Raw genomic sequence first — 282,210 nt, forward strand, 5'->3', positions numbered from 1 at the left:
GCAGCCGGTTCCACACCCCCACCACCCTTTGTGTAAAGAAGTGCCTCCTGTTCTGAGCCCTACGCGTGCTCCCTGTCAGTTTCCCCCTGTGCCCTCTGGTCCTTGTTGCGGCGTGGAAGGACAGTCCTCAAAGTTGACTTTGTCACTCAGGTACTGAGCCATCTGTAGCAGAAATAGCAGCGAACACCCTCAGAGCAGACCTGCCCTCCTCTAGTGGCTAACACACCGCTTCATTTCAAAGCAGCGTTACCGCCATCCTGCCTGATCCAACCATCACTCTGCTACTGGCCGGACCTGCTCGGCAGCGAGGCAGGAGGCCGCTGTGGAAAACCTTTGTGGTCTGTTCGAGGTTCCATTGCTGAAACTGCTGCTTCCTTCAATGCAGCTGAAGCACATGAACCAGCAGTGTGGGGCCTCTTGTGAGATCACTGTTGACAGCCTGCTTTATCACAGGACAGAGTGTCGAGATAAAGGTCAGGTCTGCTGCTACTTTACAGTTCACAAGAATCATGGGATATACTATGTGCTAGGCCATTCCTACCGCCTTGGATGGGATGGACCATGCCATTTTCCAGCAGTTTGGGAAAGTAAGCATATTGACCACTTTTTTTTTAACCACAAGACATGAACCAGCAAGCAATTACCATACCAGAAGGCAGTCAAGCATCGTGTTTTTTTTTTAAATGCTAACTGGGGACTCCCATTCTGTATCACACAGAATTGGTTTTTTTTTTGTCTGACCTGAGCATCTAGCAAGACTGGGGCCGTCGGGGGCAGCAGCAGCTGAGCCCTCTGCCTCACACTGCGCTGACCGCACGGATCCCGGCTTCCTGTCCTCCGCGGCCCTGGACATCCTGGCTCGCGGAGAGCCGCTGGCAGGCCCTGGCAGCCAGGGCACCGCGGGGGGGGGGGGGGGGGGGTGAGGCGAGAGTGGACACAAGTACACGCGTTGATCAGGGTCCCGGAGGCAGCCCGGTGCTCACAGCAATGCTCCGAAAGCAGCAGAGAGCCCAGGACAGCGAGGGCATTTTCTTCACTTCCAGGGTTCACAAAACCTGAAGGGGGAATTCACGCTACACCTCTGCTTCCCCATATACACATGCCCACTGGCCAAAATATGAGGTACCAACTCCACAAGGCAAACACTGGAGACGTGAACACACCTCTCCCCGTGCCTCTGTCCAGATGTGTGAGATCTTATCCCCAGGCCACCAGGAACGCCGACTTTCAAAACAAGAAAACGCTCTTTCTCCTGTATAGTCCAATTTTAACTCTACTTCATCCAGCCAGTTTAGAAAGACAGGGAAACAGATCAGCAACTTTCTTTTAAACTAGAAGACTTTCTTCAGGTTTTCTTTCCTTTTTGTTTGCTAGATGGTGACCAGCCGGCCTCAGCCTTGTGACCTGTTCTTTATGAAAAGACAGCAGGAGCTCAGGTTTGCGTCACCTTTATCCCAAGTACAGCCCTTCATGGGCCATGGCCTGCTGGGAAATGTAGTTTCTCCACCCTTACAAGCTTCCTGAACTACAGAATTAGTTCTGGGGGGCATGATTGCAGGGGGTGGGGGGTTGAAAACTCTTGACATTGCACAGGCCCATAACAGACATTTTCTACACATATCCTACTACCCTGTCACACAATATATGACAGGCTTACGGAGCTGAAGACAAGATCCCATCGGGATCAATCAGAACAAGCCCCAAGATTTCAAACCTATGTCCAGTCCAATCCCACACATCCCCACCACTGCAGGCACAGGGTGGCGCTGGGCTGTACCTGCCTCCTTACTTGAGTATTACTCTCCCACGTTCTGCCAGAGCTGTTTCTGCCTCACACATGGAACGGGGGTGTGTGAGTACCTAATCGTTTGGCCAGTGGGAACTGATCACCTAAGCCTGGTTCTTGCAGACATCGCCTCACTGAGCCTGGACCCCGACGTGATGGGGTGAAAACAAATTTTTGTGATTTTTTTTTGTGAAAACGTGATTTTTGTGAAAACAAAAGAGCAGAAAAGTTGAACTTCAGTCAAATGTTTATCAAAAGTTTTTATTATTTAGAATAATAATAGTAGTAATAATAATAGTCACACAAATTCACAAGTGTAAGAGAAATCTGGCTCAGCTTTTCCGTGTGAACATTTTTTTTTGATAACAGTGCAGTTTCAAATAGATGCCGATGGAGGATAAAAAGATGTGTATTTGCAAAAGGAAAAATAAAACTCCTGCCAAAAGGAAACCAGGAGACAGACAGAGAAGGAAAAAGGATCTCATGTCCAACAACTGCAGCCCATCGAAATTCATTAGCTTCTGAAAAACAGTTCATATCACTTAGTCATCTTAGCAAAATGCCCTAGAAAATAAAAAATAATAATTTTTGAAATACAAAGACAGCATTCCATCAAATGAGTTCTATGGGGCCCTGGGGTCTATTTAACAACAGGGAAGGTAAAGTTTTATATATATATAATTTCTATATACTGGGGGACAGAAGGAGAGGTGGAGCACCAGTAAGAACAATCCTCTCCGAGCACCCATTCATCAAATATTACAGGTTAATAAGAATTATTATAATAACAATAGAAAAGACCTTTCAAATTTCTGACATCCCTATTAAAAACAAAACAATGGGAGAACCATCCATATCCAATAAATAGAAGAAGAAAAAAACAATATATAAATAAAACAAAACAATTTACATTAAAATCTTGAATCCAGAAAAACAAAACCAAAAAAAAGAAACACAATTCAACAGTCCCAACAAAATCGAGGAGGTAAAATGATTTTTCACTAAAAAATAATATATATGATCACAACAAAGGTGAAAAAAGACCCAGTGTGATAGCTAATAGGGTGATACCAGGACAATTCAATATTTAAAAACAGGAAATCAGATCCTATTATGCCAACATCACGTCTTTACAACACATATACAAGATTCTCTAAGACAAAAAAAAAGATTTCTACAACCCGTATGTTTTTAAGCATTCCAAACAATTGTATGTCTTTTTTAATTATTAATGCTTTAGAAAAATGTTCTCATATCTCTATTATTATTCTTTTTTTTTTACTTTTTATGTAAATACAAGTCCCAAGGCCAATGTGGTATATAACTAGGCTGTTCTATTCTTCAGATACAAAATAAATAAAAAAAAACAACACTTGAACAGAAAACAAAACAAAATCTAGAGAGAGGAAAAAAAACAGCATTTACAAATTTCTGGGATCTTAAAACAGAACAGAGCAACACGGGAAAGAGAAACAGCCCTCAGCACCTTTCTGACCACAAGCGTTCCTCGTCGTTTACACAGAGAGGCGTGTCCCACAGGCCCCTCCCCCGGACACACCCCCTGACCCGTCTCTACGGCAACCAACCCGCAGTCACAGAGGGAGGCGTGCTCACTGGCCAGTCCCCAGGCAGGCTTCTCTGGGGGTCTCTACGGAAACCAGAAACCCAATCCACAGTCACACAGAGGAAGGTTCTGTCCACTGGCCACGTCCCAGACACGCCTCTCTGACCAGGCCATTACAGAGAGCCACTCCACAGTCACCCAGGAGGCGTGTCGACAGGCCCCTCCTTCCCGATACGCCCCCCCCCGATCAGGCTGTAGAGGAAACGAATCCACAGTCGGCGGGCGGGGCCAAAACGAGCAAAAGGGCGTTTATTGGCTGATGCGGCTTTGTAAACAACACTGGAGTAAACGGTTTGATTGGCTGTTCGGCAAGTATTAGCAGTAGTTGTAATACAAAATACAAAAAAAAACAACCCAAAAAATTATACCCCTCCCCCAAAAAATAATAAATTAAGAAAATGTTTTCTCCTGGCGAGCAGGAGCCATGTTTTGGTTATGGCTATGGACACAGAAGAGACTTCCTATCGTGAGCTGGGCATCAGTGCCTGCAAGAGAGAGAGAGAGGAAAAGGGGTCAGAGGGAACGGAAGAGAGCCTCACGATCAGCACAGAGTATTTGCTTTGCCAGCACAATCCTGGTACTTTTCGGAGACCCAGTTATTGTGAGGTTAATTACACGCCAAATTATCCGTTCCGAGAGTCCGCTCTCACGGAAAGCTGCGTGTTCGTCCTGGAGCGAAGCCGCGGTTTTTGTCCCCGTTTTTCGCAGCTTTTTCGCTACAGTAGCCAGCGAGCAGAGGCTATCCCGATAGGACCTCCCCCCTCCCAGACCTGCGCCAGCCTGGCTAACTCCTCTACCAGGACAGACAGGGCGATGAGCATGAACGAGCATGAACTACTGTCCAAGAGATTTTCTGTGCCTATCCTCTAAACTGTAACTATGGTTTGATTCTTATCAAGCTTTATGGTTTTCATTTGCCTATCCTCTAAACTGTAACTATGGCGTGATTATTATACAGTACAAAGGGCTTTATGGTTTTCATTTGTGAGGAGTATTTTTTTCTGTACAGATCGCCAAACTCGTAAATGTAATGTTTAGTATCTTAGGACAAATCATTAAATCTCCTACATGGCTGTACCAAAATCAACTGTAATCTCAGATGGGTCAGTTAATGAACCCTCATATCCAGCAGAATTTTAAAAACTTCTAAATTGATCAGTTTATTAAATTATTATATCACGAACGCCAACCATGACGCTTTAAGATGAATTGTACGGTGAATTGTACAATTGTTTGTATCTCTGTCCTGTCACTTGAATCTGCTTCTTTAAAATCCAGGTCATTGTCAAAGAGCTCCGGTGCTTGTCTGCCACACCGTCCCCAGGCCCCGGGACCGAACCGGGAGGTGTTGCAGGCCAAACTATCCCGGGGTTCGAGGCGGATGTCCCCCGCAGGGCCTCACCAGAGTGAAGCTGTCGTAGACGCTCATCAGCTCCTCCATCTTGTACTGCTCCAGGACCACCACGTTGTTGAGGTTGGTGCTGCGCTGGCGGGCGCAGTCCTCGCAGTGCACGACGTAGGTCTTCCGGCTGCCGTTCTCGCTGGTCACAAACAGGATATTGTACACCTCCACCTGGCCCGGGGGGGGGAGAGAGAGAGAGAGGTCAGCCGCCGGCCTGCCGTGTTTGTCAGGAAGCCCCGAGCTCTCGAGCTCGGCGTCCGTGTCTGCGCCCGCCCAGGCTGACCTCCGACAGCCCCCGCGCCGCAGCAACAGGATGTACTTCGAACTCGGCACAGCTCTGCTCCCTGGGCAGCAGCACGGGCCCGCTGGCTGTGTGTGAAACCGAGGGGGGGGATCTGGCGCACATGGAATAGGAGCCACAGGGAAGAGATCAGCGCAGCGCCTGGAGAAGAGCGGAGGGAGCGGAGGGGTTGTGCGCGCGCGTGTATGGGTGTGCGCGCGCGTGTATGGGTGTTCACACTGGGAGTCTGAGACACTCACATCACACTCGTTGCAGTAGTAGGCTGGCTCGTCCTTCACGCGGCTCTGATACGAGATCTTCTTCCCGGTCACTACCAGCTGGTCCCGCAGGATCTGGGAGTGCTTCATTGATTGCAACAGGCAGTGCCTGGAGAGAGGAGGGGGCACACAGATGTTTTACATGGCTTTCCGATTTTCACCCGCCCTGGCCAGCACTCTCTTGCTCCAATCACTTTCCAGCTGTCCTCCTGTCTCTTTCTCTCTGTCCCCACTCCCCTGACAGCCCCCAGTCTCTCTCTGTCCCCACTCGCCTGACTGCTCCCTGTCTCTCTCTGTCCCCACTCCCCTGACAGCCCCCAGTCTCTCTCTGTCCCCACTCGCCTGACAGCCCCCTGTCTCTCTCTGTCCCCACTCCCCTGACAGCCCGCTGTCTCTCTCTGTCCCCACTCCCCTGACAGCCCCCAGTCTCTCTCTGTCCCCACTCCCCTGACAGCCCCCTGTCTCTCTCTGTCCCCACTCGCCTGACAGCCCCCTGTCTCTCTCTGTCCCCACTCGCCTGACAGCCCCCTGTCTCTCTCTGTCCCCACTCGCCTGACAGCCCCCAGTCTCTCTCTGTCCTCACTCCCCTGACTGCTCCCAGTCTCTCTCTGTCCCCACTCCCCTGACAGCACCTTGTCTCTGTTTCAAAACACCCCTGACAGCCACCCTTACTTACTTGATCATCTTGTAGATGTCCGGGTCAGTCACCTTGACAGTGCGCGCGATGTTCCAGGACACGTGGATCATGGGGACGATGGACTTGACTTTCTTGACCTCGTTCCACTCGTAGCGCTCCAGGGCCAGTTGGTACTGATAGGCTGGAAGGACAGGGGCACAACTGCAGTGAGCAACAAGAGACTTCACCAGAGAACCCTCCTGAACTGTTGTCCTTCTCCACGCCCTGTTCTGAAGTTTGGTAGATAGCGCTTATTGGTGTAAATTTGTATATTACAAATAAAAATCAGACCATTATTAACTCGGAAGCAGAGCAGTACAGAGTGCTTAGTTGCAGCAACATTAAGTAACACGCTGGGAGAAATGGGACTCTGTCACTGGAAACAGAAACTGGTTCCCTGCTCAGCGCAGAGGATTGAGGAATCACAGGCCCTGTGGTGAGAAGCTGGTTCCCTGCTCAGCGCAGAGGATTGAGGAATCACAGGCTCTGTAGTGAGTGAAAACACAAAGGCAGACTCACCATTGAGCGGTCCCACGTTCCAAGCGATGTTGTTGCACCAGCCCACCGCCTGCACCCAGTGCACCGTCCCAGCGTTGATCCACACCAGGTCACCGGGCCGCTGGATGAACCTGTACACCGGGATGTTGGCCTGGTACAGGTCCTCTAAGACCGGCCACCACGAACCCGTCAAGTAGTCCACCCCGTGCCTGAGGGTAGGAGGGAGACAGGAGTCAGTCCCATCGGATGGACCACAGGGCTGCTTGGCTGTTACTCAGCACTACCACTGCCACAGGCTGAGCCCACAGGCAGGACTGGAGGGCCTGATCTAGAAGGAGGTGCTATGGAAAAGATTTCTGCACATGTGCCAGTCTCTGAATTGAAATGAAGGGAGTTTAAATTGCACAGTGTACCTGCAAGGCCTAAATGACAATATTGTGAAGCGATTATGGGAAGTTCTGGACCCTGCTGCTCTGGAACCAATGCAAAAATGCATGACAATGTGTTTTAACAGGCCTGAAGGGACATCCCATGCCGAGAGGTCTGAAGCAGGTCTGTCTTAAACCCAGTTACATGAGGGCCTGGTGCCTTGTTTAACCTAATTAACTGCATACCTGGATCAGTGCCCACCAGGATACGAGGTGTTTACAGGCAACTGTACCATTCATGGAGGGTTTAAGATGTTTTAATAGTATAAGAGCTTAAAAAATGAGCAACTAGGAAGATAATTGGGCTAATTGAGTGCTCAAGTTGGCAGGTTGGGATAAAAGACGTCGATTCCTCCTGGTGCAAAGAAAGTGAGGAGACAATGAGGTGGACTTGACTTGAAGATTTTAAAATCCAGACAGGCCACTGACAAAGCTATGCTAGTGCCCACCCTCAGCATCGAGAGTGAAACTAGGACGCAGGACACACGTCTTTACACAGAGGGTGGCAGGTGTCTGGACCGAGCGCCCGGTCGGGTTTTGTGACCTCCCGGGCGCGGGGGCGGGGTGGCCGGCTGGAGGACTCACTTCTCGCAGAAGTCGCTGATGGCCTCCCAGTAGCTTTCGTGCACCGCAAACCACTCACAGTCGCCCGGGCCGATGTTGATGTTCACCGAGCAGAAGTTGTTGTTCTCCTGGTGACCTGCGGAGGACAGCGAGGCGGTCAGACGGTCAGGAGCTACGTCCTCGTGCGTGCCCAGGCGCGGCACGCCGCCCGGGCCACCTTCACGGGGGTCTCGCTTACTCTGATGAACTGCATCCCAGGGTCAGTGCCCACCAGGCTCCAAGATGTTTATAGGCAACTGTACATTTCATGGAGGTTTTGATATATCAATAGTAAAAGAGCTTCAAAATGTGCAATGAAGAAGATAATTAGGCTAATCGTTTAATAGATACAAGTATATGTGGGCACACAGAGGGGTTCCCAGTCTCGGGGCTCAGCGCACACTTAAACACCGGAGCCATCAACTGATCAACGAACAGGTTTCGTTTGGGTTCTTTCGCCCTTTTTTACTTCCTACATATGCAGGAGGTTGCCTGTTAACCACTGTGTTTCTTCTGTTTCTTGAATCAAAAACTCCAGCCTTTCAGGAGGAAATAAACGTGCGAGTCATCCAGCTTGGGTTGAGAGCTCAGCTGCGGTGGAAACCAGCCGGTGTGGGGAACCCCTAGTTTATAAGACCCTGACATGAGGCTCTGCGCCCCATTGAGATGTGAAGGTCCTGGTCTGTCAGGTGTGAACCCTCCTTCAGAACCGCCTGCGTGTAACCCACCAGGCGAAGAGGGGAAACGCATGAATTCTGGAGCAGATCTTGTGTAGCATGATGTGGTGTGGCGTCATGTGGTGTGGTTCGATCCGGCGTGAACCGATGTGGCGTCATGTGGTGTGGTTCGATCCAGCGTGAACCGGTGTGGCGTCATGTGGTGTGGTTCGATCCGGCGTGAACCGATGTGGCGTCATGTGGTGTGGTTCGATCCGGCGTGAACCGATGTGGCGTCATGTGGTGTGGCTCGATCCGGCGTGAACCGATGTGGCGTCATGTGGTGTGGCTCGATCTGGTGTGAACCGATGTGGCGTCATGTGGTGTGGCTCGATCTGGTGTGAACCGATGTGGCGTCATGTGGTGTGGCTCGATCTGGTGTGAACCGATGTGGCGTCATGTGGTGTGGTTCAATCTGGTGTGAACCGATGTGGCGTCATGTGGTGTGGTTCGATCTGGTGTGAACCGATGTGGCGTCATGTGGTGTGGTTCGATCTGGTGTGAACCGATGTGGCGTCATGTGGTGTGGTTTGAGCTGGTGTGAACCGATGTGGCGTCATGTGGTGTGGTTTGATCTGGGGTGAACCGATGTGGCGTCATGTGGTGTGGTTTGATCTGGCGTGAACCGATGTGGCGTCATGTGGTGTGGTTTGATCTGGCGTGAACCGATGTGGCGTCATGTGGTGTGGCTTGATCTGGCGTGAAGCGATGTGGCGTCATGTGGTGTGGCTTGATCTGGCGTGAACCGATGTGGCGTCATGTGGTGTGGTTCGATCTGGCGTGAACCGATGTGGCGTCATGTGGTGTGGTTCGATCCGGCGTGAACCGATGTGGCGTCATGTGGTGTGGTTTGAGCTGGGGTGAACCGATGTGGTGTCATGTGGTGTGGTTTGATCTGGCGTGAACCGATGTGGCGTCATGTGGTGTGGTTTGATCTGGCGTGAACCGATGTGGCGTCATGTGGTGTGGCTTGATCTGGCGTGAACCGATGTGGCGTCATGTGGTGTGGCTTGATCTGGCGTGAACCGATGTGGCGTCATGTGGTGTGGCTTGATCTGGCGTGAACCGATGTGGCGTCATGTGGTGTGGCTTGATCTGGCGTGAACCGATGTGGCGTCATGTGGTGTGGCTTGATCTGGCGTGAACCGATGTGGCGTCATGTGGTGTGGCTTGATCTGGCGTGAACCGATGTGGCGTCATGTGGTGTGGCTTGATCTGGCGTGAACCGATGTGGCGTCATGTGGTGTGGTTTGATCTGGCGTGAACCGATGTGGCGTCATGTGGTGTGGTTTGATCTGGCGTGAACCGATGTGGCGTCATGTGGTGTGGTTTGATCTGGTGTGAACCGATGTGGCGTCATGTGGTGTGGTTTGAGCTGGGGTGAACCGATGTGGCGTCATGTGGTGTGGTTTGATCTGGTGTGAACCGATGTGGCGTCATGTGATGTGGTTCGATCCGGTGTGAACCGATGTGGCGTCATGTGGTGTGGTTTGATCTGGTGTGAACCGATGTGGCGTCATGTGGTGTGGTGCAGTGCGTGCGGCGTGGTGTACCTGGCGTGCGGCTGCCGGGCACCTTCATGTAGAGCTGCACGGTGTTCATGCCCAGGATGGTGTGTCCCACGTGGCTCAGCATGTTCCCGCTGGACGAGACGCGCATGAAAGCCGGCAGCTTCAGCAGCTCCTGCAGCTGCGGTTTCCACCTGCGCAGAGCGAGCATCGCAGTCAGCAGAGGAGGACACGGGGGGCGAGGGCACAGGTACGACAGCACAGCACAGGATGAGTGGCCTGTTTCCTTCTAAATACTGCGTTCACCACCACCCAGCAGCCAGCAGAGTACACTAGCGCTGGGTTAGTTTGTCTGCACAGAGAAGCAGAAAAAAGATGCCTCTTCCTGGCGTTGTGCCACTTCACATGAAGCTGCAATACACAGCGCTGGCCAGCAGATGGCGACAACGTCCCACCGCGGCCAGCGGGAGAGAAAGTTCTAGAAGACGGGAAGAGATGCACTTCCCCCGTTAGGAAAGGCTCTCTGAGCGCAGAGCCTTCGGCTTTCCAGAAGTTACCTCACCCCACAGCGGGAGGAAAAAAAAAAACAGAACACTTGCACTTCCCCTAATTCTGAACAGCCAGGTGAGGAGTGAATGAAAGGTCTGGTAAACTGAGCAGGGCGTTTTATAGCGAAGGCCGGATGAGGCCGGCAGACAGGGGATCTCCTGCAGAAATCTGCCGGATCCAGATTTAAAGCTGTAACATTCGCTCCCAGCTGCTGGACAACAGGGACCTGCCAGTTCATGACTGTCCTTCTTCAGCTCCTCAGCAAGTGAGAGTTCCCCCTGTCTCTTGTTAGAAAACAATACCTGTACAAGGCTGGGCTGTCTTTCACAAAGTCTGCACTCACCTTTTCGCGTCAGAGAGGTCAATGTTCGTGCCAAACTTTATTATCTTGCCCACGGGCTTCTGATCCGAGTTACTGTGGTTACAGAGAGGGGGGTTAATACAGACACACTGGACACTACAGTCCATTAACACTGCACTGAGAGAGAGAGGGGTTAAAACAGATACACTGGACACTACAGTCCATTAACACTGCCCTGAGAGAGAGGAGTTAATACAGACACACTGGACACTACAGTCCATTAACACTGCACTGAGAGAGAGGGGTTAATACAGACACACTGGACACTACAGTCCATTAACACTGCCCTGAGAGAGAGGAGTTAATACAGACACACTGGACACTACAATCCATTAACACTGCACTGAGAGAGAGGGGTTAATACAGACACACTGGACACTACAGTCCATTAACACTGCCCTGAGAGAGAGGAGTTAATACAGACACACTGGACACTACAGTCCATTAACACTGCACTGAGAGAGAGGGGTTAATACAGACACACTGGACACTACAGTCCATTAACACTGCACTGGGAGAGAGGGGTTAATACAGACACACTGGACACTACAGTCCATTAACACTGCACTGGGAGAGAGGGGTTAATACAGACACACTGGACACTACAGTCCATTAACACTGCACTGAGAGAGAAGGGTTAATACAGACACACTGGACACTACAGTACATTAACACTGCACTGAGAGAGAGAGGGGTTAATACAGACACACTGCCTGGACACTCCAGTAGCTTAAAACACCACACTGAGAGAGTGGTTCATACAGTAATACAGCACTTAGTAAAGTCCTCAGGAATTGGAGGTGTACCTGTTGGATGTGGGCTCTGGGGCACTGACAGGCTCCTCATCATCCTCATCCTCCTCTTCACTGCCTTTCTCCTCCTAGAAACACAAAGCACACACAGGTCAGGATGAGGTGAGCCAGCTTGCTCCCAAAACCGCACTTCCTTACTGGTAAATGTATTACATTCTGGTGAAGTTTGGCTTGAATAGACTGATTTAATAAATACACGCCTTAAAAACTACGAGCCACTCCTCCAAATTTCTCTCGAACCTCTGTGCCAGGTTCCACCTGGAAGAGACATGAGGCCCGGCTCTTATCTGCATATTCTTCTGGGGTACTGGGCATACTGGGAGTACCAGGAGTACTGGGTGATGGTGGTGTACGAGTGGGCCTCACATGCAGGCTCTCCTGGAAGGAGGACACCTGGTACTGGGCGTACTGGGAGTACTGGGAGATGATGGAGCGGCTCTCACCTGCAGGCTCTCCTGGAAGGAGGACGCCTGGTACTGGGCATACTGGGAGTACTGGGAGATGATAGTATGGAGCGGCTCTCACCTGCAGGCTCTCCCCGAAGGAGGACGCCTGGTACTGGGCATACTGGGAGTACTGGGAGATGATGGTATGGAGCGGCTCTCACCTGTAGGCTCTCCTGGAAGGAGGACGCCTGGTACTGGGCGTACTTGGCGATGGTGGTGTGCGACCGGCTGCTCTCGCAGGGCCAGGTCTGCGTGGAGCCACTGGGGTCCCAGTTCTCGTCGGAGGGCTGCTGCACCTGCGTCCTGACCTCCACTGAGTGATCGCCGTTGGCCTCCACCAGGGACTTGGTGGAGAACAGGCCCAGGTCTGCGGATAGGGAGGAAGGCCCGCGGTGAGGAAAAGAGGAAACGGAGGGACTCCCGTCTGAGCCGATTAAGGTACCCCGACCTCAGCTGGGGCAACCCCAGGAATCCGCACATGAAAACTCCCGATGGACATCAAAATGGGCGCTGGGGGCTTTATTGCAGGCCTTCTCCTTCCTGTTACTGTTAACACAAATCCCAAAACCAAAGCCACCGTCCTTTTTAAAGTCTCCAGTCCATCAGCTTAAGCCCCGCAGGAATGTACATTTTCCCCCCTTCACCAATAATCCAGTAATGAACCGAGTCCATGTGCAGGATTAACTGGGCGTTCTGGCGCCCTCTGGTGGCCGGTCAGCTGCTATTGCGGTGCCTGGCCAGGCCAGCCCGCCACACGGGGCTCTCTCACGCACTCCCGAGCGCCTCTGCCCCCTCAGGCGCGGTGTCCCAGTGACGTTGACGCTGCGAGGGCGGGGGGTACTCACTGAGTCGCAGGGAGCCCGCCAGGCCGCGGATCACAGTGATGGGGTTCTTGGGGTCGGTGCAGAACTGCAGCAGAACCGGAGAGAAGGCGTCCCGCTTGCTCTCCAGCTGCAACGAGGAGCACGGGACAGGGGGATCAGACCTGCTCTGCGAGAAGCGTGGCAAGGGTTGACACAACAGACCCAGTGGCCAAAACATTAGGACCCCCCCCACCAAAAAAAACCCTGTGCTTGACAGGGACCAAGAGGTGTGCTTGTGCATCCACACAGCTCTGAAATCCCAGTCCCACTGCACTTGTCAGAACTGTCTGTTCCACTGAGTCCACCAGCGTTCTGCAGGAGTGAGGTGTGCTGGGATTGTTCCTCAAGTTCCTCAAGCCCAACCTGGCTCTGCCTACAGCTCTGAGGATCTACGCCCCCTGGACTTATTTTCCCCAAACATATTCCATAGGCAGAGCATTTGAGCATTTTACAGTACTGAATGAAATAAAGAACAAAGTCCATGAACATTCTACATCATACAGTGAGAACTAACACCAATGGACTCTCCTGACATCATCTGATCTGGACAACACTGGAAGAAACTCAGCCCAGCTCATCTGCAACTCCATCACTGGTGTCTAAGGTCTGTTCTAGGGGTCGTTCTGGAGATGACCAGGAGAGGGCAGTACAGCTTCAGGAAAAAGAAACTGGTGTGCTTTGAACTTGAAATTGTAGACGTTCAAGCAATAGCTGTCCCTCTCCTCTCACACTCCCCCTGAATTCACCAGCACACACACACTGTCACACCTGATTGTACTGTAGACACTGCTAGAGCCACTGCTGTCCCTCTCCTCTCACACTCCCCCTGAATTCACCAGCACACACACACTGTCACACCTGACTGTACTGTAGACACTGCTAGAGCCACTGCTGTCCCTCTCCTCTCACACTCACCCTGAATTCACCAGCACACACACACTGTCACACCTGACTGTACTGTAGACACTGCTAGAGCCACTGCTGTCCCTCTGCTCTCACACTCCCCCTGAATTCCCCATCCTTGCCATCGACGGCACGTCTGTCCCGCACATGAACTAACTTATGGATGACTGCAGGTACTTACGTAAATGCTGGGCGTGGGGGGGTTGAGTTTCTCCCGGGGAATGAGGTCAGTTCCTATGGACGGCTTCACGGAAAACGCGGGCAGCAGGTAGGATTCCTTAAACTTTCCCTTCACGCGAGCGTTCCTGTGGGAGGAGCGAACCAGAAATGCCCGTTAGCCCGTCTCCCAGACCTCTCCTCAGTGCCTCTGGCCCCGCCCCTGGCCCTGCCCCCGCCCCTGACCCCGCCCCCGCCCCTGGCCCCGCCCCCGGGCCGCACACTCACTTGCAGGCGCGGACGACCTCGGCGGCGCTGTTCTGGATGGTGACCTCGGACAGGGGGATCCTCTTCTCCTCCACCTCGGAGGCGATGAAGGTCTCGCGGTCGCCCCCCTCCACCTTGATCAGGCGGATCTTCAGCTCCTTGGGGGGGCCGTCCGACAGCGCCTTGAGCTTCAGGAAGTCGGCCGCCCCCAGCGCGCCCGTCCCCGTCCCCGCGGCGGTGCCCGCGCCGGCCTTGGCGCTGCCCGGGGACGTGCCCCCCGCGGCGGCGGCGGCGGCGGCTCCCACGGCCGACCCGCCGCCGTCCTCCTTCCTCCTCTTGCCGGGCTCCCCGGCCCTCTTGGCGTCCGAGCGCGGGGAGCCCCCCTGCTCCTCCTTCATCTTCTCCCGTCCTCTCACCTCCTTGCCCTGCAGGTCCAGGTTGCCCAGGACCTGCCGGCTCTTCTTGTCCTTGTGCGGCTTGCCGTCCCTGCCGTGCCTCCGGCCGGAGCCCGAGCCGGAGGGCGAGTGCGCGGAGGACGAGGGGGAGGCGGCGGCGGAGGAGGAGGAGGAGGAGGAGGAGGAAGACAAGTCGTCCCGCTTGCGGTGCTTCTTCTTCCTGTCCTTCCTGTCCTTCCGCCTCTGATGGCCGCCGCCCTTCTCCTGCTTCCTCCTCTGTCTCTTCTCCCGCTCCCGCTCCCGGTCCGTCTTCCGGTCCTTGTCCGTCTTCACGCGGCAGGCGCCCCCCGCCGGGATGGGCTGCCGCGTCAGCAGCACCTCGCAGCTGCGGCCCAGCTCGGCCAGCGAGGCCTCGGAGATGGTGGTCAGCTTCAGGTCCATCCCGAACGGGGGGATCTCGGCTCTCGCCGGGCCGCCGGCCAGGGGGCCCTTCCGCTCCTCCGCCCCCTCGTCCGGCCGCGGGCCCCGCCTCTCCGGCGCCCCCTCCTCCGGCGCCTGGGGCTCTCCCGGCGGCGCTGCGGCCGGGCCGGCTGAGGTAGGTAGCGGAGGGGCGGCGGCGGTCTGCCGGGAGAGCTCGGGGCCGAGCGAGAGCGAGAGCGAGGAAGAGTACTTCACGCCGCCGTGGGGATTGGGCGGGGGTCTCCCGAAGGGGCCGCCCCGGTAGGCGTACTTCTGGCTCTCCAGCATGGAGGCCAGGGGCTTGAACATGCTGCTCACGCCAGTCTGCTGCAAGTGGGGCAGCCTGGGAGGCGAGGGAGACTGCTCCTCCTCCTCCTCTTCCTCCTCCGTGTCCTCCTCCTCCTCCTCCTGGGCCGACGACCCGGGGCTGGGCCTGGCGAGCTCCGGGAAGCCGTACAGCTTGGCCAGGTCGCTGTGGCGGTAGTCCGAGGTGCCGGCCCCCCCGCCGGTCCCGCCCCGCGGCGGCGGTGGCGGCGGCGGCTGCTGCTGCTCCTCCTCCTCCTCCTCGCACACCGAGGACGCGCGGCTGCAGGAGGACGCCAGGGAGCCCTGCCGGCTCAGCACGGGGGGGCTGGTGTGGCGGCTCCCGCCGCCGGCGCCGGCCCCGGCCCCGAAGTCCTCGCCCGCGCCCGCCCTCAGCGCAGGGGGGCTGCGCTCGTGGGGCTTGGGGGCCGGGAGGAGGCTGGGGGCGCCCAGGCAGCCCCGCAGAGGAGCGGCGGGGGAGTAGGGCCCCCTGGTGGCCTCGGCGCCCTGGTACAGCTCCTCCTCCTTCTTGATGGACTCGTCCAGCATCTTCATGATGTTGGCCAGGCCGTCCGGCAGGATGGTGGACAGCGGCTCCTCCTCGAACTGGGGGTCCCCCCCCTGGCTGTCCGAGTCGCTGCCGGGGTACTTCGGAGCTGGCGCGGGGCCGCTCTGGGCCGGAGCCTCCTGGGGAAAGGCCGGGAAGAGCTTCTCCCGCTCCGGCGGCGGCGGGGCTGGCGGGGCCGCGGGCGCCGGCGCCATGAATGAGCCGGCGTCTCCCCTGGCCTTCCTCTCCCGCTCCCTCGCGGCGTCTTTGGCTAGGACGGGCTGTTGCATCAGTAAGCCGGGCACCTTGTCGGCCGGGGGGCAGTAGGGGGGCAGGGCAGGAGGGGAGGCGATCCCTGAGGTATGTTCAGAGTCCACACTGCTGCCCCACCTCGGCCTCTCCTGGGAGAACTCCGCGCCCCGCGGCCTCTCGGAGACGGGCGAGCCGCCGCTGGGGGCGCTGGCCCCGGCGCCGCTGCCCCCGCTCAGCCAGGGGTAGGAGGGCACCGGCGGCGGGTGAGAGATGGGCAGTGCCGGCCCCGGCTGCTGCTGCTGCCTGTCCCCCTCTGGGGGGCCCATCTCCCCCGAGAGGAGCCGCTCCAGGCTCTCGATGGCGTTCTCCTCCGGGGCCCTTCTCCGGCCCCCCTGCTCCTCTCCCTCCCGCTGCTCCTCCACCTCCTGCTGCTGCTGCTGCTGCTGCTTCTTCCCCTCCTCCTCCAGCTCCCTGCGCCGGTCCTCAGCCAGCACGTGGCCCTCCAGCTCCGCGTCCAGCTTGTCCAGCGCTTCCTCGATGCTCTGGGCGCTCTTCTTGAAGCGGGGCTCCGGGGGCCCCGGGTGGCTGCCGGGGCCGAAGAAGGGCGGCGGCGGAGGGGGGCGGGGCTCCGGCTCGTACAGGGGCCCGCGCTCCCCTCCTCCTTTCAGCCCCGCGCCGGCGGGGGCGGACTGGGCCGGGCCGGGCTCGGCCCAGCCGCCGCCCGCCGCCCTCAGCGCCCCGCCGCTCCCGGGCGCGGGAGAGCCGGGGGGCGGGGCCACAGCCGGGCGGGCGCCCGCGCCGCCGCCGCCACCGTACAGCCCGGCCCGGTGGGGCTCCGCGGCGGGACGGGAGCCGGAGGTGATCACCGGGGCGCGGGGCGGCGCCTGATGGGGGCTGAGGTGCTGCTGGTGCAGCGCTGGACCGGCCAGGGGGGGACCCCGGCCCTCTGACGTCCGCTGCGGACCCTGAGATTCCAGGCCGTGACCTTGGTACTGCCCCGACTCCTGCAGGGGAACAGAGAGACACCCCGCGGTTACGACTCCCCTCGTGGGTCACAGGCGGCTCGCTGAAAATACAACTACAGACTGAAAGAGAGCTGCTGTCATCCGGCTGGGATTTCAGCTCCCAGTTCTCCCCCCCAACGTAAACTTCCAGAGCTGGGAAACCAATTGAAAAGACAAGGGGGCTGTGCAAACAGCACCAATGCGATTGCAAGTTGTCACTTGGCCAAAGCCGACAGCATTTCAGATGGGTTTCGTATGAGAGACGTGGCAGAGGTACAGCATCTTTAGTGGGCACTGCACCACCTCAAAACGATCGTTCTTACCAGGCATTTGCTGTTGCCATGTCTGCCCTGCGGTCTCCAGCCCTCGTTGGCGGAGGAGGAAGAGGAGGAGGAGTGGGTGTGGTCCAGGCCCCGGTGAGGTATTCCAGCAACACTGTTGCCGTGATGGGGCCGGTTGCCGCCGCTGGTGTTGCTATGGGCGTCCTGCCGCTTCTCCTGCAGCGGTTGCTGGGGCGGCGGTTGCTGTGGCAGCAGGCGAGGGTAGTGGGGGCTGTAAGGCACGCCGGTGATGTTTGCTGGTGAGAGGCCGGGCCGGTGGACCCGCGGTGGACCCTGCTGGCCGCTGCTGCCGCCCGCTCCCTCGTGCCTCGGGGGGGCCCTGGGTTCCTGGTTGCGGGGGTCGCGCAGGCCCCGGCTGTGCTGGGAGGAGGCTGGGTGCTTGCTGCTGGCGTCGCCCTGAGTCTGGCTGAAAGGAGGCGGGTGGCTCAGGCAGGGCCCCCCCCCGTTGGGCCCGGTCTGGGACGAGGGCAGGGCCTTGCCGGGGGGCGGACCGCGGCCCAGGCCGTAGCCAGGAGCCGAGACGGGGGGCAAGGGGCTGGTGGGGGAGAGGGGGTACGGGGCAGTGCTGGGCGGAGGGAGGTGCTTGTAAGGGTATGCCCCCTGGACGGGCTTGGGCGCCTCCTGCTGTTGAGAGAAGGAAATGCGGACATGTCGTAACACCGTCATGCACCACGCACGGCTCTTCCTCCAATCTAACTGGGGTTTCTAAATCCACAAGGAACAGACTCCAGTATGTCCAAAGTTCAGCAACCAGGTCTAGCGCCAGTGATCACATTACTCCTATCCTGGAGTCCTTGCACTGGCTTCCTGTCAAGTTTCATATTGACTTCAAAATCCTCATGCTCACCTATAAGGCTCTGCATGGCTGGGGACCTCAGTACCTGTCTGAGCTACTATCACCCTACTCCCCACCTCGCAACCTTCGCTCCTCTAATTCTGGGCCCCTATCTGTCCCCCAGGCCCGTCTACACTCTGTGGGTGACAGGGCCTTCTCCTGTTACGCCCCAAACCTGGTTCCGTTCTTTACCCCTCTGCTCCTACTGTATTCAGTACCGCCATCTACTATCACCTCTCATTGTGTACTCTTATTGTGCATATCATGCGTTTCTTTTTTTTACTGTCATTCTGTAATGTGCTTTGAGAAGCCACCTTTAAAGGCACTATATAAAGTTTTTTATTATTATTAATCATCATCATCATCATCTAATGGAACGCAAATCAGTTTCTGATTCACTGAGCACTGGGACCAGTCATTCCCTTACTGCCAGCTCCCTCAGTGCCCACGTGGGCACCCGACACCCGGGTTCGAGGTCTTTTCACGTGCAGGCCGTGGGGCCCTGCGTCGAGCTACGATCAGCCGGTATCTCACTATCGCTGGCGGCCCAGCAGCCTTCCTGCTGACTCACCTGGAAGTCTGGGGGACTGGTCTTCCTGTCTGGGGGCGGCCAGGGCGACCCCCCCTTGTGCAAGGGGTTCCAGAAGCCGGGCTTGGGGGGCTGGTAGTGGGGGGCGGGGGGCAGGGGGGCGTGCAGGGGGAGCCCAGGCATGGGCAGCCGTTGCAGACCTGCATGAGGGACCTGGAAGAGGGGGAGGGAGGGAGAATTTTCTTTTACTCTTTAAAGGTTAGACACAGCACACAGCAGTCAGCAACTTCAGGCAGACTGAGCCAGGTGAGGGCGAGAGAGCAGTGCAGGAAGCAGAGGGCAGAGGGCAGAGGGCAGAGGGCAGAGGGCAGAGGGCAGAGGGCAGAGCTCCATCTGGAAACAGACAGGACGAGGACGGGGGGGGAGGAGGAGGAGGAGAAGGAGGAGGAAACACAGCGAAAGATCCGAGGTATGAGGGTGGAGGTCCCAGCTGCTGGACTGACCTGCTCGGAGCTGGAGCTCCTCTTCCTCTTGATGGGGCTGGGGGTGTCGTCAGCAGGCGACGGGGTGCCCAGGTGGTGCAGAGGCGGGGTGTGCTGGATCACGGAGTGGTCCCCGTGGGGCGCCGGCCGCTTCCCGGGGTAGTTCCTCGACTGCCGGGCGAGAACAAGGACAGGGTGTTTTGGGAACGTCTCTGGGACCAGTGCCCTCTCCTGCCCGCCCACCACAGAGCGCGGCGCCTCGACCGTGCGTCTCCGTCTGTGTCCCGTGGCGTCACGGCGAGCGCTCTGGACTCCGGATCCGGCGATCCGAGTTCAAATCTGGGCGGGACCCGAGCCACAGCTCCTCCATATAAGCATTTCATCGCGCGCGGGCACGTGACAAACCGACTGAACGGATCAAACCCTCCCCTCCGAATGCAATAACATCTGGCTCAGGGGTGCTGGAGAGCCCCAGTCCAGCACGTCTGTAGAGGTCAAGCAGTGTGTGTGGGCAGTTCAGTTCAATACTTTATTGCCAAGTCATGGAAGCCGATTGGAATTTGCTCTGGTGCTGCCCAGATAACAACAGCATGAGCAGCAGCAGTCACGTGAGACACAGACACACACAGACACACACAGACACACACAGACACACACAGACACACACAGACACACACAGACACACACAGACACACACAGACACACACAGACACACACAGACACACAGACACACACAGACACACAGACACACAGACACACAGACACACAGACACACAGACACACAGACACACAGACACACAGACACACAGACACACAGACAGCGCACCACCCGAGATCTGGAGTCTGTACCTGCTGCACCAGGCTCCACACTTCGCTCAGAGGGGGCAGGTTGCGAGGACGGTGCTGCTGGTGGGGGCTCCCGTACTGCGAGGGGCGAGAGAGAGAGAGAGAGAGAGAGGAGAGACGTTGCTGTTTGCTCCGTGCTCTTCCCGGCGGCCGGCACGGCGCGGACACACTGCCCTCCGCCCTTACCCTCAGCAGCTGGCTGGCCCGCGTGGCCAGGTGGCCGAAGCCGCCGTAGCCGCTGTGGCGCGTGGCGCTCTGGTAGCAGTGCGCCGCCTCCTCCAGCTCCTGCTCCGACTCGTACAGCTGGCCCAGCTGCTCCCAGAGCTGCGGCTGGCGCTGGTCCCTGGACAGGGCCTGGACCAGCCGCTGCAGGATGGCCAGCTTCTCACCGCGGGCGGCCGGGCTGCGCAGAGGGAAGCGCAACACGGGATTAGTTAGGGCTCAGAGCTGGGGGGGGGGGGGCGCATGCGGGAGGCTGATGGGACGCGTGGCAGCACTCACCCGCTGGAGAAGAACTTGCTGGGGTGGTTGAGCCCCATCATGTGACCTGGGGGCAGGTGCGGGAGGAGCTGGGATGGGCCCACGCTGGAGGAGCACCTGGGGACAGAACGGAGGAGAAGGCCCGTGACGTCAGCAGGCCTTCGCATACAGGGTCACAGTCACCCCACCTTCTCCCTGCCTCTCCACCGGCCTGCCAGTCTTCTTTCCTTCAAGCTGTCCCACCCCTCTACTGTGCCTACCCGCCTGGCCCTGGAGTCCTTGGACCCCAGCCCACTGCCCACTGCCCACTGCCCCCTGCCCCCTGCCCCCTGTTCACTGCTCACTGCCCCCTGCCCCATGCTCACTGCTCACTGCCCCCTGCCCCATGCTCACTGCTCACTGCTCACCTGCCTGCTGCCCCCTGTTCACCTGCCTGCTGCCCCCTGTTCACTGCTCACCTGCCTGCTGCCCCCTGCTCACTGCCCCCTGCTCACTGCTCACCTGCCTGCTGCCCCCTGTTCACCTGCCTGCTGCCCCCTGTTCACTGCTCACCTGCCTGCTGCCCCCTGTTCACCTGCCTGCTGCCCCCTGTTCACCTGCCTGCTGCCCCCTGTTCATTGCTCACCTGCCTGCTACCCCCTGCTCACTACTCACCTGCCTGCTGCCCCCTGCTCACTGCTCACCGCTCACTGCTCACCTGCCTGCTGCCCCCTGCCCCCTGCTCACTGCTCATCTGCCTGCTGTCCCCTGCTCACCTGCCCCCTGCTCACTGCTCACCTGGTTGGAGGTGCCCATGGCCGGCCGCCCACGGGTGCCCATGGTCCCCGGCTCAGGCCGTCCAGAGGAAAGGAGTCCCGTGTGCTGCGCCCTCCGAACTGGTCCGCTGTGTGATGCATCCAGCCTGGGGGACAGGGAGGAGAGCACAGGTAACCCTGGTGTCCTGCCCACATTTTCCCCTGGCCTTTACCAGTCATGGCCTCCTAATAATCCCCCTCTCTGAACTGGCTTCATCACTCTGCTCTCCTCCCCACTGAGAGCTGGTGTGTGGAGAGAGCACTGGTGCACTCTGGCTGCTGTCGCGTCATCCAGGGAGTCCCTGTTAGCTGTAAAGCGCTTTGAGGGGAGCGTCAGGAATGATGATTAATCATTCACGGCTTGTCCAGAGAGTCCGGCGTGTCCACTCACCTCACTAGCTGCGTCTGTGAAGCCCTCCACTGCAGCACTGTGTGAGCACCGCTGTGGCAGTCCTGAGTGAGAAAAGTAGCACCTCTGTCTGTCCTTCCTTCTGCCTGTCTCTCGCCGCGCGCTTCTCGACTTCCCGCTCTGAGAGGACGAGAGGACGAGAGGGGGAGAGTGAGGAGGGCACGGCCAGGCCGGGACCGGACCACGCGGAGAGGAGGAGGAGGAGAACCCAGAGGATCAGGAGCGCAGGGCGAGAGGGAGGAGACTCAGAGCGAGGCAGGGAGTGAGACATCCAGGCAGACAGCAGTCCGAAACAGGCCCATCTTCCTGTTCTGCCCGAGCCACACAACAAGTCCTTTTCACCTCGGACTTTAAAAGTCAAGGCTGAAACCACTACAAAAACATGTAATCATTAACAAGCTGAGGCTGTATACGTTGTAATGTTTAACAACTGCTCCGAAACTGCACAGGCTTCGCACAACTCCAGAATCGCCCGGCTGCTTATAACGACGAAAACACGAAGCAGGAGTGGCTTTGAAACGTACAAACTGGAACTTGACCGTCGGGGTATCCGGTATCCATGTTTTTTTATGGGTGTGTGTGTGTGTGGGGGGGGTGGGGGGGGGACTGGAGGTCAGGCTTGGGCACCAGCTAGTTTATCCGTATCCCATCAACCCAGACCCCGCCGTGCCACCGCGCGCTCGCGCTCGTCCTAATTATCTCAGCAGCAGATGACGGGAGGCGCAAGCAGGATCTCGAGGAGAAGAGCAACTCCAAAAAAAAACCCCGCGAGTCTAAAATTAAACCCCGCGTGCACAGAGAGAGATCAGCACGGCTGAAGAGAACAGGCCGTGCTGTGACAGCCACCCCCGCTCCTTCTCTCTGTCACACTCGAGCTGCGCGCCCAGCCCCGTCAGCCCTGCTCTGAAAATAGAGAGCCGGCGGCTATTTTAAGGAACTCCTGCTATTTTGGAGGTCCTGCGCGGAGATTCAGGGGGTGGGCAGCGCACGATCGCGCGGCTCCGGCCCACGCCAGCCGAGAGACGTGTCGGAGCGGCTCTGCCCCTCCTCTGCTCCATCTGCCGCGCTCCCGGATCATCCCACTTCCTTCCCAGCCCCTTCACAGCGGAGACGCCATTCTGTCAGCACCGAGCGCCCCGTGCGGGAACAACACCCTGTTAGGATGCAGCTTCCCCGCTGTGAGAGCAATCTGACTGGATAAAGTACCTACAGTGCCCGTACAGTATTGGTGACGTGGGAAAGAGTCCGGAATGTGACATCCCTTGGATTAAACAAATCCAGGTTGCAGATCTTGACTTGATGTCTGAATTTAGTGAAAAAGATCATGTTGTTGCTTGCTAGTCTTTCACTGTAAGGTGCTGCTGTTTTAGACATAGGAAACAAACTTTCTCATTTTTTTAAGAGGATGTATCCTATTCCATTGGCGGATGGCTTTTATTTTATACTGCATCTGTCTTTTTGGCACCTGGCTTTCAGTGTGCTAGACTATAGTAGTGCAATATTTTGTCTAATGGGGCACTATAGCCCTGGTATATAAACCTTTCCTTAATCGACACTGATTTCATTAAAGCAGGCAGTCTTGCTACCTGCCATTATTTCGCATTTGATGGTCAATTTCCATCAGCAGATTCGCATTAGGTTAATTTACCCCGACTGCCCACTCAAACACTCACTCATTCGTATACTGCTGCTCCAGACCTGGCCCAGAGAAGAGCCAGTGGGCACATTCCTGGCCTCACAGCCATGTCCCACACTCTCTAGTCTTGAACGCAGGAGACTATGAGGGCCCCCTGATCCACATGTGGAAAATGAAATGAACTTCTTCAGAGTCAACAGTGAGACAGGAACCAGAGGGCACGAGTGGGAACTACAGGGAAGTGCCTTTAAAAACAAGAATCGGAGGCGCATCTTTACACCAAAAGTTGTGGGGGTTTGGAACAAGTCACCCAGCCGTGTTGTTAAAGCCAGTAACCTAGCTTCTTTTAAGAAGAAAGCAGGATGAGATCAAGGGATCAATTAGCTACTAGCACCCAAATGCACTTGGTGAACCTCTAGCCTGTGACCTTTATGCACTGAGCAGCTGGCTCATGAATTTCAATTACTAATCACGGGAGCAGTCTGTGCTAATTAGTGATGCCCGACCCGATCTAAATCTTTTTTTTTTAACCCGAGCCCGCCCGACCGGCGGGTGTGAGTCAACCAGCGCATCACTAGTGCAAATGAGGCCAAGTACAGTGTTTATTTATCCGGCACCAACAGCAAAATCAGATTAAAGTCAAAACTATGTCACTTGGGCTGTTCATTTGAATGGAGTTTAGTCGAATTGCATTGCTGCGGTACTATAGCGCCTGCCTCGGTGGTGGATCTTCTCGGCGGGGACAGCCCAGCCTCGGTGTGCCTGCCAGCACGGGGAAAAAGTGAATTTTAACGGAAGAAAACAACGGCTTAAATATCAGTGACCCACGTCACTGCAGCGTCTTCATTGACTCATCAGCTTCACTCAGCTGTGATTCCTCCACCTACGCGTGGTTTACTGCTGGTCTGCTGCAGGTGCAACTGGCGTGGCGATGCCCAGTGCCAGCCCTGAGCCGGGTGAGCCCCCCTCCTCCAGATCCGCCGGCAGCACAGCGTTTACCCCTTCCTGCCCCCCTGTGCGACCAGACCCCGCCCCCTGACCGGAGCAGAGCCCCTCCCGATCCACCGTCCACCGTCACCGGGCAGGCCCTGCAGCTCGGGCAGGAAAGAGCACGGACCCGAAGCTCCGCTCTTCGGAGCGGACTTGTGGCGCACGCTGCAGAGGAAAGGACTCCTGCTCCCGAGTCTGGCTACCTCAAAACTGACCGGTGACCCCAAACTGCCTGCCAGTGTCACCCCACACCTCACAAATCTGGAGATCCACCCCACATCAGAACCCTGCCTTTGAAAGCCACAGACACAAACGGACATCACTGCAGAAAACGTCTGGAGTCAGCCAGACGGGCTCGCTGTTTGGAACACAGTGGGAATGTCACTGGCTTTGGATAGAGCGCCTGGGTTTCACCTGGAGGACAAGCCTGCAACAGCTAGAAGGCGCAGTGCTCCTACCTCTCAAAGCAAGCCTCGATTCAGCTTCGCCAGCCAATCATCTCTGTTCGTCTGTCTCTCAGGCTTCACGGAGTCTGGAAGAGAAGAAGGGGCAAAGGTCAGGTAGGAGGCCTCTGCACGATCACCGCCGCGATCTCTCCTCGGCCCAGGGCACCGCTCCTCTGCTGTTCCTGTGAGATGTATGGATACAAGCGCTGTTCGTCTGGCTCATCCATCATCCATCCCAAAACCACCCATCCTGGAACTACAGGGCACAGGGCCCGCCCTGGAGGAGCCTGTCGGCCCACCACAGCGGGGGGGAGAAGGGACAGTCTGGATTGCCAACCGAACCCAGCTGGCACTTCTCCCGGGTACGACAACACAGCGGAGATCTCAGAGGGAAAACAACGCCAGGAGGAACGTGGGTGCAGATCCCCCACACAGACGGGTGCCCTGGGGCTGGGATCCAAACGCAGGACCCCTAGAAACACAGATTTCAACTATAGACAGACCGAAACTAAAAACACAAAAGCACCGATTAGAACAGCCCCCCCCCAGCCGGGACAGAAAGTAACAACGGGCTGCCTGGAGGGCTACCACCCCGAGCTGCAGACGCCCAGTCCCATCCAGTTCCCCAGCCCGTGTGCCTACACCAGGGCACAGACAAGTCTACAAACAGGGCGAAGACAACATCAGAGAAGCTACGGCTCATGAAACACGTTCTCTGACCCCACTGCCCCAGGAAATCAAGCGGCTACCGAGCAGGGGGACACGCTAGCCGGACCAAGTGGGCTCCTCACGTCCTGCAAACACAGACGTCGGGGCCACGAGCTCCCCGGGCCGTGTCTGGCCCGTGGCACCTGCGGGGGAGAGCAGGGGGAGCTCACGGCTCGCTGCCGCGGCGTGGTGGGCCGGACGTGGAGAGGAAAAGCCCTCTCGCACCGAGAGGCGCAGGGCTGACACGCTCCAGCGGCGTCACTGCGCCGGGTTTTACCGAAAAGATTTAACCCTTTCACGCCTGGCGGAGATCACAGAGCGAGAGGGCGGAGGAGGGGGAGGGGGGAAGAAGAGGAGGAGGAGGAGGGGGTGGTGGTGGTGTGGTGGGTGTTCCGGGGTGACGGTTTCGGGAATTTCTCTTGCCGAGCGGCGTCACTCTTTATCTGTGACTCAGCGTGGTTTGGTAAACAAACAGGAAGTTCACAGCAGCCAGCCCGGCACGAAAACAGGGGAATCCACAACCACAGCATGAGTTACCAAAAGAGAGAACCTCTCTCTGATCGCACACGCTCGCCCCATCACGGGCCAGAGAGAGGACCGGCGTCTCGCCACCATCCCCGATCTGGACCGACCACTGGCCAGATTGGACCCGCGCTCTCGGGCTTGGGCCAGCTCACGGAGAATTTGGAGAAGCGGGAACTCTGTGGTTTCCAGAACCGTTGCGTCAGCGAGAGAACGCCCCCGTTGCATCTTGACGACAGAAACCAAAACCCCTTTATTTTAGCCAAAATCCCCCCCAAACCCAGAGTTTCCAATTACCAGAGCAGGTGTGCGTTAGCAAAAATCCCCCCCACCACGGTTTGGTGAAGTCTGGTAATTCTGGCAGGGCAGGTACACAGCGAAGGAGTCTGAACCACCACGCAAGCGTTTGGCACTGAACTGCTGAATTGCTCCCCGATCAGCCATCACACACTCCCTGACATCACCCGTGCCCGAGCACAGATTAATACACACACTTGTGTCACGGCACAGGTTATATATAGAAGCTGTGTCGTGTAGCTCACAGTTACAAACGCTTCCCGATTTGTAACTGTCTCGACTACCAAGCCCAGCCCAGCCAAGATTGGGATCCCGGCCAAACGAAAATGAAGCTGAGAAACAAGTCTCTTCTGCTAAAAATAGGCCGCTGCGCTGTTTGCATGCGCGAGATCGTGAGCGAGAGAAAGAGCCCCACTGTGCATCGAGTGCAGAGAGAGAGTCACTGACTGCACTGCACTGACAATCCCCCTTTCACACACACAAACACAGCAGGTGCACTGCAGCTCGCAGGCTTACGTAATGGGCCCAGCTCAGGAATTGCTGAAGGGAAATGTGACAGCCAGCAAACGGGAAGAGACCGTGGAAGATGTACTTGATGCATCTCTTGAAAAGATGTGCAGTTTTTTGAGATGCAAAATTGTTTCCAGGCTCCTGTTGCTAGTGGGTCAGGCTTCAGTCTTCAGGATGGAGCTCACAATCCACACCTAAACATACACACACACAAAAGATCACCACCAGGACACGGACTGCGGTTTCTCTCTCCTAGTCCTTCTCTCACTGCAGGTCAGGAACGGATCTGCGTTCACCATCTGTCCAAGCAGTGACACCTCATGACACTCTCTACCTCTCCACAGCCTGGCGTCCTGCGACACCCAGGTCTCTCCAGCTATAACCCCCCACAGCCCGGCGTCCTGCGACACCCAGGTCTCTCCAGCTTTATAACCCCCCACAGCCCGGCGTCCTGCGACACCCAGGTCTCTCCAGCTATAACCCCCCACAGCCCGGCGTCCTGCGACACCCAGGTCTCTCCAGCTATAACCCCCCACAGCCTGGCGTCCTGCGACACCCAGATCTCTCCAGCTATAACCCCCCACAGCCCGGCGTCCTGCGACACCCAGGTCTTTCCAAGAATACTACTGCAGACCACAGCATCTGTGAGCAACACCTTCAAACTTTTCAAAGATCCATCTCTTTCATCTCATTGTATAGGTTGAAGTCTTTGTGTAACAACTAAACATTTAGTCCCTCAGGGTTTCACAAGCGTCTTCAATCAAAGGAAAACTAATTAAGGCGATAATTAATTCAAATAAGTAACTGACCAACAAGCAGCAGATCCTCAGTATCATCTTTGCAGGATCTGCAGGAAATGCACAGTTAATCCATGTGCTAAATGGAGATGAGAACAGTTATGCTAGTGCCTGCTGCTCTAACCAGGGCTCAGGGATTTCTGAACAGCTCTACTTACATCAGACGTGCTGCACCTCAGATGAGTGGTTTGTACAGTGGAACACAGTTTTTCAGCATTCCTGTACAAGAAGCTGTTTATGACATACACACTGTATGTGAGAGAGCTTCCTCGACTGTTTACGTGCAACTCAGAGACTGCAAGAGTATGACCTACTTGGCACAGATATAGAAACCCCAGGGTTGCGTGCAAACGGTATAAGGTTGCTTTGCTTAAACCAAAACACACACAAACCCGACAGATACTTAACGCTTCTGCTAGTGTCACAGACCCTGTCTGGTGGGGGAAAAAAATAAAGGTTGTGCTACAAGCAGACAGGAAGAGCATGTGAGAGATACAGGAAGTGGGCCTCAGTTGGCAAGTGTGTGTGTGTGTGTGTGTGTGTTTGTGTGTGTGTGGCTGGGGGGGGGGGGTGTTTCTCTTCCTGTGGAACAATGTTTCTTCCTTTCTTTCTGAAATCCAATCTCTCCAGCCTAGGAATATCTCATCCCTGCAGACACACATCATTTTCATTCTATCAGCAATTCGGCCTGAGTGAGCAAGCCAGCTAAGATTATACATAACCAGAGCAGATGCTGCCTCCACCACATCTGTCAAGCACCTTTAACTTCAAGCTCAACTTTAGTCACATTCACACTCATCTCCCTCAGATCTGTAGATACAGTAAAGACACTCAGTCTGATCATCTGTATCTTCACATTCACACTCATCACCAACAGCTCTGTACAGTAAAGACACTCAGTCCAGCTCATCTGTATCTTCACATTCACACTCATCACCATCAGATCTGTAGAGACTGTAAAGACACTCAGCCCAGCTCATCAAATAAGTAACACTGAAGCAGCAGGAGTCAGAAGGTCAGAGACCAAGAAACAAGAGAGAAAGCAAGAGAGGAAGAGAGACGGAAACACAGAAAGTAAGACAGAGTGGGAGACATAAAACAGCAAGAGAAAGAGAGTGAGTAAGAAAAGAGTTTCTTGCAGTAAAGGAAGAGTACCTGGAACAGCGAAACCAGGGAGGCCCACACACCAACTGTGTCATCACATTCCTGTCAAACTGGGAGTTTCACAGCAGACTGGAGAGGGGAAGTCGTTTCCCAGTAACGCCCACCCGCCTGCCTGCAGCACTCTCGAACAACAACACAGGATTCCTGAAACAGCGCAGGCTGTACAGGCCAGCGTGACGGGGAGCACAGTCAGAACGGCACCCATTCACAACCTCACACAACCCCAGGCGACAGGGGCTTCTCCCGCACTGGGCGGCACAAGAAATCCCAGCGCATCCCTGCTGAGGCCGAGTCAGACCTCCGGGCTGAGGCGAGGGCGCCAGCGGGCCCGGCTGACAGGTGGTCCGGTCTGTGGGTGCCGACTGGCGCTCCGGGCCCGGCCGCATGGCTACCATCTGTGAGCAGACGGCAATGCCGCGGGACTTGCTTCCCCTGCCCGCGGCTCAGGACAGCGCCTGGCTCCGGCCAGCAGTGAGCTCCCACAGACCTCCTCCGGGGAGATCCGGTCGGCCCTGCTTTTCCCAAGCTCCCTATTCTCCCCGCCCTGGCACGCCCCAACCGCCTGAACATCTGTCCGACTGCGTGACCTTCTGCGTCAGGCCCTGTGTGGCCCGCGCAGGGTCCGGGCCACGCGGCGCACTGCTCCTCCTCGTGCTCGGGGTCACCGGCGAGACCTCTGCCGGCTGGGTGTCGAGGGGTCGTGTACAGTTTTTGCAGCCGAGCTCTTGGTCGCCCAGGCGAGCTGTTAATCCAACTCTTCTGCATCGATTAAGGCCGACTGGAACTCGGTCCCGTGTTTCCTACTATGTGGCTTGTGTGGGAGATGCACTTGTTTCCACGGGGAAGAGAGAGAAGGGCCCTGCATTAACTCCCACGTGTTTCATTGACAACGGCGCCCCCCCTTGGGAGGAAAAAGGGAGGTGCCGCCCCAGACCCACAGTCCAGAACCCCTAGCGCGGCTGCAGCCAGCTTCAGCATCCCCCCCAGCAACGGCGTTACCATGGCGACAGGCTCAGCAGCGCTCCGGACCCCGCGGCGACGCTGGTGTTTGCCGGCAAGCTGCGTACAGCCTGACCCACATCCCCTGCGCTCAGCAGAGACGGGAACACTCTGCTTCTCTTCACTCTTTCAGGGACAGACCAAAGCCAGTCAAGGGATGAAAGCAAGCTAGTGGGGAACGGAGGAGGGCTAAGGAAACCCAGCCCTTCTCTGTGTCTCGAGGTGCCCAACAGCGGGTGGCTCATAAGGAAGTCACCAGGGCAATCATCAATCAACACTCCGATTAACCTAATTCTGGATGCAATGTGCTTTTCCAGGAAAACGGGGGAAATTTTCATCCCAATTCCTGTAGACGAAAACTGCAGGCTTGTGTATATAATTTGCCCTGCCGAAGGAGAAAAACTTTTGTACGCACATGGTTATCTGCGCTGTCTTTCACATCGTGGCAACAAACTGGAAATCTCCAGCACCTGCTCCGGCTTCAACAACACCTGGACTGGAATCGCCAGCTGTGCAGCGGGAGTGATTTAGAACACTGTAAAATCTACGTCAGGTTTTACAGTATCGTCAGACTTATCCCCTCTGGGTTTCACCAGCTGCAGGCAGCTCTTGAACAGAAGCAACAGCAGGTGCTGGACACTTCACCCTGACAGGAAGTACAAATGCAGCAAGTATAAGCATGCACACAAACAATACTAAATCTCTCTTTATCCGTGGCACCCCGCAAAGCTCAGCAAAGCTGGAATGGATCTGACAGCTGTGGTGCACAATTCAAATCCAGTTCTCCGAGGTGACGTCTCCAGTTTGTCAGCTGGCCTGTGTGGTCTGTTGTGCATCTGGGGGGAAAGCGCGGTGCTGACACACACTTTCAGGGGAACTCCATACTTTCTGTTTGCTCTTCCAGCGTCACCAACAGCATCCTCAGTTCCTCCTTCCTCTCGACAGGCACACGTCCTTCCTCTGACACACGGGCCTAGCCAGACTCCCCCAGCGGCCCCCCACGCACGTGGAGTCATAGATACATGCTCACACGGCCACAAATTCCTAATGCACTGAGCCTGGATGTCCCAGGAGCTCTGAACATTAATCTGCCAAAAAACAATGTTAACTGCACGGCGTTCGCTCAAAGCTGCACATTCTTAACGAGCTCTGATGGAGTTGCCATTATACTGCAGTGGGCCCACTGAGAGTAACGTGTCCACCCCTGCCACCCATATTTACCCATGATGCCTCTCCAAAGCTGTAGCGACACTCACTCTGGTGAGAAAACAGGACTGAAGCTGATCAAGTGAACTCACTCTCATTAAGACACGCGACTGCAAGCCCAGGAGGACCCAGGATTTAGACAGTCCTGTGTCGGACACAAGGACCCTGGCTGTCTGGTGCGTTACGCGTGATGATCATCTCAGACGAGATATCCAGGGGGTCCCCAGGCGCAGTCAGCCTCTACTCCTCCGAAACACATCCCCCACCTTGTTTGCTGGGGAACTGGTGGCAGAAATCAGCCGCCGGCTGTGCCGCCTCACCCGGGTTCAACTCCCCTCGTTATGTCTCGTGGGTACAGTGCAGTACCGCACACCCAGGCCCGGCCCGGCGCTGGGGCAGAGGGGCAGCGCGAGGAACGCGGGGGAGCCGCAGATTTTCTGTCTGCACTCTGACCTCTGACATTTCCCGCAGGGCCGGAGGAGGGTGGGGAGAGAGAGCAGGAGGAGAGCGGAGAGAGACAAGTCAAGAGGAAAGAGAGACCAACAGAAGGCGGAGAGGAACAGAGAGAGGGAGAGAGCCCGGGTTCACAGCCACAGGGCGGAGTTCCCGCTCAGACGTGACTTCAGTCAGGCCAGTCAGAGTGAAAGTGGCGCAGAGGGGAGATGAAGACAGGAGACAGAAGACTCTGTCTCCTCTGTCTCTCTCTCACTCATGTGTTCCGTGCCGTCACGGCGCACGGTGGAGGCCTCTGTTGGCTGCACACGCACACACACACACACACACACACACACAGTTTCAGCCCGCTCGCCGCCGCGTCCCGGAACGCCACACGCCCACCAGAACAGAGATCGCACCCTCCTCACGTGAAAACAGCGCGGCGGCCCAGGAGGAGAGCAAAAAAAAACAGCTTGAAAAGAAAACCCGAAAACCGCTCTTTTCTCAGCTGCGGACTCAGCAACTGCAGCTACAAGAAGTGAAAGAGGTTCTGGGAAGAAAGGCAGCATGTGTCACCCCTGCCCACACAGGTCTAGTAAAGACACTGTGAGACACAGGGCGGCGATCTACACCTGCCGGCCTGGCGCCCATGAGGGGGGCTAGCCCTGTCCTGCCCGTCTGTGTGCCCACAGTGTGAGGGGAGCTAGCCCTGCCCTGCCCGTCTGTGTGCCCACAGTGTGAGGGGAGCTAGCCCTGTCCTGCCCGTCTGTGTGCCCACAGTGTGAGGGGAGCTAGCCCTGCCCTGCCAGTCTGTGTGCCCTCAGTGTGAGGGGAGCTAGCCCTGTCCTGCCCGTCTGTGTGCCCTCAGTGTGAGGGGAGCTAGCCCTGCCAGTCTGTGTGCCCACAGTGTGAAGGGAGCTAGCCCTGCCCTGCCCGTCTGTGTGCCCTCAGTGTGAGGGGAGCTAGCCCTGCCAGTCTGTGTGCCCTCAGTGTGAGGGGAGCTAGCCCTGCCCTGCCCGTCTGTGTGCCCTCAGTGTGAGGGGAGCTAGCCCTGCCCGTCTGTGTGCCCTCAGTGTGAGGGGAGCTAGCCCTGTCCTGCCCGTCTGTGTGCCCACAGTGTGAGGGGAGCTAGCCCTGCCCATCTGTGTGCCCATGTAGGTGCCCACAGTGTGAGGGGAGCTAGCCCTGCCCATCTGTGTGCCCATGTAGGTGCCCACAGTGTGAGGGGAGCTAGTCCTGCCCGTCTGTGTGCCCACAGTGTGAGGGGAGCTAGTCCTGCCCGTCTGTGTGCCCACAGTGTGAGGGGAGCTAGTCCTGCCCGTCTGTGTGCCCACAGTGTGAGGGGAGCTAGCCCTGCCCTGCCCGTCTGTGTGCCCTCAGTGTGAGGGGAGCTAGCCCTGCCCTGCCCGTCTGTGTGCCCTCAGTGTGAGGGGAGCTAGCCCTGTCCTGCCCGTCTGTGTGCCCTCAGTGTGAGGGGAGCTAGCCCTGCCAGTCTGTGTGCCCACAGTGTGAGGGGAGCTAGCCCTGCCCTGCCCGTCTGTGTGCCCTCAGTGTGAGGGGAGCTAGCCCTGCCAGTCTGTGTGCCCACAGTGTGAGGGGAGCTAGCCCTGCCCTGCCAGTCTGTGTGCCCTCAGTGTGAGGGGAGCTAGCCCTGCCCTGCCCGTCTGTGTGCCCACAGTGTGAGGGGAGCTAGTCCTGCCCATCTGTGTGCCCATGTAGGTGCCCACAGTGTGAGGGGAGCTAGCCCTGCCCATCTGTGTGCCCATGTAGGTGCCCACAGTGTGAGGGGAGCTAGTCCTGCCCTGCCAGTCTGTGTGCCCACAGTGTGAGGGGAGCTAGCCCTGCCAGTCTGTGTGCCCTCAGTGTGAGGGGAGCTAGCCCTGCCCGTCTGTGTGCCCGTGCAGGTGCCCTCAGTGTGAGGGGAGCTAGCCCTGTCCTGCCAGTCTGTGTGCCCTCAGTGTGAGGGGAGCTAGCCCTGTCCTGCCAGTCTGTGTGCCCAAAGTGTGGGGGTAGCTAGCCCTGTCCTGCCAGTCTGTGTGCCCAAAGTGAGGGGAGCTAGCCCTGCCCTGCCAGTCTGTGTGCCCGTGCATTGAGAGGAGCACAAGCAGAGAGGACAAACAGGAACTCCTGAGAAACAGATGGTCCTCGCCCGGCAAACTACTGGTTTTGGAGACCAAATGGCGTCTTTAATCTAAACCCTCGAGGTGTCGGAACTGTTCCGTGTGGAGCCGAGTTTCACAGCTCGTGGAGCCGGAGCAGTGTCCAGGACCACCAGTGTGGACCATGCCCGCGATCTCGCGATGTGCAAAGAGCCTAGAACTAGGGACAGAGCGTGGATGAACTTGGATGAACGACAGGGTTCCCATTTCTCGGTGCGGGTTACGGGAGAACTTTCTCCTGCTTGTGAGCAGGACATCGCCCGAAGAGAGACACACCGTCTCCCGGGTCTGGAGCAGGAGACGCCCCACGCCACCCCCACGCCCCCGGAGCTCGGGACATAAACGGCGCTGAAGTAAAGGAGTGACCCGGACTCGCACCACAACATTCGAAGTAATATTATGAGCAATTTAGCACTTTCACACAGACCAGAAAATATTAGCTTGCTTTTCCGTAACCGAATCAACACCTTTAAAAAAATCCAACCGAAGAGATTCACATGAAAACATCTATAGCTCCGTGGCTTTTGTGCTGAGTGCGCTATGTAGCCCCGGTTACATCACCACGGCTCTGCGCGTTTTCCACTTTCACTCCGTCACGGTCTCGGAGGCGGCCCGTCCCCCGTCTGAGCACAGCGACGCGGGTCTTTCAAAGCGCAGCCGCGCTCTCGCCCGCACCAGACCGACAGGCCGGCCAGCAAATCGGTACACTTGCACACCTGGCCGAGCGCGACAGGTGTCGGGGCCGCCAGACCGCACTCGCAGGACAGCCGGGCAGCAAATACACCCCCCACACCCGTCAGTGTTTCCAAGTGTGCTGTGGGAAAGATGTCTCGCTGCAAGAGCAACACTCACAATTCGAGATCATCTAGCGGCAGGAGCGCTGAATCACAGCTGCCGGCTCTCGAACCCGCCGCCCAACGCCACTTCCCTTCACCTGCCGCTCCTGCATTTTACAGGAACCCCACACGAAGGAGAGGGGACCGAGATGCGGGGAAACGGCTCTTTAATTCTAGGAACCTCGCGGGGAAACAAAAAAAAACACGAGAAAAAATAACTACTCTGTCTCGAGAGGCTTGAGCGCGTGCTTCCCCTTCGCAGCGCTGTTTCTGAGAAAACAAATCGCGCGCGCCCGCGTGACCCCCCTCCACTGCCGTCACGACAAACACGCACCCCGCGTAAGAAAAACAGTTCAGACGGTCCACGCCCCTCCGTCTCCCAAGTTTACAACTCCACCAAAAAGTAAGGCGTGGGATCCGATTACATCACAGAACACCCCCACACGCAGCCCCTCCCCTGCCTCCCACGATCACACGTGGGCTTTTGTTATGCCGCCGCACATCTGAGAAGCCAGACCCCACGGACGTGACGAGGGCAGCCGCCCGGCTAGCTTGTAGAAGAAACGGGGCGATCCACTGAAAGGGGTTTCTCATCAGCCATTCAGAAGGCAGGAAAGCGCCGGATCAGCACCCGGGTGATCCACGTCTCCATCCCTTATCGCAACCTCTCATTGCCACGCAATTAGCTGACTTGGCACATATCGCAGCCCCCGTTTCCTTCTGAAGAGTTTACTACAGCCCAGCCGGCGACAGCACGCTCCTTCTCGAGCGAGCCCCGAAAGGGTTAACAGCAAAAGGAAGCCAGCGAGTCTTCCGCTTTTTAAAATAATAGTATTTAACTCCCTGCCCAGACACAGATCACCCCCTCCCTGTCTTCCTGGAGCCGCGGTGCGAGAGCGCTACAGTCAGGGATTGCTATAGTAACACAACCGTGACTTACCTGCCTTTCCCACTCGTGTTCCGAGTCCTCGGCAGAGCGCACCTTCACTGTCCCGGGTCTGTTTCACACTTCGAGGTACCGGGACACCCCAGATCAACCCCCCCTCTCTCCACACACACATACACAACCCCTCAAAGGTTCAGCTGTTAAACCCGATCGATTTGCACGGAGTTATCTACCACGCCGTCAGTCGACTCGAGGCGACAGCTCGGGTCAGGACGGGCTGTCGAGCGATCCGATCTGTGTCCAGCTGCTGTACTGTACTGTACATCAAAACCCGCTCCCGGACATGGCTCTTTCAAAAGGCTCCGTTCAGAAACTGATCCGCGTGGTTTTAAAAACACACACACACAAATGGAAACGAAATAAGTTGCTTCAAAGACGAAATCTAACCAGACACCGGGCTCTTCTGCTCCGGCAGCTAACGCCGTCTAGAAACGAGACGGACCGGAGTTTCTCGCCCGCCGGCGAGGGAATCGCGATTAGTGTGTATCCCGAGTGTCGTACCGGCTTGAATCGCAGGACAGACGCTAGGATCCGGGCAGGCGCTGCGTGTGCTGGAAAAGTCGCCTTCTCTGTCCCTCGGTGCCGATACGGCGTCTCCCGGTCCGCTGAAGGCAGCAAAGGTTTCCAACAGCGCGGCGAAAAAGCCGGCGGAAGGCAGGCAGGCTCGGAGTGGATAGAAGAAAATGTGATCGCTCCGGGTCTTCTGTATCCCTCTGTTGTGGAGCGTGTTACCACGGGCGCTGTAGTAGTTTATTCCTGTCCGTGGCTGTGAGTCAGTATCGTAAGGGGGAGAGAGGAGGGGGGTTGATGTGTGTAATCGGCAAGATTTCTTTCTCACCGCTTTCTATGCGCTCCGTCAGCTCGGTCGTGTTGCCTTTAAATCGCTGTTAAAAGGACATGCTGTCTGCTTGCGTTCCAGCTTACATCATCGCGCACTCAGCGCTGACAATGCCCCCGACTCGCCCCGCCCCCCTGCTGACGTCACCTCCCAAGTCCCGCCCTCGCCCTCGGAATTCCCTCGGAGCCACGCGGCTTCCGCTCTCTTGTTTTGTTTTTTTAAGGTGGTCCAGCATCACGACACATCCGTCTAACCACAGCCATCGCGGTGCTTTTCGGCGTGTGTGTTTTTTCGCAGCTGTAAAACCACGTTCTGGCTTTGCTGACGTTCCAGCCGTGGAACGCCGGTTCAACACACGCATTTGTGCATCTAAAGTTTAAAAAAAAAAACTAAAAAGAAAGTAATAGCGTTCTAGGCAAGGTTAGGAAGCTTCTGCAAAAAATGTGACTAGGGACGCCTGTGCAGACCGGGACCGTCTCTTAGGGCAGGTCCAGCCACGCTGCCCTACACGGTGCTGGGTCACTCCGCTTTGGGACAGCCAGTGCCCTCGGGTATCGCCCCGGATCTCCAGCTCGTCTTGGGGGCGCTTGTCCGGAGCAGGACAGGAAGCAGCACGTTCATGGATCTGGGGGGGTGTCTGTCCGCACAGCAGGACAGTGACCAGCACGTTCACACGTCTGAGGGGAGCGCTTGTCCACACTGCAGGACAGTGAACAGTACATCCACACTGCAGGACAGTGACCAGGAGAGTGACCAGCACGTTCACACGTCTGAGGGGGGCGCTTGTCCACACTGCAGGACAGTGCCCAGCACGTTCATGTATCTGGGGGACGCTTGTCCACACAGCAGGACAGTGAGCAGCACGTCCACGCAGCAGGACAGTGACCAGCACGTTCATGTATCTGGGGGATGCTTGTCCACACAGCAGGATAGTGAGCAGCATGTCCACACAGCAGGACAGTGACCAGCACGTTCATGTATCTGGGGGATGCTTGTCCACAAAGCCGGACAGTGACCAGGTGCGACCAGCACGTTCACACGTCTTGGAGGCGCTTGTCCGGCACGCAGCAGGACACCCTGGGGCTCGAACCCAGGACAGCAGGCATGTTGACCCAGACCCTGCAGTCCCTGCAGACCCAATCTCCCGGCTCTGACCACAGGCCACCCGGCTTCAAGGCCATCAAGCACCTCAAGGAAGGGAGCAGATCAGCGGGGCCAGCGCCAGGCCCAGGGGAACAGAAATCAGGAGGAGCAGGAAAAAAGAAGAACAGGGAAAAGAGCGAAGGACAAGCAGGGGGAAGAAAAGGAAATCTGAATTTTCCATGACCTCAACGAACCGCCTTATAACACCGACCGGCTTGGCGCACAAGAGGCCTTTATTTAGAAGTGCCGCTGAACCAAATGCAAATGAGCTTCGCCCAGCGCGGAGAGGAGCGCTCCGTCACAGGACTGCAATGTGAGCAGCATGATTCAAAGACGAGGAGGGCAGGCGAGGGGGTGGCTGGGACTCCGTGTTCCCGGCCAGACGCTGGATCGGCCCGTGACGTCACGCGCTCCTGCAGCCAGCTTCCCCGAGCCGCCAGCGGCCCAGGGAATGCGGGAACGGGCCCGCGCCACGGGACCCGGGAGGAGGAGGGCTCCAGCTTCAAGGGGCCAGCGGCCAGGCAGGTCCGGGCCGGCGCTGATTAAGCTGCCCATGTGACGGCTGGAGTTACACCGGCTGATTTGGTCTGAACAGGGACACAGGCCAGGGCCAGCGCAGCAGCCTTTCATGCCAGGGACACTGAGGCAGAAAACCGGGAGAGATCTCAGCTCGAGCCGCAGAAGGGCTGTGGGTGTTCCAGCTCTGCCTAGAGCAGCGATGCTCGGAGACTCTAGCACCAGGTGTTAGTTGGGCCCAATTAAGTCAATAACAACCAGTGTTACTGGTCATCAAGAGCGGAGCTGGAGACCTGTGGGCACTGTGGACCCCTGCAGGGTCCAGCCCTAACCGCACACACTCCAGCTCTTGCTTCTTCACTGCCTGCACTGGTCTTTCAAAGGGATCTCATCCGGTACTCGGTCAAATCGAAGGAGCCCCCTCAACCTTCATAATCAGGACCTGAGGGTCCCCGAGACACAGAGTTAGGGACTACCGATAGCCTCCTCCCTCACGCGGGCACCCCCGGCACACACTTCAGGAGTTGGGGTTCATCACGAGATGGGGACGCCGCTTGCCAGGCGAACCCCCAGATCGGGAGGGTCCTGGGGACCAGACCCGACGGCGTCCAAAACTGCCCCCTCGTCCCGGGGACAGGACAGACGGCGTCCACACTAACCCCTCGTCCCGGGGACAGGACAGACGGCGTCCACACTGCCCCCTCGTCCCGGGGACAGGACAGACGGCGTCCACCCTGCCCCCTCGTCCCGGAGACAGGACAGACGGCGTCCACCCTGCCCCCTCGTCCCGGGGACAGGACAGACGGCGTCCACCCTGCCCCCTCGTCCTGGAGACAGGAAAGACTTTCAGCTTTGCGCTGGAGCGGTGGAAGCACTACGCCCAGGTCGCTCCTCCGGCCTCCTCTCAGCTCGGCGGCACCGCTCTCCCGCTAGCGCCCGGGCAGCGCCGAGCCAGCTGGGAGCCCGGGGGGGAATCCTGGCTGCCTGTTGCCTGGGCCGGGCACAGCCTGACACACACACACACACTCCCCAGAGGGTACGGCTCCCACAGCGCACTCCTCTCCCCCGCTAGTCACAGGGCGAGCCCTGGGGACCTGGCCCTGCGTCAGACCGCGGCACAGCGGAACGGAGAGGCGCTGCACGCGAGATGGCAATCTCCCCCCCAGCACACAACGGCAGGCTTGTCTGTCCGAGGCTCGGGCCCTCCCCTATGAAAATCACCTGCCGATCTCACACTGGCCTCCCAGTTCCTCTTCCAGCGCCTGTAAGGGCCCGTCTCGCTCTCCACTGTCAGTGGCCCCAGGGAGAGGGCAGACAGGCAGACAGGACAGAGCTAGGTACCCCCGGCCCCCCGAGGCCTGCCCGTTTCAGGCTCCTGGAGCGCCGCGGGCACAGCGTCTTAGTAACCGCTCAACGGGCCTCGAATTAACTTCGGCTGTCACACACCTTGTTACTTCTGGGACCAGGGGTGTCATCTAGGGAGAGGGCCAGCCCTGCCACGCAGGCCCTTACAGAAGCTACATGGGGAACACTCTGCCACCTGCTTGGACAGAGATACCCTCTACCGTTTTAACACAGTGCTGCATTAAGGCATGCGTGTGTTTGTGGGTGGTTCTTTAAGTGGTGCATTATTCCACGATCTGAATCACAGACGCACGGTGACAGTGCTGCCGATCACACACCCTGCAGACATCAGGCTCTCACCCCTGCCAGTGGAGGCTGGAGGGGGGGGGTGGGGGGGTTGACCCATGTGCGTACACAGCGATACGGTACATGCAGAGGGTGATCGTACACGCGTGCATGTGTTCAATTCTCGAGCAGTGAACAGTCAGGCTCCCTGGCGCCTGGGCAGGAGTGCTGGTGTCCCTCAATCTCTCATGGCAGCAGACAGCACTAGGCTGCTCCGTGCCTCCTGCAGGCCAGCCTGCGCTGCTCTCATTCTCTCTGCTCTCGGAGCTCAGAGACTGTGCCAGTTTGTAGGTATGCGGTGCAGTCAGTATGCACGCACACTGTGTGTGCAATGTGCGTGTGTAGTATCAGTGTGTGTGCATTGACAATGTGTGTGTATGTTGAGCATCAAGTGTGTGCAGTGTCACTATGTGTGTATTGACAAGGTGCGTGTGGAGCATCAGTGTGTGCAGTGTCCGTATGTCTGCCCAGTATCAGCGTGTGTGCAGTGACAGTGTGTGTGTGGAGCATCAGTGTGTGCAGTGTCAGTACGTGTGTAGTGTCAGCATGTGTGTGTGTGAATGTGTACAGTCTTCACACTATCAGGGACTGGATTTAAAAACACTGTGCTCCTCCCCCTTCACAATCTGGCACTCCAGTGCATTAATTCAAAGGTACAGATTTAGGAGCTGCTGCAGTCCAGGAAACCAGACAGACGTGTTCCAGTTTGTAGTGCTGTTGTTCAATGCTCCAACTACAGTACTGAACTACAGAGTCAAATAAAGGGAAACTGAGCCAAATGCTCGTTCTTGCCTGCAGTTTATACTGTACCCACTACAGTAAAAACTGTATTTATGGCTTCTGTAAACTACAGTAGGTAAATCTGTAATATCACATGTAGTTTCAGATTCACATTTAGAGTCGCTATGTTACAGAACAGATACTGCAGCTTTGGAATCACTCCAGAGAAGAGCATTCAGGCTGACGGAACTGAACATTTTATTCTGGTACAGAGAAGAGTACGAGGTAGAAACGCCCAACATCTCCCAAGCCACTGTCAAAGTCAACCCAGTGGAATGTGCACTGAAACACGAACCAGAGAGCACAAGTGGAGGACTACGTGGAAGTGTATTTAAAACTGAGAACAGGGCACTTCTTTACCCAAAGAGTTGTGGGAGTGTGGAACAAGCTACCCAACCTAGAAACAGCTGGAGGTGATCCTGGGACACAGCACGGCACATCGACCCGCTGGCCAATTCCAAGCTAGGAAGGTAAAAAGTTTTAAAAATATATGTGCACAAATCCCACGGTGCTGTACTGTATAGCGCAGCGCTTTAACAGGGGCACGGATACACCTCCCACCAGCCACTTGGCACGGCCACTCGAATGCCTAACATCGCTGTGTGCCGCAGAGGATACTTTAATTAAAATCAGCCAGGGCCGATTAACAACTGGGATACAGGGAGGCAAACGGAGATGAGAAAGCTCATTTTCACACTCAAGCTAAAAATAGATGCTCTTGCCTGGCAAAAAGCCATAGATCCCTCACTTTGAGAGTGCTGTTATGTGACAATTGTATAACACACTCGTGAGGCCTCATGCAGAATGTTGTCCTGGTCTCCAAGCTAGACGTTACAGAACGGATACTGCTGCTCTGGAATCGGAGAGCCCGGAAAAAAGCAATGAGATGCATCCAGGGCCGAATGACAGGCTGAAGGAACTGAACCTTTTTAGTCTGGAGCGGAGAACAGTACGAGATACAGGCATCTCCAAAGACACCGACAAAGTCAACCCAGCGGACTTCTTCAGAATGTGCGCTGAAACACGAACCAGAGAGCACAAGTGGAGAACTACGTGGAAGGGTATTTAAAACTGAGAACAGAGCGCTTCTTTACCCAAAGAGTTGTGGGAGTGTGGAACAAGCTATCCAGCCAAGAAACAGCAGGATGAGATCCTGGGATCGCTTAGCTACTGACTTCCAAACAGGCTGGATGGGTTGGATGTCTTCCTCTCGTTTGTAACTGCTCCTATATTCTTAATACCTACACGTTTCTGTTAATAATTGAAATATAGTCTGTCGAAGTAACTCTGTAACGTCAAGTGTTTTGATATGGAAACATTGTTTTTAAATAAATAATTCCAGCTAAGGATGGCTAAGGTTTCTATCCAAGTTTTCTTCTGCTGCAGAGCCTTGCACAACAGGACCTCTGGTTCCGTATCTAATTCATCTAATTTGGGGGGGGCGAAGCACAGGGGGGGTCAATTCCTCTCTGTCACAGGGTGTTAACAGTCGCAAGGAGCTTAATCGCGCTGTTAGAGGGCGGCAGACTCAGACAAGCCCGAGGTTCTTGTCCGAACCACACTCCCCACAATGCACTGGGGAAAGGGCCGCCCTCCCGTGTCCTCTGACCAATTGAAGGATGACATCTGGACGAGTGACAGTTAAAAGCCAGGAAGCAGAAGTTGCCTGTGTTGGTCTGTACCTGATGTTTAGGAAACACATGAGATGTGAGCTGTTTGTGCTGCTCCAGACAGAGAGGGGGAAGGAAGTGGCTGAAGGAACTTGTGAGATTGGGAAATGCTGCTATGAGGTTCTGGAGGCTGTCAGGTTTTTGAGGAAGAGACTTTGGGGTGTATTTTGACACTGGTAAGAATGTGCAACAGTGTAGTCAGAGGTTGAAGAAGAGCTGGGTGTTTGTGTATTGTTGGGAGTTTTCTTCCACTGTAAATAAAAGCACTTTTTTTACCATATGGCTGTCTGTTTCCCTGAGACCTGCCTCTTAAAAATAAAAAAGGGGCGGAGTGGTGGCTCTCTGTGGCTAAGGGTCTGCGCCTGTGGCTGGAAGGTTGCCGGTTCAAATCCTGCGGCCGGCAGAGGAATCCTACTCCTGAGCAAGGCCCTTAACCCCAACTGCTCCAGGGGCGCCGTATAAATGGCTGACCCTGCGCTCTGACCCCAAGCTTCTCTCCCTGTCTGTGTGTCTTATGGAGAGCAAGCTGGGGTATGCGAGAAGACAAATTCCTAATACAAGAAATTGTATATGGCCAATAAAGTGATCTTATCTTATTAGAAGCCAGAGATCAGGCCCCCTCCCAGCCGGCTACCCGCAGAGAGCCTGGAGGAGGCCGGTGGTCACAGCTCACAGCTCACAGCTCCACCGGGGCACAGTGTGGGGCAGTAGCAGGCCGGGAGGGGTCTGATCTCTGCCCGTTCCTAGGTACGTCCTAAAATTCTCCAATCGCAGCGGCTGTCGGCTTGGGAGGGCTCTGCAACTGACCTGATCTGCGCGGTCTGAGCTAAGAATGACAGCGTATAATTACAGCAGGAGAACGCAGCACCTGCTGGCCTGTCCAGCACAACCCCGGCTCTCTGTGCTCAGATTACTGATGGGCCCTACGAGGATGGGCCCGAGTCTAAATTTAGCCTCTTTGTTCCTTCCTTACAAAAGCCCCGTAGTCACAAGGACACATCTGCTGCTTGTGACTGTTCTGTTGGGGGGTGGGAAGGGCGGAGACCCCCAAGGCCTTTCTGGGCAGCCGTTTGAGGGGGAAGAGCTGTTCTGTGGCTCCTCTCGAGCTGGTGGGTGATGTCGATCCTGCCTGGAACGGGCTGCATGTGTTTTCAAGTTTGGCTTCAGATCCGGCACCGGTCTGAACAACAGGGGCTTGTGATGAGTCAGCCTGTGTGCCGTGCAGGGAAAGACAGATGGATCTACTTTCATGTCCACTGCACCCTCGGTCCCCCCTCTCCTCCTTCCACTAATACTTTCCCGAGCTGAGCTGGAGCGGGACCCAGCTCCCTGCCCCAGGAATCCCTCTGCTGGAGCTCCTCCTCTCCCCCCTTTCCCAGTCCTCGGGATTCCCGAGTCGCTGACTCACGGCTGCCTGCGTCTCTGCGCCGCGTGCCAGTGTCACGCGCGGGCTCCCACCGCGGAGGATGAGAGGACCGGCGGGTGAGTCACGGCGCTGAGGAAGTGGGGAAGAGTACAGCCAGTCCTGCTGACACATTCCCCCCTCCTCCTCCTCCTCCTCCAGCTGCTGCTGCTGAACTGCTGCCAGTGGCCCAGCAGCAGGTTGCGGGCACACACAATGCCAGACCTCCCGCACCTCCCTGTGGTGCGCCCTGCTTGTGACCAGAACGTGCACGAGTGTGCACGAGCGCAGTCAGAGCCCGGAGAAGAGCAGGGTGCTTGTGTACTGTGTACTTCCCTGTGAACAGCCAGAGCTTGCAGAGAGCCTGCAGGAGGAGGCCGGCAGTCACAGGTGACGCAGCTCCACTCCCAGCATGCCGCGGGGAGACGCTGATGAGGGGGTACGAGCTGCCGGCGCGAGGCCCTGCTGCTCTGAGAGCGTGTCGGCGCTGGCGGGCGCCACCATGTAATTTGCCCGCCGCGCGGACAGGCGCGGGCTCCTGGCTAAACGCTATTTACGGCGAGGGAGGGCGCGCCTGCCTGAGCAGGGTGCCTCTAATCCCCGGACAGGCGCGATGACAGCCTCGGAGACGCTCAATGACAGGGTGGCGCGGTCTGCCGTCTGTGCGGGCGGCGGGGCTGGGAGAGGGAAGGTCTTCGCACGCGCGCACACACACACGCGTGCACTGTACCTACCTGCCCTCCCCGCCGACCAGCTCACCAGCCTGGGCTGGTTTTCCTCCACCGAAAAGACGAACAAAACCCCGACTCACTGTTACCAGGCGTGCTTGGGCCTCCCATGCGACACACACAGTCCGGACATGATCGCCACCGGGACCACCCCAGGGGTCTCGGCATCATCCCTACACTCAGCCTGGCTGGGCACCCTCAAACTTAGAGGGTGACCGACTGCAGCAGGCTGGTAACACCCTGCCACACCAGCGCATCAGGACTTAAAAACGTCAGCCAGTAATCACTGGATCTCACTCATGTTGGCACGGATGGGCTTCAGGTCCCCACTCCCACAGTTCTTGGTGTCCAGAAGTGCCAGCCTTTCAGCGTTAAGACAGTGTAGCTGAAATACTGATCCCCCTCGGCCATAATACCAGACTTTCAACTGTGTACCAATCCATGCATAAAAAAACAAACTTACAGCACTACAGGTGTTTGCTGAAAAGATCCCAACCGGAATGATCAAACAGGATGACCCACACTACAATAATCCCACCGCCTGCCCATACCGAGCGGGGTTCTGTGTGCTGTTTGAGGTCGGCACGTTTCAGAGAGAAGACAACAAGAGCTCAAGACGGAGAGAGGTCAGAGCACAGCAGAACAACCGGAGTTAAAGAGGAACACAGACCCGGAGAGAGAGAGAGAGACCAGAGAGAGAGAGAGAGACCAGAGAGACCAGAGAGTAACAGAAAAGGGCAGAAAGAGGAAGAGAAAGTCACAGATCACCCAGAAACAGGGGTCGTCAGGTTTTGATGGAGAGAAGCAGTGAGCCAGTGAGTGAGAGGAAGAGGACAGAGACAAGTAGAGACTGACAGCCCCGGGACTGAGACCAGGGGTCCAGTGTGACGCCGGCGCCCCGTCCCAGCTGCCCTCTCTGACGCAGGAGGCTGCCGGCTCTCGGCACACAGCCGTCTGTCCATCTCAGGGCCTTCAGGAGGTGTGGATCTCTCCCCTCTACCCTGCTGATCTGTATAGCTCTGCCCTCAGAGCCCACATTCATTTCTCGCCTCCTCGCTCCTCTCACCTCCTCTCCCTCCACCTCTTCTCTATCCACCTCCCCTCTCACCTCCTCTCCCTCCACTTCTGTGTCTCTTCTCCTCTCACCTCCTCTCCCTATATCTCTTCCCCTCCTGTCCCCCACTCCTCTCACCTCCTCTCCCTATATCTCTTCTCCTCCTGTCCCCCACTCCTCTCACCTCCATCTCTTCTCCTGTCCCCTTCTCCACTCACCTCCTCTCCTTCCCTCTTCTGCTCCTGTCCCCCTCTCTTCTCACCTCCTCCTTCCCCCTTCACTCCTGTCCTCCTCTCCCCACCTCTCCTTCCTCCTTCACTCCTGTCCCCCTCTCCTCTCACTCCACCTCTTCCCCTCCTGTCCCCCTCTCCTCATACCTCCTCTCCTTCTTCCTTCACCTCTGTCCCCCTCTCCTCTCACCTCCTCTCACTCCACCTTCACTCCTGTCCCCCTCTCCTCTCACCTCCTCTCATTCCACCTTCACTCCTGTCCCCCTCTCCTCTCACCTCCTCCCCTTCCCTCTTCACTCCCGTCCCTCCCTCCTTACCTCTCCCGTTCCTCCTGTCCTCTCTGCTCCCTTTGTCTCCTCCTCTCCCCGATGGAAGACCCTGTTTTCCCTGAGATGCTCATGTCCCCTTCTCTGTCGGGCAGCTGTCTGTCCTGCTACACCTGCTCCTAAACGTGCTGTGAAAACAGCCCAGGGAGAGTCCTCAAGCTGTAGAGAAACAGGCCAGCCTCCAGACACTGACGTGTCCCCTCCTCCTCCCTCACACACTCCTCCTGTCCCCTCCTCTCCTGGCTCCCTCCGTTCTCTCTCCTCCTCCGGATACTGCACAAACACCAGCTCTCCAGCAGGTCACACACGGGGGCAGGAACAACAGCAAAACCCAATACCCACTCCAGCCCAAAGGCAGCGAAGACCGAGTCTTCGGGAAACAGAGATCTGCTCTCCGCGCCGGACTTACCTGGACAGGTGATCTTGGGAGAGATGGGACGCCACTCTCTCTCTCTGTCCTTCTCGCTCTCTCTGCCTTTCAGCGGAGCAACATCTTCCTGGCTCAGTCAGCGCATTCTGAAACGGAAGGGCAGGTTTCCGGTGAGACCCCGCGTTGAGCTCACCGATCCTCGCGGGGGGTCATCCCCTCAAACACCTCAGTTCCCGCGGCCCGCGGCTGAAGCTGAAGAGATCAAGTTCCTTCGTTCTGCCCTCAGCAGGCGGAGGTTTGCAGGACCCTCTGTTTCTGAAACACGCAAACTCTGGAGGCTGTGCCCTCTAGTCCTCCGCCTGTGTTCTGTAGGAACGCCAGCCCATCCACGGAGCAAGCCTTTCACCTGCCGGTCCCCCTGCCTGGACCAGAGAGCGTGAACCAGAGAGCGAGAGAAGGAGAGACGGGGAAACTCGACAGGAAGATTTTTTCCCCTTTTTGCAGGAAGCAGGACTTTGTTCCGTCGAGCATTTTTCCAGGACGCCCCCACTACAATTCCACCTTCCTCACGCGCCGGACCCACACACTTTCTGACACACACACGCTTTCTCACAAGCAGCACACCTGCTGTGGTGGCTGGGCGGGGCTGATATCGTTCACTACGCTAACCCCCCCTCCCCTCTACCTCGTCAATCTGATTTCCTGGCAAACTTTATCATGACTTTCCACTTACCCATCACTTCCTGCCCTCCGCCACCCCAGGCGGCCCGGGCTCCAGGCTGCCCCAGTTACCCAAATGGAAGCAGCCTGGCTGAACGCTGCACAGGCACAGCGCTGAGGAGGAAACTGAGCACACGGGGGGGGGGACCCAGCTCACCCCAGGGGGACACACAGGCAGAAACTGAGCGAAGCGGCACTGCAGGAAGGCCAGACTGCGCAGAACGGAGTGGGATCTCACCAGGACACTGGGATTACACCCAACCCTCAGGAACAGCCACTGGGATCTTCACTCAAATCAAGCTACAAGATGGTAATGAAGCTGAGAAACAATTTCCATGTGCTTTAGCGAACTTTTATAGTGTTTTTATAATAATTTAAATGTTTTCTTATACAATACTACACAAATCTTTACAGATTTCACTGTGCTTGACTGCACTTTACTGTGTTTTTACACCGATTTCACTACCGTGTTACCATGATGCTGCACTTTCCTCATGGAGTTAATATCCATGTGTCTCGACTCTGGACCACAGGATTTTTTTAAGAGGCCATGCATCACTGGCATTCAAACACAAAAAGCAACTTCAGAAATGCAAGTTAGCTCGTCAAGAGCTCGAAGTCTCACCTCAGACGTAAATGTCACTGTGTGGGAAGTGACAAACCCAGCAAATACCACCAGGGTCATGTCTCACCGCACTGCCCTGGTGTCCCCGAGACACCGAGAGAGAAAACTGAGCACTGAACACACTGTAGCCCAGCACCCAGACACTGAGATACTGACACACTGCAGCCCAGCACCCAGACACAGTGATACTGACACACTGCAGCCCAGCACTCTGACACCGAGATACTGACACACTGCAGTCCAGCACTCTGACACTGAGATACTGACACACTGCAGCCCAGCACTCTCACACTGAGATACTGAACACACTGCAGTCCAGCACTCTGACACAGTGATACTGAACACACTGCAGCCTAGCACTCTTGACACTGAGATACTGACACACTGCAGCCCAGCACTCTGACACTGAGATACTGACACACTGCAGCCCAGCACTCTGACACTGAGATACTGACACACTGCAGCCCAGCACTCTTGACACTGAGATACTGACACACTGCAGCCTAGCACTCTTGACACTGAGATACTGACACACTGCAGCCCAGCACTCTTGACACTGAGATACTGACACACTGCAGCCTAGCACTCTTGACACTGAGATACTGACACACTGCAGCCTAGCACTCTGACACCGTGATACTGACACACTGCAGCCCAGGACTCTGACACTGAGATACTGACACACTGCAGCCCAGCACTCTGACACTGAGATACTGACACACTGCAGTCTAGTACTCTGACACAGTGATACTGAACACACTGCAGTCCAGCACTCTGACACTGAGATACTGACACACTGCAGCCCAGCACTCTGACACTGAGATACTGACACACTGCAGCCCAGCACTCTGACACTGAGATACTGACACACTGCAGTCTAGTACTCTGACACAGTGATACTGAACACACTGCAGTCCAGCACTCTGACACAGTGATACTGAACACACTGCAGCCCAGCACTCTGACACCGAGATACTGACACACTGCAGCCCAGCACTCTGACACTGACACACTGCAGTCCAGTACTCTTGACACTGAGATACTGACACACTGCAGTCCAGCACCCGGACACTGAGATACTGACACACTGCAGCCTAGCACCCAGACTCAGTGATACTGAACACACTGCAGCCCAGCACTCTGACACTGAGATACTGAACACACTGCAGTCCAGCACCCGGACACTTAGATACTGACACACTGCAGCCCAGCACCCAGACATGGTGATACTGAACACACTGCAGCCCAGCACCCAGACTCAGTGATACTGAACACACTGCAGCCCAGCACCCAGACACTGAGATACTGAACACACTGCAGTCCAGCACTCTGACACTGAGATACTGAACACACTGCAGTCCAGCACTCTGACACAGTGATACTGAACACACTGCAGCCTAGCACTCTTGACACTGAGATACTGACACACTGCAGTCCAGCACTCTCACACTGAGATACTGACACACTGCTGTCCAGCACTCTCACACTGAGATACTGAACACACTGCAGTCCAGCACTCTGACACTGAGATACTGACACACTGCAGTCCAGCACTCTCACACTGAGATACTGAACACACTGCAGCCCAGCACCCAGACACTGAGATACTGAACACACTGCAGCCCAGCACCCACACACAGTGATACTGAACACAATGCAGTCCAGCACTCTGACACAGAGATACTGAACACACTGCAGCCCAGCACCCGGACACTTAGATACTGACATACTGCAGCCCAGCACCCAGACACAGTGATACTGAACACACTGCAGCCCAGCACCCAGACACTGAGATACTGACACACTGCAGCCCAGCACTCTGACACTGAGATACTGACACACTGCAGCCCAGCACTCTGACACTGAGATACTGAACACACTGCAGTCCAGCACTCTGACACTGAGATACTGAACACACTGCAGTCCAGCACCCAGACACTGAGATACTGAACACACTGCAGCCCAGCACTCTGACACAGTGATACTGAACACACTGCAGTCCAGTACTCTGACACTGAGATACTGACACACTGCAGCCCAGCACTCTGACACAGTGATACTGAACACACTGCAGCCCAGCACTCTGACACTGAGATACTGACACACTGCAGCCCAGCACTCTGAAACTGAGATACTGACACACTGCAGTCCAGTACTCTGACACTGAGATACTGAACACACTGCAGCCTAGCACCCAGACACTGAGATACTGACACACTGCAGTCCAGCACTCTCACACTGAGATACTGAACACCCTGCAGCCCAGCACCCAGACATGGTGATACTGAACACACTGCAGCCCAGCACCCAGACACTGAGATACTGACACACTGCAGCCCAGCACCCAGACACTGAGATACTGACACACTGCAGCCCAGCACTCTGACACTGACACACTGCAGTCCAGTACTCTTGACAGTGAGATACTGACACACTGCAGTCCAGCACCCGGACACTGAGATACTGACACACTGCAGCCCAGCACCCAGACATGGTGATACTGACACACTGCAGTCCAGTACTCTGACACTGAGATACTGAACACACTGCAGTCCAGCACCCAGACACTGAGATACTGAACACACTGCAGTCTAGTACTCTGACACTGAGATACTGAACACACTGCAGCCCAGCACTCTGACACTGATACTGACACACTGCAGTCCAGCACTCCGACACTGAGATACTGAACACACTGCAGCCCAGCACTCCGACACTGAGATACTGAACACACTTCACTCTAACTTGCAGGCTGTGTGTGTCATGAACAGAGCGATCTGTGCCTGAGCAGGCCTGCCCTCGGGCTGTGGGAGAGAGAGCCCTGAGTCAGGTGTTAGTCAGTCCCGCTGGAGTGAGCGCACAGCTCTCTTCCGCTCCCCAGGGCTGTGAACACGCCACAGCACTGCCGCTGCCCGGCACCCCAGAATAACCAGGCTGCTCGCACACTCCCAGGGCCTGTGCACTCCAGCTCAAACAAAAGGAGATGCCTAGTTGAGCAGAATCGCCCACAGTCCTAATCAATTCGCTCCATCTGCCAACAAAGGCTCGTGCCGATCGGCGTCTGTGGAACCAAACAGCAAAGGGACAACGGCACTCAGAGCTCAGCAGAGCCTTCCTGCAGCTTAAGTTCCCTAGCACCCCAAAACCCTCTCCTGAAGGGCACCCTCGGCTGCCAGCACACCCCGACAGATCTGCTACGCGCGCCAGCTTGCACAAGCACACTGGCACGCAGCCCCGAGGCTCCCTCATTCCGCCAGCTACACTCAACAGGCAGAGGCGGATATCTCCTCTGCCCGCTGTGTCCTCTACACGCTGACCACTCACTGCACAACCTTCTCCTGAATCACCTGGCTGTAGGAACCCCCCCTGCAGTCTTTCAGAAGTCACCTCGGTCCTGTCAGATCAGTCGACTGTGTGCACCAGTGGGAGGGCCGTCACACTCTGGAAGAGCATCAGGCCAGGCTGTAAGGCTAATCTGCGGCCATGCAGACTGACACATTGGCCACAGACTTGTGCTTCGGGCACCAGGACTGTTTAGTTCAGTTTCCCGGGAAGGTGAAAGCGCTGTTGTGCCAAAAACAACCTCAGGTTGCATCAAGGCTTAAGCACCCTAGTTTACACACACACCCAAGCGTGCACCTGCTCTGGTTACACAGGCCTGCACACCTGAGTCACGGGCACACCTGATGAGGAAGCAACTCCCCAAGCCACCCACAGACACGCAGTCACAGACCCCCGGCCAGCACTCCCTCACCTGCGAGGAATGAGCGAGGGAGGCTGCTGCAAGGGGGAAGTTGGGGAGCAGGGAGGCGCGACAGCTGGCAAATCCTTGCACATCAGAGTGTGGAAGTGAGAGATTACAATTTGACCTCCTCCCAGACTTCTGTTTACCAGCTCCTGCTGCTGCTACCAAATCCCTGCCGCGCAGCAGACTGGAAGAGGTCCGTGCAAACGTGAGAGACAGTAGGAATTCCTCTGGAACTCCTCACTTTCTCTAAAAGTGGTCCAAATACCAGGAGTCTAGCTCATCACATCTTAAAGCGCGTCTTTGCGAGATCTGAACAATTGGGCAACGCATTTGGCTCCACCGCTGCCTTGCTCCTGTTGCACAACTGCTTGACCCCTCCAGGCCTTATCAGCCGCAGCAGCAACACGGAGGGGCTGACGATTTCAGGCTCGTGATCATAGTTTTGCAGGCTTGCGAGCAAGTATCCTGCTTGGCTTTTCTTTTCTTGCTAACCAGTTTATTGCCAGCAGTCGTATCACCCTGCAGCTCACGACTGGCAGCCCACTGGAGCTCAGCAGGCCAGTACCTGGATGCGAGACCTCTGGGGAAAAACTAAGGTTGCTGCTGGAAGAGGTGTTAGTGGGGCCAGCAGGGGGCGCTCACCCTGCAGTCTGTGTGGGTCCTAATGCCCCAGTATAGTGACGGGGACCCTATACCGTAAACGGGCGCCATCCTGCAGATGAGATGTAAAACCGAGGTCCTGACTCTCTGTGGTCATTAAAAATCCCAGGGTGTTTCTATAAAAGAGTAGGGGTATAACCCTGGTGTCCTGGCCAAATTTCCCCCTGGCCTTTACCAATCCTGGCCTCCTAATAATCCCCCTCTCTGAACTGGCTTCATCACTCTGTTCTCCTCCCCACTGAGAGCTGGTGTGTGAGGAGAGTACTGGTGCATCATCCAGGTGGCTTGAAGCATGACAGCACTGCAGCTCACAGGCTCCCGCGGCCGACCACCGGGGGGTGCTGCAGCGCGGCAAGCCGGGGATCAGCAGGCGCTGGGCCTGTCCACTGTGGGCCAGGACCACGGCCAAGACCAGACCGGCGAGGTCGGGAATCCAGGGCCCGAACTGCACCCGGAGCCAGCAGGCTCACCCAGCCCCCTGGGGGTTCACAGCGCGGTCTGCGTCACTCCTCCGGCTGGTACCTGCACTGCTACAGCAACACTGAGCATCTCTTTACCCCCAGTGCCACGCCTCTCCTCCAACACCTGAGGCTTCCCAGATTAAGAGTAAGAATATCACGCCAGTGTTGCAGATCTCTAAACGGCATGAACTAAGCAGCCCGGTCTTCCACAGGCGGACACTTGGGTGACGTTTATATGCCGATCAGACCTAACTCCTGCTGTCGCTTTAAGAGCCCAGCAACATTTCCTGGGATTTACTTATGTTGTCCACCCCCTTCTGTGCTCCAGAAACCCCTTCTTATTTGATTCCCCCGGCATTCCGGCTCTACTCTTTCCTGGTGTGTGTGTAGGGGGGGGGGGGGACTTCACTCGCCACTTCAAAACAAAGAGCCAGCCCGAACGAGCCTGCGTTCCACATTCCACGTCTGCGCGGGACAGACGCTCCCCTTTCTGCTGCTGCCCGTGGTGTTTTGAACATGAGAAACTAAAGTCTTTTTAAGTGTTCGCCATAAAAAACACACACACTCAACCAAGAAGAAACAAATTGCTTCAGTCTGCCTTTCGGGATAACAGGTCTCTAATTAGGCTACACTGCCTTGACAAGTCTGCACCACGGCCGCCTCCTGCCTGTTTGTCTGCCTGTCTGCCTGCCTGTCACAGACAGAGTGGGAGGAGGTCAGGAGCAGGAGATGGGGAGTGGGGGAGAGGGCTGCTATATAAGCAGGCTGTGACCTTTTGGTATGTGTCAGCACCAAAATGTCAAGGGCAGGCTGGCGCACTGCTCTGGGTTTTGCGACAGACAAAGCGCTGTCAGATCTCAGATCTCCGTGCCGCAACGCAGGAGGCTGTCATACGGAGAGGGAGGGAGACGGCAAAGCCAAGTGATAAAACAGAAAGCCAAAGAGAAAGAGAGACCTGCACATGAACCCCAGTTTACAGCCCGACTTGTTTTTATAGACTGAGATGAGGTCTGATGGTTATTAAAGTGCTTCCAAGTTGGAACTGAAGAAAATTGGCCAAACAGATAACAAAACTGCAGTGCGACTTTTTTTTTTTTTAAGGCAGCATGTAGTTTCTTCAGAACCCCAGCTGGTTAGAGACCAGCAGCCCTGGCAAAGTAAGGGCACAACACCAGGCACAAAATACAGCATGCACCAACACCTCATTTTCCAGCTGCTGACATCACAGGCTGGCGTGCAATACACGGGGGCAATTTCCAGTTTCCACAGAGCGTGGAAGCCCAGTGGTTCATTCAAAAGAAACAGCTGCCTTTACTACAGCACTGCGTTATAACCTTAAAGAAATACAAAAACGCACACGCGTGCACACGCGCGCGCACACACACGCCGGAAGTGCAGGAGCTGCTGGCTGCCGGACAGGTGCTGTGGAGAGCGGTTTTGGCAGAGGAGAGGCCCGTGTTGAGCCCCGATGCCCGTCTGGAGAGAAGAGGCGGGGGCAGGCGGGCTGAGGATACGGGCTCAGACACGCTCGGAGAGAATGATGGCGCATCAGAAGGGCAGGAGCAGGATGGGAACAGGCGGAAACCAGAACGCCCGGAGGCGCGTGGCTTCGGAAAAAACACAGAGGGTGCCAACGCCAAGATGTGGAACAGGACCTGCAAGGTCAGGCTGGCACAGCCTGCGGAGGGGGGCTGGCCCAGGGCACACCTGGCACCAGCTCGCACAACACTCGTCTCGCAACTGTGCAATGTCCTCTCTGTGGCATCTAATGAGACGAACGAAACAGCTGAAGAGCACAAGTGGTGTGGGTTTACTCTATTTGCTTCTTGCCCGGATTAGGATCCTTAGCAGACTGAGAGACTGATCTTATGATCACGGGAGCAGTGCTGCGATGGAACATATAATGTGCAGAAAACATGTGTTTACAAGGTATCACCATGAATCGAAAACATGTTGGGAGTGTGCATTTGTACTCTCAGGGTTAAAAAGGTTCAAGATTCTGGTCCTGGGATATTGGTGCCTGCAAAGCCTGTTGATGGCACTAAGTGTATCTGCAATCAGATGTTGTCTTAAATCTCGATTATGGCTCTTGAATGAATTTCATTTGGAAAGTTTGTTGGGGCGCTGGTTAATTAGGGTCAACGAATCACTCATTTCTGAAGAGGGACCTGGTCCGAGGAGGCAGCCAGTCCCATTGAACCTATGTAATTAATTGGACACAAAGTCAATAAACCTGTTTTCTATTTTCCCAGATCCTGAGCAGTTGCAAAGCTGGTCCATAAATCCACTGGGAATGTGGCTTCAAAGCGAGTGTGGAGAAGCCTGCTCTTCCTGTGTTTCGCAGACCAAAGCGCCCAGTTTTGGAGCTCCAAATTAGGCTCCTCTCGTTCACAGCTTTTCTTAGGCTATTTCATTTTTTGTAGAGAAGCAATAATTCCGGCTTCTCTCTCACGGGTTCCAAGATCAAACCAAGGCGACTGGGTGGGGTTCAGATCGCTTTTCTTTCCAGAAATCACACATGAGTCCCACATGTGCCCAGAAGAGAGAGGGTCTCCTCGCTGGAACTGTGGAGACCACACACACACACACACACACACACAAAGCCACACAGACTAATTGAAACAGAAATGGATGTATGTGCTTTTGTATACCTCCACTCTACACTCCAATGTGTTTTGTGTGATAAAGCTTGAGTTTCAGAAACCCTGTCCTGTTTTAATTCTCATGGGATATGAAGCACAATATCATGTTTTTTGTTATACTCCCTAATATCTGAGTATCAAGGTTACATAACATTGCATCAGCATTAGCCCAGAGTGAAAGGCTCCAATCACAGTGTTTAACAGAAACAGTATATGCACAGTATACAAACTGTAATGAACACTGTTAGCCCAGAGTGAGAGCACTATATACTGTACTGAACACTGTCAGTCCAGAGTGAGAGCACTACATACTGTACTGAACACTGTTAGCCCAGAGTGAGAGCACTATATACTGTACTGAACACTGTTAGTCCAGAGAGCACTACATACTGTACTGAACACTGTCAGTCCAGAGTGAGAGCACTATATACTGTAGTGAACACTGTCAGTCCAGAGTGAGAGCAATACATACTGTACTGAACAGCGTCAGTCCAGAGTGTTGAACTGTGTGTGTACAGAGCATGTATGGCAGTGTGTGAAGCCTTTCTTGGGGTACACTTCTATGGCCTGCCTTGGTATTGCTGTGTTATACAACAACAGGAGGAAAGCTGAGCGTGGAGAAAGTGGCAGCCGGCCTCCCCCTGCCCGCCCCCTGCCTGACGTCACGGCCCACGAACACGCCGGGGCTGCTTAAAAGGGCCCCGGCCGTGAGCTCAGCGCAGGCGGAGGGCCGGGGCTGGCCCCGGTCCAGGCTGTGTAACTGGATCACTGAACAGCTGGCTGGCCTGCTGCAGGCGCCGAGCTGGGGGGGCGGGAGAGGAGGGGCCAGGCTCACCACGGCCAGGGAGCGTCTCCAAACTCCTGCCCCTAGAGCACGCGTGGACAGACCCTCTCAACAAGATAAACTGATGCTATGTGACTGTTACCGTGTCAAAACGTAACGAGATGTGATCATATATTCTGTTTTAAGTATGTATATCAATGTAAAGCTTCCTATTTTGTGATTCCCTGTATTTATTTGTGAAAAGAAAATAAAGTTCTTAAAAAAATCGCTTCCTTTGGGTCGGAAAAGGAGTCACGAGACTGGCTGCTGCAGATACACTGGAGCCTGTTACAACTGCACTGCACAGCTCTCCCATCAGGAGCAAAACTCAGGGAGTCACAGCGCCATCCAAGACATTCCCACGCGCCCCTCCCCGACCCGGCACTGCTCGGACCCAGCTGCTCCCCAGAGCCAGGACTCGGACCCTCCCGGGCCCAGCAGGCACGCCGGCAGGCCCAGTTACAGCACACGCACACAAACTTCAAGCTGCTGAGACCCGCGGGGTGTGGAAGTGTGTGCCCCTGCGTTGTTCCGCTTGGCGCCCCCTGAAGCGGGTCACTGCCATCCCAGCTCAGCCCACGTCTGCCGGGCTGGGTCAGCGCTTCCACACAAGAAGCACTTCCACCGGGAAGTTATCGTGCCAGTTTCACACCTGTGATGCAAATGTCTATGGGAAGGGGGTCTGTGTCAGCAGAAAGTGACGAATTACTTTTAACGAGGAAAAACACAATACTTTTCTGTTAATGACTCAGCGCAATGTTGTAACTGACCAGAGAAAGACAGAAGTAATGAGAGCTGCTACAGTACAATACACAATACAGCACAGATACACTCCTCCAAGACCCTGTACTGACACTACAGCACAGATACACTCCTCCAAGACCCTGTACTGACACACCGCTACAGCACAGATACACTCCTCCAAGACCCTGTACTGACACACTGCTACAGCACAGATACACTCCTCCAAGACCCTGTACTGACACACTGCTACAGCACAGATACACTCCTCCAAGACCCTGTACTGACACACTGCTACAGCACAGATACACTCCTCCAAGACCCTGTACTGACACTACAGCACAGATACACTCCTCCAAGACACTGTACTGACACACTGCTACAGCACAGATACACTCCTCCAAGACCCTGTACTGACACACTGCTACAGCACAGATACACTCCTCCAAGACCCTGTACTGACACTACAGCACAGATACACTCCTCCAAGACACTGTACTGATACTACAGCACAGATACACTCCTCCAAGACCCTGTACTGACACTACAGCACAGATACACTCCTCCAAGACCCTGTACTGACACACTGCTACAGCACAGATACACTCCTCCAAGACCCTGTACTGACACACTGCTACAGCACAGATACACTCCTCCAAGACCCTGTACTGACACTACAGCACAGATACACTCCTCCAAGACCCTGTACTGACACTACAGCACAGATACACTCCTCCAAGACCCTGTACTGACACTACAGCACAGATACACTCCTCCAAGACCCTGTACTGACACTACAGCACAGATACACTCCTCCAAGACCCTGTACTGACACACCACTACAGGACAGATACACTCCTCCAAGACCCTGTACTGACACTACAGCACAGATACACTCCTCCAAGCCTGTACTGACACACTGCTACAGCACAGATACACTCCTCCAAGACCCTGTACTGTCCTCCAAGTGCTTCTTGTGTGGAAGTTATCGTGCCAGTTTCACACCTGTGATGCAAATGTCTATGGGAAGGGGGTCTGTGTCAGCAGAAAGTGACGAATTACTTTTAACGAGGAAAAACACAATACTTTTCTGTTAATGACTCAGCGCAATGTTGTAACTGACCAGAGAAAGACAGAAGTAATGAGAGCTGCTACAGTACAATACACAATACAGCACAGATACACTCCTCCAAGACCCTGTACTGACACTACAGCACAGATACACTCCTCCAAGACCCTGTACTGACACACTGCTACAGCACAGATACACTCCTCCAAGACCCTGTACTGACACTACAGCACAGATACACTCCTCCAAGACACTGTACTGATACTACAGCACAGATACACTCCTCCAAGACCCTGTACTGACACTACAGGACAGATACACTCCTCCAAGACACTGTACTGACACTACAGCATAGATACACTCCTCCAAGACCCTGTACTGACACTACAGCACAGATACACTCCTCCAAGACACTGTACTGACACACCAGCACAGATACACTCCTCCGAGACCCTGTACTGACACTACAGCACAGATACACTCCTCCAAGACACTGTACTGACACACCGCTACAGCACAGATACACTCCTCCAAGACCCTGTACTGACACACCACTACAGCACAGATACACTCCTCCAAGACACTGTACTGACACTACAGCACAGATACACTCCTCCAAGACCCTGTACTGACACTACAGCACAGATACACTCCTCCAAGACACTGTACTGACACTACAGGACAGATACACTCCTCCAAGACCCTGTACTGACACACTGCTACAGCACAGATACACTCCTCCAAGACCCTGTACTGACACACTGCTACAGCACAGATACACTCCTCCAAGACCCTGTACTGACACACCACTACAGCACAGATACACTCCTCCGAGACCCTGTACTGACACTACAGCACAGATACACTCCTCCAAAACCCTGTACTGACACACTGCTACAGCACAGATACACTCCTCCAAGACACTGTACTGACACTACAGCACAGATACACTCCTCCAAGACACTGTACTGACACTACAGCACAGATACACTCCTCCAAGACACTGTACTGACACTACAGCACAGATACACTCCTCCAAGACACTGTACTGACACTACAGCACAGATACACTCCTCCAAGACACTGTACTGATACTACAGCACAGATACACTCCTCCAAGACACTGTACTGACACACTGCTACAGCACAGATACACTCCTCTAAGACCCTGTACTGACACACCGCTACAGCACAGATACACTCCTCCAAGACTCTGTACTGACACTACAGCACAGATACACTCCTCCAAGACCCTGTACTGACACTACAGCACAGATACAGTCCTCCAAGACACTGTACTGACACTACAGCACAGATACAGTCCTCCAAGACACTGTACTGACACTACAGCACAGATACAGTCCTCCAAGACACTGTACTGACACTACAGCACAGATACACTCCTCCAAGACCCTGTACTGACACTACAGCACAGATACACTCCTCCAAGACCCTGTACTGACACACCAGCACAGATACACTCCTCCAAGACACTGTACTGACACACTGCTACAGCACAGATACACTCCTCCAAGACACTGCACTGACACTACAGCACAGATACACTCCTCCAAGACCCTGTACTGACACACTGCTACGGCACAGATACACTCCTCCAAGACACTGTACTGACACACTGCTATAGTACACACATTCCTAGAGATGGAGTCAAGAGCTAACTTGAGATGGACACTGAAGGATATGGAGCAGGAGGAGATAGAGAGATAAGAAAGACAGACAGGAACAGTGAGGCCCACTGGTGAAGAGTGCAAACAGTCTCCTCTCTGTCTCTGCCCCTTTCAGGAGACTTCAGGAAAGGATCAGGTTGCTGGCTGCGTTTGAAAGACAGACACAACAGAGCCGACAGAGAGGTCAGCGTGCACTCACTGCCCCCAGCCCTGGGTCTCCCTGCAGTGATTTACAGACACACACCCCTCGCCCCCTCTCGCCCGTCAGCACTGCGATACACACACACACACCCCTGCCCTCTCCCCTCTCAGCACTGCCCTAGACAGACACACACACCCCTGCTCTCTCCCCTCTCAGCACTGCCCTAGACAGACACACACACCCCTGCTCTCTCCCCTCTCAGCACTGCCCTAGACAGACACACACACCCCTGCTCTCTCCCCTCTCAGCACTGTGTTACACACACACACACACACAACCCCCTGCCCTCTCAGCACTGTGTTACACACACACACACACAACCCCCTGCCCTCTCAGCACTGTGTTACACACACACACACCCCTGCTCTCTCCACTCTCAGCACTGTGTTAAACACACACACACACACACACACCCACACACCCCTGTTCTCTCCCCTCTCAGCACTGTGTTACACACACACACACCCACGCCCCGCCCCCTCCCCTCTCACAAACACCTGCCTCTGCGCTGTATCTGGCTCAAACCTTTACTGCCCCACGGCACAGCGTCCCGAGAGCAAGCTGAAGGCACAGGGAAAGTGCCGACAGGCGCGGTAAAAAAATGATAAGACCGTGCAGGAAGCCCAGTGAAGAGAGAGTGAAAACAGGGGAGCAAGGGGAGCAAACGAAGGCACAAATCAATTCTCGATGAAGTAAAAGCTCAGTGGAATCATGGCAGGTTCAGCACAAACAGCTCAGCCCACAGAGCTGAGGAGAGGCTGTCTGCACCTCCCCCAGTCTCCCGGCTCAAGGTGGCAGACTGCTCTGTCTGCCTCGACACAACACTTTTATCTCCTCCCTCACACATTGGCCTGCAAGCATCCCATTAAAATATCTTATCGAATGTGTTTTGACTGCAGTTCCGGACAAACTTTCTGCTGCAAGTCACCGTCCTCGATGTTAAATAAAAATCCTCAGGAGAATGTACAAGATGTTTCCCATGTAGGGAGGAAGCAAACCGCTGGAGCAGTGCTTAGCCATCTGCCCAGCACCCCGAACTGTTAAAAACATTCACGCTCTCCCGCCCAAAAGGTGGAAGTGTCCAGTTTTCCTGCACCGCACCTTTCAACCACAGCCTTCCACGTGAACATCTGAGCCAGACCCTGCACACATCCGAGCTCTGCCGCTCACAGCGCTGACGTGTTGGTGTCTGCTCTGCGTTGTGCTTCGTATTGTGCCGCAGAAGCACAGACGATCACAGAAATCAGGAGAGCTCTCTTGTTATCTTACCCAGGTAGAAGCGGCTTAAATATACAGAGCACAACGCAACTTCAGGGGAAGGGACAGAGGCGGAGATGTTTCTGCAGCCACGGTCTCTGAGGTTTTCCCAGCTGCTCATCACCCCTCTGGGAAGCAGGCGGGGCTCAGTGATGCCGGTTTTACGGGAGAGAGACCGTGCCCCAGGCGCTGAAGGGCGCGTGGGCGCAGCCCGTCTGTTCCCTCTGGAGGCGGCAGGCCGATCAGGTTAAACCTGTCACCCAGCAGAGCGTGGCACACTCCAGGGCACGCCACAGCCACGCGGGACGCCCGCCGGGCATGTCCGAGAGCACAGCGAAGGCCCGCTGAAGCACAGACTCGCTCCGGCCAGCGTGATCCCTGAGACACCGAGCCCCTCCAGGACCAGCACTGGACAGCCCTGGGTGGACACAGCTTCCAGAGATCCAGCTCCACACTGTTTCAAGCCTGCAGGACAGGAAGCCCACATTGCCAACAGTGTAAAAACGGCATCCTGCGCCACGCTGTCAGGAGGACTGGGACTGACCAACGCACTTGTCTTGTCACACTGTCAAAGCCGCCTTCAGTCACTGGAGTCAGGTGGCTGAGAATGAGGTCTCGCCATTCCAGGTACGTGACTGGGTATTTTGCTCTATACTCCCACACCCCTTTGTGTAAAGAACTGCCTCCTGTTCTTATTTCTAAAAGCACTTCAGCCTAAACGAGACATTTAACCGGAGGTCCCGTTGTCCGCGACTCTGCAGGAGCAGCTGTTTCTCGCGCTGAAGCTCACTCGTGAGACTCTGAACGATCCGTCACAGAACGAATCGTCCACCCGCCAGCAGGAAGCTGCTGCTTCCTGTAAATCCAACCCGGAGCCAACTCGTGAGAAGCACGAGGAGCACGGCGACACTACACCCTGGTACGATGCCACTGCATCTGCACCAGAGTGAGCCGGCCGGGTAGTTGTTGGACCCTATGCGAATCCCTAGGAGAGAAGTAGAAAGCCAGGTGTACTTATCCGAGAAGTCAAATCCGAATCTAAGAAGGAGAACTGGTCACGAAGCCGGGAGATCAGGAAGAACAAGGTAAGAAGCAAGCTGCGCTCTGAGACTCAATGATAAGATAAGATCACTTTATTGGCCATTTACCATTTCCTGGATTAGGAGTTTGTCTTTCCACAGACCCCAGCTTGCTCTCCACGAGACACACAGACAGGGAGAGAAGCCTGGGGTCAGAGTGCAGGGTCAGCCATTTAAACGGCGCCCCTGGAGCAGTTGGGGTTAAGGGCCTTGCTCAGGGGCCCAACGGAGTAGGATTCCTCTGCCGGCTGCGGGATTCGAACCGGCAACCTTCCAGCCACAGGCGCAGACCCTTAGGAACAGAGCCACCGCTCCGCCCCAAAATGACTCCGGAGGGACTCGAACCCACAACCTTTGCATGACTTCACGAGGTCACTGCCTAGAAGTCCAACGCGCTATCCACTGCGCTGCAGAGCCTGCTGCACAATGCCGAGCACACAGGAGCAGTCCTCAACTAGTGTGGGATAGGACAGTCAGCCCCGGTGATGCTGTTAGTGCCAATTAGGAGCCGGCTAGCGTTGATTAACGGAAGCCGATTCTAATTAATTAATTGGCATCTCCTCGGGGCAGGTGGGACCATGACAGCATCTTAGTGCACACTCAGTCACACAGGGCCCACCTGGACACACCTGGTGACCAAGGCCACATCTCTGGGAAGAGTGTCAGGAAGCTGCAGAAAACCCGTGTGAACGCAGGGGGAACATGCAGCCTCCACACGCAAGAGTCCACAACCCAGGACTGTACCCAGAGCCCCGGCAGCAGCGCACACAAACAAGCCAGCGCCCGGTCCACCGGTCAGTGCCGGCCGGGCGCCTGGTCCACCGGTCAGTGCCGGCCCAGCACCGGCGGTGGCTAACCGCGTCACGAGAGCCGAACAAGCAGCCGAACAAAACAAACCGTGAAGGAGAATAAAGCTGTGGAGATCTGCATGTCTGACTTGTCTCAGACCAGGTTAATTCCCCAGTGTTAGAAGCTACAGATCTTACGGCCAGCCACTAACAGTGGTTTGCAGTTCTAGGCCCCGTTACAGATCTCTGACAGCTGTCCTCGGCCTCTGTGTCCTCTGTGTTTGGCCAGGGACGCTTTGCCAAAGCTCCGGCACAGTTGTAGCCAGTTAACTCTCTGCAGGAAAGGCCTGCAGGTCTCGTGCCCCATTTCTGAACGACGTTTGGCTGTTTGAGCAGTGAGCGCGTCTGTTTCATTCAGAAGGTGGCCGTCCTGCTGGTGACACACCTGTCTGCACTGCTGGGCCGTTTCCGACAGCAGCCCCCTCTCCCAGGACAGACGGCTTGGGACACAGCAGAAGGAAGTCTTTAAAACAGGGCGGAGAAGAAGCAGCCCCGCGAACCGAAAGCGCAGATCAGCAGGAGGGGAGAGTGTTCCTCCGCTGGAGAGCACGTCGGGCGGCGCTACGGGAACTACGGCACGCAGGCCGGTTAACTGAGGACACGCGCTTCCCCGTGGGATCGCGGCGCAGTGCCGCACCGCACACAGGAGTCCCCGAGCCACAGAAACGCGGCGTGTGCACGCGTGCATCGCACAGGAAACCCCACGTCTCTCTCGTCCCTCGAACTAGCTGTCAGCTGCCCCTTCCGCCCGCGCTACCGGCGTCTGGCTGCGTTGCAATTAAGGGGACAGTACTGGTGGGGCTTGGAGACGTAGCAGTCAATACGGGGACAGATACATGAATTTGCAACAACAATCGGGGTCTGCATTAGCATATCTGTCTCCCTGGGGCAGTGGAACCGGGGAGGCGCGCTCCGTGTCCGACACGCGCGCACGGCCGCGAGGAATGCGCCGGGCTGCACGGACACATCGCGCCAGGCGCCCCGGCGCAGTCAATCAGGCTAAAGGCCCCCCATTGTTACCAGTCTTTCAGCGCTCAGAGTCCCCCCTCCACACACACACACCCACCCCCGCACCCCCCAGCTCTGCGAGTGAATGCACAGCCTCTCTTTGGGGGAGGGGGGTGGCAGCAGCGCCATATCCGCGTCCGCACATCAACAAAAGCCCGAGACGGGCTGGCAGGCTGGAGAGGCGCACAGATCTGCCCCCCGTGCCCGTGCCCGCAACTGGCGTTGTTTATAGCGCTCTCACAGGGGGGACACACTACTCCAAAGGCACTGCTACTGCTCGGGCTGTTAAACCGCCCCCCCGCCAGCTGTATCAGATCTCCATGCCGCATTCATCAACACAACAGTCTGCGACCCATTAAAGTTAAACACCGACTACATGCGCCCCCTCTCTCTCTCTCGTGGTGAATACATCTGGAAGAAGCCTCCGTGCAAAACAATCGGCGTCATCTCGTAACGAGGACGTCGGCAGACCTCACGCTGCAATGCCCCTACAGTCAGGATTCTGCTTCCGGTAACCATTAATTAGTTAATTAAGCAGCTCGTGGATGTGACTCCGGAGTGAAAGGTAGCCGCGGCTCCTTCAGCTAATAGAGAACAAGCGCCCCGGTGGTTCGGGGAGGGCAGGCGCTGAGCCGAGCCGAGCCGCGCTCCCACCCCCATGTCCCGGAACCGCGGGCGAGCCGAACACGTCTGCCGGAGCCGCGGGTGGAAGTCCTCGCCGGCACGGGTGCGGGCTGCGCGCAGGCGCCGCCAGCTGCCCGAAGTGCCCTCTCACCCCCCCGCCACCACCACCACCACCACCACACGGCACACAGCACTCAGCCGCGGCGACGGACAATCACACGCACACTCACGCGCAGCCCGGCAGGTCGCCCCAGCGCCGGGGGCACCGACACGTACAGGACACGCCACGCCGGCAGTCACGGAGCCGCCAGGCGCACATACCTGCACAGCCAGCTTGCCCTGCGCGCACCCGGGCAGCTGTGTGCGCCCTGCCCCCTGCTCTTTTGTTTCTGGGGGGGATTATCTGCTTGTTCTGCATCGCAAAGGGAGCTTAATATAGCCTGCTAGAACTGTAAAAAAAAATGCCAAGCAATAATCAGGACGCCTAATAACTAATAAGACCCAGAGAGCACTTTTTAAATTAGCCCACGGACCCAGCTGAACCCACGGACGGAGAGAGATGTGGAACTGGGAGAGCGGATGAAGGTAAAAATGTCCAGGGACAGTCGAGACACGGAGAGATCCGATCAGGCAGATCAACGGACGTCGATATTTAAATCACCCGGACATGGCATTTAAAAAAAAAAGGCTCGTTTTTTTTTCCTCCTTGCAGGAACACATTACTCTGCAACACAAGCCAATCCAGCAAAACAGCAAGAGGGACCGAGAGGCAGAAAAATCACTTTCTTTCAGAACAAAGAATGCAAAGGGAAAAACACCAGAGCTATATATTCCTGAACGCAGTTTGGAAATCCTGCTTCTATTCCATAACTGGAATGTTTTTAAACTTACCTTCCTGCGTCTCCTGCATTTAAAAACGAGAAAAACACAGCAGTTGTGTCTGTCTAATATTTCCCCTGCTAAACATCCAATGCAAAAAACAAAACCACAGAGAAAAAACGAAGACCCCCAACTTAAACACTCTTGTCCTCTGCCTTTAATTAGAATATGGACCGGGTCTGGCTGGAGACGTGTTTTAATAAAATCCCCCAAAAACGACAAGAAGATGAAGACAGTCCAAGGGATGCCACAGATAGGAGAGCAGAAAAAAAAAGCAAAGCGTGTGATTTCTCAGTTTAAAATCCACTCTTGTTGTGCTAAGAGAGTGTGTGTGCTTCCTCCTCTTTCTTTCTTTCCTCCCTTCTCTCTCTCTTTCTTTCTATCTCACACACACACTCTCTTTTCTGTCTTTTTTTTCCTCTCCACTCAGTAGTCAAACAAAGAAAGGAAAGACACAGCACACACAGAAAGCAGAGCGAGAGAGGAAAAAAAAAAGATCGCCCATCCCCCCACTAGAAGCCAGCCTGCTTCAGTTTTTTTCGCCTGTCTCTAAACAGCCCCTCCCCCTCCCCTCGTAACCCCCCCCCTCCCCAGTTGAGCTGAGCCTCGCTTTCAGCAGCCTGTTCTACCATACTGCTCTCTCCCTCTCTCTCTCCCGCATTGAGCACTGTAATGCGCCGGAGTCCGGGGAGCTCTCGTCCGTCTCCCGGACCCGATTCACAACCGGGTCAGGCGGGAGCCGGGAGCGGGAAACAGGGAGGGTACGACGCCGTACCGCGCCGGATCATAAAGGTTCGCGGACGCGGACAAGGCGCCCTGTGCCGCTCTGTGCGAGAGCGCTCCGGCAGCGTCTGTGTGTCGCGTCACGCCGGCGAAGCTCGGTCCTCAAAGGGATGGCGTGAAGCAGAAGCTGGGCAGGAGAGCAGGAGAGAATCGGGGGGTTGGGGGTACACCGGAGACAGCGAGGCTCAGCGAGGGGAAGCCGGTGGGGGTGAGCCCCTCACACCGTCCCCGCGGACAGCTGCTCCTCTCGGAAACGGAGGAAAGGGACGCAGACCGGGGGAAGAGGCGCAAGCTCGACGGAACCCTGCTGCCCCGATCCGGGAGACGATTCCGGCAGGGGAGAACCCCAGAACGCAATCCAGGCCCCCGTGAAGTAATACCAATGGTGCCCTTTCGCTTTCGGATGGGGCGGAGGCCGGCTGAGCTGAGCCCCGGTCTGACTGACGCCAAGGGTTCCGAAGCGCAAGAGGCTTTTCTAGGGCACAGATTGGACTGATTGCATGATAAAGGGACCTGCTGTCAAGACGACCTCGAAACGGACACTTCAAGTGTCTTTTCAAGAGCGCACACAGGTCTTATGCTAAAAAAGAGAAGAAAAGAAACAGCGTTTCGGCTGTGGAGCCTTCTTGGGGTGTCACATTCCACAGCCGAAACGTTGTGTTTCTTTTCTTCTCTCTTCAGCGTGGACTAAACCTTTACTTGTTCCTTTGCAGCCTACGCATGCTGACCCAGTTCCCTGCGCGAACTGATTCATAGAATACTGGCTGGGTAATGTGGCGTAGTGCAGTGCATGTCAGTGGTGTGAACTCGATTGACCACACTGAGAGACGGAACCACTTAACGTCTCAAAAGCTGAGGACAGACATTTCCTCCCAGGAAGCTCTGCAGACCAAAAAGCAAGGACATGACAGCTGTTGCTCTCCCATAATTCACTGTGGCCCTTGATGTCAGAGAGTGCACATTCCCCAAGGCCTAGTGAATTGCTAATCTAGTGCCCGTCCATAAAAAGGGTGAGAAAACTGACAAAAAGTCATGATGGACCAATAACTCTGACTTCTATCACATATAAGGTTGTGGAATCAATTACAAGACCTAGAGCGTCACCTACATGGAAAAAAAGATCTTAGAGCACAGTCTAAACGTGGGTTTAGAAAAGGCAGGTCTCACACAGCACTCCTGTGTGTGTGTTCGAGTTCTTTGAACAAGCAGCAGCAGCAATGGATATGCACAGGGCACATGACAAGGTTTGTTTCAATTTTCTGAATGCTTTTGAAGATTAGTTTGAAAAAATGAATAAAAGATAACATATTCATAAGCACTGAATTCTCAAATTACAGGAAGGAGTGCTAATGTACGGTAGACAAGTCCAGGGTTTTGCACGGAGATACCAAAAACAAAGTATGAACTATAAAAAATACAAAATGACAACGAGCTTATATAAAAAAAGACTTAAGTATTTATATTGACATATCATTTACATATCAGTGAAAAAGCATACAAAACCTTAGGAGATACAGTGCAGAATTTTAATCAAGGAATGCTATGTTAAAATTGGTATGATACACCAGTAAGCCCCCATTTAGAATATAGTGTAGAGTTCTAGTAATCATGTCATAGAAAATAATGTGACTAATTCATTCAGGGCATCCAGATCCACTCTGGAATTTAAGCCAGAGTGCACTGATATGCTGAACAAGCCTCAAGATATTTTTGACCTAAGGAAGGACAGCAGTGTCTCCAGTACAGTCAGGTGTGACAGTGTGTGTGTGTGTGCTGGTGAATTCAGGGTGAGTGCGAGAGGAGAGGGACAGCAGTGGCTCTAGCAGTGTCTACAGTACAGTCAGGTGTGACAGTGTGTGTGTGTGCTGGTGAATTCAGGGGGAGTGTGAGAGGAGAGGGACAGCAGTGGCTCTTGCAGTGTCTACAGTACAGTCAGGTGTGACAGTGTGTGTATGTGCTGGTGAATTCAGGGGGAGTGTGAGAGGAGAGGGACAGTAGTGGCTCTAGCAGTGTCTACAGTACAGTCAGGTGTGACAGTGTGTGTGTGTGCTGGTGAATTCAGGGTGAGTGTGAGAGGAGAGGGACAGCAGTGGCTCTAGCAGTGTCTACAGTACAGTCAGGTGTGACAATGTGTGTGTGCTGTTGAATTCAGGGTGATTAAGAGGTGACGTTAAGTGTCAGTAAACTATCTGCTTGCACTTTAAGAAGTGAGCACACACAGGGTGCATGTGCACATGTGAGAAGGAGCCCACAGGGGAGCACCATGCTTAAGCAGAAGTAGTAAGTGCAACACCACTCCACTGAGATGAGAGGTAAAAGTGCGCTAAAGTATGCTAAAGTGGTTAGCCAAAGCAAAGCAGGGTGCACACTGAGAGAGCACGTGGGACAGCAGAGCCCATGTCTGCTCCACAGGAGTGCTGAAACCGTAAGAAAGCTGCACGAGCAGCACGCCAACGTCGGCCGCACGCTTTCAGACGCCTGTGCACGTGCAAGGCTGGGTGGCTTTCTTGTGCAGGTGTGTGGCTGAGACAGAGGCGCAGCCCTGCAGCGGATGAGAGCCGTGTGCGGAAGACTCCGAGTGGGTGAGTGGGAGAATGGGAGAGTGGGTGAGTGGGAGAGTGGGTGGGGATGTGTGCAGGCGCCTCTGCTCCTGCACTCTGGCAAACGTCCCCCAGAATCAGGCCACTGTGTGAGCTGTACAGGTGGCGAAGGCTCAGGGAACACCCACAGCCTACAGACGGTCCTCCACAGAACGACGAGACGAGACGAGAAGGGGACAGAAGGACCAAGGCTCAGCGGGCAACGGGACCGAACACACAGCGGCAGGAAACGCTATGATCGAGCCTGCTGCTGGGATCTGCGTTTCAGCCCCTTGGCTCTGCTTTAAGCAAACAACATCGGCCTCTTCCTGGCCACCACTGACCCCAGTCCAGACCCGGGTACAGAACGCCCTGTCTGAGGGAGACTCTCTGATGCAGTGCAGTCCCACTCCAGGGTCTTGGAAGCACAGGAGAAACGTGCAGGGATGTCTTCATGGACGAAGAAGCCCAAGAGAGGGAAGAGGACAGCTACTGTATATCACCCTGCAGCTCACGTCTGGCAGCCCCACTGGAGCTCAGCGGGAGTGAGCCTGGTCAGTACCTTGATGGGAGACCTCCTGGGAAAGCTATGGCTGCTGCTGGAAGAGGTGTTAGTGGGACCAGTAGGGGGCGCTCAACCTGTGGTCTGTGTGGGTCCTAATGCCAGAGGATAGTGAAGAGGACACTACACACAAAGACGCCGTCCTTTGGATGAGACATAAAACTGAGGTCCTGACTCTCTGTGGTCATTAAAAATCCCAGAAAAGAGTAGGGGTGTTGACCTGGTGTCCTGACCAAATTTCCCCCTGACCTTTACCAGTCATGGTCTCCTGATAATCCCCCTCTCTGAACTGGCTTCATCACTCTGGTCTCCTCCCCACTGAGAGCTGGTGTGTGGGGAGAGTACTGGTGCATCATCCAGGTGGGGCTGCACACTGGTGGTGGGGGAGGGGATCCCCATTACCTGTAAAGAGCTTTGAGTGGAGTGTCCAGGAAAGCGCTGAATAAGTGACAGGAATTGTTATTACATCATTATAGTCTGCATCTGCCCCATGTGTGATCTGCAAAGCAGTAAAACTCATCTGAAGGCTGGGGGGGACTCGAGAGCTCAGACTGCGGGACCCCAGAAGAAGCGGAGGCGTGCTGTTGAGGGACAGGGGGCAGGAAGGAGGCAGGGAAAGACGACGAAGATGAAGCAGAAGGGAGGAGGGGAAGGAAGATGAAGAGGAGAAGGACAGAGGAAGGACGAAATGAAGGAGAATGAGGAGGAGACAGAAAAGGAGGACGACGCGATACGGTACGACACGGGAAATACTTTATCGTCAGATCTCTCAGAAATGTGTTTTGCTTTTACGCGCACGCAGACTTACAAGAAGCAAAGAAACAGTACAAACGTAAAGGAAATAGTACAGATAGACATGAAAAAATCAATATAACGGAACATAAAAGACGTCAACCCATACACCAGTCATTACACGTCCTTCCCACCGGAATCTGCACAGCTTCCTGGCCCATAATCACCCTGAGCCTCGATAACTGCACACTCCCTCCTCACTGAGCACACACCACTCATCGCACTCGCCCAAAGACCAACGCTCCGTTATTGATCGAGTCCTCTGAATGTGGGGAAAAGGCATGGCTCATTTCGTTAGGCCCGCCGTGAGGGAGGTGGTACTCTTCATGCAGAACAAGCGAGGGGTCAGAGGAGACCCCAGCAGCCGGTCCCTGTGCACCCCGAGTGTAAGCAGCTCCAGAGCTCTGGACATCTCGGCCCTCCTGGGCTTCAGAGAGACAAGGAGGAGGAAGGAACCACTGGAAGACGCAGGGAGGCAGGAGAAAGCCAGGGACGGCGATGAAGAGGACGGGGGGAGGAAGAGGAGGAGGCCCGCGCAGTGCTGGGACAATCCGGGGAAAGGATCCGGACACCGGCCCCCACTGCAACGTCTAGTCTCTCGGCTCCTGTTCTCCTCAACCTTTCCGAGCTTCTCCAGGGCTCATTTCCCAGGGCGGATCCGCTCGGCGCTCGCGAGACAGAGCCTACTTCTTACAAACGGCGTTATGAATTATGTATTTTTAAAATGTAATAATCCACCCGGAGCAGCAAGCCTAATTAATTGGCAATTAATGTTTAACTGGCTGCAGCTGTGTTCAATTAATGTTGAAATCAGCGCTGTCCCCGCTGACAGCGTTTCTGTTCTCTTCTCCTTTCGCTGTTTCATCATCTACATCCAAAGAAGAAAGGAGAGAGACGGAGACGGAGAGAGAGAGAGGGGGATTCCTGCTCTCTCCCGCCGCAGAGCTGTTTCGCCGGGGCTGTGTAGCCCTCTTTGAAGCAGCAGCAGCAGAACAGCTGGGAAATGGGTCCAATTAAGTCAATGATGAAGCTGATTTGGGCTGTCAGGAGGCGCGCTGGAATGGAAGCCTGCAGACACACTGGGACACCCCTGCCGCAGGGAGTCGGCACGGCCTTCCCGGCTGCGAGGACAGCTGGGCCCCCCCCCCCACGGACATCAGCAACACGGAAGTCCCAAGGCTTGAGAAGAATTTTTAAGTATCTCAACAGATTCAAGATTCTCTTAAACTACACTTGCTGGCCAAAACCACACCACTATTCAACAAGTATATTCATAGGCGCCATGAATATATCCACTCCCAGCTCTCTCTATCTCCGTCTCGAACCCTAACCCCTCCACTCCCAGCTCTCTCTATCTCTGTCTCGAACCCTAACCCCTCCACTCCCAGCTCTCTCTATCTCCGTCTCGAACCCTAACCCCTCCACTCCCAGCTCTCTCTATCTCTGTCTCGAACCCTAACCCCTCCACTCCCAGCTCTCTCTATCTCCGTCTCGAACCCTAACCCCTCCACTCCCAGCTCTCTCTATCTCCGTCTCGAACCCTAACCCCTCCACTCCCAGCTCTCTCCATCTCCGTCTCGAACCCTAACCCCTCCACTCCCAGCTCTCTCTATCTCCGTCTCGAACCCTACCCCCTCCACTCCCAGCTCTCTCTATCTCTGTCTCGAACCCTAACCCCTCCACTCCCAGCTCTCTCTATCTGTCTCGAACCCTAACCCCTCCACTCCCAGCTCTATCTCCGTCTCGAACCCTAACCCCTCCACTCCCAGCTCTCTCCATCTCCGTCTCGAACCCTAACCCCTCCACTCCCAGCTCTCTCCATCTCCGTCTCGAACCCTAACCCCTCCACTCCCAGCTCTCTCTATCTCTGTCTCGAACCCTAACCCCTCCACTCCCAGCTCTCTCTATCTCTGTCTCGAACCCTAACCCCTCCACTCCCAGCTCTCTCTATCTCTGTCTCGAACCCTACCCCCTCCACTCCCAGCTCTCTCTATCTCCGTCTCGAACCCTACCCCCTCCACTCCCAGCTCTATCTCTGTCTCGAACCCTAACCCCTCCACTCCCAGCTCTCTCTATCTCTGTCTCGAACCCTAACCCCTCCACTCCCAGCTCTCTCTATCTCTGTCTCGAACCCTACCCCCTCCACTCCCAGCTCTATCTCTGTCTCGAACCCTAACCCCTCCACTCCCAGCTCTCTCTATCTCTGTCTCAAACCCTAACCCCTCCCAGTTACAGCTCTGTCTCATCCTTTAGAGCTAGAACTTCCTCTTCTGTCTCAAAAGTGTAAAACACTCCATTCTAAGGCTCTCTGTAGCTATAAAAGCACAAACAATAAAAATCTAAAAAAACACACTAAGAACAAAGGAGGTTTTTTACACTCACACTTCAGCAGGATCTATTTTAAGTCTAAATGAAAACAAACGACCCTTTTCATTTGAATAAATGGGGCTTGTTCCTCTGGTCATCAGATCTGCTACACTTTCTAGTGCATAATGAAGAACGACCCTGTGCAGTGCACTTATCTTTCATCTGCTCAAGTCCTCCTTAAACAGAAGAGGGCCGTTAAAAAGAACGTTAATAAAGCTGTAAAGCAGGAAATCAGCAGCTCCGAACCATGACAACCAACACTAACATTGTCAAAGCTCTATACACTGACACAGATCTGCACACTGACACTGATCTACTTACAGACACTACTGCACACTGACACTGATCTGCACACTGGCACAGCTCTACACACTGGCACAGCTCTACACACTGACACAGCTCTACACACTGACCTGCACACTGACACAGCTCTACACACTGACACTGATCTGCACACTGACACTGATCTGCACACTGACACCGATCTGCACACTGACACCGATCTACACAATGACACCGATCTGCACACTGACACCGATCTGCACACCAACTACTGCACAGACACTGATCTGCACACTACTGATCTGTTCACTGACACTGATCTGCACACTGACACTGATCTGCACACTGACACCGATCTGCACACTGACACCGATCTGCACACTGACACCGATCTGCACACTGACACAGCTCTACACACTGACACCGATCTGCACACTGACACCGATCTGCACACTGACACTGATCTAAAAAGACACAGATCTGCACACTGACACCGATCTGCACACTGACACAGCTCTACACACTGACACCGATCTGCACACTGACACCGATCTGCACAATGACACCGATCTGCACAATGACACCGATCTGCACACTGACACAGATCTACACACTGACACTGATCTGCACACCAACTACTGCACAGACACTGATCTGCACACTACTGATCTGTTCACTGACACTGATCTGTTCACTGACACTGATCTGCACACTGACACTGATCTGCACACTGACACTGATCTGCACACTGACACTGATCTAAAAAGACACAGATCTGCACACTGACACCGATCTGCACACTGACACTGATCTAAAAAGACACAGATCTGCACACTGACGTTGAACTACACACTGACACCGATCTGCACACTGACATCGATCTCCACACTGACATTGAACTACACACTGACACCGATCTACACACTGACACCGATCTGTTCACTGACACTGATCCGCACACTGACACTGATGATATTGATCTGCACACTTGATGACTCCATTACAGTCTTCAGTCTTCCCTTATGTGCTGCTCTATACAAATACACCATCAACCACACCTAACTATTAGCCGAGAGTTTTGGGAGGAAGGCCACTTGACATCACTGCAGTGCTGGGATCCTGTGCGATTCCCCAGGATCCTGCTAGATGGAATGTTTCTCATTAGGCTATGTGCCTCCCTTCTGCTTTGAATGAAAGAGTTTCTTGACCTACTAAGAGCTGGAAAGGAGAGAGAAAAGAAGAGGGAGAAGCAGCCGGGCAGAGAAAGGGGGATGAAGGAAGAGGCAGAGTGGGGAGGAAGGCAGAGAGGGAAGGGGGAGCCCTCTTGGGGGAGCACAGCTGGTCTGCTTTTCACAGCAAACGGGGGGCACAGCAGCTAGTGCACGTGGGGCTGCGGCGTCCTGTTGAATATTCACACAGTTAGTCACCGGTGGCTGCAGAGACGCTGAATGGTCCTGGAGCAGGGCCACATGCCAGACGCACAATGGAGTCAGGTGGTGAGGGGGTCTCCCTGCGCGCAGTTCCCCGGCTCTCTGAAAGCCTGCCAAGCAGGCCGCAAGTCTCCGGCAGCTGAAACCCAATCGCTCTCAAAGGGTGTAGGGGCCACTTCTCCACTTTTTCCCATGGAGAGAGAGAGACTACTCCTGTGCGTATGTGTGTGCCTGTTTTTCACAGGGAAGCGTGCGATTCAAGGTGTGAGAGGGCGCTGGCGCTGGCGGGAGTGTACTGTCTGTCCATGAGCGTGCGTGCATGTTTGCAGATGCAGGTACTGCAACACGGGCCTCTGCTAATCGCGGAAGTGCACCGAATGCCGTCTGCTAGGCCACACTGATCTGCGAACTGCAGACTCTTTTAACTGAGCTCGCTCCTCTCCTCCAGCACGTCGTTTGCCAGCCCCGGTCCTGGGCAGCCACAGCCCAGTGGGCGCTGAGAGTCACCCTCCCAGACCAGGACCGGGGGAGCTCATGTCAACTGCGCAACTGATTCAATCCTGGCCGTCAGGAACCCTTGGGTGAGCTCCTTTCGTAGTTTTGTTCTCTGCTCTTGGGTGAAACAGTGATTCTAAGGTACTGGAAAGACGTCTGCAGTTCCCCTGTGTCAGGTCCCTGAAAGTGGAGAGCTACGGCCTGGCCAAGCATGTTTCTTAGATGTGTGATTTAAGGGCAGTTTCACTCTTAGCAGCTCAGCTGGGAACTTCCCTTCAGAGTCACTGAACAAATCAGCTGCTTCAGAGCTCAGGACGAAACGGTTCGATTGACGGGGTGAATTTGGGTAGAAGGGGTGCCCACCCCCGTGCTGGCAGGCCGCTGGCCTTGCAGGCACAGCACTGCAGCAGCAGTCGCAAAAGACGTTCACGCAGGCTCGACGGACACGGGACTCGACCTCCGAGCAAGCTGCCTGAGCCAGCAGGGTAACCTGAGCTCTCTGGGCCACTGGGACCTGATTGATTACATTCTAATTTTGTGAAAGCCAGCATGAATTATACAGTAAAACTAAATATGGCACCACATCTCAACGTGTGTTAAATGCATCTGTTAAAAAAAAAAGCGTTTCAATTGAATACCCTTGGATAAGCCCGCAGTTCTCCAGGTACAAGAGCACAAAAAGAGCTCAGATGACCTTCACCACATGGCGGGTCTGATAGTGATGAAACCGCCTGGTTCCGAACCCAAACCCAGCCCGAACCCTCCCCTGAGTCTCACTCAGAGACACCTGGGCCGCAGCTATAGAACAGAGTTCAACCAGCATCTGACAGCACTGCTCCGGGTTCAGTATTAAAATTACCGCGGAAGGCCTCTCTCGTTAAACCTCGTTAGTTGCCGGAGGGGAGGGGCTGTACCTCCGAGTGCAGGCCCTCTGCGCTCAGTTGCCAGGCGAATCCGATACCTGCACCCCATCTGTCACCCGGGACAGGAGAGGGGGAGTGGGGGGGGAAGGTGACAGGGGGGGGAGGGAGTCCAGGGGAAAAGTCCTGGACTTCCCTAGGTTACAGACTGTTTTACTCCTGCCTCGTATTGACACTTTTTTGTCAAATCAACAGAACCAGCCGTGTAATAATAATAATAATAATAATAATAATAATAATAATAATAATAATGTTTCTTTATTAGCCCTATACAATTTCTTGCATTAGGAATGCGTCTTTTCGCATACCCCAGCTTTTCTCCAGGGAGACACAGACACAGAGACAGGGAGGGAAGCTTGGGGTCAGAGCGCAGGGTCTGCAATTGTACGGCGCCCCTGGAGCAGTTGGGGTTGCCAGCGCGCGGGGTGGTGGGGTGGTGGGGGGGCTGGCCTGACTCTCACTCCGGACACGGTTCAGTCAGGGGGGGCCGCTCCTGCTACAGAGCCCTGCTCCAGCTCGCTGCTCTCTCTCTCTCTCTCTCTCTCTGTGCGCGGGTGCCCGTGGAGCAGGCTCTCATTATCTCTGCCCGGCACTCTCAGCGAGAGCCCTATCGACCGGCCGGTAATGGCAGGGGACTCTCAGACCGTTACCAGAGCCCCGCCGGAGCCCGACCCCTAATGAGCCGTCAATAATCTATTAGGAGCAGACACATCTCTCCTGCCTTCATCACGGCGCTTGGCCACTTTATTTCATCTCTCTCGACTGTTCCTGGAGATCTGCAATCAGCACTTATTCCTCTTTGTAACCCCTCCTCCTCCCTCGCCTGCCCATTCCACCCCAGCCCCGGATTTCTGCCAAACTGGGACGTCCCCTCCCCCCACCGGACAGGGAAAATGGGGGCCGAACCTGGACATGAGAGGGCAGGAAACGGCGACAGGAAATTGGGGAGCCATGTGATCCTCAATCGAAAAGCAGTGACCCCAAACACCACCGAATTGGGGCCTGTCACTAGGTCATGTCACAGGGAATGGCATAAGCTGTGAACCTTGTGTTACATGATACACTTTCTGTAAAGTGAAAAAATCCTTAATATTGCTCTAAGTGTATACCATTCTCTCACTGATTACTCTCACTGAGTTCCTCTGTATTGTTTTTAAACTATCCTTTAGGTTTTTCCATGCTGTGTCCATCTCTGTGTTACCCTGGCGTCCTGGCCAAATTTCCCATTGGCCCTTACCAATCATGGCCTCCTAATAATCCCCCTCTCTGAACTGGCTTCATTGCTCTGTTCTCCTCCCCACTGAGAGCTGGTGTGTGGGGAGCGTTCTGGCGCACTATGGCTGCCGTCGCATCATCCACACACTGGTGGTGGTGGAGGGGATCCCCATTACCTGTAAAGTGCTTTGAGTGGAGTGTCCAGAAAAGCGCTATATAAGTGTAAGCAATTATTATTATTATCTCACCTCTAGTGTGACCAGCAAATACTATAAACTTGTTTAAATACTACAGTATTCACAAATTATAGACACTAATACTGTACACCAGTCCTACAGAGACACTGGCGCTGTACACCAGTCCTACAGAGACAGTGACGCTGTAGACCTGCCCAATACAGAAAAATAACACTCTTTTGTGCCAACTATCTAACTCACAGTCAAAACCGATCAGCACAGGTGGCAGCAAACACCTTCATTCATTAGTTCCAGCAGTTGTTAGTGAACAACGACAAACTTCCATCAAAGAAAACCTCCTTAGTGGTGAAAACGTGCACTTTCATCATTCCCTAGAGGCAGATATGATCTTGTTCCCAAGTAAGGTACACAGAGTGAACAAAAAATGCTTTACAGACCCAGCCGCATGGTTTTTTTAAAAGGAGTGCTGCTTGATTAAAGGGGAGAGTGTTAGAAACAGTCTCTAGTCACAGGTGTTAATAAGTGAAAACACACCAGCTGAAGCACTTTGGAACAGCAGTACTGGCTCTCTAAGCCCAGGCCGTTATTAAAGGACATTAGCCTCACACACCCTCTGCTGTTATTATTAACAGTATTAATAACCTGTGTTCTTATTAATGGCCGCGTCGAAGCCCAGGTCGCGGTGTGGAGCTGCTGAAGTGGCCTGTGGCACACAGTGAGACACTGGGCAAGGTCTCTGGGCTGTGAGGGACACCGACAGCCGAAACAGGACGTCTCTCACCTGTCCAGACCAGCTCTTCTCCCGCCCATCTGTCCGTCTGCACCCCCAAGACAGAGAGTCCCACCGCCCTGTGGGAAAGGAGAAGGACAGTGTGAATTCTCTCTGTCTGCGCAGATCCAGCTTCGAACCCGTGTCTCCGCTCGTAGCTCTGATGGGTCCACTGCATCTCACAACGCACTGACAACAGGCCTTGTGGCAAATGCCCCTGGACTCTCTGAAGGGAATACTCCAAAACCACGCTTTGGGAATAAAAACAACAGAACAAGAGACTTTCTCCCGTGCACCATGAGGTGGTCTGCTTTGACTTTTAGAAAACATGGTGTAGACTTTGCTGATGTGCAAATGAAACTCTCTCTTGCCAGTCCCCAAAGAAACTCTCCGTAATGTGCTGTGTTATGGTGTTGTGTGCACAGTGCTGTGTTGTACAGTGCAGTGTTGTGTGCGCAGTGCTGTGTTGTACAGTGCAGTACTGTGTGTGCAGTGTTGTGTTGTACAGTGCAGTGTTGTTTTGTACAGTGCAGGGTTGTGTGTGTAGTGCTGTGTTGTACAGTGCAGTGTTGTGTGTGCAGTGCTGTGTGCGCAGTGTAGTGTTGTGTGTACTGTGTTGTGTGCTGTGTTGGTGTGTGGCTCTGTGTTGCAAAGCTCAGTGTGCAGAGCTCTGCTCTCTCCCCCTCCTCTCAGATACCTTCACTAATCCTCCGAGAGTCAGGGCACTTGCCCGGGCTTGTCGGCCTATCTCACCGACTGACAAGAACAAGCAGAGATGCTGCTGTGGTCTGCTATCTTCTTCAAAGTCATCAAGTGTTCAAACTGCGGTAGCAGCTCCACTGTCCCTCTTCAGAAATGAATAAGCAATATGGATGCCACCTCTGCCCCACAGCCCCGAGAGAGGGCCTGCCGTTCCAAACACACAGCAGCACCGCTCCTGCACACAGTCTCTGAAATTCGGGCTCTATTAGCTTTGCTTTGGTCACAGAAGTGATTAGTAATACAGAAATAAATCTTACTTACAAACACAAGAATTAGGACGAGGAAACCAAACCAAAACACTAAAAGCTATCCAGTGAATAAAAACTGAATCTTTACATATTTAATAAATATCATCAGACAACTCTCTCCTTCTTGCGCATTTGTTTTCCCTTTTCAATTTCCCTACGGGATCAATAAAGTCTTATCTATCTTTTCAATAGATGCAGTCAAACAATTCTGAGGTCCTTGCCATCAACAGCCATGGCTCCACCAGCTTCTATGTATGTTCTCAGTGTGACCCTGGACATAGACCCAATGATGGGGCCATCTTTACTCCTGGCGCTCATATGCACACACAGTGTGATCTGTTCTCGGCAGTGGTGTCCGACCAACGCACGATAAACCCAGCTGCCAGGAATGCCTTCAAGATCTGGTTGGACTGGAGGAGCTTGGCAAAGAACAGGGATACAAAAGCAGTGTCCACAAAAGAACCTGAACTCACTACCTTCCAGCTGGGAATCTGGAACCTCCGAGCCCCTAAACATTACTACCCTACACTATTCCTGAAACACCGAGCAGTGTTGGTCATCTCTAATAATAATTCCTGACACTTATACAGCACTCTTCTGCACACTCCACTCAAAGCACTTTACAGGTATTGGGGTCTCCCCTCCACCACCACCAGTGTGCAGCCCCACCTGGATGATGCACCAGTACTCTCCCCACACACTAGCCCTCAGTGGGGAGGAGAACAGAGTGATGAAGCCAGTTCAGAGAGGGGGATTATTAGGAGGCCATGATTGGTAAAGGCCAGGGGGAAATTTGGCCCAGGCCTCCCATGTATGTGTGTGGGTTTATGTGTGAGACACTGCTCTTAGAAAAATAGAATGAAACCACCCAGGTTACTTGTTCATGATTAAGGTGTTTAAGGATTTGTAAGGACAATTTGAAAGTGCAATCCTGTGACAGTCAAGCCCCCTGATCTTGAAAGATTTAGCTACAAAATCCTTATTTTTGGCAGAAAGAGAGACAGAGGTGAGCACAGGTCAGTGACTTTTAGGCTCGTGTTGATCCGGCCCTGACCAGATGTAAAGACCCACTGGCGACCCGATTCGACCCACAGAAACCCGGGACCTGCCAGTGCCGGCCCACCCTCTCCCAGCTCCACAGCAGCGGAGGGGGCCAGGAGATTCCATTGCACGTCCTCACAAAAGTGCACAGCTTGCATTTTCCTTCCCCCTGAGGCCTGTGTTTGGGAGGCAAGGAACTCTCCTACTCCCTTTGAAGAAAGGGAGCTGAACTATTTACCTAAGACAGCAGCGGGCCCTGCTCTGAGCTCAGCAGCTCTCTGCTCGCAGTCTGCCTGACAACAGGGAGGGGAGCGCCACTGCGTACAAATGTGTGCGTGGGGAAGGGGGGTTTAGAGCCGGGCCATGTGACAAGAACCCCTTCCCACGTCCACACTGCCCACCTCTAGCAGACCGACCCGCACTGCTTCGAAACACAGACTTAAAAATAAATCTGTGGAATTCTCCGCGTGTCTCCTGCCTCCTCCCGACCCCCACCTCCCCACCGAATCCTCAACACCACCCCTCTGTTCTTTCAGCTGAGCAGAGTTGGTACATCCCGCCAAGACCTCTCTCCATATGAAATGTGCCCCAGGCTCAGGCTGTGTTTCCTAACAGGCTCTCTGACGAGGGGGGGAGGGTGTGTGTGTGTATGTGGGGAGGGGGCTCTAGTTTATTTTTAGCAACGTCATTTATATTCATTAAATGCCTGCTCTGCGCAAGCCAGGCCCCTTTCCCTCAATGCACTGAGCAGCGTGTGTGCGCCCCAACTTCTGCGGCACCTCAGGCTTCATTAACACCTTCGTTGACAAACTGTGAAAACTTGGGGCTTTACAAAACAGAAAAGCAGCACACTCTGCACGTACAAATCCCCAGATCAGCACAGCTTCACTGAGCAGCCTCTGTCACCCCGAGCTTGCTCATTTCTCAGGAGCATCAAAACGGGGACTTGCTGCGACCTTGCGAAGGAAGATCGGGGGGTGTCCCTCGGAAATCTGCTTCCAGTTCAGTTAGAGTTCTGGGGGGACGGCAGGACGAGCTGCAGTTTTTCTCCCTTTCCAGAGCTTGGACGTAAACGCACACGGGGACAAGAGAGGAAAGGCGTGATCCTACATGAGCCGTGGGGAGAAAACGGGCCATCCAGAGCCAGCACACAGCGCAGCACTCGGACAGGGACAGAGAGTGGGACACGGACAGAGACAGGGACAGAGAGTGGGACATGGACAGAGAGTGGGACAGAGACAGGGACAGGGACAGAGAGTGGGACATGGACAGAGACAGAAACAGGGACAGGGACAGAGACAGAGACAGGGACAGAGAGAGGGATATGGACACGGACAGAAACAGGGACAGAGAGAGGGACAGAGACAGAGAAAGGGACACAGACACAGACAGGGACACTCTCGAACCCTGTCTCCCAGCTGCGGCCCACAGCGATCAGCCCTCGAAAGCAGAGACACGAACCGAGCCCGCTCCTCGTCAGAGTGTGGAGGGGAGAGGCAGACCATGAAGTACATGGAGCGCCTCTCCCGCAGTTCCCCACAGACGAGCAGATGCTTGCTAGCTCACAGGAGTCAAGAGCTTCCTGCTGCACAATCATCTCCGAAGACACATGGACAAAGGAGTCCAGTGTAGTAAAACCACACTTGTTTAACTGAAGTCAGCGATTAACCTCTTTCCAGAGAGAGGGGCAGCCACACTTCCTGCAGCTGTGCGTCCAGTCCAGTTTCGTGGAGTGGACACAGCTGGGGTTGCTAGGAGACCAGCGCGGGGCACGTGAATGGCCTCCACAGTAGGGGATGACCTTTGACACCTGGGGGCTGGCCCGTGCCTCTGCGTTCATCACTCAGGGAAGGGGCGCGGGCGGGCGGGCACGGGCAGCGGAAAATACGCCAGGTTTTGACCCTGAGGTCCCTGGCTGACTGGACAAGGTGGCTCCCAGGCCGAGCCCCTCAGCGCTCTGTACCCCCATCCCCCAACACACACAACCCCGACACACACCACTCTGAGCTCCAGCTGAGTGTACCCCCATCCCCCAACACACGAAACCCCAACACACACCGCTCTGAGCTCCGGCTGAGTGTACCCCCATCCCCCAACACACACAACCCCGACACACACCTCTCTGAGCTCCGGCTGAGTGTACCCCCATCCCCCAACACACACAACCCCGACACACACCTCTCTGAGCTCCGGCTGAGTGTACCCCCATCCCCCAACACACACAACCCCGACACACACCTCTCTGAGCTCTGTCCCGTCAGAAGAGACGTCCAGCCTGACACCCTGGGACTCTCTGCCAGGGCTGACTGCCCCCCCCGCCCCCCCTGCCCCTAGCCCAGCTCCTGAAAGCCTGGGCTAATACCCGTTCTGAAATATTAATGGAGTCTCTGAAGGTCATTGCTTGCCATCTGCCTGGGGCAGCTCCAGTAAGGACACAGAGCACAAGCTGGGCCGCTGGTCCTCACAGGACAGGAACCCCCCCACGCTCCCCCGTTCTTCAGCACCACAACGCACACATCTCTACCCGCAAGGCCCGGGCAGGGAACACACTGGACTTCTCACAAATCTGAAACCGCACACACAAGAAGGGAGATCGGGCACGGCTCTCAGCCAGACTGGTCAAGGTCACTTCTCAGCGTTGAGCCGCTGTTTCTTTATCTTGCCGAACAAGCTCCGCGCGTGAACTTCAAAGGAGCCACAGCCATCATCTTTATCTTGACTGCTGCGGCGGACAGGACCCTTGTACAATGAGGAGAACTGCAACAGTATCAAATCTGGCAGGGTCAAAAAGAATTCACCTGGAAGAGGCCCGATGTCTAGAATATGTGATTTTTCCATTAAAAAAAAAACAAGATTCCAGCTCATTTTCATTTGCTCGCTTCGACCGCTGGACCTCTTCGTCCACACTGGAAAGGCAGGCTTTCGGGGGTCGAGGGTTGGGGGTCGGGGGTCGGGGGTCAGCTGTGTTTGGAAGCCAGGAGGAATCACAGGCGGCCGGTGCTTTCGGGGTGCGTGGGGGCCGGCTACAGGTCAAAGAGTGCAGTCCAGCTGCTCCCTGGGTACGCAGTGTCACCAGAGAGCGGCCGACACTCTGAAAACTCCCATTTAAGCCCAAGAAATCCCCTCCTCCCAACTCCTGACAATTTGCCTGAGAATACTACATTACTGTTTCGTATCGCCCAGTGTTTATTTTTAGATTGCTTGTAAGATTATTTGAATGAGGTCAATGAAACAAGCCACCATCAAGCCCGGTGCCAGAAAACAAGGTGCAGAAGAGGGACAGGCTGACACACTGACTGCCTGACACACTGCCACACTGGCTGGGCCAGTTCCCAGATAGCTGCTGCACTCAGCCCAGCCCCAGGAGCAGCTCAGGAAGAGGACTCCAAAGCAGATTAAAGGAGACCAGCTGGCTGTCCTTCTGTGTCTGCAGGTCAGCGCTCTTATCAGCGGATTAGCGGAGATCTGGCCTGTCAGCAGCATAGGCAGGACGCTTACCGACACCTGAGGCAAGCCCTGCGCGCAGTCAGACCCTGGCGCGCATCTGAGGAGCCGCCGAGGGAGGGAGAGACAGACAGGGAAGAGGACAGGGAAGGACAGGGGCAAGGAGGGGGACAGAGGTGGAATTTGGCAGAGGAAATGAAGCAGGAGAACGAGAGAGGGTTATACAGAACTAAACAGAACTGGGAAGATGGCATGAAAACGCTTGCTCAGAACAGTGTATGCAGACACAGGTGCTGGGACTCTGCATCCTCCACACAGCTCGGTCAGAGCCCACTAGAGCACCTCAAACCCCCCCAGGCCCTGGTGAGTCCGGCATCAGTGACCGATCGGTGCAGTTCCACGCACAGTGTTTACCACACTGGATAAATCACCTGGCACCGCTTCAGATCTGGGGCCGAGCCTGGAGGCACCTCCACAGGCACAAGCTGGGCGCTGACAGGCCAGCCGGCTGCCTGCACGCTCTCACACACGAGGTAAAGGACACGCCTGTAAGACGGGGCATCCTGCACACTTGACGGCAGCTCCACAGCTCAGCCCATCTGGAAGCATTTAATACGGAAACAAGAGGGGTTCTATACTTGCTGAATATCGCATTGTGGGGGAAAACACCAGAGTGCAAAGAGGGAAAAAAGAAAAGCTCAGAGGTCACCTGAATTCTCTTTCTTTCCGGGACTGTCTCCCCCCGAACAAAATAAACCCCACTGACACTGGATTTCCTTGCCTTCCCCCTTGGGGGGCGTTTAAGAACTTCTAAAACTCCAGTGACAGCCCTAAAAGCCAGGTTTTCGGTTCCTGTCTTTGTCCCTGCAAGAAAGAAAGATCCCGACCTTTTCCAGGGGACAGCTCAGACCGCGAGGGCCGTAAAGAGATTCGCTGGCTGCCCTGCACACCCTGCAGACCGAACCAGAGGGCTGCGGAATGAGAAAGGCTCAGGCGGGGCTCCTCCGCTGTCCCGCCATCGCAGGTATCGCTGCAGACGCCCTTGGTAAAGATGGTACAGACTGGCCTTCACCAGTCCTGGCCTCCTCATAACCCCCCTCTCTGATCTCTACAATCTTTCAACACGTGGTACGTGAAATCATGACCAAACCAATAAACGAGTTGCCACTTTAAACTACTGAATGACCAGCTTGTCGTTGTAAATATCGAGTGCGTTTAGAAGTAATATGATCACTGTGAGGCTTCCAGGCGGTGTGTTTGATAGGCAGTCATTCTCCTGTTTGTGCGATCCTGGTGTACTGGGGCAAACTGGTTTCTGGTGTACAGCTCTCGGCCGAAAAGACGCAAAAGCGGTTTTCCAGTTAAACTCTTCTCGGGCGATGTTTCTTCAACAGGAGTCTGGGACAAGTATCCGTGCGCGCTCAGCCACTGCTGCTGCGAGACGGAGGGAGAAGCAGCTGGACTCATACCCAGGACAGGAAGCTCCTGGTGGGCGGCCAGGGACTGGGAGGGGCTGGGGGGGGGGGTCTGGCCCCATGAAGGGACTTTGCCGGGACTGAGTCACGGTGGCGCTCACCAGAGCCGAGGAGGGAGGGTTCAGTCGGTCAGAGAAAAGTCTCTGGTATAAAAATAGCCCTCGTACGGCATCCACGGGCTCTCTCAGACACATCGCACAAATAAGACGCATCAGAAAACAACGCAGGAGAACAGCAGCCTGACTCATCTGGCCTCCACAGCCTGTGACGTCCGGAGGAGTGACTGTTTCCAGCGTGTCTCCCAAAAACCGAGCTCTGTCTCGCTCTTGGTGGGAGCTGGCCAGGTCCACAGCTCCGACTGCCAGTACAACGCATATATCACAACACCCTGCCACTGCAAACACACCCCTGTCTCCAGCTTCCTGCAGTTACACCACGATTGCTCCATTAGCTTCCTTATGCCTCTGTTTCCCCCGAGATCTAGCAAAAGAAACAGCTAGAGACAACTAACAACTAAGACACCCTCAGATGAATCTCCTCCCAGCAGTCAAACATCCTAGATGGGCCACATAGAGCTTCTACAGATATAGTGATAATAGAACACCTTCCCAAGTTCTTTATGTGATTTTAATGAGCTGACTTTGAGCATGAAGGGATACCACTGTCTACAGTACAGTCAGGTGTGACAGTGTGTGTGTGTGCTGGTGGATTCAGGGGGAGTGTGAGAGGAGAGGGACAGCAGTGGCTCTAGCAGTGTCTACAGTACAGTCAGGTGTGACAGTGTGTGTGTGTGCTGGTGAATTCAGGGGGAGTGTGAGAGGAGAGGGACAGCAGTGGCTCTAGCAGTGTCTACAGTACAGTCAGGTGTGACAGTGTGTGTGTGCTGGTGAATTCAGGGTGAGTGTGAGAGGAGAGGGACAGCAGTGGCTCTAGCAGTGTCTACAGTACAGTCAGGTGTGACTGCGTGTGTGTGCTGGTGAATTCAGGGTGAGTGTGAGAGGAGAGGGACAGCAGTGGCTCTAGCAGTGTCTACAGTACAGTCAGGTGTGACAGTGTGTGTGTGCTGGTGAATTCAGGGTGAGTGTGAGAGGAGAGGGACAGCAGTGGCTCTAGCAGTGTCTACAGTACAGTCAGGTGTGACAGTGTGTGTGTGTGCTGGTGGATTCAGGGGGAGTGTGAGAGGAGAGGGACAGCAGTGGCTCTAGCAGTGTCTACAGTACAGTCAGGTGTGACAGTGTGTGTATGTGCTGGTGAATTCAGGGGGAGTGTGAGAGGAGAGGGACAGCAGTGGCTCTAGCAGTGTCTACAGTACAGTCAGGTGTGACAGTGCGTGTGTGTGTGCTGGTGAATTCAGGGTGAGTGTGAGAGGAGAGGGACAGCAGTGGCTCTAGCAGTGTCTACAGTACAGTCAGGTGTGACAGTGTGTGTGTGTGCTGGTGAATTCAGGGGGAGTGTGAGAGGAGAGGGACAGCAGTGGCTCTAGGAGAATCTGCAGCATTATCAGGTGTGAGCAGCATGTTGGTGCAAGCAGAGGTCAGGCAAAGTTACAGAGTGCTGCCATTGTGTGCCCCCCTGAAGGCCCTGGACAGCCCAGACTGGAGGCTACAGTGAAACACAACAGAAAAACTCCCACAGCTACTGCTGCTCACTGCTGAGCATCACAATGAGCCCCTGTGTCTCTGCTTCATGCAGACAGCACTGGAGCACGAGAGGCCGACTGGGTTTTCTGTGACGGCACTCTGGTGGCTATAATGGAGTATTTCAACGTGTCTCTCTACTTGGGTTGAGACTGGAGGCCTGGAAAGACCTGCACAAGCTGGGGGAGGGGAGGGACTCACCTATTATAACCCTTCGCATTCCTGCGAAATAAAAAAAAACATCTGTGGGAAGACAAGAGGTGGGGCCAGGCGAGAGTGGGAACAATCCCGCGGGGTGAATAAGAGGTCTCATCACTCACCCTTTCACAACTTCAAAGGATCGCTCGCAGACGAGAACCTGGAGCTCACGGAAATCAATCCCAGCCCATCCGTCTCTTATTAACCTTCCCACGGCCTGTCGCTGTACCAGGACACATGACAGCACCGCCCGCCCATACACGTCCTCCACTGGAGACGTCTGCTTTTACCCTGATGACACTGGGATCTACGACACTTGACTGCGCTCCTACCATCATTTCACTGCTCTTTACTGTACCTCTACCACTGTGAATCCACTGTGGTTTCACCATGCTTCACTACACTTTACTGTCTGATAAGCACAGTTGACCGTGCCTTACTGCTCCACTACCCGGACGCTGCAGGTAGAGAACCCCATGCTCCGTAGGAGCAGGCCGTGCAAGGCTGCCACACTTACAGGGGGACTGTCTAAACCTCGGCGTTGAGCTCCTGAAATCAAGTTTCACTTCCCTGACTGTACAAGCTCAAGAGCCCAGATCTGTCAGACAAGTGTCTGCGAGAGAGAAACTGAACAGATCTGTGTTTTCTCACTCAGCCATGATATGGTGGTTCCGTTACATCACCGCCTGAAGCTGGGAGACCAGCTGTGCTCCAGCCCAGAAGACTTGTGGTGTCTTTGTTTTCGCTGCAATCCCATTCCCTGCCTTTTCCCCGCCGGAGCTCCGGGAATCCAACGTGGAGCTGTGCTCCAGCGGCCGGCTGAGCGATGGACTCTCTGCCAAGGGTACCGGCGGAGCGCGGCCGGGGAGACGCCCGCGGACTCGGGGCAGCGCCTCGACCCGGTCCGGCTCGCTACGCAGCAGCTGGCCGCCGGGGGCACGCGAGGCCAGAGGGTCGCGACCCGGCTCCCTCGGGTTCCAGAGCTGCTGACCCCCGTGTGCGAGAGGCTGGAGCCCCATCTCTTCGGCGACTCTGTTACCAGGGCGGGACAGTGAACACCAGCTCTCCCTCCTGCTCTAAAGGAAGCTTTTCCAAGTTTGACACCGAGAGGAGACAAGGTTGGGGCTGTCTAGCGCAGACACAGCTACCTTGTGTTACAAACTCGAAAACAAAACGCTGACTTTGGCACGTCAAAAAACATTTTCTGGCTTTTCAAGCAGTGTGTGTCTCTGTGCGTGTGAGAGGAGAGGGACAGCAGTGGCTCTAGCAGTGTCTACAGTACAGTCAGGTGTGACAGTGTGTGTGTGTGCTGGTGAATTCAGAGGGAGTGTGAGAGGAGAGGGACAGCAGTGGCTCTAGCAGTGTCTACAGTACAGTCAGGTGTGACAGTGTGTGTGTGTGCTGGTGAATTCAGGGGGAGTGTGAGAGGAGAGGGACAGCAGTGGCTCTAGCAGTGTCTACAGTACAGTCAGGTGTGACAGTGTGTGTGTGTGCTGGTGAATTCAGGGGGAGTGTGAGAGGAGAGGGACAGCAGTGGCTCTAGCAGTGTCTACAGTACAGTCAGGTGTGACAGTGTGTGTGTGTGCTGGTGAATTCAGGGGGAGTGTGAGAGGAGAGGGACAGCAGTGGCTCTAGCAGTGTCTACAGTACAGTCAGGTGTGACAGTGTGTGTGTGCTGGTGAATTCAGGGGGAGCGTGAGAGGAGAGGGACAGCAGTGGCTCTAGCAGTGTCTACAGTACAGTCAGGTGTGACAGTGTGTGTGTGTGCTGGTGAATTCAGGGGGAGTGTGAGAGGAGAGGGACAGCAGTGGCTCTAGCAGTGTCTACAGTACAGTCAGGTGTGACAGTGCGTGTGTGTGCTGGTGAATTGAGGAGGAGTGTGAGAGGAGGGGGTCAGCTGGTGAATTCAGTTTGTGCGTAGAAAGAAACGATCTAGTACCCACATAAAGAGGCGGGCACTAAATTTCATCGTTCTGTTTTCTAACAACTCAGCAATAACTTTTGGGCTCTACCGACAAGCTGTACTGCGGGGCTTGGAACCCAAGCCCCGAGCTCTCAGACTGCTGACGTCTCAGAGACAGATGTGCTGTACAGAAACAAGCTTGGCTCCCCACACACAGCCAAGTCACAGACACAGTGTCAGTAAAAACAACACAACCACCTCCCAGAGCCAGCACCCAGGCTTAACCAGGCTCCCAGAGGTTTCTGGGGAAGAAAGAGGTGCAGAAGTAAGCAGGCGTTTTGAATTAGGAATACGGAGCAGTGGTCGGGGGGCGGAGAGGGGGGTGGAAAAACAGGGAGACTGGCTCCTGGCTCAGAGGTCAGCTGAGTTCACAGTCTCACGCTCAACATGAGCAAGGTTGTAAAACAGGCCCTGAAAATCACTACCAAATGCTGCTGCCTAGGTCCTACCATGAGCCAGAGCACAGAGACAGGGCAGAGAGCGGAGGGGGTGGAACAGATCCAGAGACAGAGTCAGAGACAGGGGAAGACAGAGGAGGATAGATAGATAGATCAATTTATTGGCCATATACACTTTCTTGTATTGGGAATTTGTCTTTTCGCATCCCCCAGCTTGCTCTCCATGAGACACACAGACAGGGAGAGAAGCTGGGGGTCAGAGTGCAGGGTCAGCCATTCATATAGCGCCCCCGGAGCAGCTGGGGTTAGAGTTGGGCTCAGAGGCCCAGCGGAGTAGGATTCCCCTGCCGGCCGCAGGATTTGAACTGGCAACCTTCCGGCCACAGACCCTTAGCGACAGCGCCACCGCTCCGAGAGGGAGAGAGACAGAGGCAGGAGGAGCATGTGGGAAAGAGGTGTCCTCGCTGGGAGAGGCTCACTGGCGGCGGCGAGAGGACCGGGTCCGGGGAACGGGACCCGAGAAACCACAAGACAAAGACGGGAAGAGAGAAAAAGAAAACAACAAGCAGAGAGGGAGTGAAAACGGACAGCAGAGGACGAGAGAGGGGGGGGACGACACAGCCACCACAAGGAATGCCAGCCCTCCTAACACATCTGTTAAATCTTGGCTCTGTTTTAAAGTACATAAACCTGGAGAAAAAAAAAAGTATAATAGAAATGTTGTTTTAGTAGAGCTGTGCCCCTTGTTTCAGCTCCACACACACTGACACAGTCGCGGTAATGAGGCAGGCTGAGGACACAGCGATCTGCCAGACTCATACAGCACACAGCTAGAACAACACACAGTGACACACACACTGAGACACAGAGCCACTGTAATGAGTCAGGCTGAGGACACAGAGATCTGCCAGACACATGAGGCACCCAGCTAAATCAACACACTCGCAAACAGACACCTACAGAGAGCTGCTGTAATGAGGCAGCCACACACACCGACACACTCTCACACAGACACACACAGAGCTGCTGTAAGAAAGCAGCTAATACACACACAGGTAACACACACACACACACTGACACACTCTCACACAGACACACACAGAGCTGCTGTGATAAAGCAGCTAATACACACACAGGTAACACACACACACTCACGCACTCTCACACAGCCACACACAGAGCTGCTGTAATAAAGCAGCTAATACACACACAGGTTACACACACACATTCACACAGACACACACAGAGCTGCTGAAACAAAGCAGCTAATACACACAGGTAACACACACACACTCACACACACAGAGAGCTGCTGTAACAAAGCATCTAATACACACACAGGTAACACACACACTCTCACACAGACACAGAGAGCTGCTGTAACAAAGCATCTAATACACACTAAGGTAACACACACACTCTCACACATACACAGAGAGCTGCTGTAACAAAGCATCTAATACACACACAGGTAACACACACACACACTCTCACACAGACACAGAGAGCTGCTATAACAAAGCAGCTAATACACACTGAAGTGCGATTAGTATTATAGTGTGTTTTTGCCTGTAATATTCAACACAACTGCCATGGTAAAAAAACAGCAATACAAACATCTTCTAAATTACAAGAAAACACTGTGAAGAGACCTGTCAGCCCACCTAGTCTGAGTTCAAGCAGGGGACCATCCTACCACCATCCTACTGGTTTAACTGCATAGATAAATGCCTCAACTCTCAACACTGGCCATATTTCTACCAGTGTGACCAGTCCACCCTTGTAATTGTTCCTATCAGTACCTGTACCTGTCCACAGGTATAACCCCAGCTACAATCCCCCCAGTCAGGAGAGCCTGATCAAGAGCAGATTCCTAGTTCTGGGTGTTAAAAGTGTAAGCACATCGCCTTCCGTGAAAACGTGCGCTCGGTAACATGATGACAAAACGAAGGGAATGTGTGCGCGTGTGACCGCGTCTCCTGATGGGTTCAGCCCTGCGCCGCGTGTGACTGACTGCGACCGCGACAGCGTCTGCGCCGTGTGTGTCTCAGAGTCGCTCTGTCAGCGTGTGTGTGTGTGGTATTAATATACTATCTTGGCTGGAATGTCATCTGAAAAGGCAAAAAAAAAAGTTGACAATTCGATACGATAATGAGAACCACCGTTCCCACTTGGAGTCGCTACCCCTGCTAATGAGAAAAACTGAGCCCAGCTTTAATCAGATAACCGCAGCGAGGCAGGCGGGGCTGCAGATACCAGACTCCCCAGGCATGGCTGGGGCTTCTACCCACAGAATTCCATTAGCCCACACAGAGCGCTGAATAACCCGGCAAGTCACTGAGCAGGACACGGGAGAGGGACAGGAGGAAGAGAGAGAGAGACAGGGAGAGGGACAGGAGGAAGAGAGAGAGAGACAGGGAGAGAGGGACAGGAGGAAGAGAGAGATATGTCTTTGTTGTAAATGTCTGTAACATGTCTGTAGATTTTATTTTACTTCTATTTTTTTTTGTTTTGTTCCATGTTAATTTTTATTATTTTTGTTTGCTTTGGCAACACTGATTGTACCCATCGGTCATGCTAATAAAGCACCTTGAATTGAATTGAATTGAATTGAATTGACAGGGAGAGAGGGACAGGAGGAAGAGAGAGAGAGGGAGAGAGGAAGGAAGAGAGAGAGACAGGGAGAGAGGGACAGAAGAGAGAGAGTGAGAGAGGGACAGGAGGAAGAGAGAGAGAGAGACAGGGAGAGAGGGACAGGAGGAAGAGAGAGAGAGACAGGGAGAGAGGGAAGAAGAGAGAGAGAGACAGGGAGAGAGGGACAGGAGAGAGAGAGTGAGAGAGACAGAAGAGAGAGAGACAGGGAGAGAGGGTGTAAGAGAGAGACAGGGAGAGAGGGAGTGAGAGAGGGACAGGAGAGAGACAAGGAGAGAGGGACAGAAGAGAGAGAGAGTGAGAGAGACAGAAGAGAGAGAGAGACAGGGAGAGAGAGGGAGAGAGGGACAGGAGGAAGAGAGAGAGAGACAGGGAGAGAGGGAGTGAGAGAGGGACAGGAGGAAGAGAGAGAGACAGGGAGAGAGGGACAGGAGGAAGAGAGAGAGAGACAGGGAGAGAGGGGGTGAGAGAGAGACGGGGGAAACAGACTGAGGACGAAGCAGGCAGAGAGACAGGGACAGAGGGAGGGAGCAGACGTCTGACAGACAGAGGAGGGCCTGGCGGCTGGGGAGCGCTGTGAAAGCAGAGAGAGATGACAGGTCAGAGAGAGTCAGAGAGAGGGAGGGCGCGGAGGGGGGAGTCTGCTCAGCTGGGGCCGCTCCGCTCTCCTGGCTCCGTCCCAGCTTTGTCCTTGGCCCTCCAGGGAGAGCGCAGCCTGGCTGGCAGGGAGTGAGCAGCCGCCGCTGGCCAGCTGCCAGGCCCACGCCGCAGCACAGCTCCCAGGAAAAGCCCAGGCTACACAGGGGAGGAGCAGGCCCAGTCGGCGGCAAAGACACGCGACGAGACGCCAGGCCGACTGTCACGCAGGTCTTCGTGGGACAGTGGGTAACGATGATTAAGAAGAAAAAGTCCTGCTGAGCCACTGAATTAGGTCCTGATAGTTTTTGTTTTCATCAACATAAAGTGAAAACCTAACTTAAAGTTACTGTCAACAACAAAACAGGCGCAATCTACATACAGAAATCCAATTAACGTTTTTCTGTCTCATTTATTGAAAACCACCAATTATCAAATACACCCATAACTGTGCATAATGAGTCACCTGTCTGTGCTCCATCCTAAAACCTGCCCGAAGTCAGAAGGAAACAGAAAGGGGTGATAGTGAGAAATGTCACGTCTGGCGCAGTGAAGTCATGATTACCACTTCTCCCCCCCAACAGCCTGCCTTTCATCTGCAGCACACAATGCCCCCGTTGCCGTGGCGATGCCATTAGCAGGCTGCCACAGTGACAGGGCCTGTTGCCGGGGATGACATCACAGTTTGAGATGATGGTGTGTACAGAGGACAGTCCACTTCCACTGCAGCTGGAGGTGTGTGTGGGGGGGGGGACGGACAGACATTTTCAGAACTGACAGCCCCCCTGTGGCAACCTGTATGAAATGTGTTTTAAGTACACAGAAAGAGAACAGAAATTCTCTGCTTCCCTTCGTTTGTGATGGTAATCCCCTTTCTTCAAACACCGGACCTGTCCTGGACCAGTTTAATCTCAGCAGCGAAATCACTGACCGATTAGAGAGACACCCCAACGTCTCGGCTGGACTGCAGCCCCTCGGGAATCTGGACTGGAGAGTGATCCTATTCCAGATGCTCCAAGACTAGACTCTCCAAGGGACTAAAATTTAACTACACTGGATCTGGGGTTTCAAGCACACCCTGGTTGTGAGACACAAGACACCATCTGAGGACACAAGTGTCCAGGAAGGAGGTACACCTACAGATCTGCTCCTCAAGAGCAAGCAGTCCAGCTGTAGATCTCCTTCACACATCAGCACTCTCACTCCTGTGCTGGAGGGTCAATCTGGGCCAATGAAGCCTTAGTTGAGCTAACTGAAGCCTCTTCCTGAGGTCTGGTGAGGACCTGCTGCCCTCCAGGGGCAGAGCTAGGCAGAGCTGGGCAGCCCCGGTCACCTCCTGCCCACTGCAATCACTGGACTGCGGCACGGGGCTCTCGAGGCAAAACACACCCCGAGCAGGAGAGAAACATCGCAGCAGCGCCCCACGAACTGAGGCAGACGCCTGGCACGTGACCCGGTCAGGAACCCCACCGGACAGCGAGGGGCGGCCCTCTCCTGTCCCCCTGCCATCCCTGCCCACTTCAGAGGTGCTGGTACTGTCCGACCCGGCGCCCAGGGGACCGAAACCGCCCCCACGGACCGGACAGACGAAGACGAGAGAGAAGGGAGGACGGGGTGAGACCGAAAAAAGAACAGAAGAGTGGAACCGAGAGAGAAAAGGAAAAAGGCAGTAGGAAGAAAGGAAAAAGGAAGAGATCAAAACCAGAACTGTGAAAGAAACAGGAAGAGTGAAAGGCAGAGAGGTGGAGAAATAAGACAGAGAGATGATGAAGAACTCTCCCTCGGCCTGCTCAATGCTCAGAGACAGCAGCACAGCGGGGGTGGGGAACCTCACTGTCACTGACACTATCTCCGCGGATTGAGTTTCTCTTCCCCACCCTGCCTGTCTCCGGGTGTCTGCGCCAGAGAGCCGGGCAGGGCTAGGGTTACCAACTACAGGCTCCATGCTGCCCTGCCACTACTGCTGGAGCTCAAGGACACAGACCAAGTGAGGAGGCATGGACAGGGATCTTAAAGAGACACCAGGCACTGACTCTACACACCCCAACCCCAAGACAGTCCTACTGACACATCCTGAGCCATACTGCAGGCTTCAGTCCTGACTCTACAGACCCCAACCCCAGGACAGTCCTACCGACACATCCTGAGCCATACTGCAGGCTTCAGTCCTGACTCTATACACCCCACCCCAGGACAGTCCTACTGACACATCCTGAGCCATACTGCAGGCCTCAGTCCTGACTCTACACACCCCAACCCCAGGACAGTCCTATGGACACATCCTGAGCCATACTGCAGGCTTCAGTCCTGACTCTACACACCCCAACCCCAGGACAGTCCTACTGACACATCCTGAGCCATACTGCAGGCCTCAGTCCTGACTCTACACACCCCAACCCCAGGAAAGTCCTACTGACACATCCTGAGCCATACTGCAGGCCTCAGTCCTGACTCTACACACCCCAACCCCAGGACAGTCCTACTGACGCATCCTGAGCCATACTGCAGGCTTCAGTCCTGACTCTACACACCCCAACCCCAGGACAGTCCTACTGACGCATCCTGAGCCATACTGCAGGCTTCAGTCCTGACTCTACACACCCCACCCCAGGACAGTCCTACTGACACATCCTGAGCCATACTGCAGGCCTCAGTCCTGACTCTACACACCCCAACCCCAGGACAGTCCTACTGACACATCCTGAGCCATACTGCAGGCCTCAGTCCTGACTCTACACACCCCACCCCAGGACAGTCCTACTGACACATCCTGAGCCATACTGCAGGCTTCAGTCCTGACTCTACACACCCCACCCCAGGACAGTCCTACTGACACATCCTGAGCCATACTGCAGGCCTCAGTCCTGACTCTACACACCCCAACCCCAGGACAGTCCTACTGACACATCCTGAGCCATACTGTAGGCTTCAGTCCTGACTCTACACACCCCAACCCCAGGACAGTCCTACTGACACATCCTGAGCCATACTGCAGGCTTCAGTCCTGACTCTACACACCCCAACCCCAGGACAGTCCTACTGACACATCCTGAGCCATACTGCAGGCCTCAGTCCTGACTCTACACACCCCAACCCCAGGACAGTCCTACTGACACATCCTGAGCCATACTGCAGGCTTCAGTCCTGACTCTACACACCCCAACCCCAGGACAGTCCTACTGACACATCCTGAGCCATACTGCAGGCTTCAGTCCTGACTCTACACACCCCACCCCAGGACAGTCCTACTGACACATCCTGAGCCATACTGCAGGCCTCAGTCCTGACTCTACACACCCCAACCCCAGGACAGTCCTACTGACACATCCTGAGCCATACTGCAGGCTTCAGTCCTGACTCTACACACCCCACCCCAGGACAGTCCTACTGACACATCCTGAGCCATACTGCAGGTCTCAGTCCTGACTCTACACACCCCAACCCCAGGACAGTCCTACTGACACATCCTGAGCCATACTGTAGGCTTCAGTCCTGACTCTACACACCCCAACCCCAGGACAGTCCTACTGACACATCCTGAGCCATACTGCAGGCTTCAGTCCTGACTCTACACACCCCAACCCCAGGACAGTCCTATGGACACATCCTGAGCCATACTGCAGGCTTCAGTCCTGACTCTACACACCCCAACCCCAGGACAGTCCTACTGACACATCCTGAGCCATACTGCAGGCTTCAGTCCTGACTCTACACACCCCAACCCCAGGACAGTCCTATGGACACATCCTGAGCCATACTGCAGGCTTCAGTCCTGACTCTACACACCCCACCCCAGGACAGTCCTACTGACACATCCTGAGCCATACTGCAGGCTTCAGTCCTGACTCTACACACCCCAACCCCAGGACAGTCCTACTGACACATCCTGAGCCATACTGCAGGCTTCAGTCCTGACTCTACACACCCCAACCCCAGGACAGTCCTACTGACACATCCTGAGCCATACTGCAGGCCTCAGTCCTGACTCTACACACCCCAACCCCAGGACAGTCCTACTGACACATCCTGAGCCATACTGCAGGCTTCAGTCCTGACTCTACACACCCCAACCCCAGGACAGTCCTATGGACACATCCTGAGCCATACTGCAGGCTTCAGTCCTGACTCTACACACCCCACCCCAGGACAGTCCTACTGACACATCCTGAGCCATACTGCAGGCCTCAGTCCTGACTCTACACACCCCAACCCCAGGACAGTCCTACTGATGCATCCTGAGCCATACTGCAGGCCTCAGTCCTGACTCTACACACCCCAACCCCAGGGCAGTCCTACTGACACATCCTGAGCCATACTGCAGGCTTCAGTGTAGGGGTGTGTAGAGTCAGGACTGAGGCCTGCAGTATGGCTCAGGATATGTCAGTAGGACTGTCCTGGGGTGAGGTGTGTAGAGTCAGGACTGAGACCCATTAACTACCATGCACAGTCCAAAACATAGGTAATGCATTACCTACATCAAAAACACTGCACAATTTACAAGACCTACTGTGCGTTACCTGCGTCAACAACACTGCACAATCTTACAAGACCTACAAAGCATTTCCTGCACCAACAACACTGCACAATCTGCAAGACATACAGCGCACAATCCACATTAACTATGGGAGTCTTAGTCTTAAGTAAAAGACAACAGAACTTCAGGGCTGTTTAATGAAGTACAGGGGCACAGGTAAGCACTAGAGAACAGAAAATGCACCACGTGTCTTTCTTCGCAGAGTAAGTGTACTGTAAGATGGAGAGAAAAAGCAGACAGGTTTGTTTTGACTCGGTGCACTGGTGACAGACAGGAGAGGGGGACAGAGAGGGGTTCCTCATCTCCTCCAGCGCGCCGGTGAGCCTGACAGCGAGGGGAGAGGGGAGGCGCACACAGGAGCAAGCCTGCACCGGGGCCGGCTGGTGTAACCGCCTCTCACCGCGCCGGGGGCCTGCGGTGCCGCCAGAGCGCGGAGGAAGGAAGAGAGAGGATCCGCGCGCGGGGAGACAGCTCTCGCTGACAGGCGCTCCCCCAGCACGCCAGCGCCTCGCTTCTCCAAACCACTCGTGCAACTGCAGAGCCCAGCTCCACCACGCGCCCCGCGGCCCCCCACACCGGGGCACAAACTGCCACAGGTGTGTGACCCTGATACAGCACCTGCCCCCCGCACACACACGACCTCCCCGGGGCACTGCACGCCCATTTCCACACTTACACTCTGCTTCCACTGCAATCCACCTGGACTAATTGACACTGGTCTTGCCCTCACTGAGATTCCACAGCGCACTGATCACACAGTTACACAGTTACACAGCGCAGCGCTCAGTACAGCTCTGACACACACAGTTACACAGCACAGTGCTCAGTACAGCTCTGACACACACAGTTACACAGCACAGCGCTCAGTACAGCTCTGACACACACAGTTACACAGCGCAGCGCTCAGTGCAGCTCTGACACACAGTTACACAGCGCAGTGCTCAGTACAGCTCTGACACACACAGTTACACAGAGCAGTGCTCAGTACTGCTCTGACACACACAGTTACACAGAGCAGTGCTCAGTACAGCTCTGACACGCACAGTTACACAGCGCAGTGCTCAGTGCAGCTCTGACACACACAGTTACACAGCGCAGTGCTCAGTGCAGCTCTGACACACACAGTTACACAGCGCAGTGCTCAGTGCAGCTCTGACACACACAGTTACACAGCGCAGTGCTCAGTACAGCTCTGACACACACAGTTACCCAGCACAGTGCTCAGTACAGCTCTGACACACACAGTTACACAGAGCAGTGCTCAGTACAGCTCTGACACGCACAGTTACCCAGCGCAGTGCTCAGTACAGCTCTGACACACAGTTACACAGAGCAGTGCTCAGTACAGCTCTGACACACAGTTACACAGCGCAGTGCTCAGTACAGCTCTGACACACAGTTACACAGCGCAGTGCTCAGTACAGCTCTGACACACAGTTACACAGCGCAGTGCTCAGTACAGCTCTGACACACACAGTTACACAGAGCAGTGCTCAGTACAGCTCTGACACACACAGTTACACAGAGCAGTGCTCAGTACAGCTCTGACACACACAGTTACACAGAGCAGTGCTCAGTACAGCTCTGACACACACAGTTACACAGCGCAGTGCTCAGTACAGCTCTGACACACAGTTACACAGAGCAGTGCTCAGTCCAGCTCTGACAAGCACAGTTACACAGCGCAGTGCTCAGTCCAGCTCTGACACACAGTTACACAGAGCAGTGCTCAGTACAGCTCTGACACACACAGTTACACAGAGCAGTGCTCAGCACAGCTCTGACACACACAGTTACACAGCGCAGTGCTCAGTACAGCTCTGACACACAGTTACACAGCGCAGTGCTCAGTACAGCTCTGACACACAGTTACACAGAGCAGTGCTCAGTACAGCTCTGACACACAGTTACACAGAGCAGTGCTCAGTACAGCTCTGACACACACAGTTACACAGAGCAGTGCTCAGTACTGCTCTGACACACAGTTACACAGCGCAGTGCTCAGTACAGCTCTGACACACAGTTACACAGCGCAGTGCTCAGTACAGCTCTGACACACAGTTACACAGAGCAGTGCTCAGTACAGCTCTGACACGCACAGTTACACAGCGCAGTGCTCAGTACAGCTCTGACACGCACAGTTAGACAGAGCAGTATAAACTCTATAACACACTGGCTAACACAGTGCAGTAGAGATGTAAGACACTGCACAAGACCGTAACTGTGTGAAGGAAGATACAGCACGAGCCAACCACAGCTGAAGAGGGTTTCAGCAGCGACCTTTCTGAATGCTAAGAAATTAGCAGCTTAACCAGCAAGCCGAGGGCGTTGTCAGCCCAAGCACTCTTGTGGCCAGTAACCAGCGGCACAGGAGGAGGAGTGCCAACCTTCTGTTTATATGAACTGGGAGGGATTCAACATGCAGTAAATGAGCACTGGAACCAGCAGCCTTTGGTGGGTTTTTAACACCTCCCTGTGTGTGAGTATGTACATGCCAGGCAAGCCCCTGAGCTCACTTCCCAGCGAGGGGCTTTGGTGGCTGAAGAGTTGCTGGCCCGCTGGAGCACAGCTGCCTGCCCTGCTGCACTCCTCCAGACCGCTGCCCCTCCGCGCGGCTCACCTTCCACTGCAGCGCCAAGGACTCCGGCGTCCCCCGGCCCACAGCTGACGGCAGGGTTAACACACGGTCCCGCGCAGTTCAACACCCGGGTGGTGGAACACGCACCATGACCAGTTCACCGCGGTCCAGGTCCTGCCCTCCCCCTGTGTTTTTACTGTGCTCTCACTGCCTTGCCCTTGCCAGGGCGTCTCCCGTGTGTGTGTGTGTGTGTGTGTGTGTGTGTGTGCGTGCACACGCGCGTGCTCTGCAGGCGTCCTACAGCTGTCAGGCTGATCAGCGCCCAACGCACAGCAGCACACGCCCAGGCCAGAGGACCGCGCCCGTGCATCAGGAGATGGACCTGCCAGATGCGCGGAAGGGTCATTTCCCTTCTCCGGAGTAACAGATGAAGTTGACTTGAACTGGATTCACTGGGAGGACACTGCTCGTTTCACTTCTTACTCTAATCATGGAAAAACCCCTCGCTGGACTGGCCTGTTTGTCTCCACGTTATGCTGAAATAAAGAGAAACAGCGTTACAGCAGTCCAAGCCCCTGCAGGAGACGCAGCGCTGCCAGGCTCCCCCTGTACAGGTCTCAGCCCTGGAGGAGGCTCTTGCAGGGAAGCCTGCGCCAGGCTGCTGGAGATTTCCAAGTCTGCTCCTTTAACCCTTACAAGTGAGCACAGAGACCTCGCAGAGAGCAGACGGGGGAAGGTGAAATACCCCTCGACAGGACTGCTTTCCCGTTTCCTCGGCACAGCGGAGCGCAAGAGCCCTGCGGCTGGATCATCCGCTTCCTTGAAGTGGGTTTGTTCCAGAGGGGCAGCAGCTGGAGAAAGTGTGGTGGGGGACAGTGTTGCTGATCCCGCACTGATCCCTCGTCCAGGCCTGGACAGCTCCGCCGCGCTCGCGGGCTCAGTCACAGGCTCGCCCGATTGGAGTGGGAGGGACAGAGAGAGAGGCACTGGGCTGAGGGGTGCGGGGACACCCCAGACAGCAGCCTCCCACACTGAAGGTTGAGCTGCCCTGTTGATCCATCAGTTAGGCTGATATTTTAGCGGCACGGTGCAGGGTGCAGAGTGCAGAAACTCGGGTGCACACGCAGGACAGATCCGACCGGTTTGTGTCCGCTGTCCAGCTCGGGGATTCAGTCCCTGGCTGGTGGCCTGTGAGGAAGAGAGCTGGCGCTCCTGGTTCACTTCCACTCAGGATTGAGCACGGGAGGCACAGACAGGATGTCAGGAAGGATGACACACTGAAAGCATCTCGGGCACAGAAGAAATTTTGGTCCCTCTGTATAAGAACATAAACATCTGCTCTCGTTTGGGTCAGCCCACCCTCTCCCCACCACGCGTGGGCACGGGTCTGGCCCCAGAACGGTGCACAAACAAGGCCCAGGCCGAACGCACGAGGCTGCCGAGCTCATGTTACCTCCCTGTTGTGCTCTGTGATGTGCCTACGGCAGATGACACAGTAACTGAAACCATGGGAAATTTGGGGAATTTTTCCGGAACGATACACAGGGGGTTAAGAGGGAATTTTAGGGAGGTCAGACTGTGAAAGCTCAGAAACCGAATTTCTGCCGGCATCTGCACACTCTCCAGAGAGGGGGAGCGATCTACAGGGGGACACGCAGTCCGCACCGAACAGACGTCCTGCGCAGGGACGTGCCGAGAGCCCGCCTGGGTCCGGACAGATGGAAAGACTGACAGGCAGGTGGGAAAGGGGATGAGGGAGCTGGGGACAGGAGGAGTCACTTCCTCGTGCAGGGACAAGGCGCCACAGCCAAGCCTGAGGCCTCCCACTGCCTTCCCAGACTTCCTCTGCCTCTCCTGCTCCCGCCCCCTGCGGATCTGCACAGCGCTGGCCCCTCCGCCTGCCCTCTTCCTCTCCCGCGCACACACACACACTCACTCACACACGGCCACTCTCCGTGCCCATCTGCCCCTCCGACTGCAGCCCCGGTACGGCCAAGCACACAGCTCCCGCCGACACCGGGTCAAAGAGCCGGCCCTGCACGCCCAGCCTGCAGCGGATCCCTCTGCTTCATTTCAAACGCGGAAGCAAGCCTTTCATCCAAGAACCGGAGCCCTGAAACAGCGGAACGGTCCTGCCCAGTCTCCGTCTTTCCGATCCCAGCACAGGGGATCGGATGTCAGACCACATCACAGTCGTACACATGCTCGCTCGCAGACAGAATACTACGATTTCAGAGTTACAGCTACAATTGCTGCAGGCAGCAGAGCTTAACCAGAAGGCACAGCCGCTTCTAACAAACTACAGTACAGCACCAGGTTGCTTTTACAGAATTACTACCATGTAACAGTGAGAAAGCAGGGTCCTCGCTCTGGACGAGAGCAGAGAGCCCGACAGTCGCTGGACTCCTCAATCCCAAGACGAAAAGCAAGGCTTTCTTCAAAGCGACGGGTCTGAGGTGTCAGTAGGTGCACACATCACTCATCTATATCGGAAACAAAGCCATTTACTGTGCACGCGGAATCAATAAAGTCTGCTAAACAATCCTGATCTGTAAGCGCTGCCTCTTTTGGGTTCATTGAGCACTCGCTCGTGGCAGCCAGCGGGAGACGAGCCGCTCCAGTGAATGAAAGAAAGACGCCCCCCCCAGTTTCCTCCAATCACCTGCCCTGGTGTCACCGGCATTGCCGAAAGCTTCCTAGCCAGCACCCCCCCCGCCATCCACAGACCACACCGTCCACTTCATGCCACCCAGTTCACTGCCTGGACCGCTGGACCTCAGCGAAGCCCCTGTAAGGCACAGGGCGGCCCCAGGCGTCGGGAGCCTCGTCAGGAGAGCAAAGCAGCACCCGACTCCCCCTGAAAAGGGCTGCTGATCTCGCGTTCCACGCCGCACGGCAGAAGCCAACCCGAGGGGCGCTCTCTAACGTCCGGCAATTATTCGTCTTCAATCACAACCGAGGGTGGGAGCCAAAAAAAAAACCAAAGCAGGAGAGTGACCCAGCTGTGCAAGGGCAGAGAGCCAGCCCCAGCAGGCAGCTCTCTCTCGAGCCGGGCAGTGGCGGTCAGACACACGGGCAGCGGCCCTCCTCCGGCCCAGCACCGCTGGGAGGTGACCGGCCAGAACCGCTCCCCCACAGGTCCGGCGCCAGCGCGGCCAGGGCACAGAGCTGTTTTTGGAGGAGTTGGCACAAGTTCGGCTGAGGTGCGGGGCGCATCCTTCCCAGCGGGGAGGGGGGGGTCCCGGGGGCTCCCCCGAGAGAGCCCCTGCCCTAGAGCATGGCTTTGGAAGCTGCAGGAAGGCTTCAGCCCTCGAACTGAAGAGGAAGTGAGAAAGAGAGAGAGAGAGGACAGCAGAAAACAAAAAAAAGCACCCAAAACGTCCCACCCTCCTCCCTCCCTCCCTCTTCCTCCTGCCACACGCCACACCAGCTCTCCACACATAATGACTCACCGGCTTTATCCTGCAGGACGGGAGCGAGGATCTACCAGTCCTGCCTGTCTCTCTCGCTGCAGCTCCTCGCTGGCGCACAGAACCGCAGGAGACCCGCCAGAGCAGGGAGCAGGACGAGCCCCGTGGACAGGAGAGGAGGGGGGGAAGGACAGACAGAAACCCTCACACACACACACACACAAGGCGAAAGCAATATGTGAGGGCAAAGGAAAAATGAAAAGGCTCCTTCCAGCAGAAATCATAAAAAGGGGGGTTTCTGTTTTAAAAAAAAAGGAACATATGTTTGCAAGCACGGAACAGGCAGGAAAATAAAATGAGAAAAAACACGCACCAAACGATAAGGCGTTTTGAAAGCCCCAGGAAGGCAGCCTGTGTCTTATCAGTGGTGTAAAAACGCACATTCCTGCCTCTCCTCTCTCTCCCACACTGCCAGGCCAGCCCTGCTGTCACGCTGCCTGCGCTTGCTGGAATCGGGCCAGCGCAGCTCCGCCAGCTATTTTTAAACCTCCACATCGGGGGAAAAAAGGGCACTTAAGTCTTTCCTTGCGCAAAAAAAAAGCTGTGAAATAACGCACAACGGAAGTAGAACCATCTCTGTAAGCGCCATTAATACAGAATATCTCCAAGCGCTGCACATTTCAGCTACAGCAGGCCCCATTGATAAAAATCACAAAACCCCATGAACTCCATCTTTAGAGTCCACAAATATACCTGCTACAGCGAGTCCTTTTAAACAGCTTTCGCCTGTGACAAAGATCAGACGGGTCTGCGGTCACCCTGGGCTGCCATTCTGATCCTATTGGACTGCTCCTGCGATCTGCTCCGGCCTCTTTATTTCTCAGGCATCTCAAGAGCTGGACTGAATTATAGGTATCACTGCACTTACTGTACCTGCGCTGTGTGTTTCAGTTTATGCAAGGCGCCCTGGAGAAGCGCGTCTGCCAAGCAAGTGAATAGGAAAAAGTACGACACAGCTTGGTCTCTTACGCCACCTCTCACACAGGCTACCCCTGTGTGCTACTGGACACAGGGAAGAGGGGACGATGTCCTGTGTGCTACTGGACACAGGGAAGAGGGGACGATGTCCTGTGTGCTACTGGACACAGGGAAGAGGGAACGATGTCCTGTGTGTTACTGGACACAGGGAAGAGGGAACGATGTCCTGTGTGTTACTGGACACAGGGAAGAGGGAACGATGTCCTGTGTGTTACTGGACACAGGGAAGAGGGGACGATGTCCTGTGTGCTACTGGACACAGGGAAGAGGGAACGATGTCCTGTGTGTTCCTGGACACAGGGAAGAGTGAATGATGTCCTGTGTGTTACTGGACACAGGGAAGAGGGAACGATGTCCTGTGTGTGTTACTGGACACAGGGAAGCTCTGTGCATGAAATCTTGGGTTGTGTGTGTCCAGAAAGAAAACCAGGAGGAGATCCAGGCCGGGAGAAAGGGGGCACGCACAGCTTTGTGAAGCAGGAAGCGGGCACAGCGGCCAGCCCTGACTCCACACAGCGCTCATGACGCGGGTTCCTGAGGCCGTAGGACAGGCAGCACAGAAGGACCGTTTACTGATGGATCAAACAAGACCTGCAAGCTGCCAGCAGGCCTGCCATCTCCAGCAATCCCCTGCCAGCACAACTGAAAAACTAACTTCTCGCTGTAGAATTATTTTTAATATAGAGAACGAGGGCAGACTTTTGTCATTTAATAACCCTTCATGGGAACCTCCTGGTTTTTTAACATTTTTATTGTTTTTTTCCCCTTCTGCTGTTTAATCTGCAAGGCAGCCAGGGAGAGATTTAAACGAAAATTTAAAGTTTCCCTACCTCTGCTGAACTGAAGAAAAAACACAACACCCTTTAGACGGCTGAAACCGGACTCAAAATGCCCAACAGCGCATGTGTTTGGGAAGCTGCTGATCTGCGCTCTTTTATTTCAGTTCTTTGAGTGAAAAGGGGGGCGAGCACTGGGCATCTAGAGGCAGATGCCAAGTGGTCAGGGTCCAGGTGTTGTCACCCCGGGGGGTTCCTGGTTCAAATCCTGTCTCGGGCTGTGCCCCCGGCTCCCCCTCTCTGACCGGACCTGAACCGGACCAGGGAGCCTGGTGTCACCGGCCGCGCTCGGATCAGAGAGCCGGCAGGCGCCCGGACGAGTCAATCCACGAAACCGGCGTTCCAGGACAGATGGGCGAGGGGGGTCACCAGGCACAGAGCGGTTCAACAGCACTTACAGCGCGAAGACACCGGGCCGCGGCACTCCAGCGTCTGCCACTCCAGATAGCGTGCGGGGAGCTCCGAGCGGATCTGCGCGCAGTGACCCGGCGGAGCAGGGGAGCGCCAGACCGCGCCGGCCCAGGCGGCACTGAGCAGGGCTGCTTACCCTGTTGAAATGCCGTTCGGCGCTGCTGCTGCTCGGCCGCGGGAGGCTGCAGCTGTTGCCTACGTGACTCCCGGCGCATACCTCACTCAAACCCACCCCCGAAAGGGCTCGCCGACCGGCAGCGTCTCATCCCCTGACAAAACAGCATGAAATATTCAGTGAATTCCCAACGTGTGCACGTTGCGCGAGCGTGGAATGAGGGAGGTGGGGGAGACAGCGAGGGAGGGGACCGCAGAGGGGGGGGGGGAAGAGGGGAGAAAGAACAAGAGCAGGAGGGGGCGAAAGAGAGGGAGCGAGGGGGAGAGAGAGGGAGATTGAGAGGGGAGCCAGAGCACAGCTGACAGCTTGCAAGCAACTCCCCCTAGCAACAGCCACCAGACCGAGGCCTCCCATTGGCCGGCCAGCTCCTAGCATCACAATGTGGTAAAGGCCCCCGAACCAATGGGAAGGCCCTCCTGGAGAGCTTCTGCTTCAGGATTCCGCTTTTGCCATGGCAACAGCACACTGCCTCACGCTCAGAGGCATGGCTGGAGCAGAATGGAGCCCCCTCTGGAAAAGCCGAGGAAGCTGAGCCTATAGTTTGCTTCCATCTCTTCTTTTTTTGTTTCTTTTTTATCCCCAGCACTCTTGACATTTAAAGCAATAGCTCTCCTTTTCTTGAGGGAGAAGGGCAACAGTCCAGCCCCGGTCTGGTTCGCCTGGCCCATTATCCCTCTGCCTCTCAGAAAAGCAAGTTAAGGACTCGTGTGAAAACAACACTACTACAATACTTTCAGGACTGCCAGCCTCACGTTCTTTATCGGAGGCTGCTTTTGTCTGGGTGCATTCTTTCTGATTAACCACGATGTCAGAAGCTGCAGTGCATTAGTCACAGGCCTCACTCCGATACCATCCACTTCGACGCGGAAGGACTTTATTGGGATAAACGCGGTCAGATTCGGACACTCTGCCGTTTCCCACACCCAGCGTGCTCCACACGGGCCCACACTCCTACCGCTCTGCAGGGACTTGGCCTCTCCTCCCTGAACTCTGACCCGCAGTCCCCCGAAAGGTCAGAGGTCACGGGGGAAGGCAGAGGCCTGGAGAACACGCAGACTCCACTCAAGGGAAGACGGGGAGGGAGCGCGTACCAGGACACCGCGCACGACGGGAAGCGATCGCATTCGGGCGCGGACAGGAGGGCTGGGGTCACGCCGGGCGCTCTGGGGGGGGGGGCCGGAAAGACTGCTCCCCGCCAGCGAGTCCGCGCCCTGGCTGCTGAGGAGTGCGGAGAGTGGAGCGTCTGTGTGGAGTCTGCGTGCTCTCCAGGTCTGGGCCCGGGCTGCCGAGCGCTGGTCATGAGCCCGCTGGCCGTCCTGTACAGGGGCTTGCCCGCGTGCACCACCGGGTTTCCCAACAGCTCCTTCCCCCAGGTAGTAAACGCATCTACTGCTACATCTGTTCTCTTTCTTTTTCTTTTTCCCGTTTACAACCATTTTTTGTGCAATATATGCCAGGGACCTGTGCAATACATTTATATTTATATCTATAATTACATCTATATTTATATTCATATGTGTGATACGATTTTCTGTGTACTGTTCTGTTCTAGTTTGTTCTTGTGTGTCCGGACTGTGAGTAACTCTTGTATTGTATTGTATTGTATTGTATGTATTGTACTATTATTATGTAATTCGTTACACTGTGGCTGTGTTGTGTGTGTTAAGCTGCTGTTGCACTGCAATTTCCCTCACGGGATCAATAAAGTATCTATCTATCTAAGACTGCAAGCAGACCCCCGCAGTGACCCAGCAGGCCGCAGGCGAGCAGCCAGCCACCTGAGTAACCAGTGATAGGCGCACCGGCGCCCTCCTGGCACTCTGCACTCTCAGGACACACACGCGCTGCGCCTCAGCATAAAGACCTCCTGTCCTGGTGTCACTGTCCTGCAATCTGTAATTGTACTGTCAATAGCCACTGTATCATTCACTGTATCGTAATCCCAACCTAATCCCTAAAAACGCCCGTCCGTCTACTCTTCCAATACCCCTCTTAACCAGCTCGAGGGTGAAGCATCTCCGCTGTCTGCTGTACTGGCCGTGCACTGATCAATAAGCCCTGATCGATGGATTGAAGGTGTGTGAGAGAGTCGAGTCTGAAAGAGCCGAGTGTGTGAGGACCGCAGGGCCTCGGTCACTCATGCGTGCCGCGGTGGGAGCTGGGGGGCGGAGGTGCCGGGCTGTTATCTGATCAGAGGGGAATCAGGCTGATGCCTTCATTGTGTTAGCAGGTGTGTGTGTTGTCTTAGGGAGGGGGGGTCGCTGGGGTGTGACTTCTTTTGTTGTTGACAAGGGGGAAATTAGGAAACGGGGAGGGAAGGGGGTGTAAAAACAGGAAAGCAGCAGTTTATTTTACACATTCATTCCCAGCCCCGCCGCCGCCCCCTCCTCTCCCTCCCCCCTCGCGGGCCCCTGCTCCCTGGACACACAAAGGCCATCAGACCATCCCATCCCGCACGGAGCAGGGATCGGTGTCAGCGGCTCAGGAAGTGGAGGGACAGGAATCGGAGAGCGAGGCAGGCTGTGTCGAGGGCCGAGGGGGGGAGAGGGAGCAGGGGGCAGCAGGTCACAGGTTTATTATGACTGAGTTGGGGGGAGGGCACTGGCTACAGAAGGGGGCCTTGTTTTGGAAGGGTGGGATGCAGGAAACACAGCAGAAGACTGCCCCCTTCAGGACAGTGTTGGCGCTGCTGTGCTACCGGGCTTTTTCCAACAGCTTCCCGCCACTGGCGAAAATCTGGAGAGGAGCGGACAGCCCTGCAACGGGCACAAGGCTGACGGCGACACAGGGCCTGGTTCTGACAGAAACCACTGCAAGACCCCAGGTCCTGACTCTCTGTGGTCGTCAAAAATCCCAGGGTGTTTCTCGAAAAGAGTAGGGGTGTAACCCGGCGTCCTGGCCAGATTTCCCATTGGCCCTTACCAGTCATGGCCTCCTCATAATCCCCCTCTCTGAACTGGCTTCATCGCTCTGCTCTCCTCCCCACTGAGAGCTGGTGTGTGGGGAGAGTACTGGTGCATCATCCAGGTGGGGCTGCACAGTGGTGGTGGGGGAGGGGATCTTCTGGGTGGGACCGGCAGGAGAGAACTCGGTCCTCATCTCCTCCCGAGCCCGGCCACTCTCGACTCGGCAAGCGGGGGTCCCTCCGGCCCCCCAGCATGCAGCTGCTGGGCCCACCGCTCTCCCCCTCGGAGGCACCGTGTCCCGGGGAGGGAGTCTTCCAGAGCCCTCGGAAACTCACTGCGCCATCACTGTCACCTCTCCCTGCTGTGCTTGTCCCAGCTCTTTCCTGCCCCTCTGTCGCTGCCCTGCCCTGCACACTGCCCACTGTCTTATTCATTATTGAACTGGTACTACCAGCTTCAGCTCCGGAGCCGGGGTGGTGTCTGTGTGGCGTTCGCGTGTTCTCTCTGGTGCGAGTGCGCGTCTGTCTGTCTGCCCCGCCTTGAGCCTGCTGCGTGACAGGTGTCACGACCGCACTTAATCAGACACGAGCCCTTCCCAATCACCGTGAGCACCGATGCACTAATTATCCAATCACAGCGCTCGCTCGTCTCCGCATCTCCTGCTTCCCAGAGTACTTGAGGGCTGGTCACCACCACCACCACCACTGCGCTCAGTACAGTGGAGCTCTCCGTTCTCGTCTTCGGATCCCTGTAGCTGTCTAATTCCCGACCCGTCTTACGGCTTTGACTCCGGTTCCGATTCCACGACTTGGCTAAGTCCACCCGGCTATCTCCCTCAAACCCGACGCCTGAAATTCACCAGCTGTCACATAGGGTCCAGTAATTCCTCACTTCGGCAACATCGCCATTACAGTAGGCCCTGGCTGACCCGGAAGTAGAAGAAGATGCTAGAAGATGGCTTGATGAACAACAATGTTGTTGCTCTACATGTTATGACTTTGACAACACTGTAACTTGTTGGTCACACCAGATCAGATAAGATCACTTTATTGACCAGATACAATTTCTTGTATTAGGAATTTGTCTTTTCCCATGCTCCATCTTGCTCTCCACGAGACACACAGACAGGGAGAGAGAAGCTTGGGGTCAGAGCGCGGGGTCAGCCATTTATACAGCCCCCCTGGAGCAGTTGGGGTTAAGGGCCTTGCTCAGGGGCCCAACGGAGTAGGATTCCTCTGCCGGCTGTGGGATACAAACCAGCAACCTTCCAGCCACAGGTGCAGATCCTTAGCCACAGAGCCACCGCTCCGCCCCAAGTAAAACCAGTGGAATACCAGTAAAGCCTGTGGAATCTGAACCCTGTGATCCTCTCTTCTCCCTCTCGCTCTCTGTCCCTGTCTGCTTTCCCTCACTGGCTCACTTGCCCTCCCTCTCTCTGCCTCTGCTCACCGAGTGTGCGACGTGATCTTACCCTCCTCTCTCACTGACACAAAGGCTCCCTCACACCCCTGGTCACAATGAGGCCCTTGGTCTGAATGATGGAACCCCTCCCCCTCCCCCTGCGCCTGCCTCCTCCTTCACACAGTTCAGTTCAATTCAAGGTGCTTTATCAGCGTGACCGATGGGTCCAATCAGTGTTGCCAAAGCAAACAGAAATTATCAAATTAACATGGAACAAAACAAAAAATAAAAATAAAATCTACAGACAATAATCTACTCCCTCTCCCTCGCTCTACAGTCAGAGAGCTACAGTGACTCACTCGCTTGCTCTCTGCTCTCACAGTGCTGTATCAGCCAGGGGAGGGGAGTGGATGACCCAACCCACTCACCCATCCCCCCCCCTGTGCACACCCTCTCCCTCTCCCTCTGGGACGCTGTGTTCCTGTCTCCCCCTGCCGAGGTGTGTGCGTGTGTGTGTGTGTAAGGAGATGGTCTGTTCTGGCTCCCACACCTACTGCTTCCTGCCCCCCCCTCCTGCCCCCCGCCACAGCCCCAACTCCTTGGGTAGGCGGGTGCTGGACATCTGCTGGCTCAGGAAAGGAAGAGAGAGGGTCCAGGGCAGCTTGTTCCACACACCCACCACCTGTTGTGCAAAGAAGCGCCTCCTGTTCTCAGTCGTATGTGTAATTCCCTCTCCTGCCTGCTTGCGTCCTGAGGATCCTGTTCCTCTTCAACCTCAGGTATAGTCACAAGGGATTGACTGGACAATTCTGTACGTTTGTGCCAGGTCTGCCTGGTAGTCTTCCCTTTAATTTCAAGATTAAAGTCTCTTCAACCTGCCAGTGCCAGACTCCCCTTTATGACCAAGGGTTCAAGGGCAACTGAGGTCCCAATTTCTCAGACCGGTTATGAAATCTCGGCAGCTAAATAACTTCACTGACGGTACAGAAAAAAGTCGAATTCAGCAGAAAATCGTCAACTTTGATAAAAGTAATGTAAGTCGCCTCATTGTCACAAACCCTGGGTCTCACCATTGACGAGAACGAGAGTTCCCTTGAACCGTGACGTGATGCAGCCCTTCCTGCTCACTAGTCCCTGTAATGACTAATGTCGTGCGATGTACAAGCAAATAAGTACAGGTTGTGCACCTGGAAATTCACCACAGAAAAGACCCAACGTGATCTGCACGCAGAGTTAACAAGGAAGCAGCAAAACCGTCTTGAAGTCAAGAGCAATATTTCTATTTCTATCTAGCCGGCTCGTTCACAATGTCACAGAGCCTCTTCATGTCACCAGAAGTTTTGTTGCCTCGTTCTGAATCACAGAATATGCTGCTGCACAAACCTGGAAATTTCATCTATTTTATGATGTCAATTGGAAGTTGTACAAGTTACTGCGCACATTTTAATTTTACTGTGGTTTGAAATGCACTCGTCAATGTCGATTCTTTCTAACCCTGACATATCACAGTAGCGTTGCTGTTCCCCTGTAACTCTGTTAGTTAAGGCTCTGACTGAACTGGTGCCACAGCAGTACAGTTGTCTTTTTCATTCACTCAGCTGTGACTGTTCACAGCCCTTTACCTGATCACTGTTTAAACCTGTCCAAACCAGCAGTGTGAGGCTGTGGTTTCCCTGTGATTAACCCATGTGCTGACTTTGTCACAATTTATCATGGTTTGAAACATGCTTTGATTTTTACCAGACCTCTCTGTGGTTTTGCACTTTTTTTTGTCTTTTTAGTGTAATTTGGAATCAACAGATTTTGCTTTGATGTGGCTTCAGATTTCTGGCAACAATCACCGTACCCACACACAGACAAAGGGCACATCCAAGCATATTCCTCCAACACGCCCCCGATCACGATGGGGCGATCACGATCACGATCAACTTTTTGATATCTAAGCATTCCGGGCGTCTTCCCTTTGTACGGATACGGACTGAGCAATGGTCAGAAAATGACTTAGGGGGCTCTGTGGGTCTAGAGCAGCAGGACAGACAGAAGAAACAGGAGAACCAGTGGCCCCCACCAGGCTGGGCGTGTACAGCAGCAGCAGTGCGCCGAGAGGCAGGGGAGGACATGAGACAGAGGGAGACACGGAGGAAGGGACAGAGAGATAAGTAACAGCAAAAAGAAACAGATCCTGACGAAGTACAGGCTCAGTTTCTGGTCATAGAAACTGGGCGACACAGGCAGACCTGGCTGCCCAGAGAGGACAGGCTCAGTGACACAGACAGACCTGGGTGTCCAGAGAGGACAGGCTCAGTGGCCATAGCCTGGACACAGGCAGACCTGGCTGCCCAGAGAGAACAGGCTCAGTGACCACAGACTGGACGCAGACACTGGACACGGGCAGACCTGGCTGTCCAGAGAGGACAGGCTCAGTGACCACAGCCTGGACACAGAAACTGGGCGACACAGGCAGACCTGGCTGTCCAGAGAGGACAGGCTGTGCTCCCACTGCCAGCAGGGAGAAACAGAGACAGAGGTGCACTTCCTACTGCACTGTGACACATTCTGGGATTAGAAAAACATTCTTCCCTAAATTCAGAAATCTAGTCCCAGAGTTCCCACACCTGCCAGAATCACAACAGGTCCCAATCCTACTGGGAGAGGGAGGAGGGACCTCAGTTAAACTGGCAGCCCAGTATGGGTTCTCCTGTCAGTGCCTGAGGAACAGTGAGCCTGTCTCCCAGTAATGCTCCGTCTGTCTATATGTAAATATTTTATGATATGTCTTTGTTGTAAATGCTTGTAGAGTTTTATTTTTATTTGCTTCGGCAGCACTGATTGTACTCACCGGTCCTGCCAATCAAGCGCCCTGAGCTGAACCGAACCGAACTGAGAGAGAGAGAGAGACGGGCGAGGGAGAGGAAGACGGAAAAGGAGAGAGGGGAGCAGGGATCCGGGGGCAGGCGGCAGAAAGCAGAGACAGGAAGGTGGCGGAGGAGAGGAGCCAGACGGGGGAAGAAGGTGGAGGCACCACAGAGACCGAGACAGAGCTATCAGCTCCAGCGAGAGCCGGCCAGAGGGACAGCGAGGGGGACGAGGAGGAAGCAGCTGGCGTGGAAGGCGAGGAGGCTGAAAGGAAGATGAAGACGGGGAGAGAGTGAGTGAGCGGGAGGAAGTCTAGAGCACCCACTTTCGCTGACTGCGCTGTTTGTCCTGTAGCACGGAAAACCCGGGCTGCTAACGTCTCTGGTGAGAAATCTTCACTGCGATCAGGTCAGGAATGTCCCTTTATCGTGCTTGATTAGAAAGTTAATAGCGTGGAGCACTTTTCTGTTTCTCACTGCTGGGAGACGGGGGAGAAGACTCCCCCAGGCTCAGTCACACCACACCCACTCTCTCCCACAGCCAGCGGGCTCTGACGGAGCAGAATTTCCCAAGAGCCTCTGATCCCCAGTGTGGTCTGGAGTGACCCTCTCCCCCCTTCTCCCTGTCTCCCTATCTCTGTCCTTTTCATCCTCTCTCCCTGTCCATGGCTCTGTCCTTCTCATCCTCTCTCCCTGTCTCTGTCCCTGTCCATGGCTCTGTCCTTCTCATCTTCTCTCCCTGTCTCTGTCCCTGTCCATGGCTCTGTCTTTCTCATCCTCTCTCCCCATCTCTGTCCCTGTCCATGGCTCTGTCCTTCTCATCCTCTCTCCCCGTCTGTCCCTGTCCATGGCTCTGTCCTTCTCATCCTCTCTCCCTGTCTCTGTCCCTGTCCATGGCTCTGTCCTTCTCATCCTCTCTCCCTGTCTCTGTCCCTGTCCATGGCTCTGTCCTTCTCATCCTCTCTCCCTGTCTCTGTCCCTGTCCATGGCTCTGTCCTTCTCATCTTCTCTCCCTGTCTCTGTCCCTGTCCATGGCTCTGTCTTTCTCATCCTCTCTCCCCATCTCTGTCCCTGTCCATGGCTCTGTCCTTCTCATCCTCTCTCCCCGTCTGTCCCTGTCCATGGCTCTGTCCTTCTCATCCTCTCTCCCTGTCTCTGTCCCTGTCCATGGCTCTGTCCTTCTCATCCTCTCTCCCCGTCTCTGTCCCTGTCCATGGCTCTGTCCTTCTCATCCTCTCTTCCCGTCTCCCTGTCTCTCATCCTCTCTCCCTGTCTTTCTCCCTGTCTTCTCCTATCTCTCTTCCTGTCCCCATCTCTCTGTCCCTGTGTCTGTCCTTCTTATCCTCTCTCCCTGTCTGTCTCCCTCTCTCTGTCCCTGTATCCTGTCTCCCTCGCTCCCTGTCTCCGTCTCTCCCTCTGTCTCTGTCCTTCTCATCCTCCCGCCCTGTTTCCTTGTCTCTGTTCTTCTGTTTTTTAAACTCTTTTATCTTCCCAGTTCAATGCAGTGACTTCACCTCAGAAATGCCCATAAAGCCCCACAACCACCACAGAGCAAGCCAGTGCATTTTAAAAATCTTCTCTCTCAACACAAGATGAAGAATTTCAATGAAAGAGAGCCAGCCCAGCTAATTTACCTGTTCAAACGCCGCGTTGGACGTGCTCAGCCAACGCCAGAAGAAGAGTCTGCTGCAGTTCGGGGAGGGCGAGCCACCTGTCTGCACACCGCGGCAGCGGTTACCAGCAGAATCCCCATCCCTGCAGCACCTCAACCACCTCCACCAACACTGCTGGGGCATTTCAAGACGTAGAGAACAAAGCAGCCGATGGGCCTGAATAGTTCAGCACATCCTGAACCCAAGACAGCCAAGACTGGGCGAGCTCCCCCACGCAGGCCAGCCCCTGACCCTTCCCAGAAAGCCACTGCCCTCGTCCTTTTTCAAATGTCCACTTACCGCTTGCTGCTCAATACTGCTGCTACAGCATCACTCCAAAGCCCGCCTCTCACTTGGAGCTCCCGGTGCTAAACGCTCCAGGTGGAAAACCTGAAGAGTGAGACTGTGGCCAACACTTCCACACACACGGGGCGGTGACGGAATTCAGGTGACAGAACGCAGAGCGGAGAAACACAGGGGCGGCAGAGAGGGTTATTAAACCACCCCCTCACGGGCACATGCACATCGGAATCCGGCTTTTTTTTGCACAAAACGATCAAGAGCCGGGCGATTTGACGAGGTAAAGGAAGCTGGATCTGAGCTTGGGCTACCACAGCAGTAACAAGGTGTCCTGCCGGTCCAAGAAACCACATGTAAATAAATCATCCAGCTCCTCCACCACAACGAATGTGATCATTTCTAGACGATATCCGATGACAGATTGATGTCGTCTCCCCCTGTTACCCAGAAAAGCTTTAAAAATAAAATAAATCGGTATTGGGACCCATTGCAGGTTATGACCCATTATGAGAGGACTGGGTCCCCAGGCTCAGTCCTGGAGCACTGCAGGAGTTTCCTAGCTGCAACACCAATCACAGGGAGTCTGCACAGCGAGCTGGCCCGGTCAAACAGCTGTGGAGCAACGGGACTGGGCCTACTATCTAGCAGGACCAGAGGACATGCTTCCCTGGACAATGACGATGAAGACGCACACTAGGTGCCCTGCGTGGCCCAGCGCAGCACCCATAGGGGCTCACAGCTGGGGGCGCGGACAAGCTGGATTCGGCCTGCAAACCAGGGGCAGGGCAGACTTTCTGCTTCAGTCTTAGACACAGGCCCAGCACAGTCCAAACACCCTCCCTGCGTTCCCAATGGGACAGCTCGGATATAAGACACCTGAGCTCACTGTTGCTGCTCTTACGTGATCTCTGACTGCTGAGGCCGGGTCTCTTTAACTACCACAAGAGTCATAAACTGACACACAAAGTGATTCACCTTGTCAAACTCACTGGCCAGCTGAGCATGCCAGTAATTCAGTTCACATCTTGCCAGAACATTCACCAAGTCTGCCATTTACCTACTGTAGATCATTCTGCAATTTCTGACAGGTGAAAGGGGGTATAATTCTGTCAGATTCAAGATGAGACCTGTGGAACTACACCCTTTCGATTTCCTATGTACTTCAGTTGGAGCACGCTACACACGCTGTGATGAACGCACCAGCATCACACTCACCTCTCCGGCCGCAGACGTGCCTCTTGCCTCCTCTAAGCAGCAGAAGGGCCTGACAGCTCTCCTTCCCACTGGCTTGGAGCGAGCAGAGCCCGCCTCTTTCATTCCCCTTACACAAGACATGTTTCCTTCTCTTCCTTCCGGTCCCTTCGCCCCGCCTCCTCTTCTCATTGGCCGCAGCCCCCCCAGCTGTCTCCGCCTCCCCGCTGCTGTGCACTTTGGTTGGTCAGAAGGCACACGCCCCCTCCTCTGCGCCACAGCCTTGCGAGATGGCGAGGAGGCCAGCTCTTTATCTGGGAATTAGAAACATAAATTAATAATAATAACTATTATTCATAAAGCGCCTTTCCAATCCCAAGGACGCTGTACATCTTGAACAAAGAAAAAAATAAAACAAAGCACGATAAAAAGTAAACGAAGGAAAAATATACTTATAATCCAGAAAACAAAATCAATTGCAATGCAGGAATAAATTCAGATTTTCAATCACCTAAGAATATACACCCTGAAATATTAAAATTATTACTCGCAAAGTCCTTACTAACATCAGTTACTCTACGCGTGACGAACTATCTGAACTCTGTCTGGTAACAGTACACAGTAAGTTAGTCACCTGACAAAAAAGAGTACGCAAGTGTATTTCTGCCTTCTCTGGTCTCCATAAGACACTGTGGGTATTTTCAATAGATCTGTGTGCTAGTAAGACATCAGCATGCTTGTAAAACTACATGCTGATGAACTGTTGTTATTCAATTATCGCACACGCACTGTGAATTTCCAAACACAAGCGAATGTCAAATTGAAAGACTGGAATATCGAGCAGCACCTTAGTCGGCACTCCTGTGGGTCAGGTGTTGGTATTTTAGAATGTGATTTTTCAGCCTGGTGTGCAGAGCAGGGAGAAGCGGTTCCATTGGCCCAGTTAAACCAGAACCGGGCTGACGCAGGCCAGTAAGAGCTCCTGCCCTCGGAGCGCGATCCCCCAGCTGTTACTGAACACAATGCAGTTACTGAATATCAGCTGCTCGTACACGCTGGTGCTCATACCCACCCACCGGACCAGTGTACACGTTCCCCCGGCCACCAGAACCAGCTGCTTCAGTGCCACTCACACTGTGTCTTGTATTAACCATTTCCTATTGCGTTTCCAAATCTACACTGTATATTTCTGCATGGCTGTTGTTTTACAATTCACTTCATTAAAGTCAGCCTGAAGCCGCCCCCTGGTGGACAATAACATTAACAATTCCATACAGACATCATGGCTTCACTTATCATTTTTTGTGTGGTAAAAGCATTGTAAGAGTTTCTAAACGGGACAGAAAGCTTTGTCCTGACAGGTTATCTCATGAGTGAAACCGTGCCGCAAGACACACCCCCTCTCCCAGCAGAGTGAGAGAAAGGAAAGCAGCTGCTGCTGCTCGTCCTGCTCGTCTGCAGATTCCGTCCTCGAGTGCACAGCGCCCTCTTGTGGACGGTCTGCAGTACAGCGCCGCAAATCCCTTCACACGTGCAGACTCGTGTGTTCTTCGACCAACCCCAAAGAGCTCCACGGGTCTGTCTCGGTGTCCAGTCCACACCCCCGAGTGACACCTGTACCCACCGTGTTTTATTGTTAATGAGACTAATCGGCGCTGGAGTTGTGCGCCAAAAAATAAGAGGAAACAGACCTCAGATTTAATAATTCTTTACTCTTATAAAGTGCTTTCCTGGACACTCCACTCAAAGCGCTTTACAGGTAATGGGGATCCCCTCAAACACCACCAGTGTGCAGCCCAACCTGGATGATACACCAGTACTCTCCCCACACACCAGCCCTCAGTGGGGAGGAGAACAGAGTGATGAAGCCAGTTCAGAGAGGGGGATTATTAGGAGGCCATGATTGGTAAAGGCCAGGGGGAAATGTGGGCAGGACACCAGGGTTACATCCCTACTGTTTTCCAGAAATGCCCTGGGATTTTTAATGACCACAGAGAGTCAGGACCTTGGTTTTACGTCTCATCCAAAGGACGGCGTCTTTTTACAGTATAACATCCCCATCACTATACTGGGGCATTAGGACCCACACAGACCGCAGGGTGAGCGCCCCCTACTGGTCCCACTAACACCTCTTCCAGCAGCAGCCTCAGCTTTCCCAGCAGGTCTCCCATCCAGGTACTGGTCAGGCTCACACCTGCTGAGCTCCAGTGGGGCTGCCAGCTGGGAGCTGCAGGGCGATATGGCTGCAAACACCTGTGTACACTGTGTACACAGCCCGCATCAGGGCTAACCGTGGATGTCCTGTGTTATCCTGTGTGTCACCTGCGTTATTATTACTGGTTTGCAATGGTATTATTAGGACTGTGCGAGTGGTCTGGCAGTGATTGTTGCTGCTTGACAGCTCTCAGGTCCTGGGCACGGTTCCAGCCCGAGGGGCCTTTCTGTGTGGAGTCTGCACGTCCCCCCCAGCCAGGTAGGGTCTCCTCCTACCTCACAAAGTCATGGCTGAATTTCCGTGTGACTTGCAGAGATCTAGCAGGTGGAAACAGGGAGGATGGTGTTTAAATAGCGAGGTCAGTGCGGAGGCCGCCGCCGCTATCCACGGCTTCTCCCCCTCTCGCCATCAGCAGCACTGAGAGCTCTCTTGTCCACGCTCAAGACACGGAGAAGAATCCCAGTATACACTGGTTTCTCACATGCACCGGCACCAGAAAGCCACTCGTTCCCGATGAGGGTCACAGCCAGGGTCAAAGAGGGCCCATACCCCGGCGGAGACAGCCGTCTGCTGTGGAGCATGCGCTCACACAATTCAATTCAATTTATTTTTATATAGCGCCTTTCACAACAAGATTGCCCCAAGGCACTCAACAATGCAGGTGGGGCTGCACATTGGTGGTGGTGGAGGGGATCCCCATTACCTGTAAAGAAAAGCGCTATATAAGTGTAAGCAATTATTATTATTATTATTATTATTATTATTATTAAGTGACCATACATTTTGTCAATACAGAAGCACATGGGCCTGAGTAACAGACCCCGGCCGAGCGAGCCAGCACATCTGTAGAAGAGGGGATGTAACCCACTCAAAAACCAGGGTAGAGCATGCAAACTCCACTCAGAGGGTGCCCTGGGTCCAGAATCCTACCTAGGCGCCAAGAGCTGTGAGGTAGCAACACTATCTCACTGCTGCACAGTATCGCACGCGGGAAGTTAAAGAGCTGTCTCAGTGGCTCAGTTAAAGCGCAGGTTGAGCCCTGTCGACCAGACACGGACGGTTCTGGTCTGGGCTCTGTCATTAGCTTGTCGTACAGGCCAGGGTATCCTCCATCTGCTGTAAAACAGTGCCCCCCTTTGGCACGGAGCACCATCCCTGAGAGAGTCACTGCCTGCTGTGCCAGGGGAATCTGATCTGCTGCACTGCAGCAAGGCGCCTGGCGGTCGGTGTACAAGACCACGCTGCACAGGAGGCAGAGCTTTACACAAAGGGCGGCAGGTGTCTGGCACAGGCTGCCCCTGCCATGAAGAAGGAGCTGCCTCCCAGCGATCCTTCGTGAAATGGCTGGACAAGCTCATCGGATCTGAGCAAGCGAGCGCACCTGAGGGTGGGGCAGGGGCCCTTCTCTCTCGCCCTGCCATCCTGTCCCGGGCACTGATATTCACCAAAGGGTCCCTGGTACCGTTTTTAATAGCAACTGTCATTTTTCAGAATCAATCAAAATACCCAAAGATGCCCACACGCAGGAGGGGAGGAAAAACACCATCCAGGAACAAAAAAACACGGGAGAGTGGCACACAACCGACATCCCTGCCCTGGACGTCGAGTGGCAACACAGGCGTCCCTGCCCTGGACGAGCCAACAAGCCCCAGATTGTTCTGGAGTGTTTCGTGTGACGTTTTTAGCAATTGAAATAAGTCAGTATTTCCTCATTATTCCCGGCATTTACACAGTTCTTTTATCCCAGTTGATCTCCGGGGGCTTCACATACAGGACAGGACCACCCCTGCAGTGCTGCCCCCTCCTGGCCAGGGGGAGGAGGGGGACACTGCTGCACCAGCGGAGTGACGAGGGACTGTGGGGACAGCAGACTGCACAGCCCCAGAGGAGAGTGTGGATAGGACACCAGGACACCACTGCTCTTACAAACAGGCTCTCTCACTTAGCACAAGACTGAGGACCTTCATCTCTTACATGTAGGCTTTCAGTCATACAAAACACCACTACTGGTTCAGTTCAAGGCTTTTACAGTACAGTATGTATAGATATGAGCGCAGGGACAGAAATTAAGTTTTCAATGAGGACAAATCCTTCAGAACAGGTCAGCACTACACAATGGGAAGATTTTCCTTTCCCCTCCACGACAGAATTTGACTCCAGGCGGCTGCTGAAAGCACTGGGAGTGCCTGGTCTATCTAAGCACTGCAATGAATGGACCGGGACTACGTGTCTGTGTCTGCAGGTTTTCTTGGTCTCTGTACAGCGGCAGAGCCCGGGAAGTTGGTAGAGGGGTCCACACAATCCAGTAATGTGTTGATTTAGGTCGATAAAACCTAATCTAGCAAGGAAACCTGCTCCTGCGGGACCCAGATCGCCAACTCCTAGTTCAAGCTGGAGCTCAGATCTGGATTAAAACGCGGCTGGGCCGCCCCCTGGTGGACAACCTGCGTCACGACGCCAAGACACGAGGAGGCGGGGACAGGGCAGAGGGAGACGAAAAAAAAATAAAATGAAAAAAAAATTCAAATACTCTTCCTGGAAATTCTGCAAACCCGCCACAATGCTACCACATGACATCCAGAAAGCAAATGCGACACTCCTCCCCACCATCAGGCCCCAGATTCTCCGGAGGACAAGAAGAGAGAGAATTCGGGAGCCGAGAAGAGAAACAAGTCGTGCAAAATCACTGTACTACCTCTTTCCAAAACGTGATTTGAACAAGTTACGTGTGGGGGGAGGAAAACGTGGGATTTTCCTCTGGAAGCACATAGATTGTGACAGACCTCCCACTCATTTTACAATAACACGGTTCCCGTAAAGCTCGTAAACGTGACGCTACGAGCTCAGCCCCAGCCTGGGAAAAGAAAAGATCTCAATACATACAGACGCATTCTGGAAAACACGCACAGTCACGGAGTGCCCTCGGCGTGATCTTTCTTTTTCACAAGTTACGGCAGAAAAACAAAGTTCATCTTCGTCTTTATTGATCCAACTGGCCTTTTGCAAGAAGGTGCACGCTGCAGGTTTTTTTAAAAAAAAATCCCACTGCGTTTTTTATTTAAAGCCTGAAGTTACAATTCTCAGGGTTTCATCGACACATTTCCGAGCTGTTTTCCGCACCGTCTGTGGCGGGGGTTACAGACAGAGCACATCTTTACAAGCAGTCCTGGCGGACCGCACTGCCTGCTGCTCACCAGACGCGAGACGGAAGCACATTTTAAACCCATTACGGAGCAAATAATCGTATAATAACGCAAAAAGTTTCTAGACCCCCCCCAGAAGTCAGACGCGGCATTAACCCTTACCTGCTGCTGGTCCCCGCTCGGTCTGGGAGGTGCCGCGATCGCTGCCCCAACTGTTACAGCTCCCAGCGTGTTTTGCTTCCCCAAAAAAAAAAAGAGCATCTCCTCTCCGCCGTGATTGACAGACGCACGGCCACGCAGTCTGAAAAGGCACTCAGAAATTATATAATGCGAATTGCCCCCGAAACGCACCCGTGCTGCAGTCGCGCAGGATGCACAAGGCGGGACGTGTCCGCGGCGTGAGCGAGCACCTCCGAGACGTCTGTTTACAGACACGTATGTGCGCGATCCGAGTGACGGCCGAGAGCGCTTCCATCTCTCAGCCCCGCAAGCTGGATGTTACACAGCGCTTCGCTCCTGGGATCAACATGGACGTGTACACCTCTTTTTACAGGAACGGGTGCATGGCTCCCTTGTTGTTGTTTTTAAACTGTGCATTTTATTTGTGAAATCCACAATCCGTTGTGGTTTTTTTTTTTAAATACATAGATCCCACTTGTATCCACGGCCATCCGTTGAGTCATCTTGTTAATCCCAAAGCATCCCAGTGCAGAGTATGTTTTTTCTAAAAAAAAACCACCCAATCCGAATGCCAATTCGGTCTGGCGTCCGGTGTTGCCCTGCTGGCTGGTGTTTTCCCGAGCCGGGCTGGGAGAAGCGGCGGAGGTTTGAAATTGCGCAGTTTTTAATTCCATTGCAGCGCAGTCAGTCAGACGGTCCTCCTCCGGAGCGCCCGCTCCGCTCTGCTCTGCCTGCGCCGTCGAATGGTCTCTCTCGCTCAGGTTTATTTTCAGAGAGCTGCCCCGCCCCCCTCCTGCCTCCCCGGGTGAAAGCAGAGCCCTGGCTCTCTGTAGGGCTCTGTCGGTGCAGTTACTCGAGTTCTTCTGGAGAGAGAGAGACGGAAAACGCGGAGCTGTCGCCTAATTACGCCATGTTATCTAATACTCAGAATACCTCAGAATACCTCCCCCCTTCTGCACGTTTCTTTTGGAAGACACTTGTGTGCCTCTGTGCGGTGTGCGTCTTCACAGAGAGACACGTGTGTATGGGTGCACGGAATATTAGAATATCTTGCCCTGCCCAAAGCACAGCACCCAGGTCGCACCCCACGACTGCTGGGGTCCGGACAGCAGTAGTAAACCAGACCCCCTTCTCCGAGGGTGCTGTGCCGGGGGACCAGAAGGCCGACAGAAGCGACAAGAGCTGCCCGTGCGCCTGCCACTGGCCTGTTTGATGAAAGTAACAGCAAACCCGGCTCACGCGTCAATTCAGACAGGGTCAAGAGTGTACGGGCAGTGGGCGGCAGGAGGAAACAAACACCAGCAGGAGGCGCCATTCACGCTCAGCTAGCAAGAACCTACCAAGCCTTGTGGAACCGATGTCAAGACGTGTAGGAGCTGTAATCACCAGGGGAGGGAGCAGATGTCCTGTTAAGAGCATTCTCTGCAGTACCGCTCCAGCAGGACAGTATGCACACAGCGTGCCATGACTTCTGTCTCCATTCTTGCACAGGGAATCAACAACCCGCCCCCCACTCCCCCCTTGCCCCCCCTCCTGCAACCTCAGCCCCTCCTCCACACACCTGAAGAGGCTCCACAGCTGAAACACCGTGCTCGTCTTCCTTCTGTGTTCCTCTCGCAGATCCCCACTGTAACCTCTGCTCACAGTCAGCAGCTTATTGATCTGGGGATCTCACCCCTGAGGTTTCCTAAAGAATCCCAAGAAACTGGGTTCAGCCACATGATTACCCAGCTTGTTCCATACACCTACCACCCTTTGTGTAAAGAACCTCCTCTCGTTCTTATTTTTCTGTTCTTATTATTAGTTGTTGAAGCAGTAGTGAAGGTAGTAACAGCAGTAGTACTAACTGTAGCAGTAGTAGTAAAAATAGCTGCAGTAACAGAAAGTTGTAGTAACAGCAGCAGTAGTAACTGTAGTAGTAACAGAAGCAGCAGAAGTAACAGCAGTAGCTGTAGTAATTGTAGTAGTAACATTAGATGCAGTAATTACAGCAGTAGCAGTAGTAACTAGCAGCAGTAACTGCAGATGGAGTTAGATAGCAGATAGAGTTAGATAGCAGTAACTTTAGCAGCAATAATAACAGTAGCAGCAGTAATAACAGCCGTAACTATAGTAGCAGCAGTAGTGCAGTAATAACAATGGTAACTGTAGCGGCAGAAGTAACTAGAACTAACAGTAGTAGCTGTGGTAACAGTAGTAACTGGCAGTTGTAGTAACTGTAGCAGCTGTACTAATTGTAGTAATAACTGTAGCAGCAACAGTTAGTACTAACAGTAGTAGTAACTGGCAGCAGCAATAACAGTAGCAGCAGTAATTAGAGTAGTATAAGTAGACTACAGTAACTAGCAGTGGCAGTAACAGTAGGATCTGTACTAACTGTAGTAGTAACACTTATCACAATGTTGTTGGCCAAACCATTAGAAGTCTGGTGCTCGTCCATCTTTGGTGAGATCCGCCCCTTTATAGGAGGGGTCAAGCTAGAGCCAGTCACCCAGCTCCGCCCCTTCAAAGGAGGGGTTAAGCCAGAGCCAGTCACTCAGCCCCGCCCCTTTGGAGGAGGGGTCAAGCCTCAGCAAGTCACGGAGCTCTGCCCCTTTAGAGGAGGGGTCAGGCCTGAACCAGTCAATAAGTTCTGCCTCTTCGGAGGAGGGGTCGGGCCCGAACCAGTCCCTGAGTGCCACACCTTCAGAGGAGGGGTCGGGTATGAATGAGTTAGAGCTCTGCCTCCTTGGAGGAGGTCTTGCCTGGGATCTAGCAGTAGAGACCCTGCATGCTAAGTGATTAACACCTTTTAAATATAGAGGATGTGGAAAAATTCAAATGAACTTACAGTTCTGGCAATGGTTTTGAGAAGAGGACGTATGTGAACTCCAGTAACCCCACCCACCATCACAAGGGGAACCAGTCCAGTAAATAAACCTGTCTCTCAGTAATTGGTAGGATCTTTTACAGGAGAAGAATGGGAGCTGAACAAAGTCCTGGATGGAGGCTGCTTGTTTCCTTTCCTCTGCTTTTTCCTTTTTTTCCAGAGTGGGGCATTATATCTCCCCTTCTGCTCTTCAGAACCACAAAGCTTTTCTTCTCCCTCTCCCCCTCCTGCATAATTATTCTCTATCTTTTCTCTGGCAGTACAAACACCTGCAGAACTACTCCCTCACTAAAAAGCTCAAAAACTAAAAATAAAAACCAGACCCATAAATTTAGTGGTTATCTTTCCCCTTTCACAGGCAAGCTCTGACCTGCTGGAAATGTGGTGACAAATTGTGCTCCGATAGGATGTCTTGCATGTACATGACAAGAACATGTCACATTTACACACACTTACAATGCAGGAGAGAGCAGCACCAACAGACAGAAAGGCCAATGCAGATCATCACATGCCAACATTTATAAACATACACATATACATAGAGAAATGTATGCATGTGTACATACTGACCCAGTAAGATATTTACGGTGTATTTTTATATCTAGAATTATATCCGTACATGATGCCATTCATATGCGTATAAAATAACAAAAGAAACAGAAAAGTCATGATCTCATAATTTTTCAAACCCTCCTCAGTGGAAAACCACAATTAACTTAGGTACACACACTTACTGTACATTCTTGAGCCACACGATTAGCTGAGTGTCCTCTGTCTGTGTGCAATAATAGTGGTTCACATGATTACAGGATAAATACTCCAGTCTCCGTTAGGTTTCTCACTCAGGTAGTGGATTTCAAGCAAAGCTTCAACCATGAAAACCAAGGAGCACTTTTGAAACAACAAGGGGTAAAGTTGTAGAAAGGCACAGATTTGAGACCCTCAAGATGTCTTTGAGAAGATTGAAGTCAATCAGGGGCAAGCTGCTGGAGACTTGCAGCTGTAATGGCTGCCAGTGGTGCTCCCACCAAATATTCTGTACAGGGCTCTGAATACATGCTATTGTCTCAGGGCAATTGTGACACCCTGCCCACTTTGTAAGGCTCAGGAGCACACCCTGCCTGCTCACGGGAAAGTGGGGGTGATTCCGGGCTCATAGTCCAGATTAGAAATGAACTGTGATCTTGGGGTGGATGTTCCATCGTCTTTAGGTAAGGTGATATCTATGAATGACCTGCTTCAAGTGACAGTATTCACACGCTCAAAACAACAAGTGAATCAGAATGAATAAAAAAACACTTAAAAAAAACACAGAACATCTGACAGCTTTATAGTGTCACACAACCAGGACAGAACAAATATGAAAAGCAACCGCAAAGATAAAAAGTCCCATTCAGACACAAAATGCAGAATACAATTTATTTCATGTTGTGTACCTTCTCTTCAATGTTATTTACATATCTTTATGGTAATAAAATATCTTTTACATCAGTATTTTTAACATACAAGCCACCTGCAGTAATCCATAGTTTTTGAAATACTATCTATAAGAGTCTAGGAGCTAGGGGACTGGTAGCCTGTACTGGTGGGAACTGGGACTGTGGTGGTCTGTATTGTTTGCAATGGGATTGTGGAAAGGCTGTAGTGATGTGAGAGTGGGACTGTGGTAGTCTACACTTGTATGAGGGTTCGGATTGTGGTAGTCTGTATGGGTGTGAGCGCTGGCCTGGTATAGTGGTAGTCTGTATTGGTGTCAATACTGCGATTGTGGATGTGTGTAGCAGTGCGAGGTGGGGGTTTTGGTAGTCTGCAGTTGTGTTAGTAGTGGGATCGCGGGGTGTAGTTCCTATGCGTCCAGGCTCATCAGCAAAGCAGTTCCTCTCTTGATCCAGTGGTCTGGTGGGACAGCACCAGATTTAAGATCCACTCCCACCACAAAGGAGGCACGGCCTGCGCCCCCGGCCCGGTTAGGGAAGTAATAGCAGGGGCAGGAATACATCCCTGGACAGACAGCACAACACAATTTGTTTTAATAACAACAGAATTACCTTGAACTACCTTGAGAGAGAGAGAGAGGGGGAGAGAAGGGCAGAAGGAGAGAGGGATTAAGCTCACCCTTGCCACTCTTCTTCTTGTTCTCCACGGGCTTGAAGTGGATGGTGGGAATGGGACAGACCAGCTGCATCGGCTCGGCCTCCACCAGACAGGAGCCCTTCCTGTCCCAGCCAGCTCCCTCCAGGAACAGCCCTCTCACAAACACGCCGTCCTGAGAGACAGAGGGAAAGGCAGCAGAGGGAGTGCATGGGATTGTCCCTTCCAGGAACAGCCCCATCCAGAGAGACAGGGACAGTGTATGTATGAGAAAGAGGAAGAGGTGGGTGGATTGTCCCTTCAAGGAACAGCCCTCAAAAATAGCCTAAGAGAGGGAGGGGGAAGAGTGATGATATGAGAGTAACAGAGCTTTCCAGGAAATTGTCTCTAATAATCCCTCCAGGCACAGACTTTTAATAAATGCCCTGTCCTTAAAGAAACACAGCAGAAGGTAGAGAGACATAAGGAGAGGGAGATAAACAGTGTGAGGATGAGGGAGAGGGGCAGCGCATGTGAAACAGCAGATCATGCTCCTACAGGTCTGTGCCTCACAGAAGAGACCAGGCCTAAACAAACTCACCTTGGGCGGGAAGAGCAGGTTACTGTCATCCACTGTGGAGACCACAAACTCCCAGGACAAACTGTCGACTGACACCTGAAACACAAACAAGAGGAAATTCTGACACGTGCAGCACTCACCCAGGACAATGTCAAAGATCACTGGCACAGAGACAGAGGAGTACTCCACAGTATGTTTTACTGAACTGTACTGTATTATATTATAACTACTAAGTGTTACTGCACACTACTATAACTACTGGGTGTTAAAGGGATACTTCATCATAGTTTGTGGTGCAACACTGTTTTGAACAGTTAGACTGTTAGACTGCAAAACAGTACAATACTGCAGTAAACTGTCATGCTATGGACTGTGTTTCACTGCAATATACTGAGCTGTACTGCACCATATAGTACTCCAAAGGATAACGGCATGGCACTGTATAAAACACTGAACATGTACAATGCAGTATAAGGCAGTGCTGCTGTGCATGGCAGTGCTCACGCTGTTCTGGCGTGCGGAGGCCTGCAGCACGGCCGTCAGGAAGCCCGTGGGGAAGGTGAAGCCCGAGAGCCAGAAGAGCGCCGGGGGGTGGGCCGTCTCCGCCCAGCGGGCGAACTGCTGCACCCGCTGCACCAGGTCCCGCGTCCAGGAGGCCAGAGGCTTCAGGGAGGGGTAGGCCTGAGGAGGAGGAGGGCAGGGTCACGCAGGCACGTGCACTGGTATCTGCTGGCTCATCGCCTCGTGAGATCGGAGAATCACATTTGCCTTGATCACTACTGCTTCCCTCCTGAATCTCGGTGGAGGACTCGTGGTTTTAGGTGATAATAAGGTTGAGATGAGAAACTACATGGGCTGCATATGTCACATGGAGAAAAACACCAACACAGAGAGGGGTACGGCAGCTTGAAGAAAACACCAAGCACAAAATGGAGCACCAAGGTACATCAACCGGTCTTGGGCTTGTCTGGTGGTATTCATTTTAATACGGCAGGGACAGGGTTACATGTGGACTATGGATGCACAGGACCTGGATGTCTTTGGATGCCAGCAGTCAGTGTGGTCAGCTGAACTGTACGATTCCATAATGGAAGAAGAGCAAGAGAGACAAGCACAGAGAGAGCGTCTCGCAATAATGTTATATGTTATATGTCGTATGTAAATGTCTTACGATGTGTATTGTAAATGTCTGTAGATGTTGTGTTAATTGTACATGTATATGTTTTGGCAACACCATAATTCATCAGTCATGCCAAGAAAGCATCTTGAATTGAACTGAGTGAGAAAGAAAGGGAGAAGAGAGGGAAAGAACAAACGACAGAGAGAGAGACACAAAAGAGTGAGAGAGAGGAGGGAGAGGGGAAAGAGTGAGAGAGAGGAGGGGAAAAGAGGAAAGTGGGAGAAAGAGGAAAGAGACAGGAAAGAGTGAAAAAAGAGAGAAGGAGGAATACATTGATAGAAAGAGAGGAGAGAGACATTGAGGAATATATAGACAAAGAGCAAGAGGTCAAATAATTCCATAAGCCCTCCCCCTCTTGTAAAAACAATCGGAAGCAAATCCTGAACTTTTTCCCTCTTTGAAGTGGAGAGCTGAGAGGCACGCAGCTAAGACAGAGCAAATGAGTATACTCATAGTATACTCCAGCCCTCCTGGCGGCCTGCTGTAATCAGCACAGGACAAACACAGCAGTAACAAGTCGTTTGCTTCATGCAGAGAGGTCTGCAACCAAACATCTCAAAGCACATTACCACTAGTGAAACAGAACAGCCTAGAAGGTCAATAAATAGAACTGATCACAATTAAAAAGGTGGAAAGACTAAACAATAATAATGTTTTTTTAAATGTGCAGTAAAACTAACAATAATGAAGTGCAACCTGACTGCTTAAGACATACAGAGACAATGAGAAATAAAAGCAATACATATAATATATTTAATACATTTAGGACTGATTAAAAACAAACTAAAGAAAGAAGAAAACAACTGAACAACATCAATACATTTCTAATGTATGATGTTATTTAAAGACCTCTTTATTTATGCAGAGGAATGATCAGAAAAATCGATCGCCTGATATCGGGGAAATGGTATCTGTTGTGCTACCGTTATTAATTCCAATTTAAAGACGCGTGTGCTTTTTAAGATGCGGTTTGTTAAACAAGATGCGGTTTGTTAAACAAGATTTAAAGCTTGTTGCAAATGCAGAATGTGTCTAGTTTTTTCATTTGGCACTTGGATTGCACTGTAAATGACTGCTCCAAAACCTTTTAATAAGTAAATCACCTACTTCTGCCTACTCACACTGAGTGTGTGTGATTCTTTGTTTTTCAGTATAATTCAACTTTCACTTCATTTCATTTGGGTGTAGTTCTTTTTAATTCACAAGGCTGTAATTCTTATACTGCCTGAGCAGAAAGGAAACAGACAGACATGAGCCACCACCAGGAGCAGCTGTGCACTGTCCTGAAAATCCATGCAGTTTCCTACTCCCAGCTCCCTCTGGGGCACCCAACCAGTCCAGATGACTCTCACAGGCCCTGCACTGGTCCAAGGCCGACTGGGATGTACAGTAGCAAAGTGCACCGAGATCATAGTAAAGACGCAGTGAAGTAAACTAAAATCACGGTAAAAGCTGAGGAGGATGTCGTGAAGTACAGTGAAAGCATAGTGAAGTGTAGTGGGAAGAGCAAAGCAAAACACATAGAGGCCTGGTGAAGCCTGAAGCGGAAGATGTCGGCAGTCTGGGTGCCGGCTCGGAGTGACCACTTTCCCACCTTCTCCCACAGTGGTGGCACGCGGGCGTCATGGATGCAGTTGAAGGTCTCCTCCAGGCTGGCAGACATCACGACCAGTCCCTGGATGCCCCTCTCCAGCTCTGTCAGGGAGGACCTGAAGAGACAAGCACACACACAGCATTAAAGACACGCCCCTCCTCCTGTCTCTGTCAGAGATCGAACTGCCACCTGGCTGACACACGAGCAGACCACTTCTCTGCACTGAGTCAGAGAGACAGACAGGGGCACAGCTGTGTCCAGAGCTGTGTGCTGGTTAGAAATGAGCAGCTGTAGGGAGACAGTCAGAGAGACAGACAGGGGCACAGCTGTGTCCAGAGCTGTGTGCTGGTTAGAAATAAACTGCTGTAGGGAGACAGTCAGAGAGACAGACAGGGGCACAGCTGTGTCCAAAGCTGTGTGCTGGTTAGAAATAAACTGCTGTAGGGAGACAGTCAGAGAGACAGACAGGGGCACAACTGTGTCCAGAGCTGTGTGCTGGTTTGAAATGAGCAGCTGTAGGGACACTCAAAGTGACAGACAGGGGCACAGCTGTGTCCAGAGCTGTGTGCTGGTTAGAAATAAACTGCTGTAGGGAGACAGTCAGAGAGACAGACAGGGGCACAACTGTGTCCAGAGCCAGATTTGGGAGAGGCGACAGGGAGACAGTCAGACAGACCTGATGGTACTGAGCAGGGCGTTGTATCTCTGGATCTCCTGCAGCAGGACCACGTTGAGGGGCGAGGGGTCGTCCTGCAGCATCTTGCGTGTCCCCTCATAATCCACCTCCTCTGGGATCTTCTGACGCACGTCTGCCGACATCTCCAGCACCTGGTGAAAAGGGTCGTCTTAGCTACACTACAAAGAGCACCACCTCAAGGCAAAGCCCAGGTTAAACTGTTCATCGTCACTGAAGCTGAAGTACTGCCCCCTCTATCTGAAAAGTATTCGCTGTCTAATTCATGGTGATTCATAGTGTGTGCTAAGCTGAACCGATCTGTCAGCGATTCCTCTGACCTCATCCCAGCCAGTGGGAGTCAGGTGTTCACGCATGTTTCCAGCTCTGTAGATTTCAACAGAGCACTGGCCCCCTGTATCCAATTCACTGGAGCATCTGAACTGGCTGGGGTAAGCAAGTCAGGCATCCCTGACAATAAGTGCAGCTGTATGCACAATATTTAAAAACATTAAAACTAACTCTTATAAAATCAGACTGGGAGCTTGGGGATGTGGTTTTTAGTGCCGCTGCATCTGCCATGACATCCTGGGATCAAATCTAGACTAGGAAGGCTTCCATGTTGAGTCTGCATATTCCCCCATGTCTGCGTTGGAGGTCTGTGGATGTTCCAGTATCCTCCCCAATCCTGATAAGCTGTACACATGAGTCCGCTGCCTTTAAAGTCTGGCTGTCCGTGGCAGGATGTCATCCCTTCTTAAAACTTCTGCCAGCTGAGCTGACTCTGGCTCACTATGGCCCTCTAGGGATAAAGCAGCTGCTGCCATAGGTGAGACAAGAGCTCCTTGTTTCAGACAGAGGGGGCCAGCATGCACGCCCACAGTTTTCTCCCACTGTGACGAACAGACCTTCTCCTCCCGGCTGAGGGTGCTGCCGGCGCCGGAGGCAGGCACGGTGACCTGCGGCTGCAGGGACAGCAGGGTGTCGAAGAGCGTCCGCGTCTCGGTGATCTGGCTGGCGATGTCAGCGTTGGAGTGCTGCCCGAAGACCTCGGGGTGCTCCATGGCGGGCAGCATGCTGATGTACTCCCGGTACACAGACTGCGGCCCGTCCTTGGGGATATAATAGGTGGGCAGGGAGGACAGCCTGGGCGGACGCAGAGACACAATGTTTTACACACAGGCTAATTATTATTAGGAGCAGCGTTAACTGCTTTTATCAGTGTGGTCTCACTTGTAGAAGGGCGTGGAGACAGCCTGCTCGCAGAAGTAATCGTTGATGTAAGTGGTGAGGAGTCGGCGGTCCCAGTCATCAGTCACGTGACCCCCGTAGTTGACCCCAGCAATCAGGTATTTGAGGGCATCCCAGGGCGTCTCCTCGTACTCATCCAAGTACAGGCTGAGCAGGTTCTCTGACACCTAGGGGGACAGGGAGAAGGCAAATGGGCACATCTACACACAGACACAGTGATCCTCCTCTTCCTTCCCCACCCTTCACCTATCTCTTCCTCTTTCTCACCCCTAATGTCTCCCTCTCCATGTCCCTGCTATCTCTCTGTCACTCCTGCTTCCTCCTCACCTCCTTCCCAGCAGTCTGACTGCTCTCCTGCTCTCTTCCCAGCAGTCTGACTGCTTTCCTGGTCTCTTCCCAGCAGTCTGACTGCTCTCCTGCTCATCCTCCTCTTCCATCCCCACCCTTCACCTATCTCTTCCTCTTTCTCACCCCTAACGTCTCCCTCTCCATGTCCCTGCTATCTTTCTGTCTCTCTCTGTCTCTCTCTGCTATATCTCTGTCACTCCTGCTTACTCCTCACTTCCTCACCTCCATCCCAGCAGTCTGACTGCTCTCCTGCTCTCTTCCCAGCGGTATGACTACTCTCCTGCTCTCTTCACAGCAGTCTGACTGCTCTCCTGCTCTCTTCCCAGCAGTCTGACTGCTCTCCCGGTCTCTTCCCAGCAGTCTGACTGCTCTCCCGGTCTCTTCCCAGCAGTCTGACTGCTCTCCCAGTCTCTTCCCAGCAGTCTGACTGCTCTCCCGGTCTCTCCCTGGTCCTTTTCCCCCTTCCCTCTCAGTCTCCCCCAGTGCCTTCCTGGTTTCCTTCCGTCCCCCCCTTTCATCTCATCCAGAGCAAGAAGTAATGTTTTCAGTGTTGCTTCATCCCCTCTGAATCATTTTCTCAAAGTTATTGTTTCTCATTTTCTCCTCTAAAGTGTTGGTAGTCAACACTTATGATTTAAAATAGAAACAGCTCATGAAAATGTGTTAATTGCTGCTGTTCCCAGTAGTTTCATAAACGATGTGCTTGTCTGTCTGGTGATCAGGGCACGTAGAGAGTGATGTTTATTTTTACATCATAACGGTGGTAGTTGCCATAGCAGGCGGTGAAGCTAATCAGCAAATGAGCCTATTTCTGGAAATAAGAATAATTTCAACAACCCAATATACGTCCATCGTTGGATGGAAAATTTGTGTAATAATGTAACATACCACACCTGTAGTAGGAACATGTACTTAGCCTCCTGTGGAAGATTCTTCCTCCAGCTGGTGTGGCTATGGGGAGCTCTGCACATAAACCTGTGTGGCTTATTTCTAGTGTCCTAGCTGGCTAGTGTAACTGCAATAAGAACTGTAGCAGCCCCCCCTTAGCACCTGGTCTGAAGAGATCGGGTCACAAGGTTCTAATGCTGCTGCTGCGATACCTGTTTGCACCAAGCATTATAAAGGAAAAATTGGAAAATACTGAGACAATGGCTGAGAGCCCTGTCCCCCCCCTTCCTTTCCACCCTCAGCACCTCGAAGTCAGAGTCGTTGAAGCCGTAGATGATGTTCCAGCCCAGCTGAAGGAACTTCTTCCTCTCCAGCAGCACGCTATGGAAGAAGCAGAGGGAGAAGAGCAGCTTCTTGTAGACGGAGGGCTTGGAGCAGCGGTTGAACTGGGGCTCCGTCACCAGCTGGTACAGTCGCTTCATGTTGGCCTTCAGACCCTGCCGGGAAAGGGACAGAGATCGTCGGCACGCTGATCTTCCTCCCTGCGCAGGCAGTGCCACGGTCATCATTACCGCAACTGCCATCACAGTCAAAATCAGCAAAAGCATCATCACCACCGTTGGTTTGAGCTTGGAACTACTGTCACATTAGTTACAAAGAACTGTGATTCTGTTATTCCCAGTGTGAGAGAAAGGTCGGTTCAGTCAAGATGGAGATTCATTCTCTTCCACCCAGAAGGCAATGAGTAAAGACCTGCCATTCTCAGCTGGGTGAAGACCACATGGAGGAAGACAATCAGTCAAGTGGCATTTAAACGCAGGAAGCTGAGGCTCCAAGGGGTCGTTGGGCTCTTGAAAGCCAGCAGAGCCTCTGTCATGTGTTTGCATTAGAGGGGTATGGGAGCAGAGAAAGAAAAAACTGGCTGACAAGCCAAGGATATAAAAATAAGAGTGTCTGTCTTACAGAGAGACTTGCAGTATGTTTTTGGAGCCAGTAGGCAGCTTAGCTGTCCTGTTATACTCAAAGACAGGGACTAAACAAGTTTAGTTACAGCTTGGAAGAATAGCTAGGCTCTTGTTTTTGGTTTGTTTGTTCTAAAAGTAAGAATACATCCTGGACTGATCTGGGTTAAAGTGGAATGTTATCATGTGCAAAGGTCTCTGAGGCACACTACCAGAAACACGGGTATCTCCCACAAAGAAACACAAGGCCTATTCCGCTGTCAGCTTGTGTGCTTCAGTGTTTCCCAGAATGCTGTGGTATCTCCCAAAATGTCTTGGTGAGCCTCAGGCCACTCTCACATGTATGACAGTCTCCCTGTGTGTGTGAGGGGGACCTGGTTTCTCAGTGCACCTCTCAGTGTCTTGGGGGGGGGGGGTCTTGGTATCTCTAGGGGTGTCTCAGCCAGTGTCAGGGCCCAGGTACCTTGGGTGGCTCCGTGGTCATCTTGATGCCAGCCTGCAGGATGGCAATGGGGAAGTCGGGGTGCGGGCTGGAGCTCAGCCACAGCCGGAAGTCGGGGTGAGGCTCCTCCACCTGCAGCTGCTCCACCAGCTTGTCCAGCTGGGGCATCCAGGACAGGGACAGGTGACAGTTTGCCAAGAACACCCAGTTTCCTGCACCAGGCCGCATGGGGAGAGAGAGATAGGGAGAGTGACAGCTTGAGAGGGAGAAAGGAACAGAGACACAGAAAGAGAGGGATATGAAAACAAGAGGAAAGAGAGGAAGGGGAACAGTTTGAGAGCAGAAGAGTGGGAGAGGGAGTCAGGGAGAGAGCGAATATGAGGCAGAATAAGGAGGGTATAAGAAGACACAAGACAAAGACAGACAGCCATATCTACATATATCCTCACGCCCACCTCACACCAACCCCCATTCCTTGGCACTCACCATCCTTCACCCCATTTTTGATCATGCGGGTGGCGATGGGCGCCTGGCCCTGCCCCAGTGAGAGGGCGTGGAAGCGCTGCCCCATGCCGGAGGCCTCGGCCAGCTGCAGCAGTGCGCCTGTGGGGTCCACCCCCGGAGACAGGACGAAGATCAGGGGTGTCTTGGGGGTGGAGTCGTCCACAACCTACACAGAGAGTGAGGGTGAGAGGGAGAGACCCAGGAAAACAGAGAGAAAGAGTCCAGTAACACGTTCTTACTGCAAATGTCTGTAAATCTTCTGTTAATTGTATCTGTTTTGGCAACACTGTAGTTCATTGGCCACACCAAGAAGACCCTTTGAGTTTGAATAAGAGTAACGGAGATAGAGACAGATAGAGAGGGAAGAGAGAGAGAAGGGAAAGGAAAGACGGGGAGGCTTGTTTTCCCTTTCTCTTAAAAACCAAGAGGTACAAGAGATACATGTCACAATGGGAAAGTAAGGGGGGTCGAGGGTGAGAGGCAGGGGCCGTCGCCAGAGGCTCACCGACTTCATGTCCAGCACGGGGGGCTCCACAAACTTGGAGCCGAGGTTGTTGATGATGAAGGTGGTGACGCAGAACGCCACGCGGTCCTGGCGTAGGGAACGCACGATCAGCATCCTCTGCAGCTCGTTGTAGCCGTTCTCCCACTCCGCTGCCAGACACACAGAGAGCAGTCGTTAGGACCAGCCGCTTGCTTTCGCCAGCGCAGGTTAGCGTGCTCCGTTGGCGTACAGGGAGCTAGCGAGGCGCCCTCGTCTCACCGGGCAGCGGGGCAGTCTCAGGCGTGGCGCTGGTGTACCACAGGTGCCAGTCGCGCGGGTTCTGCTCGAAGGAGTTCATGATGCCGTGGAAGTTGGTGAGCTTGTCCAGCTCCGTGATGTTGTCCCAGTTGGAGTCTGAGAGCCAGCCGGGACAGGGGTTGTCCATCTGGCCCTCTTTGTCCAGCACCTGCAGACAGGTCACAGACAGGTCACAGTTTTCCTACGAGACAACCTCCAAGACACTTACAAGTCCTACAGGTGGAAGACAGCGCACTGAAAGTGCTGCCACAAAGCCCTGACCCAACTTCTACTGGCTCAGTACAGGATCACCAAAACCAGAGCAACAGCAAACCTCTGCCTTGTGTCATGATACAGCATATCTGATATTAAAGTCCTCTCTAGAGCTACAACAGAGGTACCTTGCAGAGGTAACAAAAAACAAAGTGAAAAAAACAAACTATTAAGTCAACGGTTTTATAAAATATCAATTTTTAAAAATTTTCCCACTGTTTGTGAGATTTGATTTAAAATGATTGATTGACATATTAGTCAATATTATGGTATGGTTAGGTAATCAGATGTAATAAAGGGTTACAGTATATTTCAATTAATGCTAGCAATTAATAGTATTTTAAATTTCATTGAAATTGCCACGTTCTTCTACAGAAGCAAAGGCGTGTTTGATCTGCGTCTGTTTCCACTATTTAACCCTGTATGTGGCTCAGTTCAGTCACAGAGGGCTGGACGAGACCCCTGTAGCTGTCTGGGACCCTGCTTTTGAGTCACCCAGCTGGTGTTTCTACAGAATGCTGCCATATGGGCTCCTAGGTGATCCACCAGTGAAGGTGTGGTCTAGGAGTGTAGGCAGAACTGTACTATGTTGGGTCGAGCCTGGGTCATGCCACCAGCCAGTGGTGATGGGAGCCCAAAAGGCAGTGCACAATTGCCACCCAGAGGCAGGGTTGGGATTAATTGGCCTCCTGCTGGATGGGCAGGTTGTCATGGAGAGAGGCATCACTTCTCCAGATGAGACAGTACATCTGATAAAAACTGGCTCTGACAGGTGAGCGTCCTCATGTCTTATTCTCTCCTGTGTGAATCGCTGGAGAGCCAAGTCTTAAAACATCGGTTAGTAGACCCATACCAGGTGAGTACATCACAAAGCATCAACAGCGATATGGATGGTTAAAAAGCAGGGACGTACTGCCCACCACGCTCACCTGCCCCCCGCGCAGGAAGAAGTTGTACTCGTTCATGTTGAGCTTGCCGGCCACCTCCAGGATCTTAGCGCACATCTGGAAACTGAACAGCAGCTTGTGATGCTCGAACAGGCCGCGGCACGTGTACCTGTGGAGAGACAGGTGATATGGGAGGGGCGCAGGAGTCTTTGACTGTGCTGCCTGACAGACAGCTGCACGCTCAGTTCAGACAAGATAACGCAGCTCTCGCCGAAGGAGGCAAAACAATTCTCCTTTTGTGGAAATTGGCAGGATTGCGTAAGGAACTCTCGAGCTCAAGATAAGGGCACTGTATCTCTTCAGTCTTTCTTCATTCATTTTATTTTACAAATTTCCAAGATACAGTATATATACAGTTGCAGAACAAATGTAGTGACATGTGGCCAGTCACTACTTCATTAGGAGCAGTAAATACTATATGTTAAGACACCCTAATCCATCAGTAATCCCTCTTCTGAGTTTACTGAACACTAATTTATCCCTTAAACCCCTTAGTTCTAGTGAGTTTATGATCCATACTGTAGGACCTTTACAAATCCAAAGAGCTGGGTTTCAAGGAATGCATTACATGGGCAGGTTAAAGGGGTTGAATATCTTAAGTTTTGAACAAAGAGGAGAAGAAGAACACTTGACAAAAGTGTTTTAAAGCCTAAAAGATACTGATAAAGTCAACTCCAGGGACTGTAAGAGCTCCCAACAGTCTAACAACAAGAGCAAGAACCCAGGGATAGATGTGGAGCTAAGAAGCAGAGCATTCAGGAATTTTATCAGGAAGCACAGGTGGGCTCTGGTAACCCTGCCCCATTTGCTTCAGCCTGTTCCCTTGGCTCCTACAAGACGTGGCTAGATGAGCTAGATGAGGTTGCTCAGCTATCAGCAAGTGAAAGGCGCAAGGCGAGCGGGATGGGGTGCCTCTCCGCGGGGGCTCCCCTGATCAAACCTGTACACGGCGTAGGTGTGGTAGTCGTTGAGGTTGTTGATGCGCTCCTCCAGCTTGGCGCTGCGCTGGCTCTTTTCGATGCTCAGGTTGAACAGGTCGATGTAGGCGTCCAGGGAGAACTGGTACATGGGGTCGATGCGGCCCATGTCGTTCAGCACGAAGAACAGGATGGAGGCGCGCTGGGCGCAGGGGCGGTACGCCTGCACGTGTGTAGTAAAACACAGACGGACAAATCTGATTTTTCTTGTTTTGCAATCAGGTTGTGCTGTTATTCTCTGTGTGTTACAGCCAGGCAGCCCTTATCCCCATGAGTCCACACAGAATCCTCACCTGTGTGCTGTTACCCTCTGTGTTTTAGAGTCAGAAAGCCCACACTGCCCATAAGTCCACACAGAAGCATGTCTCACCTCTCTCGCTGTGTCAATCTTCTTCTCCGTCTGCTCGCTGCTCTCCAGCTGCTCTGCCACCTCAGTAGCTGTCACCTTGGAGCTCTGCAGAGTGTTCACCAGCTGAACATCATCCAGCAGAGAGCCCGTGGCCTCGTTCAGCAACCTGAAGGACATGCAGCAAGTCAGACCTCCCAACACTACCCGTCAACAATTCTTTCTATACTTTTTCATAGCCTCACCATGATTTTGGACAACGCTAGCAGAGTGGATCATGTTGGAACCTGTCTGTAATACTATATCAAGGGTCCCATAAACACACCTTAAGTGTTGATTGATTGACAATAATTGACAATCATTGGTTGAGCCAATATTACATGACTTTACTGATATATTGACCGATTGTTAGATTAACTGATTGATTGATCGTTTGACTGACATACTGATTGACTGGCTGATATAATGTTGATCAATTAGTTGATTGTGAGGGTGACTGGCAGACTGGTGACATGGCCAGTGGGGGGTGCTGTGACCACAGCATCATGGCTGCTGTACCTCAGGATCTCATCCTCCAGCTCCTGCAGCTTCCTCTTGCCGGACGCGATGTTGATGACCAGGGAGTCCTTCTGCTCCTCAAGCTCCGGCCTTTCCTTCCGCACCACGATCCCCAGCAGCTGTGCTTCCAGGCCCTGGCACGGACAAACCGGACACAGAGATGTCGGAAGTTCCCTAGGCGGGCAGGACCTGCTCTGTGCCGTGACTAGCCTGGGCAAGCGCTCACCTGCTCCTTGACGGCGAAGTTGACGATGGTGGTCTTCGTGGAGATCTCAGGGGTGTAGTGGGGGTTGGACAGCTTGGTGGTGATGTAGAACCGGAACTCGGGGCTGTACTCCACCTCCTTGTCGCCCAGGCGGATCAGCAGGCGGCCACCTGCAGAGTCACAGCGCACAAACAGCACTTCATACTGCGCCTCCCCCAGCACCGGGCTGCAGTCCACTGAACTCAAAACACAAGTGGCAAACCCTTGGTCTGTGGTGGGGCTCAGACTCTGATTAAGGTTAGCATCATTGTTAGGGGCCTGGACAGGGGTTAAAGTTAGCATCAGTGTTAGGGTTTCAGTCAAGGCAGGGTTCAGACTGTGCTTAGGTTAGCATCAAGATTAGGGGTTCGGTCAAGGTGGGGTTCAGACCGTGGTTAAGGTTAGAATCACGGTTAGGGCGTCAGAGGTTAACATCAGGGTTCGGGTTTAGAGTAAAGGTCAGTACAGCTATCATTCATAGATAAAGGCAGAGGGCGCCATGTCAGGATTGTGGTCAAGCTCAGGCAGGGGCACTGACCCACTCTGGTGAGGGACTTGTTGAGGATGGGAGCCAGTGAGGGATCCAGCTCCTCCTGGACATTCTGCAGCAATGTTGGGGAGCCGAACTGTACGGCGTTCTCCAGAGTGCGCAGGAAATCCTGCATCTGCAGGTCAATCACCTTCAGGCCCTGCAGACAGACCAAAGGAAGGCATGACAAGACTGCAGCATTCAGAGCAGCAGTGCACATGTGAGACGAGTGGACTGTGCAGAGAAAAGGACTAGATTGTGAGCAGGTGATGGGCAGGAGAGAGAGCAACAGAGTCCCAGACAACAGTGCAACAGTGAGAAAGAGGTAAAGAAAGGCTGAATATGGAGACAAAACTTTCGGCTTATGAATGATTTTTTTAGAAACAACCGTAAGTGAAAACAAAACTCCACCTTCGAGCCCTCCATGTTCTTGATCCACTTGAGGGCTTGTCCTTGAGGGTCGATCATCAGTGGCCACCTGGAGACCGGACAGAGAGGGACAGAGAGAGACAGGAGAAGGACGGACAGGATAAAGAGGACAGGAGAGAGGTGAGGAGAGGAAGACAGGAGGGCGAGAGGGCAAAGGGGATGGAAAAGAGGATTGGACACAGAAGGGAGGGAAGGAGACAGAATTGAAAAACTCAAATTGATCAAATCAAAGGTGCAGGCAGCTGCGCTGTGTCCAGCACAGTCCAGCGGAGTATGGTTAGGGCAACAGCTTCATGAAGTTAGGGTGTGTGGTTTTATCTTATTTTGATCTTATTTAACATTCACTTTTATACTCTTCTTCACTTTATATACTGTAAGTACATGCATTTGAAGCTATATAATGAGAGTGCATCTTTGACATTTCTTAACACGAAGGGTAGAAGGGACCTGGACCAAGCCTCATAGCCAAATTATTGAAGCAGGTTTCCACATCAATAAGCAACTATTTGTCAAGAGAGCAAGATGGACTGTGTCGTCTCAATTCTGACCCTTATTATTTCCCACTTAATCACTATTCCTGGATCGCACTGCAAGAAAGCAAGAATCCTTGTCTTTCGAGACACCCATGAGTGTGTGGGAAGAGAGGGGGTGCACACCGGTTTCCGCGGGTGACGATGACTCCGTTCTCGGTGGAGAAGGCATCAGAGGGCAGGCCCTGGATGTTCCAGTCACGCACAGCCGTAGGTTTGGACAAGAAGGTGGCAAAACTGAAATTGGGAGAGCAAGGCACGGACAACTCCTTGATCTGGGGGAGAGAGATGAACAGAGTGAAACACAGAGTGAGGAAGCCAGGAGGAAGTCAAGAGAATGTCACTAGTTTCAGAAAGGGAGAAACCTGTAGGCAACTGAAGCTCAATCGTAGCCATTAACCTGCAGAACTGGATCAAAGCATCCAGGTAAACAAGCAATGTCTCAAACTCCTTTCATACAGCTCATCTGTAACTTCACACTCACACTCATCCCTATCAGATCTGTAGAGACTGTAAAGACAGTCAGTCCAGCTCATCTGTATCTTCACATTCACACTCATTACCAACAGATCTGTAGAGACTGTAAGACAGTCAGTCCAGCTCATCTGTATCTTCACATTCACACTCATCACCATCAGATCTGCAGAGATCACAGAGAGCAGTAACCTGTTTCATCCAGATATTGGAGACAATCTCGTCCCTGTAGTTAGACAGAAAGGGACCCATATAAGACAGGAACGCAGCAGCCAGCAGACAGTCTCCAACCAGGTATCCCATGGCTTCCTCCAGACCCTGCCAGAAACAACACCACCAGACAAATCTCTTTCAGAATTTTGTATTCACGCAACAGGCACGTCCAGTTGTTTAGAAACTTGGCTTTGTGGCTGTTACCCCTCTACGACAAGGCGGTGATTGAGGGCATGCTCCTCACAGGACAGCGAGTGCTGACTGGAAGAGCAGGGCACCTTTCGCTAGCATCACTGTTGGCCCACAGGCTCCCTGTCTCCCTAGTGCTCACTACTGCACCCTACCCTTGCCACCTGTTACCCATCACCATTAGAGAAATTACAATCCCACTCAGCAGGCCACACAGGCCAGACTGATGGAGAATGTAACAGGCATTAAGCGCAAAGCCAATGGTTACCTCAATGTCTACCTAGGCAGCGTGCTGCTCTGTGTAAGACCCTTCAACTCCCGGAACACGCAGGCGGACAGCTAGAGGGAGATTTAGGATAGAATTTTTCCCAGGTCCGGGATCGGCCGTACTTTGACAGTTTCCTCCCAGCGGACTCTCTCCCCCGCCAGCCCGGACACCAGCTTGCCAGCCCGGTCCAGTTTGATCTCCATGTCCTCAGAGCGCTTCCGGAGCTCCTCCTTCTGGGCCAGCTTCTCATCGTACTGCTTCTTCAACTGCTCCAGCCTCTCCGCCACCTGCGCCATAGAACACCAGGACCGAGGGTTATCACTGTAGCACATGCTACGCCAGCTTTGAGCTTCTTGAACAGAAAGGCAACCAAGGGTTAAACTAGTGCTGAAAATGTGGGGCTCTGCTTATATGAGAGTTGTCCGGGGGAGTCTGGAACAAACCCCTCAGCTGTGTATATTTGAGGCCAGAGTTGTACGGGGTAGTCTGGAACAAACCCCTCAGCTGTGTCTATTTGAGGCCAGTTGTTGAGTGAGATAGATCAGCTGGTGATCAACCAATCAAAATAGCTGTTTGCTTCCTTTAAAACAAAAACCCAAAGCCAATTGCAATGTTGCTTCCACTCTCCTCATCAGCCTCTAGTGTTAAAGAGTGTGCCTGGTCCTATACATTCCAGCAGGAGTCCAGCATAAGAGCCCCTGCCGAGAGGCATTAAAATGGAGCAAATAAGAGGTGGAACCAATAGTATCTGTTACTTGTTTAACAATCTTGGGTATATGTGCAATGCTACAAACAAGGTGAGGCCATTCTGTCTGTACAGTTTGTTCAGTTATGGGGTAGCTAAGTAATCTCAGGATGCCATTCTACTGCTTCTCAAAGGGTCGCAGGGAATGGTCTTCAACCACATGACTGGGAAACTTGTTCCAGACACCCACCACTCTCTGTGCAAAGACGCAGCCATTGTTCTCAGTCCTGAATGCCCTCTGCTCCCACAGCCTCCCTCACCTCTTTCAGCTTGGCTTGTGCCTCGGCCAGAGCGGCCTGCTTCTCCTCCAGCTGTGCCATGGCTCCGTGGAGACGCGCCCGCTTGGGCTCCACTACACGGAAAATTCGCCCGTACACCTGCCAGGGAAGCAAGAGAAAACCAGCAGAGCTCAGGCCACTGCCACGCCCCACACAGAGTCCAGTCCTCTTCCCCTGAACTGCACTGAGGCACTGAGCAGCAACATGGGCAAAACACACAGCAATAATAATAAGAAGAAATAATAATACATTTGATTTTATAGCACCTTTAAATATAGCATCTTAAAGCACTTTATAGTACATGTTAAAAATAGCAAATTACAGAATAAACATACAAGAAACAGAAGCAGAGAGAGGCTCAGCAAAAGATACATGGTCATTAGAAAATGGATCAGACACAGATATTAAATAAAAGGCTTTCTGAACAGAATGTTTTCTAGTCTGGATTTAAATGCATGCAGGGAAGTAGACTCTGATGTCCTTGGGGATAGAATACCAGAGCTTTGAGATCTGTAGCCAGAAAGTATTGCAAAATATGGGATCAAAAGGTCAGAAAAAGCATCTCACTTTTTATTCTAGTTACTCTATGTAGGTATTCTATTTACACTTTTATTCATATTCTAGTCTTACACAACCAGAGTTTCAGGTTTATGTATTACGCATAGAGAGCAATCAGACACCTGCTGCACAGCAGCTGCAGAATGTTCCTGTGTAAACCCGACACGAAGTGCTGAGGTGCTGATTTCATGCTTGCTGTGTACAATATAGACCTCATTCTGTAAAATTAGAAATGTTACAAACTGCTGTATAATGTGTGGATTCTAGGGGAAAAGGCAACAAGAGGAGCCCATGGCAGTCCCTAGGCCTAACTGTACCTAGCTGCACCGGAGTGCATTGTGGAGCTTGTGCCCATCCCTGCAGTGCATACAGAGTGTTAGTGAGCTGACACAGGATATGCGGCTCTCACCTCCATGGCGCGAACCCACATGCAGAGTGACTTCGCCGCCAGCGAGACCCGGCCAATGATCTCGGGTTGGAAGTCCGGCTGGGTGCAGTACTGACCGATTTTCTTTAGGACCCGGTCCGAAATGTTGTCCTTGTCAAAGTGGACCAGCTGTTTGATGAAGTTTGACTCGCCTGGACCACAAAGAGATATCAACTGTCTGTCTCTCTCACTCTCCATCCCATCCTCACGCTGTCTCCCTCCCTTCCCTCGAACCAGCTCTCTGTTACCACCATGCTTCCCTCTGATTCTGCCCTGTTGCCCTGGCTCATGTTTCTGCCCCGTTCCTCTCTGTGTGTCTCACCCAGCTGTCTCTTGGCCTCGGCCCAGGTGGGCTCGTTTCCTCTCAGGATCATGACCGCCTGCATCACTGTCTCCACCAGGGCGGGGGGGCGGCCGTAAGACTTGATCTCCGTCATGTCCTTCTTATTGAGGGACTCCAGAGCCTGGGAAGAGAGGCAGAGAGGACGGCCAGGTGAGAAGAGAGGGAGAGGGAAGGGGAGCAGGAGATGGAGACAGAGGAAGAGCCAGGGGGGAGGAGAGAGACAGGGGGGATAGAGAGAGGAGCGACAGAGACAGAGGGAGATGGCAAGGGAGAAGCAGACAAGAAAGACAAGAAATGAAGAATAAAAAGAGAGAGGAAAGGTGAAAAGGAGTGAGTGAAAAGGAAAGATTAATATCTATAAGCAATCAATAACTCCCCAGATAAATCCTGCACCATTTTATCACATCATACATTTTGCTGCAATTTGCCCTGTTCTGATGTGATGTAAAAAGTCTTTCATTCTAAAGACTCTTCCTAACCCAGGAACACTGAATAGTTTGGAACAGGAGCAGATGGCTTGATTTCTAAATAAAAAACAATATGCGCACTGGACACCTCCTTCTCCCTGGTCCTACCTTCATGGCCTCCTCCAGAGCAGGCAGCGCCTCGTCCAGGTCTCTCTGAGCATTGTCTGCCATGGCCTTGCATTTGATCTCCTCCGCACCAATCTTCTCGCTATGGGCACTCACAGCCTGGCACACAGTGGTACAAAATCACTGGGCAGTACTGTAGTAAAACTTCACTGGGCTGTACTGGGACGGTATATCACTGTGCTGTACTGTGGTACAATGTCACTGTGCTGTACTGTGGTACAATATCACTGGGCAGTATTGTAGTAAAACTTCACTGGGCTGTACTGGGACGGTATATCACTGAGTTGTACTGTGGTACAATGTCACTGTGCTGTACTGTGGTACAATATCACTGGGCAGTATTGTAGTACAACATCGTTAGACTGTCCTGTGGGGCAACATCACTGAGCAGCAACCTTCCAGCCACAGGCGCAGATCCTTAGCCACAGAGCCACCGCAACGCCCCATAGTAAAGCAAAACCCAGCAGAATAATGGTAAACACAAGACACAAACCATGACAAAGCTATTTCACAGTGGCAAATTTCCAAAAGTGGAAAATTGTTACTACTGGCCCAACATATCTTGCGAGAGAGTGAGAGTGTCCTCTGACCTTCTGCTGCTCGTCCGCCTCCCGTTTCTGCTGCACGATGGTGACCAGGTACTCCTCGCACTGCTTCTGGAACTCTGCCACCTTCTTCTTGGCCTCCTCCAGCTCCACGGACATGGCCTCCACCTTCCCGCGTGTGTCATCGATCTTGTACAGGCCTGTGCGCAGCTTGGACACCTGGTCACCCAGCTCGGCCCTCTTCTCCGTCAGCAGCCTGGGGCAGCCAGTGAGACGTTATTAAAAGGGTCATGACTTCCTTTAACCCCACAACCTACATAAACCAGCATGTTTACACTGTGGTTCTTTTTATCTATACATACCTACCAACAGTCTATTTATTACCATGATATCATCTGACTGTCTTTAAGCACATAAAGTTTCCATCTGTCTGTACCTTATCCATTGCTTTTTACATTCTTGAGGCAATGATCAATGCATTTTTTGAACAGGGTTTGTCACAGGGTCTTCATTTAAAAATGTGTTTTAAAAAGCATGCATTGTGGAGCTCAATATATTATCCAATTGCTCCATGTGGATGACTGAAGAAGCCAACAAGCCCATTTCCATCAGCCCAACCACCTGTCTTGACCCCAGGCTGCGCGCGGACGAGCACACGGTCGGACGCTCGGGAGAGAGCCTCACTTCTTGTATCCTGACACCAGCTCCAGGTAGTTGGTGGGGGTGACGTAGTTGTGCCTCCGTAGCTCCAGCTTCATCTTTTGGGAATATTCCGCTACCGACTGGTGCACCGTGACAAAGATGTGTGCGACTTTGCTGTGAATCTGAGCAGAAAGAGTGAACACAAATCAATCCTCAAACAGAGAAAGGATAGACAGGCGACCTCTTTACCTGTACGTACAATACAAGCTGACATTCTACCTGACCCGCTAATGCCCCACTGTACATGCTCATTCCGTATTAATTGTCCAGGTTCTTTGCTAAGCTACAGAACTTTTCCTTGAGAGGGACAGTTTTTATTAAATGCCAGCTATTCTGAGGTATCCTGAAACTGTGTTCCTAGATGATCAGTGGGAATGTGTACATGCAATGTGTGTTCTGCGATCTGGGGAGCACCTGAGCCAGCGTCTGTGCGCCTGTACGCTCTGATCAAACTCGACGTCCTCACTCACCCCCTCGATGGGTCCCAGGGCCAGTCCCTCCAGGTCCCTCTCCGCCACCTCCAGCAGGGCATCCTGGGGCCACTCGGAGAACCAGTCGATGGTGGTGCAGTTCACCAGGGCCGGATACTGGCGGAGGCGGTTCCTGAGGCGCACAGACACCACGTAGCCAGTAAATTACAACTGGGAAAGGACTCAGGCAGGTCAAACAAGCTACAGTGTATAGAAATGGATCCACACACTAATAAATAATGGTCTTGTGTTGATCAGAAATCACATGTGGCAGAAAGGAGAACTGCGCCTCCTGTTTGCAGGAGATGAGGTGGAAGACTAGGATTAGGACATACAGTACAAACATAAGCGTGGTAACAAATCACGCTCGTTTGATTGCTGAGCAACCGATCCAAGGATCTCATCCAGCCATTTCACATAAAAAAATCAAGGTATCATCTTCGACACTCACAGTGTTGTTGTGGAAAGAAGTGCTTCCTGAATGAAACCTCCTGTTGATTCACTGCTAAGTATAAACACTCCTTTGCTTGTCTATAGCCCTCTGTATACAGTACATGGATCAAGTTCCTTTGTAGTCTCCCCTGTTAAAGACTGGCAAAGAGGAGTGGGAGACATTCTCCACTGAGGGTATTGTTTTCTTCACCAGACAGGCCTGGAGGACGGGCTGCTGGAGTAGTATCGAGGGCTCAGGGGGGTATGTACCTGAAGGGGTCTCCCACGGGGCTCATACACAGCACGATGTGCAGGTTGTTCCTCACTCTCTCAATCAGGTAGCTGAACATGCTGTCCGGAGTCTCAGGCACGCCATCCGCCCGCGCCGCATCCCCCAGCGCGCTCTGAATCTGGAGAGACAGACAGAAGAGATGAGAGAGAGCTGGTAACAATTACAGGAGGGGAGAGAGATCAAATGGGATGAGCAGGGGAACGACAGTGGGAGAGAATAAGTAAGGAAGGGTTTGTGTTAAGGAAAAGAGAGGTGGAGAACGGGAGAGGGGGATCCTCCACTCAGTGCTCACTCTTCACTCTGACCGGCTGGTGGACAGAGGCGACATGGAAGCCTGACAGATGGTTGTGTTGCAGGAGAAAAGGCAATTTTAACTGGCAGGCTAGGCCTCACCTCCTCAAACTCATCGGGCTTGTACATGCTGGGCACCTCCCCTGAGCTCAGGATGTTGTTCACATCCTCCAGGAAGGACTCATCCACCACCTGTGTGTCATTGAACAGGAAGACAGTGGGCTTGTTGTCCACACCTGTCTGTCGGTACAGCTTCTTAATGTCTGGAGGGGAAAAAAATGCATCATGAAAAGCTATGCTATGGGCCATGGATCATTATCAGCCTTAATAATGTGGCATAGTTAAGCCTTCACATTTCCCTTTGTCCAGATATATAGCATGAACAAAAATGGCATCCATTGTCCAGATAGGCCCAATGCATGCTTAATAAATTAAAGTTGATATCAGGAGCTTCTGGAACCTACTGTTTAACACAAAAGTGTTGAATTTAAGGCACTTTGATGTAAACATATTTTGACTGAATGAGTTATGGCATGGCAAAGAGGGAGACTGTATCATCCTCTGAACCACACCTGCTGTGATGCACCATCGCAAGAGCAGAGCCGCCCACACTGACCTTCCCTGAACTCCTGCTTGCGGTACTGCTTGGTGACCTCGATCTGGAAGACCTTGTAGTCGCAGATGTAGGAAGCAAGGCGCGAGAGGCTCTGCCGGCCCGAGCCCCCGATCCCGATCAGCAGCATGTTCCCCCGCGGCTGGCTGATCACGCGCACCACACGGGTAACTGGCAAGCAGAGCAGGGACAGCATAGGCACAGGGCACGAACAGACCACACTAATACAGAGCATCAGCGCATTACTACAGGGCACTGACAGCACACAGGTCGCACTGACTGTTTGTGGGCTGTACTCTCAGTGTAACTCTGGTCTCTCAGTGCAGTCAGGAGTATGGGTGTTGACTGTGTGTGGGCTGTGCTGTCAGTGTAACTCTGTGCTCTCAGTGCAGTCAGGTCTGTGGGTGCTGACTGTGTGTGGGCTGTACTCTCAGTGTAATTCCAGTGCTCTCAGTGCAGTCAGGTCTACGGGTGCTGACTGTTTGCAGGCTGTACTCTCAGTGTTACTCTGGTCTCTCAGTGCAGTCAGGTCTATGGGTGCTGACTGTTTGTGGGCTGTACTCTCAGTGTAACTCTGTGCTCTCAGTGCAGTCAGGTCTATGGGTGCTGACTGTTTGTGGGCTGTACTCTCAGTGTAACTCTGTGCTCTCAGTGCAGTCAGGTCTATGGGTGCTGACTGTTTGCGGGCTGTACTCTCAGTGTTACTCTGGTCTCTCAGTGAAGTCAGGTCTATGGGTGCTGACTGTTTGTGGGCTGTACTCTCAGTGTAACTCTGTGCTCTCAGTGCAGTCAGGTTTCTGGGTACTGACTGTGTGTGGGCTGTACTCTCAGTGTAACTCTGTGCTCTCAGTGCAGTCAGGTCTCTGGGTACTGACTGTGCTCAATGGCGTCCCTGAACAGCACCAGGCTCATGGGTACAATGCCAGGCGTCAGGTTATAGTCCTCCAGCTGTGTCTCCATGAATTTCTTCAGGGCCTTGAAGTCCATCAGGTCCTCATAGACCCGCGGCTCCCGCAGGAAATCCCCTGCCGTGCGAGAGGGACACGAGAGCTGAGGCAGACACAGGCAAGGCACATGAAAACTGAAAACATCCCCTATGTCCCACACTTCTCTTCCCCTCGCGCACATGTGTCCTTCACTGTCACAGGTAAACTGGCTGAGCGCTGAACTCCTTTCCATCTCCTTTGCTCCATCAGAAGGTACACCCAGTATGACAACTGCCTGCTGCTTGCGAGTTTGATGCCTTCTGTCAAGGTATTGGGATCTCAATTCATATGGAAAGGAACACAACCCTGCAAAATAACTGATTGCCTAACACCACTGTAAAATTTAGTTTTAATGTATTCGCTTCGTTAATTAAAACCACAAAAATCAATGAAATCACAAAACTAGGTTAGTTGCTCTTTAGGTTGTGTCCTGAATAAATTGCTGATGGCATAGCCTTATTAGTAACAGGAAGTGTGGTCAACAGGTGTCTCAGATAGATCATCCTCAAACCTGCTTAACTCGTGTTTCATCCCAGCAACAACACAAGAGCATCAGGAAGGTCTGCAACCAGAGAAGGCTGCTATTCTAATCTGGTCTGTTTGCTATTTAGTAGGTAATTGATGCAAAGATCTCATCCAGCTGCTCCTTGAGAGAAGCCAGGGTATCGGCCTCAACAATATGGCTGTGTAGCTCATTCCACACTCCCACAACCCTTTGTGTAAAGATGTGTCTCTGTTTTCATGTTTAAGTTCTTTTAACCTGTCAGTGTGCAACATTTCCATAAGCCTCAGAATGTATCTTTTTCTTTGACATATATTTTAATATTTACCATCCCAGTCTGGAATGTCTCTTTTGTGGATTGATTCCAGAGTATGAACACATTTTAGTGATGTCGAATAATATAATATCCCAAATGGTGTTTAATGATTGTTTTGTAATCCCATGTCAGCCCATGGGAATCCCTGAAACTTTAACATGACATTCCTTGAATTAAATTGTGAGCTTTTAGCTAATATACCCTTGAACACCTTTCTCCTAATCTGGACACAGAAATCATTTAAAACAGTGTTTAATATGTCTTAAAATGAGGTGGTGAGCTGGAAAATAAATCCCAGAAGCCTTGTTTCAGAACATCATCATCAATGGTCGTTGCAGGCCCCCAGTCGGCACAGGTCACCACCCACTCATTGTGGGAGGGCAGTTTTACTTCTAAACTGCAGTATGAATGTGCCGTGTGCAGGTGTCTTTGTGCAACTGGGGGCTGGTCATACCGAACAAGGGGGGCTGCTTGTTGGGGCAGATGCTGTGGTAGGTGACATTGAAGAGGGAGCCCAGCTTCTCACTCAGCAGCCCCAGGAAGGCTTCCATGTCGCCTCTGTCCACCAGCCGGTCAGAAAACACCCTGCAGGACAACGGATCAAAGGCCCATTTATGCAATTATTTTACAGAGAATCTTATATACTGCACCGGCCACCATTTCTTGGCCCAGCATTTGGCAGGGAGATGGTTTGTGTTTAGGGCTGTTACTGTATATCTTAAGAGAGGCAAGAGGACTGTGTGGTTGCCTAGGAAACAAAATGACACTGAAGGAAACGCAGTTACTGAGAAATAACCTGCAAATAAGAAGACTGCCCTACACCCCTTTTATTATTTTTGAGGTACCAGTTTGGTTTGGGACTAGCTCTTTCTGTACATTAAATGGACTTTCAAAGTTCTTTCTCTGTACATCACAGTGTCAGCTTCCGTCCCTCACATTCCAATGTCATATAGATATAGATCAGCATGTATTCAAGGGCAGGGGTTCTTGGTAGATAATTACAATAATGATCTCCATGGCTGGTGATAATTAGTCTTTTTTCTCCCCTCACATTCAATTCATTAGTTTGTCTCTAGCTGGTCTGTACTGTTGTAGATGGATTTAAAAGCAGCAATCTGGAAATTATATATCAAAACATGTCAAATGTCACTTAGATTTAGTTGGATTGGCTGAGGATTGGATCTTGACCAACAGCTAAAAACTCCTTTTCATGTAATTATCCTTTTATATGTACCAACCCAATATGGAATCAACTCTGGCCTTGACTCCTGAACTCTTGTACCTGCTTGGTACACACAGGCATGCTTCTCTGACATGCCTACCTGTCAGAGCTGTTCAACTCTTCACATGCTGAGAACTCCACAAAGCCTGGAAGGACAATCCACTGGGGGGCGTGGCGCACCTCTGTGTGTACAGGCCCATTAAAGGTGCAGGAACCCCCGATTTCCCAGAATACTAAGAGTCCTGTCTGACAAATCCCAACCCTGCCCCCCAGCAGCGCTCTGCCAGTGGCGAGCTCCTGCCTGGGGAATGGTGACACAACCCAGCCTGGAACTGGCAAAGGTCACAGATCACACACCTGACTCGGATCTCTGGCCCCATGCAGTCAATTATTACAGCAGATATTCTATTCCAGATCGATTGCCTTGATTGATCAGTGAATCAGAGTGTTAACTCATTGGCTTCTGACCTGAAGCACTCGTGAATCCACAGTCGAGTAATGCTCTGCTTGGTGTCGTGGAAGTCTCTGTGAGCACGGAGCAATCCTTGGAACACCTGCAACACAATCAGAGATTTTCTAGTCATTTTTTCTTCTTATACAGCATCAATCCCCAGTTTAACTCCTGTGCTGTGCCAGCTGGGAGTCATCAGCTCTCAGGTCTCTCTCTAGCCCAGCAGAGGGGGGGTGAGGCCAACACTCCTCCAGTGCTGGGGCGGCAGCTCTCTCCTCACCTTGGAGATGTCCCGCAGGTTGAAGAGGTAGTGGATCTTGGCTGGCGTCGGCAGGAACCTGTGCACGATGGCGGAGTAGATGTCCAGCGTGGCCTGGGTCACCACGTCCCCGATCGGCTTCACCTCCTCCTCAAACTCCTGCAGCTTCTGGTTAATCATGGTGCCGTAGATCCGCTTGATCTGGGACTCCTGCAGCCCGAGGCCCAGCGGGGCGAGTCAGGAGACAGAAATACCGCGGCGAAAAGAAGAAAGAAAAGTGTGGAAATACAGACAAACACGGAGAGGAACAGACAGAAAAGTGTAGAAATTTATTTCAGGCACTGCACTTGATTCTAAACTAAACTAAACTAAACAAAAAAAAACACAGCACAGAGAAAGAATTATTCCCTGACTTCCTGCATACAAGACTATTTCATTTTTTCCTTTATTTACACCTACCCCTTTTCTACAACTAAATAGGAGTGTAATATTATTGTTGTTGCCATTAAGGCATCAGATGATGAGTTCACACACGGACAACATAAGAATAGCAAATATCATTTTAAACTATTTTACAATCACAATAGTTAAAATTTGCTACAAATGCTACAAATTACTGACAGCTAGTCCATGCTTACATATTTTAACACACAAGGCAAGAGCAGTTTTAAATATTCCTTTGACAGATGACAATCTCCCAGGTGGATCAAAGCAGATTTCAGATTTTGGCCTTTTACTCACAGTGGGGAAGGTCATGTTGATGAGGTTAAAACGGCTCTGCAGGCGTCCCGACATGTGAGTTCTTCCACCACCAGGGGGCCCCATTGCTGCCATCAGGAACATGTCCTGTCAATCAGAACAGAGTCAATTTGAGAAAACGACTAAAAATTCTCTTAACAATTCTCAGGTCCTGCCTATAGTTAAAGTAGTACAATCCAGACTCCAACCTAGAGGCCAGGCCAAATTATCTGGACAGATTTAATTCCTGGTAGGTTAGAGCAGGCAGAAAGTGCAAGGCTCTCTCCTGGATAAAAGTCCTATCAAAGCTGGTACTGTTTTATTGCAAGTAGGCATGCACAGTTGGGGTGGAATATAGGGCAGACCCAAACTCACAAGCTTTCAGTCCTGAGTCCAGAGCTCTCAACTCCCATCATTGCTCTACTGTAAGAAGGTAAATACAGACCCCTGCATTTGAGCTGCTCTTTAGCTAGGCAATCCCAGAATTTCATAGACATCCAACAGAGTCTGCTTCAGAGATGCAGGTGGGTAGCTTGCTCCCTTCCCGCACCTCTCTCTGTGTAAAGCAGTGCCTGTTGTCCTCAATCCTATGTGCTTCTGCTCATCGTTTTCACCTGATAGCACAGGTTTCACTCTTGAACGTGATGTATAGTTCCCTTAGGTTGATTTCTGTAAGGATTTTGAATACGTAGATCTGATCACCACGTAGTAGCCTCTCTTTGCAACTAGACAGACTCAGTTCCTTTTACTCATCCGTTTCTGACATTTCCTTGGGAGAAGGCTTCATTGTGATCCTGTTCCTTTTTACGTCCTTTAGAGGTCAGCACCTCCTTGACTTCAGTAACATGTGTGGAAGTCTTTGCCATGTTCAGACACTCCAGTTTTAGACTTGAGTTCCTGGTCGTCACCAAAAACATCAATCATGTTGAAGCACCCCTGTAAGGATTACTACATTTTTCTGAATGGAAATAATGATAATACAGCATTATCAATATTATCAATCTCTCATCATTTGACAGTATTTTATGTTAGCAGATTTAATCTCCCTCGATGTGCTTTGTTTAAAATAAAAAAAATTGGTATCCCTGATTATTTTAAGGCTGGTGCTTCCAGCTCAGGGATAACATAGAAGCTGGAGGACCTGTAGACACGCCCAGACCCAGGCTCCTGTCAGAGCCTTCCCAGACTTCACCGGAGAGCTGGAGAGCTGACAGGAGAGACAGCACAGCCTGGAAGAGCAGCCCCTGCCCCTCACAGCACTGTCAAAACCCGAAGGCAAGGCACCAAAGGCCAAGAGGGCCCTGGCTATCCAGTGCCCACTGTACACCAGTCAGGCTGAGCTGGGGACTCCAGGACTGATCCAGGCCTGCAGCAGTGAACCAGTGATGCCGTGGTGTCCTGCAGCCCTGCGCCTGGAGTACATTGGGAAAGGGGCAGGCCTCACCTTGATGCATGTGACCGTCTGCTTCTGCCGGTCGTACCAGAAGCCGTAGTCGATCCAGAGGCGCAGCAGCTCCAGCGGGGGCTGGGAGCCGAAGCTGTCCTGAGCCGGCATGTTCAGGTCGTCCAGGAAGGTGATGAGGCGCTTCCCCCCGATTGGCACGTACACCCCCTTTGTCCGCTTCTCCACGCGGCTCTCGATAACGGCCTGCACGTTGTTCGAGGAAGTCTGAACAAACACACATGGCTCTTATGATCATTTCTGCTAATTATCCTGCTGACCTGATTTCAGTTTGGATCAGTGTGGATTGGGCCATTATACCCACTCAAATCGGAATCACCGACGGCACAGTCCCTGGACCTGCAGGGCTTGTCCCCCTCTCAGAGCTGACCCTGAGGCCTGGAGACTGAGCACTGCTTGGTCACTAGTATCAGTGCAAGCCAACAGCAGGTCTACCAGATCCCAGGAGCTGTGGCTGGGTCCAGGGGAAGAACTTTACATCGAACTTAATATACATCGAACTTAACACCGGAAATACTTCACACTTTATACACTGGACCTGCTCACCTGGGCGGACATGTTGACAATCAGCACGCCCCACTTGGAGGTGTCCAGCCCCTGCAGGACGGTCTGGGCAATGGAGGTCTTCCCCGTGCCCACTGGTCCCACCAGGAGCACCGGGCACTGACTGGACACCAGTGCCCGCACCAGGAAGTTATAGCGCACGGTGTCCACAGTGGGAACCATGATCTTGTAGAAGGGGGAACTGAGAACAGAAAAACACACAGTTACGCCAAAGGGGCGACAGTTCAGCCCTTCCGCTCAAAGATTGCTCTTGCTTCTCAGTTAACAGCACTAACCACTTCCTTTATTTTATCATCAGTAAAATACAAAGCCATTTCAGAAGCAAAGGAAACAAACCTGACATCAAAGCATTTCTTCAGCCCCACAAATAAGATTGTAATGGAAACAAAGATAAACGTGGACCTAAGCCAAGGTTTGATTCCTAAACAGTTTCTCCTTCTTATGCCGCATAACATGTGAACTGCATTCTGACTTGGACAAAGATTTTTAACCCAATAAAAGAGACACAATCAGATACACAGATACAGAGATGGAAACAGATGGTATTGCATGCAAACTGAAGACAGAACGTAACAGCAGTGCACATTTATCTGTGGCTCGTTAAAGTCTGACAACACAATAATATAATTGTCTTTTTTGCTCCAGAATGCTTACACATTGAAATATTGTTCAGAGACAATGCTCAGCTTGTACACTGTTCCGCAGCCAATCCAAAGTCTTACAGATCTCTGCTTATTTAACGGAATAAATGTCAATAAGCATGAATTCTTACTGGCACTTCCTCTAACTTAGTAAAGACATTGTGTAGTGGAATGCAATAGCACTAGAGGGAGGTTTCCATAGAGAACCACCATCTTGGCTCAAACCCAGGACATGTAGTGGCCTGGGGCCACAGTGGCTGCTGTGTCATGAGGAGATTGAAAGCAGGTGTGTGGGCAGTTGAAACAAGCACCTGAGGACACTCACACAGTGTAAATACCCTCTCTGATTCATCTGTGACAGAGTGGATATAAAGTGGCACTTGACAAAGACCAAACATGACCGAAATACAGTGCCAACAGGAAGAACACTGACTCAGTATACCACTATGCTCTGAAAATGAAAATCAAGCTCTGCATTGGAGACACTTGTATGATTTGCATTGGAAGAATACAATGAGCCTCATTACAAAATACAGTGATGCAAAGCCCTCCAAATCACAAAATAGACCTATTCATTCTAAACAGCATATTTACCTCAAAAGTGTTTGAAATTAAAAATGAAAAGCTGTTTTTAGTCTAGTGTTTTCTGGATTGATATTAAAATTCATTTTTTACAACAAATAACAGTGTGTTATCTTCAGAAAGTGCATTTAGAAAGTGCTGCACAAATTCTGCATTTCGCTGTACAAATCAGAATCTGAACTGCAGAATTGCTAGACAAAAATATAGTTGACGTCTGTGCAGGTAGATACTACACTGAAAAACACCCAATCCTGCTTCAGGAGTGATTTCTACAAGCTGTGTCTGTGTCACTTCACGATGGTCTCGCACTCTTCAGGACTCTGACTGATATTAGCATTATTGCTGATGACAGTGAGAAAATTATTAGCATTATTGCACCAGCTGGCACTCACCCTGGGGGGTACCTCCAGCCCTTTGGCAGCTTCTCCTCAAACGAGGCCCAGGTCTTGTTCTTGGGGTCCACGTAGTACTCGTAGATAGTGTCCTAGAGAAGGGGCAGTGGAGATGGACTGACTGCAGGGCTGCTAGTGTGGATCACCACGCCATCACGGCACCAAAAGGTCTGCGTGTGTCTGTCTATGAGTGTGTGGAGACCTATTTAATCTTAAGGCAGGGATTAAGTCTAAGAAAATAACACACAAAGGTACAATTGTTTGTGCATGACTGCGTGTCACTGTGAGCACACAGTGCCCCAGTTTGTGTGAGAATGTCTGTTGTATGTGTGCATCTGTGTCCATCTGCGTGTCTGTATGTACATGTGTGCACGTGTGGACGTGTGTGTGTCCGTATGTCTGTATGTTTGTGTGTCAGTATGTCTGTGTGTGTCAGTGTGTGTCAATATGTATGTGCCTGAGACGTGTGTATGTTCTGTATGTGTATCCGTATGTAAGTGTGTGTTTGTGTGTGTGTCCGTATGTTTGTGTGTCAGAATGTCTGTGTGTGTCAATATGTATGTCTGAGACGTGTGTATGTGCTGTATGTGTATCCGTATGTAAGTGTTTGTTTGTGTGTGTGTCCGTATGTTTGTGTGTCAGTATGTCCGTGTGTGTGTCAGTGTGTTTGTGTCATAGTATGTCCGAGTGTGTCCATGTGTTTGTACCTGTGTGTCAGTATGTACATGTGTGTCTGTGTCTGTGTGTGTGTAGTTGTGTGTGTACTTGTTTATGTAATGTATGTGTATCCGTATGTACGTGTGTGTGTCCGTGTATGTGCGAGTGTGTGTGTTTCCGTGTGTGTCTACCTTGCTGGGGAAGGTGCCCTCGGTTTCCCGGAGGAAGTTGTCGATCTTCTTGCGCCCTTCCTCGTCCACGGAGGCACAGATGGACCAGATGAGGCTGAAGGTGAACCAAAGCTCCACCATGCGGCTGAAGTTGTCCGAGTCAGAGGAGTTCACCTGGGAGGGTGAGGGGCACAGAGCTGTACGGACACTATTCTGGGTATAGATAGGAGCACACGCTCATCTCCGCAGGGCCTTCCACAAAACAATCTGGAGTACGAGTAGGGACATGTCACAGAGCCCCTTCGGGGATTGGGATTTCAGGGTCCCCAGTTTAGGGAGTGTGAGGGGTGTTTCACTCAATCAAGCCCAGTGATGCTGACTAGCGGCGCAGCAGGAATGAAGACAACAGGCCCTGGCTGGACAAGAAGAACCGTGCACAGGAACACTGCCTTGGGACTCACCCCATTCTCAGGCGTGGCGAGGGTGTGGTACAGCCGGCACAGTGATGCCACGCCATTCAGCTCAGTGATGGGCACCAGCTCTTTGCAGTGAGTCTTCCTGAAGAGCAGGGTCTTCTCCACATACTTGTCAAACAGCCGCTGCAGGTGCTCCACCTCCTCCTGGGGAACACAGAAGAATGGGCTGGTCAGTAGACACCCCCCAGACCAGGGAACAGATTTCCCTTGGCGGCAGGGACTGTGTGGATGTACCTGACCTTCCCAGGCCAGGGTCTCAGTCCCACGCACCATTATCCCTCCAGCAAGAATGGGTTGGGATAAGGCCTTGTGAAATATCTGCTTAAAAAGCATGTGTGATGACCAATGTTCCCTCTAATGTTTCATGGCCTGTGTGCACAAAAATTTCAAGTTGTGCAAATTTTTTCCCCAGTGACAAAAACTTGTGCGCAGTAAATTGAGTGTATGTAAAATTGTAAACCTGAAATCATTTTTTGCAAATATAGTCATTCTTATAGAAGCATAGAGATCCAAAAGACCGGGATGGCAATTCAAGGAGCCCAGTCATGGAGACCGAGTGTGGAGCGAGCATGAGCAGGGAGGTACAGGACTATGAGAGCACAGACATCAGTGATCGAGTAGCAATAATAATGCACACAGCCAAGTTGGGCCTCTCGCAGACACTTTCATGTGGTCAATTTAGCACATGACCATGTTTGTTTTATTATTATTATATTTTTTTGGAATTTAATTTTTTGGGCGCAGTTCAATTTCCCATGTGCGCTGATTTCACAACCTGTGTGCGTGCACACACGCGCACAGCTTAGAGGGAACATTGGTGATGACACAGCTGGAGGAGAGAAGATGTATGACCTGTGCTTAATGCAAGTGGAACTCTTGACAACAAACAGCCACGCTTCACTGAAATTCTCACTTCCACATTCAAAGCATAAATTAGATCCCTGCTGGAATGGCAAGAGTGTGGTAATGTCAGCTCTCATTAACACATCTGAGATAAGTGATTATTTTATTTCTAAATCTCACTTACATCTTAAATGCATATAAAAACAGACCTCACACTAAACATGTAATATTGCTCAAGTACCCCAGTGTGACAGGGGTGTATTGTTACAGCTAAGAATGGGTACAATGGGTAACACCTGGCTAGTGCCAACATTTCCAGCTTCAGAGCAAAGGGATGTTTGGCTGAGATGTTGGGGGTCCAGATTCAGTGATCAAATTAATCATAATGTTGACCTTATCTAATTAAGTTCTGGGTAAATGATTAAGAGTCGATCAACAGTCCAGGAAGATAGTGTATAACTAATCGGCAGGTACAGGAGGGGTAACTGGGGAAAAAGAGAAGGATATTGAGAGGCCCATTTATTTTGTGGCATCATGTCTATGTTGTACTTTATGTTGCTTATTATGTGTATTGTCATTATTAACCAAGTGTGCCTGAATTATTATTTTTTCACGAAAGCTGTGCCAGACAGCAAATAACTCATATTCCTCTAACTCAGGTATATTCTTGTCAAAACCCTTACAAGTTGGGGGTTATGATCATTTATTTCATTTATTGATTTATCCACTCAGTCAGTTCTTCATATTCACCATTTTCGTAACCTCCATTTGCAACCATATCAAGTAGTCAGGTAGTCCAGCTCACCTTCTTGCGTTTGTCCAGCCAAGACTGAACGTAGGGTTTCCAGCCCAGGTCTGTGTAGTCATTGTAGACCATCCCACAGCGGGACACTGTAGCTGGGGAGGCAACAGCCAGGTCCTCCACCTCAAACAGCAGGGACACCTGCACAGAAGAACACAAGTTATAGAGGGTGACAAAGCATGGCTGAAAGATGCCGTGCTTGTATCATAAAGAGAAGGATACCACTGCCATACTTGAGGATGCTGGTCTTGTTCCCAAATGGGATAAAGCGGGGAGCTACATTAGCATTCAGCCTCTGATTAAAGTCCCACAGCCCAAATGCTGTGTCTTATTCTGTTTTCCTGATGTTACAAGGTTTTCCTGGTCGTGAGAAAGGACAGAGAGACCCAGACCCAGGCTGTACCTGCTCCGGCATGGCGATCCTCTCTCCATTGATAAGGGTCAGCACCTTGTTGTCATCCATGACGGAGTTCATGCTCTCAATCCACAGGGTGTCTACGGGCCCATCAAACACAATCCACTTCTCATCCGGCTTCTCGTCTGGTTCCACACAGAGAGAGGAGCTCACTCAACACAGGGGTGGACAGACTCACGCTCAGCTCAGACACAAAGAAACTGATTGTCCTATATATTTGTAACTTGCGCTACAAAAGTCAAACTCTATAAGGCTGAGTAGTGAGCTGCATGAGCATGCGTAGGCTGCAAAGGACCGGTAAAGTTTCTTTCTGTGGTGAAATGTAAAGAAAAGAAACTACATTTTGGCTGTGAAGCCTTATTCAGGTGTGAGCTTATTCACGGCCAAAAACGGGTGTTTCTTCTCTTTACCTTTCAGCGTGGAATGACTCTTTTGTTCCTCTATAAGGCCCTGACCCTAACCCAAACAGCCTTATCAAACAAATCTTGCAAAACCTCCCTCTTGCAGTTTTAAAAGAACTGTTTCCTTAACTTTTTCAGATGTGTTCAGGGTACCTGGCTGTACAAATTAGCCGGAATCACAACTATTTTTATGTTGTTAACTTTTGTTTCACAAAGTCTAAGTCAGCAGCTGTTTTGCCCTTTTGAGGGCAGTTCAGGATGAGCTCTACATGTTTTATATGGTATGTGTCCTTCCCCATCTCCCCAAATGTTTCTGTTTCTTAATGTCTCCATCTCAGCCTCTCGCTCTCTCCGTTTGTCTTGTTCTTCTTCCCTTCCACTCCCTCTGCCCTTCCCTCTTTCAGACTCCTGAACTGGGATTCAAACGGCTTTGCCAGCACATCCCATGAAACACACACTGCCAACCAATTTGATGGCACTGGTTATCTTCTTACTCTGTCAACCCCTCTCTCCTGCGTCAGGAGGTGTCAAATACTGTACCTGCGCAGGCCGCTCTCATCAGGCTGGACAGCACCCCGTCTGTCCATTCGTTGGTGCTGAGGTCATATTCCCCGTACAGCTCCCCCAGACTCACGGCCTTGGGGTTCAGAGGACACTCCTACTCCACGCGGGCAGGATGCACGGGGAACCGGGGGGGGGACAGGGCAGAGTTAGAAAGCATGAAGGATTTAGAGGGGGAGCCAGAGACAAGAGAATATTTATAGACATCGAGAGACATCATTAATAGGTACAATATGCATAGAGGAAGGTGTGGAAAGAGAAAGTGAGAATGAGGCAGAGAAAACAGATCATAAGAGACCGAGATTCAGAGCAAAAGAGGGAACAGGTGAAGAGACGCTGGGAATAAATAGGCAGAGGAAACACAGACAAAGTACGTGCGTAGGAAATGCGTGAACGGGGGAAGAGGCAGAAAAAAACAAAGAAAAGGAAAAATGATAGAGTGAGCAACAGAGTGCAAAAATAAAAAATGTGTGATCCATCAGAGACGGAAAGGTGTGTCAGAAATTCTGTGTAGAAATGGTATTAATGCAGTTTTTTTCACAGGTATTTTTTGAAAGGAAAAGCCAAGGCTTTGAAATTTGAAAATAAAAACAAGCATACAATCCTAACAAATATAGGATGCTTGTAGCTATTCTTAAGCCTCTTCCTAAAAGGAAGTGTTGAAGCAGGAAACTGGGTGAAACACAGATTGACAGACACTTTGCAGAGGAGAGGGGGGAGGAGAGAGAGAGATGGGAGGGCTGAGACAGGGATGGAGCAAAAGGGCTGCAAGCATGCGGTGCAGAGAGAGGGGGGAAAGGAAGAGAAAAGGCAGAGGCTGACAGGGTTCCTGTGAGCAGTGAAACGTGCGGACAAACTGGGCTGGCCTGCTCGTCAGCGCTCACCCGGACCAGGTTGTAGCCCGGCTCGCCGTTGCGGTGCAGGGTGGTCAGCGCGGCCTGCAGGGTCCTCCAGGTGACGGTCTTGCCGCTGCCCGTCTTGCCCACGATCATGGAGGAGTGCCGCGAGTTCTTAGTCTCGTACAGCTGGATGACCTTGGTTAGGGTGAAGGGCGTGACCTGCAGGCCGCTCTGCCGCAGCTCTCCCTCGATCGTCTCCTTCAGCTGGGAGTGACAGAGCACGAAGCAAGCTTGTTCAGGGACACAGCAGTCTGGGACAGTCACACACACTGGTACTGAGAGAGCAGGACACAGACACAGAGTGGACACAGCAGTCTGGGACAGTCACACACACTGGTACTGAGAGAGCAGGACACAGACACAGAGAGGACACAGCAGTCTGGGACAGTCACACACACTGGTACTGAGAGAGCAGGACACAGACACAGAGAGGACACAGCAGTCTGGGACAGTCACACACACTGGTACTGAGAGAGCAGGACACTGACACAGAGAGGACACAGCAGTCTGGGACAGTCACACACACTGGTACTGAGAGAGCAGGACACAGACACAGAGAGGACACAGCAGTCTGGGACAGTCACACACACTGGTACTGAGAGAGCAGGACACTGACACAGAGTGGACACAGCAGTCTGGGACAGTCACACACACTGGTACTGAGAGAGCAGGACACAGACACAGAGTGGACACAGCAGTCTGGGACAGTCACACACACTGGTACTGAGAGAGCAGGACACAGACACAGAGAGGACACAGCAGTCTGGGACAGTCACACACACTGGCACTGAGAGAGCAGGACACAGACACAGAGAGGACACAGCAGTCTGGGACAGTCACACACACTGGCACTGAGAGAGCAGGACACAGACACAGAGTGGACACAGCAGTCTGGGACAGTCACACACACTGGTACTGAGAGAGCAGGACACAGACACAGAGAGGACACAGCAGTCTGGGACAGTCACACACACTGGTACTGAGAGAGCAGGACACTGACACAGAGTGGACACAGCAGTCTGGGACAGTCACACACACTGGTACTGAGAGAGCAGGACACAGACACAGAGTGGACACAGCAGTCTGGGACAGTCACACACACTGGTACTGAGAGAGCAGGACACAGACACAGAGAGGACACAGCAGTCTGGGACAGTCACACACACTGGCACTGAGAGAGCAGGACACAGACACAGAGTGGACACAGCAGTCTGGGACAGTCACACACACTGGTACTGAGAGAGCAAAACACTGACACAGAGAGGACACAGCAGTCTGGGACAGTCACACACACTGGTACTGAGAGAGCAGGACACAGACACAGAGAGGACACAGCAGTCTGGGACAGTCACACACACTGGTACTGAGAGAGCAGGACACAGACACAGAGAGGACACAGCAGTCTGGGACAGTCACACACACTGGTACTGAGAGAGCAGGACACTGACACAGAGTGGACACAGCAGTCTGGGACAGTCACACACACTGGTACTGAGAGAGCAGGACACTGACACAGAGTGGACACAGCAGTCTGGGACAGTCACACACACTGGTACTGAGAGAGCAGGACACAGACACAGAGTGGACACAGCAGTCTGGGACAGTCACACACACTGGTACTGAGAGAGCAGGACACAGACACAGAGTGGACACAGCAGTCTGGGACAGTCACACACACTGGTACTGAGAGAGCAGGACACAGACACAGAGAGGACACAGCAGTCTGGGACAGTCACACACACTGGTACTGAGAGAGCAGGACACTGACACAGAGAGGACACAGCAGTCTGGGACAGTCACACACACTGGTACTGAGAGAGCAGGACACAGACACAGAGAGGACACAGCAGTCTGGGACAGTCACACACACTGGTACTGAGAGAGCAGGACACTGACACAGAGTGGACACAGCAGTCTGGGACAGTCACACACACTGGTACTGAGAGAGCAGGACACAGACACAGAGTGGACACAGCAGTCTGGGACAGTCACACACACTGGTACTGAGAGAGCAGGACACAGACACAGAGAGGACACAGCAGTCTGGGACAGTCACACACACTGGCACTGAGAGAGCAGGACACAGACACAGAGTGGACACAGCAGTCTGGGACAGTCACACACACTGGTACTGAGAGAGCAGGACACAGACACAGAGAGGACACAGCAGTCTGGGACAGTCACACACACTGGTACTGAGAGAGCAGGACACTGACACAGAGTGGACACAGCAGTCTGGGACAGTCACACACACTGGTACTGAGAGAGCAGGACACAGACACAGAGTGGACACAGCAGTCTGGGACAGTCACACACACTGGTACTGAGAGAGCAGGACACAGACACAGAGAGGACACAGCAGTCTGGGACAGTCACACACACTGGCACTGAGAGAGCAGGACACAGACACAGAGTGGACACAGCAGTCTGGGACAGTCACACACACTGGTACTGAGAGAGCAGGACACTGACACAGAGAGGACACAGCAGTCTGGGACAGTCACACACACTGGTACTGAGAGAGCAGGACACAGACACAGAGAGGACACAGCAGTCTGGGACAGTCACACACACTGGTACTGAGAGAGCAGGACACAGACACAGAGAGGACACAGCAGTCTGGGACAGTCACACACACTGGTACTGAGAGAGCAGGACACTGACACAGAGTGGACACAGCAGTCTGGGACAGTCACACACACTGGTACTGAGAGAGCAGGACACTGACACAGAGTGGACACAGCAGTCTGGGACAGTCACACACACTGGTACTGAGAGAGCAGGACACAGACACAGAGTGGACACAGCAGTCTGGGACAGTCACACACACTGGTACTGAGAGAGCAGGACACTGACACAGAGTGGACACAGCAGTCTGTGACAGTCACACACACTGGTACTGAGAGAGCAGGACACTGACACAGAGTGGACACAGCAGTCTGGGACAGTCACACACACTGGTACTGAGAGAGCAGTAATGCTGCAGGTCGCCCTGGATGAGGGATAATAAGCATGACGATGTGTGTGTGTGTGCTCTCTGACCTTGCCGTAGTCAATCGTGGGCGTGTCCACTCCAGGGAACAGGTCCTGAATGATGGCATTGAACAAAGGCAGGTCCACAGATGTCAGCTTGGCGATGTTCATGTCCTTCATCGACATCAATAGGATCTGGGACAGAGCCAGAGGTTTAACATTGTCATTTGCCACTGACCACGTTCTGTCAAAGCTTTCTCTTTCTTTTTCCAAGGCCAAACAGTCTTTGCTAATTGTGTAAGTAAGTTTTGACTTACTTCAATTCCGTCTAAAAGGTCCAAAGGTCGAGAGGTCGGAGTTCCTATTTTTAAAACTATACCAATATTAATTTTTCTCATCTTGATAACAATAACATCCTTGATGTCAATAGCCTGACCTTGAGGAAAAGTGCTTTGAGGCAGTGCACTGCACGAGCATGTTCAGTTTGAAATGAAAACCAACAGATTGATTGACCCGTCAATTGCTAGACAGTGGGCTGGATCAGTAAGTGGATCCATCAGTGGTTTCCAGCAAACGATGCTGACCTCTTCGTCAGCGACATCGGGACGCACGCGGCGCTTCTTCCCAGCGTACCGCAGCAGCGAGGTCAGAGCACGCAAGCCGAAGTCATAGTGATCCTGCTTGGACAGCTGCTGCATGGCCAGGGAGTAGAGGGTGAAGACCTTCTTCGCCAGCACCTGAACACCAGGGGGCAACAGAGAGAGAGAGTTGTATATGTTTACAGTTTATGTAAATATTTTATGATATGTTTTTGTTGTAAATGTCTGTAATGTCTGTAGACTTTGTTTATTTTTATTTTTTGATTTGTTTCATGTTAATTTTTTTATTTGCTTTGGCAACACTGATTGTACCCATCAGTCATGCTAATAAAGCAATTTGAATTGAAATTGAATTTAATTGAGAGAGTTGTAAATGTCTGTAATATGTCTGTAGATTTTATTTTATTTTTATTTTTTGTTTCATGCAAATTTTATTTTTAATTTGCTTTGGCAGCACTGATTGTACCCATCGGTCATGCCAATAAAGCACCTTGAATTGAACTGAATTGAATTGAGAGAGAGAGAGGCGAGAGGAGATTGGCTTGTACTTTCACTTTGTCAGGTTAATCAAAACAACATCGAGTCTAACATGCTTATTTATATCTGTATCTCTTCCTCCATGCCTTTACAAACTGAAAAATAAAGAAATGAGGGGGGCAAAAAAATAGGAGGAGAGAGTTTTTCCACATTGTTTGTAAGAGCCATGCCGATCATGTGCTTACACAACTGCTGGGGCAACACTGCTATACTGCTGGTACTCGCTCTAGCACAGCCCCAGAGAGACGGAGAAACAGCAGGAGGCAGAGAGTGCAGAAAGAGGGGATAAAGCGAGTGGGAGAGACTGAGAAGATGGGAAAGAGAAACCAGAGATGCTGAGGGATACACAAAGGTGGAGCATAGCAGAGAGAGAGAGCATTATTCATTGTACAAGGGTAATCACAGGCTGAGAAAGCTATTAACATTCAGAATGAACAGCGTGTGAATAGAGAAATCTGTAAACCTAATGCAGTGAGACTCCAAGAACTACCACTGTCACAGCTACTTATACTCCATGCAGATTGTACCTACATAGCAAAGGCACTGGACACAGTTAGTCTATACAGGTCAGGAGGGACTCCCACAGGGTGGACTAAACCTTTAATTGATGATCTTCCACCCTGCCTGGCTTTCACAGGAAAAACCTGCAGTAAAACCCCTAGAGTTCCTGCACACTACTTTCACACAGCCGCAGACATATCCAGTCCGACGTCCCGTCTCATCTGGGAGGGCGGCGGGTCACCTTGCAGTTGTTGAAGCCCTCTCCGAACAGGATGATCTCCGCGATCAGAGTGGAGTCAGGCACCACCATGGAGATGGGCCGGAACATGGACTTGAGGTTGTCAGGTAGCTCCGTGCGGCCAGCGTAGCCTGAGCAGACACAGGGGGAAAGGAGAGATGGGATCACAGGGATACAACTTGATTATGGCATGTTACAGTCAAATATACGGTGAGATATCCAAAATTATAGCACAGTACAAGCTTGGAAAAACTAAGAAAAAAAGAAAAAATGGGGCTTCCGTGTGGCTCATCTAGTAAAGGTGCTCGCCTTCACACACTATGAGCTCCATGCTCCCAGATGCTGTGGGTTTGAGCCTGGGTCACATCACTAGCCAGTGACTGGAACTTGCCAAGAGGGAGAGGGTGAGATTATTTGGGCAGGGCTCTCTCGGCCCTCAGCTACCCCAGTAGGCACTCAGTGGGTGAGGGATGTGCTCTGGGCCTCTGGGATGGAGCTGTCACACTTCTCCCCTGTCTGCAGCTGGTGTGAGTCGAGACGTGACACACACAGCCCACTGCCCGCTCCTCAGTGCTGACTGGAGCACAGCAGTGTCTCGCTGACATCACGGCACGTCCCAGCACTCATGGCTGGGTGGCTTGCCAAGGGCACCAACTGTAGCTCTCCTAGCCCAGGAACGTGTCAACTGTTCATGCGCTGCTGCAGGAAGGAATCCCAGTCAGAAGAAAACCACCACAATGGAGCCCAGACAAGAAGGAATGACATCTGTACAGGGATCTTTCTCCTCTTGAGAAAGGTTACCCTGGCTGATTTCACACAGTATTTTTCACCTTTCCTGCGATTATATCGAAGCTGCACTTTAGCACAGTCAGGGCTCAAATGAGCCATTTGCAGGTACAGTACTTTTGTGTACTGCTTAACACTTTTGCAAAAGTCATAATAAAAATACTTTCTGTTGTCCCCCCCACCCTAAGCCCAGAATTCAAGTTTCACCTGAGATGTGAAGATGACGTGAGACACACTAAGATTCTACTCAGGTCCTCAATCAGGAACCCTGATGCTGAAAAGTATTTGTTTCCCTAGTGTACTATAGACATGAAAGCGCAGTGAAGGTGCTTTAAACCTGTGGAAAGCCACAGCAGGCAGCTAGAAACCTGAACAATGAAGGTAAATTATGCTTTAGTAAAGGTGCATTCTGAGGAAGTGCCTCTGCTTCACTAGGGGACAGTGAATTTGCCACCAGCCCGTACCAGGATTCATGGTGATGAAGATACCGCAGGACCACACCAGGCTGATGTCGCGGCCCTGAAAGACGAAGCGCGTGGCACCAGCAGACAGCGCGGACAGGATGGACAGGATCTGCTGCGCCACCACAGACAGCACCTCTATGTTGATGCGGTTGAACTCGTCAAAGCAGCCCCAGGCTCCAGTCTGCAGGGACAACCACAGGATCCATCTTTCACATCATGAAGTGCAGTGAATAATCTTTGTTGACTGTTTATTTCTTCATTCTTTAGGAGTTTATTGAACACGTCCCAGCGTTAACTAATTAATGACACAGGGGGCCTGTACAGATAGAGCTCGTTCTTCAAAAAGTGTCATACACAGACGGGTTAAAGGATCTGCATCTCTTCAGATCCATACATAGGAGACTTGATTCAAGAATTTAAAGGACACAGAGGCAGCCTAATCAATTTCATCAGGATCAACAGTGAGCGACTGACAGGGAAACACAAGTGGAAAATTTAGGACTGAGAACAGGAGGCACGTCTCTACACAAAGGGCAGCGGTTGGTGGGAACAAAGTGAGAGTGATTCTCTGCCTGTGGTCACCTGTGCCAGGCCGGAGTACATGCGGCCCATGGATTTGAAGTCCAGCCCCTCGGAGCAGTTGACCACGATGACGTACATGCCCAGAGCCTTGCCCAGGTCCTTCACCGTCTCGGTCTTGCCGGTGCCAGCCGGGCCCTTCGGCGAGCCGCCGCGGTGCAGGTGCAGGGCCGTGGTGAGGGTCATATAGCACCTGCACGGGCAGAGACACAACAACTCTCCTGCTCGCACTGGCCTGCTAAATCCTGCCAGCTTAAACATTAGAAAAGGTTATGTTGTGAAAAGGTTATAGTGCGCGTTGCAGCCTCACAGCACTGGGGCCCTAGGGTGCTATCAGTATGGAGTTTCTGTGTTCTCTCCATGTTCGCGTGGTTTTCCTCCCCGCCGTACAAAAATCTACAGGTAGGCTAACTGGCTTCTGGGAAATTTGGCCCTGGTGTGAGTGTGTGTGTCTGTAAGTGCCCGGCAATTGATTTCTCATCCCATCCAATGTGTAACCCGCCTTATGCCCATTGCTTGCCAGGATAGGCTTTGGGTCCACCAGGAGCCTGAATGGGAGGAAGTGTTTAGAAAATGGATGGACAGATGCATGTTCAGGAGTAGTGGAAATGGCCCAGTGTGTGGTATATCGAAAGGTTCCCGAGGACTGCAAATCAGGAACAGGCCAGATCTTTACCTTAGAGTGCTGTGCTATGGGAGAGACAGCTGATACAGCTGTCCCTTCCAAGAGGCTGCGATAGTCAGTGCACTTAGTCCTGTTCCATCTCTGAACATATCATCAGACCTGGCTAACGTATCAATTTAGACAGCCTTGAGGATTTACAAGCTGGTGGATTAGGAACTAACCAACAGGAATCCCATTCCAAGTCACAAGGAACTACCGAGCAGCTGTCCACATCTCATCAAAATCTGCATTGGTGAACTGCTGTTGGTTGAGTGGGACCATGTAATCAGGGACATCTACAGGTGAACATACAGCACAATTGAACTGTGGTTGTGGCAGAATGTGGCAGATATAATGGCAGCGGGAAGTGGAACAATCCACAATTAAAGGCAATCTCTAATTTTTGGTAGTTATTGCTGTATCTTCTACTTCACCAAACATATGTGAGAGATAGAGCCAGGGAAAATAAAAAGAATACCAGTATAAGAAAGAGTGCGGAGACAAAGAACTTGTTCTCTGCTCTTAGAAAAGAGACTAATTTATCACTTCCTAGTACTCATTATAATGATTCTCTAATTGTTGTCTTCTGTTTTCCGTATTAAAGTACTGTAAGTTGTCTTTACTTTTTCTTACCTCCAGAGAATGTGAGGCTGTTGATCAAACTTGAAAGAGCTTGATGAGGGGAAGGAGAAATGGAGAGAGAGGAGTATGGGAAAGAGAGGGGAGAAGGGAGTGAGAACGCACAGGCTGAGGAGAGGTAGAGAGAGAAGGGAGAGAGAGACTTGGCCAGACAGAAGTAAGGCAGTCAGAGATGCAGAGGAGAATGAAACAGAAATGTAAAGAGGAAGAAGGAGAGCTGAAGAGTGAAAGACAGATTGAAATACCTGTCAGTGAGGGGGGTAATGACCAGGCGGCCAGAGTTCCCCAGATATTCATATCCATAGGGGAAGTGTGTGTTGGTCTGTCTGATGATGCAGTCATCTTCATCCTGTGGAGAACAGGAAACTGCTGAGCACAGTAGGGCTTGACAGGGGGAGGGAAGCTGCTGTTTCCTTTCAGGAGTTTCAATGCCAGATCTCTTCCAGAACATCCCAGCCACCCCTTTGTGCAGCCACCTGCTTAACTATTATAAGTGATTCCTGTCTGCTCAGCATGTATTGAAGATCTGTGGTTATCCATCTACTCTCTGTCCAGGCGGCTGTACTGTACCTTGTCCCAGTAGAGTCGCAGCTGACAGAGCCAGTCAAAAGAGGTGACATCACAACAGCCAGACTTGGCCAGCCGGTCGATGACATCACGGGCGTGGACCTCCACCGTCACCAGGGCGACAATCTTTAAACGCATTATCTTGGACAGGTTTCCCCGAATGGCCTCTGAGTACTTGTGCAGCAGGGATACCTAGGGACAGGCATGTGAAAACACAAGTTATTTTATCACAGGAATGTCCTGCAGGGCTTAGTCCTTCAGATTCATTAGGCAGCCTTCAATTGGTCAGGGAGCAGAGATCTGGAAAGCAATCTGTTCGAAGCCAGTCAAGTCACTCAGAGCTTAGTGAAAGCAAGACGACTCATGGCTCTGTGGGACTGGAGCTACAGACATCTACTGTTGAGTTCACTTCCATGTTCATACAGACACAACATTCACAAAGGATTCTGATACATTTTTAAATTATTGCAACACTTACAGTACACTAACTACAAAAACTGTGTAGGATTGTCAATGCTGAAGTGGATGGGCTGTTGACATTTCACTCAAGAGATCTACGTATAATTCATAGCTCTTGACTCTTAACTCTTAACGCACTGTATTTCAGGATATGAGCAATCTGTGTGATGTTGCAGTATTTAAACTGAACAAAAGCATGATTATTGCATCGTGCTGAAGCACACCTGTTTCTTCTTCATGACCTTGAGGGCATTTTTGTCAGCCCTCTCCTTGCTGGTGAGTAGGGACTTGGTGACATCTGTGGTCCACTGGATCTGGCTGGCTGTGATCAGCATCTAAGATTAAAGACCACACACAGGTAGGATCAGATCACAGGTAAGACCTAAGAACAGCTCTTTTATGATTTGTTTTGGTTACAAAAGCTAGGAGCCTCCTCATGGGGAGATATTAGGAGGATCACAGAACAAAAATGGGATAGCAATTAAAAAGGCAAACAAAATGCTGGGATATACAGTTAAAAGCATACAATTTAAATCAAGGATGCTATGCTAAAAATTGTATAATGCACTAGCAATGCCTTATTGTGTAGAATTGTGGTCACCATGTTATTGAAATATAATGCTGTTGAAGACTCCTGGGCTCAAGGGAATGTCCTGTGCTGAAGAAACTGAACAGTTCTAGTCTTGAGCAGAGAAGAGTTAAGGGGGAACTGATACAAATACTCAGAGCCTGTGACAAAGTCAACCCAACAGACTTCTTCAGAATGAACAGCAGAAACTATTGAGGGAGTGGATTAGAAACCAAGATCATGAGAACATGAGGTACCTCTTTAGTCTATGAATTGTGGGAGTATGGAAAAAGCTACCCAGCTCTGTTTCTGAAGCTGACGAGGTCTGTGCAAAACCAGGAGCAGATCAGTGGACAGAGCAGTCAATTCTGGTAAATAATCTAGTTCTTTTTTAGATACTTCCTTAATTTTACATTGACAGGAAGACTAGAGTAATGATCTAGTCGCATGTGCTCAGACCTCAGAAGCTCAGCAAGGTGTGGCCAAGGAGTTTTCCTGGAATGCCTCCATAGAGAATCAAGTTTTGTTAGTGGAAGTTGTTCTTTCCACTGGACAAGAATTTGCAAAGAAGAAACGCCTCAGCATGGCAACAGGGGGACATTGTGCTGTAGAAGGTGTTAAACTGTCCTTCTATTAAACTGTTGTCAGGATGTTAAACTGACACCCTGAGCACCTGGTCAATAACAAGCCCCCGACTCTGTCCATAAGAGTAGGGGTTTCAATCCCAGGGGAGAGGTACTGACGTACCTGCCCAGGCCAGTCCTTCACCCACTTGTCCCTCTTCCCTGTCATCTTCTTCAGAGCGAGGCGGCAGTTCTTCAGGCTGTCCTTGAGGGACCAGCGCATTGTCCGCTCCACGTCACACAGCCAGGCCTGCGCAGAACAGTGTGTGATCAGACAAGCAGCCATCTCTTGTCACAGCTGGGACTGCTCATGGGCAACAATGTCTCCGCAGCAGAATTTGCTATTAAACATGAGCTTAAACCAGAATGGGACAGCCCAAATTAATCCTGGGAGAGGAGACATTGTGCTCTGTCTTACCAGGACAGATGTGAACCGCAGTTCACACATTTAGCTGGAACATGTACAGCACAGATGTGAGCCAGACAGTGTCTTCATGAAATCTTACCATTTAGACTTGCATGGTAAATTTAGTTTTACAGTCTGAGTTGCACTTTACCATTTATTTGATATGCTTTGATATACTTTTACCTTCATCTCACAGTGCTTTACTACACCTTACTCTGCTTTTATTATATAGGGGCTGCTGCACTACACCTTGCTCTGCTTTTATTACAGTGGGACTGCTGTACTACAACTTACTCTGCTTTTATTACAATGGGACTGCTGCACTACACACTCTGCTTTTATTACAATGGGACTGCTGCACTACACCCTACTCTGCTTTTATTACAGTGGGACTGCTGTACTACACCGTACTCTGCTTTTATTACAGTGGGACTGCTGCACTACACCTTACTCTGTGTTTATTACAATGGGACTGCTGTACTACACCGTACTCTGCTTTTATTACAGTGGAACTGCTGCACTACACCGTACTCTGCTTTTATTACAATGGGACTGCTGCACTACACCTTACTCTGCTTTTATTACAGTGGGACTGCTGTACTACACCGTACTCTGCTTTTATTACAGTGGGACTGCTGCACTACACCCTACTCTGCTTTTATTACAATGGGACTGCTGTACTACACCTTACTCTGCTTTTATTACAGTGGGACTGCTGCACTACACCGTACTCTGCTTTTATTACAATGGGACTGCTGCACTACACCCTACTCTGCTTTTATTACAATGGGACTGCTGCACTACACCCTACTCTGCTTTTATTACAGTGGGACTGCTGTACTACACCGTACTCTGCTTTTATTACAGTGGGACAGCTGCACTACACCTTACTCTGCTTTTATTACAATGGGACTGCTGTACTACAACTTACTCTGCTTTTATTACAAATGGACTGCTGTATTACAACTTACTCTGCTTTTATTACAATGGGACTGCTGCACTACACCTTACTCTGCTTTTATTACAATGGGACTGCTGCACTACACCCTACTCTGCTTTTATTACAATGGGACTGCTGCACTACACCCTACTCTGCTTTTATTACAGTGGGACTGCTGTACTACACCGTACTCTGCTTTTATTACAGTGGGACTGCTGCACTACACCTTACTCTGCTTTTATTACAATGGGACTGCTGTACTACACCGTACTCTGCTTTTATTACAGTGGGACAGCTGCACTACACCTTACTCTGCTTTTATTACAGTGGGACTGCTGTACTACACCTTACTCTGCTTTTATTACAGTGGGACTGCTGCACTACACCTTACTCTGCTTTTATTACAATGGGACTGCTGTACTACAACTTACTCTGCTTTTATTACAAATGGACTGCTGTATTACAACTTACTCTGCTTTTATTACAATGGGACTGCTGCACTACACCTTACTCTGCTTTTATTACAATGGGACTGCTGTACTACACCTTACTCTGCTTTTATTACAAAAGGACTGCTTTACTTAATTTCCTGTGCCCAGTACATCAGTAACACTGACCTCCACAGGTCCCTCCAGCAGGACAGGGTGTGTGAACTCCACATACTCCCCATCCGCAGAGAACATCCCACAGGCTTCAGACTTGAGACTGATCCCCATCTGGAACACAAGAGGGCAGTGTTTCAGAGAGAGTTTGACTGTGTCACACACGTTGCAGAGTTCTTTGCTCAGGTTATCTTTCTACCTGAGCTTGAGTTCACTTAATCAACTAGTGACTTAATTGGTCTTAAACACTAGTGTTTTCAAGTCTTTAGCCATTGAGGGTAGGGTCTAATGTTTCACATAAAAACTGCAGGGCTGTGGCTCTCCAGGCACAGGGGTGTAGAGCACTGATGCACTGTGTATGTGTGTCCTTCTCTGTTCCAGGTCAGTTCTGCAGATTTGATAGCTCTTGACTTCCCACGTGAGAGAAAGTGCATGCATCAGTTTGCCTTTCTCTTATAAAAGTTCACCCTGGCTAGTTTACTTAAGTATATTAAAGTGCGCTAGTTAAAATTCCCGATAAGAATCACAAAACAAACATAGGAATTGTGGTGATGGGAAGCAATGACGTGGCTAGTGTTAAGCATCCTTTGTTAGATTCTGCATCAGAAGCTTTCCAAACCTTTACATTATCCTTTACATTACATTAAACCTCAGTTTCTTCATAAGAAGATGCAGTTTGCTGTTGTCACAGGATGTCTGTACTTCATCTGTGATTTTACCACAGTTTTGCTGTGGACTAATATGGGAATAGCCTGCAGGAAACTTGATGTCCTCTGATGCCTGAGAGGACAGGACTCCCCCATGGATGAGGCGATGGTCACAGGGTTGCCCCTGCTATTTATACAACTGTGTGGATGAAACAACAGTGTCCTTGCCACTGCTGCACTGCCCCCTATACCCCGACACACTGGTACTTGTGCAGTCTGCGTGCACGTCTCTGTGCAGTTCAGCACCTTGTTGATCTTGAGGCTCTTGATGTTGTCGAAGCACTTCTTGAGGTGAGGCTGAACGGCCTCGGGGCGCCGCGACTGGCCCAGGATCTCCAGCAGGTCATCGTTGGACAGGAAGTAGAAGCGCGGGAAGATCTGCCTCTTGGTCTCCAGGTACGTGTCCAGGGTCTTCTGGATCTCCTCCAGCTTTGAGTTCATCTCGGACAGCTTCTCCAGGAGGCCTGGGGGGGAGAGAGGGAGTGGGAAAGCGGAGGAGGGTCAGGAAAATAAAATTGAGAAGGAATAAAAAATGAAGGAAGGATTATGCATTAGATAAATAGAGCATATACACACTGTTAGGCCTTTTTTTCTTCCCTTATGTCTCCCCCCTCCTGCCCAATCTCCCCCTGCTCTCTGACTACTCTCCCATCTCTTCCTACTGCTCCTCTCTTCCTCTGCTCCCTAATTGCTCTCCCATCACTTCCTGCTTCTCCTCTGTCCCTCTGCTCTCCATCACTTCCTGCAGCTCCTCTTTCCCCCTGCTCTCCAATTACTCTCCCATCACTTCCCACTGCTCCTCTCTCCCTCTGCTCTCTGATTACTCTCCCATCTCTTCCTGCTGCTCCTCTGTCCCTCTGCTCGCCCTCTCCATTACCTCCTACAGCTCCTCTCTCCCCCTGCTCTCTGATTACTCTCCCATCACTTTCTGCTGCTTCTCCCTTCTTCTGCTCTCTGATTGCTCTCCAGTCCCTTTCCTGTTCTCCTCTTTCTCCTCCTCCTCCTCTCCGATTGTTTCCCCAGCTCATCCTGCTGCTCCTCTCTCCTCCTCCTGCCCAGTCTTCCCCTTGTCGTACTCTGATTGCTCCCCTCCCTGTCACAGTCTCCTCACCAGGATGGTGTGTTCCTCTCAGGGCATTGTTGTCTTTGTTCAGCCGGTCCATGATCTCCTTCCAGCTGGTGTTGATGTCGTCAAACTCTGCTGACTCTCGTGGCAGCTGCTTCCGAATGTCCTCTCCCAGGAATATGTTCTGCCAGACGAGGGACAGAGAGGAATGGGAGGAAGAAGAGTGCTTGAGTCAAACACAGATCTGCTCTCTAGAGTTCTGTTCATCCAGGTTTTCAGCCCACTATTTCTCTCTGTTTCTCCATAGTGAAACAGAAACCCCAGACACAAAAAAGAGTGGACTTGACACAAAGACGGCACACACTGGGGTTGTTCAACTGGGCTCAGGCACTCTGAGATAATGCGTTTTAGTGTTTCATGAATGGAAACCTCTGCACTGAAGTATGAGATTATCTATTGTCTTGTAACAATGTTCTGAATATGTTATTATGTCAACAACAACAACAACAATAATACAATTATTATTATTATTCTTCAGGGCTCAAAACACTATTTAGTTGGGGGTCCAAGCATTTTAGTCATTGAGTGCACTATGTCTCAATATACATATACATCTTAAGAGCAGAGGGGTGGTCAATTCAGCTATGGGTATTCCTGATTGGTACTGAAACTCAAAAAAATATGAAAAAATCTTGACCCGTTGATCTGAATAAGTCTTTTAAAGTATTTGACTAATATCAAAGCCCAGAGGACCTCTGGCCGTGACCCCTAACCTCCAAGTACATCCACTGCCTCTGCACTGTGAGGATCATCTCGATGACCTCCAGGATGAGCGACAGGCCACGCTCCCAGCGGTCCACCTCCTTCTCGAAAGCCTTGACAAAGCGGGAGGCCTTCATGGTGGACAGGGTCACCTGGTTATCCTCCAGGGCCTGGAAGACCTCCTCCGTACCCCTGCGCACAGAATAACAGTGACCACAGGAGTGAAAAATGAACTCCTTCAGGATCGGCAGTGAAACACGAGACAGGGGTCACTAATGGAATTCATCTGAGAGAGAACAGGGGACAGATTTTTACACAGAGGGTGGTCGGTGACCAGCTGTGCTGTTGGAGCTGATTTCCTAGGATTTTCGAGAAAAAGCTGGATGTGTACCTCAGGTCAAATGGCTTCTAGCAAACTAAATGTGCCAAAAGGCCTCTTCTCATCTGTGCGTTCTCATGTGCTTATGTGTTATTTAAATAAAATCTCAAAACAAACATGGAAACTGGGCAAGTGCAGCTTCAGCTGAGAGCTGCCTAAGAGCCCCAGTCTGCCAGCAGAAGAAAAGCTGCAGAGCTGGTTCTCAGGTTTTTCCATGGATGCTACAACTACAAAGAGTAATGCAACAATACAGGAGCTCTTCATTTTCTCTCTTTAGCTTGATATTTTTCAGCACTAGCTTGCTCAGAGAGGCAGGGGTATGTGAGGGAAGGGGGTGTCACTGAAAAGTGTATGTGACCCAAGCTGCATTTCTCCAAAGCCAGTGTGTGCTCAAAGAATCAAATGGATCCAATCACGACAAAACACCACCTTCAGGAAACCTTCACTCTAAAAGCACCACTTCCATTGCTTTTTTGTGTAAAAAGTCAGAAATCTTAGGAGCTAATTGCTTAATAATGCTAGAAAAATCACAGAAGAATGAGCATAGGACTGCAAGACTGCAGGCAAACTCTCAAAGTTGATTTTAGAATCTTAGAGAAAAGCTCAGAGAGAGAACATGATTTAAAAAGCTTGCTCCAACATGCTTTTTTACCTCTGATAAATTTCTTAGAGAACAAATTCTATAAAAGCAAGAGCTCATACATGAGAGTTAACCTCAGTGTCTCTGCGTTCATGGGAGCAGAAATCTGTTCCTGTTCTAATACATCTGTCTTCCTTGAGATATCATATTTTATAGAGGCTTTTTCAGAAAGTAAACGGAGAAGGAATCATTACTGCTGGGAGTAAAAGAAAAGCAGAGTCCTCATCAGAGAACTATAACAACTGAGAAATCAGGCAAACGTGAAAACTGGAATTGGGAAAAGGACTCGTGAGGCCTAAACGACTAACAGATGCTTTTCAGGACTGAAAAGGTCTGCCTTAATTGGATAACAGTCAAAGAGAGACGGGTCTTTTGCAGAAGGAGCTAACTGGCCCAGTGATGATCGTGTGCAGTTCAGACATGTAGATTCTTATTGACCAATCAATAAACAAATTAGCCCTCCCAGCAGAGCGCCTGCAGCTCAGTGGAGCTAGAGCACACCCTTCCCAAATGAGGCCCGATTGCGCTGACTGCAGCAATTCGTGTACAATTCCTTTTATTCTGTGCCTCTCGACTACAAGAGCATCGTTTGTTTTCAAAATCCTGAAAGGCATTGACAAAGAGTCAGCTGTGAGGACATTAACAGGAATTTGGGTTCAGCAGTGAAACAGGGGCCTGAGCTGATAGATGGAAACTAAGAACTGCCTTGAGACGTGAGAGCAGAAAGTTCTTCTTTACACTGAAGGGTGGCAGGTGTCTGGAACAAGCTGCCCATCTCCATTAACATCCCCAAAGCACTCTCTACAGGGTATTTAATGGTATTTGAGGTCCTTGGATCAATGAGCTACCAACAACATAGGAAGCAAGACGGGATGAGTGCAGCATCTCTTGTGTGTGACCCTTCTTCCCTTCCTCTCCCTGCTCCCCTGTGGAAGGGCCCATACTGTACTGTGCACATTTTGGGTTGATGCTGAAGAAGGATCTCAAAGAGTCTCTCCTCTTGATTAAATACAGCCAGCTGCTCACAACTCCTAAAATAGAATCCTTGACTTAAATATTTATTATGTCTTCTTAGCAAAACAAGCATTCCCAGGTTTAGTGCTCTGGTTTCCTGCATTCTATATCATTACAATTACAACCCGAATTTACTCTCAGGTCAGGCTCTTGCTGTTAGCCACCACCACCACGCCAACACACACGCATGGGCATAATCCCAAAAGAATTACTCCTCGGGGTTGAAACGCATGGGGGAGAAGGAAAATTTGGATAATCAGGACCATTTGAAAACTCTTATGTGCCTCCCAGATTTGGCCTCTTCCATTATTCAAGGATGACGACTTCAAAATAAAGGAAAACTGGGATCCCCTTTCTTTGTTTACTGTAGGCACTTACTGCATATTTACTAAATCAGTTTTGCTAGCTAGATGATAATTGAATTGGGCCGTAGGTCCAGTTTTAATCCTTAGCAGATGGTTCCAGGAATCCCATATTCCCCAGCATAGCCAGAGCTAACCTGCAGAATAGGGTGCAATACCACTTTTACCGCTGGGTGGCGGTGTTGCACCGTGTTTCCCGACATGTTCCTCTGCCTCCTTGTTCTTTTTGTTCTCAGACCACACCAATTCGCATCAATTTCTCAGAAAGCTTTCCAAAGCCTGCTCTCATTATATCTTTCTTCCCTGGAAGAGCCTATGAGCTTTGCAGTAAGCCTCAGGTCAACACGCGAGTAAATAAAAGCAAACGTTCAAAACCTCCTTAAGAGAGAAAGGAAGAGAGGGCTTTCTTTAACATGAGCAAAACAGCACTCCTGAAAGGTGGAGCAGTATTTACAAGAGAGAGGTTTACAAGAGTGGTGACGGCAGTGTCCATCTGTCTGATCACTTCAGTCTTGCACACAGTTACACCTAGGCTCATTGTGGAAGGCGTTACTGGTTATTGATGGATAATGTTCTTTGAAAATTAGGAGGTTTTATTTTTTACTGAGATGACTGTAAAGTTGCAAGTTATGCTTCATCTTTCATGAGTTTGAAACTTTTAAAAACAATTTTATAGAAGTCTGTTAGTACAGGAGTAAAATGTGTTTTTTTTTAAAAGGAGTTTCAAACTGTAAACCATCCTATGCCCAACCGCATGTCTCCGAAAATAAACTCACAAAAATCACAGAATCTGATAGTTGTTCCTCGTTTTCAAACACACTTTGGACTGAGGAGTTGCAGGAAAAAAAAACGACCAATTGCATTTTCCACACAAAGAACACGCTGTTTGCGACAGAGGCCGGGAGAGATCGAAGGAGACCTGGAGCCGATCCTCAGTTTAACTTGAGTGACGAGAGGTTTTTACCAAAACGCAGCCTCCTCCAGAAGAGGATTTAAACTGCTATATATAGCCGTAGTGATTGGCACGCAAGGCCCTTTTAAGATTTGTTGTGAGCGTGCTATTTCTGTAGCGCACACACATTCCAGGTTGCCGGAGGCTGACGCGAGGCCCGGGGCTGACAGCTCTTCAGAAGGACAGGGGCTCTTTCTGTCACACTCGGAAAAGTGCTCTATTCAAAGAGCCACCTTTAAAAAAATAAACCCTGGGATTAACTTCAGGCTTGACAGAAAAAGCTCTTCTGGGCTAAGGAGAGGTGTAAACTATTCATTTGTTCGTTACTTATTTTGCATGTCTTAGTAGCTACAGTATGAATGTCTCCCCTTCCTGTCCCGTTCTCTCTTTGTCCTTGCAGTGCCCATTCCTCCTTCACTCTTCCTCTCTCCCTCTCTCCCTCTCTCATCTCACTCTTTCTGACTTGTCATATTCAGCAGTAAAGAAAGATGTAATTGGATTATCTAACATTACGTCTCAGAATGTGCTTTTAAATAAGGACACGGAGAGTCTGCAGAGTACCAGTGTCCTGATTATCGGCAGAGGCATCCCTCAATAAAACAGCCCGACAGCAGAATAATGTCTGAATTTTTCTTTCTGTCTGAAATAAATGGATAGCTCATGTGTTCTTAACAAATTCTGACTAACAACACCACGGGTGCTATTCACAAAATGTTTGAGAGGAGCACTGGAGGAGAACTGATGCTGTTTTTCACAACGCGTTTCCTATTTATGAGTCTCCAGAGGGCTCTACTAGGGTGCTTCAGAGCTGTTTTCTGATCTCTTCAACTTAAGTTCAACTTGATTTATAGCTCCACATTTGAATAAATACAGACTACATTGTGGTTTCACTATCTAGGCAATGAGAATCTACACTATCCAGAATATGTTGTCTGTTTCTACAGCACATTTTTTAACACAGCTCCACTTTGAAATACAGAAAGAGGAACATAAATTAGACTCCTTTTACATGTCTGATCCAGTTCAGGGTGTACTGGCTGCAGGGCTCTTTTGTACTGATGAAGGAGGGAATGGCTACATTTACTTCAATTGTCACTTCACACATACTTCTGTCTGTGCACATTTACTCAAAGAAATTCAGCCCCTGGTACAGGGCACAGTAAAAACCTGAAGTGGATTAGACATCTTTGCAATTGGAGTCTGTCTGACCAGACTAAAAGTCTGTAGTGGATTAGACTACTTGCCATGGGAAGCTAAGTAAAAGTAAAAACCTGGAGTGGATCAGATTGCTGTGCAATGGGAGTCTGGCTGATAAGACTGTAAAAGCCCAGAGTGGATCAGTCTGCTATGCCATGGGAATCTCCACACAGTCTCCACACAGGTTCCTACCTCAGCCTGTGATGGCCTTTGTCTTTGTAGGGAGCAATGTCCAGGAAAGTCTCCTCCCAGGTCTTTGCTATGCCTTCCAGGGCCTGTAAGCAGCAGAGAAGCAGAGGAAGAACTCTGGTAAATGACAGAAAATACAGTCAGACAGGGAATGACTGGACAGAACGGTTTAAAAAACACTTTCCTGCAGGAAAAAAATGAAAAATGTGAGCAAGCTAGTCTTCAAGCAAGCAATGTATTTAGACTTTTTTAATTTTGCACAGTGATTGGTAAATGGACTGCGCTAAGATAAAGGACTTGAGTTCTTTAGAAAATCAATTTCTTAGCTATTCGAACAAATCTTGTTGTGGTAACCTAGGTGAACAGACACCACTGCACTGAGCAACAAGACAAAAATATGCATAATTCATACAGGAGAGAGTAACTCCACAGAACGTGTGCTGGCAGTCGGAATTTCCCTGGGATTTGCTGGCCCTAAGAGAGGAGTGTCATAGCTGGAAAGAATTAAGCAGTGTATCGATTTTCACTCACACTGCATTTTAATGCTCAGAACAGAAGAAAGCTAATGGCAAGAACAGGCCTCTAGGCCCGTCAGCACTCGCCAGCCCCTCTACACTAAGTGCTTCCTTCTCTCGCGCGGCTAAGCTGGGCTCCCTCCTGTGCCAGCCTCCAGCTGTACCTGCTCAATGGACAGCTCCTTGCTGGCAGCCGCCGAGATCTCGCTGATCTTGTCTGCGTGCTGGTCCAGGCCCAGTTGCACAATTTTCTCCAGGGTGAAGTCGGCACTGGTCTGGTCGAACGGACGCTGCACCTCATACTTGATCTGGTTCCAGTGCCTATCGGACGAATCAGTCATCGGTTTCATTCGTGTTCATTCCTCCCCTTTGATCATGACACCCTTTCTCAGGGTTTCCAAAGAGCAATCCTCTAAGTGCTCATCTATGACAAATTATTTCGATAATTTTTCCCCCTGTATAATTCTGTGTGACTGATATTTTTTAACATAATTTTATCTGCCGAGCCACCACTGGACCGATAGTGCAATTCTGGCTGCTACAGTCCTGGTATTGATGTTACATCATAATAATTCCTTTATGGTGTTCTGAACACTCCACTCAGAGCGCTTCACAGGTAATGGGGACTCCCCTCCACCACCACCAATATGCTGCCCCACCTGGATGATGTGACGGCAGCCACAGTGCTCACCACACACCAGCTAGAGGAGGAGAACAGACTGATGAAGCCAGTTCAGAGAGGGGGATTATTAGGAGGCCATAACTGGTAAAGGCCAGGGGGAAATTTGGCTAGGCCATTTTCTTTTTGAGAACCACCTAGGGATTTTTAATGACCACAGCAAGTCAGGACCTCAGTTTAATGTCTCATCCAAAGGATGGCACCTTTTTACAGTATAGTGTCCCCATCATTATACTGGGGCATTAGGCCCCACACAGACCGCAGGGTAAGCCACTTCCAGCAGCAGCCTTAGCTTTCCCAGGAGGCCTCCCATCCAGGTACTGACCAGGCTCACACCTGCTTAGCTTCAGTGGGCTGCCAGTCGTGAGTTGCAGAGTGATATGGCAGCTGGCAGTTTTCCAGCTGGAATGGCAGTCGTGAGCACATGGCAACTCTCGACTGCCATTCCAGCTGGAAAACAAACCATCTCTAAATGCATAAAGTCATCAATCTGACCCACCTGGATAGAACCAACTCTGTCTATAGGAACCAACACTGTCACCTCTATCGAGCTTGAAGGTGCAACTCTGGTGATGTGAGTAATTTGGAGAGCAAGTGTGCCCAGACAGAAGAAGCAGATACAGCTGCCCATGTCCTGGCTCACTAACACTCAAATGCCATAGTTAACATCTCTTAGCTGGAATGGCTAACCCTAAAGGCTAGGGGAACCGGGGTGTTGGCTGTTTTAACTGTTCAGGGAGACTGGCTGCATTGTAACTGGGAGTGTTTTGTTCATTACTCAAGAATGTGCTTCCCAGAAACAGAAAAAACAACTGACCTTGAAGAGCCCATCTTAGGAGAGCAGCTGCTTTCGTTGTACATTATGTAGTATGCAGGATATTGCATGCACTGGTATTTTTTTACATAACAGGTCCGCAAGTATTCATAAGGATCCAGACTCTAACTCTGGCACACATTGTGTCAAATGATTCCTTCTGGGACATCAGCCAATCTCTTTATTTATGTTAACATAACACATTGTTAGAACAGTACAATCTCCAATAAAAGAAATCCAATTAGTTTCGAAATTCTCATTAAATAGCACAAATTCATGTCATAAAAATATAGGCAGAAGCACAAAAGTCCATGTTTCATATCTGCCCTCCTCTGTCACATCGATCACTTTGTGCAAACACTCAGTAAACTCTCTGGCTCAATCCAAAGCGCCAGTTCTGACTCAAAGAGTGTTTTGTTCAATTGCTGCCCCTAAACCCCCTCCCACCTAGTGATTTTAATATGGAAAAACAACATTCTGAAGGCCTGGTCAGATGTGTGAAAGGGGAGCCCACAGCAGATTTCTGCATGCCTCCATCATCCTGATCTTACTACTAACAGCCATGAGGCAGCTAGGCGAGATCAGGCCAGCCTGTTGAGCCTACAGCTGTGTAACCTCTGTGTAAACACTCCAATACAGCATGGGTGGTCAAATACTGGAGGAATATTAACAGTTACTGAACGGGGTGTAAGCTAGAACGGATTGGAGGAGCGGGTATTTGACTGCTTCTACAAAAGAGAGGCAGGCAGGGAGAGAGAGAAGCTGCATTCACAAAACTGTGATTGTGAGTCCTGCTGACAGAGCCCCCTGGAACTGACGCGAGATCGAGAGGGACAGCAGCCAGAGGGCCGGAGAAACGACAGGCACAGCCCAAAAGAGGCTGGATAAGCCAAGCAGTAGACAGCAAGAACACGACAAGGAAAAGGCTCAAAAAGTCATGATCAACACAATGTGAATGAGAAGAGCTCAGCTGTTATTTTTTCCCAGATTTAGTTTTATCTTCTGTGGGTTTTACTCTGAATGAAGTATGGCTATTTCTTTTTTGTTTTCTGTTTCTAAACATTGCCTGTCTCTTTCTATTTACAGAAAGTTTCAACCTTCCTTGTCTGAGTGTTAGCTGGAGGGATGTTGGCAGGCTGACCAGCCACAGCCAGGATTAAATCTAAACTTCTGAGGTCCTGCAAGTTACACATTTACTAGCTTGTCACAGGCCTCTGCTTTCTTCCCAGTCAAGCACAGTGCTTGCAGTTGGAGACCTGCGGAAAAGACTTGGCTTTGATCCCGTCTTTCACCTTTTTATCAGATTATCAACTTTTCCATTTTTGCCTGGGATTCAGTTTACGGCGAGCATTTTCGGAGCCCCAGGGCAGCTCTGCCCTACCTCTCCCTCAAGGCCTGGTTCCTCAGGTCGGAGATGAGTGGCATGGTCCTCTTGAACTGGTCGATCTTGCTCTTCGAAGAGTCCACGATCTCCCACTGCTTATTCTGGATGGACATGCAATTAGGGAAAAGCAGGTCAGAACTTCTGCTCAGTGGTGTGACCCATTTCACTTGGTTTTCAGAACATAAGAAACTCACAAAAGAGAGTAGACCTTTCTACCCATCCAGCCTGTTTGGGTTCAGACTTTAATTGATTGGAGGAACTTTTCCAGTCGTTAATTGAAAAAAGCTGGGGTATGGCTGGGTTACTTGTTCCAGACTCCCACAACCCTTTGTGCAAAGGAAGGCCTTATTTTGAGTATGTGTGAGGAGTTCCTGTGGGGTTCCTCCAGTACAGTACTCCATTTAGAGAGCAGCCCGTGACCAAAATGTGATATCCCCCAATTGCAGCCAATGTGACAAGGATTTCCCTGGTGGTGGCACACCATCTGGTAGGCTTAGGAGGGCAACAGCGCCCACCTGTGCCTTTGAGCATGCAGTGGTGTCAGTGAGAGTACCATCACTCCTCTAATTGTGGGGTGCTATGAAGCTTGCCTGAAGCTTTGCATTGTCATCAGTTTGAGATGAGTCACATCTTCAATTGGCCTTAGCTGACCTGTATAACACCGCAGAACTGGCAGCATTCCACATGACAAAAGGCTCTGCATCTCTACAAAAGGGTCTTACTCTCTACAACCGCCCATCCCAAATTCAACACACAAAAAATCCAAAAGAATTGATAACTCCGGAGTTTTTAAAAAAATGGGAGAGGCTGGATTGTCCTCAGTCCCCCTGTGCTGGTTTAAAAGGTGAACCAATGGCGATCCACAACTGTTAAATCCTAAGCTGGGTCTTTGTGCAAAGGACACTTGAGATGTCAAAAGCACGCAGAGAGCAGTTAGAGGACTTGTAAAGTCTTCCTGCTTCATCAGTACAAGACTGCAGCAGCTGGAATGGATCAAGGTGCTGTGCACTAGGAGCCTGCTGCCCTGAGCCCGTGAGGATCTAACATGACAGCGACGCTCAGCCAGCTGCGCTGACCCTGGGGTCAGTGACATAGCCCGGAGCTATGGACTGGGCCCGAGCTCCAGGGTGACAGAACCAGGAAACCACTCTGCACTGACGCCTGCGCGGAACTTGCCTTGAGCTCGCGGCTCAGCTTGTGCAGCCTCTTGTACAGGGCCTGGGCCGTGCTCTCCATGACCTCCGTCTGCAGCGTCTCAAACTGCCCCACCTTCCACTCACTCCAGTGGGACTCCCACTCCTTGGTGATCTGCCAGACCTGCTGCAGGAAGTCCAGGTCCTGAGTGGGACAGAGGGAGAGAAAAATTGGTGTTTTAGACAACGCATGCCATCAGTAACTGCCAGAAATGTATTAATTGCCACTGCCCTGTTCTGCACAGAAAAATTTAGAGCAGGCTGGCAATTCAAGACTTAACTGGGACATTAGCAGAAGTTTTCTACTTGGGCTTAGCTGTTTTAACTGAAAACAGATTAGGTCTTTAAATAATGCAGTACATACATAATGCACCGTCACATCTCATACACTCCCAGGAACACAACACTTAATGTTGTTTCTTAGGTAATGCTAAATAAATTCCCCACTTGCTTTGCTCATACACAAATGTCTCTCCTTCTTCTGTTTAGTCTAGTCTGGTGCTTCACAATTCATATTCTAAGGAGGGGTGTTATCTCGCCAATGAACTGTACCATCAACATGAGGGTATTGCATTAATAAAGATGAACAGACAGTTTGATCATAAATTCTTGGTGAATACCTCATAGTCTTTTGGGATTTCTCTGTGCCACAAAGGAAAGGAAGAAAAAAAGAAAGCAATGCCCATCCACATGCTTTTTAGAAAAGAATTGCAACTGGTCTGTCTCCTTCTTCAGGCAGTGTAAGTGGGGAAGACAGAAGGGCACAGGTCTGACCTTGTCCAGGGCCAGGATGTCTTTCGAGGAGGGCTGCTCGATCTTGAAGATGCCCAGGCCATGGCGGATGGTGGCCTCTTCCTCCTTCAAGGAGTCCAGCTGAGCACGGAGGCTAATGATCTGCTCCAGGGCAGCATCTGAGCTCACGGAACTGCTGAAGGGTCCTGTGATGCACACAGCGCAGAAAAGACACAACTCACACACAAGCATAAAGTAGGTACAGCGGACTCCCCCAGAAACTCTGCTCATCGCCCCCAATACCTGGGCTGCCTAATGTCCTGAAGAAAGACAAAAATCAAAGTCCTGTGCAGTAAAGTCTCAAAATAATTAAGAACCCCAATCATTCAGGTTTGGGTACAATAAGGTTTTAATTTTACAATTGTCTGCAGTCAATTTAAACTATTTATCAACACCTCAACTGCAGATACTTCTGTTTCACTTAAGCTGAATAAAACAACCAGGTACAGAATAGTGCTGTGTCCACTAGCACTGCTGCCTCACAGCTCTAGTGTCCTGGGCTCAGCACTGGCCTTGGGGACATGTGCGTGCGGAGTTTGCATGTCCTGCTGGGATACAGATGGGGTTTCTGCTGATGCTCTGGATCCCAACTCCTACAGGTCAGCTGTCAGTCTCCAGGTGTATATCACTCCATGAGAAAGGCAGCGGAGGAAGACACTCCTTCCCCCTTACCCTCCACCCAGCACTCGGAAGGGAGCATGGATTCCGTGGAAGGACAAATAGAGATATTTTCTTTTTCTACGGCTGGTTACACTTTAATGCACAAATGGTGGGCACAAGGCTAGATTACCACCTGGTTTTTATGCCTGAGTTGTGTAATGAATATCTGTTAATACCATTTATTTTCTGGCTGGGCTCAGAAGCAGGGACACCCAGTGAATTCCTAGCAAAGGGGAGAGGGGATTGGGCTGGACAGAGAACGGGCTTTAGGGATGATTTATACTGAAGATGATTAACTAGCATGATAGATCTGGCCCAGCTCTTCAGAAGCCTGGCACTGGCTCAGCATGAGATGCAGGACTGCCAGCTCAACAAACAGCTCCCGACTCCCAGACGGGCTTTGATTAAGGAGGTGTTTGTGCTTCTAGATGAGACTTTCCTGGACAGACTCTGTTCACAAACCCTGCTGAGTTAACAGTGGGTGGCCTGCTTTTGGAATGGGGGCAGGGATTAAAAGGGGAAGGAAATAAGAAGGGTAGGAGAATTTCAATTAAGTTATTTTATTTTCGCACAGTTCGTAAGCCAAGAATATCCTTTGATTTTCACATCAAAAACAAAAATCTTTGTCTCTGTTGTGACACATTCAGAATGTGTGATTACGCAGACTTACAGTCAAGGTGAGGGCTAGTAAACTCAAAAAGTTATTTTTTGTGTTTCAGAATATCAGAATTACTGCTTGATATTTTCAAAGATACAACTAAAACTCCATCTGATAATCTAAAAACAAGATATATATAAGAAGAGAAATATGGACATAGTGTATCTTGAAATGAGATTGTAATTTTTCCTCCTTGCCTCATCCGTACTTTGCGGACTTTGAGAAACCGTCTGCTGCGCAGGGTGAGTGGAACTACCTGGCGGACTTGGGCTGAAAACCCAAGAGAGAGTACGAGAAGGGAGAAAAAGAGAGAGGGAAGAGGCAGACCGGGAACAGAGAAGGCAATAGACTGGCAATGAGACTGAGAGACGGGGGAGTGTCGAGAGAGGAAGAAGGGAGGGATAAAGGAAAAGAGGGAGGCAGGAGTTGAGCAGGAAGGTACAGTAGGTGTACCAGTGCCTGAGAAGTCCTCCAGTGTGGAGTGCACTTTCTTCTTGAACTCCTCCGCGGAGAAAAGGAGGCTGCTCTTGAACTTCTCCTTGTGCTTCTTCAGCATGCTGTCACTGTCGATCAGGCACTGCTGGAAGGACAGCCACTCTCCGTTCAGTGCCTCAAGCATAGCCTGAACCTGCAGACAACAGACAGCAGAGACCAGGGATCAAAGTGGGAAAATGAGATGGAGAAAGTGAAAGGGAGAGAGAATGAATTAAGGTCAGCTCTGTTATACAAGCTGAACTGCTTGGTGATATCTAGATGTAAACACCAAATACGTTTCTACCTGAGCGGTCATAAAACCTCTGACAGTTACAGTTGCAACATGCATTTTTATTCTGTGACAGAGGGATCTTGAGTCCATGCCATTGTAAGAAAGTCACAGGTCAGAGCCAACATATCTTGGGTGGGTAGTGGGTAGGTTTGACATTGTGTGTGTGACTGTGTGTGTGTGTGCACTGCTCAGGTAAGTGCTGTGTGTGGTATTTGTTTCTGGGATAAGTGTGTTATGTGCTAGGTTTTGGGGCTGGTCATCTAAGGCACGCAGGCTCCAGGCTGAACTTACTGTGCTATCGGTGGCGACCTCATATTTCTCCAGGATGGCAAACTGCTCGTGAATTGGGGGAATCTGGGCCTCCATCTTGGACAGGTCAGCCTGCAGGGACTCCAGCAGCTTCAGGCTGGTGCCCAGCTCCACCAGGGTCTGCGGGGGCTTGCTGACTCTGGGCAACACGAGACACAAACACTGTTCCCCCATGCATACACTTTCTCCTCCCTGCACCCTGCTCCCTGCTGCCTCACCGCCATTCCTCAAAGTGTAAAAATCCCAAATCTAGGAACAGACAATTTCGACAAGGAAAACCACAAAACCTCTGTTTGGTTTCTATAGCTAATTATGAAATGAATTAACCTTTATTGCCCTTCAGAGAATTTGTCTTGCACATCAAGAGCTCATACCATATAACACATAACAAAAATACAAAGCGGCAATAGTATAATACTGACATTTAACAACATTTGGGGTGGGAAGATGTGGTGAGTGTGTGAAAGAGTTAGCTAAAGCAAGCACTATGGTGGTTGGAGGCAAACGGAGGGCAATTAGTTGGGGCAGGTAGCCTGGGTGTTAACCGGAGTAGGCTACTGGAATGGGTAGCTAGGGTTATCGGCAGGACAACTGGGTTATAAAGCTGGATGGGTTGCTTGGATTTTGATTGAGCTAACTGGTTAAGTCTTGTAGCTGAGGTATGTAGTGGGGATGAGTGTTTGCTGTAGGTGATTGGGGTGGTTACCTGTGGTCTGTAGTCTTAATTAAGCTGATCAGGGCAAGTCGTGGAGTGGGTTGTTGGGGTCACTAGTTAGACTAGGCATTTGGGTTGGTTGACCTGGGTGGGTGGTTAGGGCTTTAGGCCATCTTGTTAGAGTGGTTATCTGGGACAGCCCGTTGAAGATGGTGGGTAGTTATGCTAACTCACTTGTCTGCGTTCTCCTGCAGAAAGGCATGCAGCTCGCGCAGCCGGGCGCTGGCCATCTCGTTCAGCAGTGTGGTGAACTTGCCCTGCCACTCGTTGCACTGCTGTACCAGGGAGAACTTCAGGGAGGAGCAGTCCAGCAGCACAAACTGCACACTCAGCACCGTCTCCTCCTTCTGCACATTGTTGGCCACCTCTGTGTACCTGTGCCACAGCAAGAAAAACAACCCGGATCACAGCGCAGTGATAGCAGCCTCTGGGACACTGTTCTTCTTGACATTTGGAAAAAAGGATATCTCAAGAAGAGAACCCACCCACTGTGGAGTCCCAAATAAATTATGCCTTAGCTTCCTGGAAGCATGCTGGGAGAATGAAGACATGTAGATACCCTGCAGGCTCCACAGTGCCTCACTGGAGAGTCATCTTTGATTGGAGGAGTGGAGTGTCTCTTGCTGACATCACTGCCTGGAAGGACGTTGACTCGAAAGGGAACCCTTGCTGAGCGAGGGTCTGACTGGTTTACTAAAGCCCATCCTACCCTGTCAGTGCCACCTCCCGTGTGGGCTACAGCATTCAAGTCCTGCTCAGAGTGTTGGCCCATAATGGGGGAACCCCACTGGAACCCCAAACCCCTCTCTAAAAGAACTTTTATAACCATGCTCATGCTCAGCTGGAGTGTTGTCCATGCCTATGTGGGAATATTACCCTGTTTTTAATTCTGTACACCTCTCCGAGATGCCTTTGGCAGAAAGGGCCCCTACAAAAATTGCATTACACTGCATTATATTACTTTTAAATGTACCTAAATTTCCCAAATCCAATCTGCTGATTGCATATCCCTCCCCTCCCCTTTCCCATCTGTCTCTGATACAATAAAGGACTCAACAGCAATTCAAAAAAATGCATACGCATATGCACTCTAATGCGTCCTAATGTATTGCAGAGAAGTAAGGAGATCACGGCTCTGTGCATTACAAACTTAAAACAGCTCTAAAACAAAAAAAACAAGCCTTAATTGGATGTACAGCATACGGTCAATGGAGAAATTGGGATAAGATTATGTAGCACATTCAATCAAGATTTTACTTTGTCATATTGTGAGCTGACGACCCAGTTATGGTCCAGATTTTTGATCAGCTAATTGTCCTCCTTACTTTGCACTGCATTGAAAAACACTTTGGCAGGCCCTGGAACTATACTCTGACTTTGGAAATTAGTCATAGCATACTGGCAGTCTACAAAGACGAGATGCATGGATCCTACATGAGCAGATGCAAATGCTTGCAAGAGCTGTACAACAGTCCCCTGATAAATAATACACTTAGTAAATAATACACGATGCTACCCAAAGGTACTGACATACAGTGAAGACATGGCAAAACTGGCATGGCAAAAGTTTGATGGCCAATCTGTAATGCAGTACAGGTGCAACCTTTGCCAGGCAATTGTAGTGCAATAAACTATCCCAAGAGAGGGGTTTTCAGTCTTGATTCAGGAGTATCCTGTGTCCTTGTAAAGTATGTTAGTTTACTACTGGGATCTCAATGACTTGATCAAACCAAGCACAGCCACTGGCTATACAGACTCTACAACATTACATTATGAGTGCTTGCTACAGTATGTAACCGAAAGTAGTAATGCTTTACTTGAATGGGGCTACTTAACATTCATAACTCCCCCATAAACACTACACAACATAATGCAACAACATGCAGAATAATCCTTTAGAGCCATTTGTGAAAATGACATTACAGGCATGTGATTTATTCATTCCAGTTTGTAACGAGACAGTTTCAGCTGGAAGCTAAGAGCAGAACTCCAGACAGAGAGAAGTGAGATGAAAATGATGAAGCATTAAAGACTGGAGCTGCACATTTGCTGCACATGCAGCTCAGTTACTAACAGTGGCCCTGGGATGTTTATGTAAATTGTATTTTGCTGTATGGTTGTTATGCATTTTCTTATCTCATGCAGTGTTTATGAAGGAGCTGTGACAGTTTTGTACTTCCCTTTTTAAGCAAAGAGTATTATGACAGAGGCAGAGAGAGCAGTGAAGCTAAAGAAAATACAGGAGGGTATTGGAGAGTGAAGGAGGGAAACCACAGTGCAAAGCGCAGAACTAACCCGAAAACCGCCAAATATACTGTAAGAAATCATGAGCCCTGGTCCTGGAGAATTCTGTGTGATTTTGTGTCTTGTTTCCAGTTGTGAGTTTAATTACTTATTCAGATCACAGCATTCAGATCAAGACATTCAGATCAAGAAATAATGAACCATGTTGTTATGCAAAGATTTCTACAGTAAGTATAAGCTGCCCGGTGTGCTAAGGGCAGGGAGCAAGCACATGGCACACGGCCTCACCTGGCGATGTCGGCGTCGAAGGAGGACACGGGTGGGTTGAGCCGCTGGTACCGCCGGATGAAGGAGTCCTTGTTGATCTCCCAGATCTCGCGGTAGGTGTCCCAGGTCTTCAGGTAGGTCTGGAGGTGGCCGGCGTTGGCAGACATGCCGGACGCAATCTGAGCCTGGATTTTCCTGATCTCCTCGTCGCGCTCTGGGGGACAGATGGGGCTCAGTGGGATCAAAGGAGACTCTTCTCCAGGATTTCAACCCAAAAAGAACACCATCTAACATACCTAATTTAACAAAAATATTTAAATTAATGTCCCCTGGTTATAATAATATTGCCTAAGTACAGTATATGAATAATTACTAATAAGTATACCCTGCAATTTTCATCAAATTCAACAGACCTGACCATAACCCATTTGCAGTATCACTGGATCACACCTCAGACCTGACCGGAAACCATTTGCAGTGCAAAGGACACCACCTCTCCTTTTCACTCCAGACATTTGGAACTGATTACAAAGCTCAGACAGGACAGTATGTCTTATTAACACATTGCTGTCTAAAGATGTTCACGCTGACAGGGTCTGCAAGCCTCAGCTCCCTCTCCCAAGCTCTGCCACTGGGCTGTCCTGCTCACTGCCCAGGAGCAGCAGGTGAGCAATGAGATTTCACACTTGCACACTTCTGTTCTAAAAATAATCACATTGTTGAAAACATGACTGTGCTATATACTGAAGGGCCTTAAAACACAACCTATGAGTATTTGCACCATGAGCATTTTTGCATTTTCAGTGCCTCTCTGTATATTGGGGTTTGGATTTTTTCCTTTGACACTTGCACGTATGGCATGCATTCCAGGCATTGCACTCATTCACTGCGCACAACTGTAAGTTCTCTGACAAGCATTTTCCATTCGCTTCTTGTAAACATTCTGACAACGCCATCAGTCAGTGGGTTTTATCGTTTACTCGATCAGCATCGGGGAGTCTGGACACGTTTTTGTCTGGGGCACTGAACAGGACTTAGCATGACCTAAGTGAAGCAGTAACGTCCTGCATAATGGAAATACAAAAACAGGCTCTAATTGTGGTTCCAAATTCTATTTGACTAGTATTTCTGAAAAACAACCAATTTAATCACTATGTGCATATTTTAAGATAAGGTGATTGGGTTGATGCTTTTTTTGTTAAGGCAAGTTTACATACATTTGAATGATCCTCTATATCAAAGAAGTTATTCCTGCTTTGTCAGGGACAGATTTGCAGGCTCCCATTTATTAACTGAACATCCTGTCGGTCCTAGAACAGGTTTTGCCTCCGTAGACAGCACTCAACTGTGTGAAAGGGTGCTGGTCAGGTGTGTTGCCGAAAGGGGCAACTGCCTCCGGTGCCAGCAGTAACCTCATACCTGCACCTTCACCGTTCACCAATTCACCATACAGAACAACAACTGGGAATCGAATAGCACATATTTTGCAGAGACATCTCTTCTAATCCTAGTGAGAGCTCATCCATACATGTAAATGGTAATTAAGATGATTTAGTGAATTACTGTAGCTGCCAAAGCTCATCTAATGAAAAAGGCAAAATGGAGCACTGTGAGAAGCAGAGAGTTAATAGAAAACTGAAACCACAGACACGATTCCTTCGCCTTTCTTGGAAGCCAGATTGGATAAACAAGAAGTCAAGAACATGTTGCAGCTGCAGACCACTTTTCCTCTGTGTGTAGGATCTCCAGTGCTCCTTAATACATACTGATAAAGATATACTGTGCAAAGATTATATAGAAATGCAATGTGCTTATTATCTTAGCTCAGTAGCGTGTGGATATTGCTCTTGCTCTGTAGCGTGTGGATATTGTCCTTGCTCTGTAGCGTGTGGATACCGCTCTTGCTCTGTAGCGTGTGGATACCGCTCTTGCTCTGTAGCGTGTGGATATTGTCCTTGCTCTGTAGCGTGTGGATACTGCTCTTGCTCTGTAGCGTGTGGATACTGCTCTTGCTCTGTAGCGTGTGGATACTGCTCTTGCTCTGTAGCGTGTGGATACTGCTCTTGCTCTGTAGCGTGTGGATATTGTCCTTGCTCTGTAGCGTGTGGATACTGCTCTTGCTCTGTAGCGTGTGGATACTGCTCTTGCTCTGTAGCGTGTGGATACTGCTCTTGCTCTGTAACGTGTGGATGTTGTCCTAGCTCTGTAACGTGTGGATGTTGTCCTAGCTCTGTAACTTGTGGATGTTGTCCTAGCTCTGTAACTTGTGGATGTTGTCCTAGCTCTGTAACGCGTGGATGTTGTCCTAGCTCTGTAACGTGTGGATGTTGTCCTAGCTCTGTAACGCGTGGATGTTGTCCTAGCTCTGTAACTTGTGGATGTTGTCCTAGCTCTGTAACGTGTGGATGTTGTCCTAGCTCGGTAACGTGTGGATGTTGTCCTAGCTCTGTAACGTGTGGATGTTGTCCTACAGTAGCTCTGTAACTTGTGGATGTTGTCCTAGCTCTGTAACGTGTGGATGTTGTCCTAGCTCTGTAACTTGTGGATGTTGTCCTTGCTCTGTAACGTGTGGATGTTGTCCTAGCTCTGTAACGTGTGGATGTTGTCCTAGCTCTGTAACGCGTGGATGTTGTCCTAGCTCTGTAACGTGTGGATGTTGTCCTAGCTCTGTAACGTGTGGATGTTGTCCTAGCTCTGTAACGCGTGGATGTTGTCCTAGCTCTGTAACGTGTGGATGTTGTCCTAGCTCTGTAACTTGTGGATGTTGTCCTAGCTCTGTAACGCGTGGATGTTGTCCTAGCTCTGTAACTTGTGGATGTTGTCCTAGCTCTGTAACTTGTGGATGTTGTCCTAGCTCTGTAACTTGTGGATGTTGTCCTAGCTCTGTAACGTGTGGATGTTGTCCTAGCTCTGTAACTTGTGGATGTTGTCCTAGCTCTGTAACGTGTGGATGTTGTCCTAGCTCTGTAACGCGTGGATGTTGTCCTAGCTCTGTAACGTGTGGATGTTGTCCTAGCTCTGTAACTTGTGGATGTTGTCCTAGCTCTGTAACGTGTGGATGTTGTCCTAGCTCTGTAACTTGTGGATGTTGTCCTAGCTCTGTAACGTGTGGATGTTGTCCTAGCTCTGTAACGCGTGGATGTTGTCCTAGCTCTGTAACGTGTGGATGTTGTCCTAGCTCTGTAACGTGTGGATGTTGTCCTAGCTCTGTAACTTGTGGATGTTGTCCTAGCTCTGTAACGTGTGGATGTTGTCCTACAGTAGCTCTGTAACTTGTGGATGTTGTCCTAGCTCTGTAACGTGTGGATGTTGTCCTAGCTCTGTAACTTGTGGATGTTGTCCTAGCTCTGTAACGTGTGGATGTTGTCCTAGCTCTGTAACGTGTGGATGTTGTCCTAGCTCTGTAACGCGTGGATGTTGTCCTAGCTCTGTAACGTGTGGATGTTGTCCTAGCTCTGTAACGCGTGGATGTTGTCCTAGCTCTGTAACGTGTGGATGTTGTCCTAGCTCTGTAACGTGTGGATGTTGTCCTAGCTCTGTAACTTGTGGATGTTGTCCTAGCTCTGTAACGTGTGGATGTTGTCCTAGCTCTGTAACGTGTGGATGTTGTCCTAGCTCTGTAACGTGTGGATGTTGTCCTAGCTCTGTAACGCGTGGATGTTGTCCTAGCTCTGTAACGTGTGGATGTTGTCCTAGCTCTGTAATTTGTGGATGTTGTCCTAGCTCTGTAACTTGTGGATGTTGTCCTTGCTCACAAGAGTTACTTGGGTGACCTGTGTCAGCTGGAGGATTCTCGTGAACTGGATGCTGGGAGCGGAGATCCACAGCCATTATCAGCCTGAAACATCTGCTGACGTAAGCCCGGGCTGCTGCTCTTAACAACAGATAAAACTCCGGGAAAACAAAAACTCTGCTTTGTCTGCAGGAGCTGAACGACGCAAATGCCTTGGAGGCGCTAGCACTCTACATATCCCCAGATAAAACAGCTACAGTACATTCTATCAGGGAACCACATCTAAAAGCAATGAATGTACAGTCGTACACATAATTACAGGCACTCTCCATTCCAGCTGTATTAATTAAAGATTTTTAATGCATGATAAATGTTGTTCGTTAAACTATACTTACTGTATTAGATAATGATGACTTTTGTCAGCTTATTGGATGCTTGCTCGTCCTGGCAGGAGCCAGTTAATATTCTGCTGAAATAAACCTGCTAAGACACAGGCTTTGAACACTCATTTCTGCAACCTTGTCTCTGAAGTTGGGAGCTGGGAATGTTTTGCAGATGGATACATGCAGTAGGGTCAATGTTTTTTATGTTTGAAATTTAGTTTTGTAATAAGGTTTACGCTGGCGGTGGCAGAGTCCCGGGTACCCAGAGGGTCTCTGCACTGGGGGGTGGCAGTCCCGGGTACCCAGAGGGTCTCTGCGCTGGGGGTGGCAGAGTCCTGGGTACCCAGAGTGTCTTTATGCTGAGGGTGGCAGAGTCCTGGGTACCCAGAAGGTCTCTAATCTGGGAGTGGCAGAGTTCTGGGTACCCAGAAGGTCTCTATGCTTGGCGTGGCAGAGTCCTGGGTACCTAGAGGGTCTCTACGCTAGGGGTGGCAGAGTCCTGGGCGTCCAGAGGGTCTCTAATCTGGGAGTGGCAGAGTTCTGGGTACCCAGAAGGTCTCTATGCTGGGGGTGGCAGAGTCCCGGGTACCTAGACGGTCTCTACGCTGGGGGTGGCAGAGTCCTGGTTGTCCAGAGGGTCTCTAATCTGGGGGTGGCAGAGTTCTGGGTACCCAGAAGGTCTCTATGCTGGGGGTGGCAGAGTCCCGGGTACCTAGACGGTCTCTACGCTGGGGGTGGCAGAGTCCTGGGTGTCCAGAGGGTCTCTAATCTGGGGGTGGCAGAGTCTCAGGTACCCAGAGGGCCTCTGAGCTGGGTACCCGTCAGCTCTCCACGTCTCTTGGTTGGACGCTCACCAATGATGGAGTGGATGTGCTCACGCTGGGACCGACGCCTGGTCAGCAGGTCGGGCAGCCGCTTGAAAACGGAGATGGTGCTGATCAGCTGGCTGCCGATGTTGGTGACGATGTTAGCCAGTTTCTGGAGAGTGGGAGAGAACTCCACCTGCAAACACACATGGAAAAACACAATTTTATGTATGAACATACACTAGAACACTAAACGCTTATGACGAGAGGAGCTCTGTTCAGCCTGTCTAGGTTGTTGGGCTGCTAGCAGCTGACTGATCCGAGGGTAGCGTTTCTTCAGGTATCAGCTTCAAAAACATGGATGGGCAGGTTTTCTCACACACATGCCACCTTGTGTGCAAAGTAATGTCTTATATTCTCATTCTAAAATGCACATGACTAGTTTGTTCTTCTGTTATCTAGTTGATGTGTCACATGTTCGTTCTGGTTCAAGTTAGCTGTGCAGCTTAATCTCATTTGGAGACTCTTTTTATTATGTTCAAATGAAGTTATCTGTTGGGTTTACTTTCTTCGGCCTTCACAATTTTGGATACTTGTCAGGTCTCCAAGTAGCTTCCACTGTTTAAGACTAAAGGAATTCTGTCTCTAACCAGAGCCATTTCTAGACACTTTTCAACGACTCCAAAATAACTTGAACAGTTAACAGAATCAGGCCCCACCCTCAGTTTCACATGGAGGCTTTTGTTGAAAGATTGTAGAATATGCTTCATCACTGTAGAGAGTACCTTGGGACTGGCCGTGCTGTGTGTTGCAGTATGTCACAGTACCTGTGCTGTGGAGCCTGGTGCCTCTTGGTGCAGTATCACCAGTACCCTGAAGAGGGGGTTAGGTGAGGTCTTGCTGTCCCCGTTGATGGCCTTGGAGAGCTCCTGCAGGGACCACTTCACATTGAGGCGGAAGGCCTCCTCCACCATGCGGTCCATCTTATCTGTGTAGTTCACCCAGTGCTGCTGCACCTGTGGGGAGGGAAGAGAGGGGTCAAAAGACGCAGGCGGGACACAGGGAGACAAAGAGAAACAGAAAGGGAAAAAAAAGGATACTTGGGTGAGGGGAGAAGAATAGGAGATTGAAGAGCAACAGGGTTGCATGGTAGCGCAGTGGTGAGCACTGCTGTCTCCTGGCAACACTGGGGACCTGGGTTCAGTTCTTGACCTGGGGTGCAATATAAGTGGAGTTTGTATGTTTTTCCCATGTTCGTGTGGGTTTCCTCCAGATGCTCCAGTTTCCTCCCACAGTCCAAAGACATAATGGTAGGTAGGTTAATTGGCTTCTGAGAACATTGGCCCTGGTGTGAGTGTATGTGTGCCCTGAGATGAACTGATGTTCTGCTCAGGATGTACTCCTACTTGTGCCCATTGCTGCCAGGATAGGAAAGCCCTTAAGTCCCACAACCCTGAACTGGAAGGTAGGCAATAGTAGGAAGAACCTGAAGTTCCCAGTGGGTCTCTAGCAGACGAGGCAGAGAGTTTTCTACTACCTGGGCAGTAGGAGAAGTTCTGTCCTTTCTGAAGGGAGAGAAAGAGAGGGGGCAGATAGTGGCACAGAGGAGATAAAGGAGAGAAGAGAGGGGGGGTGAGAGAAAGGAGAAGAGGAGGCAGGCAGGAGGCACCTCAGGTCCATCTGTGCGGAACGTTTCGTAGACACGGGCCATGATGGCCACAATCTCCTGGTGGAGAGTGATCAGGCGCTGCTGCTGGCTGTCCTGATGGGCGAGCTGGTCGCCCTCGAACTCCAGGTCCCGGTAGATGCGCTTGCCGTCAATGCGCACCAGCAGCAGCTCGCTGATCTGGCGGGCAGCACGCGACACCAGCAGGTTGGCAGCCTTGTACTCATCCACGATTAGCTGCAGCTGGAGAGCAAGAAAACAGAAAAACAGCCATAACCTCTTCACAAGTCCCTCATATCACAGGCTCTACTTTATACCTCATTCTCTTTGTGTATCCTAGTTTTTAATACTAACAGGACAACATTCAAGAACTGTGCTCCAGATCACGGCTGGCTCAACTTCATCATCCTCCAAAAAGAACTGATTTTAAATCCCTAAATTTTGTTCAGGTGGAAAACACTCATTTTATTTTGGCTTTCCACACTTTATTTAATTTGCGACTTTGTCTCAGTCTTCTGGGAAGAAATTCTACTCTGGAGCACAAAGCTCTGAAATTCTCCAGCCCCATTGGCCCCCAAACCCTTGAGAGAACCTTTCCCTGCACTCCTCATCATTTGTCTTAAGACCCTTTTAAACAGGACACAGCAAAACCAACGACACCACCACTTGTAAATATAAGGTTATTGTACATTTGGGATGGAGAACAGCTCTCGATAGTCATCTTGCAGGTTTAATATTTAATTTTCAATTAGTAAATGATTAAGACTGCAGAATACAGGTGATTAGAATTCTTAGCTCAATTAAGTAAGCTAAGACTGGGAGTGGAATGAAAGCTAGATGAGCCTGTGGCCATCGAGAATGGGGATAGATGCTACTTTACATGCTGTCTCTTTTCGTACAAGGATAAGACTTCAACAGTGACAGAGCTAGCACATTTATTTGGAAGGCTGGGAAGCTGGGATTAGGTCCGGGAGTAGGGGCCCTCGGTCTGATTCTTTTCCTCCCTCCTACCTTGCTGGCATGCAGCCGGCAGTCATTGATAAAGTAGCTGGACGCCCCTTTGGAGGACCAGAGGAGCTTGGACAGCCCGGGCTGGATCTTCTTATCCAGGAAGCGGATCCGCTCGCGGAACAGTCCCAGCTCCTCCTGGGACAGCGCCTCGATGATCCTGAGGGCAACAGATACATGCATAATACAGCACACAGACTATTACAGAAATCCAAAGTGGGAAAAAAACAGATTTGAATTTGTTCAGCTTTATCACAGAACAGTACAACTATCTACACACCTGATCAAACAGGTGTGCGGGAGATAAATGCTACGAAAGACCGATCCCGTGTGGGAGTTTTTTGCAGCGCATGTGTCAGTCTTTGGGGGTCGGGAGTGGAACACGGCCAGCCAGGACAGGTAGCCTCACCTGTTGTAGTCGCGGACCACGAGCAGCACGTTCTCCATCAGGCTGCGCAGGTCCTCGCTGCGCTGGCACACCTCCGACACGTAGTGGGGGATCTCGAACAGCAGCCGCTCCCAGTAGTGGATCTCCCGAAACATCTTCAGCAGGGTCCTGGAGCCACCATGCACAACAGCGGTCACGCTCAGGGACAAAACCGTTTGACACGGAGACACAATCTGCTGTCCCCTCACACGTACAGCTCCCTCTTGGGGGGACACCAGCTCACATACTTGGCTAAGTGCAAATGTTTTTTTTTTTTAAGTTCAAGTTTGTAGAGGATTTTATGGTTACAGATATAATATTTCCAGCTCAACAAAGTGGCCACTACAGCTATACCATGTTGGTGATACACTGCAGAAGTGACAATGATGTAAAAGGGATGTTTTCACAATGTCCAATAGTCAACGCGGTTTGGTGAGCTGGGCGCACAGTAAATCAGATGGGAAAGAAAGGAGTTAAAACAAAGGAAGATATGTACTGTAGGTAATGTCAGATGGAAAAAGAGGCAAAAGAAATTAAAGCAAGGCACTAGAGTCAACATCCATTCTCTTTCAAGCAGAGTGGGATCTCTAATGACCACAAGTTACAGTACAGTGGCGCTAGAAAGTTTGTGAACCCTTTCGAATTTTCTGAATTTCTGCATAAATTTGACCTAAAATGGGATCAGATCTTCATCTAAGTCATAAAAATAGATAAAGTGAACCCAATAAAACAAGTAACACACAGAAGCATATACTTTTTCATTCAATTATTGATCAAAATGATCCAACATTAAATGTCTTTGTTGAAAAAGTACGTGAACCTATGCTTTCAGTAAAAACTTTCTAGCATCACTGTAGTCGGAGTCTCCCAAGATAATTTGGCCTCTCCTACAGTACATCACAGTTTCAAGTCAAGAAACAGGTTTTAGATAACCTAACCTCACCAAAAAAACTAAACGCAACAGAAAGAAAAATGGTTTGTCAGTGAGTACAAGACTAGCTGGGGAAGATTGAGAGTACTGTCAAAGCAGAAACACAGGGAGCCAGACAGGGAGACCACTCAGCCAAGCTACTACTACAGCCTGGAGGAGCACAACAGCTTCTCGGGAGGAAACAAAGCAGGTTCATGTGTGACTGAGGAATCTATCAAAGACAATGCCTTCTGGGCACACTGGCAACAGCTTAACCCTTCTAGCTAGTAAAAATGACTAGCCAACCAAAAGAGTAACATCTGGCTAAATGATTTACAAAAACCTATATCATATATATACGATGACAAAGGCCTGAGGGGTAGAACACAAGGACTGTCCTCCAAACCCTCCACAAACTAGAAACAGCTATTAAAGTTTAGCAGAACCCCTCCGGAAGCACCAATTAACCCCAGAACACACGCAAATCAAGCTCCAGGGCTTCAAGCTCAGGAAAGCCTGTGGGCCCAACAACATCTGTAACAAGATGTTGAAAAACAGCAGTGCTCCGCTGCAGGAGGCCCAAACTGAGAGCTGAGGATTTCCCCAGGATCTGGACTGACATTAAGTGACCCCATCTGGCTCAAGAGCCTTTTCTACACCTGTCTGACTCAGGACAACAGGGCAAGCACACAGCTGGACTGCCAGCACCGTGCCCTTCTGCTGTCACAGCCTGATGGACACACAGGCTGTCAGCTCCTCCACACAGAAAGAAAGAGGACTGGACTTGCCACTGTGCAGCTGCACAAGAGGGAGGGAGGACCTCCCACACTGTCCTGAGCAAGGTGCTGTACTGTCCTGTATTATACTGTACACCTCTGTATTGTACTGCAACATATTGTGCAAACTGTTAATGCTCATTAATACTATTCTGTTTTGCACAACTGCTTTAGCTGTACCCGTGTAACATGTCACACCAATAGGTCTTGCTTGCATAGCACACAGAGAGAAACCCAGAGAGAGAAAGTGGCATGAGGCAGTGAGAGTTCCTGACTTGTCAAAGTTGAGGTCCAGCATGCCGGCTCTCTCCTGGCAGCGGCTCATGAGGGGAGAGTCCAGTCTCTTCAGGCTGTGCCGGTCAATACTCTGGCTCCACTCGCTGAACATCCTCCTCACCAGCTCGTCCAGCGTCTGCGCCAGCTGCAGGTAGGCCGTGCGAGCCTCCTCGCCGCTGCCGATCTGCGGCACAAAGTGCGCCCGCTGCAGCACCTGAGCACAACGGCCAGGGGAAGGGAAAAACAAAAGGCCACGTGCGTGAGTGTCTGGGTCAGGCCCTGCATCGCGTAAGAGGCTCCAGAAAGTAGGGCATTTGTGTCCACTCCTGTGCTTGCTGCTGTGCAGTAGGTATACTCTGTGTATTCTAGCATGTTGGAGCCCTGCACTTGATGACCTGCTAATTGTTTTTTTGAGAACAGCAAAAACTGCAGGGCTTGACAGAGACGCTCTTCCAGAGCATGAGCTCAGTGAGGGTAATTCTCACTATAAGGATGTTCATTTAGCCTTTAGCTTTAAGGTAGCCTGTCTGAGACTGAAGATGCCAAAGGTTTTTTAACCTTCAGGCAGGAATTAATACAAGAAGACGCGAGTCAGATCGAGCTGCCTGCGTGTGGGCAGCAGGCTCACCTCCATGGGCCTGTCGATGCGGCGACGCAGGGCTCTTGCCCAGTGCGCCTGCCCGGCCTGCTGTGGCATGTGTGCAGGCAGGTGCAAGGCCTTGTGGCTCAGCTCCTTGTTGACCAGGTTCATCTCCTCGTTGAACAGTGTGTACATGTCCACCGTCTTCCTGTCTATGGTACGCTTGATGGCCTGGAGGAGAAGGGTGGAAGGGAAAAAGGGTTAGATGTCATTGTGGGGTGGAATCAAATTTTCTAGGGGATTTGGGGGGGTAGAGGTGTCAATGTAAGCCTTGATAGGTCAGTGCGCAATGCACATTTTTGGTGGGGCTCACATTTTTGAGGGGGAATGTATGCTGCCTTAAGATGCCCTTTGAACCAGCAATCAAGGAGCAACTTGAGTGAAGTGCCTTGCTCAAGGGTACATCATCAGCACCCTTAAGAGGATTTTTACCCACATCTTCCCAGTTTCCCAGAGCCCACGGCTCTACTCCACACTGCTTCCTGATGGTCTGAGTATCTAATAAGAATTCCGACTCAGCTGAGATTAAAGTGATTCCAGGTTCAGGTCCTGAGGTGCTGTCTGACCTCTCTTGTGGAGAGGTGCTGGAAGACGTCCAGCAGCTCCACGCCCTGCTCCACGGTGCTGACTGTCTCGAACGCCGTGGTGATCAGGTTCTGCGTCATCACCTCCAGGTCCTTCACGCTGGCGCGGAACCTGTGGTGGTAAACAAACGCACGCACGCGGCCCGGGTTAACTCAGACCACGGAGTAGGCCCTGAGCTCCTCTCACAAAGTCAGTGCTTAAGGGGTGGCTTTACTCTCTTCAGATCACTCCTCTGTCAGGGGCAAAGTGATTGTGCAATTAGCGCGTCGGCCCAAGCTTAGGCTTGACCTCTGGGCCTTGGACTGGAATTGAAGACAGGCCTTTCTTTCCCTGTCAGGTGGTCAGCAGATCACACACTGAAAACTCCTGTCTGGACCTTTACTGAAGGATCAGCTGTTGTTTCACGGTTGAGTTCAAAGTGTTTTGGGTGACTTGGTGCACATGAATCGAATTGCCTGGCAGTTTCACTGTTGCGCAACTTTTCCTTCTTGTCGCACTTAGTCACTCTTTCCCTGATTATAATACAAAATGGCAAAAAAGTCTGCTTTCAAACAGCGATGGCAATGCCCGATCCCACTACAATGGTTTAAGAAACCCCTCCCAGTAGCTCCAGTAGCAGACTGCTGCAGCAGTTCAATGCCCAATCAATTTCAGAAAGAGAATTTCAGTCTTGACTGATTTAAAGACAATGTCCAGGCATGTGGCGGAGTGAGTACCAGACCCTGATACAATGGTGTTTGTCCACTGGAGTGGACACAGAGAGGTCTCCTGCCCCTCCGAGCCTCCCTCTCTGCTTCCTGCAGGCTGACCTGTTGTAGTCGTCATGCCAGGAGGTGTTCTTGACGTCCAGGATGCCCTTCTTGACAGAGTGCAGAATCTGCAGGCTCTTCTCGAAGGTGCCCTCGATCTCAAGCAGGCTGCGGGCGATCTCCGGCCCCTGCCGGCCCCCGAAACACGGCAGCGGTGTCTGGGTCCCATCCTCCCTGCGGGCAAAGTGCTGCTGGCACTCACAGACCTGCAGGGATGTGGGAAGGAAAGAAGAGAACAGAGAGGAATGAAGAAGATGGGGCAGCATCTCCAACCCCAGTCCTGGGGAGTCCCAGTGCAACTGGTTTGACACATAAATAGTATTACATCCAATTCTGAAGACACAGAACAATTTATTATGACACATGAATTGTTAAATGAAGTAGTTAAACACTTCAGCGGTCGAGAACCAGAGTTGCCTTAATTAACTGGCCAATACACTTCAAGCATTCCCAATCTTCTGAAACAGATGACATAAAGTGACCAATAAGACTTTACTGGACTGGGGCTCACCAGGGCCTGGTACACAGTTCCTCAGAAAGCCCAGGTCTTAGCTGTGTGGTTGCTAAAGACCATGGAAATACTAGCTTCATGGAGGAACATGCATTAGGTCAGAGTAACTAAAATGAAAACCACATACAGGAATGATCCTGTATGTATGAACGGTACCTCTGAGTGCTGTCAGGTCCAATAGATGTGTGAATTTTACTATGCAGCCAAAACCCCTTTTTAGCACCGTTACACTGTTTTTTTTGTGTTTGTGACACCTGGAATAGGTATACATATGGCCTGAAGCAATTTCTAATTGAAAATACAGCACCTAGGGGTTGGTGTTGAAAATATACTGACCACAAACATGTGTATCTATTACTCATGTGAGTGAGTTTTACAATTACAAAATCGTACTGTATATTTTTGAATACTGATGTTCTGTACCAGATTTCATACATCACAGTTGGCCAGCTTAATGTCAAAACAACGGATTCTGATTCTCAGAACCTACCAAACGACAGAACCTACCTCTAGCAAGTCCTTACAGCGCTGCACAAATGCGTCCACCTGGGCGAAGACACTGGTCTGGTCCAGAACCCAGCCTGTCTTTGAGTACCTGTGCAAACACACCGCTCATCAGTCTGTAAGCAGGATTAATTTATGGAATGCCAAAAGCAAAGTAGGCCAGGGTTTGAAGTTTTAATTGGACCATTTCTAATCTTTTATTAAAAATGATTGAGAATAGCTTATTATTTTTCACCCAGTATGGAATTGCTGATTGCTTATCACAACAGCTTTATAGCTACAAAATCCATGTACTGCTCAAATCATATGGGCTCAGAGACCCATGAACAAGCATGAGCTTGTCCAGACTCCCCCGGGACAGCGCCTGCACTTGGCTCAAAGCAGGAGTCTCAGATGCACAGCTTGTGCTGCTCTGCTTTCAGCAGTGCCCTCACACCACTGGACTGTGACTTTCACAGCACAGCTACACCCCTGTTGGTCAACTCTATTAATGACTAATGTTAATCAATAACATAATGACATTTCCCATGTCGTGTCTGCTCAATACGAAGTGTGTGCAGCACCTGCGACAAAAAGACTGTCAGCTTCCTAACAATAAACCTGTGAATTTGCTGTTGTTACAAGTAATGTGGTAGCTGACAGTACAACATATTATATATATTATAAGCAATATGATTTTTAATTATTATGTTATGAGTAAAGACAGTGGTGATCTTTAACCCTTTGGAAGGCCAACAAAACCTGGATTATGAATCAGTTTTATCACATAGCTATTGAATACCATTCTTACTGTTCTGTATTACAATGTGGAGTCATAAATCACGACATAATGATAATTATTATCAATTATCAGGAAGTTGTCAAGTCAGTATCAATGGTCAGAGGCTGTGATTTCCCACCTCTTTCTACACTGTGCAGTGACCACTCTCTTAGCAGAGAGAACTATTGTTGATCAGTCCCATTCTTTTCACCTTTCACTACCCAGCAGGTCTCATTAATCAATTAACAAGTAGACTCTGGAGGGCCAGACAAATCAATTAACATGCAGTTTACTCGTTTCTGAAACAGTTTAAAAGCCCTTCTGCTATTTGACCTTTGTCATGTAGATGCTTGGAAAAACTGATGAGTGAAATTTGTGGCGCAATGGAAATCGTTGGTGCACAACATGAAGGCAAAGTCCTATGAGCTCTGTGTCACCTGGGAAGCCCAGTGTCCAGCTTTCGGGGATGGTTGTAGACCATTGATTTAAAGAGCAGAAGTTTGCCGTCCCAAGTAAAAACGTCCCAGCTGCACTGAGTTTCCAGAAAAGGCAGGACTACCTCCCTTTCTCAGGGCCCAGGGAAGAGCTGCTCTGTTTCCAATGAGCAATGCTCCCAGTGTCTGCCTGTAGCCTTCCCAATCATCCCCAGAAAAAACACATTTTTAATGGCTCCAATAACTACCTCATACGTCTGGCAAGTTTCTTAAACTCATACAACACAAAACGAACTTGTCTGCAATACAGTTTCAAAGAAAAGAAGCTGCAGGTGCAAGATCTCCTCCACAAAGTTTAGTTTAACTTGGAATGGGAACAAAACTGTCTTCACAGTCGTGTTGCTGGTTTTCTACAGTTCCCAGAATTAGCCAGACTCTGGGCAAGGCCAGCTGCATCCATTCCAGTTCAATTGGCCCAGCAATTTGTCAGCTGCTACTTGAAGTAAACAGGCACCGTTACAAGGTCTTGGAGTACAAGGTGTTAAATGTATCGGAGACTTCTCTTGAACGCATTGATTTCAAAAGCTAATTTCATTAACTGGGTAATTAAATAACGTCTGCAAACAGAGAACAGAAAACAGGTCGCCAGCAGAATGAAAAGGCACAGCCAGGCCGCTCTGCTGATGCCATTAATCACAGCATCGCCTCGTGACACTGCGGTTCTGCTCCCGCTTGTTTAAGACATTACAGATGTGATATTGATTGACCTGGCGGCGCCGGACTACCCATCAACGAGACTCTGAAAGCTTTTCGCTGGCTATTTTCACTGTATATTTTAAAAATTAGCTGTATTTTTTACTGCTTGGAAAAAGTTTAACACTATTCTTTCCAAAAGGAACAGAAAAGCCTCATAGCAAGTATACAGTAGCAGACGATGCGATCTGTTTCAGTCTTTCCAGCTGCACCAGCTCTGGCACAAACTCCAGGGGTGAAGCAGAAAAGCATTGATGATGTTTAATATTGTATGTGAAAGCACAGTCACAACTGAAGTATCCAGAGCCTGGCGCTTCATCTGTACAAGACCTACATGTAGCTCAGCTCATAAACTGTGGAGTGGATCTTCAGCTTGGTAATGGGAGTCTGATCGACAAAACCACAAAAACTGGCAGAAATCGGACTGCAATGGGAGTCTCACCTGAGTCCTTCCACACAGGGTGCTTTTTTTTAAGAGCTTGTGCAGCACCTTAGCCTGCATGCCTTTGTGAAAGTAAAAGCAGTAAGCTTGGGTCTGGGGATTCTTGCTGGGTGACTTTTAATACAGATCCACCTCCTGTTACTACTGTAGATCGATTAAATTGTCCATTTTCAGGTTCTGACAAAATGTGGAATATTTGTGCACTCTGAAACAACCAGAAATGCATAATCATTCTACCTACATTAAATCAATACTATGATCCACAGGCCGTCCAAATTTGTTCAACCCAGGACTTAAAGCTTTAAAGTTCAAGGTTATCCGTGCATCAAGGTCGGTTGAAGTTTTGCTTTAATTCATGCATATGTCAAAACCCACTCCAGCCACCAACAACAGCAGTTTAGGTAAAAAGCTGCAAACGTATTCCTGGAATGTAAACCAACTTTTGCTCCTACTGTAGTTAGGCAGTGAGACAAGAGAAAGGAGCAAAAGAGAAAGGTCTCCTCTACCTATGGTGCAGCTGAGAGGTGTGGAGGTAGTGCTCTTTCCAGGCCAGACAGCACTGGATGCAGTCGTTGAGGGTCTGCCTGCTGGACAGGACGTAGCCCTCGAATACCCTGTCCAGCGAGATCTCCCTGCAGCACAGCCGGATGATCTCGTTGCTCATCTGGAACAGCAAAGGAATAATTGCGTCAGCTCGAGAGGGAACAGGGGGTGTGATTACCGGTTAACTCGCCAAACTTACCATGTGATCCGTGCAGTAGCCAGGATTTTATTTTTGGGGTGACAGGGACAGCTATGGGGGTGGCATTTTTAAATAATATTTTTTGCTTTCTAAAATAGAATGTGCTGCTAAAAAGTGTGCTACTGTTCTCTGTAGCAGTTGCACTGGTAACCTCTGTTTTACACTATGGGAGAGACAGCAGAATTGAGGCTTAAGCCAAAGTTTTCATTTCACTTTTGCTGAATGTGAACAATCTACAATGATCTGCCACATATTTATCAAAACAGAACATTTATAATCCAGGATACGTGTACACTCTTAAAAAACGTTAAAGACACATTGTAATTGTTTCCTATGCTTACACTTAATGTTTCTGGAAAATGTAACACACTTATGGGATTTTAGATTATGTTTAAAATGGGCAACCGCCACCCCTGCCAGAGCTCTGGCTAAGCCCCTGCATGTGATCAAGAAGCACTCAGAGCACAGAACAGTGGGTATCTGGAACAAACCGTACAGCCGTGTGGAAGCAGATTCCCTGGGATGCCTCAGGCAATTGTGTGTTGCCTCTTGAGACCCTGAGATCAATAAGCTACAGGCTAAGAACTGAGCAAGACAGACTGACAGGCCTCCTCTCATTTGCAACCTGTCTTATACTCTTCAACAGGAGGGCTCTATCTTGGAGAAAAGGAACAAGGAAGTATAAAGGATACAGAAGCTACAGACGACTCAAAGACAGCTGGAAAGATGTACATTTTGGATAACAAGACATGACAGAGGAAGAAACAGAGGTATTGGCTGGAGAAAACTGACATCACTGTAAGAGTGAAGACACTAAAATTGCAGTGGTGATGGATCATCACTGGACTAAGGAAACACAAGAGACAGAAAGGACAGAGAGACTTGTGGAAACCTAGCAATATGAAATCAAGAAGTCTGAAGTTTCAGAGCAAGGACGTGTGAGAGCTGAAGACAAGAGGTCAAGGAGCAATCATGGGAAGACATTCATCTGGCAGATCACTTATAAAGGTGAGGACAATACAGATGACAAAATAACTTCTTTATTGAAAGAAAGACCGCAAATGAGAGAAATCTACTTGGCCCGCCCATCTTGTAGAAGCTGAACCTTGTGAGAAGCTAATTGGTCAGAGGCTCTCCCCCAGCCACTTCTCGAAAGAGTCCAGGGTTGCAGCTTCAACAACGTGGCTGGGCACCTTGCTCCAGATCTCCACCACCCTTAAACAAGCATACTTCATCTTTATATTTCAGCTTTAAACGCACTTTCTCATAATTCCAGCTTGCATCCTGGTTTGTGTTTCACTGTTAAGTACATCTGGTACAATCCCATATTTGGTACATACTGTTTTTAGTACTATGATTAAAAATACTATCTGTCCCAGGAGATTCGTTTGTCTTCTAGTGCTTGTAACACCTCTGCCTCTTGTATTCTACTTTTGAAGATAGAACAGTGACTTTTCGCAGTCTAGGCTTTCTTCCTTAGCAAACACCTGAGCAAAACATTCCCTTTTTTGTAGGAGTGTTTCTCATTATTATCTCTAAAGTCCTTTACTTGTCTTAGACTGTTCTTTTGCTGTTCTAATACAGTACTTGATAAAAAAAAACTTTTATTATTTTAACATCCATGGTAACATCCTTTCCTGGTTTTAATTTACGGGTTTACCTGTGGACACCACTCACTAGACCCTTTCACTTTAGCACGATCTGGTCCTGCTTTCATCAAGGCTCGGGCGACTTGAGTTATTAGTTAAAAACACAAACAAACAGGGAGTGTAATTAAATACTGCAGATAAGTAAATCCAATCCCAAATAAGGCTAAAGGCAAAAAGAAATAAATGTGAAAAATATTGAATTAATGTGGCTTTTTTTATGCTTTTTGTTTTTGGGGAAGAAAAAATTAAGAACAAACACATGGCCTGCTGAAACTTTTTAAGCTTTTATAAGCCTTTCATCTGCACTTTCAATCTAGGCATCTCTGTCAGAATCAATGTATCACATGTCAGATCTCCTTCTGAGGACGGACGTAATGTAATTTTCATGAACATGAATGAACGCAGAGAAGCCGAGCCAGGCTTGGCTTCCTCCTTGGAATATTCTTTTGACTTCAGATCCAAAATCAACACCAGATGGCGTTGGTAATATCAAATATGCACACAGAAAAGCACTCGGAGAAAGACACTGCAGGCAAGATAATAATAATGATAATAATAATAACAAGGACAACAACGCTCAGAAAGGAAATTCACTGCAGTGAATTCAATGCCTTCCAGCGGTGTGATTAAAAATGATATTAAACCAAACATGACTTTCTTTCTCAAGTGAGAGCAGAGAGAGAGGGAGGGAGAGACCCCCAGGGGGACAGCACAGCAGACGGGCAGAGCTCCGCAGTGCCTGCCTACACAATGCAAATGCCCATGATTAAAAATTAGCAGCAAAGTCCTAAAAGTGAAAATCGAGCACCGCGAGCTGCTCTGGTCTTTCCAGACGTATTGATTTTCCAGTTACGCCAGCAACTAATTTCATCCCTGCAGGAACGAATCAAATCCATGCAACTGAAAGACACCACTGTCCTCCGTGGCGAGAGCACCTGAGACTGTGAGACTGAACGAGGGCTCAGCTTTAGTCAGCATGCAATGAATGGCAAATGACAAATGAAACTGACAGAAACAAATGACAAAATGTAATAAAATTAGGCTTGCTCTTTTTCCATGTATTCTTTTCAAATGGGCAGAAATTGGCACTCTTAAAAGCTGGAGAGCTTCTCTTAAGTTGCTCCGAAACCTATTAACTATCTGACACATCTAAGCACCTAACAACTTGCAATCTGCTTCCTGCCTGCTGGAAGCTAATAGCGTAGCCATGGTGGGTTAAGGCTCCTGCAAATTACATATATTAAGAAAACATAAGTGCCGCACTTCATTAATCATCTTCCTTTTTGTCTTGATGTAGTAGAGCGGATCAGAAAAAAACTGCAAAGACAGCCTCTCTCTCTTGCTTAAATCTAACAAAGTGATGCAGTATTAAAAGACAAAATAATACCAAGCGTAATTCATTTTTTAGTTAACATTACACACAGATAAGCTCCCTGTGCCCTGGCCAAGAGGTAATGCTGGATATAAACATGGAAGACCCAGATCTGGACAGAATGCTCCTGTCTGTGATGCCCAGCACTGTTCCCTGGCCACCTTTATAGTGGCTTTGCATCCTTATGTAGGTCTCCCTGCCAGTACAAAACCAATGCGCAGAAAAAGACTAATAATAATCTTAAAATAAGGGAAGCTTAGGTCATCGTTGCAGATTAATTGGAGAGGAGTTAGATTACTAAATGGTTTATTACTGGGTATCTGAAACATTCTCAACAAAGATCAACAATCTGATTTTGGATTGGCAAATTATAGGAGTTGCGCTAGGGCAGCGCCTCATAGTGGCTGCTCGTGCTCACTACCCCCTGCCATCTGGGAATCCCGCTCCCAGTCATATGATCTCTTCGGATCTGTCTTCCTTTGGAGTCTTTCTTCGAAACCCACTTTGCTAGGGCAAGCCTTCCTGAACACAGGCTACCGCCAGCAGGACGGCCAATTAAAAGTTTTAGGCAGTGTGTCTAATTTCAGTCCACTAGATGGCAGCTGCATGCAGGTGCCATGAAAACTCGGGATTAGTCTCAGCCGCTGACCTGTACCTTTCAATACGCACAGCTTGTGCTGCACTGGGGACTAGTGCTCTCTGCAGCTGAGGAGATGGAGCAAAGAACGCCTTGGGCTGACAGATGAGGCATTTCCGGGTGCGGACACGTACTTCAGAAGATGGCGGTGACACGAACATGCGCTCGGAGCACGGCAGGTACCTTGCGGAACAGGGAGGTGAGCCTCTCCCGGGTGTTGTAGTGGACGGAGTTGACCCAGATGATGCGGATGAGGCTGAGCAGGTGGGGCAGCTTGTCGGGGATCTCCCGGGGCTTCAGCTGGGACAGCTCCTCGCAGGGCTCCGCCAGGATGGAGAGGAAGGACAGGTTGGACTGGGCCTGGAGGGAGCTGTCCTGAAGACAGGGAAGGGGAAAGTCCGAGAGTAATCTTGTTGTTTTTTTTTATTGTTGTTACTCTTTCATTTGGAATCACCTTTTATTTCATGTTACGTTTTTCCAGTTTGGAATTAAATATTGCTTGCTACTGTACAACCCCTGCGCCACACAGGGAGAAAGAAGATCTGTGACCTCTCAGAGCACCTTGCTGTGGACCTCATTCTGAGCTCCATAGTGGCCTACAGCAGAGACAACAGCAACTGAATCACTGGAGTCTCTGCAGCAAGTCCCAGGAGTCACTGAGGCACACCTGGACAACTGAAATCCATCCAGCAGTGGTGGAGGCCTGTGGCCAGCCCTGGATATAGATGTGACTTAAGATATTACTTCTGCTCTTCCAGTGCCAGAGGCAAAGTCATTAGTTCTGCTGGATGCCCAGCCTGTCTGAGATTAATTCTCCAATTTGCATTCTGAGTTTATAAGGACTATGTCTGCAAAAGCAATGAAGTCCAAGGAACTGGACGTACTGTATGTGATTAAGGGGAGTTTCTGTGGGACAGTGGGTAATGCGACCTGTGCCTTTTCCGCACCTGGATCTGCTTGGAGAGCTTGCGGAAGGGTGTGACGTAGGAGGACTTGGAGATCTGCAGAATGGCCTGGATGTGCTGGACCCCTGGCTTGTCCAGCTGCTGGCTGATCCCAGACAGGTCAGCACAGCGGCTCCTCCAGAACTCTATCTCCTCCAGGGGCCCCGAGCTGTCCCCCGTCTCCACCGCCTCCTGGGCACTCAGCACCTCCTTAATCTGACGGGTCCAGTGGATCATTGCCGCTATTGTAAAGGAACAGAGACAGGACAAGTCTGAGCACAGGGTCACATGTTCGAGTCCCCAGTGCGGCAGGTGCCATATTTCACCCTGACTGTTCAGCCCAGCTGTGCTGTAATCAGTTGAGTAATTCTACAGATACTGTACATCCAGATATGTGATATCTTGTCTAGGGAATGACTTCCAACATGCTTACTGCTATAAAACATCTCCCTTTTTTTCATCTGTCTCATATGGGAGCTAAGATGTTATAGTTGAAAACTGATTTACTCTCTGTAATGAGTTATTTCATAAGCACTCAGCTCAACAATTTGCAAGGATGAATGGCATGTCAACTAAATGAGAAAAAGAACCGTTGACAAACAAGACAGTTCAGCAATGATATAATTACTAAACATGTTTCAGACAGGGTTCATATCTTAAGAGATACTTTGTGACAGTCTGGACAGACAGGTGCAGGTTGGTATTGCGCTGCAATGGGTGGTATTTCACTATAGAAACTGTTATCTGTCAGAGAACAGACCTGGGCAGGATCTACCCCTGATCCTGGTGCCCATGCCCTATCCTGTCCAGTCCTGTGTGGTATTGCTTTCCACTCCAAAGAAACAAGCTCAGATAATGAGGGATGAGCAGAGGGTGTGATAAGGGCTGGAGGGGTAAGGTACTTTTTACAGAAGTGGTTTTTATATGAGCACAGTACTAAAACATCCTATATTACCAAAATGTCCCATTGATTAAGCCATTACTCACTCTGTACCAAGAAGAAAAAACCTCTAAATATCACACAGAACAGATAAATCTAAAAAGGGAGCCACAGTAGTTTAGGAATCCTATTAGAAACTAGGCATTGCAAATAAATGCAATCTGTTGCCTTTACGATTCCTGTCCTGCGCCTGTCTGTCCAGACCTCTGTGGGAAACACAGGCCCCGCCACTCACTCTCCAGCCTCTGAACCAGTTCCTTGTCCTTGGCAGCTACTTCTGGCTTCAGCCTGAGGGCCTCCATGGGGATGTAGAGGACTGTGTGCCCTTCCAGCTTGAATCTGGCATCTGGAACAGGAGCAGATAATCTTTTTTACCACCTTTCCTCCAGGAGGTTCTGCACAGCCCAGTGCACAGTGGAAACTTTTTGCATTTTCCTGTAGCTGTGTTCCTCATAAGGTGCCTAATTTTATTTGGGAGGAAGGCGAGATCCTTATCTCACACACGTCTGCTTGCCTGCGTATATAAGTCTCATACCCAGGTCTTCCCACCCCTTATCTCTCTCGAGTGCCCCCCTCCACCATCTGAGCTCCCTGGCTCAGTCCTGGCTGTAGTGGGGGGGGGTGTGAGGAGCTAGACTGCCACTCCCTCAGCTAGGAGAGTCACGCCAAGCACCCTCCGCACATTCCACCCCTCTGTCGCCATCATTCGGATCCAACACACCTACTGGGTTTAAGTGCATTGCGCATCGCGAATGAAGACAGAAGTTTTGGAGTTCATAGTTATTCCGTTAAGGCAATAAGCAATCCCAAGTGTAACACAAGAAAAACTGAAGGTGATCCAGACACGTATTCAGAAAACTAGATGCCATCACAAAGGTAGCAGCTGCACGGGAAGATTTCAGAACCTTTGCTGTGAGCGGACCCTTTCCGCATTCTAATTCCGCGCTTCCGAGGGATGGATTTCACCAGGCAGCCGAAGGAGGAGAAGAGGTGGTCTCCGCCAGGGAGGCAGGGGGAGGCCGAGAGGCCGAGAGTGGCGTAACCTCACTCCTGCTGCAGGGCGTTCTGCCGCAGCTCAGCGGAGACGCTCACATTTCCATATTCAAAACTGCATCTCCGACTGATCTGCTGGGGCTCCTGATGCAATCAGAGTGCTATTTACAGCTCCCTGAAAAGGTGCTTATGCTTTAGACCCCTCAAGGTCTTCAATTCCCATGGTACTTAATGCAAGCAGCCAGACTCGGGTTCAAGACCTAGGCAGTGCCTTATAAGAGAAAGAGAAAGCAACGAGGATGAAATCTAAGAGTAAGAAACGAGGCTGAAATAAAAGAGAGAAAATGAACTCGTGAGGGTAAAGAAGGAAAGGATGTGAAAGAAAGTTGTAAACAAGGAAAAACGGGCAAGACGTTGAAGGACATAAGATAATGCTAGTTCCATCCCTCCTCTGTACAACCCCACAGCTGACTGGCCAGCTCTGGGCTCGGCCCGAGGACAGGCAGAGGACAGAGGGCTCCGCCTTCAAGCACAAGCAAAGCCCGTGGGCAGTTCGAGCCGAAACCCTGGGCGGGCAGGGCAGCAGAGCGGCACGAGAGCGCGGCCCGCTGGGCGCAGAGAGGACAGCGGTGACCTGTGAGGCTGGCCAGGAAGCGATGCATGTGCGCCGAGAAGTTGTTCCTGATGCTCTCGGGCCAGGCGGAGCTGCCGAAGACCTGGGGGGCGTACACCCCGTTCATGAGCCGCAGCAGGCTCTCGGTGTGCCCCCCCCTGGCCGTGCCAAACTGCACTGTCGACTCAAAGAGCTCCTCCGTCAGCGGGGCGCCCTCCCTCCGGATGAAGTAGCATATCTGGTCTGTCAGCTGAAAACAGCAAGTTAGGGGAGAGAAGGGGAGACACCAGTCAAGCACTGCTGACGTCATGCAGCGTCTCTGTACACAGAGCAAAGCACAACCTGCACCCAGCCGCCACTCACAGCTGACAAGAGTGCTTACAGTGTCCCCTCCAGGACACTTATTCCTGACGTTTCATGCTATTTTTGGAGTTTGAACATGAAGAAATTTCACAATCCTGTAAATTATATGCATTCACCCCCATATAACCTTCCCAGTAATAATAATAATAATAATAATAATAATAATAATAATAATAATACATGACATATCCCGCAGCCAGCAGAGGAATCCTACTCCGTTGGGCTCCTGAGCAAGGCCCTTAACCCCAACTGCTCCAGGGGCGCCGTACAATGGCTGACCCTGCGCTCTGACCCCAAGCTTCTCTCTCCCTGTCTGTGTGTCTCATGGAGAGCAAGCTGGGGTATGCGAAAAGATAATTCCTCATACAAGAAATTGTAAAGGGTTAATAAAGTGATGTTATTATTATTATTATTATTATTATTATTATTATTATTATTATTATTATTATAGCCATAATACTATAATGAAAAATGCTACCACCATTATTATTATTTATCAATTTCTAAGACACTAGATCATGTTTTTAAATTCCTTGAGGTCAATAAGGTCAAGCAGATTTTGTAGGTCTCCTTAAATCATCAGGCCCTTGGAAGAGTTTCGCTTTCATCCGTGTTTATGCCTGATGACATAAGGAGTCCCGAGAGGGAGAACGAGGCGGCGCAGGGAACCCACCTGTGCTGGCACGGCGTTCTCCACCTTGAGCCCCGCGTAGGGGTCCAGGTACACGACGAGGGTGGTCAGGGAGGGGTTGTGGATGAAGCCGTCCAGGGCCTGGTCATTCTCCTCCGTCCACATGTCCTCCGTCAGGCCGCTCAGGGACACACGCTTCTTAAATAGGGGCTTCTGCGTTGGGGAGAAAAAAAAACAGCAGTTTACCCTGGTAGAGCTGGAAGGCAACGCTGCTTTTACTTTGTTAATTATTTGCTTCAAACACTGCTGAAAAGAGGAACATATAAATTACAGGGAGATGTGGTTCTATCAAATGACTCCTGCAGAGTCCACAGCGGGACCTCGGGCTGATGTCTCAGCCACTGAACAACTGTCGAGGACGGGATTTTGCTGACCCAGCTCTGAATGCCTTAGGAGTCCTAATGCAGATCTGTGAGATATTAGTGTCTCTATGAATCACAAACAGATCATTAAAAACAAATACCAGGTCGGGCTCCAGTATGGGTGTCTGAGACTTGCGGTCAGGCTCTTCGCCCTGCTCTTGAGTCTCCTGGTCCCGTTCATCTGGAAGAGAAAGTTGCAGGGTTACAGAGACACCTACAGGGCTGCTCGCTCTCAGATGGGTGTCAGAGGAGAGATGAGGGGAGCAGCGGGACGCTCCGGCCAAGCGGCGCGGTGCTGGCGATGCTGGCGCTGCCCCCTGGGGGTGTCCGGACCGCCGCCACCAATGCGCACCTCTCGGCCCCGGCTCCAGCCCCTCCTGCAGGGCTCCGCTGGCGTCAGGGGTCGCCGGGGTGGACCTGGCTTTGGACGAGCTGCTCCTGGACGACGACGTCCTCTTCGACTTCCCAGAGGACAGCCTCGGCGTCGGCGGGGGCTGGGGGTCGGCCATGCGGGGACGTCTTCAGCCTCGTCCGGGTGCTGTGGCAGTGGGACAAGTGGGGAGCCCTAAAACAGCCCAGAGGTGCAGGTCTGAGCAGAGGGAGCAGCTGTAGCTTCTCCAGCAGATCAAAACCACTGAAAACAGACCTAACAAATGACATGGACACACTGTATATATTCCTGAGGTCTGGTGACACTTCATGGATTAAATACAGGGTAACACTGTATATATTCCTGAGGTCTGGTGACACTTCATGGTTTAAATACAGGGACACACTGTATATATTCCTGAGGTCTGGTGACACTTCATGGATTAAATACAGGGACACACTGTATATATTCCTGAGGTCTGGTGACACTTCATGGATTAAATACAGGGACACACTGTATATATTCCTGAGGTCTGGTGACACTTCATGGTTTAAATACAGGGACACACTGTATATATTCCTGAGGTCTGGTGACACTTCATGGATTAAATACAGGGACACACTGTATATATTCCTGAGGTCTGGTGACACTTCATGGTTTAAATACAGGGACACACTGTATATATTCCTGAGGTCTGGTGACACTTCATGGATTAAATACAGGGACACACTGTATATATTCCTGAGGTCTGGTGACACTTCATGGTTTAAATACAGGGACACACTGTATATATTCCCAAAGTCTGGTGACACTTCATGGTTTAAATACAGGGACACACTGTATATATTCCTGAGGTCTGGTGACACTTCATGGATTAAATACAGGGACACACTGTATATATTCCTGAGGTCTGGTGACACTTCATGGATTAAATACAGGGACACACTGTATATATTCCTGAGGTCTGGTGACACTTCATGGTTTAAATACAGGGACACACTGTATATATTCCTGAGGTCTGGTGACACTTCATGGATTAAATACAGGGACACACTGTATATATTCCTGAGGTCTGGTGACACTTCATGGTTTAAATACAGGGACACACTGTATATATTCCCAAAGTCTGGTGACACTTCATGGTTTAAATACAGGGACACACTGTATATATTCCTGAGGTCTGGTGACACTTCATGGTTTAAATACAGGGACACACTGTATATATTCCTGAGGTCTGGTGACACTTCATGGATTAAATACAGGGACACACTGTATATATTCCTGATGTCTGGTGACACTTCATGGATTAAATACAGGGACACACTGTATATATTCCTGAGGTCTGGTGACACTTCATGGATTAAATACAGGGACACACTGTATATATTCCCGAGGTCTGGTGACACTTCATGGTTTAAATACAGGGACACACTGTATATATTCCTGAGGTCTGGTGACACTTCATGGTTTAAATACAGGGACACACTGTATATATTCCTGAGGTCTGGTGACACTTCATGGATTAAATACAGGGACACACTGTATATATTCCCAAAGTCTGGTGACACTTCATGGATTAAATACAGGGACACACTGTATATATTCCTGAGGTCTGGTGACACTTCATGGATTAAATACAGGGACACACTGTATATATTCCTGAGGTCTGGTGACACTTCATGGTTTAAATACAGGGACACACTGTATATATTCCTGAGGTCTGGTGACACTTCATGGATTAAATACAGGGACACACTGTATATATTCCTGAGGTCTGGTGACACTTCATGGTTTAAATACAGGGACACACTGTATATATTCCTGAGGTCTGGTGACACTTCATGGTTTAAATACAGGGACACACTGTATATATTCCCAAAGTCTGGTGACACTTCATGGTTTAAATACAGGGACACACTGTATATATTCCTGAGGTCTGGTGACACTTCATGGATTAAATACAGGGACACACTGTATATATTCCTGAGGTCTGGTGACACTTCATGGTTTAAATACAGGGACACACTGTATATATTCCTGAGGTCTGGTGACACTTCATGGTTTAAATACAGGGACACACTGTATATATTCCCAAAGTCTGGTGACACTTCATGGTTTAAATACAGGGACACACTGTATATATTCCTGAGGTCTGGTGACACTTCATGGATTAAATACAGGGACACACTGTATATATTCCTGAGGTCTGGTGACACTTCATGGTTTAAATACAGGGACACACTGTATATATTCCTGAGGTCTGGTGACACTTCATGGATTAAATACAGGGACACACTGTATATATTCCTGAGGTCTGGTGACACTTCATGGTTTAAATACAGGGACACACTGTATATATTCCTGAGGTCTGGTGACACTTCATGGTTTAAATACAGGGACACACTGTATATATTCCCAAAGTCTGGTGACACTTCATGGTTTAAATACAGGGACACACTGTATATATTCCTGAGGTCTGGTGACACTTCATGGATTAAATACAGGGACACACTGTATATATTCCTGAGGTCTGGTGACACTTCATGGATTAAATACAGGGACACACTGTATATATTCCTGAGGTCTGGTGACACTTCATGGTTTAAATACAGGGACACACTGTATATATTCCCAAAGTCTGGTGACACTTCATGGTTTAAATACAGGGACACACTGTATATATTCCTGAGGTCTGGTGACACTTCATGGATTAAATACAGGGACACACTGTATATATTCCTGAGGTCTGGTGACACTTCATGGATTAAATACAGGGACACACTGTATATATTCCTGAGGTCTGGTGACACTTCATGGATTAAATACAGGGACACACTGTATATATTCCTGAGGTCTGGTGACACTTCATGGTTTAAATACAGGGACACACTGTGTATATTCCTGAGGTCTGGTGACACTTCATGGTTTAAATACAGGGACACACTGTATATATTCCCAAAGTCTGGTGACACTTCATGGTTTAAATACAGGGACACACTGTATATATTCCTGAGGTCTGGTGACACTTCATGGATTAAATACAGGGACACACTGTATATATTCCTGAGGTCTGGTGACACTTCATGGTTTAAATACAGGGACACACTGTATATATTCCTGAGGTCTGGTGACACTTCATGGTTTAAATACAGGGACACACTGTATATATTCCCAAAGTCTGGTGACACTTCATGGTTTAAATACAGGGACACACTGTATATATTCCTGGGGTCTGGTGACACTTCATGGATTAAATACAGGGACACACTGTATATATTCCTGAGGTCTGGTGACACTTCATGGATTAAATACAGGGAAAAACTGTATATATTCCCGAGATCTGGTGACACTTCATGGATTTAATACAGGGACACACTCCATATATTCCCGAGGCCTGGTGACACTTCATGGTTTAAAAGGCGCACTTGAATCAAGGCAGAGGAGCTTGGCAACCTGTTTTCTTAAGCCCGGACAGTAGTTTGCCATGTGCACCAGGACTCAAAATCAGCAGAAGTCCAAGGGATTGTGATCTAGACCAACATGAAGAAGACCGGGCCCTGAGCGAACCTGGGTTCTGAGACCGCCGCGAGAGATGAGACTGGCGACGTCACTCCTCCGGGACTCCCGCACAGGTGGGCGCTGTTGGACGCTGGGCCAAAGAGGGTTCGAACCCTGGTCAACAGCAAGCCAAGCATGCCACAGAGTCTGTGCAGCCTGCGCTGAACGGCACGCCCCCACCCACTGCACTATTAATCCCTTACAGAGCACTGATCGTCAGTAGGAATTACAATCACGCAGCCCTCCGTTAACATGCACGGAAAAGCGCTGTAGCACTAGCAACGATGACAGGATTTGTGCTCAGTAAACCAAAGTAAACTGAGCTAATAATGTTTCGCCATGGAAACTGTCATAGTTGACGCCATCAACCCACAGCACAGCCCTTCAGTGTCCATCACGTCTGCACTCAGGCTGCGTCACTCCTTCGATCTCGGAGAAGAGGGGCTGACAGCTGCACGTTATGAGTGGGGGGCCCTGCGGGGGGCAGAGTGGGCCTTAACCAGCCAGAATGCTGCTGGCTTCCCACCCTCGGCAGAGGTAACGAAATTGACAAGACAAACAGCCAATTCCAGATGTTCCCAAAAATATAGGAGCCACCACACTGACCTAAATGCTATGTGGCACAGCATTTCGGAAGGTGCTTGTTTCTGTTGATCCTGATAAAATGGGATACCGTGGTAATACGATCTTGTTAAACGGGACTTTTAAAACGAACCCCACCCAGGGGACTACAAGCAGAACGCAGTGAGCCCTGGGAGGTGCAGGAGCTTCTTCACTTCACACACAGAGTGGCGGGTGTCTGCAGCAAGCTGCCCAGCCGTGTTGCCGAAGCCAGTTTCCTGACCCGGATTTATTGAGGCTTTGGGACTGGGCAAGATCCTAAGATCCCAGATCAAATGGCGCCCATGTGTCGCCTTTCTTATGTAGCTCCTCCTTAGCGTAGTCCATTAGGGCTTCCCAGTCCAGACTCTCCAGCGTGTGCTGGGTTTTCTCCCAGGAGGCCGACTTGATAATTTCATTGCTCTTATTTACTCACCGGGTCGAATCTCCGAGCTGTGTTCTCTCTTCAGGAACCGCCGCGCAAACGGTTTCGTTCCGGCCTGCCTACAAAATCAAGGAGGAACCCGCAGCGAACAACACAGAGGTCTCATTAATCACATCGTTAGCTGGCGTAGGAGTGCAGTCAAGACAGTGGAAGTCCGTGTGAATTACAAGTCAGTACACAACGATACACCAGGAGCAGGCGAGAGAACATCAGAGCCCAAGGTCTGAGCACAAGCTCGGCATCACGAATAGCGTTTTCTATGTAAAACCGGGGCGACGCTCCGTTTGAGCGAAACCCTCCGCAACAGCTACCGCAGAACAGCTACTGTACCACGGCCAGCGCATTTAATTTTACGCACACCGGCAAATGTAAGCTAAAATACCAACAACTAAACATCACCGAAGTTAGAAACTTCAGAATTAACCCGAAATAGTCTGCGTTGGGGAGGTCAATATACTAAATACAGTTATATACATACTATATACAGGCAAAATGAAAATGACAACAAAACACTTGTGCACCATACCTGGACAAAATGACGAGGCTCAGAGCGGCAAGAGACTAGTATGCATTCATCTGTTTCCCGTGGCGGTTCATATTAAATATAAATGCGGTTAAATTCAGAAAGTTTATCAACTGTATTTCAACATAAAAACAGTAAAGTTAACTTTACCGGCAGTTGCTATTCTACCCGCGCGGCGGACGCGTCTCCTTGGAAACACCGCGCGTGGTGCTGTTTCGGTCTCCAGCTCTACCGGGTGGGAGGGGTTTGGGTACAAGGACGAGCGCCAAGTGCCCCGTGGCCGTGCACTGAAGCGCGCTCCGGCCATCATGCGCGTCCACATTATTGTTAATTTTTTGTTCAACTAACCGTTGCTTTGACTTGCAGCAGCACTTACTGTTTAAAAGTGTCGCTTTAAGAATCATTAATGCAAAAAAGGTAACCCATCTGATATTTTTATTAGAAAAAAACGATTACAATAATACTTCTATTATAATAATGAATTGTAACCCATTTCCCTCTATTAGGTTCAAGTAACGCTGTCGCCCGTCTGTTGATGTGGGCAACAGGTAGGTCGACTACAGGGGTGGCAGTGGTGTCAGGAGCGATAGTCTGCTAAAGACAGCCCATGCAGTTGGAGTGTGGTCATCTGTCAGGTGGAGGAGCAGGACTGCACACACCACACTGATCCACAATCAAGCCCGTCAGTCTCCTTCAGCACATACAGTCTTTCTGTCAGGCCTTACCTGAGGCACTTCTTTACACAGAGGGTGGTGGGAGTGTGGAACCAGCTAGCCAGTCATGTTGTTGAAGCTGAAACCCTGTCTATTTTCATGAAACAGCTGGATGAGATCCTGGGGTCAATTACACTCTTCCTCACTGCTGGTGAGGCTCCACAACTGAGACATTGATTTGTTTGTTTTAATGATGTCAGAGGGTCAGTCTGCTCTTTTGTTTGTAACCAGTCTTTATAAAGGACCGGCGCGGGCAGGCAGCCCCCTCTCTGTGTTCAGGGCCTGTCAGTGGGCACCGCCACTGGTTTTTATCAGCCCCAACAAACCAGCAAGATCTCACAACAGAGGAGATTATTCCCTGGGATGAGTATTCCTCTTGGAATCATGTGGAGTGGTTGCAGGGAATGCCCGGGAATTTCAGCCTCCTGCGCTTGCTTCCTTCCATCTGTTTTCCATCCACTGCTTCCAGCTCAGGGCTGCGGGGCAGCCGGAGTCAATCCCAGCAAGCAACGGGCACAAGGCGGGATACATCCTGGATGGAACGCCAGTCCATTGCAGGGCACACACACAGTCACACCAGGGCCAGTTTTCCCAGAAACCAATTAACCCGCCAGCATGTCGTTGGACTCTGGAAGGAAACCGAAGCACCCAGGGGAAAGCATTGTTATCCCAGAGAGAACATACAAACTCCACACAGATAGTACCTCAGGTCTGGAACTGAACTCGGGGGGCCCAGTACAGTTTGTGCACAAATCAAGCAGAATGTGGTTGTGCGCTTGCATTTGGGATCCTGGATTTGTGTGTGTGAGTGCACGTGTGTGTAGAGAGCATACAGACAAATCTGAGAAAATCTGAGCATGGCTTCTAGACACAAGCTTTTATAGCCTCGAGAAACAGAATAATAACTATATTTTTGTCTTAAGTGCATCTGTGACTCTGCAAGCAATGAAGCATGTTCTCCTTAAAAAGAAAAAAGATGAAAAGGCTACGCTTTTAATGGAACATGTCAATAGAGGACATTTCTTCTTTTTTAAGATTAATGGCACAGTGCAATTCTGTTATTTTTCCACATGCACATTTTATTTCTCAATAATTTATTTCCGAAGATTAAAAACGAGCTCCTCCAGCACTGGGCTCGCTGGGTCTCTCTGTCCTCCGGTTCCCCATGCCGGAGGTCACGGCTGTGGAAGGGACTCTGTATCCTGGGAAGTTTTGCCCACCGGGGGGCTTGTCCGGCACCTCCCGTGTGTGATCGCTGGGCTGGGGAAGGTCTTCGCTCTGTACCGCAGGCCTCAGCACCGCAGTGAGCGACGTCAACGGAATTCGATACACCTTGCCAGAAAAATCCACAAAATCCGACAGCCGGAACACCCAGTCACTCACTGTATGTCAGCAGAATTGAACAAAAGGCAGAAGAGGAAAAAAGGGAATTCTTTGTGTTCCTGCCATGTTCCCAGGACTTGTGCTCATTTTCCAAAATACGTACAAATTACCCGCAGAACACAAAGCTGTATCTGTGTCTTATTCTGAAAACTACACCCTATACCCCAGTATACCCCAATACTCTGTAACTTTATACCCCAGTATACCCCAGTGCTCTGATACCCTACTCCCCAGTACTCTGACACTCTGTATCCCAGTATATCCCAGTACTCTAACACATTATGCCCCAGTACTCTGACACCCTATTCCCCAATATACCCCAGTACGCTGATGCCTTAAACCCCAGTGTTCTGTGACATGATATACCCCATACAGTATTTTCCCTGATATCCCATACCCCATTAATCTCATACCCGAAACCCCAGTCTGTACCCCTAAATCCCCTTCTCCCAATACCGTGTACCCCGTTTCCCCATATCCTCATTATTCTGTCAAGTTGTACCTGTCCCCTCTACCTATTGTACAGTACATCCCTTCACCTTACTCCCTTCACACCTCAGATGTGATGTGAAATCCAGCCGCAGTGTGGCAGCAAACATTTCAATAACTTTCTCCTGCGCCATTGTTCTGTAAGAAGTCCAAGCCAGTGTCAAATGCTTGTCCTGCCCCAGGAGCCAAGGAGCCCAGGAGCCCAGGAGCCCAGGAGCCCAGGAGCTCAAGTGCCCAAGAGCCCAGGAGCCCAGGAGCCATGGAGTCCAGGAGCCCAGATGTGAGCAGCACAGGGGCCCAAGAGCCCAAGAGCCCAAGAGCCCAGGAGCCCAGGAGCCCAGAAACCCAGGAGCCCAGGAGCCCAGATGCTAGCAGCCCAGGGGCCCAAGAGCCCAAGAGCCCAGGAGCCCAGGAGCCGCTCTCCCCCATCCCCCTTCTACAGCTCGTCATGCAGGGCCGAGCCGTGCGCGTTGTCCAGCGCGCCCATCAGAAGCAGCGCCCCCGTCTGGTTGTCCCGCACCAGCAGCACGAAGGGATGGTCGGCGTAGAAGAGACGCGTGTTCTGCAGCTCCTCCTCCTGCTGCACGGGCGCCCCCTCGGGCCCCAGCTCCAGCGCCGCGGCGTGCAGGACCGCGGCCAGACGCAGGCCCTTCTGGCCCGTCACCCCGGCGAAGTCCGCCCGCGCTCCGTCCCAGGCGTCCGCCATGCCCAGCGCCGCCAGCTGCTTCTACAGGAGACAGAGCAGCGTGGGGCCGGGTTAGGATACGGGCAACAGAGGCCGGTCTTAACAAGCGTTCATTAGCCAGACAAAACTCCCCCCAGCCCCATCAACCCCTCAGGTGTCGCGGCCAGCTGCTTCCCAGCTCCTCCTGCATGTGTGTTACATGACAAGGAGGAAATCGCTGGTCTGAACCACACATGTGAGCAGTTTGTGGCCAACAGGAGGCGTGAAGCTTTGCTGTTCAGTGCGAAACCGTGGTCAGAGCTGCCCGCAGCTGTCCAACTGAGTCCTGATTCACGGGCAGTGACACCCAGCAGGGACCTGGCCTGACCCCAGCCCTTCGTGTTGGTCAAGGCGCTTGGCGTGAGCGCTGTGCGCACACAGACTCCTGTGCCAGGGTGCTGAAGAGGCACAGTCTCAGGCCTGTTGGAAGAGGGCGTGTGCAGCCAGTAAGTGTGCATGGGACCCCAGCTAGCTGCAGTACAGGGGCCCCTGTGGCTCCTGTGCCAGGGTAGGCCCAGCGTGGCAGACGGGCACGGCCCAGCTCCGCGGCTCCTGACAGCTCTTTATCGTGCCCTGCAGCCGCTGCGCGCCAGGGCGCGTTATTAACTGCTCGCCCGCCTGCCCAGCTGACAGCTCGGCCTTTGTCACACGTCCCGGCTAATGGATTTCCAGTGTCCTCATCCATTATTCTCTCCTTGTCTCTTTCTCTCTCTCTCTCTCTCTCGCTACTCCTCTTTCTCTCTCCTGGGTCCCACCCTCTCTCTTTCCTCTCCTTCAGTCTCTCCTTCCTCACTGTCTCCTCTCTCCTTCCTCTCTGTCTCCTCTCTTTCTCACCCTCTCTCCTTCCTGTCTCCTCTTTCTTGCTCTCTCTCCTTTGTCTCCTCTCCTTCACCCTTTCTCCTTCGTCTCTGTCTCCTCTCCTTCACCCTCTCTCCTTCCTCTCTGTCTCCTCTCTCCTTCCTCTCTGTCTCCTCTCTCTCACTCCCTCTCTCCTGTCTTTTCGCTCTCCTCCTCTCCGGGTTTTGCCCGTTTCTGTGTTATTTCCTCCCCTCTCCCCTGGCTCCTCCAGCTGCAGCCCCACACAGCTCTGGAGTCGAATGTTCCCCCAGCTCTCCTGAAGCATTCGGACTGGGTCACCCGCTCAGGAATGGACACCACAGGGACAGGGGTGTTCCGTCAGGTCGGGCTCACTGGGAGCAGCACTGAGGGAAGCAGAGGAATGACGTCCAGGGATTCCTTGAGACATGGATCTCTGGGCCGAACACCAAAGGCTTCGGCAAACTTTGGAATCTTTTAAAAAAAAAAGATGACAGGGATCCATCCATCCATCCACGATCTAACTGCTTCTTCCAATTCAGGGTCACAGGGGAGCCAGAGTCCATCCTAGCAAGCAAGGTGAAAGACGGGATACACCGAGGGCAAACACACGTACCCCTACAGTAGAGCCAATTTTCCCAGAAGCCAATTAACCCACCAGCATGTCTTTGGACAGTGGGAAGAAACCCACACAATCATGGGGAGAACATGCAAACTCCACACAGATAGCACCCCAGGTCCGTAATTGCTCAAAATCAAGGCCAAAGCGCTAGATGAAGTTTTTAAAAGGTCTGGCTTATAAGCTTGGGTGATTTCACGAGTGGTTTGGAAAAAGAAAGATGAAAGGAGTAGGTAAATAGAAACAGGAGAGCCATCCCACCCGTCGGGCTTGGTTTGTTGAGTTTCTGTGATGGATCCCAGAAGAAATACCAGCTAAACACATCTCCGGCGGTCCATCCATAATTCATCGGGCCTGTCTCCCTGCAACTCTCCATAAACAGGCTTAAACACAGGGAGAAAACACAGGGATTAGAGGCCATGAAAGTTTCAGGAGGCTCCAGTAAAATATTAACGGGACTAAGAAGCAGGACAAACAGCTGTGGTTTCCAGGCCTCCTCTGGGTCAGAAAAGAACACACTGTAGGTGTGCGCCAGTGGATTCGGTGTAACAGACGCTGTTAACCTTTTTTCACAACGTCTCCCGTGCCTCTACAGCCTGCGGGACGTCCCGTCCCACGTGGGTCCACAGTCTCAACCCCCACGGGCTGAGCCCAGACAGTACACCTACAGCACACCGTTCTGCGTGCTCCCCAGAGGCTTCAAGCTCTGACCCTGTTGAACCGCAAGTCAAAGGAATCAAGACACCCGGGCACACGAACCAGGCTTCACAGCTCCCTTTGCTTCCCCGGCGAGTGAGTGAACAGCCTAGTTTCAGGCACACGAGGGGCTCCAGAAGGAAGAGAAAACCAGGCCAGGTGTGTGCTGACTGGCCCCCTTTTCAGCTGTCCTGAGCACGAGTTCAAGAAGGAAGCAGATTTGACATCAAGATGTTTCCATGCGCGTTGAAAATCACTTGAAAATCTCTTAAGCTCTAAAAACGTTGATGGTGTCAATTATGGGGGGTAACAGAGTAGACTTCTATTGAGCAGCAGCTTTTACCTCTGGGTTGTACAGGGTTGTCAGTCTCCGCTAGACTCCCCCTGCACTGCAGTGTAATCTGCTCCAGATTGGGTATTGTCAGTCTGATTCACAACACATTGCAGGCTGATCCACTCCAGATTTTACTGTGTTGTCAGTCTGATTGCCTTCACACCGCAGTCTGATCCACTCCAGGTTTTAGTGTTGCCAGCCCAATGTCTGATGCACTGCTGTCTGATCCACTCCATGTTTAACAGTGTTGTCTGTCACACTCCTGATGCACTGCAGTCTGATCCACTCCAAATTTTACTGTGTTGTCAGTCTGATTCCCAACGAACTGCAGTCTGATCCACTCCAGGTTTTAGTATTGTCAGCCCAACGTCTGCTGCACTGCTGTCTGATCCACTCCAGGTTAAACAGTGTTGTCTGTCTCACTCCCGATGCACTGCAGTCTGATCCACCCCAGGTTTTAGTGTTGTCAGCCCAACGTCTGCTGCACTGCTGTCTGATCCACTCCAGGTTTTACCAGCTGTGAGTGACTCTGGCACAGAACAAACTGCAGGTGCTGGATCCCTCAAGCTTATCTACTTTTGACAGACGTGGAGCTTCAACAATATTAAACATACGGCTTCATTAGTATCAATCATAGAGGAGCCCACAGCTGGGCTGAAAACTGATGAGACTGCAAGGCAGCGAGAGACTTACTGAAGAGTAAATGTGATGCGTTTTAAAAATCTTAGTTATTCCTGTGACTTTATAATACATTTAGATAATAATGCCTGCTGAATTAGTCGCAGCAGGGTTCTATTATAAAGTGGTTAGAGTGGGGCTTACGAACAGTACATTTTACACTAAAAAGTAATGAGAAGAAAGACAACATTACAAATTTGGAGCCTCTTCAGGTGTGTGGAGGAGGGAGGGGGGGCTTATTAGTTAGTTGCTAATTAATCTGAGAATGTCATACAGCCATTTCTTGATAGAAGCCAGAGTCTTCAACAACATGATAGGAGTGACCTGTTCCAGATCCCCACCGCCCTTTGTGTAAAGACATCCCTCCTGTTCTCGGATTTACACGGCCCTCCGCTTGCATCCACTCGTTCCCTCGGGTGCTCTCTGGTCAGCATGTCTCGTGTCTGTGCCCTGGGGAGACCCTCTCGGTGACCTGGCTGACCCGGAGCGCTGGCTGTTCAACCCCATAAGGGCCCCAGACTCGGGGCGCTGGGAACCCCACTGGCGTAGACCGGGATTGCACGGCAAATTCTTTTCCCTTTCAGTTGTATTTTTCCTGGATTTTGAAGATCTGGAGGAGCTGCCCTTTACAAAGTCTCAGTTATTTTTAGACAGCGCCCCCCCCCCCCCCCCTCCGCTCCCCGACACGCGCACCGCTGTACCCTCGGCGCTAAATGTCACTCTCATGTAGGTCAGCCGGCACAGCGTGCATCTCCTCGTTAGAAAGTGGCGTATTAAAAAGGTGAACGGGAAAATGAAAAACGCTCCGAACCCCTCTCTGTGTTTTTTGTACAAAGCCCAGCTTCTGTCTGGCAGGGAGTCTTGTCAGGCTGCTTTCTGAAGATGCAGGAAATAAAAGCGAGGGTTGGGGGGGTCACACGCCGAGCGGGGGCATGGCTTTGAGTTTATTCCACTGGCTTGAGGAAACCAGGGAAATCGCCCCCTTTCTCAAAGCAGTGGGGCGCCAGGGACCCCGGTCGTCCTCCAGCTCCAGCTCCGCCCGGGTGGTTCGCAAGTTCCCGCCCCCGGCAGCACCGCTCAGGCAGCAGAGGAGGGAGACACCCAGCCAGCCACCAGGGCGGCGCTGTTGCTATGCACGCCAATGGTACCCCCTGGTGTGTCCCTGCTCCAGACCACCACCTGCACCGTCGCCTCGCCTGGTGGAATCCCGGTCACTGTGGGTTACCAGCAGAGCCCGGTCCAGAACCAGGGCTGCTGTAGAGGAGCTGGCTCACTCTGCAGGGCGTGGGGTCAGTCCTGTCAGAGAATCTGCCAGTGACTCTAGGTCCAGTCTGGGAGCCCGTCAGTGGCGCTAGGCCCAGTCCAGTCAGGGAATCTGCCAGTGGCTGTAGGTCCAGCCCGGTCAGGAGCCTGTCAGTGGCTCTAGGTCTAGTCCGGTCAGGAGCCTGTCAGTGGCTCTAGGTCCAGCCTGGTCAGGAGCCCATCAGTGACTCTAGGACCAGCCTGGTCAGGAGCCCGTCAGTGGTGATAGGTCCAGTCCAGTCTGGAGCCTGTCAGTGGCTGTAGGTCCAGTCAGGAGCCCGTCAGTGGCTGCAGGTCCAGCCCGGTCAGGAGCCCGTCAGTGGCTGCAGGTCCAGCCCGGTCAGGAGCCCATCAGTGGCTGCAGGTCCAGCCCGGTCAGGAGCCTGTCAGTACCTGCAGGTCGAGGGAGCTCCGCAGCGTGGCTCGGGGGAGGGAGACGCCGATACTGCGGTTGGCCAGGCGCCCGAGCCAGACGGTCAGCTGCTCCTGGGTCAGCAGGCCCTCCAGTCGGCTCAGTGGCTCCACATGCAGGGGGAGCAGCAGGACCATGCTAGCCGACCCGCCTGTCAGGGGCATCTCCAGAATCTGGACCATCTTCTCCAGGTCCTCATAGTGACGGTAAATTCCTGAGGGGTATGGAGCAGAGGTCAGACACACACCCAGAGACCACATCAGGGACACACACACACCCACCCAGAGAGCACATCAGCGCCAGACACATACCCACACACACACCTAGAGACCACATCAGGGCCATACACACACTACAACCCAGCCAGCATCAGGGCCAGACACACACTACCCCCCCAGCCCACATCAGGGCCAGACACACACACACACCCAGCCCACATCAGGGCCACCCCCCCCCCCAGTTTTAGCATTCCCCCAGTTTGTATTCTACTTTACCTTGTCTCTCCTTACCTCTCTCTCCTCTCTCCATGTGTGTGTGCTGCTCACACTACCACGCCTCACCATGCTCTGCTGTAGCAGTAATAGAACCGTGCTTAAAAGTGCTCCACCTACCTGCTCTGTGCATCATGGCCACTTTGGTGTACTTGCTGCCCAGGAAGCGCCTGAAGTCGATCCCCTCCACGTCAAACTCCCTGTCCCACAGCCCTGCAGCAGGAAGAGCAGCGAACATGATGAAGGCTACACAGAAAAGGTCACAAACGACTTGCTCTTCGCTGAGTACACTATACTCATTTGGACGGCTAAGTGAAATTTTGCTTTCTGGAGGCAACTATTAAAGCAGGGAACTGGCTTTAAAAGCACTGCTGAGCAGTTTGTTGCTCCACGCACCCACCACCCTTAGTGTAAAGACATGCTTCCTGCTCAGTTGTAAATGCACTTCCCTTGGTTTTACGATATCCGGGTATTGCTTGCCTACACCTATTCCTTCTCTGTTATATCGGTTGTCTTTCTAAGGAGCAGTGCTGGGAGGCAAAGAAATCCAGGTTTCACATTTCAGTTTCCATAATCAACAAGAGGAAACCAACAAACAGGAAATACAAACAGATCAAAGGCAACAAAACACACTCCCAACAGCAAGTCTCAGCAACACGCCACATAGGAATTCCAGCATGCAGGACTGGAATTCAGACATGATGAATTAGTGTGCATGCCTTTGCAAGTTAGTCAACACTTTCTATCAATACAAGTGGAAAATGCCAGCTCACACACAATCCGACACTGTACTGCATACATGGGCTAATTTGCACGCACACAATCCGACACTGTACTGTGTATATCGGGTACTTCGCACACACGCAATCCGACACAGTACTGTATATATCAGGTAATTTGCACACACGTAATCCGATGCTGTACTGTGTACGTCGGGTACTTTGCACACACGTAATCCGACACTGTTCTGTGCATGTGAGCTAATTTGCGCACACACAATCCGAGTCTGATGCTGTACTGTGTATATCAGGTAATTTGCACATACGCAATCCTAAAATATACTGTGTATGTCGGGTTATTTGGACACGCAATCCAACACTGTCCTTAGCAATTAGGGTAATTTGCACACACACAGTCCGACGCTGTACTGTGTCTGTGGGGTAATTTGCACACACACAGTCCGACCCTGTACTGTGCCTGTGGGGTAATTACCATACCTTTGAAGTGCAGGGCATTCACAAGCAGGGCCCCCGGCGACGCAGGCATCTCCGTGGCGACCTCCAGCACTGCCCCCTGTGTGGCCCTCTCCGCCCAGGCGTTGAGGGCCCGCAGGCTGCCCTGTTTGTCGCCGGGGCTCAGCGTGGCGTGCTGCAGGCGGAGGCGCGTCTCCGCTTCCTTCAGAAACGCCTGGCGCGCGCTCTGGCCCTTGGCGGTGAAGAGGGCGCCGGCGGCGTGCAGGGCGTAGCTGGCGTTGTGCCGGGCGTGCAGCTCGTCCAGGAGCCCTGCCAGCGCCCCCGCCAGGGCATCGGGGGTCATCACGCCCGCGCCGAGAAGGCCGCGGATCTGCTGCGCCGTGGCCCCCCCGGCCCCCTGGGACAGCGCCCCCAGGGAGGCGGCCAGCAGCAGTGGGGAGAGCAGCGGGTTCTCGGGCGGCTGCGTGCCGTTCCGCAGCGCGCGGTACAGGCGCAGCCCCAGGGCCCAGCTGCCCTCCGCCAGCGTGGCCGCCTGGTCGCCAGGGGGCTTGCAGTGAGCGCTCAGCAGCACCCCCCACAGGACGGTGGCGGGAAGCAGCAGCATGGCTCAGGAGCTCGGCTCAGGCGAGGTCGGCAGGAGAGGCTGCAGAAGTAAGAAAATGGTGAAAAGTCCAGGGTGTTACTTCCTCACTGTGGTGTCTCACACTCTTCCTCGGGTGCTCCCACTGTTTAAGTCTCTCATAAAAGTATTATCATAAGTAGCAATGTCTGTTAAAAAAGACTTCTTTAACCAGATGAAAAGTGCTGGCGTCGAAAAATTGGAACTGTAAGAGACTCGATGGAAACCCACTGAACGTAACGGTACGCGCTGTGCTGTTCGTTGACAGGAGTTTTAAGAAAATCACCACAATCTTCTGAGCTCCGTATCTTCAGAGGCGTACTCCTCGAGCAACAGTTTTCAAGATTTAATTTATGAAAGCGCACTTCAGAGGGAATAGAAGCGATCAACTTTTTTTTCCCCCTTTTAAAATCTCGGCGCCACAATCGACGTACGAAAACACAAGTTTTCCAGCTTCACGGAGGAATTAAAAGCTGGCCACGGATCCCCCCCCCCCGAAAAACTGTAAATGACAACAGAAAGCACGGAAACTTTCAAGAGTTTTACCGGGAATAAACGGATTTCTCTCGACGGTCTGGGACACCGGTCCGCCTCGGGGCTGCTCGAGCCTTTTGACGTGGCGCAGGAAGTAATTCCGCTAATTTCTTGAAATATCCGGCACCCGAAGGAAAAAAAAAAAGTTCTCCTGAGTCCAGCCGAGGAAATCGCCGCCTACCCCTCTCCCTCCCAAACGTGGAGAAAACTCTTCTGGAAGTTTCTGCGTCTCAGTGCCTAACGGGCCGGTACCCACACAGCAGTGTATTAGCATCGTCTCGGCCGGTGTCACCAGACGCGGTGCCGCGCCACAACAATTCGGGCCTTACAGGTGGCATGAAGTCCGTTATCGTGGTCTGTTAAACGGTTAATTATAATGATGATGTTAAAATCAATAGTAAAAATGTACATTATAATAGTTATTTTATTATTATTATTAATAAAGTAAAAATGGTTCCATGTGGCGTCTCTTCTTTTTTAGCAGCTATATCACCCTGCAACTCGGTCTGTGTGGGTGCCATCACATCAGCCAGTTGGGGCTGCATACTGGTGGGGGTGGAGGGGAGTCCTCATTATTATTATTATTATTATTATTATTATTATTATTAAAGCAGCATGTCTTTGGCCAGGGGAAACATGCGAACACCACAGAAGGAAAAACCAGGACCCAAGAGGAAGTAGCAATAAGCACCACAGCGGCTAACACAGTGCTCCATTTCCAGGAGAGAAAATCCCAACAACCTGTAGCTCTCCGACCCCACAGTCAGTCATTCCCGGTTTAACTAAACCCGTTAACTCATCGGATGAAAACCCACCTGCGTTCCAAGTCTACAGACACTGAGAAAGTAAGGGAGAGCTCTAGACCCTGCTGGACTGTGGCTTTCCCGGGTCTGGGGTCACCTGGAATCATAAATCATTCACCATTTTAGATGGTTCTTGGGACACAGTTGCAGCACTTTTCTAAGGTGTCATTAAAGTGCGGCTACTTTTCTCCCTAACTCTGTACTCCAAACACACTCGACTGCTCTGTGAAGCACATCATCATCTTGTCATGACTGCCGAGACGTTCTTCGTGAGAGCTCAATGCATGCGCTTCTCTTGCTGCCCAGAGGGTGGCGCCAGTGCACTGCAGGGCAGACCTTGGATGACCTTGTCTTTCTCCAGGGTCTGGACGACCTCGGTGGGGCCTCTGTCCCATCGCTGAGGCTCACAAAGCTGACCTCATAGGCCCCCAGTGACCACAGGGGTCAATACTAAGTACTCTGGTGCACTGCGTATTTATGGCATGAACCCAAACTCTACAGTTGTATTGTACAGACCATACATGAGCAGTTCCTGCTTGCTCAGACTGTCAGAGCTGTAGCAGCCAGTCAGACAGGTAGACTGCACTGGGTTCACACCCTGTCTTACCAACTGTTGCTAATCAGGGTTTCCTAAACTGCCCCAATGCCCACAGTATTGCAGTGGGACTCCAACAGGCAGGACTGGGTCTAACTATGGTCTCTAAAAGTGCCCCAGTGCCCACAGTATTGCAGTAGGCTTTCCAACAGGCCGGACTGGGTCTGACCATGGTCTCTAAAACTGCCCCAATGCCCACAGTATTGCACTGGGCTTTCCAACATACTCAGAGATTCAGTTCTTTTAAACACTCTCCAGAGTGAGCTGTACAGCACACTGCAGGTCTGACATGAGCACTTGACATGACTGTATTCCCCCAGCAGGATAAAAAGCTGAACTTGGACTTGTGGTTCAAGTTAAAAGAAAAATCCTCCTTGGAATTCAGTGCTGATGTCTGCTCAATGAAATATCAGAAAACAAATAGCACAGACACACACACAGAAAACCATGTTGACAGGCTGAGAGGTTGAAGTCAAGGGCAGACACAGTAATCCCAATCTCTAACCACGGAGGAGGGTTTTAAACACACACACACAAAAATCAATGCCTTCTGTCAAAGAGCAATGACAGATAAAAGGCAGATAATTGAGTGGCGTGCACTACTGAATGGCTCTTTTGGGACAGAGGAGGAAATTTTATATGCTGCAAAAAGCACAGACAGTGAGTTCTCAAGTGGCTCCTTATCCAGTAAAAAGCTCAGCTAATCAGAATGAACTCCCTATAGCCTGGAGATCACAAACAGGGTCCCAATTCGGGATAGGCCCGTACAGCCTAGAAATCATGGCCTGGCTCCTACTCCAGGATGAGCCCCAGCAGCCCAGAGATCACAGTCAGGGTCCCAGTCCAGGATGAGTCCCTACAGCCCAGAGATCCCAGTCAGGGTCCCAGTCCAGGATGGGCCCCTACAGCCTAGAGATCACAGTCAGGGTCCCTGTCCAGGATGGGCCCCTACAGCCTAGAGATCACAGTCAGGGTCCCAGTCCAGGATGGGCCCCTACAGCCCAGAGATCCCAGTCAGGGTCCCAGTCTAGGATGAGTCCCTACAACCCAGAGAACACAGCCAGGGTCCCAGACCATGATGAGCTCCAAGAATGTTCTTTGAATTTAAAGGGTGTCGTCTAAAACCACTGAATTTACTAAATCAAATACGTTGTTAAAGCAGGAAGATGTCATTTGTTTCATACAGAAGATGTTTTTAATGCTTACAAGGTTTCATACAGCTGGCCCCCAGGAGTTTGGAAACGAAGCCCGACTCTCTAAGCATATTTGCCAGGGAGTGCCTGCAGCTGTGCTCCTGATAAGCGTGAGTCAGACGCAAGGGGAGAATGCCGGTTTGCTTATCTGAAAAACTTTAACTGCTTTCAGTCAGGCCCAGCGCCCGGCTTGCGCCGGCTTGTCAGGGGGAGGGACAGGGGCCCTGCCCTGCCCAGATGTAGCCCCCGAGTGGGTCAAGAGGAGGGGAAGTTATTGGAAACAGTTGCAGTAGAGTGGTAACGGTTCTTTTTTATCGAGGGGAAGGAATCAGAAATTACAGAACAGGGGAGATGAGTAATCCCTGGGGCTGGACGCTGTCCAATGACACCGCGCACATCTGTTTCTATTTGTTTCCTAATTGCTGTTGTGTGCCATCCTGTCTCCTTTGTGAAGGATTAATTCAGGTGAATTAAGGCGTCAGAGGGTAAGCAGTGGTGCGAACACAGTCCCAGGGCTAACTGGCTCGGAGACAGATGCAATACTTTCTCCAGTGCTCTCTACTGTACTAGACCCGTACTGTGCATCTGAAGCAGTAGCCTGGGTGGTGGTGCGCCACCAGGACTCTTGGCGATTATAAAGTAGCAGCAGACCTGGCCCTTGTCCCTCCGTGTGCTGCACTATGGGTAAAAGTCTGATGGAAGCAGTCTCACAAGTGTCCATGACTGATGGACGTGCGTCAATTCATGCAGCCTTAAGAGTTTACAGCCAGGGGTAAAAATAAGCAACCAACAAGAGGCACAATTCTGGCCGTCCGACACTACTGAACACAAGGGAAGACATAGATGTTCACCATGTTGTGAGAAGACCACTGAGTGTCCCTGGATCTCCAAGTACATCTGAATGTACAGTATAGTAGTATAGTTGAACCAATGGCACCACATATGTGAAGCTGTAATCACTGCTAGACACGGAGCACCCCAGTGTTAGGGCTATCCCTAACATTTTGATAAGGGCAGTAAGTGCAGTACACTGCAATGTTACAGTGGCAAGAGTTAGTATCAGGGGTGCCTGACATCTGGTTGGCTTCATCAGGGGGTCTCTTTAAAGGGACCAGGGAAGACGTATCGCAATAGTGGGGGTGGGAGTGAGAACAGAAATATTATTTCCATGTGGGAAGCTGTTACCCCGACGACACATTCTCATTTCGGTCCCGCGTTCCCCTCTCTCTCTCTGCCCCTCCCCCCTCACACACCCAACGCAGCTAATTAACGAAGGCAACAGCCACAAGAGCAGTTCCAGCAGGAGAGTGAGAAACGCAGGGAGGGAGAGCAGAGAACGACAGGCCGGGCGGTTAGGAGCGCCGAGGGGGGATGAAGGAGTGGAAAACGAGACTGACAGAAGATACGCAGACGGACAGAGAGAGACGGATCTATGCAGCAGGGCCCTGAGGCCACTGTACAAGGTCAGAGACACGGGGCTGTCGTCCATCTGGGTTTGTCAGTGTCAGGGGAGGAGGGAGAGCGCTGGGGGTTACGGGGTCATGACCTTGTCGCTCTGAGGAGGGTGAGGGGTCCGGATGCCAGCTGGGTATCTGGCTCTGGATGGGTACCGGCAGCACAGTCACCCCCGCCCGCCCCTCCCCTCCCTGTACTGTTCTGACTGCTGCTACCCCCCAGGGGGGCAGGCGGCCAGATGGGCAGGAGTGACCGAGCCTGTCTTGTACATCACAGCTGACCGACACTCTTCGGCCTACGCGCACTGACCTCTCAGCAGCCTCTCTCCCTCTGTCCTCCCTGTGCTGGACACTGTATTGTTTTTCCGGTACTGTAGAGTGGTACAGTATACTGTGTCCTGTACTGCACCACACAGTACTGACCAGAGCTGCTGTATACTGTGTGCCACACATTGGTGTTAATAATGGCCCTGTTCTATACGGTAAATTATATTATTCCACACTGTCCACTTCTATACTTCACACAGTACTGTATTGTTCTACACTTATACTGTCCAGCTCTATACTTCAGACAGTACTGTATTGTTCTACACTGTCCTATACTGTTCACTTCTATACTTCACACATTGTTGTATTATTCCACACTGTCCTATACTGTCCACTCTGCTACAACCACAGTGTACCATATTGAATAATAATAATTATGGAGACTCCCCTTCACCTCCACTAATGTGCAGCCCCACCTGGATGATGCACCAGTACGCTCCCCACCCACCAGCTCTCAGTGGGGAGGAGAACAGAGTGATGAAGCCAGTTCAGAGAGGGGGATTATTAGGAGGCCATGACTGGTAAAGGCCAGGGGGACATTTGACCAGGACCCCTACACCCCAACTCTTTTTGAGAAACACCCTGAGATTTTCAATGACCACGGAGAGTCAGGACCTCGGTTTTCCATCTCATCTGAAGGTCGGCAGAATCACACTACGTTGTAAATAACGGACGTTTTCTGTTCCATTTCTGGGGATTGGAAATGAATTCTGCTTTCACTGTGGTGCTGACCTTTATTGTTTTTTACGAAAACCCCCGCTGGCTCCAAAACTTCAAAGCTTAAAAAAGCTGCTCAGTAATATATATTACAAGTGAGACAGAAGAGGCTGTCTACATACATACCGATACACACCGGTGTATCTACAGTATATGTGTGTGTGTGTGTACGAACATGCTTCTCCACGGTTTCGTAGGTAAAGGTCACTTGTTTAAAAGAGGCCCACGACTCTCATTCATTAACTGAGCTGGTAAAGGTTACGCTCAGAGATGCGGCACTCAGAATGCTGAAGAGCTGGCCTTGTGTGATGGCTCACGTTAATGAACCATCTCGAGTCCCGCTGTAATGAACAAGGTGTGCGGGCTGGAGGGAGGGGGGCTTGACATCTGAGAGACGCTCGCTCTCTCCTTCCAGAACACCAGACCTTTCAATCCGAAAGGGTTCGTGATAAGTCGTTCAGCAATCGCTTTGCGAGCTGTCCGAGGCGCCTGAGAGCATCGAATACTTTACAGCCTAATTTCCACCCGCTGAAAGTGAACAGCCCTGCTGCAACAGGTCAGGGCACCAGAGAATCAAGACCATAAAGGAAGGGTCTAGCGCTGTGTCAGTGTGCTGGACTCCACAGGGACTGTGAGAGTCTAGAGCCCTGTGACTGGGCTGTGTCAGTGTGCTGGACTCCACAGGGACTGTAAGAGTCTAGAGCCCTGTGACTGGGCTGTGTCAGTGTGCTGGACTCCACAGGGACTGTGAGAGTCTAGAGCCCTGTGACTGGGCTGTGTCAGTGTGCTGGACTCCACAGGGACTGTGAGAGTCTAGAGCCCTGTGACTGGGCTGTGTCAGTGTGCTGGACTCCACAGGGACTGTGAGAGTCTAGAACCCTGTGACTGGGCTGTGTCAGTGTGCTGGACTCCACAGGGACTGTGAGAGTCTAGAGCCCTGTGACTGGGCTGTGTCAGTGTGCTGGACTCCACAGGGACTGTGAGAGTCTAGAGCCCTGTGACTGGGCTGTGTCAGTGTACTGGACTCCACAGGGACTGTGAGAGTCTAGAGCCCTGTGACTGGGCTGTGTCAGTGTACTGGACTCCACAGGGACTGTGAGAGTCTAGAGCCCTGTGACTGGGCTGTGTCAGTGTGCTGGACTCCACAGGGACTGTGAGAGTCTGGAGCCCTGTGACTGGGCTGTGTCAGTGTACTGAGCTCCACAGGGACTGTGAGAGTCTGGAGCCCTGTGACTGGGCTGTGTCAGTGTGCTGGACTCCACAGGGACTGTGAGAGTCTAGAACCCTGTGACTGGGCTGTGTCAGTGTGCTGGACTCCACAGGGACTGTGAGAGTCTAGAGCCCTGTGACTGGGCTGTGTCAGTGTGCTGGACTCCACAGGGACTGTGAGAGTCTAGAACCCTGTGACTGGGCTGTGTCAGTGTACTGGACTCCACAGGGACTGTGAGAGTCTAGAGCCCTGTGACTGGGCTGTGTCAGTGTGCTGGACTCCACAGGGACTGTGAGAGTCAAGAGCCCTGTGACTGGGCTGTGTCAGTGTGCTGGACTCCACAGGGACTGTGAGAGTCTAGAGCCCTGTGACTGGGCTGTGTCAGTGTGCTGGACTCCACAGGGACTGTGAGAGTCTAGAGCCCTGTGACTGGGCTGTGTCAGTGTGCTGGACTCCACAGGGACTGTGAGAGTCTAGAGCCCTGTGACTGGGCTGTGTCAGTGTGCTGGACTCCACAGGGACTGTGAGAGTCTAGAGCCCTGTGACTGGGCTGTGTCAGTGTGCTGGACTCCACAGGGACTGTGAGAGTCTAGAGCCCTGTGACTGGGCTGTGTCAGTGTGCTGGACTCCACAGGGACTGTGAGAGTCTAGAGCCCTGTGACTGGGCTGTGTCAGTGTGCTGGACTCCACAGGGACTGTGAGAGTCTAGAGCCCTGTGACTGGGCTGTGTCAGTGTACTGGACTCCACAGGGACTGTGAGAGTCTAGAGCCCTGTGACTGGGCTGTGTCAGTGTGCTGGACTCCACAGGGACTGTGAGAGTCTAGAGCCCTGTGACTGGGCTGTGTCAGTGTGCTGGACTCCACAGGGACTGTGAGAGTCTAGAGCCCTGTGACTGGGCTGTGTCAGTGTGCTGGACTCCACAGGGACTGTGAGAGTCTAGAGCCCTGTGACTGGGCTGTGTCAGTGTGCTGGACTCCACAGGGACTGTGAGAGTCTAGAGCCCTGTGACTGGGCTGTGTCAGTGTGCTGGACTCCACAGGGACTGTGAGAGTCTAGAACCCTGTGACTGGGCTGTGTCAGTGTGCTGGACTCCACAGGGACTGTGAGAGTCTAGAGCCCTGTGACTGGGCTGTGTCAGTGTACTGGAGTTCACAGGGACTGTGAGAGTCTAGAGCCCTGTGACTGGGCTGTGTCAGTGTACTGGAGTTCACAGGGACTGTGTGTCGAGAGCATCCGAGATTAAAACCTCAAGTGCTTGCCCAGCCTCTCTCCCTGGCTACAGTGTCTGTGAGCAAACTGCCAGCCGGGCACCTGTCCGCGCTCCTGAAGGACTGGCGATTCTCATGGAGCAGCAACGGACCCACAGGGAAAATGTAATATTCTATCACCCTTGCATCGGCGCTCGAAAGAGCAAATATTGACGTCTGCCTCTCTGTTTCTCTTCCGCGGTGTAACTCCCTGACACACCCTCGGCCTTTGTTAGCGCTGGGACGAGCGCGGAGAGGCATGTGTGCGCCCAGCAGACAGAGCCGAGCGAAATGAAATCTCTCCGCGCCTCTCTTTCTCTCCGCGCCCTCTGCCTGCTAGCGGGAGGGCTGTGGGAAGAGGCAGCCCTTTCCTGCAAACGCAAATAACTGGGAAATAAAGAAGACAAGTGGAAAAAAGAAAGAGGCTGCAGGGAAAAGGTCACTGGCTTCTTTTCTGTATTTGTTCTTCGGGGTGGCGAGCTGGAGGGGGGCTGTAACTGTATCTAGTGATCATGGCGGAGGGTAATTCTTCTGGAATTATCAAGATGTTTTCAGAGGCTTTGACCTCTTACACTACTCTGTTCCACACTATGCTGTAGCTGTGCTGTGGTACTGTCTATTGTCTTGTGTCACACTAAACTCTACTGGACCACACTATGCTATACCACACTCTTCTTTACTATACTGTGCTGTATTACACTGTTATAAACTATACTGTACTGCACTATACTTTTCCATACTACACTGTAGGATATTATGCTGTAGTGAGCTACTGTATACTGTAGTACACTTTTCATTGCCACACTGTAGTATATTGTACAGCACTATACTGTACTACACTTCAGTATACTCTATTGCACTACACTTACCGTACTACACTCTACTGTAGAGAGCAGTAGTGGCTTGTTTAGTGTATTGTTAAGGAGAGTACTGACGAACTTGCTGTGATAAAGGTTCCGTTAGACGAGGAAAGAGGTGTGGCTTGAGTACAGTTCCTAGTTCATTCAGGATAATCTGACATCGACGATGCAGGTGGGCAGCGCGTTACTGACGCCCTCCTCCTACCTCACTCTGTGTAAAGAACTGCCTCCTGTCCTCAGTCTTATGTGCTGCTGCTCTTAGTTTTTCCCTGTCACCACAGGTCCTTGTTTCACTGGTTTTCCCATAATACAGCCCCCTGGGATCTGACTTTTTAATGCCATTTCCGGATTTCAGATCCCTGTGCCACATCCCACCTCAGTCTGCTCAGACCTACAGGCACACTGAAGTGATCTGGGTCTTGTAGCCTTTCTGGGTCCAGGCATGTCTTTTACAGTGGGAATTAGTAAAACAATTGTCCGGGATATAATTCTGACTCTTGTGTACTTTCAATGTATGCATTATATAAAGCACCTTCCCAATGTATGCTCTGTAGAAACATGCTTCTCCCCCAAGGAATAGCTTCTGTATGTAGGAGGGAAATTCTGCAGGTCCTGGAACAAGCTGCCCAGCTGTGTTACTGAAGATGGATTCCCAGGAGCCCTCAGGAAATGTCTGGTTGTGACTCTAGGAATCAATGAGCTACTAAGCAGCCAAAACGAGAGAAAGTCAGCTCCGAGAGCACTCCTCAGGCTGCAGTTCCTCTTCTTCGCCACAGGAATGCAGCACCGGAGGAGAGACTGCGCCTCCCGCTCTGTGCTGGGATAAAAGTTGTTCTAGTTGGGAGCACAGGATGCTGTACTGGATTTCCCTGATTGTCTGCACTCAGCTCTGCACAGTGTCAGCTCCACACCTGCACTGTGTCACAGCGCTCCGTAAGTAACTGCACAGAACCCCAAACTGCCATTGAACACTACCGAGAAACCAGAATATCAAAGATGATAATGATCTGGATTAATTTATCTTTCTCTGACAATGCGGCAATAGACACCTGAAGCACTTTGAGACTAACCACTCCCCCCTCATTCTCCACATTCCCTCTCTCCCTCGCTGTCTTCCTCTCTGACCATCTCTCTCTCTCACTCTCTCTCCTTCACTCTAATAGGAAATTAAGGGAGGCAAACAAGAGGAGGCCATTAAGCCAATCGAGCCAAGCTGTTTACTGAATGGAGCCATGGTTTACAATATGGCTCGGTAGCTTGTTCCACACTCCCACCTCCCTTTGCATAAAGAGTGGGCTTCTTGCCACTCTCTCTCTCTCTCCCCCTCTCCCTCTCCCTGTCTTCCTCTTTCTTTTTCACTCTCCTCCTCTGTCTTCCTCACTCTTTCACCTGGTTGTCTGTCTTTCACAGCACAGGCTGCAGGGGAACCCCCTGCATGCAAGCTGACACCAGCCACACACCATTGCTGCAGCCCTTATTAAACCCTGGAGGTGATAAAAGAGAAGTATCCTTGCAGCAGCTCTGCAGGCTTAATGTGTTTTTGGTTTGTTCCATAATGGAGCTTTTTTATTGCTTTTTTAAAGAATGAATGTGCTGTAAATACATTTTATCTGACAATCTGTTAACGGACCAAAAAAGTGATTTATTGTCTGTCTCTGCCTATCTCTCTCCCCATCTCTGTCTGTCTAATGTACTGAACAGGTACATGCAGTGGGAATTCTATCATATGCATAATATTTTCTCTATAGATTAAAAATCAAGGTGGATTTATCTGTTCTTACTTTTAACTTATTTATCTTAGTTCTCTTTATCTTCAACTTGTACTTACTTTGATATTTATTTCTTTATATCAGTGACCCATCCATTTTTTACCCTGAGCACAAATTATTAAACACCGGCTTTCCTGTTTTGAACACCGAGGCTGGCGGGCCCAGCAGACAGGGGAGCGTCTCTAGAGACATCGCTGGGCTAGAGGCTGAGGTTGTTGCTGTCGTTAATATCGCTGCTGTTGTTTTCAGGGTTTTACTGCTGTTGATGCTGCGTTGTTGTGGCTCTTTACCTCTGCCGTTGCTGGGATGGTACTGTTGCTGTCTGGGTTGCAGTTGTTGATGCTGTTGCTGTTGTCATTGTTGCTGGTGCTGTGTCAGTGTAGTCCACATGGACAGTAACAGTCTAAAGCCCTTGATTCTGCTCCGGTCTGTGGTGCCCTTGTCATTGTTGCTATACTGCAGGCGTTGCTGGTGCTGTGTCAGTGTAGTCCACTAGATTACTGGATTGTAGTGTAGTAACTGGATTACTGTCCTGGGTTCTTCTCCAGTTTTGGGGGCTGTTGGTGAGGCTGTTGCTCCCATGTTTCCTCTCTGTGCCTCCCTCTGGAGAGCTCACGGAATAACCTGTCTCTCTCCATATGCCTACATGCCTGGGGTTTCTCTCCACCCCTCCAGCACCAGCACTGGGGAGTCCACTCAGCTCCAGGGGGCTGCAGGAGAGATACAGAGGAAAAGAGGAAGAGGGAGGGGAGCACGTAAAAGAGAGAAGAGAGAAAAGAGAGTGAGATAGAGAGAGGGTAGAGCAAAGAACAAGAGAGGCGAGTGAGGGAACTGAATCAGCATTGCATTGCAATTAACGGTAATAAAATTAACATTTCATTATCGTTAGCACAGCAGGGATGAACATGACAGATGCAGACGCGAATTAGACATACAGCTGGGTGCTAATTTATTCGAACAAAAGACCTGACTTTTACTGAGCGTGGTGTGCATGCACACTCAACATTCAGTTAAGTCAGGAATAAAATAGGAATTGTTACTGTGCAAACTCACCTTCCACGAGACACAGCTGGCATTCCTCTGAAGTGTGTGTTTGAGTTGTGGGGGGGGGCGCCATCGTGTCTGCTCCTTGATAAAGCAGCAGAATGGAGGCAGCAGGTAGCAAAAAAACCACACTTCTGAAGAGACTCCAGTACCGCAGTGTGGCGTTTCTGTCTCTCTGCTTCCGGCCACCTCTCTAGCGCCATCCAAAGGAATCCAATTCAGCAGCGCGGCGTACAGTGTAGTTCCAGACACCTGCCACCCTTTGTGAAAGGAAGGGCCTTAGTATACTTTTTTAACCTCTTATCTCGCTTTCGAGATTCGGTCCCTTCAGTTCACAGGCCCCTGCACGCAAGATTATTTTTAGTCCAGCGCCTCCCGGAGCAGTGGTACTGTAGCTCAGGCAGCAAGGCGTCTGGCTCCTGACCGGAAGGTCCCGAGCTCAATCCCACGTAGAGGCAGGCGATTCCTTCCAGACGGCTCCCAGGTCCACTCACCCTGCTTTCCAAAGGAATGCTGGGGGTTAACCCTTCCGGGGGTAATAGGCTGGACCACATCACCTCCACCTCCAGTGTCAGATGGCTGAGAAAAATGGTGGCCTTTGCCCCCCATTCCCCATGGGCCTTGGCCTGAACAAGGACCTACCAGCACTTCATGCATTGGGTCTTCCTTCTAATCATCATAGGACAGTAGGTATTTTATAGACATTTTGTCATTGTCACCACATTCCAGGTAAAATCAGAAAATCATTTTGACAGCTTCATTTTTACTTGCAGGGCTTTATCTGCTTCACTACCGCAGGTCAAAAGCTATAGACACTGGAGAATTTTAATCAAATACCGAACTAGTATGCACACAGTATTGATCTTGTTACTCACAGCTTCAGCTGCATGCCTTTCATTTTTAAATTGTGTTTTTCTTTTTACTTATGATCGCAGAGGGCAGAAAGAGACTGCGGGCAAACCAGATTTCCCGTGTAGTGTTTAGGGGGTGTTTTTGCTTGCTCCATCGTGGGCTGGGTGTTGTGCCACAGTGGCCATTACCTCTCAAATCCGACTCCCGGCTCCCATCTCTGCACTCCTTTTCCAACAGCGGCTGGCAGCATGATGTCATCAGCGGGGAATGTTCACGGGCTGGGTCGCCGGGAGCGATGAGGGCTCCTTGCCATGACAACTAGTCTGGTCGCCAGGGTAATATGAGCCCCCATCATCTTGACGATTGGCTGGCCGCTGGGGCGATGAAGCTCATCTCCGGGCTGTTGCAGGCCGGGCTGCGAGGGAGGTGATAAAGTAGGATTATTGCCCTCTGTTCCCTCTCTTTCTCACTGCCTCAGTTTCTCTCCCCATCCTTCCCTCTCTGCGCCTTAATCTCTGTGTGTGTCTGCTCTCCCGCCTTCCTCTTCCTCTCCATTAGAGATCTCTTAATCAGTCAACGAGAAGAACGGATTTGCTAATGAATTAATATGACCAAATACCCAGCTGACTGATTAATCAGCTGAGGGACTGGTTGGTTGTGTGATTTTGCTGGAATTAGTCAAGGGAAGAGCAACCAGATACATTGTGGGCTTAGAGGAAAGTTCCCATACTGGCTCTCTAGTCTTGAACAGACAAGGCTTTGAGAAGACCCGATTCAAGAATTCAGAATCCTCTTGTCACTTGTGACTTGTCACTGTGGAGTTAACAGAGAAACACAAATTAGAGGACACAAGCAGAAACTACGTGGACGTGCATTTAAAACAGACGTTAGGAGACTCTTCCTTACCCGAAGGGCTGTTGTGTTGACGGAGTGTGGGACAAGCTACGAGCTGTACTGCTGAAGCCACTTCTCAGACCATTGAACTACCACCAGACAGGCTGGGTGGGCAGAACAGCCTCCTATTGCTGGTGATCTTTCTTAGGATCTTGATTAATTTATAATCAATTGCAGGTTGATTGGCTGATTGAGTCCAGTTCTCCCCAAGCTCTGCCAAGGTGCAGCTTTGGGAAACGCCTAGGGGAGTCCTCCTCACGTCCAGGTGACACACACACAGGGTGGCACAAGTTCCCATTTCTACTAGTGACTACTCTAACACCTGCTGAAATTACATTCCACATGCGGAGAAACCAGACCTTCAGATGTGAAAGAAGTCACAATCCGTGTTTAGAATAGTCATTTGTGCTGCGAGATCCTCGTCTCTCAGGGGTTACTGTCCCTGTAAAGACAGTTTCTCAGCTTCGTCCCTCACCACCATTGTAATGCCTGCACACACACACTCACACACTCATCATTCACACAAATGTACTCTCGCACTCACACTCATTCACACAGATTTACTCTCCAACACACTCATTCATTCACACTCACACTCACACTCATGCACAGATTCACACGGCCACACAGGCATTTACACAAACTTACAACTCTCACTCACGTGTGCTCAACCAGCCACCCTCACAGGCTAACACAGACCTGCACACATTCACAGACACACACACTCAAACCCACACACGTGCACACACAGTCTAGATCACACACTGAGAAAGACACACTGCCACACAGACATTTACACACACTCATGCACACAAACTTACAACTCTCACTCACATGTGCTCACCCAGCCACCCTCACAGACCAGCACACACTCACAGACACACACACACTCAAACCCAGGCACGTGCACACACAGTCTAGATCACACACTGAGAAAGACACACAGCACACTCTCCCACACACACACGCCGAGACAGACTCACACTTCCATCCCGCTCAGGGAAGTTCGGCTGTGACCTCCCGGCAGGTTCCATCTCTCTCGGAGAATGACTCAATCACAGTGTCTGATTAGGAGCAGAGGGGGGGGGACTGACAAATGCTGTCAGAGCCTCACAGGAAATTCAAGCAATATTCAGGCCTGATCACACAGCAAACAGCTGACATTCTTTTTCATATCAGAATCCCCAGTTTCTTTATTCCTTATAAACCCCCCTCCCCAGTCTGCCTCTGACTCCTGAGAAGGAGGGAGTACAGACTGGCTGCAGAAGCTCACCTCCTGATGCACTGCCTGGCCCGTAGTGATGCGCAGGAGCGTCAGCGCTGATTGGAGGAGAGGCGCGTCCCTCGCTGACATCACTGCAAGCCCGCGGGGGCCCAGGAAGTCTCAGGGTCGCCTGATCTCCTGGGAGCCGAGAGGAGTTGTGCGGTCGAATTTGACAGAACAATAGGACTGATCTCGAGAACACCACATTAAAAAAAAATACCGCTGCCGAAAGCAGCTCAGAGGAGAACGACTACAGAACGTGCATTCCCAGGCCTGAAGAAAACAGGTCACAATTACTACATCTCTCCCGTCCTGAGCTGAGGGGCTGACAGGAGGACTTGATCAAAATAGTCAAAATCCTTTAACGTTACTGACTTTAAGTCAACCCTGTTGACTTCATTTGGATCAAACACGAAGCACGGAGCTGAAGACACAGAGGAAACTAGGAGGGGAGAGCATTTAGAGTCTAGAACAGGAGGCACATCTTTACACAAAGGGTGATGCCGCGTGGAGAGCCGAAGCTGATGCTCTCAGATACTTCAAGGAACACTTAGATGTGTCACTGCCTCCTCTGTTCAAGACTGAAGAGATCCAAACGCACTCAGCCCTCCAGGGAGTTAATACCTGCAATGTTCCCTGCAGACATTTTTGAATCTCGGCAGCAAACAGCCTCAATTATTCATGGCCCGCTTATAAAAGACGAAGGACCCAGCCCTCGCCAAGATTGGCTGCGTCTCGAGCAGAGCAGACGCACAGAGCTGACTCTTGAGGAAGATCACAGCCGGTTATATTTGGAAGTGTGCGTCTCCTTTCCTCCGCCGTCCCTGTGCTTTCTACCACTCCGAGCGCGAGTCGCGGCAGAGCAGGCGACCAGCGGAGGCTGCAGGAGGCTGTGATCGGCAACATGTGTTACTGCATAAGTACTGCAGGACATTAACACACAGGCAGGTCCTGAAACCGAGAGACGCAGACAGGTAGACCTGAATTATTAAATCACTTTGATCCATCTCAACACAGGCTTTTCATTCTGCTTTGCTTTATTCCGTCAAGGTTAGCAAAGAAAAAGGCAGAGATCCGTGTGTTACAGCTGCACTGCACAGCAACAGCACCGTGACTACTGAAAGGGGCTATATGCTGTCTGAAGAAGAATGCAAACCAGACAGATGTGAATCATGGGTTATGTGAGTAGAAATGAGCTCTGGCTAGAAAGCAGCATGTGCCGACACACAGTGTGATAAACGTGCAGTAACAATCACGCAGTGTTTGAGTAATGCTAGCCCACGCTGCTGAGCCCAAGAAGGCAAATTCCTCACCTGTTTACTCTGACAGACGCAGCGTATGCACATGGTGCTGCTTTCTAGCACCACGAAATGGTCAAAGCACGTTAATACTCGTGTATCTCATGGTTCCGACCTCTTCTGCACGCTCTCAAAATAGTGTAACCCTGACAGGTGCTGCCTAGCACATTGACAGAGACAAATGAATCTATGGCAGTACAAATCCAGTCCAAAACCTAGAGAGGTTTAAAACTACCCCGGTTCAAAAGCAGGGGACACCCATCCCAGAATGCAATGGGGAACCGAGCAGGCGGCAGCATCTAGCTGACTCCCCTCCTGGTCCAGGTGAGCGTTGCCACGGGAAACCTGCAAGCACTGGTTACATCCCACAGATCAGAGCCTTTGCATCGCTGTCATGAATCAGGTTCTACGTTCAGGGCGATGAAGATCAAGCCTGCAAGACCCCGCCTATAGCCTCTTTCCTACTCCTCTTCCTCTTCTCCCTCTCTCACACTCTCTCCACCTCCACCTCTTTCTCTCTTCATCTATTCTTCCTCTTTTCCTCTCTCTCCTTTCCCCTCTTTTGCGCTCACCCCTTCTCTCGCTTTCTCTCCTCTCCCTCTCCTCCTCTGCTCCTTTCCCCTGACCCCTGTGGCTCTCTGTCCTGGGTAACACATCAATCACTCCCCACAGTTTCTCTCAGGGCAGGCTCCTGCATGCAGAGCACAAATGAGAAATCACACACACACACACACACACACACACACTCGCGCACACAGACACTTGCATTCAGATATACACACATACAGGCTCGCAGATAGGCAGGCAAATACACACACTGACACACGCAGGCCATACAGGGGTTAAAAAACACACACCGACACACACTGCAGATGCACAGAGAGACAAGCACACACACCACACTAACACACAGAGACATAAACACACACACACCACACTAACACACAGAGACATAAACACACACACAACACACAGAGACACAAACACACACACCACACTGACACACAGAGACATAAACACACACACCACACTGACACACAGAGACAAACACACATACAATGACACACACTGGCACACACAGTCCACACAGGGACACAAACACACACACACCACACTGACACACAGGGACACAGGGACATGACAGACACTGAGACACAGAAGAGAACAAAAGAACAGAGGGTGCCTGATGTGAGGAGGACAAATTGTTGCCCAGCTATTTCTTACAACAGGGTAAAAGCTTTAACACCTTGCCTGGGTGGCTTGTTCCATTCTCCCACAAGCCTTTGTGTAAAGTTGTGGCTCCTATTCCTCTGGGATGACTTTGTCAAAACCTGAATCAGGTCCCGTGCTTGTCCTCTCTGTTCAAGACCAAAGAGACTCAGTTCCTTTATCCTGTCAGTTTAAGGAAACCCTTTCAGTCCAGGAAGCTACCTAGTTGCTCTTTAGACCAACTCCAAAAGAGCAATATCTTTTATAACATTACGTGGTGGCCAGAACTATACTACACAGCAATATTCCAAGAGTTAAAGAGTTGCAGAAACCCACACATACCCACAAATATACAAACAGACAGCTACACCGCCCCGCACATGTCCGGCCACAGAAAGACACACACACTGAGACTCTCACATGGCCAGGCACTGACACCCACCCCCCCGACAAACGCACACATCAGTGCAGCTTAATTAACAATATTTATCACCCTTTATAAATCAGACCCCACCGCACACACACACAGGGGTCCAATCTCAGGGCTCACAGCTGTTTCTACAGTGGCCTTGGCGGGTATTTGCACACTGAGGCGAGGGCAGCAGGGAAAGGGCACGCTCCCACATGGACATTCACAGTGCCATTCCCAGGCCTCAGGACCAGAGCCAAGACCAAGGAGAGAGGAGAGGAGGAGAGAGAGAGGAGAGAAGGGGAGAAGGAGAAAGGAGAGAAGGAGAATGGGAAAGATGGAGAGAGAGGGAGAGAAGAGAAGAGTTGAGGGGGAGATGGAGAGAGAGGAGAGAGGAGAAGGAGAGAGAGGAGAGAGGAGGAGAGAGGAGGAGAGAGGGGGAAAAGGGTAGAGAGAGGAAAGAGTAGAGGAGAGAGGTTGAGAAAGGTAGCGAGATGAAAGAGTAGAGAAGAGAGGGGGGTTGAGAGAGAGGAGAGAAGGGGAGAAGGAGAATGGGAGAGATGGAGAGAAAGGGAGAAAAGAGAAGAGTCGAGGGGGAGATTGAGAGAGGAGGAGATGGAGAGAGAGGAGAGAGGAGGAGAGAGGGGGAGAAGGGTAGAGAGAGGAAAGAGTAGAGGAGAGAGGATGAGAGAGAGAGGAGAGAGGGGGAGAAGGAGAATGGGAAAGATGGAGAGAGAGGGAGAGAAGAGAAGAGTTGAGGAGGAGATGGAGAGAGAGGAGAGAGGAGAAGGAGAGAGAGGAGAGAGGAGGAGAGAGCTTGAAAGAAGCAGATACCGAGTGAGCGCGATGGTTAGTTTATACCCCCTCAGAGCCGGACTGTGGGTGAAGTTTTAAAACTCTGCTCACCAGTAAGGGGGCACAGTGCAGCCGTAAATCTCGCAGCGCGGCTCAGCCGCCATTAAAAATTCACAATATGGATTTGTCTCATTAAAAATGGAGGAGCCCGGCTGTTCACTCAAACAGGGCCAGTCTGCGGGCACCTGAACGGTTAAACTTTTAACTTCTTTCAGTTTATTAAAAAACAAAAGAACTAGGAGACCAGCAAATCATGGGCATTCACACCCCCCACCCCATTATCTGGAAATAAACTCTTCACTTATTTATGAAGTGTTGCTAAATATTGTGTTGAACAATCCTGACTTCCCAGTGATGCCTCTTGTATGTTCACTGGGCACTCACTCATCCCAACCCGTACATACAGAATAGTGGAATCAAATTATTTTTTTAATGTGGTGTCTCCAGTTGACAATCGACTCCATATAACTTACAGTGCTTCAGGCTGTGAGTTCTACTGGTTCCTGCAGCAAAGTAAGCACTGACTGGAGGAGACACAGCTCTCACTGACAGCACTGAAAGATCACAGCAGAGTGAGCACTGACTGGAGGAGAGACGCAGCTCTCACTGACAGCACTGAAAGATCACAGCAGAGTGAGCACTGACTGGAGGAGAGACGCAGCTCTCACTGACAGCACTGAAAGATCACAGCAGAGTGAGCACTGACTGGAGGAGAGACACAGCTCTAACTGACAGCACTGAAAGATCACAGCAGAGTGAGCACTGACTGGATGAGAGACGCAGCTCTCACTGACAGCACTGAGAGATCACAGGAGAGTGAGCACTGACTGGAGGAGAGACGCAGCTCTCACTGACAGCACTGAGAGATCACAGGAGAGTGAGCACTGACTGGAGGAGAGACGCAGCTCTCACTGACACCACTGAGAGATCACATCAGAGTGAGCACTGACTGGAGGAGAGACACAGCTCTCACTGACAGCACTGAGAGATCACAGCAGAGTGAGCACTGACTGGAGGAGAGACGCAGCTCTCACTGACAGCACTGAGAGCAACATCAACCCACCAACAAGAATCTGGCTCCAAATATTTGAAAGTGTAATCCAACCCATTGCCCTATACGGCAGTGAAGTTTGGGGTCCCCTCACAGACCAGGATTACACCCAATGGGACAAACACCCCACAGAAACTCTGCACATGGAGATCTGTAGAATCATCCTCCGTGTGCAGAGAAAAACTCCTAACAACGGGTGCAGGGCCGAATTAGGCCAGTACCCACTATTGATAAACATACAGAAAAGAATATTAAAGTATTGGCTACACCTAAAAAACAGTGACCAAAATTTCTACCACCACAAAGCCCTGCTGAGCCAAGAGCTGAGCCCAAAACAGAGCCCCCTGAGCCAGCTGGTCCTGAGGCTCACCGACCTGAGCCACACCAACACTAACCAGCCTCAGGACAGCACTGCTAGAGCACCACAACCCAGACTCAACCACATCACAGCACAGATCAAACAGCAATATCTCACACACTGGGACACACACACACAAACACAACATAAACTGGAATGCTACAGAACTTTAAACAGACAATACACACTAGCTGAATATTTGACCAAAATAAAAAATAACAAACAGAAACAGACCCTGACGAAGTACAGGCTCAGTGACCACAGCCTGGCCATAGAAACTGGGCGACACAGGCAGACCTGGCTGCCCAGAGAGGACAGGCTGTGCTCCCACTGCCAGCAGGGAGAAATAGAGACAGAGGTGCACTTCCTACTGCACTGTGACAGATACTCTGGGATTAGAGAAACATTCTTCCCGAAATTCAGAAATCTAATCCCAGAGTTCCCACACCTGCCAGAATCACAACGGGTCCCAATCCTACTGGGAGAGGGAGGAGGGAACTCAGTTGATCTGGCAGCCCAGTATGTGATCTCCTGTCACAGCCTGAGGAACAGTGAGTCCGTCTCCCAATAATGCTCCAGCCGCCTACAGTATATGTCAATATTATATAATATGTCTTTGTTGTAAATGTCTGTAACATGTCTGTAGATTTTATTTTACTTCTATTTTTTGTTTTGTTCTATGTTAATTTTATTATTTTTATTTGCTTTGGCAACACTGATTGTACCTATCGGTCATGCTAATAAAGCACCTTGAATTGAATTGAATTGAATTGATCACAGCAGAGTGAGCACTGACTGGAGGAGAGACGCAGCTCTCACTGACAGCACTGAGAATCCAGGAGAGTGAGCACTGACTGGAGGAGACACAGCTCTCACTGACAGCACTGAGAGACCACAGCAGAGTGAGCACTGACTGGAGGAGACACAGCTCTCACTGACAGCACTGAGAGATCACAGCAGAGTGAGCACTGACTGGAGGAGAGACGCAGCTCTCACTGACAGCACTGAGAGATCACAGCAGAGTGAGCACTGACTGGAGGAGAGACACAGCTCTCACTGACAGCACTGAGAGATCACAGCAGAGTGAGCACTGACTGGAGGAGAGACCCAGCTCTCACTGACAGCACTGAGAGATCACAGCAGAGTGAGCACTGACTGGAGGAGAGACACAGCTCTCACTGACAGCACTGAGAGATCACAGCAGAGTGAGCACTGACTGGAGGAGACACAGCTCTCACTGACAGCACTGAGACATCACAGCAGAGTGAGCACTGACTGGAGGAGAGACGCAGCTCTCACTGACAGCACTGAGAGATCACAGCAGAGTGAGCACTGACTGGAGGAGAGACGCAGCTCTCACTGACAGCACTGAGAATCCAGGAGAGTGAGCACTGACTGGAGGAGACACAGCTCTCACTGACAGCACTGAGAGACCACAGCAGAGTGAGCACTGACTGGAGGAGACACAGCTCTAACTGACAGCACTGAGAGATCACAGCAGAGTGAGCACTGACTGGAGGAGACACAGCTCTCACTGACAGCACTGAGAGATCACAGCAGAGTGAGCACTGACTGGAGGAGAGACACAGCTCTCACTGACAGCACTGAGAGATCACAGCAGAGTGAGCACTGACTGGAGGAGAGACGCAGCTCTCACTGACAGCACTGAGAGACCACAGCAGAGTGAGCACTGACTGGAGAAGAGACACAGCTCTCACTGACAGCACTGAGAGATCACAGCAGAGTGAGCACTGACTGGAGAAGAGACACAGCAGTGTAAGCAACACTTGGAGGAGAGAAGCAGCTCTCACTGGCAGCACTGTGGGATCAATCAGATAACAGCAACAAAATAAGCTACAGGGTCCAATGGCCTCCTCTCATTTCTAGATTGTTTCCGGTTGTTATAGTCCAACAACATCCTAAAAGGCCGCACGCTGGGATGAACACTCACCCTAAACTCCCAACACTAAGTTCTGTCACTGGTGGTGTTAAGTCGGAGAGGTGTTACCACGGCGACCACACTGGTCTCGTTAACATGGCAGGTGCTCGTGGACACAGCGTGGTGTTAATTGAAATAATGAGGGAGGGGAGAGCCGGAGCGCAGCGAGGGGCGTCCCATTAGCATGAGCCTCCTTCCATTATCTGCACTCTCTCGTGCTCTGGCACAGTGACGCCCGCAGATTTAAAAATAAACCATGACGCAGAAAGAGAGAAAGGGAGAGAATGGAAAGAGGAGAAAAACAGCATTATGAATGGAAAAGATGTTTATTATTTCTTGAGCATTTCCACTCCTTCGCTCTAACTTCGATGACCAGTCCCAGTTTCTGCTGCTGGCTCGCTCACCCTCGACACCATGCTCTGCTCTCCACACATCTCGAGAAGTTTGCTCATGTTTTTCACTCTCTCCCAAAGTCCATCCATAACTTCACAGAGCTGTCCGCTCATCCTCTGTTCTTTGCTCTGCCATCTTCAAACTGTGTTATTCAACACAGATTCACCAGCACACACACACTGTCACACCTGACTGTACTGTAGACACTGCTAGAGCCACTTCTGTCCCTCTCCTCTCACACTCACCCTGAATTCACCAGCACACACACACTGTCACACCTGACTGTACTGTAGACACTGCTAGAGCCACTGCTGTCCCTCTCCTCTCACACTCACCCTGAATTCACCAGCACACACACACTGTCACAACTGACTGGACTGTAGACACTGCTAGAGCCACTGCTGTCCCTCTCCTCTCACACTCACCCTGAATTCACCAGCACACACACACCCTGTCACACCTGACTGTACTGTAGACACTGCTAGAGCCACTGCTGTCCCTCTCCTCTCACACTCACCCTGAATTCACCAGCACACACACACACACTGTCACACCTGACTGTACTGTAGACACTGCTAGAGCCACTGCTGTCCCTCTCCTCTCACACTCACCCTGAATTCACCAGCACACACACACACTGTCACACCTGACTGTACTGTAGACACTGCTAGAGCCACTGCTGTCCCTCTCCTCTCACACTCACCCTGAATTCACCAGCACACACACACACTGTCACACCTGACTGTACTATAGACACTGCTAGAGCCACTGCTGTCCCTCTCCTGTCACACTCACTCTGAATTCACCAGCAAACACATGGTCACACCTGACTGTACTATAGACACTGAGGGTGCTGCAGCCTTTTTGATGAGCGTCCTTCCTGCAAGGAGGTGGATCAGGAGGCTCAGCACGCTTTGTGCAAAGGAACGTTTACACAACAATCAGCAAACACCAGAACACCATCTGCTCACGGAGACGTGAGGACAGATCCGACACGAGAGATATAAATTCTTACGAGCTGGTGTCAGAGATGTTTTCAGCACCTTGCATCACGAGGAGGTGAGGTGTTAATTAAACACAACCATCCCCTAACGAGCTCTACCTTGTTTCCCCAGCACAGCACACCTGCGTCCCCCTGAGTTCACTCTCTCCCTCTATCCACATTGACGAGTCCTTATCCATAGTGCTAGGAATCTGTAGCTGCGTCTTTCTCTTTTAGACAAAACAATGTGTTTTCCATCTAGGATAGGAGTGTATTAGTCCTGGTCCTGGAGCATCCAGTTGTCATTCCAGAGTGCTCTGTCCAGGTCCTGGAGAGCTCAGTAATAAATAAACAAAAAATAATGCTTACATTCGTATATAGCGCTTTTCTGGACACTCCACTGAAAGAGCTTCACAGTTAACTGGGACTCTTCTCCACCACCACCACTGTGCAGCCCCACCTGGATGATGCGTACTGCACCTGGAGTGTCCAGTCCTGGTTCTGGAGAGCTAAGTCCTGGGCCTAAAGTGTCCAGTCCTGAGCCGAAAGTGTCCAGAATGTCCTAGGTGCTGCTCTAAAGAGCACGCTGACCCCCCAGAACCAGGACTGGACACATCTGGTCTAGGCTCCTAGTTCTACAAGTGTTCCACATGTGATCTAAATAATCCTTGCTAATCCTAAAGGATCATCCTCTTAAATCAGGGTGTCCAATATTAACTCCTTAAATTAGCTTAATATTGACTTAACTGGACCAATTTACCAGGTTCAGGTTCTGCTGTTTTAAAGAAACCTAGAAAACTGCAGACACCTGTGTTATACTAATCTTAAATACAGCGCTAAATCACCTGTGTTACACCACTTTTAAACACAATGCTAACATTAGGCCATGAACACTATCATGCCCCAAACAAGTGCACTAGCCTGTGGGCTCAAGAGACACATCACCACAGCCAGATGTCACAGTATTACTTTACTGTATCCTACGGGTGTCCCATTGCTGATACAATGCTTTTATTTCTATTTCTGCCTGCTCACTATGCCCTGTGAATGTGCTTTTACTCCAAATTCAGTGCTTTTCTACACTTTATTGTGCACGATTCCACTGTAATGTGGCACACTTCTTCATTAAGCACATTACATTACAGTAATAATAATTATAATTGCTTACACTTATATAGCGCCTTTCTGGACACTCCACTCAAAGCGCTTTACAGGTAATGGGGACTCCCCTCCACCACCATCACCAATGTGCAGCATCCACCTGGCACGACGGCAGCCATAGTGCGCCAGTACACTCCCCACACAGCAGCTCTCAGTGGGGAGGAGAGCAGAGTGATGAAGCCAGTTCAGAGAGGGGGATTATTAGGAGGCCATGATTGGTAAGGGCCAATGGGAAATTTAGCCAGGACGCCAGGGTTACACCCCTACTCTTTTCGAGAAACGTCCTGGGAGTACACTTTCAAAATGTTGATGTGTGTTTATGTGTGTGTGTATGCAAGCCTTGTCACCAAACAGAAGAGATGTGAGGGAATTTTTTGTTTGCAAACAGTCAAAACTGCCTGCATGAAACTAAACAGCTGTGCACGTCTGTCATCGTGTATGTGGCTGTGGGCGTGATCATTTGTGTCTCTGTGTGTATGTCCCTGTGCATGTGTGTGTGTGTGTGTGTGTGTGTGTGTGTGTGTGTGTGTGTGTGTGTGTGTGTGTGTGTGTGTGTGTGTGAGTGCACTGTCAGTGATGTCTCTATCTGCTCTGCCAGGTGTGTTAATGAACAGGCAGTCTGCAGACAGACTGCAGGCAGGGGTCAGAGTTCAGCCCTCAGGGGGAGGTGGTGGAAGGTGAGAGAGGCGGGCCGTGTGTGTGCGGAGACTTGAGATTCACCCAGGAGGAATGTGTAAACTCCTCAACCCCTGGGAATTTCCTTTTTGTTCCATTTTTCTGTTCCAGAGCAGAAGGAGTTGAGTGGGTTCAGCGGAGTCTGGCACACCTGTTTCATCTGGAGCCAGAGACAGCCCAGCTGGCAGAGGGACGTGTGGTCTGTCTCTCTGTCTGTCTGCATGATGGTACAGGCCCCCCGGGGGGCTGCTGTTTCACTTCCTGCAGGTGCCTCTACCTGTCTGTCGGTCTTTTGGAATACCTGCATGTCTAGAGCTTGTTCCTGCCTCTCCCAATGTGTCTGCGCCTTTCTGTACTGTCAGCTGATATTGTCACTGGGGACCCTTGTAAAGAGTTTCTGTGGAATAGTATAGTATAGTAAAAGCACAGTCAAGTGTAGTAAAGAACAGTGAAATCAGAATTAAACCACAGGACAGTGCAGTAAAGCACAGTGGAATCAGGGTAAAAGCACAGGGCGGTGCAGTAAAGCACAGTGAAATCAGAATTAAACCACAGGACAGTGCAGTAAAGCACAGTGAAATCAGGGTAAAAGCACAGGGCAGTGCAGTGTAGCACAGTGAAATCAGAATAAAAACAGGACAGTGCAGTGTAGCACAGTGAAATCAGAATAAAAACATAGGACAGTGCAGTAAAGCACAGTGAAATCAGGGTAAAAACACAGGACAGTGCAGTGTAGCACAGTGAAATCAGGGTGAAAGCACTGTCAAGTGAAGTAAAAAAAAGGGAAAACAGGGTAAATGCACAGTAAAATGCAATGAAGAAGAGTAAAGGCAGGGTACAACACAATAAACCATTGTGGAATTGGAGTAAAAGCACAGTGAAATCAGAGTGGTGGCACAGCAAACCACAACTGAATTCTGCTGGATGCAACGTAAACCTGTAAAGCACAGTCACACAAGGGTAAAACCAGGGAGATATACTGTAGTGGTGGCACAGTGTTGCAAAAGGAAGCTCAATGCATAACAGAAGCCTGGTAAAACCATGTGCAAAACCGGCAAGAACGCCGTTCTTCACGCCAGCGTCCCAGGAGACCCCAGGCAGGTCTGCAGCAAGGAGACTCCCTGACCATATGGGCCAATTAGTCCTCATCAAAGATTCACCGTACACATTTGTCTCATGAAATATTAAGTGTCCAGACTGGCTCTGAACATACTTAACAGAGCTCACTGCTTCCCCCGGCTGTGCAGGAAACGCAGGAGCCATTGTGCCGCAGGAGTGGGGATGGCGATGAGAACAGCATCGATCACGCCAAAGTCCATCAGAGCCAGAGAGCCCAAAGTCGGAGGAGCTCGGTGGCTTGTCCCCGAATCTCACCTGCTCATTTCCACGAAGATTCCTGGGAAACGGCTTCTAAGGCCGAGTCGACACCAGGCGCAGAGCAAGTTTAAAAGGTCAGGAGATTCCCAAAAAGAAATTTAAGCAGACATCCTGTCCTAGTGCAGGTCATCGCATGCGAAGTGCAGCACCTGAGAGGTGGACTGGTCAGTCTCGGTCAGTTTGCAGGCTCCTGCTGGATACACGGCCCTCATGCTCTGTTTCAGACAAGCAAATGTAAAAAATTCCAAAGGGAGAAATGAAAGCACGAGGTAAGTCAGCTACCCCAGGATGTGAGGTTATGCTTGTTTGTGCTCTGTGTTGTCTGATGCCCATCACTCATCATCTTCAAGCTTTTATAAGATTGGCTTGTACCCAGCCAAGCACAAACTCTGGCTAGGCAAGAGCTTAACTGGCCTAGTACTGACCCTGTCCAGCCTGGCACAGACCTTAACTGGCCTGGTACTGACCCTGTCCAGCCTGGCACAGACCTTAACTGGCCTGGTACTGATCCTGTCCATCCTGGCACAGACCTTAACTGGCCTGGTACTGATCCTGTCCAGCCTGGAACAGACCTTAACTGGCCTGGTACTGACCCTGTCCAGCCTGGCAAAGATCTTAACTATCCTAGCACTGATCTTGTCCAGCCTGGCACAGATCTTAACTGGCCTGACACTGACCCTGTCCAGCCTGGAACAGACCTTAACTGGCCGGGCACTGACCCTGTCCAGCCTAGCACTGACCTAAACTGGCCTGGCACAAACCCTACCCCGTTTAGCACTAACTAGACTTGGCCTGGCACTGACTTGGTTGGTGCACATTGTCATTTCCATCACCCCTCTCCACGTCCCCCATTCCCTGCTTTCCCTTTCTCTCCCTTCCTCCCTGTTTCTCCTCTTTTGTAAGAGAAAGAGTTAGGAGCTTCATTCATTCTTTTTCAAAAGGGGTCAAAATGTGCCTGTGCAGCTGCAGACACAGAAACACACATTACTGTAATAAATACATATCCTATTATTACATATTGAACCGAGGCCTCTGTCCCACATTTAAAACTGTTGCCACTGTTCCCACAGTGTCAAAATGAGCGTAGAGCTGTGTGGCACAAAGACACCATTTCAACAAGTTGCAATTAATTCTACACTGAGAAAATACTGTACAAGGCGCAGCAAATATGCAGGGAAGGATTGCAATACACCACCTGAAAAGCGCGCGCGCGCACACACACACACACACACACACACACACACACACACACACACACACACACACACACACACACACCAACTAGACTTACAGATCACACCAAAGGTCTGAATCTGATCTGGCCGGTGGTGGCAGTTACAGCTGCCGAACTATTTGGGTCAACGATTCTGAATGAAGTGTGCTGGGCAGCTCGGTTTCCGAAGCAGGGAATCCGATCGGGTTCCCTTCAGGTGCGAGGGGCGGACACCATGCTTATCCGAGGAAGTCTTTCACCTCCACCGCGGCTGGCAAAGTCTACCCTGTAATTTACGGGGGGGGGGTGGTCGATTGCAATCCAGGGGGCTCAGGTTGTCCCTGGAAGCAAGGGAGGGGGAAGAGGGAGAGAGGGAGGGGGAGGAGGAGGGCTAGTGTGTGAGGAGCTACCACCACTACAGTTCCCCCCGATGCATTTCTGAGAAGGTGCAGATATCATTCTCTGCCAGCGCCGTAGCTCACCTGTTGTGTGGGTGCTCCTCTGAAGCTCTCGGGTGAGGCGGCTCTGTAGCAGATGCCAGATAAGAACATCGGAAGGTCTTTAATGTGGCCCATCTGAGTCGTCTGGTCTGTCTGTGCAGAATTGGTCTGGGGGTCTCATCCGGCTCCACAGGTTGCTCCACACACTCATGGCTAAAGGCTGAGGAAGGTGAACTGGATCGCCCTCCTCATCATCACCCTCATCCTCTAACCATGAGGAAGACTCTGACTGATCCCCTGGCTGGGCTGGATTAACAGAAATACAGACATCCTCTTCATCATCACCTTCCTCATCATCACCCTCATCCTTTAACCATGAGGAAGACTGACTGATCCCCTGGCTGGGCTGGACTTACAGATATACACACATCCTCTTCATCATCACCACGAGGAAGGCTCTGCCTGCCCCTCTAGCTAGCGGCCCAGTCAAAGGCCTGACTGGAATCCCGTTGAGGACATGTGGAAAGACCTGAAAGCTGCTGCCCGTAGGCGCTTTTTCTAAGCAGCAGGGTACGGCTTAAACAAAACCATCAAGATGAAACTGCAGCGGTACAAAACTCGGGGAGACTTCCTCCTCAAAAAGACCTGCAGCTGCAGCCTCTGCTAGCGGAGCTTCCACTGCACCCTGAGCTCACGGGCCTAACGCCCAGGCAGGCAGGCAGCACGGCTGTTTATCCTGCCCTGGGAAGTCTTCAGCTGGAGTATTCAGGCTGGGAGGAAACTACGTCTGCGGCACTTTGGAATTTCACGACATGGGACTGCATAGGAAGGGTGGGAGCACTTAGCATCCTTAGCAAGGCGCTGTGCCAGTGCAGGGTGAGCAGGGCTGCTGTCCCTCCCGTCCCTGCTGTCTCTCCCGTCCCTGTTGTCCCTCCTGCCCCTCCTGTCCCTGTTGTCCCTCCCATCCCTCCTGTCCCTCCTGTCGCTCCGGCCCCTGCTGTCCCTCCCGTCCCTCCTGTCCCTCCCGTCCCTCCTGTCCCTGCTGTCCCTCTCGTCCCTCCAGTCCCTCCAGTCCCTACTGTCCCTCCTGTCCCTCCTGTCCCTCCCACCCCTCCAGCCCCTGTTGTCCCTCCTGTCGCTCCGGCCCCTGCTGTCCCTCCCGTCCCTCCCATCCCTCCAGTCCCTACTGTCCCTCCTGTCCCTCCCACCCCTCCAGCCCCTGTTGTCCCTCCTGTCGCTCCAGACCCTGCTGTCCCTGTTGTCCCTCCCACCCCTCCGGCCCCTCCCGTCCCTGTTGTCCCTCCTCTGCTCTGTGGTCACCCGGGCTCCAGCAGGCCCTGAGCTTCCCCGGGGGCCCGGGGCGTGACGGGCCCGTTTCCTGCTCTCATTTCTCCGAGAGGCGCTCGCCTCCCCTCCAGAAGGGGCACGCGGAAACACGGAGCCTCGTGTACAAGCAGGCAGGCGCGCGCGCACTCACACACACACACACCCCTCCGCCCCTTCCCTCCGTCCTCTCCCCCGAGCGTGTTCGGAGCCAGCGTGTGTCGGGCGCGTCTCCACGGCAACGGCCCGTCTCTCCCATTAGCGGCTCTGAGAGCGTCGCTGTGTGAGAGCGGGCCGGTGCTAGCTTGACGTTCTCATTCTTTTTTTTTTATTTAATCGCACAAAAGAAAACAGGGTCAAGTCCTACACTCCGTTCCGTCTCTCCTCGTCTCTTCTTTGTGGCCGCGCCCCCACCCCTCGAGTCGCTCTCACTCGCTCGCTCGCTCACGGGGGGCTCAGGCCGCGCTCTCTGACAGCGGGGCTTTAATGGCTTCTATTTCTTCCCCGTTACTTGACTGGCCTTCAGAGCCTGGCTGTGTGCTGAAGATGCAGCTGGCACCAGGTCAGGCACTCCCTGCTTCAGGGCTCCCTGGCTGTGTCTGCACTGGAAAGGCCTCACTGGACTGGACTACTGTATATATCCCCCACGCTGCACGGCTGTACACGTATTGTACAGCCACTGCACTCACTGCGTACCTATGGGATATATACTGTATACGCACACTGCAGTATACAGTATCTACACAGCAGAAGCCCAGTATATATACTGTATACACACACTGCAGTATATATACACAGCAGGAGCACGGTGTGGACAGTATATATACTGTATACGCACACTGCAGTATATATACACAGCAGGAGCACGGTGTGGACAGTATATATACTGTATACACACACTGCAGTATATATACACAGCAGGAGCACGGTGTGGGCAGTATATATATACTGTATACACACACTGCAGTATATATACACAGCAGGAGCACGGTGTGGACAGTATATATACTGTATACACACACTGCAGTATATATACAGTACACAGCAGGAGCACGGTGTGGACAGTATATATACTGTATAAGCACAATGCAGTATACATACGCAGCAGGAGCACAGTGTGGACAATATATAAATACTGTATACGCACACTGCAGTATATATACACAGCAGGAGCAAGTGTGGACAGTATATATACTGAATACGCACACTGCAGTAAACAGTATATACACAGCAGGAGCCCAGTATATATACTGTATACGGACACTGCAGTATATATACACAGCAGGAGCACGGTGTGGACAGTATATATACTGTATACACACACTGCAGTATATATACGCAGCAGGAGCACGGTGTGGACAGTATATATACTGAATACGCACACTGCACTATATATACGCAGCAGGAGCATGGCATGGACAGTATATATACTGTATACACACACTGCAGTATATATACGCAGCAGGAGCACGGTGTGGACAGTATATATACTGAATACGCACACTGCACTATATACTGTATACACAGCAGGAGCACAGTGTGGACAGTATATATATACTGTATACGCACACTGCACTATATATACGCAGCAGGAGCATGGTATGGACAGTATATATACTGTATACACACACTGCAGTATACTGTATACAGTATACGCAGCAGGAGAATAGTGTGGACAGTATATATACTGAATACCCACACTGCAGTATATATACACAGCAGGAGCCCAGTATATATACTGAATACGCACACTGCACTATATATACACAGCAGGAGCACGGTGTGAGCAGTATATATACTGTATACACACACTGCTGTATATATATGCAGCAGGAGCACAGTGTGGACAATATATAAATACTGTATATGCACACTGCAGTATATATACACAGCAGGAGCAAGTGTGGACAGTATATATACTGTATAAGCACACTGCAGTATATATACACAGCAGGAGCAAGTGTGGACAGTATATATACTGAATACGCACACTGCAGTAAACAGTATATACACAGCAGGAGCCCAGTATATATACTGTATACGGACACTGCAGTATATATACACAGCAGGAGCACGGTGTGGACAGTATATATACTGTATACACACACTGCAGTATATATACGCAGCAGGAGCATGGTGTGGACAGTATATATACTGAATACGCACACTGCACTATATATACGCAGCAGGAGCATGGTATGGACAGTATATATACTGTATACACACACTGCAGTATATACAGTATACGCAGCAGGAGAATAGTGTGGACAGTATATATACTGAATACGCACACTGCAGTATATATACACAGCAGGAGAACAGAGTGGGCAGTATATACTGTATAATCCAGTGTACAGTGTGTACCATACATACACAGCAGGAGAACAGTGTACAGTGTATACTATATATAGTCTAATGTAAAATTTGTACCATGTATACATAGCATGAATCCAGTATATACAGTATGTAGTTTGTTTAGTCAGTGTACAGTGTATAGAATGCTGTGTGTACAGTACATATAGTCTAGTGTACAGTGTGTACCATATACTGTATACACAGCAGGAGTACAGTGTGTACAGTATATAGTGTACAATGTATATATGGTATACACACATTGTACACTAGGCTAGGCACAGCAAGAATACAGTGTATGCAGCATGTATAGCCTGTACAGGAAGTGTACAGTATATATAAAATAGTATGCAGTGTGTACAATACTCTACACACTGTACTCCTGCTGTGTATATATGATACATATTGTAAAGTAGAATATGCATACTTTACACCAACTATACAGACTCTATATATACTATACAGACTGTACTCCTGTGGTGTATATGGTAACACTGGACACCAGACTGTACAGTATATATATACAGAGCGCACTGTACTCCTGCTCTGCATATATGGTACACACTGTATACCTGTACATTACAAACTGTACACTATACTCCTGAGGCAGATGTGTTGCATGGAATACACTATAAACCTGGACTACTGTATATATACTGTACACTGTACACCTAGTGCTCTGTATATATCTACTATACACTGTACACGTCCTGCTTGTATGTGAGCCATGTATGTGGTATATGCAGTGGATCCAGGGGTATACCTACAGCCCACAGTAGATGGAGAAGTGCAGTGCTGCAACATCAGAGCCCTGACTCGCCGCTCCCCTCTGTCCTGCCTGTCTGTGCCTCCTCATCCTCCAGACGGACAGACGCCAGTCGCCAAGTTACCGGGCTATTGTGTTTCCCCCGTTGCCAGGTGACTGGTCGTCGTAGCAACGGTTAAGAATCCGCTGGCTTGGGGTTCTGATACAAATCTCGCCTCCCTCCTCTCCCATTCTGACTCTCCGGCTTGCTAGGAGGGGAAGAAAAGAGCACTTCACGAGTCGTAGGTTAAAGAAGGGGACAGGATGGTGGGAAGACTGGAGAAGTGATAATTAGGTTCGGTTTTATTTTCTCATCCGCGTCGCCAGCTGACAGTCCTTAATGAAACGTCTTTTTGTTTCGTCTCTTCAAGTATTTTCCTATTCCCTGTTTTCTCTGGCCTCTCGCTCTTCTTCGATTTCTCAGCCCTCTGTTTTATATTAAAACCTCTCCATCACTCGGAGTCCTATTGTTCCTTGCGCGCCTGATACGGTGCTACCCTGGGTTACGGCACACACTGCGCCCCCATTTCGGCCCCCCGCTCGGAGACTTATACCACCTGTGGACATGGGTACTGTTCTCAGGGAAGATCTCCCTGAGCAACCTGTCTGAAAATACAGGACCAACTCACACCACACCGACCTGCTGCACACACACACCACACTGACCTGCTGCACACACACACCACACCGACCTGCTGCACACACACCACACCGACCTGCTGCACACACACACCACACCGACCTGCTCCACACACACACCACACCGACCTGCTCCACACACACACCACACCGACCTGCTGCACACACACACCACACTGACCTGCTGCACACACACACCACACTGACCTGCTCCACACACACACCACACTGACCTGCTGCACACACACACCACACCGACCTGCTGCACACACACCACACCGACCTGCTGCACACACACACCACACCGACCTGCTCCACACACACACCACACCGACCTGCTGCACACACACACCACACTGACCTGCTGCACACACACACCACACTGACCTGCTGCACACACACCACACTGACCTGCTCCACACACACACCACACTGACCTGCTGCACACACACACCACACCGACCTGCTGCACACACACACCACACTGACCTGCTGCACACACACCACACTGACCTGCTGCACACACACACCACACTGACCTGCTGCACACACACACCACACTGACCTGCTGCACACACACACACCACACCGACCTCCTGCACACACACCACACTGACCTGCTCCACACACACACCACACTGACCTGCTGCACACACACACCACACTGACCTGCTGCACACACACACCACACCGACCTGCTGCACACACACACCACACTGACCTGCTGCACACACACACCACACCGACCTGCTGCACACACACACCACACTGACCTGGTACACACACACACCACACTGACCTGCTGCACACACACACCACACTGACCTGCTGCACACACACACCACACTGACCTGCTGCACACACACACACCACACTGACCTGCTGCACACACACACCACACTGACCTGCTGCACACACACACCACACTGACCTGCTACACACACACCACACCGACCTGCTGCACACACACACCACACTGACCTGCTGCACACACACACCACACTGACCTGCTGCACACACACACCACACTGACCTGCTGCACACAAACACCACACCGACCTGCTGCACACACACACACCACACCGACCTGCTGCACACACACACCACACTGACCTGCTGCACACACACACACCACACCGACCTGCTGCACACACACCACACTGACCTGCTGCACACACACACACCACACTGACCTGCTGCACACACACACCACACCGACCTGCTGCACACACACACCACACCGACCTGCTGCACACACACACCACACTGACCTGCTGCACACACACACCACACCGACCTGCTGCACACACACACCACACTGACCTGCTACACACACACACCACACTGACCTGCTGCACACACACCACACTGACCTGCTGCACACACACACCACACTGACCTGCTGCACACACACCACACTGACCTGCTGCACACACACACCACACTGACCTGCTGCACACACACACCACACTGACCTGCTACACACACACACCACACTGACCTGCTGCACACACACACCGCACTGACCTGCTCCACACACACACCACACTGACCTGCTCCACACACACACCACACTGACCTGCTGCACACACACCACACTGACCTGCTGCACACACACACCACACTGACCTGCTGCACACACACACCACACCGACCTGCTGCACACACACCACACCGACCTGCTGCACACACACCACACCGACCTGCTGCACACACACACCACACTGACCTGCTGCACACACACACCACACTGACCTGCTCCACACACACACCACACCGACCTGCTGCACACACACCACACTGACCTGCTGCACACACACACCACACTGACCTGCTGCACACACACACCACACTGACCTGCTGCACACACACACACCACACCGACCTGCTGCACACACACCACACCGACCTGCTGCACACACACACCACACTGACCTGCTGCACACACACCACACTGACCTGCTCCACACACACACCACACTGACCTGCTGCACACACACACCACACCGACCTGCTGCACACACACACCACACTGACCTGCTGCACACACACCACACTGACCTGCTGCACACACACCACACTGACCTGCTGCACACACACACCACACTGACCTGCTGCACACACACCACACCGACCTGCTGCACACACACACCACACCGACCTGCTGCACACACACACCACACTGACCTGCTGCACACACACACCACACCGACCTGCTGCACACACACACCACACTGACCTGCTGCACACACACACCACACTGACCTGCTGCACACACACACCACACCGACCTGCTGCACACACACACCACACCGACCTGCTGCACACACACCACACCGACCTGCTGCACACACACACCACACCGACCTGCTGCACACACACACCACACCGACCTGCTGCACACACACACACACCACACTGACCTGCTGCACACACACACCACACCGACCTGCTGCACACACACACCACACCGACCTGCTGCACACACACACCACACTGACCTGCTGCACACACACCACACTGACCTGCTGCACACACACACCACACTGACCTGCTGTACACACACACCACACTGACCTGCTGCACACACACCACACTGACCTGCTGCACACACACACCACACTGACCTGCTGCACACACACACCACACTGACCTGCTCCACACACACACACCACACTGACCTGCTGCACACACACACACCACACCGACCTGCTGCACACACACACCACACTGACCTGCTGCACACACACACCACACCGACCTGCTGCACACACACACCACACCGACCTGCTGCACACACACACACACCACACTGACCTGCTGCACACACACACCACACCGACTTGCTACACACACACCACACTGACCTGCTGCACACACACCACACTGACCTGCTGCACACACACACCACACTGACCTGCTACACACACACACCACACTGACCTGCTGCACACACACACCACACTGACCTGCTGCACACACACACCACACCGACCTGCTGCACACACACACACCACACCGACCTGCTGCACACACACACCACACTGACCTGCTGCACACACACCACACTGACCTGCTGCACACACACACCACACCGACCTGCTGCACACACACACACCACACCGACCTGCTGCACACACACCACACTGACCTGCTGCACACACACACCACACCGACCTGCTGCACACACACACACCACACCGACCTGCTGCACACACACACCACACCGACCTGCTGCACACACACACCACACCGACCTGCTGCACACACACACCACACCGACCTGCTCCACACACACACCACACCGACCTGCTGCACACACACACCACACCGACCTGCTGCACACACACACCACACTGACCTGCTGTACACACACACCACACCGACCTGCTGCACACACACACCACACCGACCTGCTGCACACACACACCACACTGACCTGTTGCACACACACACCACACCGACCTGCTGCACACACACACACCACACTGACCTGCTGCACACACACACACCACACTGACCTGCTGCACACACACACCACACTGACCTGCTGCACACACACACCACACTGACCTGCTGTACACACACACCACACTGACCTGCTACACACACACACCACACTGACCTGCTGCACACACACACCACACTGACCTGCTGCACACACACCACACTGACCTGCTGCACACACACACCACACTGACCTGCTGCACACACACACCACACTGACCTGCTGCACACACACCACACTGACCTGCTGCACACACACCACACTGACCTGCTGCACACACACACCACACTGACCTGCTGCACACACACCACACTGACCTGCTGCACACACACACCACACTGACCTGCTGCACACACACACCAAACCGACCTGCTGCACACACACACCACACTGACCTGCTGTACACACACACCACACTGACCTGCTACACACACACACCACACTGACCTGCTGCACACACACACCACACTGACCTGCTGCACACACACCACACTGACCTGCTGCACACACACACCACACTGACCTGCTGCACACACACCACACTGACCTGCTGCACACACACCACACTGACCTGCTGCACACACACCACACTGACCTGCTGCACACACACACCACACTGACCTGCTGCACACACACCACACCGACCTGCTGCACACACACCACACTGACCTGCTGCACACACACACCACACTGACCTGCTGCACACACACACCACACCGACCTGCTGCACACACACACCACACTGACCTGCTGCACACACACACCACACTGACCTGCTGCACACACACCACACTGACCTGCTCCACACACACACCACACCAACCTGCTGCACACACACACCACACCGACCTGCTGCACACACACACCACACCGACCTGCTGCACACACACACACACCACACCGACCTGCTGCACACACACACACACCACACTGACCTGCTGCACACACACACCACACTGACCTGTTGCACACACACACCACACCGACCTGCTGCACACACACACACCACACTGACCTGCTGCACACACACACACCACACTGACCTGCTGCACACACACACCACACTGACCTGCTGCACACACACACCACACTGACCTGCTGTACACACACACCACACTGACCTGCTACACACACACACCACACTGACCTGCTGCACACACACCACACTGACCTGCTGCACACACACACCACACTGACCTGCTGCACACACACACCACACTGACCTGCTGCACACACACCACACTGACCTGCTGCACACACACCACACTGACCTGCTGCACACACACACCACACTGACCTGCTGCACACACACACCACACTGACCTGCTGCACACACACACCACACTGACCTGCTGCACACACACCACACTGACCTGCTGCACACACACCACACTGACCTGCTGCACACACACACCACACTGACCTGCTGCACACACACCACACCGACCTGCTGCACACACACCACACTGACCTGCTGCACACACACACCACACCGACCTGCTGCACACACACACCACACTGACCTGCTGTACACACACACCACACTGACCTGCTACACACACACACCACACTGACCTGCTGCACACACACACCACACTGACCTGCTGCACACACACCACACTGACCTGCTGCACACACACACCACACTGACCTGCTGCACACACACCACACTGACCTGCTGCACACACACCACACTGACCTGCTGCACACACACACCACACTGACCTGCTGCACACACACACCACACTGACCTGCTGCACACACACACCACACTGACCTGCTGCACACACACCACACTGACCTGCTCCACACACACACCACACCAACCTGCTGCACACACACACCACACCGACCTGCTGCACACACACACCACACCGACCTGCTGCACACACACACACACCACACCGACCTGCTGCACACACACACACACCACACTGACCTGCTGCACACACACACCACACTGACCTGCTGCACACACACACCACACCGACCTGCTGCACACACACACCACACCGACCTGCTGCACACACACACCACACTGACCTGCTGCACACACACACCACACTGACCTGCTGCACACACACCACACTGACCTGCTGCACACACACACACCACACTGACCTGCTGCACACACACCACACTGACCTGCTGCAGACACACACCACACTGACCTGCACACACACACACCACACCGACCTGCTGCACACACACACCACACCGACCTGCTGCACACACACACACACCACACTGACCTGCTGCACACACACACCACACTGACCTGCTGCACACACACACCACACTGACCTGCTGCACACACACCACACTGACCTGCTGCACACACACACCACACTGACCTGCTGCACACACACACCACACCGACCTGCTGCACACACACACCACACCGACCTGCTGCACACACACACCACACCGACCTGCTGCACACACACACCACACTGACCTGCTGCACACACACACCACACCGACCTGCTGTACACACACCACACTGACCTGTTGCACACACACACCACACTGACCTGCTGCACACACACACACACCACACTGACCTGCTGCACACACACCACACCGACCTGCTGCACACACACACCACACTGACCTACTGCACACACACACACACCACACCGACCTGCTGCACACACACACACACCACACCGACCTGCTGCACACACACACCACACCGACCTGCTGCACACACACACACACCACACCGACCTGCTGCACACACACACCACACCGACCTGCTGCACACACACACACACCACACCGACCTGCTGCACACACACCACACCGACCTGCTGCACACACACACCACACCGACCTGCTGCACACACACACACACCACACTGACCTGTTGCACACACACACCACACCGACCTGCTGCACACACACACACCACACCGACCTGCTGCACACACACCACACTGACCTGCTCCACACACACACCACACTGACCTGCTGCACACACACACACCACACCGACCTGCTGCACACACACACCACACTGACCTGCTGCACACACACACCACACTGACCTGCTGCACACACACACCACACCGACCTGCTGCACACACACACCACACTGACCTGCTGCACACACACACCACACTGACCTGCTGCACACACACCACACCGACCTGCTGCACACACACACACACACCACACCGACCTGCTGCACACACACACCACACCGACCTGCTGCACACACACACACCACACCGACCTGCTGCACACACACACCACACTGACCTGCTCCACACACACACCACACCGACCTGCTGCACACACACACACACCACACCGACCTGCTGCACACACACACCTCACCGACCTGCTGCACACACACACCACACTGACCTGCTGCACACACACCACACTGACCTGCTCCACACACACACCACACCGACCTGCTGCACACACACACCACACCGACCTGCTGCACACACACACCACACCGACCTGCTGCACACACACACCACACTGACCTGCTGCACACACACCACACTGACCTGCTACACACACACACCACACCGACCTGCTGCACACACACACACCTCACCGACCTGCTGCACACACACACCACACTGACCTGCTGCACACACACACACCACACTGACCTGCTGCACACACACACCACACCGACCTGCTGCACACACACACCACACTGACCTGCTGCACACACACACCACACTGACCTGCTGCACACACACCACACTGACCTGCTGCACACACACCATACTGACCTGCTACACACACACCACACTGACCTGCTGCACACACACACCACACCGACCTGCTGCACACACACACCACACTGACCTGCTGCACACACACACCACACTGACCTGCTGCACACACACACCACACCGACCTGCTGCACACACACACCACACCGACCTGCTGCACACACACACACACCACACCGACCTGCTGCACACACACACACACACCACACTGACCTGCTGCAGACACACACCACACTGACCTGCTGCACACACACACCACACTGACCTGCTGCACACACACCACACTGACCTGCTGCACACACACACCACACTGACCTGCTCCACACACACCACACTGACCTGCTGCACACACACACCACACCGACCTGCTGCACACACACACCACACTGACCTGCTGCACACACACACCACACTGACCTGCTACACACACACCACACCGACCTGCTGCACACACACACACCACACCGACCTGCTGCACACACACACCACACCGACCTGCTGCACACACACACCACACCGACCTGCTGCACACACACACCACACTGACCTGCTGCACACACACACCACACCGACCTGCTGTACACACACCACACTGACCTGTTGCACACACACACCACACTGACCTGCTGCACACACACACACACCACACTGACCTGCTGCACACACACCACACCGACCTGCTGCACACACACACCACACTGACCTACTGCACACACACACACACCACACCGACCTGCTGCACACACACACACCACACCGACCTGCTGCACACACACACCACACCGACCTGCTGCACACACACACACACCACACCGACCTGCTGCACACACACACCACACCGACCTGCTGCACACACACACACACCACACCGACCTGCTGCACACACACCACACTGACCTGTTGCACACACACACCACACCGACCTGCTGCACACACACACACCACACCGACCTGCTGCACACACACCACACTGACCTGCTGCACACACACACACCACACCGACCTGCTGCACACACACACCACACTGACCTGCTGCACACACACACCACACTGACCTGCTGCACACACACACCACACCGACCTGCTGCACACACACACCACACCGACCTGCTGCACACACACACCACACTGACCTGCTGCACACACACACCACACTGACCTGCTGCACACACACCACACCGACCTGCTGCACACACACACACACCACACCGACCTGCTGCACACACACACCACACCGACCTGCTGCACACACACACACCACACCGACCTGCTGCACACACACACCACACTGACCTGCTCCACACACACACCACACCGACCTGCTGCACACACACACACACCACACCGACCTGCTGTACACACACACCACACTGACCTGCTGCACACACACACCACACCGACCTGCTGCACACACACACCACACCGACCTGCTACACACACACACACCACACCGACCTGCTGCACACACACACCACACTGACCTGCTGCACACACACCACACTGACCTGCTGCACACACACACCACACTGACCTGCTCCACACACACCACACTGACCTGCTGCACACACACCACACCGACCTGCTGCACACACACACCACACTGACCTGCTGCACACACACACCACACTGACCTGCTGCACACACACACACCACACTGACCTGCTGCACACACACACCACACTGACCTGCTGCACACACACACCACACTGACCTGCTGCACACACACACCACACTGACCTGCTGCACACAAACACCACACCGACCTGCTGCACACACACCACACTGACCTGCTGCACACACACACCACACTGACCTGCTGTACACACACACCACACTGACCTGCTGCACACACACACCACACTGACCTGCTGCACACACACACCACACCGACCTGCTGCACACACACACCACACCGACCTGCTGCACACACACACCACACTGACCTGCTGCACACACACACCACACCGACCTGCTGCACACACACACCACACTGACCTGCTGCACACACACACCACACCGACCTGCTGCACACACACACCACACCGACCTGCTGCACACACACACCACACTGACCTGCTGTACACACACACCACACTGACCTGCTGCACACACACCACACTGACCTGCTGCACACACACCACACTGCCCTGCTACACACACACACACCACACTGACCTGCTGCACACACACACACCACACTGACCTGCTGCACACACACCACACTGACCTGCTGCACACACACACACCACACTGACCTGCTGCACACACACACCACACTGACCTGCTACACACACACACCACACCGACCTGCTGCACACACACACACACCACACTGACCTGCTGCACACACACACACACACCACACTGACCTGCTGCACACACACACCACACTGACCTGCTGCACACACACACCACACCGACCTGCTGCACACACACCACACTGACCTGCTGCACACACACCACACTGACCTGCTGCACACACACACACCACACTGACCTGCTGCACACACACACACCACACTGACCTGCTACACACACACACCACACCGACCTGCTGCACACACACACCACACCGACCTGCTGCACACACCCCAACACCATTCTTCCGCACACAAACTGCCCACACCTGTTACACACACAGTGCGACCCAGTACCTTGACCCCAGCATGCCGCACAACCTGTAGCACAGACCGCCGACACTGAGCTGCTACACGTGCCCCTCTGCAGTGACTCGCTGAACGTGCTGCAGCCTGGGACCCCCAACACCGGCCCAGTGAGCACACTGCAGGCCAGCACCCCGACACTGAGCTGCTGAGCACACAGCAGCAGTGACAGTTCCAAACAGACACCCGTTCGTAACAGGGGTGCAGACATCCACGTCCTCGGGGTGCCGGAATAACAGCTTGGTCCCCGTGTTTGTTCTCATGAAGTCCCCTGGCTGAGTGGAGCAGCCTGGTTCATGGTGAACCCCTGAATCAAGTCCCCCCGCAGCTTTCTCTGTTCAAGACTAAAGAGCCTGGGAAAAACTCCGGTTGCTCTTCTTGGGAAGCACTCCAGAGCAGCGATCTATTTTTGTAACGCAGTGACCACACAAGCCCCTGCTAAAGACAACTCCATTTTTTTTGATTATTTTATAATAACTAGAAATATTTTCATAAATTGTTCGAGTTCTGAAGTGCCGACTTTTTCTTCTTCCGTGGTTACCGGAATTTGATGAATAAAATGTAATGATTTCACTTGAGGAAGAAAAAGAGTATGCCGATATTCGAAATGAGGCCTTATTATAGCTAAACTTCTGTACTTTTAACTATGTGGCCTATCATTCTGTTTGTCATCTTCCCAGCTTCCCCACATTGTCTGGAAGATGTAAGGGATGTGTCTACATGAACACCTCGGTCTGTTTCAGAAGAGGGGCGCTTTCCATATGGTATTTATAGCATATTTCTGCTGCCAGCGTATAACACTCTGCACTTCTCTGCATTAAATGTTCAGACTTTTTGAATTTCTTCTGCATGTTTCAGCGTTTTTCTAGTCCACCTGTTTTACCTTTACTTGCTGCATTCGAATCACTCATTTCTTTCCACTCCTCCTCCTCCCCCCCCAACATCTCTCTGTTCTTCATTCCCATCCTGCTCTCAATTCCCCGTCTTTCCTTCTCTCCATCCCCGTGCCTCCCAATCTGATCCTCCCTCCCTCCCTCTCCTCCCTTATCCCCATCTCTCCCTCCCTCGCCCGCCCTCCAGCTGAGCACTGAGCTCTTGCAGGAGCTACAATAGAAATGACGGCAGACGCCCGCTCCTATGAAAGGTCAGTGCATTTCCTGTCTGAAATTGATTTTCTTAAACACGGCACCTCGATACCTCCGCGCTCTCCCTCACCCCCGGTCTCTCTCTGCCTGCACTAACCCGCACAAGCGCACTGCCCCCTGCCAGGAGAGAGGCATGCAGCAAAACACGAAGGACAGGAGGAGAACGAGGGATCAGAGCTGGACGTTTTATCCTGGTGCACTGGGAGCCTTTTAACTGGACCCCAGTTCCCGTCTCCGGGCCTCCAGAGTTTGTGGAAAAGGGCAGCAGGCTGTAAAATATTTAAAGCCACGGCTACGTGTATCTATAGGTGTATCGATTATTTAAGGTGCTACCGATCAATCAATGCCATTTATGGCACCAGTGACCACCTGTGAGAGTGTTCAGTAAAGTACAAGAGAGTTGGGAAAAGTGTTAAAGGTTGAAACAGGGAACTGTGACTAGGAGGGTGCCTCTGTACCTGTGAGTGTGTGCTTTGGAAGGTGTCTCTGCAGTGCTGTGTGTCAGTCTGTATTCCTGGGTGGGAGAAAACACAGGCGCAGTGGAAATGACCTCTTTACCCGGGCTGCCTGCATGAGTCTGGGAAAGGCAGTGATGACACAATGAGTCTCAGTGGGAAGGACACGCACAGACAGGAGTGCGCAGGTGTGAGAGACTCGGTGTCTGTGGGCACGGGTGCAGTGTGCGTATATACTGTATCTGTGTACCAGTGTTTGTCAGCACCCAGTGTGTTCATCACTGTCATGGACATGGGGTGCACCGGGGTCCAGGCTGTGCCTACGGAGTTGCAGGAGCATCTTGTACAAGGGGTCTGTCGGTCACATGTCCCAATGATGGCTTGGGAAAGACCCCTCTCTCCCTCTCTCAGCCTGTGTGCTGCCAATTATCTTGAATTTTAACTCAATGTGCCCGGGACATTCATCACTGCAGACAGGAGCCGGGGCCGGCAGCTGTCTCTCTGTTACTTCAGCAGTCCGGGGTGCTGCCTGGTCCAGCACAACCCCTAACTCCGGGAGGAGTGGGACTGGACCCCCCTGTGCTCTCAGGGCGGCTCTGTGAGTCAGTCGTAAGAACACAGAGAGAGAGCTCTTAGAGGTACTCGAATTCTTCAATTCACTCTCTGCTTCTCTCACTTCCCTCATCTTTCTTTCTCTCTCTCTCCCCATCTGTGGGGCTTCCTCTTGCTCTCCACAGACTACAGAACATTTACGCTTCTAATTCCTGAGCCCCAGAAGCTCTCCGGGGCAGACTCGGGGAACCATCTCAGAAACAGCGCCTGGAAACTGGCCGCTCCCTAAATATCTCAGAGTGCCTGGCCCCCAGCTCTGCGCCCCCCCCCCCCCCAGGGGCCTGAGGAGAAACACGCCTGTCCGCCGGCGGCCAGAGATCATTTCACAAACAAAACCCAGGTTGCGAATCCTGAATTGTCCAGTCCGGGTCCAGAAGCGCCCCTCTTGTTCCCAGACTGCGTGCGAGCGACAGTGCTCGGACCTCAGCAGCGCCCTGGGGCTGTGATCCCTCTGTCTGCCCAGCGGACTCACCGTGACCGCGATATTAAAGTCGGACCCTCATTTGCCCGGCTAGCTATCTATAGCTCTCAGGCCGAGGCCCGCGGTCTGGGTCAATCCAGACATCGCTGGTTCCGCCCATGCGCGGCCCCTGCTGGGATATACTGTAGTTCATTCACCCTGGGGATCCTCCTAATTTCCCACTCCAGGCTCCCCGTGACCCCTGGCTTCCAGCAGTGCGCCCCTAACTTCACTAACACAGACCCTTAACTGAGCAAACATTTCCATTAATTAGTGTTCCAGCACCATTCTCCCATTGCTGAAAGCTGAGCAGATCTTTGGTAAAACATAAAAAAAATCATACTATCCCGCTGAAACCTCTTGTGGTTTAACAGCCGAACACGATATAAGAGCTCTAATCCAATTATCAATTCCATGAAGGGCTCAATTAAAAACTGAGGAGCTCATCTGGAAGGGAGGCTGTGGATATAAGTATCGCCCTCCTGGACCTCAGATGACCTAATTCACTACAACAGCTGGGAGGAGTGAGTGATCAATCAGCTCAGAAGAGCTATCGCAGCCAAACCAGGGCAGTGGAACAGTACGTCCACACTCAGGACTGCGGAACACACTCAGGACTACGGGACACACTCAGAACTGCGGGACAGACTTAGGACAACAGGACACACTCAGGACTGCGGGACACATTGTGGGACACACTCAGGACTGCGGGACACACTCAGGACTGCAGGACACACTGCGGGACACACTCAGGACTACAGGACACACTCCGGACTGCAGGACACACTGTGGGACACACTGCGGGTCACACTCAGGACTGTGGGACACACGGTGGGACACACTCCGGACTGCAGGACACACTGCGGGACACACTAAGGACTGCAGGACACACTGCGGGACACACTGCGGGTCACACTCAGGACTGTGGGACACATGGTGGGACACACTCCGGACTGCAGGACACACTGTGGGACACACTCAGGACTGCAGGACACACTGTGGGACACACTGCGGGTCACACTCAGGACTGCGGGACACACTGTGGGACACACTCAGGACTGTGGGACACACTGCGGGACACACTCAGGACTGTGGGACACACTGCGGGACACACTCAGGACTGCGGGACACACTGTAGGACACACTCAGGACTGCAGTCACAAGCCTGCTCTGTTCCGGAGACCCGGAATGAAAGAAAGCCCAGGGTTAGTGCGGATCTGGACTCGAGTCACCACAGCTCACTCCATCAGTGAGCAGCACAGAGTCTTCCAGGAGGAGAGAGCCCAGACCTGTCTGGGACCCTTATCTATCTGACCTGCCTCTCCGTCTAATGCCTGTCTGTCTATGCAGTCTGACTGTCTACCTAATCTGTAGGACTAGCTAATCTGCTTGTATACAGTACCTGTCCATCCATTTTATTGATTGTATAACTATTGATTTTATAGATTGTCTAGCTAACAGTCTAATCTGTCTTGTTTAGTTAATCTGCTTTATTTATGTAGTCTCTTTAGTTTTCTGACCTATCTATTTAGTCTGTGTAATCTCTCTGTATCTTCCTTGACCTATCTAATCCAAGTATCTATGTAGTCTGACCTATGGGCAGTGTGGTGGCTCAGTTCCTATGGATCTACACCTGTGGCTGGAAGGGTGCTGGTTCGTATCCCATGGCTGGCAGAGGAATCCTACTCCCTCGGGCCCCTGAGCAAGGCCCTTGACCCCAGGTGCTCCAGGGGTGCTGTATGAATGGCTGACCCCAAGCTTCTCTCCCTGCCTGTGTGCCTGTGTCTCGAGGAGAGCAAGCTGAGGTATGCGAAAAAAACAAATTCCCAATTCCTAAAAAATTGTATATGAACAATAAAGTGATTTTATTTAATCTAATACAGTCTATTAGAGTAATCTCTCTCTGTATTTTACTTGACCTATCTAATCCAAGGATCAATATATCCTAAATACTCTGACTCTGTAGTTGTCTGACTGATCTAATCCATGTCTCTATCTAGTCTGTCTAAATTATCTGGCTCTGTAGTGTACCTCTCTGATCTAATGTCTATTAGAGTAATCTCTCTCTCTATTTTACTTGACCTATCTAATCCAAGTATCTATGCAGTCTGTCTAAGTAGTCTGTCTCCATATCTCTGACCTATCAAACACAGTTACGCAATCTCTCTCTGGATCTTTCTTGACCTACTGTATCTAATCCACATATCTATCTAGTCAAAGTAATCTCTCTGTAGATCACTGACCTATATAATCCACCCATCTATGTAGACTGTCTATAGTCTGTAATCTGTTTCTGTATTTATCTGATCTAATTCTTCTATGTATCTATTTAGTCTGTGCAATCTCTCTCTTTATCTTTCTTGACCTGTCTAATCCAAGTATCTTCTGTATGTAGTCTAGGTACTCTGTATCTATGCAGTTTGTCTAAGTGATCTGTCTCTGACCCATCTAATAAAGATAATAGATATGATCTCCATCTTTCTTGACCTATCTAATCTACGTATCTGTGTAATCTAAGTAATCTTTCTATCTTTCTTGACCTATCTAATCTACGTATCTGTGTAGTCTAAGTAATCTCTCTTTCTTGGCCACCTAATCTACATATCTTTGTATCTATCTATCTTTCGTGACCTATCTAATCTACGTATCTGTGTAGTCTAAGTAATCTCTCTCTCTATCTTTCTTGACCTATCTAATCTACGTATCTGTGTAGTCTAAGTAATCTCTCTCTCGATCTTTCTAGACCTATCTAATCTACGGATATGTCTAGTCTAAGTAATCTCTCTCTCTATCTTTCTTGACCTACCTAATCTACGTATCTGTGTAGTCTAAGTAATCTCTCTTTCTTGGCCTATCTAATCTACATATCTTTGTATCTATCTATCTTTCTTGACCTATCTAATCTACGTATCTGTGTAGTCTAAGTAATCTCTCTCTCTATCTTTCTAGACCTATCTAATTCATGTATCTATCTAGTCTGCCTATGTAATCGCTCTCAGTAGTGCTCAATCTCTGTTTATCTGTCGGTCTTATTGCCTATACATGCTGGAAGGCTTCCACCTACTGCTCCTGCAATATGCACATTAATTACAATCTCCGTTACCATAGCTAAATAGCCTAATGTAGCCCCCCGGGCCCCCCACTGAGCTCTCAATTACTCCACTGAGCCCTAACTTGAATTGATAATTTGGTTAATTGCAGCCTTTTTGTTAATTGTTTGTCACTCGCACTGTAGGAGGCTTCCAGGTACCTGTGCAATTTTATAATTAAGGTGACCCCCACCACCACCACCCTCTGCACAGCAGCTGAAAACAATTAAAACAAAAACAAGGAAAGGAAGACCAGCTCCAGTTAAAACATTAAACCTCGACTGACAGAAAAACCAGAAGGCACAAGGTCGGCGGAGCCCCCCATTGGGAAATGGGGGACCCAACCCTGTGGACCATACTGTAGCCCAGAACTGAACCCCCAGAAAGCGACAAGTGCCCGGGTGCGCTTCCACGGGCAGCCGGCAGATGGCGGTAGAGAGACTGAGACTGAGCGGCGGCGGCCGAGATCCAGCATTTCCAGATTTAGAACAATATAGGACAGTGAACGCATTTACTGATGATGACTAAAGGGACTGTGTGCTCACTGAGGTTACACGGCATTCGGAACAGAAGACTGGAGCAGGAGGTTTGTGCCGAAAAGTACCATTGCCCCCGTTTCCTTGCAGGCTTGTTTGACTTGTTTTCGTATTCCTGACACCCTGTTTCCTCTCAGCCCACGATAATTCAGCATTATTTGCTGATACACCCACAGCACTGCTAGACTACAGGTGCCATGAGAACATGACTAATCACCCCACCACCTCCTCCGGATCACAGAGCCTTTCCCCATCTCAAAGGACTTCACCCCGGAGTCTCGGGACTGAGCTTGGACGCCACTGCTGGTGTTCCCTGCGCCAGCTTCGCGTTTTCCGTCCTGTTGCTCGGTTTTCACAGGCCTGTCATACCCTGATCTCACTGGGCTGTACTGCGCTTTTACCCTGATCTCACTGGGCTGTACTGCGCTTTTACCCTGATCTCACTGGGCTGTACTGTGCTTTTACCCTGATCTCACTGGGCTTGACTGCACTGTACTGCGCTTTTACCCTGATCTCACTGGGCTTGACTGCACTGTACTGTGCTTTTACCCTGATCTCACTGGGCTTGACTGCGCTGTACTGTGCTTTAACCCTGATCTCACTGGGCTTGACTGCGCTGTACTGCACTTTTACCCTAATCTCACTGGGCTTGACTGCGCTGTACTGTGCTTTTACCCTGATCTCACTGGACTGTACTGCACTGAAGTGTCCTTTTACCCTGATCTCACTGGGCTTGACTGAGCTGTTCTGTGTTTTTACCCTGATCTCACTGGGCTATACTGCGCTGTACTGCACTTTTACCCTGATCTCACTGGGCTGTACTGTGCTGTACTGAGCTTTTACCCTGATCTCACTGGGCTGTACTACACTTTTACCCTAACCTGTACTTTACTTCACTTTTACACCAATTTCATT

The 282,210-nt window shown here is 51.5% G+C and overlaps 4 protein-coding genes and 2 long non-coding RNA genes across 24 annotated transcripts in view; 1 reads left to right on the forward strand and 5 right to left on the reverse strand.

Moving 5' to 3' along the window:
* Nucleotides 1-853, reverse strand: part of tmem88b (transmembrane protein 88 b) — a 9,865-nt gene extending 9,012 nt beyond the window's left edge. The window contains exon 1 of the mRNA XM_088627270.1: nt 742-853. Within this exon, the coding sequence (XP_088483396.1) occupies nt 742-853 (112 nt within the window). The remainder of the gene's footprint in view (nt 1-741) is intronic.
* Nucleotides 854-2,021: 1,168 nt separating this feature from the next.
* kdm6ba (lysine (K)-specific demethylase 6B, a) lies at nt 2,022-121,738 on the reverse strand. Of its 10 annotated transcripts, none has more exons than XM_088628264.1 (27): nt 120,956-121,738; nt 115,460-115,749; nt 77,707-77,774; nt 46,269-46,375; nt 35,985-36,249; nt 24,917-24,990; nt 21,815-21,952; nt 21,407-21,530; nt 20,651-20,746; nt 20,336-20,552; nt 20,153-20,227; nt 19,325-19,474; nt 18,864-19,034; nt 17,440-18,081; nt 14,178-17,116; nt 13,915-14,038; nt 12,813-12,918; nt 12,129-12,334; nt 11,516-11,589; nt 10,692-10,763; nt 9,845-9,993; nt 7,558-7,672; nt 6,566-6,753; nt 6,047-6,188; nt 5,353-5,479; nt 4,813-4,983; nt 2,022-3,895 (listed from the first exon to the last, which is right to left on the reverse strand). In XM_088628264.1, exons 8-27 carry the CDS (start codon nt 21,523-21,525, stop codon nt 3,872-3,874), a joined length of 5,907 nt encoding a protein of 1,968 aa, XP_088484390.1. In that variant the 5' UTR covers nt 21,526-21,530; nt 21,815-21,952; nt 24,917-24,990; nt 35,985-36,249; nt 46,269-46,375; nt 77,707-77,774; nt 115,460-115,749; nt 120,956-121,738; the 3' UTR covers nt 2,022-3,871. The 10 variants fall into 10 exon arrangements, with proteins under 10 accessions (XP_088484390.1, XP_088484395.1, XP_088484399.1 ...); XM_088628269.1 differs by lacking the exon at nt 35,985-36,249 and adding an exon at nt 45,851-45,987; XM_088628273.1 differs by lacking the exon at nt 35,985-36,249 and having other exon boundaries at nt 17,440-18,078.
* Nucleotides 61,048-75,177, forward strand: LOC148672499 (uncharacterized). Its single transcript, XR_015935801.1, has 2 exons — nt 61,048-61,950; nt 74,547-75,177. It is a non-coding gene; the product is annotated as an uncharacterized LOC148672499 (long non-coding RNA).
* A 3,504-nt stretch (nt 121,739-125,242) lies between the features above and the next one.
* dnah2 (dynein, axonemal, heavy chain 2) lies at nt 125,243-221,584 on the reverse strand. 2 transcript variants are annotated; one of them, XM_088628262.1, is made up of 89 exons: nt 221,505-221,584; nt 220,823-220,890; nt 216,211-216,423; nt 215,960-216,039; nt 215,479-215,649; nt 214,464-214,692; nt 213,072-213,182; nt 211,900-212,138; nt 211,136-211,327; nt 207,059-207,216; nt 204,167-204,254; nt 203,149-203,354; nt 202,321-202,450; nt 201,743-201,925; nt 201,114-201,328; nt 199,135-199,281; nt 198,729-198,885; nt 197,721-197,960; nt 196,879-197,067; nt 196,100-196,247; nt 191,151-191,343; nt 188,793-188,993; nt 187,886-188,042; nt 187,282-187,456; nt 185,493-185,656; nt 184,702-184,863; nt 183,523-183,626; nt 180,813-180,969; nt 180,137-180,219; nt 175,412-175,592; nt 174,684-174,822; nt 173,819-174,036; nt 172,881-172,979; nt 171,042-171,167; nt 169,951-170,061; nt 169,271-169,459; nt 168,946-169,049; nt 167,401-167,590; nt 166,819-166,999; nt 165,572-165,699; nt 164,278-164,430; nt 163,763-163,888; nt 160,706-160,924; nt 159,801-159,918; nt 158,848-158,984; nt 158,448-158,585; nt 156,785-156,943; nt 156,345-156,497; nt 155,497-155,588; nt 153,864-154,062; nt 153,300-153,524; nt 151,859-151,963; nt 151,139-151,327; nt 150,876-150,961; nt 149,640-149,770; nt 148,257-148,406; nt 147,385-147,552; nt 146,871-147,031; nt 146,456-146,595; nt 145,754-145,886; nt 145,266-145,405; nt 144,627-144,837; nt 144,019-144,135; nt 143,423-143,564; nt 143,083-143,252; nt 142,098-142,214; nt 141,215-141,379; nt 140,615-140,740; nt 140,075-140,223; nt 139,401-139,467; nt 138,999-139,149; nt 138,443-138,591; nt 138,217-138,350; nt 137,683-137,827; nt 137,276-137,475; nt 136,318-136,444; nt 135,098-135,284; nt 134,840-134,988; nt 134,317-134,500; nt 133,852-134,042; nt 132,732-132,923; nt 131,173-131,357; nt 130,848-131,085; nt 129,943-130,094; nt 129,267-129,381; nt 126,997-127,173; nt 126,514-126,588; nt 125,958-126,108; nt 125,243-125,843 (listed from the first exon to the last, which is right to left on the reverse strand). In XM_088628262.1, exons 3-89 carry the CDS (start codon nt 216,365-216,367, stop codon nt 125,689-125,691), a joined length of 13,545 nt encoding a protein of 4,514 aa, XP_088484388.1. In that variant the 5' UTR covers nt 216,368-216,423; nt 220,823-220,890; nt 221,505-221,584; the 3' UTR covers nt 125,243-125,688. The 2 variants fall into 2 exon arrangements, with proteins under 2 accessions (XP_088484388.1, XP_088484387.1); XM_088628261.1 differs by having other exon boundaries at nt 221,358-221,543.
* A 1,536-nt stretch (nt 221,585-223,120) lies between these two features.
* Nucleotides 223,121-232,673, reverse strand: serpinh2 (serine (or cysteine) peptidase inhibitor, clade H, member 2). 3 transcript variants are annotated; one of them, XM_088628274.1, is made up of 5 exons: nt 232,370-232,673; nt 231,229-231,847; nt 230,132-230,224; nt 229,502-229,734; nt 223,121-224,666 (listed from the first exon to the last, which is right to left on the reverse strand). In XM_088628274.1, the coding sequence occupies exons 2-5, from the start codon at nt 231,806-231,808 to the stop codon at nt 224,376-224,378; spliced, it is 1,197 nt and encodes a 398-aa protein (XP_088484400.1). In that variant the 5' UTR covers nt 231,809-231,847; nt 232,370-232,673; the 3' UTR covers nt 223,121-224,375. The 3 variants fall into 3 exon arrangements, with proteins under 3 accessions (XP_088484400.1, XP_088484401.1, XP_088484402.1); XM_088628276.1 differs by lacking the exon at nt 223,121-224,666 and adding an exon at nt 224,678-226,481; XM_088628275.1 differs by having other exon boundaries at nt 231,229-232,673.
* Nucleotides 232,674-242,385: 9,712 nt separating this feature from the next.
* LOC148672502 (uncharacterized) lies at nt 242,386-261,008 on the reverse strand. Of its 7 annotated transcripts, none has more exons than XR_015935795.1 (6): nt 259,990-261,008; nt 255,202-258,509; nt 245,336-249,243; nt 244,618-245,242; nt 243,587-244,072; nt 242,386-243,243 (listed from the first exon to the last, which is right to left on the reverse strand). It is a non-coding gene; the product is annotated as an uncharacterized LOC148672502 (long non-coding RNA). The 7 variants fall into 7 exon arrangements; XR_015935798.1 differs by having other exon boundaries at nt 255,202-257,314; nt 258,292-261,008; XR_015935797.1 differs by having other exon boundaries at nt 245,336-245,682; nt 249,132-249,243; nt 255,202-261,008.
* Between the last annotated feature and the right edge of the window lie 21,202 nt (nt 261,009-282,210).

Source organism: Lepisosteus platostomus, chromosome 4, assembly GCF_059453375.1.
Source record: "Lepisosteus platostomus isolate fLepPlt1 chromosome 4, fLepPlt1.hap1, whole genome shotgun sequence".
Taxonomy (NCBI): domain Eukaryota; kingdom Metazoa; phylum Chordata; class Actinopteri; order Semionotiformes; family Lepisosteidae; genus Lepisosteus; species Lepisosteus platostomus.

Excerpts from the sequence above, each read along its gene's own strand:
- kdm6ba (XM_088628267.1), bottom strand. The coding sequence starts at position 21,525 with ATGCATCACACAGCGGACCAGTTCGGAGGGCGCAGCACACGGGACTCC. Across the intron at positions 18,082-18,863 it reads CCAGTCCCCCAGACTTCCAG|CAGGAGGCGCCCAAGCCCGT; the intron begins GTGAGTCAGCAG and ends TTCTCTCAACAG. Across the intron at positions 5,480-6,046 it reads GACATCTACAAGATGATCAA|GCACTGCCTGTTGCAATCAA; the intron begins GTAAGTAAGGGT and ends TCCTCTCTCCAG.
- dnah2 (XM_088628262.1), bottom strand. The coding sequence starts at position 216,367 with ATGGCCGACCCCCAGCCCCCGCCGACGCCGAGGCTGTCCTCTGGGAAG. Across the intron at positions 147,032-147,384 it reads CAAGCAGGAGTTCAGGGAAG|ACATTAAGAAGCTGTACCGA; the intron begins GTCAGTGTGGGC and ends TTTCCCCTCCAG. Across the intron at positions 143,253-143,422 it reads CGAGGCCAAGAGACAGCTGG|GCGAGTCAAACTTCATCAAA; the intron begins GTGAGACACACA and ends TTTGTGGTCCAG.
- serpinh2 (XM_088628274.1), bottom strand. The coding sequence starts at position 231,808 with ATGCTGCTGCTTCCCGCCACCGTCCTGTGGGGGGTGCTGCTGAGCGCT. Across the intron at positions 229,735-230,131 it reads GGCCATGATGCACAGAGCAG|GAATTTACCGTCACTATGAG; the intron begins GTAGGTGGAGCA and ends CATACCCCTCAG. Across the intron at positions 224,667-229,501 it reads GGAGCTCCCTCGACCTGCAG|AAGCAGCTGGCGGCGCTGGG; the intron begins GTACTGACAGGC and ends TGTCTCCTGTAG.